The following is a 288,358-nucleotide window of genomic DNA, read 5'->3' as shown; positions in this document are numbered from 1 at the left end:
ACACCGCAAAGGTCACTAAGGTCCTCCCAAGGACATTCTCTAACCACACCCTTTCCAAAAGACATTACATGATGTGATACCAGCAAGCGAGCCTTCTCCGGAGTAGCCCCCACACTCTGGAATGCACTGCCTGAAAGGCTCCGCTTAACACAAGACTATCTCTACTTCAGGAAGCAGGTAAAAGCTTGGCTCTTCAACCAGGCCTTTAATGGAAGAAGTAACTAACTTGTTAGTTTCACTCACATACACAAGGAGTGACTCAGGATGCACATACTGCAGCAGGACATGTTTATCCACTCCTACCCTAGCTGCGATAATATTTAACCATCTCTCTGATCTCATGTGCAACTTTCTTTAAATCAGTCACCTTGGATGGGAGACTCTTTTAGATATTTAGGAGTCCAGATTCCAAAAGATCTTTCTAGTTTGTATGAAGTAAATGTTGTAAAGTTATTGACGGAAACTCCTACCCAATATCTCTAATGGGCAGGATAGCATTGTATAATATGATTATCATCCCTCGATGGTTATATGCCTTTCAGGTGAGCAAAAGCTAAATCGCTCAATACAACAATTCCTTTGGAGGGGGAAAAAACAAGGTTACCCTTAATTGTATTACAAATCCCGGTGGAGTATGGGGGCCTAGGTTTGATAAGCTTAAGGTATATTACCATTGCAGGAGGGATAAGGCACATAGCAGATTGTTACAGACTCACACAGTATTATACAGCAACTTCAATAGAACTGGCAATGACTGGAGAGACTCAGTTTAGTTGTATGATACACTTGGTGGGAAGTGACATGCCGGAAGTACTCTGTTCTACAGGTATCATACCCACAGCGCGAGCGGTTTGGCGATGGATATGCCGACTACACCACTTTAAACCCACAACTACACCATTTCTAGCAATATGTGGGAATCCTGCCTTCCCACCTTGAAACTTATATCCTAGATTTAAAGTGTGGAAGAGCAAAGGGATCATTTACCTGTATCATGTATTGACTGAGGAAGGGAAGATTAAGCCCTTCTCCAATTTACAGCAAGAATTTTTATTGCCAGACAGGGATATATTTCACTATTCCTCAGCGACCCTCCAGACCGGTCAAGACGCTTGGGTTATGCACGCCTACCAGCAGAGGGAGACTGAGAACACAAAAACTGAACCAAGTATAAGCCAGCAGCCAACCCCCAAGCAGCCAGTAAATCTCAGTCTCCAGCAGAGGGTAGAACGTGCAGCCTGAGCAGTCAGTCTGGTCTGGTAGGATTAGAGATTCTGATTTTTATACCCTGTACTTAGAATTTGTGCTTCGGGGAAGCGGGTCCGGTGGGGCTCCCTGTTCCCCTAGGGGTTTGCACCCGTGTCCGGGTTTTGCCCCTGCTGTACCTTGTGTAAAGGCAGCCTGGTGCCTCGGCTCCTGTGCTACAGGAACCTTGAGAGCCTTAGCCCTTGTCAGTATATAGCAACTGGGCTGTTTGCTGTGTGTGTGGGAAAAAAAAAAAAAAAAGAGAAAAAGGAAAGTAAGCAGCAGACAGTGCTGTCCTGCATCAGAACATTTTGTTGTTTCTCTTTTTGGGGGCTGGCAAGGGTTTTAGTGTGGTTTTGAGGAAGGGAGTAGAGCTGGGGCGATTTTGGCGGTTTGTGTGTGTACCGCTTTAAATTTAGCGATGTCGGCAGGAAAAGCGGCTCGTTGCCATTCCTGCGCGCGTCGGGGGATTGAAACGCAAGTTTTGCGGTGAGCCTAAGCACTCTCTCTCTTCTCCTCCGGTTTTGTCTGCTGAGGTTTCGGGCAGCAGTAAGGGCCTCCCGGGGTCTGATTCAGGTTCTGGTGCGGTGACGGCGGTCCCGATTTTGGCGGGAACCGCCGCCATCTTGGATTCGGCTCCGATGGCGATCCCGGCCCAGCAGGTGGTGGAGGGCCCGGGACAGAATGTTGGGTGCTCTCCAGGGCCTTCGGGGGCTATGGGTTTCCCACCGGAGTTTGTCTGGTCGATGTTTCAGGCCTGGCAGGCAGGTGCTTCTCGGCCGGAGGTACAGAAGGGGGCAGCTCCTTTGGGGGGCAAGCGCCCACGGCTAGACTATGTGGAGGACCCTGATTTTTGGTCTTTCCCTCCCTCGGAGGATGAGGGTAGTGGATTGGGTGATGAGTTCCCTTTAGACGTTGATCCTGAAGAGGAGGGGTTCTTCCCAGGGGAGGATTCCTCGGTGGTAAGGATTTTTCCTAGGGATGAGCTTCCGGAGCTCATTGATCAAGTGATGTCTACGCTTAGGTTTGAGGCTCCTGAGCCGGTTGTAGCGGAGGTTAAGCAGATAGACCCTTTGGTTAAGGGTATTCGTAAGGCTTCTCGTTCTTTCCCTATGAATCAGGATCTGAGGGATATGATCTTACAGGAGTGGTCCTCTCCAGATTCAGCCTGTCGGGTGGTTAAAGCAATGGCGAGGCTTTATCCTATTCCCCAAGAGGATAGGGATTCTTTTAAATCTCCTACAGTGGATGCGGTGGTGACGGCGGTCACCAAAGCTACTGCCATCCCGGTTGATGGGGGGACTGCTCTCAGAGACCCTCAGGATAGGAAGTTGGAGTCGTTTGTTCGGCGCAGTTTTGATCTCTCGGCCTTGTCTCTGCAAGCCGCTCTATGTGGAGGTCTAGTGGCTCGGGCGTGTTTCCGTTGGGCTGAAAAGCTTCTGGATGGTCCCGCGCTGGACAGGGCTGCCGTGGTGCAGGAGTTAGCCAAGTTGGAGATGGGATCTTCCTTTCTGGCAGATGCTAGTTATGATTTGTTGAGGGCTTCGGCGAAGAATATGGCTTTGGTGGTTGGAGCTCGTCGGGCCCTGTGGCTTCGTGGATGGACTGCGGATGCGGCTTCTAAATCCAAGTTGTGTTCGCTTCCCTTTAAAGGGTCCATGCTTTTTGGAGAAGAGTTGGATAAATTGGTGCGTGGTCTTGGGGAGGCTAAGATTCCGCGGTTGCCGGAATTGCGACCTAGAGGAGGGGGTCGCGGTATGTCAGGGCGTGCTCGTTTGAAGGATGCCCGGCGCTATAGGCCAGGTAGGTTTAGTGCGCCGTTTAGAGGCAGATATTTTCAGCGTACTCAGCCCTTTCGTGGGGGTCGTCGAGGAGGACGTGAGGTCTCGGGGGGAGCTCTGTCCTCCGGTCGTGCTTCGCAATGAAGGTTTGCGGGTCCAGCCTCTGGTGCGAGTAGGTGCTCGGTTGAGTCAGTTTTATCAGAGGTGGGCCCATATCACGACAGACCAGTGGGTCCTCGAAGTGGTGCGAGACGGGTACGCCTTGGAGTTCGAAGAGTTTCTGCCAGATTTCTTTGTGGCCTCCCCATGCCGCTCTCGGCTCAAGGCCAGGGCAATTCGGCAGACTCTCCAGCGGTTGATAGATTTAGGGGCTGTAGTTCCGGTGCCGGTTGCAGAGAGAGGGACCGGTTGTTATTCGATTTATTTTGTGGTTCCCAAAAAGGAGGATTCCTTCCGGCCTATTTTAGATCTAAAACGAGTCAACGGGGCGTTGAAGGTTCCCTCGTTTCGCATGGAAACGTTGCGGTCGGTCATAGTAGCGGTTCAGTCGGGAGAATTTCTCACTTCTCTGGATCTGACGGAAGCTTATCTGCATATTCCCATTCGGAAGGCGCATCACCGGTTTCTTCGCTTTGCGGTTCTAGGACATCACTTTCAGTTTTGTGCTCTGCCGTTCGGTCTGGCTACGGCGCCGCGTACTTTTTCCAAGGTTATGGTGGTAGTGGTGGCGGCTTTGAGGCAGCAAGGAGTATTGGTTCACCCATATCTCGACGATTGGCTGATTCGAGCCAAATCCTATCAGGAGAGTGTGGAAGCAACAGCGAAGGTAGTATCTGTTTTGGAGTCGCTCGGCTGGGTGGTGAACAGTGTCAAGAGTCATCTGGTTCCGTCCCAATCCCTAGAATATCTGGGGGTTCGTTTCGATACGGTGCGGGGCCTGGTGTTTCTGCCGCCCGTTCGGATTGCCAAGATTCAGGGGCTGATCCGTCAGTTTTCTGCCAAACGGTCTCCGTCAGCTCACGGGTATCTTCAGATTTTGGGGCTGATGGCGGCATCGATAGAGGTGGTGCCGTGGGCCAGAGCTCACATGAGGCAGTTGCAGTCAGCGCTGTTGGATCGTTGGTCGCCGCAGTCTCAGAGTTTGGAGGTCAGACTATTCTTGCCGGAAGCGGTGCGATTCAGTCTGCGGTGGTGGCTTCATACTCCGAATCTGGAGAGAGGGATGCCCTTGGATTCTCCGGATTGGATTGTGGTGACCACAGATGCCAGTCTGGCAGGCTGGGGAGCACATTGTCTGGGTCAGGTGGCACAGGGGCTCTGGTCACCGGACGAGGCCCTTTGGTCAATCAATCGGCTCGAGACTCGGGCGGTCCGGTTGGCGTTGCAGGCCCTGCAGCATCTTCTCGCCGGGAAGGCAGTTCGAGTTCTGTCCGACAACGCCACGGCGGTAGCTTACGTAAACCATCAGGGGGGCACAAAGAGTCGCGATGTAGCCGAGGAGACGGCAGAGTTGATGCAGTGGGCGGAGCTTCATCTGCAGAGTCTCTCCGCAGGTCATGTGGCCGGAGTGGACAATCTCCAGGCGGACTTTCTGAGCAGGCACACTCTGGATCCAGGAGAGTGGTCGCTGCATCGTCCGCTGTTTCATCGGCTGGTGCTGGAGTGGGGACTGCCGGTGGTAGATCTTATGGCAACAGCCAGCAATGCTCAAGTGCCCAGGTTCTTCAGTCGGAGGCGGGACCCTCGGTCCGAGGGGATCGATGCTCTGGTGCTTCCGTGGCCACTGCGTCAACTGTTGTACGTGTTCCCTCCTTGGCCTCTAGTGGGGCGCGTAGTTCAAAGAATAGAGCGATACGTCGGCACGGTGATACTCGTGGCTCCGTATTGGCCACGTCGTCCGTGGTTCGGCGATCTAGTGCGGTTGGCGATCAAGGGTCACCTGAGGTTGGACGGGTCGGTGGTGTTGTTGCAGGGCCCTATCGTAATGCCCGACCCGGTTCCATTCTCGCTTACGGCCTGGCTCTTGAAAGGGACAGGTTGAAGAAGAAAGGGTTTTCAGCTAGAGTAATTGAGACTATGTTGCAGTCTCATAAACAGTCCACGTCCTTTGCTTATGTGCGAGTGTGGCGGATTTTTGAGAACTGGTGTAGGGATCGTTCTTATTCGCCTTGGAACTCGTCTCTTCCGCAGGTGTTAGAGTTTTTGCAGGATGGGGTGGACAGAGGTCTAGCTCTTTCTTCTTTGAAGGTGCAGATTGCGGCCTTGGCTTGTTTCCGGGGTAGGATCCGGGGGGTTTCCTTGGCATCTGCTCCCGATGTGGTTCGGTTTTTGCGAGCGGTGAAGTTGATCCGTCCTCCTCTTCGTCCGGTAGTTCCGCCGTGGGATTTGAACTTGGTCTTGGAGGTTTTGGTGGGACCGCCCTTTGAGCCTTTGGTTACAAGTACTTGGAAGGATTTGACTTTGAAGACAGTGTTCTTGGTGGCTATTACGTCGGCTCGGCGAGTTTCGGAGTTGCAGGCTTTGTCTTGTCGGGCGCCCTTTCTGACCTTTTCTAAGGAGAAGGTGTCGTTGAGGCCGGTCCCATCTTTTTTGCCTAAGGTGGTCTCTTCCTTTCATGTGAATCAGGACATTTCTTTACCGGTTCTGGGAGATAGGCTCGGAGATTCTTCTCAGCGCCGTTTGGCTAAGCTGGATGTTCGTCGAGTTTTGCGGTCTTATTTAGTCAGGACGCGAGAGTTTCGGTCTTCGGATAGATGTTTGTGTTGTTTGGAGGACCTAAGAAGGGAGCTGCGGCTTCTAAGGTAACAATTTCCAGATGGTTGAAAGAAGCAGTTTCTTCTGCGTATTTGCTCAAGGGACGTAGAGTGCCAGAGTTACTAAAGGCACACTCGACCAGGGGAGTAGCTTCTTCCTGGGCAGAGAGTGGTTTAGTGCCGCCGCAGGATATTTGCAGGGCAGCGGTCTGGTCCTCACTGCATTCATTTGTGAAGCATTATAGAATTGATGTGCAGGCCAGGCAGGATGCCAGTTTTGGGGAGGCAGTGTTGACTTCTGGGGTGCAAGGTTCCCGCCCTTAGATGTTTACTGCTTTGGTACTGCCCAAGCGTCTTGACCGGTCTGGAGGGTCGCTGAGGAAGGTGAAATTAGATCTTACCTGCTAATTTTCTTTCCTCTAGACCCTCCAGACCGGTCAAGAACCCTCCCGCTGTGTATATTTCTGGTGCTTTGTCCTAGTGTGCTTGAGTGATGATTGATATGGACATTTCTATGTTGCTATTGCTGATAGGACTCTAAATTGGGAGCTTTGGATTTCTGAAGTTCCATTGTTTTCCTCTGGGTTTCAGAGAAGGACCGTAAAGCTGTGGCGTTCGGTTATTGGAAGCACGTTACCAAGAATTGTTTCTGAGTACAGGGTTCTTTGACCTTTCGGGGTTATAGTTTAGGTTTTTTCATTGGTTGCGTTTTGCTTTGTTAAGGATTTACTGGCTGCTTGGGGGTTGGCTGCTGGCTTATACTTGGTTCAGTTTTTGTGTTCTCAGTCTCCCTCTGCTGGTAGGCGTGCATAACCCAAGCGTCTTGACCGGTCTGGAGGGTCTAGAGGAAAGAAAATTAGCAGGTAAGATCTAATTTCACCTTATCAACTTCAACACTATGTTAATAGTTTAAATTGGGAAAACCTTGCGGAAGATGTTCAAGAAGAGATATCAGAGGCATTTTCACTTTCTGCACAGCAAAAACTACCACTATCCTTTTATCATAGACACATCAGAGAGGTAGTACCAGAACTGAACTTCAATGCAATTGCTCAGGCTTGGAATACAGAGTTGGGAGTGTCTTTGCCTGTAGAAGTGTACAAAGCACATATTTTATCGTTGCGACGGACTGTGTGGGCACAGTCGCATTGGAAATTACAATACAAGTTTGCTTTGCGATGGTATGTCCCACCCAGAAGAGCTTTTCATATGGGGATATCCCCAGATGGCACATGTCCTAAGTGCGGGGAGAAGGAGCCACGTTGGGACACATGTTTTGGGACTGTCCGAATATCATACACTTTTGGAGACAAATCCTACAACAGGTGGGAAGTTGGTAGAATACAAGTTGGCAATTAGATCTTAAACTATTATTTGGTCAGCCAAGTCTGGGATCGCCAACACCAAAGGGCTTACGGGACTTTGTAATCCGGGCCATTATCATGGCTAAAAAGGTCATCTTAATGCATTGGCTGTCCTCTGCAGGATCGGATATACAGCAGTGGTGTGCACAAATGATGTCATTATTGCGTCTGGAGAGAGTTGGAGTGGGGGATGTCTCGTCAGCACCAGGTATACAGTTCCAAGCAAGATGGGCTCCATGCTGGATGACCTTGACCCCTGCTGCAAGAGGCTGCTTATTGAACATCTGAACCTCTGTTGACTTAAAACTTTGTTCTTAAGGACTGAAGACATCTTGGTTTGATTAAGGGGGGGGGGGGGGTGGCGGAAGGGAGGGAATAGGGGAGGAGAGTAGACATTCAAAAGAATGGTGTGATGTAATGATATTTGGTTTGTTGATAGTTTAATAAATATGATTTGAACGATAAATCAATCACCTTACTTTCTAACTCTTCCTACTTTCTTACCTATTTATATGTTACTTCTTTGCTTTACCCTTCACTATCAATTATAATGCTCTATTATGTATTGTGTTGACTTTGTAAGTAGTACACCATGCCATACTGCGGCAGTGGCAGACGAATCACCCAAACAGGAGGCAAGGCAGAACAGACTGGACCACCAGAACTGGAACAGCCGGACTGAAGCTGCTGGACTGGAACAGAAGCAATAAGCAGTAAGCAGGAGAATAGTCCATGAGCCAAGCAGAGTCTTACTGGCAGGCAGCAAAGCACAAGGGAAACCAGGAACCAAACAGAGTCTATAGGCTGGCGGCAATCAGAAGTAAACCAGGAATCAAGCAGGGACTTGGGCAGGCAGCAAACAGGAGAATAAGCCAGGAATCAAGCAGGGTCTTGGACAGGCAGCAGACAGTAGAATAAACCAGGAGACAAGCAGGGTCAAAGACAGGCAGCAATCAGTAGAATAATCCAGGAAAACAAGCATTTTCAAGCTGACAAAGAAAGCTTTCAGGGCAGGAACCACAACAGACCAACAGGGACAGGAACACAACTCAAGACCTCTGTTGCCAAGGCAAAGTAGAAAGTTTCCAGGTGGTTAATAAAGGCAACATACAAGGGAGGCCACCAGGGAAGGGTGCTGCTTAGTTCCAAAAATCCCAAGAAAGTCTGGAAGGCTGGAAAATCCAGACCAGACTGGATCGGCATGACTTCTGGAACATGGGAAACAGCAAACAGACAGTCCATCGCAGCCACCAGGTCTAACCACCAGGTGGCGAGATGCATGAGAGCATGAAACATGGGCACAATCGTGACACATACTTTGTACTGTTTTTGAATATTTTTACTGCTGTAATTGCCTATTGCTCATGTTTGATCTATACTTACGTACACAGCCTTGAGTGAATTCCTTCAAAAAGGTGGTAAATAAACCCTAATAAATAAAATATTCTAAAATCTGCATAGGTGCAGCCTTCGTTCAAAATCTGTTTGGGGGAGCAGCTGCTCTTCTTGCATCCCCTCTAACTACACTTCTGATGGGGGGGAGGTGATGCAGAAAGCTATGCGCTCATTAATCGCTAAACGAAGCAGAAAGGGTTTCAATGTTGACGTTAACTTGTACAGTAGTCATCAATGCATAGCATGTTAAAAATGTGTAGTAAAGAGTCCATTTGTTAATCTGCAACAATGCAAAGAGGTTTTTAAGCTGTGCGCTGATGTCTACTGGGTGAGCACAATGCGAGAAATGTACCACCATGCCTGAGGCAGTATATGACTTAGCTGATGAGATTTTAATGCTCTTCAACATAAAAAAATATAAATCCCTGCTAGTCTATTGGCCCCCTCCCAATTCGACCTGATATTAAAAACATCCCTGATAGTCTATAGGCCCTTTACCTGACCTGAGACCCCTGCCCTCCCCAACATACAAACTAAATTTCCCTGGTAGTCTAGCAGCCCTCCGACATGGCTTCCTCCTCCGCCCTCCCCCTCCCCCCGCAGAATGCACCACATGAGGTAAGGTACTGCCATTTTATAAGATGGTGACACAGAGACAAGTGCAAGCAGGCATTGCTCCTGCCTCTTGGAGGTACACCGGGGGAGGGGGGGATGAGGGAATGGATGGGGGATACCATTAGTCTACCAGGGCATTTTTGTTTTTATGTCAGGGATGAAGTGGGGCAGGGTGGGGGCTGCTAGACTACTAGGGATTTTTCTGTTGTTGGAGGACATATTTCATTCATTCTGAGTAGTCCATTTCAAGTTTACACATGTCCAGAAGCAGCAGCATAAACACTGCCAAGCTCTGGGACATGAATACACATGTAGAAAAGATGCCTTGGAGGGGTTAGTGCACATATATATACTGCTTCCTTTCAGCACATTACATTTATCACTGAAAAACTTTACAGGGCAGCTGCAACCACAGGAACAGCACAGCAGCACACATGTAAAACTATGGGTGGGCAAAGGAGGCGAACCCTCTGAGGACCACTATGACAGTGGAAGCAACACTCCTTTTCCAGTTACAACACAGCTAACAAAGACAGTTGTTAAAGAGTGGAATCAAGAGCCATACAGGAGCACCACATTTCCCTTATTCACTGGCGTTGTAGTTAACAGCCTTTCCAAGGTTGGGCCACGCCTATTACAAGCATGATGTTCTCATTAAGATTTCTAGGGAATCCAGAAAGACATATACTAGGAAAGCGTGTGGTCATGAGCCTGGTGATTAATACCAACATGTTACAATAATTCAGCAGCAGTTGATATATGACTACTTTCACAAGCATCTTGTTATAGCATCAGCAGATATTCCATGATCCATTATCACAGAGTATTTCCACAAATCTCCAGCAGAGATCCCGTAGTCTGGTGTAACACGCACGACCTCCCCATCACCAAGAAACTGCTAGGTTTGGTGTCACAATTCCCCTTCCTACAGATCTTAGGGTCAGATGTGACGCACACACAAACATCTCTCTCCTCAGAAAGCCCAGAATCCAATGTCAAACCTAGCCACAGCACCTGCTCATTTGCAGATGAAGAAAACCAGCCTATCCAGGAACCGAAATATATGTACAATACAGCAATCAGCTTAAAAATGCAAAAATACAAATGGCAGCTTGTTTTTTTTTTTTTTTTGCCTTAAAATATTACCCTTTCTGTCTGTCTGTGAGACAATCACCATTACCACACTTCCAGGAAGAGGGATATTTTTGCAAAAACTGGAGATTATTGCCACATTTTTAACACAACAGTAATTTGTACGTTCACTGCATACTGCATAGCTGTTGTATATGCCAATTTTGTGCACTAAACCATTGGTGTACAGTTCTAGCCCATGGTTTTCTGCATCGTCCCCTGGGTAGCAATAAAAGACAGTGGGCTAGAATTTAGTAGGACCACTAGAGGTCACTACACTCCAATCTGGTAAAACCTTAGCGATCTCTATATTTGAATGCAAAAGTGCCATTTGACTGGGTCAATTCAAATTTCAAGCATGGATATGACTCTTTAAAACTTTTAAGTGGATTCAAATAATAGATAAAAACCCGGTCATGATTATCAAGATAAACAGTCAGATATCAAAGTCTATTAAATGGGAAAAAAGGGAACAGGCAGGGTTGCCTGGTCTTGCTCTCCTTCAACTGGTGCTATACACAATAAGGGAAACTATAGATATCTTGGGGAGGGTAGAATATAAAGTCAGCCATTTTGTTGATGATGTTTTACTAACACTGTTGAAGCTGAGGATCTCACTACCAAATCTTCTGAAAAAGATCAAGGAGTACAGTCAAGTTGCCGGTTTCAAAATGTAACACTGAGGCTTTCAAAATAAAAACTACCAAATTGGGAGCATTGGATGCCTTTATTTTTTTAACTGTATTTTTATATTTAAAAAATTCAACAAACAAATATAATATATACCAAGTGGTGGTATAAAATACAATGATAGATAAACTGAGTAGCAAGTGAGCAGATATTTTCTTTGTAGTTAGAAGAGAAAGATGACTCTTTACATTAATTCTGGAATCTTTATTCCTGTCTTCCCACTTTTTCACCTTTTCCTGCTTCTTGCCTTCTCTCTGGCTCCTGAGATACCAGCAAATAAATGTGTCCCATAATATATATTTTCTTTTCTATCAGCTTCATGGTGTAGGAATCAGGCCTCTGTGCCACTACTAATTTATGTATGATAAGCAGGAACTGGGGTGAGCAGCCACAGAAACTTGCTCCTCAAGACTTTTTAGAGAAGTTTCGTCATCGCACCTAGCAATCAGAGATACAGTGTTCCTCTAGGCCAGCTAGGCCTACCCTAAGGTGAAACAGCACAAGACAGAGAGATGCAGTCCAAGGGTGTTACCAGACCCCAGTTGCTGGTGGAGGTTTTCCTTTTTTTCTCAGAGGAAGGTGGAACCAGTCAGTTGAATCCCAGCTTTGTCCCCAGAGAAGCCCAGCTGTAGTGTGAGAGGTTAGTCTCCCCAGTGTATCCCGCATACACAGGCAGGAGACTGATGTTTTACTGTCTTGGGGAGGAAGGTGTTTCCAAAGGAGATTCTTGTGAGGTAGAGAGATTTTGGTTTCCCAGGTCCAGCAGCCCCTACCTCAGGTGCTGAGAAGATTTTGTGACTTTGGAGAACTGCTTTGTGAAAGTACATTGCAACAGTGCTTCTCAACCCTCTCCTAGAGGCTCACAAAACCAATAGGGTTTTCAGGATTACCACGATGAACATGCATGACATACATTGGAGACCCATGGCATGCATATCCAACTCATGCATATTTATTAATTGTGAAAACCAGACTGGCTAGGTGCACCTCCAGGAGAAGGTTGAGAAGCACTGTCTTACAAGGACCCTGAAGATGAGAAGAAAAAGAGGATTTTTAACGGAGCCCCACACTAGATGTAAAAAAGGACTTAAGGACTGAGATAAGGACTTTCAATTTGGTTTGACAAATCACTTGTCAGTTTTATTTCTTCTATTTATATATATTTTATCAGACCTGCCAAGTCTCCTGTGAGTCATCTCCCACATTCCCGCTCGTGAGGATCTCCTGCTGAACAGCCAGCCTCTCCTCCTTTGGCTGCAAGAGATGTGTTATAACTCTGCCCAACCATGCCCCTAGACCTGCTAGCAATGCCTCTGAGGTAGACCGGGAAGGGGGGTCAGACAGAGACAGGCAGATGGGCTGCGAGCGGAGAAGAGGGAGAGAGAGGAGTGAGGTGGTTTGGGGGCCTCATGGGCTACTAGACTGTGTGGGCCTGAGGCAAGAATTGGTGAGCCTATACCCACCCAGGCCCACCCATAGCTATGCTGCTGTTCTGCAGCATATTGTATTGCATCTTTGAATGACATGCCATCCTTCTCCACAAAGGACCCACAATGGCTTACAACATAGCAAAAATATCCAGGCATAGACTGTATGAAAGTACTGTCCTGGGGTATTTTTTTCTTACCAGCCCATCCTTTCACCTCACTGACACCATTGGCCAGAAGGATTCAGCAAATCTGTCTGCAGCAAAATAAAAAATACGTGTGGGGCCTACGATCCAAGGCCCTGTTGTGCTCCCACTTCCTAGTCGTCATTGTGATGTTCTATACTCTAGTTGTCTGCCTGCTAATCCCTGTGTATAGAGAGCCTATCAGGAAACTGAGCAGAACAACCTTATCTGGCATCTGCCCAAAACTGGTCCTACCACTAGGCAGAGTAGGCATTTGCCTAGAGTGGCAGAATTCCAAAGGCGGTGCTAGCACAGCAGTCAGTGGTACTAAAGAAGAGTCAGAGCAGCTGACACGAGGTCTTGAGCACAGTGCTGTCTTCCATAAAGTATGTGTCCTCGATCTCCCCATAGAGGGACCACAGACAGCAGGGGCTACACAAGTCTGTGTATGATTGCCAGAGGAAAGAGAAATTGGACATATGCTTCTTGCAAGACACTAGATTGTGCAGTCTGAAAGAAATATCAATTGCTAAGAGACAGCTTCTCAATGTGGTCTGTTGTACAGAACTTATACAGTAGGGTGGAGGTTCTGTTTACCTTTACAAGCCTGATTGTAGTGAAAGTATTGGACTGTGCACATGGAGGTGCCTCCTGCATGGAGGGGTGAGTTTGCGCTTGATAAATATCTACAGCCCCAAACCAACAAATCAAAGGAGAAAGGAAGGAATTGTGTTTGGAGGTGACTTCAGTTGTGTACATAGGGTCACATACTAAAGTCCTGGATATGATGAAACTAGCCTTATAGTAATTATCCCTTGAATATATGTGTGTGTGTGTGTGGGGGGGGGGGGGCATTTGTATCGTACGTGTGTGTTTGTACCTGCATTGCCTATGTGTGTTTGTATCTGTGTTACCTGTGTGTGACTGTATCTGTATTGTCTGAATTTCCGAACTTGAAGGGAGAAGAAAGCGGTTTCAGTTGAGCGGAACGGACCCAAACATTCCATTAGTTTGGAATAATGAAATGAAATTGTGATAATTTATCTAATCAAAAACGTCACTGTCAACAGCTTGCAATGCAAAGATGGACTTTAGAATTAAACTTCAGGGTACCACTGTCTGAGAATGGAGAAAAAGAAAACGAAGGATTAAAATTTCCCTACGAACAAACAAGTAATGGCAAAAGGGAACAGGGATTGCCATGCTTCTCCGTTACTAGCAGGCCATACTCAATGCGACCCATATCAATTGTATGGTTCAGTCACTTGATGTCATCATCCATAGCAACCATTAATAAAGCTATATGGTTCTATCACTAGGTTTAACAGTAGAATTTATAACAAAGATAAGTGGTAAAAACATACAGAGAATAGCTTATGGAATTCTTTTCAAACCCTCTGCATATGTATCTCTGTTGTCTCTCTGTGCATCTTTGACCTGGAGGAGAGATAAGAGGGGATGGTTTGAATGAAGCATCAAGGGTGTTGATATATCAAACTGCCAAGAGATTTAAAAGGATTAATTTTATAGTTTAACCACAGGGTGCCACTGTCCTACAGCAACAAGTATTAGTTGGCAGTATACTACATAGCAACTATTAAGAAAGATGTATGGTTCAGTCAGTGGGTTTCACTGTATGAATCACCCCTCCCCCCCCCCCCCCCCCCCCCCCCAGGTGTTTTGGGGAAATGAAGGATTGTTTCTGCTGAGGAAATAGAGGAGGCTGTTGCCAAATGCTGGAATAAACTGCCAGCACAGAAGGGCAGAAGACACAAGCTGTAATATGATGCATCACTGGATAACTAGGTAATTATTTTACCCACACTACAGGGGAACTGTAATGGATGGGACATGCAAATTGCTGTCATCTACTATTGGAAGAAGAATCACATAGCACTATTATTCACACCCATAAATACTGATGTCATTCAACGCTGAAAAGCTAAAATGTACAGTATGTATTGGAACATACATATAGTAATTAGGTGACAGGGATGTGTTCAAGGAGAAAGGTAAACTTTTCACCACAACTGGAAAGGCTAGGATGGCACCTGGCTTCAGAGTTACTTAAATCAGAGAAAAATAAAAACAAAATCTTGCATTATTACATTATTATCTCTGCCTGGCTTTTGTCCCTTTTGGCTGAGAGAATGGGGTTTCTTCTGGTTGCAGAAGCTAAATTGCATTCCATAGGTTTTGTGAGCTTCAATCTTAAAGATCTGAAAAGGTGACATAAAAAAGGTGTGGCAGTCTACAATGACCCTCCCAACCTATTCCCCAACAAACTACCCATCCCCCCAATCTCCGACATAAAATGTATCCCTAGTGTTTAGTGTGCCTCTGACCCTGACTTAAAAGAAAATTTCCCTGGTGTCTAGTGGCCTCCCCCCCTCCCCCATCCAGACTTACAAACACTTCTCTGGTGACTATTGGCACTCCCCATCCCACAACTCCTCCTTCATGCCACCCCAAACCGCTCTAGTGCATAACCCCCTTACTCCTACTCTATGCTGCCCCAAGCTCCTCTAACATATACCTTAAAATGGGTAGAAGCAATACCCACTGGCTCCTACCTCCAGTGCCACCATCTTGAAAAATGGTCGCACTTGACCTCTATCTCGCTCTCCCTTCACTTCTCCTTCTTCTGTTTCCCCTCTGACCTCTAGACTGTTGCATATCCGGTATCCGTCTGCCTTATGAGCTGTAACTTTTGTCATCAGAGGGGTGGGACCTCTGCCAGCACAGGAAGGTGCGTTGTCACAGTTCCCCTCTCATTTCCTCCAGTGGGGGGAGGAGAAGAAATTTCCACTAGCACAGGAAACTATGATGCTGTGAACCCTTCCTCATTTTTGCCTTTGAACATAGGCGCCCGGTATAAGAGGCTTGGAGAGGCTAAGCCTCCCCTGCTGTGCTCTGAGGGGTTTAAATTGCTGATTTACCTCCATCCTCACAGCAGGAGCTGCAGTGAAAGCCCTCTAGCCTTGTGTATCCAGTTGTAGAAATTGGTTTATGGTTTGTTTACCTTACTGCTGGGAGAGCGGGGCGGGGGGGGGGGGGGGGGGTTGGCTGGAGGTGTCCTAGGTTGCCAGGGAGATATTTAACGAGGATGATTTCCTGACCTGCACTGAGGACAGATAGCAGCAGAATCGGATACTGGGCCAGCATGATCAGAAAAAGTCACCAGACAACAAAGGTAGAAAAGATCATTTTATTTTCATTATAGTGTTTGGAATATGTCCACTTTGAGAATCAGGTGCTCAACATTAAAAGTTTATATTTATTTACTTATTTATGGCATTTTATCCCACAGTAAACATGAATTAGGGTGTTTTGTGGCTCTACATGAGAATTGTGATGATATGATCCCTTGTTTCATATTGTTGACGGTCTGCATTTTCCGTATGGGTGGTATATTGGTGTTTTAGGTTCTGCCCAGTATAATATTTATGGTACAGTAAGGTTCTGAGTGTGTTTTTGCACAAAGTTGTGCATAGTGTTTTGCAGTTGAGCGATTGTGCTTAGAATATGCTTTGAGCAACCACTTTAGACTTTGACATATGATACATATCTAATATCTAAATTTAATAAAAGGTATTAATTGTGACTTTTATTTTTTCTGTGTGTTATCAGACAATTATGAAGTTAAGCTCCACCCCTGGCCCTACCCCTAACCCCGCCCCCTTTAGCCTCCCCAAACAGTTGGGCCACCGACCGCCTATGCCTTTGAACTCTTCATTTAGACTGCCGCTGCAGGCTTTGGAAGTATCAATTTTGATTCATTTGGATTGTGACATCCAATAACTTTACCATACAGGAAAATTTGTTTTCTTTCTAACCCTTTGGAACATCACAAGACTCCTGAAGCAGGCGCATAGGCGCCGAAACACAGCTGCTGTGTCGAGTCACTCGATGCTCTTTAATAAAGACTTTGTACCGTCATACGTCTCCCTGGGTTATTGAAAAGGCCGGATCATCCTACTCCTTTTTTTTTTCTGCACTAAGAAGTATTCAGTCATAGGTCCTTTCTCACCTTCGCTGGTGAAAGGGTAGAATTGTGCCAGCTCTTAGTGGAGGAGTAGCCTAGTGGTTAGTGCAGTGGACTTTGATCCTGGGGAACTGAGTTCAATTCCCACTGCAGCTCCTTGAGACTCTGGGCAAGTCACTTAACCCTCCATTGCTCCTGGTACAAAATAAGTACCTGAATATATGTAAACTGCTTTGAATGTAGTTGCAAAAACCTCAGAAAGGTGGAATATCAAGTCCCATTTCCCTTTCCCTATTTGAGATTCTAAATGGAATGTTGAGATTCTGTTGCTACTATTGGAGATTCTACATGGAATGTTGCTTCTATTTGAGATTCTAGATGGAATGTTGCTATTCCACTAGCAACATTCCATGTAGAAGCCTGCCTTTGCGGATCAGCAACGTGGCCGCGCAGGCTTCTGTTTCTGTGAGTCCTACATGGAATGTTCCTAGTTATTAGTGCAGTGGACTTTGATCCTGGGGAACTGAGTTCAATTCCCACTGCAGCTCCTTGAGACCCTGGGCAAGTCACTTAACCCTCCATTGCCCCTGGTGCAAAATAAGTACCTGAATATATGTAAACCACTTTGAATGTATTTGCAAAAACCTCAGAAAGGCAGTATATCAAGTCCCATTTCCCTTTCCCTTAGTAAGAATTTGAGGCTGCTTCTCTCTATGCTGTTCAGGTGATGGGGACTGCACCCTGTTGCGTCTTGCAGTGTGGCTTCTTGTCTCCTCATTTTACATCTGTACAAAGAGCTTTTGTAAGGATCCTTTTAGGACCCTCACTAGCCCAGTATCGATCCTGCATTTAGGACCATAGCAAGTCAGAGGAGGTGTAAAACATCCTTCCTGGGATGGCTGCAATGGTGCTGCCTGCTCTTGTATAAGTCAGAGACCCCTAGACAGTGTGTGGTGGATTTGTTGAGAGAAGCGGTGTGTTTCAAGGCAGCATTTTTCAACTGGTGTGCCACAGCAGATCCAAAAGGGTGCCATGGGAGTTGAGGGTAAAAGGTTTCTTGTCTCTAGCGGTCGGCGGCAGCAAGCAGAGAGCAGTACTTTATACAGCCTATGTACTGTTCTAGGCAAGTACAGTATAACTTAAACATCCAGCATAAACCATCCCCAAGTAGAAGCTTTACCAGTAGACTCTCAATTCTTAAGCAAATCTTCTTTATTGTAGTACTCATAATAAACAAAGAAAATCCAATTTACAGTTCAGTTGGTTTAAAAGAGAATTGTTGCCCTCTGCACATAGAGTCTGTATCTAGCCACCCAGAGGCAAGGAGATAGCAGGAACTTCTGCCCAGCTGAGAGGAAAAGCTGAAACACTCACAGGAGAAGAAAGAGATAATAAATGGGGAAATTACTTGGAGAAATGGTGAAAAATCTTGATGGAATTACAGTAGATTAAGACGGGATCAGCCCCTAGAAGAGCTGCTGATCACAAAAGCATGCTAGCAAGACTAGGCTCTCTCACATAGCTCGCTGGGGCAGAGAGGGAGGGTTGGCCCTAGCTCAGAGCTAACAGTCAATAGGGACAGCTCACAAGAGTCAATCACAGGATAATGCAAACTATAGGAAAAGCAATCCTAATGCACAGTGTTATCTATTACACAGACAATGCAACTAAAATACAAATAATACTCATATTAAATATAATAATATACCTTGCCTCCATGAATACGGGGACAGATACTTCCTGCCTAGTATCTATAGATACCACTATTTAACTCCTCAAACTATAAACATTATAAGCATGCAAAAGTCCATTTATATCTTGATCTTAAAACTTGGCAACTTCTTGCTTGTCTCTAGTTCACTGTTGCTCTGGCAACTTCTCTCTTACAGTCTCGCAGGAGCTGAACCGAGAGACAGACAATACAAACAACACAAAAGAGAGAAAAGTCTTTGGAGTGGACTACGATCCACGGTGTCCTCATCTCTTTGTGGTGTGGATCACTGGCTCAGTGATGGCTCTGCTGAAGGAGTTCCTTGTCTTCCAGGGAAGTCTTGTGTTGAAGTTCCCGGGTGGTGCCAAGTTGTCATTGATGATCTGTAGTTCTGTATCTCTGATGGCACTTTGGTGGTCAATGTCTGATCTTTCATCAGCTAGTTGATGAGATGAGGGTGCAATTTTGGTGGCAAGAATAGTCATCTCTGGATGGATCTCTGGTCAGAGTCAGGATCTATAAGCTCAAAGGAGTTCTCAGACAGTGGAGATGTGTGGTCAAGTTTTAGAAGAAAGTCTGGTCCTGATAACCATGTGGTTTCCACTAGACGAGATGCTGGCACAGCTCTGGTGGCACAATCTGCTGGATTTTGTTCAGTTGACATGTAATGCCACTGTTCTGGTCATGTTGACTTTCATATATGCTGTACATAGAGTCTGTATTTAGCCACTCCACAGGCAAGGAGATGGCCAGAACCTCAGCTCAGCTGAGAGGAAAAGCTGTAACACTCAAGGAAAATAAGGGGGAGAACTCAGAGAAAATAAATGGAGAATGACTTGGGGAAACGGTGAAAGATCTTGATGGAATTACAGTAGATTAAGGAAGGATCAGTCCCTACAGCAGCTGCTGATCTCAAAAGCATGCTAGCAAGACTAGGCTCTCTTAAACAAACCACCAGGGCAGAGAGGGAGAGCTGACCCTAGCTCAGAGCTAACAGCCAATAGGGAAAGCTCATAAGGAGTCAATCACAGGATACTGCAAACTATAGGAAAAGCAGTTCTAATACACAGTGCTATCTATTACACAGACAATGCAATTAAATACAAATAATACTCATATTAAATATATATAATAATTCACCTTGCCTTCATGAATATGGGGGCAGAACAGCCAACCCTGGAGCCTTCTCTCTGATGCTTAGGCAGGAAGCATCAGAGAGAAGGCTCCAGGGTTGGCACAAGCAGGCTGTAAGAATTGCTGCTCACTGCCACCAACCACTAGAGACAAGAAACTTTTAAAAGGTCCCGGGGGGGGGGGGGGGGGGGGGGGGAGGGGGGTTAGAAAGATGCCTGGTCACCGGCTGGAGAGAGGACAGGAGGGAGAGATACTGGACTATTAGTGAGAGTGGGGGAGGGGGAGAGGAAGAGAAGGTAAATGCTGGACTAATTGTGAGGGTGGGGGGAATAAAGGTAAATGCTGGATTATTTGTGAGGGTGGGGCAAGGAGAAAAGCTAAATTCTGGACTATTTGTGTGGGTGGGAAGACGTGAAGGTAAATTCTGGACTATTTGTGGAGGAGGGGGGAGAATGTAAAATGCTGGACCATATGTGAGGGTACGTCTTATTTTAGCGCCGTGTAAGTGTGCGATGAGACGAAAAGGGTTGAAAATCTCTGGTTCAAGGCATAGACCTTGGACCTACTTGTTTGTGTCCAGTGTGAAGTGAATGCGTCAGACAGGCCTCTCTGAGTGGTATTTAATCAAGGAGTGGAGCAGCAGCTTGACTGAGGCCGAAGGGACAAGAAGAAAGAGCCGCACTCAGGAGCTAGGCAACTGGAAGAATTATTGTGTGCCAAATAATTCCAATTTGGAGAAATCTATATGGACCTAGATTACAGAAAGGAGAAACTGTATGATTCACAGTGGCGTTCCTAGCCTGCATGACACCCGGGGCGGATCGCCAATGCGCCCCCCCCCCCAGGTGCAGCGCGCCCCCCCCGCGAAATGACACCCCCCCAGGTGCTGGGGGGGGTGCCGCGGCGTGCGCCTGTCGGCTCCGAGTTCGCTAACTTCGCTCGTTCGCTGCAGCTCCCTCTGCCCCGGAACAGGAAGTAACCTGTTCCGGGGCAGAGGGAGCTGCAGCAAACGAGCGAAGTTAGCGAACTCGGAGCCAACAGGCACGCGCCACAGCACCCCCCAACGGCGTGCACCCGGGGCGGACCGCCCCCCCCTTGGTATGCCACTGATGATTCAAAAGATAATAGGTGTTCTCCAAGGACAGCAGGATGAACATTCTAGCTGATGATGGGTGACGTCATCCAACAGAATCCTGCAAAGCAAGCAGTCCCCAGCGTTCTTTCTAATATTTAGAATCTGGAAGTTCCTCGGTGCACATGCATGTGCTTTTCTGTTTGCTGCAATTGTATGGGAACAGCTCAGTTTTATTTAGTAACTGAAAGAACTAAGAATATAAGGGTAAGGGTTATGCATTTGACATACTGCGGCGGGACTGGTGGTTGGGAGGCGGGAAATACTGTTGGACAGACTTATACGGTCTGTGCCCTGAAAAAGACAGGTACAAATCAAGGTAAGGTATACACATATGAGTTTATCGTGGGCAGACTAGATGGACCGTGCAGGTCTTTTTCTGCCGTCATCTACTATGTTATATGTTACTATGTTATACTGCTTTTCTGTGGTACAACCAAAGCAGTTTACATATTTATACAGGTACATTTTGTGTCTCTAGTGGGCTCACAAGGAGGGTTAAGCAACTTGTCCAGGGTCACAAGGAACTGTAATAAGCATCAAACCCAGTTCCCCAGCTTCTTGGCCCATTAGGCTACTCCTCCTCCACTCCAATATTCATCCTGCTCTCCTTGGAGAACAGATGAGTAACTTCACTTTCTCTGAGGACAAGCAAAATGTAATATTCTCACTGATGGGAGTCGCTAGCTACCAAGCTGTTATAAATAAAAAGGCAAAGAAAGAACTGAGGCCTGCAACAGGAAAAGCCTTGAACAACAGAGTTCATTAACAAGTTGTTTTCTTTTTTTTTTTTTTTTTGAGAGCCTGGAGCAGAAATGAAATGGGCCTAGAGGGCCCTCCACTGCATGCAAATCTGTCTCATGAATATTTATTGCAGATATCCTGAAAACCTGACTGGCTGGAGTGCCTCCAGGACCAGATTTGGGAACCACTGGTATATGCACAAAACCACTCCGATGTAAAATTTAGTGACCTGTTTACTAAGCCGTGCTAAAGGCCCGTTGGTGTTTTTAGCGCACGAAGCATTAGTGTTGTGCTAACCATGTACATGCCCATAATATTCCTATGGACATCTACACGGTTAGTGTGCGCTAATTTTAGCATGCGCTAAAAAATGCTAATGCACCTTAGTAAACAGGGCCCTTGGTATCAGGCGGATTAGCTAGTAGGACCTGTAGCTCACTGACCCTGCAAGTTGAAGTGACTGCCACCAAAAATAAGACTTTCCAGGTCAGGTACTTCAGGTGACAGGTATTGAGTGACTCAAATGGAATATTCATCAACTGAATAAGGACAACGTTGAGATCCCATGACACTGTAGTGAGCTTAATGCAAGCCCTCATGAAGTGAACAATTAAAGGCTGGTTAGTACAGTGGGCTGAGTAGAGGAGTAGCCTAATGGTTCAAGTCCCAATGCAGCTCCTGTGATTCTGTTGCCCCAGGAAAACAAAACAAAGATTGAGAACCTACTAGGGACAGAGAAAGTACCTTTATGTAACAAAAATATAAACTGATATGGTTGTACCACAGAAAACCCCTTTTGTACAGTGACAATAAGCTCCAATTGCATTAAGGTGACCTCTTACAGAGTTGGTCTTGAGATTTGATTCAAATAAATGTAAAAGGAAAACAGATCAAGGGCCATGCTCTCACATAGTAAATGAAATGACGGCAGAAAAAGACCTGCATGGTCCATCTAGTCTGCCCAACAAGATAAACTCATATGTGCTACTTTTTGTGTATACCTTACCTTGATTTGTACCTGTCCTTTTCAGGGCACAGACCGTATAAGTCTGCCCAGCACTATCCTCGCCTCCCGCCACCGGCTCTGCCACCCAATCTCAGCTAAGCTCCTTAGGATCCATTCCTTCTGAACAGGATTCCTTTATGTTTATCCCACGCGTGTTTGAATTCTGTTACCGTTTTCATTTCCACCACCTCCCGCGGGGTTTTCATTTCCACCACCTCCTCACATCAGATGATAAACCTCTTCCTTTGAAACTGTATGACTGCCTAGTGGAATCCTTCACTGGAAGCAAGCAGGACCTGGGAGACGCCCTAAGGTAAGCTCAGGGAGTCCACTTCTAACCTCTCAACATCCAAGCCATGACAGCTAGGGGCTGAAGGTTGGGATGCAGAAGAGACCCCTCATTCTGGGTGATGAAGATCAGAAAGCACTTCAGTCTCCACAGATCTTCACAGGCTAGCTCCAGAAGTAATGGGAACAACATAAGAATAGCCATACTGGGTCAGACTAATGGTCCATCTAGCCCAGTAGCCTGTTTCCAACAGTGGTCAATCCAGGTCACAAGTACCTGGCAGAAACTCAAATAGTAGCAAGTTTCCATGCTACCAATCCCAGATACACTAATCACTGTTACCACATCCTCTAGCAACGAGCTCCAGAGCCTAACTATTTGTTGAGTGAAAAAATATGCCCTCCTATTTGTTTTAAAAGTATTTCCATGTAAGTTTATCGAGTGTCGCATGGTCTTTTTGAAAGACTAAAAAATCGATTCACTTCTACTCATTGTACACCATTCAGGATTTTGTAGACATCAATCATATCACCCCTCAGCCGTCTCTTTTCCAAGCTGAAGAGCCCTAACAAGATCTGCCTTGGCCAGTAAGGTGTGATGAGAATCATGATTCCCTGATTTTGCTCGAGTTTTAGGAGGGTTTTTGTTATGACCCCTGTTGGAGGATATGCATACAGAAGACCCTTGCTCTACTTGAAGAGAAAAGCATCCGATGCTAGTCTGCTGTGACATCCTAGTCTGAAGCAGAACTGAGGGACTTTGTTGTTGAGATGAGTGGCATAAAGGTTAATTAAGGAGGTGCCCCATTCTTGATCTTCTGGACAATACCCAAATTGAGAGACCATTTGTGAGGCTGCATGATCTGACTCAGCCTGTCTACCACACAATTGTCTTTTCTTGCCATGTAAATGGCTCTGAGCACCATTCCATTTGAAATGGCACATCCACATTCTGACTGCTTCCTGACACAGACCTGCACAGCATAGGAATAGTCAGAATTAGCTGCTGCAGCGCATCCTGCTGTGGGACCTACTGTCACTACCTTTGGGTTTCTGCACTGGGTGACAGCTGGTCCCGCCACCCCGGGACTCCCGTTGTTCACCCCTCCCCCCAACTCACACACTAGCATAGTGGACAACGGTCTTGGGTCTCCACCCACTCTAGCAATTATAGCAGGGCTGCCTCGGGACTTGGCCTTCCCCCTATGACACGTCCTGTCATCTCTGACGCATCTTAACTTCCTGCTTTTGTTAGAGCAGGATGCGACACAGGAAGAACGTCGAGTCCCCAAGGCAGACCTGCTATGATCGCTAGAGTGCAGACTGCAGCAAGTATCGATTTGATTTGGATTTTTTTTTGGACTGCTTCATTGAGGGAGGGGGAGGAGGGAAAGAGTAGTGTAGATCCCCTATGGGTGAGGTTTTTAAAAGAGGGTGGTACAATAATAAAATCATGGTGTAGGGTCCCACGGTAAACACTCACCACTTAGGAAAGGTACAAAGAAAGATGGGGAAATTCTGTATTTTGTATATTATACAGTGTGCAGTTCAAGATGTTAAGCGAATTCCCCTAGATGTTACAAAATTTTAATGATGAAAATATTGCACACTAACTTTTAAATTATAATAATTTATTGCACAAGATGTTTCTTTTTAACTTTTCAGAAAATTTTCCTCTGAAATTCTCAACACCACAAATCAGGTAAGTAGTACAAATAATTACTTTCTCTGTTACTCAGAATTTACTTTAACTATGAAATTTTAACAAGAAAATTGATTCTTAGTGTCAATTGCTTTCTTACAGATGTCCACTTCCTTCACTTTGCAATGTAACTGAATCTCAGCATAAACCTCCAGGTAAGTATTTACGTGTAAGTTTAAAGTCTCTAAAACGGTGTAGGTGGTGATTTTTGTACTTAGCTGCTTGAGTTGAACTTTCTTGAATGATGGTAACTTTGGTCTTTTGTGGTAGTTGGTGCACGTGTCGCTCCTGCGATGGTCCTCCTGCATTGCCCAACAGCCTCTATACCTGTACTCTGGTTAACCAAAAGAAATTGAAACCCTGTCTCCCTATCCTGTGGGAATTTTTATAGGGATTTTTGTTATCAAAACTGTGGCCAACCTATCTAGAGTAAATCAATAGATAATTAATGTTCCCTATTGCAGGACCTGCCTTATTACTTTTCCCTGCCTAATGAGGAACACTCTTCCATGTATGTTAATCACACCTTGTAACCAGTCACACATTTCATACCTCACTGCCCTCAAACACAGCAGTTCAGCTAAGGACAACAGTCCTGTTTCAATTTTTAATCAGCACCAATTCTCACTGCAGACCGGTGCAAGGTGATCACAACCCTGCTTCGTGGCAGGTCAGTGGGAACACACCAGATTTGCACACTCACCCTTCACCAACAGGCTTCTACACAATTTGTAGTCCCTCCAAACTCAGGCAGACCCCTCAGTACAACCACCCATTAACACATATGCATTGCACTCAAAGTGTCAGTCAAATGCACTGTGGCCACACCTCTGCTCTGAGACAGATCAGCGGAAACACAACAGTTTTCCTGCATACTCACTGTCACTAGCCACCTTCACTTGTTACCAGCCGGCTATTATACAGCTTATAGCCTATTTCAACTCAGGCAAGCCTTTCTGTAAAACCACTTAGCAAATTAACACATATGCACTCCCTCAGTGCCAGTCAGGTGTGCTGTGGTTATCAGCTTGTCTAATCACACAAATTTTTTATACATATACGGGCAGAGCATCTTTCATGCAGGTATATCTCCCTTGTAACTTCAGTCTCTCAGCTTTACTGAATTCCACTCTCTCTATACCACCAGGTGTTCTGATTCAGTCAAATTATACTCTATTGAGGTTTTCCTCCTCATCCACACTCAATTTTCCAAACACACAGACAGAGCACCTCTCATACCGGTCCTGTCTCTCCTGTGTCTTCAGTTCCTCTCACCTTGTATCAGACAACTCTTTATTTAAGCTCTCTCTCCTGTATAAATCAATTCTCACTCACACCCTGGCACAGCACCTTTCACACAGGTCTGTCCTTCCCTGTGTCTTCAGTTCCTCTGACCTGGTCACCAGCTCTGTCTCCCCCTAGCAACAGGACTGCAGCTAGGCCATCTGACCTAGCAGCACCAATCAGACGCTAGCTTGTGGCAGGTGAACCAAGTTTTACAGTTTGGAAACTTTTCCACAAACTCCATTTTGAAATCAAATTTTCCCATTAAAGTGTATGGAGAAAATGGATTTCCATACAAAAGACACGATAAATTACATTACACTTTAATAAGAATTATACCATCATCCAGGCCACATTTTCCTGAATCCAATCCATGTTTTACATTTTTTAAACCATAAACAGGCACCATTTCACATCATTTTCATGTAAAAACCCCACTAAAAGTTAATGGAATTTCCCAAAATTTTCCACATATGTGAGGCAACGTGTGTGCTCCCAGACACCATCGTCAGAATTTTAATAACCATTATGAGAGCAGCGCACAACGCTCCTCCAATTTTCTTCGGGCCAAAAATCAAAATCGAGGTCCAGGCTTCAGTTTGCAGCCTACCGGGAGCTCCAGCTTAATCGCACATGCGCGCGCGCACCGGAGGCAGCTGGCTCTCTCTTTCCCCTGCACTCCTCCAGCTCCGCAGTGGCGCGCCAGTCATGTTTTAGCAGGCTGCTGATTCCTCCGGTCCCTCTTCAGCCCCAGGACATGCTCCGGTCCCGAAACGGGACTCAAGAACGCCGGAGCAAGCCTGGGGAAGCCCGGAAATGCTGCCTTCCAATCCGGATGGGCCAAAAGTGGTCCAAAAAGCGTCAGACCTACAGGAGGGTCGAAGAAAAACCTCGGGGCACTTTAAAAAAAAAACAATACACCCCGCAGACCCCAGAGCACCGGTAAGCCCCTTAAAGGGGACACTAATCATTTTTATTACCCCATTTACAGTAGGACTAAGGCCAGGGACAGGGAGAGACTGGAACGGTGGTGGCAGGGGGGGGGGGGGTTGAAATAAAAATGGAATGGGACTAAGAGGGACAGCATGCACACCAGGTCTGAAATTGAAGACATGGAAGGGATTATCTACTGCCTGCAGGTTCTGACTGAACTGTACCTACACTATAACTGACTGACAACCGCATCGTGTAGGCTTTGAAATTCTATTGACTCATATTATGCAAAATTTAAATTTTAAGGATGCACACCAGGTCTGGAGTTGAAGACTTGGAAAGTATCATCTACCTCTACATCATGAACTGCAGGTGTTCCACAATGGCAAGAAAATACTCTGTCCCAGTACAAGCATATACATTTTATAGCCTTTCAATTAATCAGTTTACCAAATGGGTTGTATCATGTTAATAAATGTTTATCAGATAAGACTTTCTGAAGTGATCTAAACACTATCGGATACTTATAAACAACATTATGCTACAGTGTGAAAGTCATTATGTGGAGGGAAGTTTAGAGCAGGGGCTAAGAACCAGGGGTGCCTGGCTCAAACCCCATGGCAGTTTCTTGTGATCTTGGGCAAAGTATTTTACTGTTGAAAACACAAAACATTTTACACTAATATATCTTTTTATCTTGGACCCTTAACTGTTCCCTACTTCCCAAGTAGAACTCTGAGATCAATATTGCAGCATAGACTGGTCATTCCTCCTATTACTGGATTTCCATTCGAAGGGTGCATTATTTTGTCTGGCACCTGCTTTATAGAACCAGTTTCCTACAAATATTCGGGAAATAGAATCTTTGCCTACATTTTTTTTATAAAAGACTGAAAACAGGAGTCACGTGATGCAGTGACCGGTGCCGGTCGCATCATAGATCGCTGCGAGGGAACTCTCTCTCCCCATTGATTATATGTAGACAGCGGAGGCCAAATAACATCACAGCTCTGCCCCAGCAGGGCAAGAACCTATGGCCAAATGTTTAGCCAAATCGCCTCAGTCGATGGCAGCCAAACCGCCGTGAAGAGGACAAGACCGAGCAAAGCAGGGGGAGGACAAAATGGTGCCCTCCCCTCCGCCATCAACGGCCCAAGCAGAATTTATACCTGAACTCACCGCTGCTGTGGTCAAAGCACTGGAGCCAAGATTCGAACAGTTATCAGAACAAATAACAGGCATAGTGCAAAGCACCGCTGAACTGTTGCACAGAACCGGGGAGTTAGAATGTCGCGTCTCCGATGCGAAGGATCTCCTACAGACACAGAACGAACGTTTAGAGAGTTTGGAAGCACTAACATGTGCAGAACAAGAAAAGCTCGAAGACCTGGAAAACAGAGCAAGAAGGGAGAACCTTCGATTTGTGGGCTTTCCAGAGTCGCTGTCGGAAACAGCTTTGCCCGCCATGTTGGAGACATGGTTACTGGTGCTTACCCTACAGTGGAACACCAGGGTAAAATCCATCTGGACAGGGTACACCGAGTGGGCCCCCGCGCATCAACTCTGACAAGCCAAGAGTAATTATTGCGAAATTCCACAGATATGCACAGAAGGCGAGGGGAATTGAGAGAGGGCGAGGGGCTCCTTCAGGAAAGTTTGTATGGTTGGGAACTTAGCACTGTGAGTTTGGAACGCAAGCGTGAGAACATGATGGTTTTGTTAGCGATAGCAGGGGCTTGGTCAGACGAAGCTTGGCTGTCTGCTCTGATAGACTATGGAGATCCTCTGGGAGAGGGGCTGGACCCCCAGGGGATTCAACAAGACACAATGGGACTTGTTTCTTTTTGCCCCATGCTCCCTGAGGTGGATGACAAATAATATGGTGCAACTTATTATCTCATGGAACGTCTCAGGTATATCATCCTCAGTGAAGCGCTCAAAAATATTGGCCCAACTTAAACACTATAAGGCTGCAATAGCATGCCTTCAGGAAACTAAATTGTCCAACATAGAACACAAGGAGTTGCGCCAGCAATAGGTAGGTGAGTGCTATTATTCCTCAGCAGGCAATAGACATAGCGGGGTGGCAATTTTGATCAAAAAGGGCCTGCCTTGCCAATCATGTATGGTCTACAAAGATGGGGGGGGGGGGGGGGGAGGGTAGTTCTGATTCATATAACACTTCAGGGACAGAAGTGCTATTTGTGTTCTGTATATGGGCCAAATTTATACTCCCCCCAATTCTTCCAAACATTAATATCACTTGGCTTCCAATATGCAGATGCACCATGGGTGTGGACAGGAGACTTTAACCAAATTATGGATCCACAATTAGATCGTTCGGGAGGTCATCCTGGGGCTGGGGCTGGAGCAAGTAAGGACTTACCCCTTATGTGCAGCGCACTGAGCCTGATAGATGCATGGCGCCTTCTTAATCCAACAGCGCGAGACTATACACATCAATCTAAAGCACACCAGTCTTGGTCCCGCATCGATTACATTCTTTTGTCTCAAACTTGGTTTTTTAAAGTGCAACGGGCAGATATAGGTCCCATGAAAGTCTCAGATCATTCGCTAATCTGGCTAGACTTGACCTTTGTAATCCTGGGAGAACAGGGCTGCTCCTGGCGCTTTCCTGCTTACAAATACCATGACATCACTTTTTTAGGGTGTCTGAGAGAGCAATGGGACCTGTACATAGCAAACAATGCAGACTCCTGTGAATCACCAATTACACAAATTAAAACAGAAGCCTCAAAAGCAGTTCTGCTTGGTGGGATAATAGCTTACATATGCGCCCAGGCCAAGAGGTTGTCAGCGGGCATTTTGAGGTTAGAGCGGGAATATAAAAAGGCAAAGAAATCATTCATGTCCCACCCATCTCAAAGAAATCGTGACAACATGTCTGCAGCCCTAGCAGCACTAAACTCCCTAATCCATGAACAAACCAAAAGCAACTCGAGGTAAGACGCTTGCACTTCCATCGATTTGGGAACAAGACTAGGAAACTGCTGGCAAATATTGCTCACAAAAGCTCTGGGCACCAGTTGATTCCTGAGATAGTGGGCCCGGGAGGACTAAAGGTAAGCAACCCAGAGGGAATTACCCAAGCATTTTATGATTACTTTACCAAAATATTTTCTAAGGATAAAGCTGAGGAAGGGACCTCTGTTATTGATTACTTGGAGGACGCGGGCCTCCCTAAATTTTCCTCAGCCACTCAGGCCCAGCTATCCCAACCACTCAGAGCTCAAGAAATACAGAAAGTAATCAAATCATTTCCTTTAGGATCTGCCCCGGGTACAGACGGCTTCTTGAACGAATATTATAAAATGCTGCCAGCACAATTTTGTGGCCCTCTCATAGATTACTATGAGTCTGTGGTACAGCAATGTTCCTTCCCCCCACCCCCCCCCCCCCCCCATGTAAATGAAGCTTTAGTTACTTTGATACCTAAACCAGGCAAACCGCGAGACCAGTTAGAATCTTACAGACCAATCTCCCTATTAAATATAGACCTTAAGATTTTGGCGCGGGTCTTGGCAGACCGTCTAGCGTTGCATCTACCCACTTTGGTGGGTGACCACCAAGTGGGTTTTGTAAGGGGCAGGCACTCAACTTTAAATGTTCACAAGATCCTCTTATCCATTGCCTAATGCCTATCCTCCAAGACACCTTTGCTTTTGACCAGCCTAGACGCGGAAAAAGCGTTTGATAAGGTTAACTGGGACTACTTATTTCGAGTATTGTCCTACGTGGGGGTGGGGGGTTAGTGTCTCCAAGCAATTGAGACTCTATATAGGAGACCGACAGCAAGGCTACTGATTAACGCGTTGAAGTCGTCTCCTCTAGAGGTACAGGTGGGAAGGAGGCAGGGCTCTCCCCTCTCCCCACTGCTATTTTTGTTGTACTTAGAACCTCTTTTGCGCACTGTTCTGGCAGACCCTGAGATAGCTAGAGTTGCCCTTCCAACACAACCAGTAAAAATCCTGGCCTTTACAGATGATCTGTTTTTGACGCTCACATCCCTGCAGAGGTCTCTGTCTCGTCTGTTGTCAGCTATCGATGAATTTGGAATTTTTTCGGGCTTCTCGCTTAATTTCCAAAAGTCCATGGCTTTGCCTAACCAAGTTGAGATAAAAGAAAGCTGGGAGGGAGACTTTCCTCTGAAATGGGCTCAACAATCATTAACTTACTTGGGGGTGCGGATCCCAGTGGACCTAACACTCTTGTACACTGTAAACATGGACCCGCTGAAAGACAGGCCTGTGGAAATTTTGAAAGGCTGGCAGGCCCTTCCACTTTCTCTTTTTGGGCGAGTGGCTTTATACAACATGGTGCTTTTCCCTATTTCGATATATACCTACCAAATGTTACCTCTTTACCTGCAAAGCAGAGATGAGAGATGGCTAAACAAACAGCTAAACTTGTTTCTATGGCAAGGGAAAAAGGCCTGTATGAGCATCTCGAGAGTGCAACTTCCCCGTAAAAAGGGAGGACTAGGTTTACTAAACCTGCGTTTCTTTTCCATAGCAAGCTACATGAGACATATATCAGACTGGTTACAATCAATACTTTATTTTTCTTGCATCACTGTAGAAACCCGATTATTTGGTTCATTACACTTTGCTTATTGGCTCCAGGCGCCAAGGGGGCATGCTGGGCCACTGGGCCCAGCCTCTTTTATTTTTCGCCCATTGAGACAAAGTTGGTGATGGCTAGGTAGATTCTTCTCTTTATGAAAAAGAAGCTAGCAGTGGAGTGGCCTAGTGGTTAGGGTGGTGGACTTTGGTCCTGAAGAACTGAGTTCGATTCCCACTTCAGGCACAGGCAGCTCCTTGTGACTCTGGGCAAGTCACTTAATCCTCCATTGCCCCATGTAAGCCGCATTGAGCCTGCCATGAGTGAGGAAGTGTGGGGTGCAAATGTAACAAAAATAAATAAAATATAACATCAGAACAATTTTATTGAAGATACCGTATGTAAACAAATTGCCCGACACAGGCCGTGTTTCGCCCACCAAGGGCTGCGTCAGGGGCTACAATAAACAAACAGATTGAATTATAATAAATAATATAAAATATAAAAACAACATACTTAAAATATAAAAACAACATACCACTATAGTTTCTCATATATTCATGAACAAATAGATAAGGTATAAAATGATAATAAAATGTTATACATACATGTATGTAAAATCTAAACATGAATAAATAAGTATGTGGTGTACATAGAAAGGACCACTTAATACAAATAAATAAATAAATCATCCCATCACAAAAAACGCTTATATGTATTTAAAAAATGTATATATATAAACATGTATATAATTTCCAACATATATATAATAAATAATAAATATCTATATAAGAACATATATATAAAAACAGCAAAGCAAGGGCACTAATATACAGCATTAGACCTTGAATATATATAAATATGTAAAACTATTGTGTAACATATTAAATAATAAAAATGGAGTGGTGAACACATACCTAATTTGAAACCTTCTGAAAGGAGCAACTCTAAAAACGGAAAACCTAAAAATATGAATGTAATAATACACTAAATATATCAAACCAGCAATGATAAAAGATCATACTAATGAAAAATTAAAAATAAGAAGTAAAACCAAAAATGAATAGCAATATGAATAAGATTATGCAATAAAAGTTTACTCACTTGTGGTGTATAATAGATTGGAAAAAAAGAGCTTATTCAAGGTTTGTCAATTAAAATTCAATGCAAAGAAATGCAAAGTGATGCACTTAGGGAATAGAAATCCACGGGAGACGTATGTGTTAAGCGGTGAGAGTCTGATATGTATGGACGGGGAGAGGGATCTTGGGGTGATGGTATCTGAGGATCTGAAGGTGACAAAACAGTGTGACAAGGCGGTGGCCGTAGCTAGAAGGTTGCTGGGCTGTATAGAGAGAGGTGTGGCCAGCAGAAGAAAAGAGGTTTTAATGCCCCTGTATAAGTCGTTGGTGAGGCCCCACCTGGAGTATTGCTAAGGATGTAAAAAGAATTGAAGCGGTGCAAAGAAAAGCTACGGGAATGGTAAGGGATTTGTGTTACAAGACGTATGAGGAGAGACTTGCTGACCTGAACATGTATACCCTGGAGGAAAGGAGAAACAGGGGTGATATGATACAGACGTTCAAATATTTGAAAGGTATTAATCCGCAAACAAACCTTTTCCGGAGATAGGAAGGCAGTAGAACATGAAATGAGATTGAAGGGGGGCAGACTCAAGAAAAATGTTAGGAAGTATTTTTTCATGGAGAGAGTGGTGGATACTTGGAATGCCCTCCCGCAGGAGGTGGTGGAGATGAAAACGGTAATGGAATTCAAACGTGTGGGATAAACATAAAGGAATCCTGTTCAAAAGGAATGGATCCTCAGAAGCTTAGCCAAGATTGGGTGGCAGAGTCAGTGGTGGGAGGCAGGGCTAGTGCTGGGCAGACTTCTACGGTCTGTGCCCTGAAAATGGCGGATACAAATCAAGGTAAGGTATACACAAAAAGTAACACATATGAGTTTATCTTGTTGGGCAGACTGGATGGACTGTGCAGGTCTTTTTCTGCCATCATCTACTATGTTACTATGACTCAGCAATGAAGTGAGGAATTGGGAGTCCACCTTCTGCCACACTTCGGGATAACGACTCTTGTCCCAAGTGTGCGGCTGGCGGTGCTCACTTGGGGCATATGTTTTGGTCATGTCCAAGAGTGAATGGTTTTTGGAGAGACCTGTCTTTACATGTATCTGCCCTTTGCCGGCCACCATGGAACCCTCCTCCCAACCAGCTATTTCTTAGTTTCACCATCCAGGGACGTGCCCCACTGAGAATGAATGCCTTTCTGCAACGAACGATGCTTATGGGAAAAAAAAACAATTTTGCAATTGTGGCTAAACCCAGAGAGCCCGACGATCGTCGATGATACACATGTGCTCCCTGGAAAAACGGGGTGTTCCAGACTTGTCTTCTAATGAGGAGAGCTATTCTGTGCAACATGGGCCCCTTTCTGGGACTCGCTTACTCCTACTGCTCGCAGTAGACTTTTGAACTCCTGAAGGGGAAGGGGGGAGGGGATGGGGAGGGTGGGAAGGTTAAGAAATTTGGGAGGGGAAAAACTAAAAATATGTCTATTGCGACACAAACATTTTTCTGTAAGACTTGATCCTGTTTAGCAAAAATGGCTTTGTTAAGATTTGGCATCACTTAAGTTGTAATGTGCATTTAGTGTCAATAAACATGATTGAAAAAAAAAAAGACTGAAAACATAGGATCTTTATGGAGGGGCTGGCATCACCTACAAAGACTTTTTTCAATGCACTTTAAGTTGTCTAAGATACATATATATACATACATATATATATATTTTTTTTCACTGTTTATTGTTGTTGCCACTTTATTCTTTGACATATGATACATATCTAATATCTACATTTAATAAGAGGTATTACTTATGACTATTGTACTTTTACTTTTTTGTGTGTGTGTTGTCAGACAATTATGGATGCAAGCCCCACCCCTGGACCCACCCCCTTTAGCCTCTCCAAACAGTTGGCCACCGATCACCTATGGGGATCAGCCAGGTTGGTCATGCCCTTCGCATGTAGCTGGAGTGAATTGGTGACCTGGTCTCAGTTCAATGGAGGCTGTCTCAGCCCATTGGTTCCCAGGAGGGCAAACTACCCTCACATCAGGGGCTCTTCAAGGACATTGTGATCTCAATGCTACGATGCTCAGTAGTACCTTGCTTCGAGGGGGACTGATGGCAATGCTTCTTGGCCTTCCTCTGATGTGTCACATCTGAGTCTCTTGGCATTGATGAGGACAACGATGAATCCTTCCTCACCCTTGGAAGGAGATCAGAGGGTACCTGATCCCACTGGTAGCTATTGATGCTCAATGTCAAGAAAGGTGGAGGCCCCCTTGATGTTGATGTGTCCTCGGTGTTCGATGCAGCTCCTGAAACCATAGAGACCAATGCCTCCAATGCTAAAGTCGATGGGCCAGACTTCTCAGTGCCAAAATTTCATTCACGCTGACTCTCTCGACCCTTGATACCTCTTTTTGACATCTGTGAGCAGAATTTACAAGAAAAGGGATCATGATTAGGCCTCAGGCACCAATTGTGGGTGTCCATAAGGGATATGGTCCTGCCACAACGGGTACACTTCATGAAACCATGTCAGGAAAAATAGCCACAGTGAAATCAAATCAGCAGGATGGTGAAAAATCTACTCGGCCGGGTATCCAAGACCGAAGAGGACCTAGTGGTCCACAGAAAAGAAAGAAAATTTTAAAAGTGCCAAAAAAACTAAGTAGACTAAAAGGAAAAATGGCCCTGTGTGACAGCTTACATGCTAGAGATAGCATTGTTTTTGGAAAGGAAAGCAGGACAAAATCCCAAAGGAACCAGACATGAGTTGTGTGGGCCCAACAAGAACACACAACCTCAGTGCAATATGGGGAAAACAGGACCGAGCTGGTCCCAGAAGAAAGGCGCACTTATGAGTGACAAGCAACTTCCAAATGCTTCTAGAAAGAACACTGGGGAGCACATGCCATGCTGTGCTCCAGCAGATTATGTCACCCATCAACCAAAAAGAAGGCAAAAGTGCAAGAGGTCAAACATCTACATAACAGTACATAAAGGTCACCTCAATGCCACACCAAAGCTACCCCCAGCACCCCCAGACCACCCTTGGGAACTACAGGACTGGTGAATGCCAAATCAGCTACAAAGAAATCCTGTGATCTATGATGTCGTATGTGAACAGCATCTTGACATCCTAGAAATAAGTGAAACCTGGCTAGATGAAAATGGAGGTTTGCCACTGGCTGAACTATGATTTCAACATCCAACATCAACCAAGACCAGGAAGACGGGGTGGAGGGATAGCAGTCTTGATTCAGGATACAATCAAACTGTGTAGAATCTCCATCCCCTAGCTAAATGAATCAGACTCTCTTTTAATCCAGCTTGAAGAGGAGAAACCAGTCTAGCTGCTCATAGTATACCGAGCACCTCATAACAACACATTATCTGTGCAAGAACTCCTAGACCTGATTATTTAAGTGACCCTGAATTATCCTAGGCAGATGATCATGGGAGATTTAAATCTATACATCGAAACCCCAGATACCACTACAGCTGCCTTTCTGGACATTATGACAGCACTAGGATTCACACAGGTGATCAATTCTCCAACCCACAAAAAGGGTCACATACTAGACCTGGTATTCTACAAAGGGGTCAACATCCTAGAATTCTGGGATACCAGTATTGAAATAACACCCCTATCATGGTCAGACCATTTTCTAATTAAATTTTCCCGTAAGTGTCCACCTGAAACAAAGGCACCTCCCAGAGTTTGAAAGGAGATCAAAGACAAAAAAAAAAGCTGACCATTGAGAATTTTCTAGAGGCCTTGGACTATCCACATGTGGATGAAAAGACAACTACAGTGTCAGAACATGTTGACATTTGGAATACACACTTAGGCAAACCTTAGATAAAATGGCAGCACTAAAAAAGGTCTTATGCCCCACTAACAAATGCTCACCTTGGTTTTCTCCAGAACTTCGGATCCTTAAACATGAAGGACGGAAACTGGAAAGGAGATGGTGTAAATCTTGCCTGGATGAAGACAGGCTAAACTGTAGGAAACACACAACAATGTACTGCCAAGCCTTAACAGCAACCAAAAAACAATATTTCTCTCAACGCATTGCAGATGCTGCCAATTCAACCAAGCAGTTGTTCAGTATAGTAAACAGCCTATTGCAACCCACACAACAGAACCAGCCTGCCCAGTCTAAACTGAACTGCAATGATTTTGCTGCATACTTTGCCAACAAAATTAAAAGTCTCCGCCAGGATTTACAGGCAATCCCATCCAGTCTCCACTCAGTTAACCAGGAGTGCAGAAACTCATCCCCTCCTGACAGAGACAGGTGGGCCACTTTTAACCCAATGACAGAGGAGAGCTTTGACAAAATCCTAAGAGACTTTCGACCAACTACCTTCTCCCTCAACCCCTGCCCATGAAAGATAGTGCAGCAGGCAAGTATGGGCCTTATAGAAGGCACCACAAAAATTGTGAACTCCTCTCTTTCTAATGGGCAACTACCAACAGCATTAAAAAGGGCAGTGGTTCACCCTTTGCTAAAGAAAAACAACCTTGACCAGGATAAACTTGAAAGTTACTGGCCAGTATCCAACATCTCATTTCTAGGGAAATTTATAAAACAAACAGTCTGTGTTCAACTCAGTGACTGGCTAGAAGAGAGAAACTGGCTAGATCCATGTCAATCTGGATTCAGACCTGGTTGTGGAACAGAAACAGTCCTCATATCCCTACTAGATGAACTTCAGTGAAACTGAGACAGGGGATTTGCCTCAGTGTTAATACTGCTAGATTTCTCAGCAGCTTTTGACACTGTGGATCACGAACTTTCCTCTTGTAACCTAACCTAATTTGTCCCTTTACCCCAACTATGTATTTCTCCTATCCGGAACTGATAATCACCACTTACAGAATTATGTAAGCCACATTGAGCCTGCAAATAGGTGGGAAAATGTGGGATACAAATGTTATAAATAAATAAATATCATGTTAGCACAACTGACAGAATGTCACGATTGTGACTTTTTCTTGGTTTGTGCTCCTCTTGCCCTCTGGTGGCCAGAACCGGTGGCTGCCATAGACTTTCCAGACTCTCTTTTCAGTCCGGTCCAGATATTTTAGCCCTCTAGTCTTGCTTGGAAGTTTGGCAGCTAGCCTCACCCTTAGCTGCCTTGAGATTGCTGCAGCTGAGCTCAGCTGCTAATGGGCTTTTTAGCCACCTGGAAACTTTCTAGTTGGCCTTTACAAACACCAAAGGTCCAGGTTAGTGTTTGGTGCTGATAGGAGCACTTCTGTCTTGCTGTGCTGTTAGGAGCACTTCTGCTTGCTTGTTTAAGCTTCCCTGCTTTACCCTTCTGGTGCTGTAGGAGCACTTCTGCCTTGTCTTGTGTCTTACCTGTATGCCTTGTTCTTGTCTGGGTGCCTGTGGGCACTTCTGTCTTGCTGTGCTGTTAGGAGCACTTCTGCTTGCTTGTTTAAGCTTCCCTGCTTTACCCTTCTGGTGCTGTAGGAGCACTTCTGCCTTGTCTTGTGTCTTACCTGTATGCCTTGTTCTTGTCTGGGTGCCTGTGGGCACTCCTGTTTTGAACCCTAACCCTGTTCTGTCAAGCTTGTTCTGTATCCTATTCCCTGTCTGAGAATCCTGTATCCTCAGTAGTCCTGAACCCTGTGTTAGTCAAGCTTGTTTAATATCCTGTTGGTCTAGTCTGTCTACAAGCTAGGTCCATCAAGTTCTGCCGGCCGCCTGCACCTGGGGGCTCAACCCCTGGGGAATGGTGGTCAAGCGCAGGTGAAGACCGGTTGCTCTGTCCTGCTTCTTCCCTGCCTGCCTACTGCTGTAGTTCCAGTCCTGTGGTTCCAGTTCAGTTGTTCCAGCTTTGCCTGTCTACAGCTTCTCCTGCCTTGCTTGCTTACCCAGTCCTGGTTGAGGGTCTTGCCTACTGCTGCTGCTTGTAAGCAGTGGTCCAAGGGCTCACGTGGTGCCAGTGTCTGAGAGCCTGAGACCGTGACACAGAAACAGGTATCAGTGGAACAGTACTTGCTTGGTTCAGATTCCATCAGACAGGCAACAATCCATAATGTTTGGCAACAACTCATCACCACCATGGGCACTGACCTGTGGGGCACCACAAGGATCGATACTGTCACCTATTCTGTTCAATATCTACCTCAACCCACTAGCTGAGCTGATTCAGTCAATGGACACTCAGTTCTACATCTATGCGGATGATGTGCAGCTACTCATACCCATTGAACCTGACACCTACAGCCTTGAATAAACTGATTACCTGTCTAACATCAGTTCAAGAATGGGCTAAATACAACATGCCTGAATCCAAGTAAAACCAAGCTTCTCTGGGTCCCTAACACAAGTGGACACGTACTTGACATCAAAATCTCTTTTGGGAAGTATGAACTCCCACTCAAATCACAAGTCAGGAACCTTGGAATACAGTTAGATTCAACACTTACTGTGATTCTCCAAATCCAAGCAACCTTCAAGAGATGCTACTACTATTTGCAACAGCTACGCTGCCTCTCTCCTTACATCAAGAAGGTAAATCTTATCCCAGTTGTGCATGCCATGAATACAACTACTGGATTACTGTAATGCACTCTACAACAGTCTGATTACAGAGGGCCTGCACCAGCTCCAATTGATTCAGATAGCTGCAGCAAGACTAATAGAAGGTTGCAAGCAATATGACCACATCACACCATTTCGCTAGATCAGTACAATACAAGGCTAAATTTAAAACTCTGTCTGATTTTCAAGGCCCTGCTTCCAACAGTGGCCAGGCCAGGTCACAAGTACCTGGCAGAAATGCAATTAGTAGCATCATTCCATGCTAATAAACTGGGGGCAGGCAATGGCTTCCCCCATGTGCATCTCAATAACAGACTATGGACTTTTCCTCCAAGAACTTGTCCAAACCTTTTTTAAACCTAGATATCCTGACCACTGTTACCACATCCTCTGGCATTGTTATGACCCGGTAGTAGTGAGCCCCTGTGCCCCGACTGAGCACGGCTGAGATGGAGTGAAGCCGTACTCGATCAGGCAGCCAGACAACCCCTAGCTTCACCTGGGAAGCGACCACCGTTCACTGAGAGTTGAGCTCTCAGCTGCAGGTGGCCACCAGGACTTCTGGAACCGGCGGGGTTGCACAGCCGCTGACCAGGATGGCAGGAAACAGACACAGTCCAGCACCAGAACTCCGAAAAGGCAAGAATAGTCAAAAGTCAGTCCAGGGTCAAGGCAGGCAGCAAACAAGCGAAATCCAAGAAACTAGCCAAAGTCCAGTACACAGGAAATCAGGCACAGACGATAGCTGGCAAACAGCACTCCGACAGCAACTCCTCAGAACAACTGAGGCCGAAGCAAAGAAGGCCTGGAGGCAGTGCTTTAAATAGTGAAGCAATCAGAGCAAACCAAACTCAGGTGAATCCAACATGGCAGCCCCCATAGTAGATCCTCCCAAGACTAGGGTTACCATATGGCTCCAGAAAAAGGAGGACGGATTGAGCCAGCCGGGTTTTACTTCCATTGCTTTCAATGGAAAGCAATTGCGCCAGCCGGGTTTTACTTCCATTGCTTTCAATGGAAAGCAATGGAAGTAAAACCCGGCTGGCTCAATCCGTCCTCCTTTTTCTGGAGCCATATGGTAACCCTACCCAAGACCAGATATGGAGTTCCTTCCTGTTCTCGTTTAGACAAGATGGCTGCCCCCTCCTGAGCTAGCCAAGATGGCTGCTGCTCTTGCTCCAAGCCGGATGACGGCTGCCAGACTTAGGAAACTGAAACAGACCCTTAAGACTGAACCTTGTCCCTCTTGGATGGAGCTGCAGAATGACTTAGCCGGGAGGAGCGTCGAACAGGTGAGGGACGTAACAGGCATTGAGTTTCAGAGCTTAACTATTCTTTGAATGAAAAATATTTCCTCCTATTTGTTTTAAAGATATTTCCATGTAATTTTATTGAGTGTCCTATGGTCTTCGTACTTTTTAAAAGCACGAAAAATTGATTCACGTTTTTACCCGTTCTACTCCACTCAAGATTTTATAGATGTCAATCATATCCCCCCCCCCAGCCATCTCTTTTCCAGGCTGAAGAGCCCTAACCTCTTTAGCCTTTCCTCATATGGGAGGAGTTCCATCCCCTTTATCATTTTGGTCATTTTTCTTTGAACCTTTTCTAATTCCACTATATCTTTTTTGAGATACAGCGATCAGAATGGAACACAAAACTCAAGGTGAGGTCACACCATGGAGTGATACAGAGGCATTATAATATTCTTGGTCTTATTTTGCATCTCTTTCCTAATAATTCCTAGCATTCTGTTTGCTTTTTTGGCTGCTGCTGCACACTGGGTAGAAGATATCAGCATATTGTCTACAATGACACCTAGATCTTTTTCTTGAGTGCTGACTCCTAAGGTGGACCCTAGCATCAGGTAACTATGATTCAGATTATTCTTCCCAATGTGCATCACTTTGCATTTGTCCACATTAAATTTAATCTGCCAGATCACATGATGCCTAGAACAGGAGTGGAGGCTGCCTGCTTGGCTCTTCTGTCTTCTCACCGATAAAAGCCACAGTTTTGACCTATATCTTTGCCAGAAGTGACCTATATCTTTGCCAGAAGTGGGTGATTTCTGCATCCTGCTTTTGTTCTTCCTGTTGAATTGCCGGGAGGTGGATGAAAGCCTTAGTTGTTGGGAAGACTTTGAAGTTGCCTTGCAAGAACAAAGTCATGCAGAAAGGAGTATCATCTAAGATGGCGGTTATATCACCCCCACCAAGTCTGTCAGTAAGCACCATGTGGACATCAGAAATTGTATCGGAGGTACGAGCTGCGGTGGAGGTGGCGTTGTATGCCAAATTACAACAGCTTCACGATAGAACGGAGGCTGCACATGAGCGCTTGGTTAATCTTGATTTGGAATTCGATTCACAGCAGCATCAGGTTGGAGTATTGGACTCCCAGGCCCAAAGTTCTTCTCGGGAAGTGGAGCAATTTCGTTGTATGGTATCGTCAATGGAACATGATGATTTTGAAGGACGAGCAAGAAGCACGTCTCGTGGGCCTAGTTGAAACTCTGAGTGAAGTAGATCTTCTGCGTATATTAGAGAGCCGGATTCCACAATCTTTACACTTGGGCACCTTGGAGGTACCTGTTAAGATTGAGTGGGCTTGTCGTGTGGGTTCAAGGAATACTGCTACTACTCGTCTTCATGTTGTGGTTCTCCATGTTTGTCATTATGATCATAAGCATGCCATATTTCAGGCATTACGCCATGGGAATTGTCTGGAATATGATAATCATAAAGTTCTTTGTTTCCAAGACTATACTGCTAGAGTACATGCTCAGCGTAAAGCTTTTGATTCTCTTTGCACTCGATTGTATGAGCGGAAGATTTCCAGCACATTACTTTATCCTGCATGACTTTGGATTACTTATGGGGGTCAAACTCATCTTTTTTATTGGTGGAGGCAGCTCAATGTTTTTTCTACACTATCCCAGCCACTGTTGGCATTTAGTTAGCTGCTTCCCTTAATTTGGGGTATACTTAATTGTGTTGCTTGATTTGGGTTTGACCCTGGACCGTGTTTTATTATTTATTTATTTATTTATTTATTTATTTATTTAGTCTAGACTGAAGGATGGACTGATGGTTTTATTTTATTTTGTTTCTTCTCACTTTTGGCTTATTCCTGTATGCTGTTTATTGGACATATTGCTGCAATTCTGTGGCTTTTCTATTTCATTATACTTAGTAGTGTGGAGTTTCTGTGGGGGTGGTTTGGACAGGGGAAGTGCACGTGATAGTTCCCATGTAGTATGGGACGTTAGATAGGATTGGGGTTTGGTTGTTGAGGGGTGAGGGAGGGAGTGAGGAGGAGGGAGAGAATGTAAAACTTTCTGACGTTTTCTGGACTGATTTTTTGCTTTTGTACTTTTTGAGAACAATATTGACTTTTGTATTTTTGGGTTGATAACATCTTCAATAAACAGATTTAAACACACATAAATTTCATCTACAATTTGGAAGCCCAGCCTTCCAGTATTCCTGCAATTTTTCAAAATTCCCATGTGTTTTGACAACTTCAAATAGTTTTGTGTCATCTGCAAATGTAATCACCTCACTCATCGTTCCAATTTCCAGATCATTTATAAAGATGTTAAATAGCACCAGTCCCAGTATAGATCCCTGCGGCACTCCACTATTCACCCTCCTCTATTAAGAAAATTGGCCATTTAACCCTACCCTCTGCTCTCTATTTTCATCAGTCACAATATTTCATACTGCTTATCCTTGGAGAAAGAGAGTTGGAGCACCTCATATCTATCTTTGAGTTATTTTTTGGAGGGACTTTTATGCCAGGGGCCTATTCCCTCCCCTCCCCCCCCCCCCCCCCCCCCCCCCCCCCCCCCCCCGAGAAAACCAGCTTCCTTGGATAACAGTGTGCATTCTATGAGTTAAAAAATGGAGAAGACTGGAAAAAAAAAAGTGTTCTGTGGGGGCCCTGGGGTGTGAATCTGTCAGTGGACCAATTCACAAGCACTATACCCCCTTTACAATTTTTTTTCCATACATAAACAAAGCTATCCATATGGCTGGATAGACAGACAGACAGATGGTCTGACCCTCGTCTATAGTTGGTATCTCCTGAGGTGAAACCTCTAAAATGAGAGAGGGTACTTTTCACAAACTGGAGAACCATATCTTTATGGAACAGTGACTTTAAAGCATTAGCCAAAATTCTGTTGAACTGCTTATCCACTGTGGCTTCATTCCTTATTTCCCCTGAACAGGCCTGTTGCTGTGAAAAGCAGGCGATTTGCTAACAATCTGGCCTGTATGCAGGAATTATTGGCACAGGGAGAAAGAAGACATTTTCCTTTTTAATTGCCGAGTCTGGATCAGTAAAAGTCTTTGACTGAATTAATCATGGTTATAGTTTCAAACCTCTAAGACATGATTGTTTTTCTGGGACTTTTGTTAAATGGTCTCTACCACTCTGTGTATGGTGTTCCAGTTGTTAATGTGTGGTTGAAAGAGAGCTTTGGAATCTAGAGAAGAGTTAGGCAGGCTGTCCACATGTCTTTTACCAATAGTATAAATTCAGCTCAAGCAGCCTCTGCAGAGCAGGCAGGGTCAGCCCAACCATTAGGCAACACTAGCCAGTTGCCTAGGGTGGTAGCTTCTTCGGGGCAGCAAAGAGTAGCTGCAGTCAAAGCAAAACAGTAGGTCCTGAGATCCACACAAACTGAAAGATCCTTCAGCACATATTTTAACCTATATTTTTATGTTTGTGCAATTATCATGATTGTTGAGTTTAATTATCAAAATCTTGGGGGTGGCTGCAAACTGGAAGCCTGAAAGTTAATTGAGGGGGGTGTAAGGCTGTGAGATCAGGTAAGCCCATTGAAGGTACCAACTTGCAGATACTCCTGAATCTTCTAAGGTGGAGCCCCTCACTCTGAGGACCCTTTCAGAAACTACTGCTTGTGGGCCCTTAGTTTGATCTTATGTGGGCCCTTAGTTTGATCTTATGTTACCCCTTGTTTGTGGGCAGAGGGTGAGGGGAGACCGACAAGCCATTGGACGGAGGAAGAGAGAGACAGGTGCTGTGCTGGAGCAGCCAATTTCAGTTTCCATACAGGCCAATGATTTGCCTAGAGCTGGCCCTTGTTGAGGCCTGTGAGCTCCAAAGTGAGGAGCTTGTAGTCGGGCCCTAGGAGAGTCCTGCTGTGCCTGTGTCAGAAGAACAAGGCACCTGTGGTCAGTTTCTGCTGCTGTGGGAAAATAGAACTGGTGTTCGATTCAGAGTGGATCTAGAACTAGTCAAGCAAGATTTTGGAAGCAGTGAGGACTACTGCTGTATTCAGTGACTCAGAAAATCCTAATCCATCTTGTGGATGGAATTGACCCGGCTGTGGATCAGGTGCAAAACCGCATGTGGGCAAGTGTATTTGTTATAAACATTTGGTAATTTGGTGAAGGTAATGTCTGTTGGAATGTATTGTATTTTTACATGCATTGCCTGTCAGAAATTGTTTTTCTCTGTGATTACTCTGTGACCTCTGATGTGAATTACTTAGAGAGGTCACACCCATGCAACTTCCTGTGGGGGTCAGACACAGCACATGGAGCTCATGATCTCTCCTAAGCTGAGAGGATCTATGGTGGTGTGAGCATCCATTACCATCTAAGCACATGGAAAGAGCTGATAATCCAAATGTATAGTATTATGTATATATAAGCCTGTCTGATTATAATCTAACTACAAACTGTGAGTAAACAGATGTTTTGTTACTTCAACTTTAAAGTGACTCAGCAGTGAATTATTCTGGGGTGTATGAGAGAGATGAAGAAAAGAAATTAACATTTCTAAAGCTGAAGCTGTGTGTATAAAATCTGCTAATTATTTACTACAAATAATCCAACAAAAGGGTTATGGGCCCAGGAATTGAAAAAGAAGAGAAATATTACCAGGCAGTAAAAAAGCCACATTTTTCTCTTAAGTTTTAAAAGAAAGATTCAGTCTGTCTCTCTCTCCCCCCACACACCAAACAGAAGGCTAAGAAAATGGCTGAGGGAGGAAATTCACCATTTTTCTACTCTCTCAAGGTGCCTAAATTAACTGAATTTAATTATCAGCAGTGGGAACTAAGATTCATATGTCTCCTTCAAGCAAAGAAATTAAATATATGCTTAGACCAAAACAGAACAGCTGAAAATATGGCTGAATGGGACAATGCAAACTATTATGTGAAGTGCATGTTTTTGGAAGCTCTCTCAGAGAAACAAGCCATATTAGTGGAGGCAAAAGATACAGTGAAGGACATTTTACATAAACTGAGAACTATGTATGCAACTACATATGCAAAACAGCAACCAATTTGGTTAGCAGAGTTGAATGAAACCAAATTAAGGGATAAAAGTAAATGTAATGATCACATTATGCATCTTATGTCTTCATTTCAAAAGTTAGAACTTTCTGGAATTCCCATGTGTGATGCATTGAAAAGAGCATTTCTTTTTACCTCACTATCAAAGAAGTTTGATGTTTTTAGGTCTGTAAATGAAGCCATTGAAGGGCAATCTTTTGAACAGGCAGCATCAAAACTGAGGCAGGAATGCATAATTAATGATTCTGAGGAGAAGTGTTCTCAAAGTCAGTCAGAGAGAAATGAAACAAATTTCTTGGCAAAGAACAGAGGAAGGCGGAGCTATGGGAAAACTCCACCCAAGGGCAAGCTGATTTGCTACTCATGTGGAAAGGAGGGACATGTATCTAAATGGTGTAAGGAAACACAAAACACTCCCTCTAGCTCACCTAAGTCAATGGAACAAAAGAATTCTCCAACCAGGAAATGTATGAAGGACAATAATAAACATAAGAGCTTTCTAATGGCAGAAAAATCTTTGACTATGGTAAATAATAATTCAAATGAAAGTACTTGGATTTTGGATTCGGGGATCACATGCCATTTAACCAATTGTAAGGATTTCTTTCAGGAAATGAGTCCAGAAGAAGGTATTCTTAATACTGCAAACGCAGGGACTGCTAAGATCCAAGCAAAAGGCATTGGATTCTTAAAATGCAAAGTGTCTAATGAAGTTAAAGAAATTCCTGTAAGTGATGTCTTGTATATTCCCCAAGCAGTTTGCAATATGCTTAGTGTATCTACATTAGATAAGAAGGGATTTGTGATTCATTTTGAAAACAGTAAGTGCACAATCTCTAAAAATGATGAAGTGTATGCTGAAGCTTTTATGCATAATGATATTTATAAACTGAGCATTTCAGGTGAAGCCTCACATATGGCGCAAGTAAGGAAGAATGATGGTAAATGTAGTCTGGAAATCTGGCATCGCCGCCTGGGACATCGTGATTTTAAGGTGATCCAGGATCTTCACAGTGGGCAACTAGCCACTGGCATTCAGATAAGTGCAGATGCTGGTAAAATGGAGAAATGCATAGACTGTGTTACTCAAAAAGGTGTGAGACCCTCATTTCCTGCATACACAGGAAATAGGAGTAATAAAGTACTGGACTTAATACACAGTGACTTATGTGGACCGTTTAATATCCCATCATTGGGAAATAACAGATTTGTGCTAATATTCTTGGATGATTTCTCTAGATACTGTGTGGCCTATTTGCTGAAAGAAAAAAGTCAAGTCACAGACATGCTGAAGAAATACGTAGCCATGGTGAGCAATAAATTTGAAAGAAAACCAAAGGTTCTTCAGACCGACAATGGTGGTGAGTTCACTTCACAAAGCATGCGCACATTTCTAGAACAAGAAGGCATTCAGCATATCACAACAGCAGCTTATACACCAGAGCAAAATTCTGTTGCAGAGAGAAAATTTAGGTCACTTGTGGAAATGACCAGATGTATGCTGTCAGATAGCAATCTCCCTAAAAGACTATGGGGGGAAGCCATTCTCACAGCAGTGTACCTACAAAACAGAATGCCAACTAAAGGCGCTGAGCGCACACCACATGAGACATGGCATGGTAGGAAGCCAAACCTGACACACATAAGAACATTTGGAAGTACAGCATATGCTCATGTACCAAAGCAAAGAAGGCATAAGCTGGATTCCACAACAGAAAGGGGCATTTTAGTTGGCTATGCTCCAGGACACAAAGGATATAGAATTTTGAATCTGAAAACTGGCATTGTTGGCATAAGACATGTTACATATTTTGATGAAAACAAAAGGGTTGATAAAGGCTGGATTATCCCAGATGAGCCTTATCATCCAGAATATGAAACTAGAACCATAATAGACATGCCAGTGTATATAAATGCCATACCAAGGCAGATGTCTGAAAGCAACTCATCTGTATCTAACGAGGAACAGGCAGAGGAAGCAGACACAGAAAGGATCATCGCAGGAGACAGTACAGTTGGAGAAGGGGAATCAATTGGAGAAGGACTCTCAGATTTAGAGGATGCGGAAAGGTCAGACCAACCTGTTGTCAGACGCTCATCCAGGGAAAACAAAGGTGTTCCACCCCCAAGACTGTCTTACCTAACAAAGTCAGCAGAAGCTCAAGAGCCCTTAAAATGGGATGAGATTGAGAAAATGCCAGCAGAAGAAGCTGCTGAATGGCATAAAGCAGCACAAGAAGAAATTGATGCATTGCATAAAAATAATACTTGGATTCTTACAAAATTACCTCCTGGCAAGAAAGCTATAGGATGCAAATGGGTATTCAAGTTAAAAAGGAATGCACAAGGAAAAGTGGAAAGGTATAAAGCCAGATTAGTCGCAAAGGGATATCTTCAAAAATATGGAGAAGATTTTGATGAAGTGTTTGCACCTGTAGTGAAACACACGACAATTAGAACACTTCTGAGCATTGCAGTCTCAAAAGGCATGCAAGTCAACCACATTGATGTGAAAACAGCATTTCTTCATGGAGATATAACTGAAGACTTGTACATGGAACAGCCAACAGGTTTCATAAATACAAAACAAAGACAGCTAGTGTGTAAATTAAACAAAGGTCTTTATGGATTAAAGCAAAGTGCAAAATGTTGGAATGACAAATTGCATGAAATATTGACAAATTTAGGATTTAAGCAAGGTGAAGCAGATAAATGCTTGTACACTAGGTGCAGAAATGGACAATATGCATACATTTTAGCTTTTGTTGATGATCTGCTCATTGCAAGCGAAAGTGAGCAAGAGTACAAGGACATTGTAAAATATTTAAACCTGAATGTTGAGATAAAAGAACTTGGTAATGTGTCATACTATCTTGGTATAGAAATTGAGAAACAAAATGATGGTTCTTATCTTCTAAGCCAGAAGCAGAAAATAAATGAGCTTATTGAAAGTTTAGGTATGCAAGATGCCCAAGTTGTAAGCACTCCCATGATTACTGATTTTCTGAAGGATGAAACAGTAAGAGAACCTTTACCAGATAACATCCAATATAGATCAGCCATAGGTAAGCTTTTATATCTGACTACCACATACAGGGCTGATATAGCAAATGCAGTAGGAATTTTGAGCAGAAGGGTCAGCTCACCTACCAAATCAGATTGGACTGCAGTTAAAAGGATGGTAAGGTATTTAAAAGGTACCATTGATTGTAAATTAAAGATTTTAGCCAATAGTAATCCAAAACTAATATGTTACTGTGATTCAGATTGGGCAGGGGATCATTCTGATTATAAATCCACAAGTGGATATGTGTTTATGTATGGAAATGTACAAATTTCATGGGCCAGTCATAAACAAAGTATTGTGAGTCTGTCTTCTACAGAAGCTGAATATGTGGCTGTATCAGAAGCATGCAGAGAACTGATGTGGATTGAAAAACTTTTGCTGGATTTTGGAATAGCTGAAAAGAGACCAATCCAGATAATGGAAGATAATCAGAGCTGCATCCGACTGTCACAGAATGACAAGGTTCAGTCACGCACCAAGCACATCGCAACAAAATACCACAACGTGCGAGAGCTGGCGAAAGAAGGGGTCATCAGTCTACACTATTGTCACACCAGTGAGATGACAGCTGACATCATGACCAAACCGTTACCCAGAGAACATTTTGAGAATCTGCGTATAAAGCTTGGACTTTGTATGAATTAATAATTGCATGACAGTTATGCATGAGAAGGGGTTTGTTGGAATGTATTGTATTTTTACATGCATTGCCTGTCAGAAATTGTTTTTCTCTGTGATTACTCTGTGACCTCTGATGTGAATTACTTAGAGAGGTCACACCCATGCAACTTCCTGTGGGGGTCAGACACAGCACATGGAGCTCATGATCTCTCCTAAGCTGAGAGGATCTATGGTGGTGTGAGCATCCATTACCATCTAAGCACATGGAAAGAGCTGATAATCCAAATGTATAGTATTATGTATATATAAGCCTGTCTGATTATAATCTAACTACAAACTGTGAGTAAACAGATGTTTTGTTACTTCAACTTTAAAGTGACTCAGCAGTGAATTATTCTGGGGTGTATGAGAGAGATGAAGAAAAGAAATTAACATTTCTAAAGCTGAAGCTGTGTGTATAAAATCTGCTAATTATTTACTACAAATAATCCAACAATGTCTGTAATCCCAGAGTGTTTCAGTGGCAAAAAGGTAAGCGTCTCTTTAAGAGACTTTGTTTTTGTTTAATCATGCGGAGGAGCTAGATGGGCTGCCGAGTCTGTTTGAGGGGCAGGCGTGTGTGGAGCATGTCAGTGCCTTCTGAGGCGGCTAAGCGCTGCTCCCAGTGTTGGGGGCCGGAGAGCAGCGTCGGGGGAGTGTGAGTCATGCCACCGTCAGCCCACAGCGGGTGTTCAGCATGACGGGGGTTCCCTTCAGGCGTCCGGTGAGTCGGAAGTGCAGGGGATAGTTTTGGCGGTTTCCTCGTGGCAGTTAGTGCAGCGCGCGTCGGTGGGCGCCATTTTTTTCCTCAGGCACGACCAGCTTCGCACGTGGTAGTTGAGAGACAGGAGGCACAGCGCACTTCTGTGGCACAGGCTCTGATGGAGGAAAGCAATTTAGAGGGAGCAGGGGATTCCCTTTCAGTTCCTTTTTCCCTGGATTTTGTTTTATTAATGCACAATGCCTTTCTTCTAAAGTCAGAAGCTTCTCTTCAGGCAGCCCCGTCTCTTCCTCAGCAAACTTCGGTTGCTGCAGCCTCTCGGTCTTTCCTGCCAAAATGTCCCCGGGTGGAGATTTTGGATCCCAAGGAGCTATCTGGCACAGATGGCCCAGTTTTGTCTCCGGGCTCTCCCTCAGAATCATTGGATTTGGCAGATGAGGTCACCCTGCCTTCTGAGGAGGGGGATGACCCGACGGCTGCCCACCTTTTTCGCAGGAAAGAGCTTCCCTCCCTGATTATTAGGGCTTTTGAGGTTTTGGCCATTTCACCCCTGAATCGTCAGGGGGAACAGGTCCAGTGCCCTCTAGTATGTCTGGCACCAAATGCCCACCTCGTTCCTTTCATGTGCATGAGGCCATGAGAATCCTTATTTCGGTGCAGTGGGATATACCGGACAGTGGGTTTAAGGTTGCTAGAGCTATGTCGCATCTTTACACGCTGCCTGCTGCTGACTTAGACTTGCAGAAGGTTCCTACAGTGGATTAATTAATTACAGCGGTCACTAAGAAAACCACTCTCCCTGTGGAGGGTGGCACGGCGGTCAAGGACCCTCAGGATCGTAGGTTGGGGACTTGCTTGAAGCTGTCCTTTGAAGTAGCGGCCCTTTCCTTGCAAGCTTCAGTTTGTGGCTCCTATGCGGAGCGGGCATGCTTATTGTGGGTACAGAAAGCCTCCTCTCCAGAGGACCTCATGGCTGTTTTACCAGCCTTAGGGTCCAGTTTAGCCTTCCTTACGGATCTTCTTTATGATCTTTTGAGGGCTTCGGCGAAGGAGGTTTCCCTAGCGGTCACCACGCGTCGCTGGCTGTGGTTATGACATTGGGCTGCAGACCTGGCCTCTAAGTCACGGCTGGGAAGGCTTCCTTTTAGGGGAAAGCTTTTGTTTGGGACAGACCTAGAACAGATTGTGAAGGACCTCGGTGACTCTAAGGGCCAGCGCCTCCCGGAGGACAAGTCCAAATTTGTGCAACCGGCGGGACCTAGACCTAAGTTTAGGGATACATGTCATTATTGTCCAGGTTGCGGGGCCTCTTTTCAGAGAGGAAGGTCTTCTCAAAGACCTCAGCCCTTTCGAGGTGACAGGCAGGCCTTCCTGTCCAGTAACAGAAACTAGCCCGCAGCCAGGTCCGCCCAACGATGGGGCCCTGGTCCATCTCCAGCCAGTTATTGGGGGCAGGCTGTCCCTATACCTGGTGGAGTGGACCAGGGTAACATCTGACGGATGGGTCTTGGAGGTTATCAGAGACAGTTACAAGTTGGAATTGGCTCGTCCAATAGTAGACTCATTTCTGGAATCTCCTTGCAATTCTCCCGCCAAGGTACAGACAGTTCGTCACACCCTCCTCAACTTACAACGACTGGGAGCCGTCCAGCCTGTACCCCCAGCAGAAAGAGGGTGCGGTCGATACTCCATTTATTTTGTGGTGCCAAAAAAGGGCAGTTCTTGGCAACCCGTCCTAGATCTCAAGTGTGCCAACAAGTCCTTACGGTTCGGCTTTTCCGCATGGAAACCCCCCGCTTGGTGATCGCAGCAGTACAGCCAGGGGAGTTGTTGACGTCTCTCAATCTCAAAGAGGTCTATTTACACATTCCAATTTGGCCTCCCCACAGGCGTTTTCTTCGCTTTGCAGTGCTCGGTCGTCATTTTCACTTCAAAGCGATGCCCTTCGGCCTAGCCACAGCACCTCGGACTTTTTCCAAGGTCCTTGTCATAGTGGCGGCCTATCTCAGAAAGGAAGGGATTCAAGTCCATCCTTATCTAGACGACTGGCTTGTGCGGGCGTCTTCTTTCAAGGAGAGTTGACGGGCAGCCGACATAGAGGTCGGGTTACTTCAATCGCTTGGTTGGGTGATCAACTTCCCAAAGTGCAGCCTTACGCCATCCCAGACACTGGAATACTTGGGAGTGTGCTTCGATACCCGAACAGGGATAGTTTCTCTTCCTTCAGTTCGAGCACAGTGGTTGCAGGGTCAGTTGCGAGCTCTGTTCCAAACTCCAAACCCGCGGGCTTGGGACTATGTACAAGTTTTGGATTCCATGGCCTCCACCTTGAACGTCGTAAAATGGGCCAGAGCTCACATGCGCCCCCTGCAGTGGTACCTTCTGAGCCGCTGGTCTCCTTTCTCGGAGGATTACGAGGTTCGGGTGCCATGTTCGACCCGTCTGCACACAATCATGCACTGGTGGTTCATTCAAAAAAATCTGGTGTCAGGCATTCCTCTGCAAACCCCGGAATGGAAGATCGTGACCACAGATGCGTCGCTGTCTGGTTGGGGGGTCTCATTGCCTCTAACAGACGGCCCAGGGCATTTGGACCTCGACGGAGGGGTCTTGGTCCATCAACTGCTTGGAGTTGCAGGCGATTCATCTGGCCCTTCGGGAGTTTCTGTCTCTTCTCTGTGGTGGCCCAGTTCAAGTTCTCTCAGACAATATGACGGCAGTCGCCTATGTGAACCATCAGGGGGGCACCAGGAGTACACCACTAGTGCGCGAGGCGGCCTTGATCTGCCGTTGGGCAGAGACTCATCTCTCTCTCTTGACGGTGGCTCATATAGTGGGGTCACAGAATGTGCAAGTGGACTTTCTCAGTCGCCACCAGTTGGAGCCAGGGGAGTGGACACTCTCTCCTCTGGCCTTCAATCAGATAGCTGCCCGTTGGGGGATGCCGATGATGGACTTAATGGCCACTGCATTCAATGCGAAGGTTCTCCATTTCTTCAGCAGGGGAAGACAGCTGGGCTCGGAAGGCATCAATGCTCTTCTACAACCTTGGCCCAGGGGCCTGCTCTATGCCTTTCCCCCATGGCCTATGGTGGGCAGGTTACTGACTCGCATTGCCAGTCATTCCGGTCGAGTGATCCAGGTGGCCCCGGATTGGCCCAGACGTCCCTGGTACACAGATATGGTCAGGCTCCTGTTCGATCGTCCTCTCCGGCTCCAGGCGCAGGATGGTCTCTTGCTGCAGGGACCAATCATGATTGAGGATCCCCCACCTTTGGTCTTACGACCTGGCCCTTGAAAGGGCGAAGTTGGAAAGGGTATCTGGACGCAGTTATCGCTACAATGCTTCAGGCTCGGAAAAGATCCACCTCGATAGCTTATGCTAGGGTGTGGCATACCTTCGATTCGTGGTGTGTGAGTTCGGGATTGTCAGCGGCTTCGGCTTCGATATCGGTTATCCTCGCATTTCTTCAGGATGGTGTACAGAAATCACTCTCGTTGAGTTCTCTTAAGGTGCAGATGGCAGCTCTGGCATGCTTTAGAGAACGGCTTCAGGGGGCGTCGATCGCCTCCCACCCGGATGTGGTTCATTTGTTGAGGGGCGTAAATCGGTGCATCCTCCGCACGTGCCAGTTCTGCCATCCCGGAACTTTAATCTAGTTCTCAAAGCGCTTCAGCATCCTTACTTTTTCCCTTATTGGGGATTACGGTTAAGGATCTTACCTTGAAGGCAATTTTCCTAGTAGCCATTACTTCGACTCGGAGAATTTCAGAGTTGCAGAGACCCCTTCCTGCGTTTTACGGAGGCAAGGGTATCGATTAGGACAGTGCCTTTGTTTTTGCCCAAGGTGGTTTCTCGTTTCCATTTGGGGCAGTCTCTGCATTTGCCAACTTTTCTCTGGGAAGATTACCCCGAGCAATTCTGGGTTCTTCGCTGCCTCGACGTGAGACAGGCTCTTCTCAGGTATTTGGAGGTGACGAATGAATTTCGTTTTTCTGACCATCTCTTTGTCCTTTTTGGAGGCAGTAAGAAGGATCATATGGCTTCCAAGGCCACCATAGCCCGTTGGGTGCGGGAGGCCATCACTTCGGCCTACGTGGCATTGAGCAAGCAAGCCCCTTTGCAAATTCGTGCTCATTCAACGCGAGCTCAGGCTTCCTCCTATGCAGAGTCCCATTTGGTTTATCTGGAAGATATCTGCAGAGCCGCTACATGGGCTTCGGTCCATACGTTCACTCGTCATTATCGGGTGAATGTGGCAGCTTGGCGGGATGCGGTGTTTGGCTCGTCGGTGATTTCTGCCGAGTTGGGGGTGTCTCGCCCTACTTGAGGACTGCTTGGGTACATCCCACAAGTCTCTGGATTGATCTGTGGGACGCTATGGAAGGAAAAATTAATTCTTACCTGATAATTTTCTTTCCATTAGTCCCAACAGATCAATCCAGAGGCCCCCCCTGGATTTACTGTCTGCGGTTTTGTTTCGGTTGGTTAGTTTTTTTCAGGTTTCGTTGTTCTGAATGTTCCTTTGTTTGATTAAATAATAAAAACAAATAAATTTGGAAGTGGTGGAAGTATGTTGGGCATTTGGTCTGACAATGTCAGTAGAGTTTTCTATTGTTTTCATTCCACTGCTTTGGTATCGTTGATACTGAGGTTTACTTGGCTGCACAGGTCCACATATAGCAAACCTTGGAGGTTCTCTCTATCTCCACCTCCTGGTAGAGGGACACAACCCACAAGTCTCTGGATTGGTCTGTTGGGACTAAAGAAAAGAAAATTATCAGGTAAGAATTAATTTTTCCATATCAGTATGTCAGGTTTTGAGCCCAACCTTAGATAACATGGTTACACCTGCTTGATTAGAAATGATGTATGAGCTTTATGACTGATGCTGGAACTGAATGTGCTGTGTCTGGGCCTCACCATGTCCATTCATGCACAGGGAAGCAAGATAATCAGTCCTTCTGCCTCAGTTGGGGGATACTCACTGGATTCTGTTTGCTGACCAGATTCACCCTGGTTTTAAGACCAGGAGTCTATTTCCAGCTTTGTTGCATGGCAGAAGAAATGTTTTGAATCTTTGCATGCTAACTTTAATCTTTTGCTATCCTGCACCTTATGTCCTACCACTGGATAAGGCAGAATTTCAATCTGGCCTGGGGGCTAGGGAAAAGTCCCTGCAGGTCCCGGTCTCAGGGAAGAGGGAGCAAGGGAGAAAGTATCAATGAAATTAATATTGTGTTGAGCTTCCAACCTGTAGGACGCCTATGACAAAGCAGTGGGATAAGATGATAAGATTGCTGGGCCAGGAGAGAGGGATATGATTCATAGGAGGGGGGCTATATATTAAGATCTCTTGCAGAGAGCCCAGTGGGGTTTGGAAAGAAAAGTATCATGAAACTCCTTCCAGGGGCAGAGGTGACAAGATTCTCTGGAAAGGAATTGATGAAATCCTGTTGGGTTTTGGGGAGAGTGATTGTCTGTCTGGCATTCCTCTCTTGGGGGTTCATCAGGTAATGAGAGTGCTAGGGCAGAGGATGATATGGAGTGGGATTCAAGGGAGATGAAATGCTCAGAGAAGACTAGAGTGGTGTGTGAGAGAGATGTTCTGGTACTCCTTTCTTGGGGGGGGGGGTCATCAGATAATAAGAGTGCTAGGGCAAAGGATGATATGGAATGGGATTCAGGAGAGATGAGATGCTCAGAAGAGTGGCTGATCATGAGACTGTAAAGTGGTTTGGGGGGGTCATCCGTTAATGAGAGTGCTAGTGCAGAAGATGGTATTGAATGGGATTCAGGGGAGATTAAATGCTCAAGGGAATGGTTGATTATGAGAGAGGTATTTCAGTACTCCTGTCTGGGAGTATGTGACAGGATCCTCAAGGGATGGGCTGGAAATGAGATCCCTAAGGGGAAAAGTTGATGGTCAGATTCCAGTGGAGTTTAGGGATGGAGGTGTTCTGATGCTTCTCCTTAGGTCCAGGTGATGGAAGCCCTGGGCTTAGGAGTGGATGGGAAGGATGGGCTCCTGTCTTTAATTAGATTCCTTGGCACAGGCTGTGCTTCTGCTGGCGAGCCACGGAGCAGGTTGAAGCCAAGAGGAAGAGAACATTCTGTGCTTTTGGCTCTGCAGTGGCCGTACGCCTCAGATAAAGACACAGCTCAGTCTTCCTGCTCCTCACCCATTTCACCGCCCCCCCAGGTGCTGCCCAGGCATGTCAAAGCCTTTGTGGCAAGCCTGAATGGCACTAAGTGCCTGCAGGGAACAGCAGGATGGGAGAGGGAGTGAACGGGTGCAGGAAGAAGGGTGGCACTAAAAAGCAAGTGGGACACAGCCAGGGGTAAACTCCTATGCCGAAGGAGTGGATGCAAGTTTCTTTCCCTTTTCATTCTGCATGGAGGATCCTCTGTGCCAGGAGCAACCATGGGCCAAATATGTGAGAGAAAAGCTTCTGCTATCTAGAAGTAACAGCTGTTCTATGTTGATTTATAGCCCATAAAGCCTTTCCTTAGTGTGTAGCCACTGATGAGACGTGACAACAACAGAGGTTCTGTAACCTAAAATTTTCTTATTTGGCAATTATATATCCAGGAATAGGATCCCCAGATTAGGACACTCCCTGCCTGCTAACATCAGGATACTGATAAAATTCCTCCTCCTAAAGGCGTCCCAGATCAATGCCTTTCCCAGAAGCTGGTTCTCTTCAATATCTTTGTGAGTGATATTGTGAAAGGGTTAGGAGGAAACGTTTGCTTTTTGATCAGTGACACTACGATTTGCAACAGAGGTGGACAGCCCAGAGGGAGTAGATGGTAGGAAAAGTGATGCAAAAGAGATCATGGATTGGTTGACTGCTTGGCAATCAGGTTTCAATAACCCATATATGGTTAGTTTATAATACCTACACAGAGCAGGAAAAGGACTTTGGGGTGATTATACTGCATATAGTATGATGATTTGACAGTGATCAGAGGGCAAGGTGCAATGCCAAATGCAAAACTACCTCTAATTTAAGAAGCAGGTGCTATTATAGCCCGGCTCTTCTCTCAAGCCCTTGATTTATTTATTTATTTGTTGCATTTGTATCCCACATTTTCCCACCTATTTGCAGGCTCAATGTGGCTTACATTATGCCGTAGTGGCGATCGCCATTTCCGGGATGAGAAATACAAAGTGGTATTGCATTAAAGTTCATACATGATAGAGTAAATTAAGCAGTTAAGTATAGAGAGTTCGTTTCCAGCTTGAGAGATAGAGTGGTGGTGCGTTAGAGTTCATTAGTGACAGAGTGAATGAAGCAGTCAAGTGTAAAGAATTCGGTTTCTCTTTGATTTTGGTGGAGTTTCGTTGTCTAGTATTTAGGATGGATCATGGTGGTATGCCTTTTTGAACAGGTTGGGTTTTAGTGATTTTCGGAAGATTGTTAGGTTGTGCATTGTTTTTATGACGTTTGGCAGTGCATTCCATAGTTGTGTGCTTATGTAGAAGCTGGATGCATATGTTGATTTATATTTAAGTCCTTTGCAACTTGATGGCTGTGGCAGCCAACCAGTCAGTCACTCATACCACACCAGGACTAGCCTGCCTGCTACAAACCTCTGAGACCAGTTCCACATACCTTAACCAACTGTACAAACAATTTTACCTTCAGTCTACCTACCCACTTTTATTTATCCCAATATTTTTTTAATCCATCTGTCTGTCTGTATATCCCAACTGCTTGTGTCCCCTCTGCTGCCTATTAAAATAGCTCATTTGTATTGTGCTGTCATTGTATCACGTTTCTGTTATTTGAATGTTCTACTGTGCTGTCTTTATGTCTATATTACTGACACCGTATCATATTATTTCTATTACTATGATTTAATTTGCTTGTTTCCAAGTTTACCCCACTGTTCTAATTGTGTGGGGATGGAACTCCTCTGATTTTAGGAAAGGCGTAAGAGGATTGGATTCTCCAGCCTGGAAAAGAGATGGCTGAGGGAGGGATGACAGAGGTCTACAAAATACTGACTGGTGTAGGATGGGTAAACGTAAATCAATTTTTTATCCTTTCAAAAAGTACAAAGACTAAGGAACACTCAAGGAAGTTACATAGTACTACTTTTAAAACAAACGAAGAAATATGTTTTCACTCAACAAGTAGCTAAGCACTGGAACTCATTGCTAGAGGATGTTGATACTTGTGACCTGAATTGGCCACTGTTGGAAGCAGGATACTGGGATAGATGGACCGTTGGTCTGACTCAGTATGGCTATGTTCACCTTTGCAGGAAGGGTGTGCTGCTGTTCAGAAGGCCTGCGCTCAAAGTGGGTGGACCCTTGCCCACTTGGACCCACCCATGGCTACGCCACTGGACCATCCTTTATTAGGTATTTGCTGAGGGCCTATCTTTGTTCTGAGTGAGACTGTGGTGAGGGATTCCGCTAGCATGAGGATCTGTAGTAGTTTGGCTTGTTTTATTTCCAATCTACTACTACTATTTAACATTTCTAAAGCGCTACCAGGGTTACGCAGCGCTGTACAATCTAACAAAGAAGGCCAGTCCCTGCTCAAAGGAGCTTACAATCTGTTTTCCTGTTTCTGTTTTTTCCTTTAATTCTTATTTGTCCTCCTTCACACTCTCTCGCGTTCTCTAATTCTCTCTTTCCCACCTGGATCCTTAGACAGCCTTGGCATGGAGGTGGGACTGGAGGTGCTGTAAAGGGGAAAACATATTTCTACGTTTCTATCCTGAAATATTTTCATGTGCCATAGGCGCCAGCTCAATATTTCTCCCTGTAAGTCTGTAGATCTGGGGCAGCAAGCTCCACGCTGCCTGCAGACAGAGATACAACAGAACAGAACACACACAAAAAAGAAGTGCTTCTGTATCCTAGCTACTGCTCCCGCCTCCCCCTGTTGGCTGGTGTCTATCCAATAGAGTGCAGGGAGGAAAGAGTTGCTGTAGCCTAGCGGCTGCCAATGGGGAAAGCAAGTGCAGGAGACAGACCCTGACAAAAGGAACAGACAGATCTCATAGGAACAAAAGGAACTTTATTGGCATGACAATTTTACCTATGCTACCAAAGTAATACCTACAGCTGTTAAGTAAAAAAAAAATAAGAGGAGTACTGGGAGAGGAATAAAGGGGGCTAGGAAGGGGTGAAGGTAAAGAAGAGAAGTACTGGGAGAGAATAAAGGGGACAAGGGTGTGTGTGAAGGAAATGGAAAGCAGGGTCACTGGTTAGGAGAGACAGTACTGCTCTGAAATGCTGGAAGAGGCAGAAAGGAGTTGTAAAGGGAGGGGCTGGGTGATGGGGACAGTGGACTAATAGTGGAGCTGTGGGAGAGGAGTAAAACAGGTTGTGAGGGTAATGGCTGTTTGGGGGAAGGTTGCTAGCAGAAAAAGATGATCTGGGAGAGAGGAAGAACAGGCAGAGGAAACACAAGCTGCAGAAGAAAGAAGAGCTAGAAGAGATAGTGAGTAGGTGTAGGGGACTGGGAAAAGTGTGGCTGAGAGAAAGGGAAAGGGGAAATGGGACTTGATATACCGCCTTTCTGAGGTTTTTGCAACTACATTCAAAGCGGTTTACATATATTCAGGTACTTATTTTGTATCAGGGGCAATGGAGGGTTAAGTGACTTGCCCAGAGTCACAAGGAGCTGCTGCAGTGGGAATCGAACTCAGTTCCCCAGGATCAAAGTCCACTGCACTAACCACTAGGTGGTTAGAACAGACATCAAGGTAAGGAATGGAGGAGGCGGTAAGACCAGTGTTGCCAGGTGGAAAATTTTTTTCCCACCCAATCCAGCGTAAAAACAGCCCAAAACACGCCCAAACTCAAACCCCGCCCCTGACACCCCCACCCCCGCGTCATCAACCCCGCCGTCACCGGCCCCGCCTCCCCCGTCATCGGCCCCGCCTCTCACGTCATTGGCCCGCCTCCCCCGTCATCGGCCCCGCCCAAAACGTCACTAACCCCGCCCGAAACGTCACTAACCCCGCCCCCGCGGCCGAAAAAAACTGCCCGAAAAACCGCGGAAAAGAAAAAAAAGAAGCCCAAAAAACCGCGACCCGCCGCGGGCAAAAATTTCCTGCGGCGGGTCACGGAAAACCGCCCAATTGGGCGGTAAAACCGCCCACTTGGCAACACTGGGTAAGACTATAAGAAAGTAAGATGAGAGAACCTATAGAGAGAGAAACCCACAGAGAAATTATGACGACATGGGAGGAAAACTGGAAGAAAATCCTTAAAAGAAGGAATGTTAGGGCAGAGAGAAAACCAAGAACAGGTAGATACAGAGAACCACATTTAAATTACAGGCACGAAGGTTGGAAAATATTTATGTTTTTAGTAAAGATTTCAGTGCCAGATTTGCCCGACAGGATTGCTCCAGTCCTGGGTTTACCTGTTGCATGCACTCGTAGTTCTCATTTCTCCATTCCATTCTCTATGAAAGCAAGACTATAAGTCCCTGTATGCAATGGGGTAAACCCAGGACTGGATCAAACCTGTCAGGCAAATCTGGAGCAAGAGTAGGCACTATTTATTTGTTTATTTATTGGTGCTTAAATCCCACATAATCCAAATCTTAATTATTCAATTTTATGTTGCTTACAATAATTAAGACTAGAAATGCATACAATATATTTTTATAAGTATGACGAAAACACAAACCGTGAGATTGAAAAGCGCAAAGATATCATAACATTTGCTGTTTAGTTCATTGTCATTTGTTAAAAAGGAATGCCTTGAGAAATTTGTGAAATATTTTATAGTTGGTAATCCTTTTTATCAATAGCTATATTTTGCCCTTCTCCAGCCCTGTAGTTACCAGAATTAATATGTTATTTTACTGGAAGGACATGAGAGAGCAGGAGGGGATTGTATCTGATACCATAGTCTGAAAAATATCTTTAACATTGCTTCTCTTTGGTAGCTCTGAAATGCAGAGACCTAGGATTGAGTCTCAAATTGAAAGTGGAATAGAGAGTGACACCATCTCCCTTTTTTTTTTTTTTTTTTTTTACAAAAACAAAACAGTCATTACCTTATTACATCTTATGGGAGTCAGTGGTGTTGGACTAAATGGGCTTGTTATGCTGTATCATCCCAAACAAATAGCATGGCAGCAGCAGGAAGAGGTTACAGGAGAGATGGATAGAGATTGGAAGGGGGTAAGGGCAGTGCCGTAGCGAGGGTGCCTGACACCCGGGGCGGGTCGCCGCTGCGCACCCCCCCGGATGCAGCACGGGCACGGCGCACCCCCCCCTCCGGAGCGCACCCCCCCGAAATGCACCTTCCCCCCCCCCCCCCGAAACACACCCTTACCTTGCAGCGGGAGGGCCGATCCGCCCCCAGTGCACGTCACTGGGAGCTGCGTCGGCTCTGCTGCTTCCCTGCTTTCTCTGCCCCGGAACAGGAAGTAACCTGTTCCGGGGCAGAAAGAGCAGGGAACCAGCGAGCCGACACCCCCCCCCAGTGGCGTGCACCTGGGGCGGACCACCCCACTGCCCCCCCCTTCCTACGCCACTGGGTAAGGGGCTTTTGGTTTGGTTTTCCTCTTGACTCGGCTACTAAGCCCTGGCTTTCCATTCTCAACTCCCAGCACAGCTCTGCTGCCGGCTACCTCTTATTTCTAGAATAAGCAGTGTTGTTTTGGGATCTTGCCAGACACTTGTAACCTGGATTGGCCACTGTTGGAAAAGGAGAACATGTTTGGTAAAAAGAGAAAGAGGGATGTTTGTGCTGAAGTCACCATTAATAAAGGAGTGGGCATTGTGCCAAAGGGCTGTTACTACCAAATGAAGTGCCAATTTCCATTTTTGCATCCTACCCCAAAATAAAGGTCAAACTAGGCACTGAGATAAAGAAGTGAGGGAAAAACAGAATAAGAAGGTGAGTAGAGGAAGAAGATATTAAAGCAGGAAGAGACTGAGAAAGAAGTGGGGATGGTCTGATCAGTTGTGTCGCGAGGGCAGCTGACACCCGGGGTGGGTCGCCGCTGCGCACCCCCCCCCCCCCCCGGGTGCAGCGCGGTGCACCCTCCCCCCTCCGGAGCGCAACCCCCCCCCCCCGAGAACATACCTGGAAGGCGGTGAGGGGCGGGCGGGAGAGCCAATCCGCCGAGTGCACGCCGCTGGGGGGTGTCAGCGCCTCGCTGGTTCCCTGCTCTCTCTGCCCCGGGGCAGAGAGAGCAAGGAACCAGCGACGCGCCGACACCCCCCAGCGGCATGCACCCGGGGTGGACCGCCCCACCGCCCCCCCTTCCTATGCCACTGGGTCTGAGAGAAAAGAAAGTGTATGGTGTGCACAGGTTACGTAGGGAAGAGGGACTATTGAGGACTGGCTGGGAGGGGGAGAATATGGGTTGTGTGTATGGGCCAGGATGGACTGGATGGCATAACGTGAGTGTGGTGTAGATGGTCTGGGAGTAGGATGGTAACCTGTGGTGATGTGTTGGGGAGGAAGAGAGACTGGTGGAACTTGCAGTGCTAGCATTTCTTTTGCCTACAAATCCTCCCTGTATGTGCACAACCTGCTGTGCTCTTCATTTAAAGAGCCTGGCCAGTTGTGTTCACAACCCACCATGCTTTAATTTCCTTTATATGGGCTTGTGCTGAGTTGAGTACCAACCCCTCCCCCCCCCCCCCCCCCCACTCCGATCATTATGAAAAGTTGGCTTCTATATCATGTGCTTTGCTCTGACACCACCTCTGATCTGCAACTCATTTGGTTTCTCTCCCAACCTGAGCAGAGGAGGCTGTGAGGAAGGAGCTTGCCCTGTATCTGCCTCCCCCGCCCTCCAAACTCGAGTCATCTCAGGTCACTGGAGCCTGCAAGTGCGCAGAGGCTGACACACAGGGAGCCCAGTGCTGGCTGTCGCTGCAGCAGGAGCTGTGTACCCAGGCACAGGGTATCAGCTGATCTATAATGACAATGCAGAGACTCAGCCCATCCTGTCACAAGAGCAACAGGGACTTAGCTTCTTCTGTAATGACTGCCGTGGGACTCGGCTCCAGGTTTTGAGGTATTTTATTGACAGGGGTTATGAAAATCTAATTCCTGCATTGTCTGTCCTGCTTATTTTAACCTCTCTTTTCATCTCTTCACTCTCTTCCTGTTCTCCCTCTATCTCCTTCCTCTCTCTTCTCATTCTCCTTTCATTTCTTCACTTTCTCCTTGTCCTCCCACTGTCTTTTCTTTCCCTGTCTTCCTTCACTTTCTCCCCATTCTCCCTTCTCCTCGCTTTCTGAAGCCTCCCTTTATTTCCCTGGTTTTCTGCCTCTTTGAATGTCTTTCTGCCTCTGTTTCATGCACTAATGACTTCTACAACTGCATGCTTGTGTGGGGCACACACACTCGTTCTCCCACTCACACGCTCACATCCATGTTCTGTCGGTACAGCACAGAGCAGTATTTCCAGCCAGCTGCTGAAAAGGAGGCTTTCTTGTTGTTTAAATGCAGCCGCTAAGCTGAGAGTTGTTGGCCTTTAACTGCTTCTCAGTTACAGTTTCTGCCAAACTTACACACACAGACACTGGTGCACAATCTGTCAAACACTCACACTGGCATACACACCCACGCACATTTATAGATGCTGATGTACGCGTGCCAAACATGTCGGTGCACACATTGAAATACTGATACACATGCAGTGCCAAATACTCACCCTGGCATTCACACACACACACACTCCATCAAACACTTACAGATACTGATGTATACAATGAAACACTCACACACCACTGTGTACACTGCCAAACACTCACACTGGTATGCACATTTACAGACACACATGTGCCAAATACACTGGTGTGCACACTGAAATACTTACACAGCAATGCATGCAGTGCTAAACACAGACACACTGGCATGCGCATTCACATACATATGCCTGCAGACAGACAGAGGCACATAGATACTGATGTACATATATGAATCACACACTGACACACACCTGCAGACACTGATATGCAAGAAAGCACAAAGGCAGACGGTCTGCAAGCTCCAAGATGGAAAAAGTACAGAGCAGATCGTTAAGAACGTAATTTATTAAGACAACTAAAAATATAAAAAATAATATAAATACATATGAAAAGTAAGCCCGACACAGGCCGTGTTTCGCCCAGCAAGGGCTGCTTCAGGGGCTACACAAAAATCCTTTTAAGTTGGAAGAATAATGAACAATTTGCAAAAATGCAATATGCTAGCAATCTCAGTGTGAAAAAACAGCTCTTCGAGAGGGCCAAATCAACATAACATCCAGTCTATCTGGCGTCTCTTGTCTCTGAAGAAAGACTGGATGTTATGTTGATTTGGCCCTCTCGAAGAGCTGTTTTTTCACACTGAGATTGCTAGCATATTGCATTTTTGCAAATTGTTCATTATTCTTCCAACTTAAAAGGATTTTTGTGTAGCCCCTGAAGCAGCCCTTGCTGGGCGAAACACGGCCTGTGTCGGGCTTACTTTTCATATGTATTTATATTATTTTTTATATTTTTAGTTGTCTTAATAAATTACGTTCTTAACGATCGACACTGATATGCATACTGACACAAACACACACATTCATGCACTGCCAAACACTCAGACTGGCATACACATTCACACACACACACACACATGCATGTGCTGCCAAACACTCAGACTGGCATACACATACACACACACGCACACACACACACACATTCATGCACTGCCAAACACTCAGACTGGCATACACATTCACACACACACACACACACACACACACACACACACACACACATGCATTTGCTGCCAAACACTCAGACTGGCATACACATTCACACACACACACACATTGATGCATATGTGTCAAACTTACCACTGTGCACATTAAAACTCTCATCCCCCCCCAATGTATGCACTACCACTCACACTGGCATGCACATTCTCACACACACACACAGATGTACATGTGCTAAACTTACCAGTGTGCACATTGGAACACTCACCCCCCCCCAACACTCACACTGGCATGTAGATTGACATACACACAGATACAGATGCGCACATACAAAATACTAGCGTACACACTGTCACACATGCATGCGTGCACACACATACACACAGAGACAGGGATACACACACATAGGGACAAGGATGCACACTGACACAGACATACAGACACTGATGCATGTGTACTAAACATACTGGTGTGCACACTAAAATACTGGCACACATGATCGTCTGTGTTGTATGTGAGTGCATATGTATGTCACACACACACATACTGATGCTTGCCTGCCAAGCACACCAGCATAGGTATCATTGAGGAACATTAAACTGTTTTTCGCCTTGCAGTCCTGCTGCAGTGCATCCCAGATCTTGTCCTGCTGACACCATCTTTTATATCTTGGGCTTACTGAGGTGAAAGGCTTCTTTGTATCAGTGAGATGGGGGAACAGAGTACAGTCCATGAAGGAAGAGGGAGCTATGTATCCAGTACACATAAGTGTTTTCATACATTTGTATACTGGTCTTCTGGAGCTGGGACACTCACTGCAGCTTACTCAAGAGCTACTTCCCTGCTACTCTGGGATAGAATGAGTGTCTGCATGCACTTCTCTCACCTGTTTTGCAAAGGCAGCACAGCCAGCCCCAGTTCTTAGCGCTCACGAGTTCACTGGATGATCTTGGAAACAAAACTGTATTGATTTGAGGGATCTGAAAACTGCCACTAATTAGCAGCTATGAAATAGGCCATGGCCGGGGTGAGGGTGAGTGAGAGGACATTAAAACAGAGACCTCAAAAGTATGAATTGGACATAGGAAGCATTTTTCAATGGAAAGGGCGTTCTAGATATGACATGAGGGTAAAGTGAGGAGCTACATTAGGAGCTACTTCTTCATAGAAAGGGTGGCAAATACATAGGGCTTTTTTTGAGGGGGTACTGAGTACCAGCACCTTTTCCACTGTCTGCTCTTTCATTAAAATATGGACCCCAAAGAGCATACTCTGGACATGTATACTCTGGAGGAAAGGAGAAACAGGGGTGATATGATACAGACATTCAAATATTTGAAAGGTATTAATCCGCAAACGAACCTTTTCCAGAGATGCGAAGGCGGTAGAACGAGAAGACATGAAATGAGATTGAAGGGGGGCAGACTCAAGAAAAATGTCAGGAAGTATTTTTTCACAGAGAGAGTAGTGGATGCTTGGAATGCCCTCCCGCGGGAGGTGGTGGAAATGAAAACGGTAACGGATTTCAAACATGCGTGGGATAAACATAAAGGAATCCTGTTCAGAAGGAATGGATCCTAAGGAGTTTAGACAAGATTGGGTGGCAGAGCCAGTGGCGGGAGGCGGGGATGGTGCTGGGCAGACTTATACGGTCTATGCCAGAGCCGGTGGTGGGAGGCGGGACTGGTGGTTGGGAGGTGGGGATGGTGCTGGGCAGACTTATACGGTCTGTACCCTGAAAAGGACAGGTACAAATCAAGGTAAGGTATACACAAAAAGTAGCACATATGAGTTTATCTTGTTGGGCAGACTGGATGGACTGTGCAGGTCTTTTTCTGTCGTCATCTACTATGTTACTATGTTACTATGTAAGAGCTCAGGCTCTATATACCAATTCTGCCTTGTCATAGATTCTGTGACTGGTTGCAGGGGGCCTGGCTATTGTGGGGTGGGCCCCTCAGTGATCACCCCACCCCTGAAGGGTGGCCTGGCATTTGAGTACCGGCACCTTTTTCGCTAGAAAAAATGCACTGTGAAATAGCCTCCCAGACATGGTGGCAAACCTAGTAATGGAACTCAGAAAGGCCTGGGATAGGGAGAGGGGATCCTTAGCCACAGGCAGGGGCAGCAGAACACCTTTCTGGTTTGAGAGGGAGGACAAACAGACCAATCCCCCACTCCTGCCCTTCCAAGATTCCTCATTGCTGATACTACTAGTGAGCAGGTCAAAGGTTAGTTAGGCCATGGCCCATCCCATTCTGCTGCCTGTGGCCAGGAAGGCTGAGTAATAAAGCCTTGGATAAGCTTTGAGGATCCTTAGCGGTGCTGTGGGCTAAAGTCTGGTATAAACTTATAGGATCCTCTGCTATGGGGATTAAGCACAAGGGATCTTTTAGCCTGGAAGAAGTGAAAGAGAAAGCTGGAGATTAACTAGGAGTCTATGGCATTGTACCAATATATTAGCTGGGCAGAGTACATGAGCCTAGGGATCCTTATATTTCATCAGATTCTAGGTTTCATCGAGTGTATGGGGAGGATGGACCCTCTCTCTGCCACTACAGGTTTAATCCCAAGTCCCAGGATTCCCCCTTTTATCTTTAGAATGTGCCCTTCACCCCTCCGCTTCCTGCACCCATCTTGTCCCTTCACCCCAGAAATGGTGGATTTGCACTGGGCTCTGAACACTATACCTCAGCAGCTGTGTCCAGATTTGAGGGCGCCGCAGCAGCCAGAAGTGAGGCGAGGAGCTGCCAGAAGATTTGGGCTCTGGGCTGGATTCCCAGAAAACTGCTTGTGTGGGAGTGGATGTCCTCCGGTGCCCTCGGCTTGCTGCAGCCTCCACACTCGCAGGCTCTGACGTTTTAGGCACTGGCACAGATTAGAGAGCAGGGCTTCTCCTGAAACTCTGGGCTGAGCTGGAGCGCAAGAATGGGGACCTTCCGTGGCTACCTGTAGATCCCACACGCCTCACAGGTACACCGCTCCACCATGGACCGAGTTTTAGCTTGCTCTTTTATTTCTAATGTCTTTCTTTTTGGGCTGTTTGTTTGTTTCAATTAAATTGGCAATAAAAAAAACCGAGGGCAGGAAGAAACGGAGACACTAGGGGATAAGAAGAAAAGGGGGAACGAGTGAGAGGGAAGGGGGGGTGTGGAAAGGGGAAAAAGGGGAACGAGAGGGAGGGAGGGAGAGATCAAGGATAGAAAGAAAGGGGGGTTGAGGGAGGGAGTGCGCAGGGACAAAGACAAAAGGGGAGCGACAGGGAACGAGGGGGATAAGGAGAAAAGAGAGGGATGGAGGATGACGGGATGGGGAGAAGGGGATGGGATAAGGGGGTAGAGCATAGGGGAGTAAGAGAAAGGCAGAGTTAGGGAGATAGGGTGTGGGAGAAGAGTCTAGAGAAACAAAAGAGGGCGAGAGGGGATAGAAAGTTGTTTGAAAAGCATGGGAGAAATGGAGGTAGAGGGGTAGAGAGGGGCCGATAGAGGAAAAGATTTTAAGAAGAGGCTGAGACATTTAAAAAAGGAGAAAATAAAAGGTTTACTGTTGAAGAAATGTGACTGCGCTCATAAATCAAATGAATACTGGAATATTCTCACACGCTGTACTCTCAGCGCAGAGACAGAAAATGGTTGTGCTTTCAGATCTTGGTTTTACTCGGAGTTAAACTGGGTTCTGCTATGTGTGTGTGTAGTGAGATTTTTGGGAAGGTTGGGGTAAAGCTCTCAATCTTACTGGCTGTTGTGAATTTGTACATAATAAAAACATGCACTTGATTTTACCTTCCTGGTGTGAGATAGCATTTGCTCATTTGAGAGCAGTGGGGATCTGTCTTGCCCTAACTGCCTCTGCTTTCTCTGCTTGTCTCTCTCTCTCTACCTGTCTGCCTGCATCAGTGTCTGGCTGTACTTCTCTCTGTCTCTCTTGTGTCTCTTTATCTGTCTACCTGGCTGTACCTCTCTCTGTCTCACCTCTTATGTCTCTCTCTACCTTCTGTCTGGCCATACCTCTTTTTGTCTCTCTACTTGTTTGTCTTTCTGTGTCTCTGCCTATTAACCGGATTCACTTAGTCTTTCCTGCCAGAGAGACAAAATGTGAGGAAAACCTTGGTGAAATAGGCCCTGTCCCATCTGCCTGCCTGCTGGTCTCTTTTCAGAACCTGGAGTCTGTTGTTGGCAGTGTGGGGTTTTATTTAAGGTTGAGGGGGTGGTTGTATGTTCCACAGATCTATGGTTGACAGATGTGGGGCATTTTGTACTGGGTCAGGCATCTCCTGCAGTCCTGTAATTAAGCTTCTAACTGACTAACATTAGTCTGTGTGTTGAGCATGTCTGAAACGCCCTTTGGCAGCAACAAAGGGGAGGCGCCAGCTCTCAAACATATGACACTGTGCATTCGTCAGGCCCTGGGTTCTCAGTGGACCTCGGGGGAGGATTGTTACACACATTGTTCTCGTTGTGTTGCAGTTGGGGTTTGCAGACATCACAGGGAAGTTACTAGGCTATCTGGGTGTTCAGCATGAATGAGAGAAAGAGATTCATATACTTGCTGTCCATTTGTTGGCTATTGTTGCTCGCTTAGTCTTGAGAGATTAAAAAGATGGCACTCCTGAGATGAGAGGATGGTGCTACACATGGATTAAGAGTATAATAAGATATCAGAGGATATAAGAATGCCAAACTGGCATGGCAGCAGGTTTAAGGATACCACAATGGAGGGGAGTGGAGTCGGAGAGTATGTGAATGCTTTTATTTCATTTCTTATATACCGCCTACAAGCCCAAAAGCTATTGATGTGGTTTACATTCAGATACAGTAGTTTTGGGGGTTTTTTTTCTGTCCCTGGAGGGCTCACAATGTAACTTTGTACCTGAGGCAATGGAGGGTTAAGTGGATGCCAAATTGGATCAGAATGGATAATGACACCTCAGTGCCCTTGAGGCTTGGTAGCATATTACACTTTTTCTCATTTATGTGATTATTTCTAGTATTTGAGTGAGTCACACACATTTCTCACCGCCAAAGGGGAAACCAACACAGACTGGTGAGGGCAGGAATGTCCATCACCATGGTACAAGCCCGGGACTAGATTTTGACTGTTAAATGGAATCTGTGTTCTTTTAAGGGTACACAGTCGCTTGCTGAGTCACACACCTGGACAAAGACACTGACTGAGGCACATTGTGTCAGAGAGATGCTGACAGGTATGCTGACTGAGGCACAGACACTGACAGAAAGATGCTAACTGAGGCATGCACTGACCAACACTGACAGGGAGACACTGACCTAAGACCTACATGGACCTGAGACACAAACTAATAGACAGACAATTAATATGGCACAGATGTTGACAGACAGATTCTAAGGCATACACTGACCGAGGCATGCTGACTGAGGTGCAAACTAAGGCACACACACACAGACTGAAGCAAAGAGACTGACGGTGAGATACTGATTAAGGCCCACTTGAACTGAGATATGTAGAGTGACACAGATTAATAGGTAGACACTGACTAGGTCACAGACATCGACAGACATGCTATGTGAGCCACAAATGCTAACAGCAGACAAACATGAACTGAGGCATATGCTGACAGACAGTTATGACTGAGGTACACATGCTGAGAGACACTGACTGAGGCACACATGGATAGAAGATGCTGATGGACACTGACTGAGACATAGACGGACTGTGAGACACTAACAGTCAGACACTGACTGAGGTAAAGACGCCAACAGACACTGACTGAGACATAGACTGTGACAGACAGTTGCTGACTGAGGCACAGACGCTGACATACACCAAAATGAATGCCAGGGTTATGTCTATACAAAGAGGTGCCAGGATTTGCATGCAAGAATACCCACGTACAATACATGCACACACACACACACACAAGCAGTGACATGCAAGTACACTTCAACAGTCCCATTACTAAGGCTTAATTCTAGCAGACCAGAGACATCATGTTTCTAGTCTTCTTCCTTCGATAATAAGCCTGTAATTTCTTGAAATGAGCTCCGATTCAATGCCTACGGTACAAACTAATAATAAACCAGGTCTGGCAAGTTGTAAAATCAATGCGTCTGTGCAGCGTAAGTGTTCCCATGGACTTTAGTGTTAAAAAGGAGTAAACTCATGCGTTTGGGATACAAAAATCCATTAGCCACAAATAAGTTAGAAGGACAAAAGAGAAATCTAGGAGTAATCATCTCAGAAGGCCTCAATTTAGACTGCCAAAGTGGTAGAAGGAAGAATGTTGTCTGTTGAATCTGCAGAATTCCCATAGCAGGAAAAAGGCAGTGACTTTGCCCTTGTATCAAACGAAGAAGAAAAGCACCAAGGGCCGTCAAGTGTTGAACAATCAAAAGTCCTTTATTGGTAGACCCAACACGGGCTGTGTTTTGGCGTGGATACGCCTGCGTCAGGGGCCAAACGTATTGGACTCTTGAGAAATATTCCAAAAATAAGAGTGTACAACCACAAACCGACGTCTCTTCATTTGCGCCAAAGAAGCACAGCCCGTCTATTAATAAAGGACTTTTGATTGTCCCATACTTGGCGGCCCTCGGTTCTTCTTCACTCCTGTGTGTGTGTGCTTTGACCCGGTCTTCTGCCGCTTGATTGCCCTTGTATCAATCACTGGTGAGATTGTACCCTGAGTACTGTGTTCAGTTCCGGTAATTGTGCCTTTGTGAGGATATTGTAAGGATGGAAGTGGTTCAGAGAAGCACTATGAAAATTATACAGGGCCTGTAATACAAACCTTACACAGAATGTGTTTAAACAATCTGAGGTCATATTCAACTGATTTTATTTAAGCCGCTGGAGGCATTGTTACTGGATATTCAGTCCCAGGCCATGTCCGGGTACCGGCATCGAATATCCAGGTGTACGTGGCCGGCTATCTCTTATGCGGTTAAGTGCTACATTCAGCACTTAATGATAATGGTACATTGGTTTTCTATTCCTCTATTACCTCGCAGTTCTAAGCGGGTTACAACTTTTAAGAAACCAGTTTCATTTAACTGGGAAGGAGAGACATAATAATAAATTTAGTACTTAAAAAGAAAATTAACCGTATAAGCAACACCACATAAAGATAGGACTGACTTTTATGCGATCTGATTTAACTGCTAAAACCTTAGGCGGTTAAGTGCTGATTCCACCCCTGGACCACCTACAAAATAGCCAGCTTTGAGTTTAGTGGTCTGTGGTGATATTCAGCAGCACTAACTGAGTAAGTGCCGCTGAATGTCAGAGGAGAGCACCAAACAAGTGATTTAAGCAGCCAGGAGCTGGTTTTGGCTGGTTAAATCACTTTGAAAATCGACTCCTCTGAGGCCAGTATTCAAAGGGGTTTTAGGATCCTAACTTTGAGATTTAGGCTCCTCCGTTAGCCTCTTTTAAAAATGTACTAAGCCTGAGCGCCTAAATTTATGCTCCTAGTTTCACTAGGTTCCTAAATAGGGGGTCCTTTTGCCAAGTTGTGGTAAAAGGGTATTTTTGATGCAGGCTGAGTGAGGCCCCTTTGTACCGCAGCATGAGGTGGTGGAGGTGAAAACGGTAATGGAATTCAAGCATGCGTGGGATAAACTTAAAGGAATCCTGTTCAGAAGGAATGGATCCTCGGAAGCTTAGCCGAGATTGGGTGGCGGAACCGGTGGGGGAGGCAGGGCTGGTGGTTGGGAGGCGGGGCTAGTGCTGGGCAGACTTCTACGGTCTGTGCCCTCAAAATGACAGATACAAATCAAGGTAAGGGATACACAAAAAGTAGCACATATGAGTTTATCTTGTTGGGCAGACTGGATGGACCGTGCAGGTCTTTTTCTGCCGTCATCTACTATGTTACTATGTTATGTAGCATTAACTGCACTGCCCGATTACCTCCAGGTAAACACCAGTGCTACAAAAATAAAAATATTTTTGTAGCACCGGAAATGGCGCACACTGGGTGTGGGAACTACCACTGGGCTGCTGTGGTAGCCCGGTGGTAGTTCTGGATTAGTAAGCAGTGAGCTCATGTTGGGTTTACCGCAGCTTTGTGAAGACCCCCTAGGAGCCTAAAATGTGGGCTGGCAAAGGGGTGGGAAAAATATTAGGAGCTTAGCACTAATTTTCAGCGCTAGCCTCATAGATTAGTCTCCAAAATCTAGGCACATGAATGGCAGACCTACATTTATGAGTGTAATGTTTAGGCTTCTAAATCTAGGAGAATTTTCAGCTGAAACTTTAGACTCTTAAGTCAGGTGGAATATAGGGGACAAATTTAGGGACCTAGGTGTGTGGCAGTATGCCACCATATGTCACTCAAACTAATGAAAAATGAACTTATGTGGGGAAAACCCTTGCAGTAGGGGTGCCTGAGAATTTGGAGAGAAGCATAAAACTGGGTGTAGGGAGTTGCCCAGGGTGTTCCTTCCCACTGGGGTTGAGAACCTAGGGATCTGGGTTCGATTCCCACTGGCTCCTTGTGATCCTGAGCAGATCACTTAACTTTCCATTGCCCCAAGTACAAAAACTTAGATTGTGAATCCACTAGGGACAGATAAAGTACCTGCATATAATAAATATGACCACTTTGGCAGCATATCAGATCCATGACCCTTTATGTAATTATGCAGTGGGAAAAGGGGTGGGTGTCCTACCCAGGGTCCCACCAGGACCTTGATCCTTAGAGACTAGTGGGGAAGAGAGGAGGAGGAGAGGGAAAAGACCAGTAGTGAGACCTGTTCCCATAGGCAGAAGTATGGTGGAGAAAAGAGGTTAAGCCTGAGCTACAGCTAAATCATGGGCCAGAATGCATCTTAAATGAAGAGAAGCAAAGATTATTGGGGAGAAGAGAGAAGAGCGAAGCTGCTGCTAGTTCTACAATCCAGGTCAGGGCCAAGGACGGGAATTCGGGAATGTTGGAACTGCAAAAGTGAGAGACCTTAGTGACAGGAAGTAGGACATAAGCCCGGGGTGCATGCTGATTGCCTGGTTCAGTGGGGTCAGGCATTTGGTGAATAAGAGAAGACAGCACCTGAAACATGGAGAAGGGACTTGCAGTGTGCGAAGAGTCTGCACAGGAATAAGGGAGAAGGAACCAGAGCAGAGGTCAGGATGTATCTCATGTCCTGCACTGACTCAGAAGCACTTAGAGCAGGGGTTCTTAACCTCTTTTGGTTCCTGCACTGCACCCCTTTAACTGATCAATTAAAAACCCTCACACCCCTTTCTAAATCATGTATCCACTAGTGACTATTGACACTGTTTGCTGCTAACAGTGCTAACTGCTAACATGGCACTAAAGTTACACTAGTACAATAACTGCCCTAAGAACTGCCTTCACTCTGACTAGAAAGTTTCAGTAAATTGCCTCAGATTTCAAGACCCCTCTCCGCACCCCCTCTGACCTCTTCCCACACCCTTTGGAGGGTGCAGGCACCACTTGTTAAGAACCTCTGACTTAAGAGTATCTGACAAGGGGAAGGAGAGGGGCTGCCAGCCTCTCACTGCTGTTGAAGGGCACTTACAGAGGAGCAGAAAGGGCAGAACCCATCCAAAGGAGAAGAAAGGAGACTGAGAGATGCAGGAGAACAGAAGTGACAGCACACTACAAAGGAGACCAAGGACTGTATATATTGTGAGCAGAAATGGTCATTTTTGTTTTGTTACATTTGTACCCCGCGCTTTCCCACTCATGGCAGGCTCAATGCAGCTTACATGGGGCAATGGAGGGTTAAGTGACTTGCCCAGAGTCACAAGGAGCTGCCTGTGCCTGAAGTGGGAATCAAACTCAGTTCCTCAGGACCAAAGTCCACCACCCTAACCACTAGGCCACTCCTCCACTGTTGCTACTATTTGAGATTCTACATGGAATGCTATTCCACCAATGTGGCCGCGCAGGCTTCTGCTTCTGTGAGTCTGGCATCCTGCAGGACGTCAGACTCACAGAAACAGAAGCCTGCGCAGCCTTCTACACGGGCTTCTTTCCTCTTTCAAATAAAATAAAACCTGGCAGATTTAAAAAAGAAAATCATGAGAAATCCTCTCTTCTAATCCCTCAACGTGACCTCGGAGCTGGCGGTAGGTTTCCAGCGTTAGGGCACGGTTTTTTGAGCGCGGTTTCTCTGAGCATGTGGATAACACTCTTATCCTCCCTGTCTCATCAGCTTGTAACCTTGGGGTCATCTTTGACTCCTCCCTTTCCTTCTCTGCACATATTCAGCAGACTTCTAAAACCTGTCATTTCCTTCTCTATAATATCACCAAAATTCGCCCTTTCCTTTCCAAGCACACTACCAGAACCCTCATCCACGCTCTTATCACCTCTCGCTTAGACTATTGCAACTTGCTTCTCACAGGTCTCCCACTTAGCCATCTCTCTCCTCTTCAATCTGTTCAAAATTCTGCTGCACGACTAATATTCCACTAGTGTCGTTATGCTCATATTAGCCCTCTCCTCAAGTCACTTCACTGGCTTCCTTTCCGTTTCCGCATACAGTTCAAACTCCTCTTATTGACTTATAAGTGCATTCACTCTGCAGCTCCTCAGTACCTCTCCACTCTCATCTCTCCCTACATCTCTCCCTACATTCCTCCCCGGGAACTCTGTTCACTGAGTAAATCTCTCTTATCTGCACCCTTCTCCTCCAGACTCCATTCCTTTTATCTTGCTGCACCATATGCCTGGAATAGACTTCCTGAGCCGGTACATCAAGCTCCATCTCTGGCCGTCTTCAGATCTAAGTTAAAAGCCCATCTTTTTGATGCTGCTTTTAACTCCTAACCCTTATTCACTTGTTCAGAACCCTTATTTCCTCACTTTAATATTCCCTTATCTCTTGTTTGTCCTGTTTGTCTGTCCTAATTAGATTGTAAGCTCTGTCGAACAGGGACTGTCTCTTCATGTTCAAGTGTACAGCGCTGCATACGTCTAGTAGCGCTATAGAAATGATTAGTAGTAGTAGCATTGACAGGGAATAGCTAATGACCTCATTTACATTCGTTTGCCTACATTTAAAGGCAGTTTGTGCTGATCTTTAGTGCAAACATTGTTTACTGTGCTAGAGCCTTCTGAGCATTCTGCGCACATTAACACTGGCGCTAATCGCCTCTAGTGCCGGCGTTAGGTTTTCAGCATTGGCCCATCAGTTATTTTTCCAGTGTGATTCAGAGAATATACAGCCAACATACTGGGCTGTATCCTTGTTTTGTGTGCATGGGAAGAGACTGGTGGAGAAGATTTTAGCCATACACACCAATAATTTATTTACCACATTTATACCCCACATTTTCCCACATGTTTGCAGGCTCAATGTTGCTTACAATAGACGGAAAAGCCTAAACAACTCAATAATAAGATGCACACAGCATTCCAGCAGCGAAAGGGATGTTTTCTAGTCTTTTGCATTACATCACATGTATGATTATTTCCCAGTTGATAATAACATGTGCGCCTGCCCTAGAGATCACAGCACATCTGGGATCAGCTACAGATGCCTAAATAGAGGAACGTAGCTATTTTTGAATATCAGGCCCTTTACCCCAACATTTTATATAACGCGATTTAAGTTGCGTGCGCAAATCCAGTTGTATTCCGGATTTGCATGCAAAATTTAGGGACCCTTTTACTAAGCTGCGAAGGCGTCTACGCGTGCCCAACACATGCCAGAATGGAGTTACCGCGTGGCTCTTGCAGTAATTTCATTTTTGGCACGTGTCCAATGCGCACGTCTAAAAAATATTTCTTTTATTTTCGGGCACGCGTAATGGACGCACGCCATGTGGCATTTGGCACGCGTAGGTCATTACCGCCCAGTTGCCTCGTGAGTCTTTACCGCTAGGTCAATGGCTGGCAGTAAGGTCTCAGACCCAAAATGGACGCGTGGCAATTTTCATTTTGCTGCACGTCCATTATTGGCAAAAAATTTTTTTAAAGGGCCTTGTTTACAGGCACACTAAAAAATGGATCGGTGCGTGCCCCAAACCCACGCCTACACTACTGCAAGCCATTTTTCAATGCGCCTTTCTAAAAGGACTTCTTAATTAGTTAACATGCCAATCAGCACTGATAATTGCCTTTAACAAGCAATTATTGACACTGTCCTTAATTAGAATTTACGTGCACATCTGTCTAAGCATATTCTGCAACTTGATGTGCGTAAATTCTAAGCTGCATAGTTGAAAACGGGGTGTGGGCATAGGCGTGGAATTGATGGGTTGTGGGTGTTTCTCAAATCTATGCGCATTGTTTTAGAATACACCTGGTCCTCACCTAATTTTGGTTTCAGGATTTACACCATGTTTTACTTGGCGTAACTGCCTGTGACTAAATTTAGTCGTATGGATGGGCGCTCGGCCTGTTCTATTATCTTCGTGTAAATCTAGGCTTATTCTATAAATTATGGCTAAATTTAGGCTTATTTTATAAAATACTAGCCGTTGAGCCCGTAAAAACGGGCTGGTATAGAGGTTTTCCTCCCCCTGCGGTCACCAACGCTCCCCTCCCCCCCACGAAGTCGCCACCGCTCCCCCCCCCTCGAAGTCGTCGCCGCCGCCACTCCATCACCTGGTCCGGGCCCTCTCTTCACTTCTGAACTTACAGATCCATTCGCCGAACGCAGCAACGCACATCAGCTGAGCTGCCCCTTCCTTCTCTGCCTGTGTGTGTCCCGCCCTCGCTGACGTTACGTCACAGGAGGGCGGAGCCACAAGCAAAGAAGGAAGGGCTCACTGCAGCTCAGCTGATGTGCGTTGCTGCGTTCGGCGAATGGATCTGTAAGTTCAGAAGGGAAGAGAGGGCCCGGGCGGGTGGAGGGGTGGCGGCGGCGACTCCGAGTGGGGGGGGAGCGGTAGCAACCTCGGCGGCGCAGTTTCCCTCTCTGTCCCGCCCCCCCCCCCCGTCATCACGTATTGACGCGGGGGCGGGACAGAGAGGGAAGTCTCTACTGCGCATTTGCGAGTGAGTACGGTCACTCGCCGTTTATATGTTTGATGCCTAGGTGTATATTTTTTGGCAACGGTTTTTCTGGCGTCATATATAGAATCTAGTCAGTGTCTGTGGTACAAAACAAGTATTAAGAAGAACACTCAATAGTAGGTTTGAGAAATTGAGACCTTACTTTACTTATCCTGGCTTACAAAGGTTCATTCCTGTCATAGTATATACAGATCCATTTGGACACGCTAATCCCCATGAATCATGTAAGACATTCAAAATGTACTTATGGGGGGTGAGAAGAAGGAATTGGGGGAACATGATAGAAACAAATATCTAACAAGCTTCAGTAAAGTACAAAAAGATGACATTTTCTGTAGAAAAGGAAATCCAGTGATATGAGTTGCTATTCTGAGTCGGTCCATCTAGTCTAGTATCCTGTTTTCAAAAGTGGCCAGTTCAGGTCACAAGTACCTGACAGATTTCCAAAAAGTAGCAATATTCCATGCTACTTCACCTCAGGCATAAGCAGTGGTTTTCCCCACGTCACCTTAATAACATTTATGATTTATTTCTTCCAGGAATTTGTCCAAAGCTTGTTGAAACCCAGTTACATTAACTGCTTTTACCACTTGTTCCAGCAATGAGTTCTAGACTAGAGCTTAACTATTTGTTGAGTTAAAAAAAAAATGTTTTCTCCTGTTCATTTTAAATGTGCTACTATGTAACTTGAAGGAGTGTCCCTTAGTCTTTGTACATTTTGAAAGAGTAAACAAACGATTTACATTTACCTGTTCCATTCCATTCAAGATTGTATAGACCTCAATCATATCTCCCCCTCAGCCTTCTCTTCTCCAAGCTGAAGAGCCTTAACTCCAGTCTTTCCTCATGTGAAAGCTGTTCCATTCCCTTAATCATTTTGGTCGCCCTTCGTTGCACCTTGTCTAATTTCACTATGTTGTTTTTTTTTATGTGGCAACCAGAATTGCACACAATACTAGGGATTTTATTTTTAATTTCATGTCATTTCCCATCTTGTTTGGGGGAATTTCTATTTTGCTCAGGTTTGCCTCATAGGAGATGACACAAAGCCAAAATGTCCTCCCCATGATCCAAGCTCCCCTTTCACCCCATCCCCGCAGGACCCTCCCTCCTTCCCCCACTCCCTGCAGGCCTCCTGGGCCTACCTCAATCCCTAGTGGTCTAGCGGGGGAACATTGAGGCAAGAGTGATGCCCATTCACTTCTTTCCCTGGCTTCGGTCACATCCAATATGGCAACCTAGTCTCACGGTAGATAAGACTAGGGTGAAAGGATATGGATGCCATATTGGATGCAGCCATGGCCAGTAGTGAATGGACATTGCTTCTGCCTCAACAACCCCCCCACTGAACCACCAGGGATTGAGGTAAACCCTGGGGGGCCAGCAGAAAGTGTGTTGGGGTGTTAGAAGGGGCAGCAGCTGGAAGGGGGGCCAAAAGGGAGGGACTTGTATTGTGAGAGAGTAGATTGAAAGCACAGGGGAGCTGTTGTTGCCAAACCTATCTTTGGCAAACAAAATCGTGTCCGTTTTAATTTGCAATAACAGGAATCCTGTAATTAAACTTCTAATTGACTAACATTAGTCTGTGCATTGAGCATGACTGAGACACCCTTTGGCAGTGACATAGGGGAGGTGCCAGGTCTGAAACTTATGATACTGTGCATTTGCCAGACTCTGAGCTCTCAGTGGACCTTGGGGGAAGATTGTTGCTCACATTGTTCTCAATATGTGGTTATGGTTTGCAGACATTACAGGGGAATTCTTATACTGTATGGGCGCTCAACTTGAATGCGAGAAACAGATTCATATACTTATTGTCCAAACGTTGTCTACTGTTGCTTAGTCTTGAGAGATTAAAAAGATGGTACTGCTGGGATGGGAGGGTATGAGGATGGTGCTGCTCCTTAAAGCCCATCTATTTGCCCAGGATTTTTAGGTGACAGGTACTGACTGGCTTTCAGTTGTCTCTGTATTACCCAGCCCTTTCTTCATCTATTTCCTTCTCTTACTGCTCATCTTTCCTATTGAAATTGGCATTCCTTTCCCCAATTGTCTTATTTTATTATTGTACATCGCTTTGATTTGTTGTGAAAGGCGATATATCACGTTCCGAATAAACATAAACATAATATGGCATCAGAGGATATAAGAATGCCAAACAGCAGGTATAAGGACACCTCAATCAGGGAATGGGGAGTCAGAGGGTGTATGAATGCTTTTATTTAATTTCTTATATAACGCCCACAGGCCCAAAAGCTATCAAAGTGGTTTACAGTAGGCATTTTTTCTGTCCCTGAACAACTCACACTGTAAATTTGTACCTGAGGCAATGGAGGGTTAAGTGGATGCCACATTGAGTTAGAATGGATGGTGACACCTCAGTGTCCTCAGGGCTTGGTAGCACATTGCACTTTCTCTCATTCTATTTCTGTCATAAGGTGTTTTATTCTGGTGTTGGAGTGAGTCACACACGTTTCTCACTGCCAGAAGGGGAACCAGCACAGACTGGTAAGGGCAGGAACGTCCATCGTTGTGGTACAAGCCTGGGAGTAGAATCCATGTTCTTTAAGGACGCACAGTCACATTCTGAGTCACACACCTGGACAAAGACACTGACTGAGGCACAGACCCTGAGAGTTCAACACCAAGGCACATTGTGACAGAGAGATGGTAGCAGGTAGGCTGACTGAGGCACCAACACAGAGAAACGCAGACAGAAAGATGTTGACTGAAGCACGCACCGACCAACACTGACAGTGACTAAAGCCCACATTTCCCTTCCCTACACAGTACTCAAGGTGCAGTCTCACCATGGAACGATAGAGGCCTTATGATATTCTTTGTTTTATTCTCTTCCTTTTCGAACAGTTCCTAAAAATTCTATTTTCCTTTCCTAATAATTCCTAACATTCTGTTTGGTTTTTTTTGGCCACCACCACTTCTACACGCTGAGTAGAAGATTTCAAAATATTGATCGTGATGACACCTAAATCTTTTTCCTTATCTATAATTGAGGTTATTCTTCCCAATATGTATCACTTTTCCCTTGTCCACATTAAGTTTCATCTGCCATGTGGATGCACAGTCTTCATGTACCAAGGTCCTCCTGCAGTTTCTCACAGGTGACTTTATATCTGGTATACTATGGATACCACTCGTCCACAAGAAATTTAGACTTCAAGCTACAAACTTAACAAGACTGGCTTAGCTTGCATAAATTAAAATTAGACCCTAAAAAATCTCATGGCGTCCACTTCTCCTGGAGTAAAACCCCTGAATTGCATGCCCCTCTTTCAATAGTGGGTACTAAAATCACCTTTGACCCAACTATGAAAATCTTAGGGGTGATACTTGACCAAAAGCTAAATTTTCATACACACATTTCTAGCTTGATTCAAAGAAACTTTAATAAGCTAAGAATGATCTACTTGGTAAGGTATCTTTTGTCCAAGCCAGCCTCAGTCTTTTAGTACACTTCAGTCGGCTTGATTATTGCAATGCACTACAAACATTAGACAGCAAACGATTACAAATAATGCAATCCTGTGGAGGAGTGGCCTAGTGGTTAGGGTGGTGGATTCTAGTCCTGGGGAACTGAGGAACTGAGTTCGATTCCCCCTTCAGGCATAGGCAGCTCCTTGTGACTCTGGGCAAGTCACTTAACCCTCCATTGCCCCATGTAAGCCGCATTGAGCCTGCCATGAGTGGGAAAGCGCGGGGTACAAATGTAACAAAAAAAATAAAATAGATACTATTGGAGATTCTACATGGAATGTTGCTACTATTGGAGATTCTACATGGAATGTTGCTAGCAACATTCCATGTAGAAGGCTGCGCAGGCTTCTGTTTCTGTGAGTCTGACGTCCTGCACATACGTGCAGGACGTCAGACTCACAGAAGCAGAAGCCTGCGCGGCCACATTGGTGATCTGCAAGGGCCGACTTCTACATGGAATGTTGCTAGTGGAATAGCAACATTCCATGTAGAATCTCAAATAGTAGCACCAGTGGAGGGAGGAGTGGCCTAGTGGTTAGGGTGGTGGACTTTGGTCCTGGGGAACTGAGGAACTGAGTTTAACTCCCACTTCAGGCACAGGCAGCTCCTTGTGACTCAGGGCAAGTCACTTAACCCTCCATTGTCCCAGGTACAAATAAGAGTCCTGTATATGTAAGCCGCATTGAGCCTGCCATGAGTGGGGAAAGTGTGGGGTACAAATGTAACAAAAATAAAATAAGACTGTGAAATTGATAACAAAATCTAAGACGTATGATCACATGACCTCTTTATTGAAAGAGGCACTTATTAACCACAGAACCTTTAAGATCATATTTTTGGTTCATAAAGTACATCATACAGGTATACACCTTTATTTTTCATGACTGCTAATTCCTTATGTCCACCTAGGTCCTTAAGATCAGTAGAGCAGAACTGCTTAGTTGTTCCATCTTTTCATATTATTGACTTAGACACAGTTTGGTCCAGAATATTCAGCAACACTGGACTCTCCCTTTGAAATGCCATCCCACTATCCCTTCGTGAAGAACACTCAATGTAATTATTCAAGAAAAACTTAAAATCTTTTTTTATTTGAAGTTGTCTTTGGAACCTAATTATTCAGTTATAGAAGGATATGGTAATTCCTTTATGGTCCCGATTGTTTCCCGCTTTTGGGCAGGGGTTGGGATGCTCAACGGGGTCTTTATATTATTAAGTTTTTATCTCTGTTCTGTCCACATATGGAGTTCCTTTCAAATTCTTTTATAATCATACACCACCTAGAAAGTTCTCTGATTGGGCGGTATATCAAGTTTTAAATAGACCTGGAAACTTGGAAGCAGTTCACACATGATCTAACAACTTTGAATCGTTTTATGTCATCTGGATAGTTTTGTTTCATAAGCTGAAGGTGCAAAGAGGAACTATTTCAATCTGAATGTAACTTGCCTTAAATGATTACTGAAAATGCATGAACTAATTTGGTGGGGAGGAGGGGGGGGGGGGGGGGGGGTTGGTAACCAGTAAAAGAAATTAGGGAGATGGGGTATGAGTGTTTGCTCAGTTATGGAACTTCAGAAGATCAAAGATGGTAGAATATAGACCAAGGGGGAAAAGAGGTAGTACAGCTGCATCAGTCTTCCAAAACTGCTGGGGTGACCTCTACAGAACGGCTTTGGCTACAATCCAAAGAACACAGGGTGGCCAGAAATCTCAGATCACAACCTCTCCAGTTTTAGCTGTTGCTTGGTGGTAAGACATGGGAGAAGGACTGGGTGTTGGATTCATTATGGGACTTGAAAGAAACCAAAAGGAATATAAGAGATGGACCAGCCTAACAGCAGAGGAGGAGGAGGCCAGCCCTGGAAAAGAATCAAAACATTCCTGGGACAGATTTACCTTCTCATTCAATAAAAGAGCACCAAAACTGCGCATGTAGGACTCGATTCTATAAATAGTGCCCAAATTTGGGCATCGATTTAAAAATTAATGATAAGCACTATTCTGTAAACCAGCGCTCAGAATTGGGTGCCATTTATAGAATGTTTAGCGCTGGGATCTGCACCCAATTTTAGGCACAAAGATTTACACCAAGTAAAACCTGATATAAATTCTCATGCCGAAATTCCATGTAGATCGCCCTTATTCTATAAAGCTGTGCAGAAATTCCAGGAATACCCTGATCTGCTCCCTTTTCAGATCCATGTGTAAAATTTGCACACAAATTTTAATTAATGGCAGTTAGCACCGATAATTGATTGCACCCAATTATTGGCGCTGGCTCGTTAATTAAATTGCATGTGCAGTTTTGAGCACCATATATAGAATTAGGACGATAACACACAATTATGCACATAAGTGCAAGCTGTGCACTCAGTGGTATTCTAAAATGTGAGTGCACAGCTGCCGTAGGGGTCCTTTTACTAAACCGCGGTAAAAAGTGGCCTGCGGTAGTATAGGCGCGTGTATTGGGTGTGTGCTGGGCCAGTTTTTACCACATCTACAAAAAAAATGGCTTCTTTTTAATGGGATGGGGAAAGGGCCTGCGGCAAAAAATGAAACCAGCATGCACCCAAAACTGGCCTGAGCCCTTAACGCCACCCATTGATCTAGTGGTAAAGGCTCACGCTCTACATGCGTGGTAACCAGTTGGCACGTGCCAAGTTCTGATTACTGCCAGAACCAGCATGCGTAGGAGGAAATAAATCATCTACGTGTTATGAGTGTGCTCCAAATCTGAAATTACCACCAGGAGGGCGTGCTGGCCTGGTGGTAATCTCATTTGGGCATTCACTGCACATGTGTAGAGCCTACCGTGGCTTAGTAAAAGGACCCCTTAATGTAAAAAAGCTAGTGAACATACACATGGGCAGATCTCCCATGTACACACACAAGCTGTGCACATAAGTGCCTCATTGAGGCATGCCCATTTATGCCTGCTATTGATATGGCATAAGTGGGCATGCCCAAATGTATGAGTGCCAGGGCTGACTTCAGGGGCGTAGCCAGACAACAGATTTTGGGTGGGCCTGGGCAAGAAGTAGGTGTGCACCAAGTGTTCTCCCCCCCCCCCCCCCCCACCACCACCATGAAAAAAATATCTCAACTGGCGGGAAAACACTTCTTTCCATCTTGGCAGTCTGCAGCAGGCTTACGCTGAAAACTGAGCACGTGCAGGTGCCAGTATCATGGAGAGTAGCGTTTTCGTTACCATCAGGGAGAAGTCTTCAGCTTGTGGAGCTTGGGATCCCCACCAGCTACTGCTAAACATGTGCTACTGATGGGTGGGTCTGAGCCCTAAATGGGTGGGCCTACCTTTTACTAAGGTGCGCTGAAAAATGGCCTGCAGTAGTGTAGATGCGTGTTTTGGGCATGTGCAGAATTATTTTTTAGCACACCTACAAAAAATACTTTTTTTTTTCCGATAATAGATGTGAGGTAAAATGAAAATTGCCTCGCGTCCATTTTGGGTCTGAGACTATAACACAAGCCTTTGACCTAGCGGTAAGGTCTCACGCGGTAACTGGGTGGTAATGGTCTGCACACATCAAATTCCACTTGATGCACGTAGCTGCTGCATGTCAGAAAATAAAAAATCTTTTTCAGACGTGCGTAGCGGACACGTGCCAGAATTGAAATTACCGCAAGGGCCATGCGGTAACTCCAATTTGGCACGTATTGGGCACGCGTAGGCGCCTATGCAGCTTAGTAAAAGAGCCCCAAAATAAATAAAAGATAGAAACCAGAGGAAGGTTAAATGGTCAATTCTTTCAATGGAGGAAGGTGAGTAAGGGAGTACCATAAGGATCTGTACTGGGACTAGTGCTTTTTAACATATATATAAATTATCTGAAAACCAGAACAACAAGTGAAATGATCAGATTGGCAGATGATACAAAATTATTCAGAGCTGTTAACTCACATGTGGATTGTGAGAAATTGCAGATGGACCTTGGGAGACTGGAAGAATGGGCATCCAGATGGCAGGCTAAATTTAATGTGGACATGTATGACGTGATGCACAATAGGAAGAATAATCCAAATTGTAGATACATGATACTAGGTTCCACATTAGGAGTCACCATCTAGGAAAAGATTCTAGGTGTCATCATGGACACATTGACATCTTCTCAGAATGTGGCAGCGCCAAAAAAGCAAATAAAACGTTAGGTCATTAGAAATTATTAGGAAAGGAATAGAGAATAAATCAAAGACTATCATAATGCCTCAGTATTGCTCCATGGTGAGACTGTATCTTGAGTATTATGTGCTATTTTGGTTGCTGTATCACAAAAAAAGATATAGTAGAATTAAAAAAGGTACAGAGAAGGGTGGCCAAAATGATAAAGGGGATGGAAACTCCTCTCATATGAGAGAGGCTGAAGATGTTAGGGCTCTTCAGCTTGTAGAAAAGAAAGGAGAGGTATAACACAGGTTTACAAAATGAGTGGAGTGGAATGGGTAAACACAAACTGTTTACTCTCAAAAAGTACAAAAATTAGGGACGCACCATGAAGTAATTAAATAGTACATTTAAAACAAATAGGAGAAAATATTTTTTTTTCATTCAATGCATAGTTAAGCTGTAGAAATGTTTGTTGGAGGATGTGGCTGGATTTAAAAAAAAGGTTTGGACAAATTCCTGGAGGCAAAGTCCATAATAAACAGTTATTAAGGTACATCTGGTGAAAGTCACTGTTTATCCCTGGGGGTAGGTAACTTGGAATCTTGCTACTTCGGATTCTGCCAGCTGCCTCTGACTTGCATTTGGCCACTATTTTTGGTCTGACCCAGTAAGGCACTCAAACCCAGTATGTTTTTATAGGCAGTAATGTCTTCAAATTGATTTGTTTTTTTGCATAGCATGACAGGAATGAACCTCATTCATAAGCCAGAGTATGTTGAGTATGATCTCACTCTCAAGTTTACTGCCAGTGCTCTTTCTTAATATTTGCATTATGCCAAAAAGCACCTCTTACTGGGTTCCATGGTGTGTTTGGAAAAAAAAATGTTTTAAGTCTGATGCCATCCAATATAATTGAGACAATGACATTCTTATGTTTTTTTTTTTCTTTTAGTGTTATTTCTGGTTTTCTTGCATTGAGCATTTTATTGATGGGGATGGAAATGTCCCAGATGATCACTTCTTCATTCTCTATATTTCTGTCAGGGCCATAATCCCAGTGTTTTTACCGCTACACCCAAGTTATAGCATCATGTACACAGTTTCCAGTGGATGAGATGTGCAACCTTGTTGTGCCTTTCTGCATACAGGCCTTCTGACATCAGCATCTCACACCTAGCAAATCTGCATTTGTCTGTTTTACTGTTTTTTTTTTACATTTTTCCAACCCAACAGAGAGGCCCTTTTACTAAGCCACATAATATTAGGCATATTTTCAAAGCGCTTGGACTTACAAAGTTACATTGTAATCTATGGAACTTTGTAAGGCTAAGTGCTTTGAAACATAGTAACATAGTAAATGACGGCAGAAAAAGACCTGCACAGTCCATCCAGTCTGCCCAACAAGATATGCTCTTATGTGCTACTTTTTGTGTATACCCTACCTTGATTTGTATCTGTCCTCTTCAGGGCACAGACCGTAGAAGTCTGCCCAGCACTATCCCCGCCTCCCAACCACCAGTCCCGCCTCCCACCACCAGCTCTGGCACAGACTGTATAAGTCTGCCCAGCACTATCCCCGCCTCCCAACCACCAGCCCCTCCTTCCACCACCGGCTCTGCCACCCAAACTTGGCTAAGCTCCTGAGGATCCATTCCTTCTGAACAGGATTCCTTTATGATTGTGGACTATTCAATCCTCTACAGCCACCAAACAATCCTGCAAAGCAGTAAGGTCCAGGGCAGCAGGAAACAAGAATCTCAACAGCAAACTATCATCCATGTACACATACATATGAACTGCAAATTGCTAAATGACTTCTAACAAAAGTGCCAAACGTAAATTAAATAACACTGGGGACAATGCAGAACCCTGCAGCACCCCATACTGTAACTCATAATCAGCAGATCACCCCAGGCACAAACCATAAATGAGTGGCCCTTAAGGAAAGAAGAAAACCATTCAATTACCTACGCACCAATCCCTAAAGAGGTTAACCAACTCAACAAAAATTGATGATTAAGAACATCAAATGCAGCCATTAACTCTAACGATACAGCTAATGCTACCCTGCCCTTATCTAACTGCGCCCGACTATCATTCAAAATGAGCCCCAAAGTTCCTGGAGGCGTGTCGGAAGCATAGCGAAGGCGGGACTGCGGCGTGCTTAACACATGGGCGTCCTCGGCCGATAATGGAAAAAAGAAGGGCGTTCCTGACGAGCACTTGGCTGACTTTACTTGGTCCATTTTTTCTTGCGACCAAGCCTCAAAAAGGTGCCCGAACTGACCACCAGAGGGAATCGGGGATGACCTCCCCTTACTCCACCAGTGGTCACTAACCCCCTCCCACCCTTAAAAAAACCTTTAAAAATATTTTTTGACAGCCTCCATGCCAGCCTCAAATGTCATACCCAGCTCCCTGACAGCAGTATGCAGGTCCCTGGAGCAGTTTTAGTGGGTACTGCAGTGCACTTCAGGCAGGCGGACCCAGGCCCATCCCCCCCCCCCACCTGTTACACTTGTGGTGGTAAATGTGAGCCCTTCAAAACCCACCAGAAACCCACTATACCCACATGTAGGTGCTCCCCTTCACACCTTAGGGCTATGGTAGTGTTGTACAGTTGTGGGTAGTGGGTTTTGGGGGGCTCAGTACACAAGGTAAGGGAGCTATGCACCTGGGAGCAATTTCTGAAGTCCACTGCAGTGCCCCCTAGGGTTGGTGTCCTGGCATGTCAGGGGGACCAGTGCACTACGAATGCTGGCTCCTCCAATGACCAAAGGGCTTGTATTTGGTCATTTCTAAGATGGGCATCCTCGGTTTCCATTATTGCCGAAAACTGGGGATGACCATGTCTAAGGTCGACCTAAATGTGGAGATTTGGGCGTCCCCGACCGTATTATCGAAACAAAAGATGGATGCCCATCTTGTTTTGATAATACGGGTTTCCCCGCCCCTTCACCGGGATGTCCTGCAAGGACGTCCTCAGGAAAACTTGGGCGGGGCGTTCGATTATGTCCCTCCACGCGTAACTTTAGGCATAGCTTATAGAATTAGGCTAACCCCGTGGTTTTTTGGTGCAGATTGTTAAGGTGCCATTTATAAAATTTGAACCAAAACCTTTTGTAAATACCTCTAAGGTCATGTGAAAAACATGTAGTTTATAGCATATGCAGTGGTAACAAGACCATTTCATAAAACATAGCAACATAGTAAATGACGGCAGATGAAGACTTGTATGGTCCATTGAATCTGCACAAAGGTTTGGCTGCAGCACAGCTTACTTATACAATGTTAGAAGAAGTCAACATAGCAAACAATGTGCCATTTATATCCATCCCTATACTATGCCTAATTACAGGGTGAGCTAGCCACAGAGTCACACAGTTACAATACCTAAAAGCTGCTAGCATTCTGATTCTTTTCCAGAATTAAGTTATAAATGCATATGTAGAGACCATAGAAGTCTCTGTATGACCATAATTAAAATGGACTTAGGAAAATCCACTGGTTTTTATGTTCTAGGATAAGCAGAATAAAATCTGTTTTACTCTTTTGGTATATCGCCAGGTACTTGTGACCTGGATTGGCCACTGTTGGAAACAGGATGCTGGGCCTGATGGACTTTTTGTCTGTCCCAGATTGGCAATGCTTACGTTCTTAAGTTCTTATGATTTTTTCACATAACTGAAATTGCTGTTAAAGCACTAGGCCTACAAATGAGACACTTATCCAAGCCTTCAACTGTCTCTTGTTCCATAGTCAAAAATAGAATGGGGCTTTGAATTTGTAATCAGTGGTTTGGCAATCTATATGTGCAAGTGCACTGCTAACATGCATAATCATTGGATTTTACAAAAGTGGACATCCAAGGGGAACCAATTACAGCCAAAGATGTAAAATTCTACAATTTGTATTTTTTTAGGTGTTTTTTTAATGCCAGAAAGGTGAGCACCATTGTCCCCCTCACTCCTCCTGTGACAGATCTCATCTGTGAGGGGAATCCTGAAAAAGAGAGCAGGCTGAGGTCCATTAGATATAGCACCCCTGGGTCTGGGACAGTAGGCATGATCTTCTACCTATAGTAACTGCCGTCTGCCTTCCCTTTAGGTAGAGTCCTCCTATGCACAACTTCAAAGCTCAGGGTGAAGTACACCGACACTAAAAGGTTTTGGCACAGGATCAGGGTCAGCATGCAGCTGGGGAAGAAATTGTGGACTGAAGAGGCCTTTACAGTAGAGAGTGTACACATCCAGAAGAAAGAAAGGTCACAGCAAAGAATCAAAGGCCTCAGGCAAGGCTGGAACGGCAGTGATCATGTTCTGGAAAGGAGACCAAGCAAACACTGGGTTTATATACATGGACAAGATGGCCTCTGACTGGAAGTAGTAGTAGTAGTGAATAGCAGCAACCAGGGGACATAATAACACCCACAAGAGGTCAAAGGTTCACCCCAGCTACTGAGACACCTGCAGGCTATCAGCAAAATCTTTCACAATCACACCTCCAAACTCCAGGTCCAAATGAGTATTGAGCTTAGAATTGCACATACCTCAGAGCAGATAGAAATGCCAGCATCTAGATTTTATGAAGCAGACTAGTAAAAAAGGCCCGTTTCTTACAGAAATGAAACGGGCGCTAGCAAGGTTTTCCTCGGAGTGTGTATGTTTGAGAGAGTGTGTTTGACAGTGACTATGTGTGAGAGCGAGAGAGTGAATGTGTGAGTGTGACAGAGAGAGAGAGTGAGACTGTCTCCTCTGTCCCCTGCCCCCCCTCCAGCCACCCAGTGATTTTCCTCTCTTCCCTGCCCCCCCTCCCCAGCCACCCAGCGATTCTCCTCTCTTCCCTGCCCCCCTCTTCAGCCACCCAGCGATTCTCCTCTCTCCCCTGCCACCCCTCTCTAGCCACCCAGCGATTCTCCTCTGTCCCCTGCCCCCCTCCAGGCACCCACCGAGTCTCCGTCGCTCCTTTGAAAGCCCTGCCCGTCTGTAGCCTTCCCTTCAAGTTCATTCCCTCTGTCCCCTGGCCCCCCCTCCAGGCACCCACCGAGTCTCCGTTGCTCCTTTGAAAGCCCTGCCCGTCTGTAGCCTTCCCTTCAGGTTCATTCCCTCTGAGTCCCGCCTTCTGACGCCATTTCCTCTTTCCGCGAGAGCAGGACTCTGAGGGAACGAACTGGAAGAGAAGGCTACAGACGGGCAGGGCTTTCAAAGGAGCGACGGAGACTCGGTGGGTGCCTGGAGGGGGGGCAGGGGAGAGAGGAGAATCATTGGGTGGCAATGACGGACCGGGCAGGCAAGTTGGGCGTTTTTTTACAGACCATTGATTGGTTCCTCGTTCTTGTGACGTTGCGGGACAGTGAGAGCCAATGAAACGCTGAGTTATAGACTTACGAACCCTACACTGCCACAGTGCCACGGAGTCAGCTTCAGAACGTTGGAGGTGCTTTTTATTATATAGGATGTGTAATTCCTTGGCTAAATAGGAAATACAAATATACCTTTCAGGCCTACCCAAATCATGCACTCAAAAAACATAAGAGTTGCCATACTAAGTCAGACCAAAGGTCCATCTAGCCCATTTTCCTGTTTCCAACAGTGGTCAATCCAGGTCATAGGTACCTGGCAGGATCACAAAAAGTAGTAAGATTCCATATTACCTATCCCCAGGGATAAGCAATGGTTTTCCCCAGTTCTACCATAATAATGGTTTCTGAATATTTCTCCCAGGAATTTGTCCAAACCTTTTTTTTTTTTTTTAATTTGGCAATACAAACTACTTTTACCACATCCTCCAGCAACAAACTCCATATCCATAGCTTAACTATGTGTTTACATAGAAACAGAAAAATGAAGGCAGATAAAGACCATATGGCCTATCCAATCTGCCCATCCATACCATCTACTATCCCTTCCTGTCCCTTAGAGATCCCATGTACTTGTTCCAAACTTTCTTGAATTCAGACGTGGTCTTCATCTCCACCACCTCCACCGGAAGGCTGTTCCACAAATTCACCACCCTTTCCGTGAAAAAGTATTTAAGTATTTCCTTAGGTTACTCCTAAGTCTGTCACCTTTCATCTTCATCCTATGCCCTTTCATTCCAGAGCTTTCTTTCAATTGTATTATTATTTTTTTATTGGAATTTATTAACTGCCTTTATGAAAAGATTCACCCAAGGCAGTGTACAGCAGGTTCAGTTTAACACAAAACTTACAATTTTGTTAACAGCATAACAATAGTAAAAATGACCAAATATAAACATAAATGCAATAAATGAGGTTAACTTGAAAACAGCAAATTGAAACCTAATAATAGGGCTACCATGAAACAGTATAAAAATATACACATATAACAGCACTGAAATTCAAATAGCAGAGATATAATACGATTTCAGCATAATACTAATGAAACACCTAATAAGCAACACAAAATTCAAATAGCATAGATATGATGCTAATGCTTTTCTACAATACAGCTTAACATGTAGCTGATGGGATAAGTGCAGATATATAGATGGGGACAAGGTGCATGTTACAGAGTTCGTTGGAATAAATAGATGGTTGGCTAAACTCAAGGCAAGTTCTTTGTACATTGCATTAAGTGAAAAAAATATTTTTATTATTTGTTTTAAAAGTATTAGTATGTAAATTCATGGCATGTTTCATAGTCTTTATATGTTTTGAAAAAGTAAACAATTCAAGTTTATCCATTTGAGTCCACTCAGGATTTTATAGATCTCTATCGTATCTCCCCTCAGCCTTCTCTTCTCCAAGCTGAAGATCCCTAGCCACTTTATCCTTTCCTCATATGAGAATCAGTTCATCCCCTTTATTGTTTTGGTCCAGTGGCGTTCCTAGGGTGGCTGACACCCGGGGTGGATCGCCGATGCGCCCCCCCCCCCGGGTGCAGCACCCCCCACCCCCAGCGAAAGGACCCCCCCCCCCCGGGTGCAGCGTGACCCCCCCACCCCTGGTGAAAGGCCACCTCCCCCCCGGCGAAAGGACACCCCCTGGGTGCATTTTTACCTGCTGGGGGGGGGGGGGTGCCGCACACCTGTCTGCTTCGCTCGTTCCATGCTCCCTCTGCCCCGGAACAGGAAGTAACCTGTTCCGGGGCAGAGGGAGCACGGAACGAGCGGAGCAGACAGGCGTGCGGCACCCCCCCCCCAGCGGCATGCACCTGGGGCGGACTGCCCCCACCGCCCCCCCCCCCCCTTGGTACGCCACTGTTTTGGTCACCCTTCTTTGTACCTTTTCTAATTCCACTATATCTGTTTTTGAGATGTGCTGACCAGAATTGCACAGAAATTTCAAGGTGCAGTCACACCATGGAGCAATACAGAGATATGATATTTTTTTTATTTTATTCTTTATTCCATTCCTCATAATTCCTAACTTTCTCCTTTAAGAACTGCGTGGGCTGCAGATCTACACTTGGAAGCAGCAGCTTCTTTAAAATCGCTGCTGACGAGCAGGGACTGTCTCTTCATGTTCAAGTGTACAGCGCTGCGTACATCTAGTAGCACTATAGAAATGATAAAAAGTAGTAGTAGTAATTTACACTTATAAACCAGCTATTTACCTGTGCAAATGCCATGCAAGCTTTCTTAAACAATCATCATAATCTTTTTGAAAAAAACTCAATGCAACAGAGATGTTCTCAGAACATATGAGGTGCTATGCTGGGTCTGACCAGTGGTCCAGGGAATCCAGTATTCTGTCTCTGACACTGGCTAGTCCAGAGCACCTGAAAGTACCTGACGGATCTTAATATGAAAAGCCCATTCGATGTTGCTGGTTCACAGAAGTAAGATTTGGAGACAGCTAACTCCGGCTAATACTTAGTAAGGGGCCTGTCCTGTAGAAACTTGCTCAAACCTTTTAAAAACTCTGCTCACTAACAGTCTTCATCACATTTTCTGACAAATTCCACAACTAAAAATAAATATTTTCCTACATTTAGTCATTAGGATTTATTTACTGCCTTTTTAAAGAAATTCATCCAAGGTGCTGCCTGTTTTAAATCTGCTGGTTCACTTCTTGGAGCACCCCCTACTCCTTTAACTGCCCGAAAGGGTAATATTCCCTATAACAGGTGTGTAAGTTGTTCCACCCTACACATAATTATGCAAACTTCCACTTTATCTCCTCTCGGTTGTCTCTTCTTCAGGCTAAAGATTCATGTTTAACTTTTTCCTAAGGGAACTGCTGTATCCTCTTGTGATCTTTTTTTTTTTTTTTTGCCCTCTTCTGCCCCTTTTCTATCTCTGTGATATGTATTTTGAGATGGATTCATAAGAGCGGCAGCCAGTAATCAACAGTGTGGTCACACCATAGATCTAGAATGGAATGTTATGATATTCTCAGTTTTGTTCTCTGTTCTTTTTGTGACAGAAGGTTCTTTTTGATACAGAGAAAGCTTTCTAGTTCACAGTATTATTTACTCTACATGCTAATGGCAGCCCCTTAACCGTGGGGGAGGGGGGTGTCAAGCTGCATTCTAGAGGTTTTCAGGATACTAGGATTCGCTGGAATACGCCCCACCCTTTTTCACAGTTTTGTGCTTGTCCTCTGTTCATACTGTGAATGCTTTCAATCATGTTGTATTAATTAGCTGTTCTTCTTGTTATTTGTCTGGCTTGTTTGTGTACTGGAGGCTTTAAAGGTTGAAGTTGTTCTTTGAATGCCTCCTGCTAGTATATTCTTGAAGTCATAACCAAGTCATGGTCAGCTGCCATTTTGTGTTAACACTCAGCCTAAAAATATCCTCATTTTTCATGGAGCCTTTCAAAGAAAGGGTATTCAGACTTGCCCCAGGGAGCAACCAGGGTAGCTCCCACTTAGCAAACCTCTGATATAAGAAGCAGAAAGGGATGGGGTGAGAGGTGCATAAAGTGAATGGAGATTTTTTGTTTTGGCGGGGGGGGGGGGGGGGTGCTATTAGAGAAAAAAAAGAATGGATAAATATAGAGCCACTATGGCAGATGTTGGAGTAATTTTAGGCACTACTTATAAAATTGCTTTTTTATGGCTGGAATGCCCTCCCACGGGAGTTTGACGACAAAATTGGTGACGGAATTCAAAGAATGGGTGGGATAAACACAAAGGAATACTGTAAAGGAAAAGGATGGAATCAGAGGTGTAGCTAGGTGGCATGCCAGGGGAGTGACCGCTCCCCCAAACAGACTTCCGAGGGTGCCGGTGCCTATTTTTCAGGCAGTCCATTGCACATGCCTATGTAGTCCATTCTCCGCTTTGCCTGGTGTCACAACCTGGCTATGCTTCTGGATGGAATCCAATTAAAGCAAAACTTAAATGATCTCATAACTGGGGTGAGCTTTGACGGCAGCTTCACAGGTTCCGTAAATGACAAAAAAACAGATCAGGATTAAAGCTAGAATGTGCTTCGACAACAACTCCAGTAGTTAGGAAATAGGACCGGTGCCAGGCAGACTTCTACAGTCTGTACCCAAAAATTGGCAGGGAGAGACACCGATTAATGAAGAAGTGGAACCTCTGCAGAGTGCCAGATTCAACTCTGGCCACCTTGTTGGGTAGACTGGATGGACCGTGCAGGTCTTTATCTGCCAACATTTACAATGCTACGATGTTACTATAATTTGTAAAATATTTTACCCCGACACTCTTGCTAAGCACTTATCCTAAATTCTATATATGGCGCCTTAAGTTGTGCGCGCTAATTTGGCCACCTGGCCAAATTGCACACACAACTTGATTAACAAGCCAATCAGCGCTGATAATTGGTACTTAACCAATTAGTGGCACTAATTGGCTTTAATTAGAATGTATGCGCATTTTATAACGCGCTGCGAGTAAATTCTAATGTGTACAGTTGAAAAGGGGGCGTGGCCATGGGCATGGACTGAGTGGGTTTGGGGCATTTCAAAAAACTATGCGCACTATTATGGAATACACCTGATCTGCGCCAAACGTAGGTGCAAGTATTTAGGCCTGGTTTTAGGTGGCCTAAAGGGCTGTACCTAAAGTTTTAGTCGCAAGAACGGGCGAGTGAGCATATTCTATAAACTATGCGTAACTTTAGGCATAGCTTATAGAATTAGGCTAACTCCGTGGTTTTTTTGGTGCAGATTGTTAAGGTGCTATTTATAGAATCTGGCCCAAAGCCTTTTGTAAATACCTCTAAGGTCGTGTGAAAAACATGTAATTTACAGAACATGTGCAGTGGTAACAGACCATTTCATAAAACATAGCAACATAGTAAATGATGGCAGATGAAGACTTGTATGGTCCATCGAGTCTGCACAAAGGTTTGGCCACAGCACAGCTTACTCATACAATGTTAGAAGAAGTCAAGAAAACAATGTGGCATTTATATCCATCCCTATACTATGCCTAATTACAGGGTGGGCTAGCTTGGAGTCACACAGTTACAATACCCGAAAGCTGCTAACATTCAGATTCTTTTCAGAATTAAGTTATAAATGTATACAAACCGACCATAGAAGTCTCTACATGACACGATTCTTTCACTTAACTGCTATTAAAGCATTACTCCCACAAATAAGCCACTTATCCAAGCCTTCAATTTTCCACACCCTTTGTGCATAGTCAAAATACAGCGCGGGGGGGGGACTGACCATTCGGGCAACCAGACACTGCCCAAGGACCCAGAGGCTCTGTGTGGTTGCCCATCGCCACCACAGCACATAGTAGCCCTCCCCGGTCCTAGCTTGAAGGGCCCGGTGGTCTAGTGGTTTCTTTGGGAGCATAAAAGAATCCCACTCTTTTCTGCCCGCTGCCGCTACTCTGCATGGCGTCACTGGTACTGCCGTGTTTTAAAACTAGCTGCCGAGACTTGCAAGACTTCTGCGGTAAGTCTCTCAATCTCTGATGACTCCTTCTCTGTCTGCTTTGGTTTCCTCATAATAAACAGGTTACTGGACAAGACTATGGGTGGGTTCATAGGAGCCAACTTTTCAAAATTATTGGGGGTGCTAAGCCCAATGGAAATAACCCCTCCCTGGACACATACAAGGAATTTTCTCAATATTGGGGGTGCTCAAGCACCCACAGAGTCGGCTCCAATGGGTGGATTGTTATCCTCTGCTACTTAATGCGTTAGTGCTCACTGGCTCCACTGCTTCCAGCTTTCAGGTCCCTTCCCTGAAAGAGATTGTTGTTCTTTTACTTTCTTCCTGACAGAGGATCAGGACATAGTCTTATGATCGATGACCATATCTCTTCTCCTTAGGCACCCCGTCCCTCAAGGCAGCAATGAATCATGCTGGCAACCTAAGATCAGTTCAATATGTACAGGAACACTCTTCTTGCCTCCTCCATGCACCACAGAATAGATGTGGACCAAACAAGCAACCCCTGTACATGTCTCTGCTTCTCCCTTAGCATTAAACTCTGGAATTCGTTGCCGGAGAAAGTGGTGAAGGCGGTTAGCTTAGCAGAGTTTAAAAAGGGGTTGGACGGATTCCTAAAGGACAAGTCCATAAACCGCTACTAAACGGACTTGGAAAAATCCAAAATTCCAGGAATAACATGTATAGAATGTTTGTACGTTTGGGAAGCTTGCCAGGTGCCCTTGGCCTGGATTGGCCGCTGTCGTGGACAGGATGCTGGGCTCGATGGACCCTTGGTCTTTTCCCAGTATGGCATTACTTATGTACTTATGTACTTAAGTCAAGGCTTAGATGGGCCTCTGAATGGGGTACCCCATCTGTTGCTGTTCTAAATGCTCCTTACTGGACCACATTCTGGGAGGAAAGAACAAGCCTCCTCTCTTAACATAGGGGATCTTCAGTGGTAAGCCAAACGTGGGCTTACCGCACGCTAAAATGGAACTACTGCTGACCTAACACGGCCACCAGCAGTAGTTGTGGCTGGAACATGCACCATTTCCGGTGCTCCAGGAAATTCTTTTTCCCCTGGCGCAGCACTAACTCGGAGGTAACCGGGCATCGCCGCATGCTACCTGGTTACCTCCGGGTTACGTTGGGAGCCCTTACCACCACCTCAGTGGGTGGCGGTAAGTTCTCCCCGCCTGTCACATTCCCTACCTCACCTCAAGCGGTGTCCTCGGGGAACGTGGGAGGTCTGTGCTGCCTTAGCTGCTCAGCATGTGCTACCGGCACACTTGGGTAGTGCTGCCATGTGGTTTCTTCGCTTCGGCTCAGCCCCGATTGGACACAAGATCTGCCGGTCCATCTCCCTGTCCCCTCGGCCCCTCCCCCTTTCACTCTTTTGGTCAATCGGGTGCCTCCTTTCCGTTGTTTTTTCCCCTGCTCCTCTCCTATTGGCCCGCAGCTGTTTCCTTTTCCCTCTCTCTGCCCTATGGCAGCTCTCCCTCTCATGCTAGGCTCCTGTTGATGTCAGACGCCAGCACTTTATCAGCTGATCTTTCTTCTAGCAACCTGCTTCAGCTTCTACTCCAGTAGGTTTTGCTTACGCTGTTGTGTGTTCCTGTCTTTTACCCTCGTTTATGAACTCTGCCTGTACCTTGACTACTCTCTATGCCTGCTGCCTATTGACCCAGCATGTACCCTTACTACTCTCTGTGCCTGCTGCCTGCCTACCGATCCAGCATGCACCCTGACTACTCTCTGTGCCTGCTGCCTGCCAGTTGACCCAGCGGTACCTTAACTACTCTCTGTGCGTGCTGCCTGCCTTTTGACCCAATGTGTACCTTGGCTCTCTCTGTGACTACTGCTTGCCTATTGACCCAGCATGTACCTTGACTCCTTTCTGTGTCTGCTGCCTGCCTTGACCCAGCGTGTACCTTGACTCCTCTCTGTGCCTGCTGAGGGCCTCTGTCTGGCCCCAGACCAAAGTCCATCTCCTCCTTTCGGCTCCAGTTCCACTTGGCCCCTGTTCTCATAAGTCCTGGAGGCTCAACCTCTGGGGAACGGCGGTCATTGCAGGTAAAGCCTCAGGGTTACCCGACCGCCGAGTCAGGACCTGGGCCTTCCTCTTCCTCAGGACACTCAGATGTTCTACTCGGCACACCGCTGCATGGCCACGCAGTAAGAGTTATCTTACAACATGGACATTTTTTGGGAGGCATTTTACCAGCTGTGATAAAAAGGGCCCTGGTGCGTGGGAAAAACAGCCCCCACCACTACCGCAGGGCCATTTTTCCCACAGCTTAGTAAAAGGACCCCTCAGAGCTTTATACTTCCCTCCAAAAGCTTAAGCTTCAATTCTACTGGTCCACTTTCTCTGAATAGACCTCCCACAATTCAGATTTGATTAGCACCTTTTCTGGAGGAGGGACTCAGAATGTTCTTCTTGTAACTGCAAAGGAAAGAACATTTTGGCAGCCTGCTACAATCATGTAGAATTTTAGAGTCTTTGTATAAATTATACATCTGTGATGTTGCTCCCAGAATATCCCAAATGCCGTCTTCTTTCTGAACAAATCATTTTGGCCATAGACAGTACCTATTTCTATGTCAAAAAATGATCTATTCCATTGGCCTGAAATTAGGGACAAAAAAACACATTTATGTGGTCAGCATAAAACATTTGAAAATTGGGCTGTTATTTCAGGATCCTTCTTTAAGTTGATTACTGTTTTAGCCTCTACCATCCACTCCAAGAGAGCATTCCACACGTCCAGCACTTTTTCCATGAAAAAAATATTTCCTGATGTTGCATCTCAATCTACCTTCTCCTCAGAGCCACAAATAACCCAAAAATGTACAAATGGCGCTTAAAATTGAGTGCGCAAATTTGAGTGCACACCTCACAGTTTAATTGAATAATGAGCCAATTAGCATAGATGATCAATTGTCAGCACTAATTGGCATTAATTGACATTTTTGAATTTTTAGTGATGGAGATCTGCATGTAAATTTTATGTGTGGCTGCAAAAAGGAGGCATGACCATGGGAAGGTTATGGGCAGATCAGGAGCTTTCCTACAATTTATGCATTCTGCTATAGCTTATCGAATAAGGGGGATCCACACACCTAATTTAGACACGAGGATTTACTTGGTGTAAATCCTCACATCTAAAGTTAGGTGCCAACCCCGGTGCTAAGCATATTCTATAAACTGTGCCTAACTGTTAGCACTGCTTATAGAATAGCGCTTAGTGTACTATTTTGTGGCACTATTTATAGAATTTGGTCCATAGCGGGTAATTTTATAACAGGGCACCTGGTTTAAGAGGGCAAATAGGTGTCTACTTGGACACTATTTTATTAAAGGCACATAGGCAGCTATGTTGGAGGTGCAGATAATTACTCTCGAGCTGATGTAAATGTCCATGCTTAGATTAATCACATATGTGCATAAATTAGCATATGTTATAATCTATACAATTACTTGCAAACTACTGTCTCTACTCTTGTACCTGCCTACTAGCACATAATTTTACATCTTTCGATATTTTATAAGACCATTTACACATGTATGTGGCCATATAAAGGCAAAAATGAATATAAAATTGCAGCCACAAAGACCACCTGTTCTGTTATCAAAGATTTGCATTTTGTACAATCTCTCTATATAAAAGGCAACACCAACGTTCTATGAAGCCTCCAGCCGGAAGTGTGAAGGGGGTGAGATATCCGGTTTCCCTATGAGTGTCTGCCCCGCCCTCTCTGTAACACAGTCAGTGAAGGAAAACAGCAGAGCACGAAATCAAATCGCTGGCTCTGTAACAGTGAAGGACTCAGAGGGGGGAGGGGAGAGAGGCCAGAGGGCAGGGACACACACACTCCCACATGCACACAGAAGAAAACCTTGCTAGCCCCCGTTTCATTTGCATCAGAAACGGGGCTTTTTTACTAGTATAAACATAAAGTATTATAGGTATTTCATTGTCTCTGTTATATTTCTCTTATCTTTCCTCTGTTCTAAGAAATATACATATCAGTGGTATAGCCACAGGTAAGCCCAGGGGGCTTAGGCCCCCCCCCCCCACCCAGATTGTGGGACAGCCCGTTGCTATGGTAGGCGGGGATCCCCAAGCCCCACCAGCAGAAGAGGTTCTCCTCTGGCGACCAGAAACTCTCCAACACTGGCAGTCAGCGGTACTTTCCATGGGCTGCTGATGTGCTGGCCTCCTGCACATGCTCAGTTTTTATTCATAAACAAAAACTGAGCAAACGCGGTGGGGGGATGGGAGGAGGGATATCAGTGTGGCAACAGTATATGGAAAGTACTGCCACTGCCAGCATTGGAGAGTTTCTGGCCTCCAGAGGAGGACCTCTTTCACTGGTGGGGCTTGGGGATCCCTGCCAGCTCAGGTATTTGGAGGTCGTTGGTGGGGGAAATGGAGAGCAGGGTGGGGTAGAGAGTAGGGGGCAGGGCAAAATTTTGTGCCTCCTCCCCCCCAATTCAACATTTGGCTACACGACTGCTACATATGTAGATCCAACTGTCTTATTTGTAAGGCTTTTGTGCAGACTCTGCACCAGGGGCGTAGCCAGACCTCGCCGGGAGCGGGGGCCACAGCCCGAGGTGGGGGGGGCACTGTTTAGCCGCCCCCCCCAGCCACGATCCCCTTGAAACCCCCTTCCCGCCACCAACCCTCCCCCGCCATCGCCACCCGCCCCGCCGCTGCAGCCGAAACCTTGTTTGCTGGCCGGGCCAGCCGAAGAGAGTCTTTTCAGCGCCAGAGTAGTGCCTTCGTTCAAGGAACTTCCTGGTTATGATCAGCTGTTTCTGCACTATTTTGATAGCTCTCTTTTGGACTGCCTTTATTCTGTCTATATCTTCTTTTGGACTGCCTTTATTTTGTCTATCCTCTAGAACTTTGACACAGTACTTTAGCAACCTGTACAATGGTGTAATGATTTCCTTTTTCCTACTACTTAATGCCAGGGTTTAATTTGTAGACAAAACAGAAGTGGAAATGTAAAGTCGGGGGAGAGGGCAGTGGACCAGGAGCAGGAGAAACAGGTGAACAGGAGCTGGTGTATCAGACCTTAGTTGATGTCTCTACTAAATTCCCTTATTGTCTACTTGTGGGGGATTTCAATACCCAGGCGTTTTATTACTGACCTCGGACTCTCACACACTTCTACACAATCTTGGGACACTAATCTCTCCTCTTCTTTTATCTGTAATAACTTCCACTCAATCCCCTTTTCCTGGACTGATCATTACTTGATTCACTTTTCCTTACTCTTGAACCCTATTAATGACCATCCTCTAGGCTCTGGAAAATGGATCAGAAAATTTTGTTTGGTTGACCCTGCAAACCTACCTTCTTTTTCTGACCTATATACCCTGATGATATTTTTTTTATCCTATCCACTTGAGGAACAACTTAAGCTATTGAATTCTTTTTTAGCTAAGAAATGTAATCAGATCACTCCATTGTCAGTGTGTTCTTGTTACTTTTTTTTTTTTAGTCTTAGTATTTTTATTAATTTTGTTGCAAAGAATAATAACAAATAACAGCAATTGTAATACAATACAATGCAATGAAATGTAAAGTTTAGATTCAACATTGGGAGCTTAAAGAAGACAAAGAAGAGGGAGAAAGAAGGAGAAAAAAAAGCCTGAGGATTTAAGACAAAGTATGATTCATGCATATATCACAATTGATAGTCAATCAGCAATAGGATGAAAAAAAAAGGAACACTTCTCATTTTAGTTCTTTAAAGTAAGACAACAATGGAGACCATTTTTCCGTATATAAGATAAAACGGGGTGATTTTTTAGCAAAATATGTTTCATATTTATAAGTTTGAAACAATAAATTCCACCATTCTTGATAAGTGACTTGGTGCAGAGCTTTCCAATGTGAAAAAACTACCTTCAAGGCTAAAGTAAGCATGGTATTAACAAGCATACATTCATTAGACTTCAACATGTTTCTAAAACATTGATCCTTAAGTAACACATATTTATATAATATTGGACCAGAAGATGGAATACATCTATCAAAATAAGCCATATATCTTCCCAGAATTTTTGAATACATATACAATCAAATGTAAGATGTTTAATAGTGCTTTGTTGGGATTGGCAGGACCAACATAAATTGGAAATAAGAGGGTCAATTATGTGTGACCTGAGAGGTGTCCATAGGGATCTATGTGTAAAGAAATAAAGAGATTGTGTTATCGAAGAAGATATGGAACATTTAAATAGTGAACTCCACATCTGTTCCCAATTTTTTATCTGTAATAAATTGCTGAATATCCTCTTCCCAGCATCTATGCAAGCCCATACATTTAATAGGAGATTTACTTAAGATGAAAGTATAAATATGGGATGCAACATGTCTTGCATACTGAAGTCTCTTAGTTATATCAATGAGCTCAGGAGTATGATGCATCTTGTGAATTTGTAAGTTGCTTTTTTTTAACATTGAACTGAGCTGTAGCCATTGATAAAATTGAGTATCTAATAAAGAAAATTCAACTTTCATAGCTGAAAGTGGTTTCATAAGTACATAAGCATCGCCATGCTGGGACAGACCAAGGGTCCATCGAGCCCAGCACCCATAGGTGGTCGATGGCCCAACTGTTTGGGGAGGCTAAAGGGGGCGAGGTTAGGGGTGGGGCCAGGGGTGGAGCTTAAATCCATAATTGTCTGATAGCACGCAGAAAAAAAAAATACATAAAAATAAAAGTCACAATTAATACCTTTTATTAAATTTAGATATGTATCATATGTCAAAGAATAAAGTGGTTGCTCAAAGCATATTCTAACCACAATCGTTCAACTGCAAAACACTATGCACAACTTTGTGCAAAAACACACTCAGAACCTTACTGTACCATAAATATTACACTGGGCACAACCTAATACACCAATATACCACCCATACGGAAAATGCAGACCGTCAACAATATGAAACAAGGGATCATATCATCACAATTCTCATGTAGAGCCACCAAACACCCTAATTCATGTTTAATGTGGGATAAAATGCCATAAATAAGTAAACAAATAAATATAAACTTTTAATGTTGAGCACCTGATTCTCAAAGTGGACATATTCCAAACACTATAATGAAAATAAAATGATCTTTTCTACCTTTGTTGTCTGGTGACTTTTTCTGATCATGCTGGCCCGTATCCGATTCTGCTGCTATCTGTCCTCAGTGCAGGTCAGGAAGTCATCCTCGTTAAATATCTCCCTGGCAACCCAGGACACCTCCAGCCAACCCCCCCCCCTGCTTTCCCAGCAGTAAGGTAAACAAACCATAAACCAATTTCTACAAGGCTAGAGGGCTTTCACTGCAGCTCCTGCTGTGAAGATGGAGGTAAATCAACAATTTAAACCCCTCAGAGCAGCTGGACTCCACAGCTGATCCATCCTGCTGCAGCAGGGGGGGGAGGCTTAGCCTCTCCAAGCCTCTTATACCGGGCGCCTATGCCAGCACCCTGTCACTGACATCGGCCAAAAGAACAAGCAATTTGTCCCGTCCATCCTAGAAATACTGTATTATTTTCTCATCCATTCAGTAACATTCTATGGCTTTTTCCTCCAGGAAGCTGTCCAACCCTTTTTTGAAGTCCGCTAAGTTAACCACCTTAACCACTTTTTCTAGCAGTGAATTCCAGAGTTTAACTACTCATTGAGTGAAGAAAAATTTCCTCCGATTCGTTTTAAATTTACCACACTGCAGCTTCATCACATTTTTGGAAAGCGTAAACAGACGCTCCACATCAACCCATTCCATTCCACTCATTATCTTATAGACCTCTATCATAGCTCTCCTCAGCTGCCTTTTCTCCAAGCTGAAGAGCCCCAGCCTCTTCAGCCTATCTTGATAGGGAAGTCGTCCCATCCCCTGTATCATCTTTGTCGCCCTTCTCTGCACCTTTTCCAATTCCACTGTGTCTTTTTTGAGGTGCGGCGACCAGAATTGAACACAATACTCGAGGTGCGGTCGCACCATGGAGCGATACAAATGCAGAATAATATCCTTATTTTTGTTTTCAATCCCTTTCCTAATGATACCCAACATTCTATTGCTTTCCTAGCCACAACAGCACATTGAGCAGAAGTTTTCAATGTATCATCAACGTCGACACCTAGATCCCTTTCTTGGTCCGTGACTCCCAATACTGAACCTTTCATGACGTAGTTATAGTTTGGGCTCCTCTTTCCCACATGCATCACTTTGCACTTGTTCACATTAAACGTCATCTGCTATTTAGACGTCCAGTCTCATAAGGTCCTCCTGTAGTTTTTCACAATCTTCCCGCGATTTGACTACTTTGAATAAATTTGTGTCATCGGCAAATTTGATTACCTCACTAGTTACCCCCATCTCTAGGTCATTTATGAATATGTTAAAAAGCAGAGATCCCAGCACCGATCCTTGAGGGACCCCGCTAACTACCCTTCTCTATTGCAAATATTGACCTTTTAATCCTACTCTCTGTTTCTTATCTTTCAACCAGTTTTTAATCCACAGTAAGACACTACCTCCGATCCCATGTCCCTCTAATTTCCTCTGTAGTCTTTCATGAGGGACCTTATCAAACGCCTTCTGAAAATCTAGATACACAATATCAACTGGCTCACCTTTGTTGACATGTTTGTTTACCCCTTCAAAGAAATGCAGCAGATTGGTGAGGCAAGACTTCCCTTCACTAAATCCATGTTGACTTTGTCCCATTAGTCCATGCTTTTGAATGTGCTCTGTAATTTTGTTCTTGATTATAGTCTCTACCATTTTGCCCGGCACTGACATCAGACTCACTGGTCTATAATTTCCCGGGTCTCCTCTGGAACCTTTTTTAAATATCGGCGTTACATTGGCCACCCTCCAATCTTCCGGTACCACGCTCGATTTTAAGGATAAATTACAAATCAATAACAGTAGCTCTGCCAGCTCATTTTTTAGTTCTATCAGTACCCTAGGGTGAATACCATCCGGTCCAGGAGATTTGCTACACTTCAGTTTGCAGAACTGCTCTATTACGTCTTCCAGATTTACAGATATTTCAATAAGTTTTCCGACTCTTCAGCTTCGAATACCCTGTCCGGCACCGGTATTCCACCCAAATCTTCCTTGGTGAAGACCAAAGCAAAGAACTCATTAAGTTTTTCTGCTATTTCTTTGTCTTCCTTGATCGCTCCTTTTACACCCCGGTCATCCAGCGGGCCAACCGATTCTTTTGCTGGTTTCATTTGATTAGATAGATCCTCTAACTCCCGCTGCATGAGTTCAATTTTGTTCATCTTACGGTTTATTTCCTGGTGAAGTACGTCATTCACAGACATGCAGTCTTCAAGAAATTCAATTCTGGCATTGAGTTAGTTGAGTAGAAATTGAGATTAATTCTGACTTAATTTCAGAGGTGGTGTTGAGATTTTGTTGCATTAGGATATGTAACGCTTTAATGTCATCTGCAAGAAACTCTACCTTATCACGTGGTAATAGCGACTGCAGGGCCTTCTCGGGCGTGGAGAGATCAGTTTTGTTTCTTTTAGAGGCTGAATGTAGTGAAGAAGAGCCTTCATTCCTATTACATTTTGACGACATCCTGCTAGAATGGCTTTCCCAGTATCAAAAAGAGGTGCTAAGCTGTTGTATCGTAATATTAGAAAGGAAGCTGGCAGGAGAGAAAGCTCTACGTGTCCATACTGGATGAAGTCACGTGTTCTTGTTTCTAAATCCAAAGCCTCAAATAAACCTTGGTATCACCAAGGCCTCTCCCTCCTGAAATGCTAAGTCAGGTGCACAGAACATCTATGATGGAAGTTCCAGAGCCTTGATCATCATCAAATTTCCAGATTTCATCAAAGGTTCTAAACGGACCAATTAAAGAAGGCCAAGAAAGTCTATTACTCCAAACTGAGTAATATCTAGCTCAAGTAAAAAAAACATTTGTAATTTTTAATCATCTTACCCAATCCCAGCAAAATCTTGTATCCCCAAAGGTTCCCTCTGCTGATTCTCTAGCTCAATTCTTTAAGACAAATGTTGCCACTCTACAAACCTCCTTTGCCCCGAGACACAATCTTTTGAACCTGTTTCTGTTCCACCTTTCCCAGATCCTCCTGGTCCTCTTTCAATCTACAATCTCTCGAGACTAATTCCAAACTACTAGAGCTGCATTTTGATTAAAATTTTAATCACAATTAATCATGCAATTCAAGATATGTTATTTATTTATATCCCTCCATTGCAAAATTAAACAAATAACATACTTTTAATCCCACAATTAATCATGATTACAAATTTTAATCAAAATGCATCCCTAAATAAAGAATAAAAAGTAATGAAAAGATAAGAAACACAAAATGCAAATTGACAATTACAAATTAAAGAATCTAAAACAGCATGCAGAATAGCTATAAACAGCCTTACAGTTTTCACAGCCTTCTTCAGAAATGGAACTCTAGTTAATACCACTACTTGTACTTTGGACCTGATTCTATTATCCTGGCTGAAAATCTCTTCTCTTCAAGGAGTCTAATTAAAGGAGTGTTTCCTGATTAAACAGTGCTGAATATCAGGGGAACTGTTTTTTTCACAACTGCAGTCTCATGCTGAATCAGTCTTTGCCTTGCTCCCTTGGCAGTCGGGTTTCAGACTAGGGTTTAACACCGAGAGTGTATATTGACTGCCATTTTAAGCAACATTTACAGTAAACTTGATCAAGGGTTTATCGCACTAGAGTATCCCTAGATCTGTCAGCAGCTTTCTATGTTATTAACCACACAATTCTTCTACAATGATTGACTTCTATAGGCCGACTGGTATGATCCTAAAGTTGTTTACTTAATTTCTCCATAACCGTACCTTCTGGGTTGCATTATCAGATACACAGTTAAAGACATATCAAGTGGAGTCCTGCAAGAGTCTATACTTTCCCCTATCCTGTTCAAGTTATTCTTGAGCCCTTTTGCTACATTAATCCAATCTTCTGGCATAAATACCTATTTCTACGCAGATGATATTTTCTTAATCCATTATACTTCTATTAATAACCCTGATATTTAACCTCTTCAATCTTGCTTAGATAAAGTTGCGATCTGGCAGAGAGAACATTTGGTTCTCAATCCTCAAAAAACAACAGCTTGTTGGATAACTGGTCATCTTAGCACTCTTTCCATGACCCCAATTTTATTCAGCCTATCTGTGCAACCAGTTAAACAATTCAAGCATCTGGGTGTTATTTTGGATTTTATACTAAGTTTTTCAGCATAAATAACATCAGTTTTGAAATCCAGTTTTTATGCACTTCATAAGATCAGATCAATCTGCAGCTGTCTTGACTTTTCATCCTTGCACTACCTTTATCAAGCGTTTATTGGCACAATTGCTGCAACGCAGTGTATGCAGGTATCCCAAAATTTAAATGCAAAATACTCCAAACACTTCACCATACAGCTGCATGCATGACTTGTGGTGCGCAGCAAAGAAATCACATTTCTCCTCTATTTCGGAAATTATATTGGCTTCCTGTAGAACAAAGGATTCAGTATAAGATCCTCATCCTGACTCATAAAGCTCTTTACACTGGTCTTCCTGACTACCTTGCTAGAGAAACAATTCCTTACTCTCCAGCTCGACTCCTTCATTCAATAAATGATCACAGGCTTGTTCTTACCAAACCACAAAACCATCCTAGGCTTACCATGAGTCTTCAAGGACGAGCACTTTTTATTTTTTAGCCCCATTTCTATGGAATAATTTGCCTCTTTCTTATCCTTAGATCTGAGCTTCCTTTAATAATTTAAAAATAGGTCTGAAAACTCATGATTTCTCCACGACTTTAAATTAAATTGAAATAAATAAATACTCCATATTACACGACTCCCAATCAGGATTTCGATCGAACCACAGTACCGAAACAGTACTAGTTACTCTCACGACTAAATTTAAACAATTAATCGCAACTGGTTATAATATACTTCTACAATTCGATATGTCCAGCGCTTTCGATATGGTTGATCATGGAATTTTGCTACACATCCTTGAATACTTCGAAATTGGAGGCAACGTCCTCAATTGGTTCAAAGGCTTCCTAACCACGCGATCTTACCAAGTGATATCTAACTCGACCACCTCAGACACATGGACACCTAAATGTGGAGTTCCCCAAGGATCCCCCCTCTCGCCAACTCTCTTCAACCTAATGATGACACCCTTGGCCAAATTATTATCCAATCAAAACCTTAATCCATATATATACGCAGATGATGTAACGATTTACATCCTGTTTAAACATGATTTAATGGAAATTACCAAAGACATCAACCAAGGTTTCCACATCATGCATTCATGGGCAGATGCATTTCAGCTGAAACGTAACGCAGAAAAAACACAATGCCTTATACTCACCTCGCAACATAACACGAACAATTTCACCACCATAAACACACCAAAATTATCCCTCCCCATCTTGGACACCATGAAAATTCTTGGAGTTACCATTGATCGACATCTTACACTTGAAAGTCATGCGAAAAATACAACTAAGAAGATGTTTGACTCAATGTGGAAACTAAAAAGAATAAGACCTTTCTTACCAAGGACCATCTTTCGTAACCTGGTACAGTCAATAGTGCTCAGTCACCTAGACTACTGCAATGCACTCTACGCTGGCTGCAAAGAATAAATCATCAAGAAACTTCAAACTGCTCAGAACACCGCAGCCAGACTCATATTCGGAAAAACAAAATATGAAAGTGCTAAACTGCTAAGGGAAAGATTACACTGGCTTCCACTTAACGCATTGCGTTCAAAGTATGTTCTCTGGTTCATAAAATCATTCACGGAGATGCCCCGGCCTACATGTCAGATCTGGTGGACCTACCACCCAGGAACGCTAGCAGGTCATCCCACACTTTCCTTAATCTCCACTTCCCCAGTTGTAAAGGTCTAAAATACAAACTAATGCATGCATCAAACTTTTCTTACCTGAGTACACAATTATGGAACGCACTGCCGCACAACTTAAAAGCTACTTATGAACTAGCTAACTTTCACAAATCCCTGAAGACCCACCTCTTCAACAAGGCATACCAATAAGATCAGCAACTAGAAATGTAATATATCGCCAAATCACCTATTATCAGCACTGTCTTTGCTCACATCTGTTTGTTTACATTTCGACTACGCTATTCTTTATGGCATCCCCACCTTACCTACTATCAGCACTGTTTTCTACTTTTTATCTACTTGTTTAAATTTCGATCATGCTATTCTTTATGTTACACTAATGTCTATCTCCTAACCTATTATCTACTAATAACGATACATTGTAAGCCACATTGAGCCTGCAAAAGGTGGGAAAATATGGGATACAAATGCAATAAATAATAAATAAATTAAACTTAATATTTTGAATATTTCCTTCCACCTGCTCAGGGAGACTATCTATATAGTCAATGACATGATTCCTGTTTTTACGATTTTTGATGTTTTATTTCAACTGACCCCCCCCCCCCCCCCTCCTCATCCCACTTCTTTCCCTATCCTTGACAGCCTGTGCAGTATGCTTGTTTTTTATGATTGATTCTTTACTATATTTTTATGGAGTTTGTTTTTTACTTTAACTTTTGTTTGTACATCGCTTTGATGTACTTTTTTTTAAAAGGCGATTTAATCAAATTCAAATAAACATAAATATTAGAGAGCAGTGTGTTTCTTTTCTGCTCTGATCCAGGCTCACCCCCTTCTACTCCTGTTCTTTGCAGACTGCCAGGAAAGGAGAGACTAGAGCAGAACATCCCCACTGCTCTTGAGTCTGAAATGTAGTGGGCATGGATTAATGAGACAAAGCCAACACAGTTCAAGCTTCTCCTACTAACATACAAATGCACTCGATCCGCAGCCCCTCCTTACCTCTCTACCCTCATCTCCCCTTACGTTCCTACCCGTAACCTCCGCTCTCTAGACAAATCCCTCCTTTCAGTACCCTTCTCCACCACCGCCAACTCCAGGCTCCGCCCTTTCTGCCTCGCCTCACCTCAAGCGTGGAACAAACTCCCTGAGCACATACGCCAAGCCCCCTCCCTGCCCATCTTCAAATCACTGCTCAAAGCCCACCTCTTCAATGTCGCCTTTGGCACCTAACCACCACACCTATACTCAGAAATCTAGACTACACCAACTTGACATTTTGTCCTTTAGATTGTAAGCTCACCTGAGCAGGAACCGTCCTTCTTTGTTAAATTGTACAGCGCTGCGTAACCCTAGTAGCGCTCTAGAAATCTTAAGTAGTAGTAGTAGTAGATTTAGCCAAAGGAAATCTTGCCTGACCAGTCTGCTACATTTCTTTGAAGGGATGAATAAACTGGTTAAAAGGTAGAAAACAGAAAGTAGGGTTAATTGGTCAGTATTCTTAATGGAAAAAGGGGCGTAGCCAGACACCCAATTTTGGGTGGGCCTGGGCCCAAGATGGGTGGGCAGAAGAACCCCACCTCATCCCATAGGTGATTTGGTCTCTCCTCTCGCCTGCTTGCCATATGGTCTCTCAAATGTCCCTCCTCTCCTGCACACCTTTTAAATTTCAGATTTTCAGTGAGGAGCAACTAATACACACTACTCATATAGGCCCCACATCCTTCCCACTGATGCAGCTTCCTGTTTCCGCATAGGTGGGAATACGTCAGAGGGAAGGCTGTGGGGCTGGTATAAGCAGTATGTATCAGTCGCTGCTTCCTGCAGGCGAAGATCTGCTATTTATAAGGTATGCAGGAGGGACAGTTGTTGGGAGTTTTCAGCTTGGGAATCTCTGCCGGCCACATCATAGGTGTGCTGCTACTGGTGGGCCTGAGCTCAAAGTGGGTGGGCCTGGGCCCACCTAAGCCCACCCTTGGCTATGCCACTGCCCCAGGGGTCTGTGCTGGGACCATTGCTTTTTAATATATTGATAAATGATCTGGAAATGGGAGTAACTAGTGAGGTAATTAAATTTGCTGATGACACAAAGTTATTCAAAGTTGTTAAATTGCAAGGGGATTATGAAAAATTACAAGAGGACCTTATGAGACTGGGAGACTGGGCATCCAAATGGCAGATGATGTTTAATGTGAGCAAGTGCAAAGCTACATAATGCTAGGTTCCACGTTAGGAGTCATCAATCAGGAAAGGGATCTAGATGTCATCGTTGATGATACTTTGAAACCCTCTGCTCAGTGTGCAGAGGTGGCTAAGAAAGCAAATAGAATGTTAGGTATTATTAGGAAAGGAATGGAAAACAAAAATGAGGAAGTTATAATGCTGTTGTATTGCTCCGTGGTGCAACCGCACCTCGAATATTGTGTGCAATTCTGTTCACCGCATCTCAAAAAAGATATAGAGAAATTAGAAAAGGTACAGAGAAGGGCAACAAAAATGATAAAGGGGATGGGATGACTTCCCTATGAAAAAAGGCTAAAGCAGCTAGGGCTCTTCAGCTTGGAGAAGAGAAGGCTGAGGGGAAATATGATAGAAGTCTATAACATAATGAGTGGAATGGAACGGGTAGACGTGAATCGCTTGTTTCCTCTTTCCAAAAATACTAGGACTAGGGGCACGCAATGAAGCTACAAAGTAGTAAATTTAAAACAAATCGTAGAAAATATTTCTTCTCTCAAGGTGTAATTAAACTCTGGAATTCATTGCCAGAGAATGTAGTAAAAGCAGTTAGCTTAGTGAGGTTTAAAAGAGGTTTGGCTAGCTTCCTAAAAGAAAAGTCTATAAGCCATTACTAAAATGACTTGGGGAAAATCCACTGCTTGGATAAGCAGCATAAAATAAGCGCATTTGATATGGTCAACCATGACATTTTACCAGTGCATTTTTTCTAGCGAAAAAGGTGCCGGTACTCAAATTCCAGGCCACCCTTCAGGGGTGGGGTGACCACTGAGGGACCCACCCCACAATAGCCAGGCCCCCTGCAACCAGTCACAGAATCTATGACAAGGCAGTATTTGTGTGTAGAGCCTGAGCTCTTTCATTAAAACTTGGGGACCGTGGGTCAATTTTAGCAGACAATGGAAAAGGTGCCGGTACTCAGTACCCCCAAGTACCCCCTCAAAAAAAGCCTTGCATTTTACTAAATCTCCTTGATTACTTTGGGATTGGCGGAAATGTACTCAGATGGATTAAAGGTTTCTTAACCTCTAGATCATACCAAGTAAAATCGAATTCAAACATATCATCTTCATGGAAAGCAGTTTGCAGAGTCCCTCAGGGTTCACCACTATCACCAACACTTCAACATAATGATAGTTCCACTGGCCAAATCCTTATCCAACTTAGGCCTTAACCCGTTTATTTATGCTTATGATGTTACAATTTATATACCTTTCAGACACGATCTGACAGAAATCACCAATACAATCAAGATCGGTCTGAACACAATGGACGCATGGGCAAACTCATTCTAACTGAAACTAAATACTGAAAAGACTCATTGTCTTATCCTTTCATCTCAACACAATAAATATAGACCTACAACCTTAAACATCCCTAACTACGCCCTCCCTATCTCAGATAGCCTAAAACTACTTGGTGTCATAATTGACCGCAATCTGACACTTGAAAGCCAAGTAAATTCCACTACAAAGAAAATGTTCCACTCAATGTGGAAACCTAAACGTATAAAACATTTCTTCCCATGAGATGTATTTCGCAACTTAATACAATCAATGGTATTAAGCCATTTAGATTACTGCAACGGAATTTATGCAGGTTGTAAAGAACAATTAATTAAGAAACTTCAGACTGCACAGAATACAGCAGCCAGACTGATATTTGGAAAATCAAAATTTGAAAGTGCCAAACCCCTTTGTGAAAAATTGCATTGGCTTCCCACCAAGGAACGTATTGCCTTCAAAGTTTGCACTCTGGTCCACAAGATTATTTACGGCGAAGTTCCTGGAACATGTTGAATCTCATAAATCTACCGCCCAGAAATAGTACCAGCCTTTCCCGAACTTACTTAAATTTGCATTATCCAGACTGCAATGGACTTAGATACAACTCAACTTATGCATCCAGCTTTTCTTACGTAAGTACACAACTGTGGAACGCTCTGCCCAAAACCGTGAGATCTATCCATAACCATCTTAACTTCAGGAAATTACTGAAAACCAACTTGTTTAAGAAGGCCTACCCCCCCTGACCCAAAGTAACTTTCTACTTCCTGCGACACAGCAAAACTATGGACCGTATTGGACTTCTATCACCACCCCCTCTTTATTTCTTTGTTGCTTTATACTTATGTTTCTTATATGCTTACTACTATATTGTGTATTTGTATTTTACTGAACCGGAGCCTGGCTCTTCAGTATTGTGTAAGCCACATTGAGCCTGCAACTTAGTGGGAAAATGTGGGATATAAATGTGTTAAATAAATAAAATGTATTGTACTGTTTTGGGATCTTGCCAGGTCTTGTGACCTGGATTGGCCACTGTTGGAAACAGGATGCTGGGCTTGATGGACCTTCGGTCTGTCCCAGTATGGCAATACTTACAATACTTATGTACTTATGTAACATGTGGATCAAGGTGAGCTATTGATACTATGCATCTGGATTTTCCAAAAGCATTTGACAAAGTACCTCATGAGAGACTCATGAGGAAATTAAAGGTCATGAGATAGAAAGCAATGTCCTATTGGATTAAGAACTAGTTAAATGATAGAAAATGGAGAGTAGGGTTAAAGCTGCCTGAACCAGCTTCTCCCTGCTTGTTCCAGTACACCTGCTCCAGCCTGCCTGCTCCAGTACATCTGCTCCAGCGTGTTCCAATCCGCCTGAACCAGCTTCTCCCTGCTTGTTCCAGTCCATCTGCACCAGCTTGCTCCAGCCCACCTGCTAGCTTGTCAGCCATTGACTTACTTGCCTGCCTGCTAACTTGCTAACTTGTCAGCCATTGACGTACCTGCTCTCCAGTTTCTCCCTGCTCGTTCCTATCCATCTGCACCAGTATGCTCCAGCCTGCCTGCTAGCTTGTCAGTCATTGACTTACTTGCCTGCCTGCTAACTTGTCAGCCCTTGACTCGCCTGCTCTCCAGCTTCTCCCTGCTCATTCCTGTCTATCGGCACCAGCATGCCCCAACCCGCCTGCTAGCTTGTCACCCATTGATTTACTTGCCTACCTGCTAACTTGTCAGCCATTAACTTACCTGCCCCCCAGCCTCTCCCTGCTCGTTCCTGTCCATCTGCACCAGCTTGCTCCAGCCCGCCTGCAAGCTTGGCAGCCACTGCCTCACTTGCCTGCCTGCTAACTTGTCAGCCATTGACTTACCTGCTCTCCAGTCCATCAATCCCTCCAATTCCAAGCCTCCAATCCAGCTTTCCGCTCTATCAATCTGCTTCTCACCTCAGTCACTACACTTACACCTGTTACACCGCAATCACTACTTATGGCCCCTGTCCACATTCTCTTCCTTGCCCTGTCCCTTCCTAATCTTTTCCCCTCCCTGTACCGCTGTCTACCGCTGGAACTCATTGCCCACCCGTGTTCCCTCCCGTCCTGCTCGCTACGGCAATACCTTATTCACCCCCATCCCTCACCCCTCACCATCTCTCTTGTCCCCCTCCTCCTTCCTAGCTCTTAACCTTCAACACCTCCTTCCTGCCATTAACCCATCACCATTCCTCCTAAGTGCACCCCGTCTTCATCGCCCGACCTCCCCCACCCTCCTCCGCACTCTCTTGCTCCTCCTCCTGCTATCCGCGGGAGACATTAATCCTAATCCAGGCCCCCCTAACCTGTCCTCCTCCATGCAAACAATTCCGTGATGTCTTCAATCTCGTTTCTATTCCCCTCCTCCCCCCCTCTTCCCTCCCTTTCTCATGTGCCTTGTGGAATGCCCACTCGGTCTTCAACAAACTGCCCTTCACCCACGATCTCTTCATCTCTCGTTCCCTTCAACTGCTTGCCCTAACTGAAACCTGGCTCTCCCCTGACGACTCTGCCTCAGTCGCGGCCCTTTGTCATGGAGGTTATCTCTTCTCCCACACTCCCCGCCCAGCTGGCCACGGTGTAGGCGTCGGGCTACTACTCTCGCCTTCCTGTCGTTTCCAACCCCTCCTCCTACCGCAGTCTCACTGCTTCTCATCCTTTGAAGCTCACTCCATCCGGCTATTCTACCCATTACCACTCAGAGTGGCAGTCATTTACTGCCCCCCTAATAAATCCCTCTCTTCCTTCCTCACCGACTTCGATGCCTGGCTTTCCATCTTTCTTGAACCCTCATCTCCATCCCTCATTCTCAGAGACTTTAACATACACGTTGATGACCAGTACGACCCTCACGCTTCTCAGTTCCTCACTCTAACATCCTCCTTCAACCTCCAGCTTTGCTCCACCACCCCTACTCACCGAGACGGCCATTGTCTTGACCTCGTCCTCTCCTCTTCCGGCTCTCCCTCCAATTTCCACGTTTCAGCTCTTCCTCTCTCCGATCATCACCTAATCACCTTCACACTTCTTCACCCCCCCCTCAGCCCCGTCCAACTTTAACCACTACCTCCAGGAATCTCCAGGCTATTGACCCTCCCACCCTATCCTCCAATATTTCTAATCTCCTCCCCTCCATCATGTCCTCCGAGTCTGTCGACAAGGCTGTCTCCGCTTACAATGCTACTCTCTCCTCTGCTCTGGACACCCTCGCACCATCCACCTCCGGTCCCACAAAGCGTACTAATCCCCAGCCCTGGCTGACCCCTTGCATCCGTTACCTTCGCTCCTGCGCCCGATCTGCTGAACGCCTCTGGAGGAAATCTCGCACCCATTCAGACTTCCTTCACTACAAATTCATGCTATCCTCCTTCCACTCCTCCCTATTCCTTGCCAAACAGGACTATTACACCCAATTGACCAATTCTCTTAGCTCCAACCCCCGTCGTCTCTTCTCCACCCATAACTCCCTCCTCAAAGTGCCCTCCCTCCTCAAAGTTCCAGAGTTCCCACCCCCCCCTCGCTCTCTCCTCAATCACTGGCTGATTACTTCCGCGACAAGGTGCAAAAGATCAACCTTGAGTTCACTACCAAGCCATCTCTTCTTCACCCTTCAACCCTCTCCCTCAACCAACCAACCCAGGCCTTTTTCTCCTCCTTTCCTGTCATCACCGAGGAGGAAACCGCTCGCCTTCTTTCCTCCTTGAAATGCACCACCTGCTCTTCTGATCCCATCCCCACCAACTTACTTAACATCATCTCTCATACTGTCACCCCTCCATCTGTCATATCCTCAACCTCTCTCTCTCCACTGCAACTGTCCATGACACCTTCAAGCACGCCGTAGTCACACCTCTCCTCAAAAAACCATCACTTGACCCTACCTGTCTTTCCAACTACCGCTCCATCTCCCTCCTACCCTTCCTCTCCAAAATACTTGAGCGCGCCGTTCACAGCCGCTGCCTTGATTTTCTCTCCTCTCATGCCATCCTCGATCCACTTCAATCCGGCTTTCACCCTCTTCACTCGACAGAAACAGCACTCTCTAAAGTCCGTAATGACCTGCTCCTTGCCAAATCCAGAGGCCACTACTCCATCCTCATCCTCCTTGATCTATCCGCCGCTTTTGACACTGTCAATCATGACTTACTTCTTGCCACACTGTCCTCATTTGGGTTCCAGGGCTCTGTCCTCTCCTGGTTCTCCTCCTATCTCTCCCACCGCACCTTCAGAGTTCACTCTCATGGATCTTCCTCCACCCCTATCCCCCTATCTGTTGGTGTTCCCCAGGGATCTGTCCTTGGACCCCTTCTCTTCTCAATCTACACCTCTTCCCTGGGCTCCCTGATCTCATCTCATGGTTTCCAGTATCATCTATATGCTGATGACACCCAGCTATATCTCTCCACACCAGACATCACCGCAGAGACCCAGGCAAAGGTATCAGCCTGCTTATCCAACATTGCTGCCTGGATGTCCAACCGCCACCTGAAACTGAACATGTCCAAGACCGAGCTCATCGTCTTTCCACCAAAACCCATGTCTCCTCTTCCTCCACTTTCTATCTCAGTTGATAACACCCTCATCCTCCCCGTCTCATCTGCCCGCAACCTCTGAGTCATCTTTGACTCCTCCCTCTCCTTCTCTGCGCATATCCAGCAGATAGCCAAGACCTGCCGCTTCTTCCTCTTTAACATCAGCAAAATTCGCCCTTTCCTCTCTGAACACACCACCCAAACTCTCGTCCACGCTCTCATTACCTCTCGCCTTGACTACTGCAACTTACTCCTCACCGGCCTCCCACTTAGCCATCTATCCCACCTTCAATCTGTTCAGAACTCTGCTGCACGTCTCATATTCCGCCAGAACCGATATACTCATATCACCCCTCTCCTCAGGTCACTTCACTGGCTTCCAATCAGATACCGCATTCAATTCAAGCTTCTCCTTCTTACCTACAAATGCACTCAGTCTGCTGCCCCTCACTACCTTTCTACCCTCATCTCCCCTTACTTTCCCGCCCGTAACCTCCGTTCACAGGACAAATCCCTCCTCTCTGTACCCTTCTCCACCACCGCCAACTCCAGGCTCCGCTCATTCTGCCTCGCCTCACCCTATGCTTGGAACAACCTTCCTGAGCCCTTACGCCAAGCCCCCTCCCTGCCCATCTTCAAGTCTTTGCTTAAAACCCACCTCTTCAATGCTGCATTCGGCACCTAACTCTTACCGTTCAGTAAATCCAGACTGCCCCAATTTGACTGCCCCTATCGGACTGACCGTTCACTTCTCTCTTAGATTGTAAGTCTTTGAGCAGGGACCGTCCCTCTATGTTAAATTGTACAGCGCTGAGTAACCCTAGTAGCGCTTTAGAAATGTTAAGTAGTAGTAGTAGTAACGTTCAATATTCTCAATGGAGATGGGTAAATAGTGGGATTTCTAAGGGATCTGTGCTGGGATCACTGCTTTTTATTTATTTATAAGTAACAATTTACAGTTTACTTGTACAACAAAACAGGAAAAGATAGGACATACCTCATATACTATGAAACAAAGAAATAAACCTTTTTATCCCTCTACAAAATTATCTTCCCAATCCAGTTAAAGTCTACTATAATGAGGATCCAATAACATGTTACGGAGTCAAAGAAAAAAAAAAGATTAATTAATAATCCAAAAAGAAAAGGTAATAAGACAGAAGGCTGTGATTCCTAAAGAGTGTCTGTCTAAATATTACAGACCCTTATTTATTTTGTAATTGAGGGGGGGGGGGGGGGGTCAATGGCTCTTCTTGCAGCTAAAAAAAGCCGACAGGGGTGATGGATTCCAAAATAACATATTTAACAGATTGACATATTCTATTCTATCTAGCTCTTATATACCGCCGTAAGAATCACGGTGGTTTACAGAAAAGTAAACCTCGTCATACTGTATGAGGGAAGGGTTACAGTATGGTCTGAAGTATTACTAGCATGGGGTTATTTATAATATAGGTAGATCTTGAGTATCTTCCTAAAACTCTTGTATGTCAATTGTCTTTTCAGAGACATCCAATTGACATGGCCCTTGGAACGGGAATGATCTTTTGAGGATGGATTTTAATCTAATGTTGTTTTTTTTAAAGAAGAGTAACTCAGTGTTAGAGTCCAGAGGTAGCAGAGGTTATTTATGGAGTGAGGAAACTCCAGTAATACACTTACAGGGAAATTTCAGAACAAAATGCAGCTCCCAATTGAAGTATAGCAGGTCTTAGTAATAAAAATTGCCTATACCATTTCTGAGATTTCCTAGAGATATCAGTAAATAACACTACTTCTTAACATATTTATAAATGACTGGATATAGGAATTTTATTTATTTATTTATTTATTTATTTGTTGCATTTGTATCCTACATTTTCCCAGACATTTGCAGGCTCAATGTGGCTTACATAGTACCGTGATGGCGATTGCCAATTCCGGTATGAGAAATACAGTGTGGTATTGCGTTAGAGTTCATGAGTGACAGAGCTGATAGGTAATCAAGGAGGAAGAGTTAAGTTTTGTCCAGTTCTGGTATAAGTTTCGTTGTGTTGCAGTGTTCAGGTGTTTAAGTTGGATTGTTATGGTATGCCTTTTTGAACAAGTAGGTTTTTAATGATTTCCGGAAGTTTGTTAGGTCATGCATTGTTTTCATGACGTTTGGTAGTGCATTCCATAGTTGTGTGCTTATGTAGGAGAAGCTGGATGCATAGGTTGATTTATATTTTAGTCCTTTGCAGCTTGGGAAGTGGAGATTTATGTACGTGCGTGTTGACCTTTTTGTGTTTCTGGTTGGTAAGTCTGTGAGGCCTGCCATGTATACTGGGGCCTCACCGTGAATAATTTTATGAAGCAGGGTACAGATTTTGAACGCAATTCGTTCTTTGATTGGGAGCCAATGCAGTTTTTCTCGTAAGGGTTTGGCGCTTTTGAATTTCATTTTTCCAAATATGAGTCTTGCTGCGGTATTTTGGGCCGTTTGGAGATTCTTAATGATTTGTTCTTTGCATCCAGCATCATAGATTGCATTGCAGTAGTCTAGGTGACTTAGTACCATTGATTGTACCAAGAATAATGACTGAGGTGATCAAATTAGCTCATGACACAAAATTATTCAAATTTGTTAAATCGCAAGGAGAGTATGAGAAATTGCAAGAGGACCTTATGAGCCCGGGCAGCCAACTGGCAGATGAAATTTGATGCGAGCAAATGCAAAGTGATGTATAGGGAAGAGTAATCCAAACTATAGCTACGTGATGCAAGGATCCACATTAGGAATGACCACCCAGGAAAAGGATCTAGGTGACATCTTTGATGATGATACATTTAAATCGCCTAATCATTACTACTACTATTACTACTATTTAGCATTTCTATAGCGCTACAAGGCATACGCAGCGCTGTACAAACATAGAAGAAAGACAGTCCCTGCTCAAAGAGCTTACAATCTAATAGACAAAAAATAAATAAAGTAAGCAAATCAAATCAATTAATGTGAACGGGAAGGAAGAGAGGAGGGTAGGTGGAGGCGAGTGGTTACAAGTGGTTACGAGTCAAAAGCAATGTTAAAGAGGTGGGTTTTCAGTCTAGATTTAAAGGTGGCCAAGGATGGGGCAAGACGTAGGGGCTCAGGAAGTTTATTCCAGGCGTAGGGTGCAGCGAGATAGAAGGCGCGAAGTCTGGAGTTGGCAGTAGTGGAGAAGGGAACAGATAAGAAGGATTTATCCATGGAGCGGAGTGCACGGGAAGGGGTGTAGGGAAGGACGAGTGTGGAGAGATACTGGGGAGCAGCAGAGTGAATACATTTATAGGTTAGTAGAAGAAGTTTGAACAGGATGCGAAAACAGATAGGGAGCCAGTGAAGGGTCTTGAGGAGAGGGGTAGTATGAGTAAAGCGACCCTGGCGGAAGATGAGACGGGCAGCAGAGTTTTGAACCGACTGGAGAGGGGAGAGGTGACTAAGTGGGAGGCCAGCAAGAAGCAGATTGCAGTAGTCTAAACGAGAGGTGACAAGGGTGTGGATGAGGGTTTTGGTAGAGTGCTCGGAAAGAAAGGGGCGGATTTTACGGATGTTGTAAAGAAAGAAACGACAGGTCTTGGCGGTCTGCTGGATATGAGCAGAGAAGGAGAGAGAAGAGTCAAAGATGACCCCAAGGTTTCGAGCTGAGGAGACAGGGAGAATGAGAGAGCCATCAACAGAAATAGAAAACGGGGGGAGCGGGGAGGTGGGTTTGGGGGGGAAAATGAGAAGCTCGGTTTTGGTCATATTTAATTTCAGGTGGCGTTGAGACATCCAGGCAGCAATGTCAGACAAGCACGCTGAAACTTTGGTTTGGATGCAAGGTGAGATATCAGGGGTAGAAAGGTAGATTTGGGAGTCATCAGCATAGAGGTGGTAGGAAAAGCCATGGGATGAGATTAATGAACCAAGGGAAGAAGTGTAGATAGAAAAGAGGAGGGGACCAAGAACAGAACCCTGAGGTACACCGACAGGCAGAGGGATAGAAGTAGAAGAGGATCCACCAGAGTGAACACTAAAGGTGCGGAGGGAGAGGTAGGAAGAGAACCAGGAAAGGACAGAGCCCTGGAATCCAAGTGAGGACAGGATATCGAGAAGTATGCTGTGATCGACAGTGTCAAAAGCAGCGGAAAGATCAAGAAGAATGAGGATGGAATATTGACCTCTGGATTTAGCCAGTAATAGGTCATTGGAGACTTTAGTAAGCGCAGTTTCAGTTGAGTGGAGAGGGCGAAAACCAGATTGTAATGGGTCAAGAATAGCATGTGAGGAGAGAAAATCAAGGCAGCGGCGGTGAACAGCACGCTCAAGTAATTTGGAGAGAAAAGGAAGGAGGGAGATTGGTCGGTAATTAGAGGGACAAGTAGGGTCAAGTGAAGGCTTCTTAAGGAGAGGTGTGACCACAGCATGTTTAAAGGAAGCAGGGACAGTCGCAGTGGAAAGTGAGAGGTTGAGAATGTGACAGATAAAAGGAATAAGAGTAGGAGAGATGGCATTAAGAAGGTGGGTGGGAATGGGATCAGAGGAACAGGTGGTACATTTTGAGGAAGAAAGGAGAAGTGTAGTTTCCTCAATAGTAACTTCAGGAAAGGAGGAAAGGGAATGAGGGGAAGGAGAGAGAGGGGAACGGACTAGTGGAGGGAGAGCTGGTGAGGTAGAGAAAGCAAGGTTTATCTTTTGAACCTTGTTGTGAAAGAATTCAGCAAGGGTCTGAGGAGATAATGTGCAGTAGCGGCCAAGATAGCAAACAGATTGTTAGGAAAGGAATGGAGAATAAAACAGAGAATATTATAATACCTTTGTATCGCTCCATGATGCGACTGCATCTTTGATTTTGTGTGCAGTTCTGGCCACTTCCACTCAAAAAAGATATAGCTGAACAGTGGCATAGGAAGGGGGGGGGGCAGGAGGGGCGGTCCGCCCCAGGTGCACTCGCTCAGGGGGTGCCGGCCCCGCTGGCTCCCTGCTCCCTCGGAACAGGTTACTTCCTGTTCCGGGGCAGAGAGAGCAGGGAACCAGCGGGGCCGACGCAGCTCCGAGTGACGTGCACTCGGGGCGGATTGGCCCTCCTGCAGGTAAGAATGCGGTCTGTGGGGGGTGCGCCGCGGGGGGGGGGGGGGATCGAGCCATGCTGCACCCGGGGGGGGGGGGGGTGTGTGCAGCGGCGACCCGCCCCGGCTGCTATTAGCCCTCGCTATGGCACTGTAGCTGAATTAGACAAGGTACAAAGAAGGGAGACCAAAATGATAAAGGGGATGTAATGGTTCCTCTATGATAGAGGTGGGCAACCTGTGGGCCAAATGAAGCCTGTTATTGAATTCTATGTAGCCCAGAAAACTATAGGAAGTATACTCAGAAAACATCATTAACCAGAGTTTCGGTGATTTTAAATGCTGTATTTCACAAATATTTTCAGAATAGCCACTGTAGCAGTTTGGATCTTTTTTAAGCTAGATTTTTACTTATGTGTTTATCAAAGAATGTCTATGGAGCTCTGTATATTTCCAGTGCCGACGTTATATAATGTTGTTGGCCCGCTAGGGATAGTACTGACATGCATGCGGCCCTTGGCATTTAAAGGTTGCCCTCCCTTGAACTATGAGAAAAGGCTAAAGAGACTGGGGCTTTTTAGCTTGGAGAAGAGATGGCTGAGGGGAGGTATGATAGTTTATAAAATACTGAGTGGAGAGGAATAGGTAGATGTGAATTGCTTCATTACTTTTTCCAAAAGTACAAAGACTAGGGAATATGCAATGAAGTTACTAAGTAGTACATTTAGAACAAATTAAGGAAAATATTTCTTCACTCAACATATAATTAAGCTCTGGAATTCATTGCCAGATAATGTGGTAAAGTGGTTAGTGTAGCAGGGTTTAAAAAAAGGTTTGAACAGGTTCCTGGAAGAAAAGTCCATAAACCATTATTAACATGAACTTGGGAAAATCCACTGCTTATGCCTGTGATAAGCAGCATAAAATCTGTTTTATTATTTTAGAATCCTGCCAGGTAATTGTGACCTGGATTTGCCACTATTGGAAACAGGATGCTGGGCTTGATGGACCTTTGGTCTGTTCCGTTACAGCAATGTTTATATACTTATGGAATTGTGTTCCTGGCCATTCCCCCAGAAACTATGCCCTGGTTAATGCTCTTCCTATGCACCTCTTCAGCCCTAGCTACTGGCTTCTTGCACAGTTATGCTGCTATGAAACCATGAAATTTAATCATGTGGACACCAGTACATCTCTGTCATCATGTTTCCTCTCAGATTTCTGCACTTCATCTCTGCAATTTTTATAGTGTTGAAACTTAGCTGCCAAGCACTGAAATTTGAATGATAAAGAAATGTAACTATTCTTTAGCTGACTATATATATATATGTGTGTATATATATATATGTGTGTATATATATATATATATATATATATATATATATATATATATATATATATATATATATAAGTGAAATTCTGAGCAGGGTTAATTTCCTGTCACAGTGACTCCTGCCTCCTTCCCCATCCGCCTTGTTATTTTATGTTATATGGCTTTGCTTTCAGTCCCACAAAGTCCTGGCAAGCTGATGGGCACCCGGCCAGTCTCCTACAGCAGGCGAGGATTAAGGGACAGGGGAGCAGACATGAGAACTGAAGCCATTACCCACAAAATCTCTGTCGAAACACAGCACTGTTGCACAGAGGAGCTGTTTGTGACTGCTTCCAAGCTTATCACAATGGTTTTAATTAAATTTGGAAAAAAATAGCACAAGGCTAGTATTTTCCCCCACCTTCCTCATCATTCACATAGAAACGAGACAGATATACACTATTAAAAACAGTACAAAATGCATGCAGGACATTAGTTGAAGTACTGGCATTGTCCTTTCATTTAAGCCCTTTTTTAAATTAAAAGTATTGATCTTATTTTAAAGAAGAAAATAATCCGGATTGATGGCTAAGCCTCTCTGACTTTAGGCTCCTTTCTATAGGTGCAAGATGTTGCTGAGATTAATTCTGCACCAAGGTTTGGGTCATGAGGTATTTAGGTCAGAGTTTGTTTGAGACTTTCACTCTTGAACTAGTGGCACTGGCAGAAGCTCTAAAAATCAGGTCTGAGGTTGTTTGAGTCCCCGAGATGAGGTCAGAGAGCGTAAGAAACTCAGGTTAGTACAGGTTTCTGATATTCTGAGAAATAGGTCTGGGGTTGTTTAAGGTTCTGAGGACAGTCAGATGTCCCTTCAAGTTCTGAGATTTAACTATTGGGTTGTTTGAGACCTGAGATGAGTTCATTGGTTGGTTGAGATTTTCTAGTCAGGTCAAGGGCTGTTTAAGACTTGATAGGCTGACTAGGGTTTGGTTGCTCCTCAGAGGTCATATCAGGGCATGTTTGAGATTCTAGAGTTGATTAAGCTGCTGAGATAAAGACAAAGAGAGTTTGAGACTCTGGGGTTAAATGAGGTTGTTGGAAGCTCTGAGAGTCAGTTCAGGGAGTATGTGACAGTGGATGTTTGAGGTTCTGAGGTCATATCTGGGATTGTTTGAAGCTCTGAGTTTTGGCATTTGAGGACTGGAACATATTGTTCAAGAATTGGGACAAAGGGGATGTGGATTGTGCTTGTTTATGGAACGCTGTAATCTGAGGGTCAGGTGCTCAGTCAGTCCTGTTTAGGCGTGCACAAACAGTGGACATTGTGAACTCATTGTTAAGCTCTGAAAACTGGCACCGCCTCACTGATTCTGAGAGCAGAGTACAGGCAGCACCATGCAGGACTAGCGTCCACTTCCTCCAGATTCACACAGCACTGGGGCCACAGGAATTCAGGCTGCAAAGTCTCTGTGCCAATGGGAAGGACCTCTTCCAGCTTCCCACCTTTTTCTCTGCAGCCCCGGCCAATTGGCTCAGGAAATCTGTTCCCACCAGAACAGGTTCCAGGTGTGCCTCAGGAATATACTAAGACTGTGCCAGATGCTAGCAGGTCTTTGGCATGAGATCAGAAGTAATAAACAAAGCTGGAAACTTGCAGTAAAGAAATGGAATATCAAAGTGAAACACCTCAGTGCTTAGGCAGGATTTTGCCAAGTAGATTCATCCATCTGTTTATCTGCTTGTCTATTTACGTTGTTGGTCACTTTTATTTTATGTACATTTCTCTCTGCAGCTTCTGTGAAACCAGGGCCGGTCTTAGGCAGGGGCGACAGGGGAGGTCGCACAGGGCCTCGCGCTCCTAGGGGCCCTGCATCTCTGGCACGTCTGTCTTCCTGTCTCAGAACACCTCCCTGCTCCATACCTTAATGTGAATCCACATTTCAGTAGAGAGCATCAGGCAGCAGCAGCGAGTTTCATATCCTGTCAAATTCTGAGCCCAGAAGAACTTCCTTGCTGCTGCATCCTGCCCCCCCTTTGATGTCACTTCCTGCTTCCGCAAGGGCGGGATGCAGTAGCGAGGAGGCTCTGGGCTTGGCAGCTGATGGGATATGAAAATTTCTGCCTCTGTCTGCTGCTCTCTACAGAAACATGGTGGATGCTTATCAAGCTATAGGGTGAGGTGGGGTTCCGAGATCTCTAAACTTTTAAAAATGATAAATTATGGCTTATGGTGGCAGGTGCGGGTGGGCATGGGTGGGGGAAGCCGGGCACGGGTGGGCGGTTGGGAGGCCCACTGAACTGGTCTGCACAGGCCCTGCACTTGCTAAGACCAACCCTGTGTCAAATGGTGTGTATGTCACATATGCACTGCTTAGTCCAAAGAGTGTGGCTGAAAATTCTTACACAACATCGCAACACTAACCTGATAGTGCCAGGGCAGAGCACAGGTGTTTGGTGATATTCAGCCGTTATAATTATGTGGATAAACTTGGGACAGCAAAAAAGGCTGTCTTAAATCTGTCTATATAGCTATATATATTATTCATCACCACTGTTTCTATGGCTAGTGGCACTGAATGTAGGCAAAAAGTGGCAAGTCTTTAAATGGGTGCCTCCTTAGAAGTGCCCTGGTGCAGCACAATGGGCACCTTTTCTACAGTGGCATCTAGGGACCAAGCATAACCCGGTATTGGCACACTGCATAATTAGGTGAGTGCAGTTACCCCAGCCCAAGACTTGGCTTAACCGTGGGTATAAATGTGGCAAGGGTACATGCAACTTACAGCATTCTGGGGCCCTTGTACTAAAGGGTTGGCACGCGGCAACAGGCTTGCTGTGCTCCAATCTGAAACTACCACCGGGCTACTGCAGGAGCCCGGCGGTAGTTCCCACCTCCAGCGTGTGCCATTTCCAGTGCTACAAAAAATATTTTCTATTTTTGTAGCACCAGTGCTTACCCAGCGGTAATCGCTGCCTGGTTACTGGTGGGTTAGTGCGGGAGCCCTTACCACCACCTCAATGGGCTCCCCCCCCCCCCCCAAAATGGCCACCTGGCAAGTTGTTCACATACTGCACGGCCATTTCTTTTTGAGAAAAAAAGACAGCCTTTTACCTGCTGCGGTAAAAGGGGGCCCCAGTGCGTTTCAAAAACATGCGAAGACACTAGTGCAGGCTTAGTAAAAGGACCTCTCTATAAGACATGCATGTCAGTTGGAGCTCCGCCTCTCTCCTGCCCATGCTCTGCCCATATGTACTCCCCCTTGCAGTTGCATACTGTAGACTTATGCACACCCTTATAGAATAATGCATCAGGCACTTACACACTTAAGTGCTACTTTTCCCTGCACTTACTTACAGTACTATCACTTCCGCAAGTAAGTTTATACTTACATATTTAAGTACACACTAACCCTTTAATTCTGTAAAAGTCGCCAAAAATTGTGTGTGCAAATTTGGGTATGTGCTCAATTTGCATGAGCAATTTAATTAAGTAATAAGCAAATTAGCGCCATTATTGGGCTTTTTAACAAGCAAATATTGGCACTAATTAAATTTAATTGAACTTGTGTAAATTTAGGATCCACACCTAAAATTTACACTCAATTTGAAAAAGGGGGCACATAAATGGGCAGAACAGGGGCATTCCTAAAATTAATGTGCATTCATATGGAATAATAGGGATACGCGTTTAATGTAGGCATGTACATTTGCATCATGTTTCAGCTGGTGCACATGGCCGCACCTAAAGTTAGGCATGATTCCCGGGCATAAGCGCTGTTCTTTAAACTGCGCCTAACTTTAAATGCGTCTTATAGAATACAGCTTTTTTTGGCGCTATATATAAAATCTAGCCCTATGCCACGTATATGCACCTTTACAGAATAGCACTTAGGCAGCCTGCTAGCAAATGCAAGGGGGTGGCTAACTCCCGCAGTTGGCGCTGAGCCCAGATATTCAATGACGGGCAGTTTCCGGTAATCGGCATTTAATATCTGGTTTACTTTTAGCCAGGTTGAACTTGCCAAACCGATATTCAGTGCTGGCCGGTTAAGTTCAAACCGGCCAGAGATATACCAGCTCTTCTCTCGGCCATATTTGGCCGCATAACTGGCGCCGAATATTCCCGGCTATCTGGTTATGTCATGTGATATATCCAGCTAACCGCTATCCACTGACCAGGGAAATTCAGTGGGAAATAGCTGGCTATCTCCCACTGAATATTGGTGGATAGCCAGCTATGTGCCATTTAACCAGCTAGTTAAATGATTTTGAATATTGGGGGATATGGGCTTGCCAGGGTCTGACAAAGGCCAACTGTTTCACTGCTCTGCATCAGGGACCTTCAATTTTAATCCAAATTCTAGAAGCATCAAAAAGTGTACATCTGTAGCAATATAATACAGCTTAGTAAAAAACCTTCCGTCTTCCCGCCCTACTCACAGATTTACTGCTGCATACATCTTCTTCACCACCATTTCTGTCTTACATTCATGGTGCTGCTGTTGAAGACAGAAAAGAAGATTTTTGTTTTATTTTGTTAGCTGATGATTATAACGAGTTGAAGGCAGTTTTTGTTACAGTGCAATTCTTTGAGGCTTCCTAATTAATGGATATTATTGTTTTTTTCCTCATATGACTGTTACTGGTTAGATTGATAGTGAAGTAAATATCTATATGGTTTTGTGTTGACACTTCATTAGCTTCCTATATTGACAGTCCTCAAACCTGGCCCTAGTGGGAATGTTTTGTATTGCCTGCCCTATCATGTTATTGTAGAATCTACATGTTCAGAAGAAAAAATTGTTGCCTGAATGCTGTCATGGTTTATGTTCTGCTATTGAGTATGTTATGGTTCTCCTACAGATGATGCTCTGGTTGTATTTTAAAACAGGTTACAGTGCCTCAAGTTAGAAGATCTGTACCACATGAGAAGAAGAAAGAAATGGACACAGAAAGTGCGTTTACTCCACTGAAAGGGAATAAAGGACTTAGGGAAACCTCTTTGATATTGGCTGAAAGGATCCTAGGGGCTGATGATATTGGCATCTTGACTGATGACAGGCTGGGAAATCTTTCTGAGGCAGGCATAGCTGGAGAAAGGCTGACAAATACATTCATGTCGACATCTGAATCCACTCTGCCAGAGTTGCCCTACCCAGAGAAGTCTTCAACTTTGTGGGTGGAAGCTGATAGAACTAGGTCTCCCAATCCAAGACACCATCATGAAGGGCCACCAATAAATCTGGACCATTTGCATCCTCCAGTTATTGGCAGGATAATGGAAGACTGTAGCAAGCGATTGGAAACCAAAGTCAGAGACATTCCCTCACCACTTTCACAAAATAGAAGAAATAGTCTGAGTGAAACAAGACCTGACTCTCTGGAGCTCCAGTCTCACCTCAGAAGCAAGCATGGAGAAGCAAATAAGAAATGGGTACAGAGAAACAAAGAAGGACTTTCAGGCACGTGGGTTGAAGGCAGGCCTGCCCGGTATGGCCATGCTTTCCTTTCTCTTCTTCCCTTATCTGGCTTACAAGATCCGAATGCTACCAATGCCGGCCTGTCCCAGGGGGCATCAAAGCAAGAAGCATCTCCTGCCTCTCACTCAGTGCTGGACAATGTACAAGATCATTCTACTTTATACCCCTTGAACCCTTCCTGCCCTTTTCTGATAGAGTCCAAGCTGTTTGACAGGCAGGCAGTCTCTGTGCCCTCTATAAACCCAGCAAACAGTTTGGTTAAGTCAACATATCCTCCTACCTTAGCCCCTTTTATTCCCCCTCATGAGCAAAAGGCCCCTTCAGCTTTGGGGGAGGCCTCCTTCACCAAACCTAATTGGCACTTGCCAACATGGAGTCATCACAATTATCAAGGATCTTATCATGGAGGAAGGATTCCAGCAGTACATGAGAATTGCTTCAGCTCTAGAAAGAAGGTGAGAACTAGGTGCATGGACGTCTCCATCACTTCATTCTGAGAATCCTAACACCCACAATTTCCCCATCACATACAGTAGGTATCAGAGAGCATTGTTCAGTGTACTAGTTGAGAAACATAGTAAAATGTAAAACGGGGATCTTTAATTTAGAGATGCCAGGATTTCAGAATTAAAATTTAGACAAGATATTACAGCAGGAATGTTTATAGACAATATCCATGCCCTTTGTGTTCAGCCATCTGGAAACGGAGAGCTTAACTTAATATTTCCTTGTCTTAATTGCCTTTTAGTACATCTGATCCTAACACTAGTATTATGAAGGGACAACCAGGGTAATTCCATGGGCACCTAACACAATTAGGGAATCCTGAGTGAAACAGAATGATGTTACTGACACCGAGGCTCCAAGTGTCTGGAGTTGGCTGCACCTGGAAAGAGGTACAGCTGCTGTGGACAGCTAGTCTAGTCCAGAAAAAAATGTGGCTTATTGTGGGACATATGGGCTATTTCAGGTGCAGATAGAGATGCTGCAGCCTGAGTTTTTCCCTGGGTTGAACCATGGATTCAGACAGAGGCAAGAAGAGCAGCTAGATGGACGCAAGAAGTGAGTGGGGAGGGTAGAGGAGGAAAAGAATCTGGCAGGATAGGAAGGGGAGAACAGAGACAGTAAAAGCTTTAAAAATGTAGACCAAAAGGAAATGAAAAGGTAAAAACAAAAAAAGCTAAGGAAAACAAGCCCAGGCCTTAAACATTTTTACTAACATCCTATCTTGCTATTTTTTAATAACTGCAATTTCTTACTCCTAGTTTATCATCTATTTTTTAAATAATTATTTCATATTCCTAGTTTTCTTTTAACCAACTAATCCTATATAATAATTCTCACCTCCAGCGTTCTATGCTTGGGACCGTGGCTCCCTGGCTGCAAGTGGTCTGCGAGGCAGACATGCACGGACGTCACTGACGTCAACACAGCTGATTCCAAGGCAAGGGGAGGAGTAGGGAAACACGCGCAGCATGTTTCCCTACTCCTCCTACTGCCTCGGAATCAGCTGTCACCCCCCGCGCTATGGCCCCCTCGAAACCCACCCCCTCCCGTGAACCTGTCGATCCCCCCCCCCCGGAACGCCGAAAACTGCTGCCACCGCTGCCGCCGTTGTTGTGCTACCTTCCCTTCCCGTAGGTTCTTCAATCATCTTCTTAGAAAGTTTAACGCCGTGCGTCTGACGTCAGACGCACGCATAGGAACTTCCAGACAAGATGATTGAAGAACCTACGGGAAGGGAAGGTAGCACAACAACGGCGGCGGTGGCGGCAGTTTTCGGCGTTCCAGGGGGGGGATCGACAGGTTCGCGGGAGGGGGTGGGTTTCGAGGGGGCCATAGCGCGGGGGGGGGGGGGGGAATTGCCTGCCTAAGGCCCGTTTCCTTGCCTACAGAAAAGGCCTTTTTTACTAGTAGTCTATAATGTGTGTGTGTTTATATGTTAGGTGTTTATGATTTATGAACCCCTTTTTATTGTATGACCACCTAGATGTCTGTGGAATCAAAAGCGCTATATCAAATGCTTTAATTAAATAAATAAAGCTGTTTATTGTTAGTGATCCCTTATTGCACTAGAATAGCAATAATGCAGCAGGTTGATGGTGGGGGGGGGGGGGGGGATCTAGGAGAAAAGTAGAGAATGCAACACAAGCTACAATGCAGGGAAGGTCCCACAAAAGCTTTAATGCAGGAATCGTTCAGAAAAACACCTATATTTGCACCAAACAGAGACTCAACACGGGCCATGTTTCAAAAAAAATGTATGATAAACAAAATAAGAAATATCATAAAACGCAAATATTCAAATACAGTTAAAATAGTGACATGGTTAAAGAAATAAATAAATAAATAATAAAATCTGTCAGACTGCAAGTGAGAATATAAAAATAATAATGAGGCTAAAACAGGATGCAAATGAATAAAAATGGATAAAAATAACCTAATAATACATATATGAGGAGCAGCACAATATAAAAAAGACTCAATAGTCAAGCAAAATTGACGTAAGTGTTTCATCTGGTGGGATCTAGGAGGCCATATGTTTGGACAACTGGTATCACTGGCTACTTAGGGGCCCTTTTACTAAGCTGTGCTAGTAAATGGGCTTTAGTACATTCTAGGACTTCCCTGTGTGCTAAGCCCATTTCTAACATGGCCGTCAAAGGAGACTTTTCTTTTTCTATTTGTTGAATATGTGGCTGTGCACTAACTAATGTTAGCATTAGCACGTGACCAGTTAAAAAAATTAATGTGTGACTATTTACTGCCTGCCATTTAGGAAGTGCTAAGGGTTCTCACGTTATGGACGCATTATTCAGTTAGCACACACCCATTCTCCATCCCTGACTCCCCCCCCCCCCCTACAAAAATAAAAAAAAAACCAAAACACATGCAAATGGCAAAACTAATGCAGAATGCCTTAGGGCACTGTTCCTGCATCAAGTACACATTAGAGCTTATTGCAGCTTAGTAAAAAGGACCCCTTAGATTATTAGATGCTTTCTGGATAGATTTGCAAAGGGAGGAGGTGCTGGGTGTGAACAAGTGGAGGATCTTGTATGTATATTTGCCCAAGAAGATGGAATACAAACAGAAAAGACATTAAAAAGTGACTGGATAAGAGGTGATAAATTCTAAGCTGCCACAAACTATGGCTGGCAACTGGGATGCATCTTTAACAGCATGGAACCATAATAACTGGATAGACTGCATGGGCCATTGGTCTATTTCTGCCATCATCTACTTTTTTATTATTATTATGTTATTGCTGCATTATGGGGCTTGTGACCACCAGCAAAGACTTAAAAGGAGACACACTCTCTCTCTCCTGTCCTTTCTTTCCCTCTCCTTCAGCCTTGATCCCCACTAACTGCTCTTTCTTTTCCTTGATACTCGGTTGGAAGGTGGCAGTGGCATTCAGGGCAGTGCTACTGCTTCATCTGCCCCAAATCATTTACACTCCACCATCCGCTTGCAGTACAGAACTAGTTTTGTGGTATGAATGACACCAGCCACATGGTCTTGTAGGACCCAGGATCACTTAAGTGAACGGGGAGAGACTTGGAATGGTGGTGTGGTGATGGTGGTGGAAGAGAGGATGGAGGTAGGAGAGTAAGTGGAGACCCATCTTCTTTCCTGGACCCCAGTGTGCCTAATACCGGGTTTCTTTGTAGCAGTGTTATATTTTCAGATGCAGTCTTGTACTTCTTTCCTGCATTTACCACCGGATTTTATAAATGGTGACTAAAGTTGCGCATGCAAATCAGTGCGTGTAGCCGATTTGCCGCATAATTGCTTAACAAGCAATTATTGGCACTAATTAGAATTTACGTGCACAACTTTCTAAGCATATTCTGTAAAGTGGTTCATATAAATTCTGATGCGCAGATCACAAAGGGGGGCATGGCTATGGGAGATCATGGGCGAGTCATGGGCATTCCTAAAAATTACACACAGTGTTAGAGAATATGCCTGATATGTGCCTAAGTTGGGTGCAGGCATTTACACCAGGTTTGTTTTATACTTATTTGATTTTATAGCCCGTCCTATCACTATCAACTATGCCCAGAATGATTTACATGGATTACATCCATAAAAAGTACACAAACAAAAAAGCAACACTGGGTCATTTACTAATAAAACACTCTTGTTGTCTCAGTCTTGAAAGCCCAATGTTGCTTTTTTGTTTGTGTACTTTTTAAGTATGCTGGTTACCCTCTCTGTTTGACTTGTACTTACATGCATAAAAAACATAATCCATACAATTTATGATCAATTATACACAGTAAACACACACATAAAATCAATTAAGCCAGTCTATCAGCTGAACAATTAAACAGTCCATCAAAACTCATTAAAACAAGTGAGTTTTTACAGCCTTTCCGAACTTAAATGATCATTAATGGATCTCACTGCAGGAAACAGCTTATTCCATAACCAAACCAATGAATAAGGAAAAGCTCATGAAGGAGCACATTCCAGCTGGAAAAATCTTGCAGAAGGTAAAAGAAAACATCTCTCACACTGAGAGCGTAACAACTGGTTTGGTGTATATATTGGTAGCTTTTTAGACACATAAATTGGAACCATATGATGAAAAACCTTAAAAGCTAATATCAACATCTTAAAAATACACCGTTTACTGATAGGAAGCCAGTGTAACAATAGGGTGAAGCATGATCGAAATTTTTCAAAAGCCGACTTGCCAAATTCTGAACCCACTGAAGCCTCTTCACTCTCTTAAAATGCAACCCCACAAACAGTGTGTAAGAATAATTGATGCCTGAGATTACATATCAAACAACAATTGGGCAAAATCTGACTCAGGAGAAGTAACCTCGAATCTTACGCAATTAGTGCAGATAATAAAAAAAAAAAGAAGAGACCAATTGAGAAATATGGTTATCAAAAGTTAATCCCTGATCCAAAAGTACACCCAGACTACGAACCTGGTCCTTAGTTACTATAGTAGTCTTTTCCCACAATAAAGATGGATGGGAGAATTTACAGTTATTCCACTGAATCCAAAGAAATTTTGTTTTAGATGCATTCAATTGCAATTTATTCCTCAGTATCCAGCTTTTGATTTCACTGGTGTAAATGGTCATGCCTAAATTTTAGTCATGGGACAGGTACTATGTAAATTCTATAATCCGTGCCTAACTTTAGGTGAGGTTTATAGAATAGCGCTAAGTACAGTTTTTCTCAGTGCCAATTGTTTAGGTGTCATTTATAGAATTTGGTCCCATATGCAATGAGATGGAAGTTACCTTTGGGGAAGTTAGAGTTAGCGTGAGCCACCTGTGATTTCCCATTGCTCATAGTAGCCACTGCGTGCCTAATAATCAGTGCCATTTAACTGGCTAGGATCAGCTCCTGGCTGGTTAAATAACACTTAGTTGGCTAAGCATTAATATGCAGCTTGAGACAGCTGAATATTAGTGCTTAGCACATAGAGGCCAGCTTTCTATATTGTGCGATATAGCTGGCTAAATCCATGAATATTCAAGTTCTGGCCGGCTAAATTTAGTAGGCAAATTGGACCACATAAATAGCAGTTCTATCTTTGCCTGCTATTAACTTAACTGGCCAGCACTGAATTTTCACATAGCCATCCAAAAAAAGCCCCGGATATTCAATGCCGGTCACCGGAAACAGCTCAGCATTAAATATCCAGGGTCAGCACCAGTGGAAGCAGCTAACCGTGCTGCCTGCCGCTGGCTGAATATCGGGGGGGGGGGGGGGGGGGAGGGGGTCTCTTTTCTGGCCATGAGATGTGTTGCTGTAGGATTCCCTTCACCAGTCACTTAATTATCAATCTTTATATGAGGAGCACCCGTTGGACACACATGCCTTGTCAGTTGTAGTTGATTTTCTTGGTATTTAAGAGACCACATTTCAAAATTAAAATAATGAACCGTAGACCCTGGTACACACCAGCCTGGCTATTCTACAGGTTTGGTCCTTTATGCATCTGAGTTGGGAATCACTTGACCGGTAGTAATGTCATAAATCTCTCTAGGACTTACAGCAAATACATGGGACTCAACTAACTCACTTTCTTTCTTGGATTACTTTCTTTCCAGGCGGTTCTTCACCGAAAAGATGCTGGTTTTCATTTTCTGGTTAAAGACCCAACAGTTTTGTCCCCCAGACTCCAGCCCGTGCTCCTCAACAGGTGCCCATCCTCTGCAATGGGCAGTTTAAAGCTACTTCAGGATAACCAAATGGAGAGATTATTGTATCCAGAGCTGAAACGTGACCCCAGCTGGAAAACTGGGGGTCTGAACATAGATGTCAGGACATCAGTAGCTCATGGTAAAGACGTGTCTAATTGTATGCAAATTAATCGGCCACTGGTTTTAGTGAAGCAGAGCACAGAAAGGCCAGCAGGTTTCTGGCCAGCCAGCTCCCTTCCTGTGGATCCCTCAGTGGCCATTGGTGCAGATTCCAGAGAAGAGAGTCAAAATAGCAGTACGAGCCACCCAAGCATGGAACCAGGGTCCCAAGCAGCAGAACAGGATTCCTTCTCTCCTCAGCCTACTCAGAACCATAACCCCACCAACACCTCAGCAGGAGAACTCTGCCAGAACTCCATGAACAATGGATCTTCCTGGGAGTGTCAGAGACCCTACCGGAATCTGGTGTGTTCAAATAATTGTAGCAGTCATAGCCATTGTGCTAGCAGTTCTAGAATGGCCACTACGGAATCAGAATCTAAACTGGGACAAGACAACAAAGTAGGGACATTATCTGTGCTGATGTGCCCACCGTATAACCACACAAAGCTAAAGAACACCTGGCTAAGCAGGCACTACAATTACCATGCCAGCTGCAATGGGGACAGACAGGCTGGCAGCAGCGAGACAGCCAATGTGGCTCCAGAGCTCAAGACTCTGAAAAGAGACATGCTGGAAAGTGCAGAAAAGGCTGGAGGTTTCTCCCAGAAACAGGCCACTAAACGAACACATGGCAAAGAGCTGAGAGCTTCTCAGTCAGCAAAGAGGAGCTTCAGAATAACACACCATGGACAAAGTGATGATGCCCCATGCCAGAGAGCTGAGCCTAAAGACACTCATTTGTCTAGAATCAATCCAGACTCTGGGGACAGCCATGTACAGAGAGGCAAAATTAGACAAGAAGACACAGGTGGGTGCCGGTAAAGGCTGGAAACAGAAAACTAAAGGTGGTATAAGGCTGAAATATGATATAGAGCTATAGTATAGTAGAAGGCTGAGGGTGGCACAGGAGTGTGGTATGATATAGTGCTGTGGGTGGCCCAGGGCTGGGGTATGGTATGGTACAGTCTTGAGAGTAATCCAGGGTTGTGGTAAGTTATAAGGCTATCCTGTGGTACTGTGTAGGGCTGAGGGGGTCCAGGACTGTGGTATAGAGTTGAGAGTAGTCCAGGGTCACAGTATGGTATAGAGCTGTCTTGTGGTACTGTGTAGGGTTGAGGGTGGTCCAGGGCTGTGGTACTGTATAAGGGGTAAGGCTGGTCCCTGGTTGCATTATGGTATAAGGTTCAGGGTGGTCCCTAATTGTGGTATGGTATAGGGCTGTGGATGGTACCTGTCTGTGGATGATGCAGGGCTGCTTTTTAGTATAAGGCTGAGAGTAGTACATATCAGTAGAATGGCATTCTGTTCTTTTTTCACATTTATATGTCATCCAAAAAAGGACCCTGGGTGACTTACACTATAATAATAATAATAAAACAATTCAAAATAGCAACATTAGGGTGGCACATGGCTGATATATGGTATAAGGGTTGAGGGTTGTCCAGGGCTGCAGTACAATATAGACATGAACCCCCCCCCCCCCCCCCCCCCCCCCCCCCAATATTCAGCAGGTGGCAGTCAGCATTTTTTTAAATGCTGAGTGTCGCCAGATAAATTATCCCCTAATATTCAGTGCCGGACCATGTCCGGGCACTGGCACTGAATATTGGGGGATAATTTGGGGTGGACAGGCTGCCGGAAGTTATGCGGCCCCAGCTAAATATTGGGTCCAGGCCACATAACTTAAAAAAAAGCCCCTGAGCCCCATATCGCCCCCCCCCCCCACACCAATGTCTCCTCCTTCCCTCCCCAGCCCACATTAAGACCCCCCCACCTGTGACAGTAAGCCCCCAGGCTTATCTACATCCCTGGTGATCCAGTGGGGTCGTTGGGAGCAGAAGTGCAGCCCCCTCACTCCTGCCCCTTGAGGCGCCTCTGTAAAATACTTGCCATGAGGTCGCAGCAGCCATTTTACAGAGGTGCCGCAAAGGGTAGGAGCGAGGGGACTGTGCTCCTGCTCCCCCAACAACCCCGTTGGACCACTAGGAATGTAGGTAAGCCTGGGGGCTTACCTTCACAGTTGGAGGGAGGCAGGGATGGGGGATCTTGCGGTGGGGTCTTAATTCAGGCTGGGGAGGAAAGGAGGGAAAGAGGGGACATTGTCAGAGGGGGTGGGAGAGAGCTTGGGGGCTTTTTTTAATATATAAAACAAGTTATGCAGGTACTGGCCTGATATTCAGAGCCGGTACCCACATAGCTAAGCGGCCTTATTTAGGACAGCTTCTCCCCAGTGCCACCCTTGACCGGCCCACTTTTGGTTTGGGAGGTCTCAGGGGATTCTCAGTGGCCCTTTTCCGGTTAAGTGCTGCTGAATATCCCTGGTTAGGTGGTGGGAAGCTATTTAAGTGAACAGGAGAAACTCCTGCCTACTTAAATCACTTTGAATATCAGCCTGAAGGGCAACTGCCTTTTTGATTGTAGGGCCACGCCTATGGAACCCTTTGCCTGGAAATCTTTGTCTTTGTAAGGATTTAGGGCAGTCTGTCTGAGAAACTTTTAAAGTCCATTTGTTTTTGCTGGCACAACCTGGGGGTTGAAGCAGAGTATGGCCGGAGTATCACTAGATATGTTTAGCACACTTTTATTATTTTTTTGATGTGTTTTGTTTTTATGTTTGTTTTTGATTTGTGTATTTTTATTGTATTCCACTTAGGTTTTTTAGGCAGAATATAAATCAGATATATAAATAAGTACTCTATAGGGCCAAGGATATCACAGGGCTGTGGTACAGTACAGGTCTGAGGATGGTATAGAGCTGCAGTATAGTACAAAGTATGGTATTGAAGTATGGTACAGACCTGCAGCATAGTAAACATAGTAACATAGTAAATGACGGCAGAAAAAGACCTGCATGGCCCATCCAGTCTGCTCAACAAGATAAACTCATATGTGCTACTTTTTGTGTGTACCTTACCTTGATTTGTATCTGTCCTTTTCAGGGCACAGACCGTGTAAGTCTGCCCAGCACTATCCCCGCCTCCCAACCACCAGCCCCGCCTCCCACCACCGGCTCTGGCACAGACTGTATAAGTCTGCCCAGCACTATCCCCGCCTCCCGCCACCGGCTCTGCCACCCAATCTCGGCTAAGCTCCTTAGGATCCATTCCTTCTGAACAGGATTCCTTTATGTTTATCCCACGCGTGTTTGAATTCTGTTACCGTTTTCATATGGGCATTCCAAGCATCCACTACTCTCTCCATGAAAAAATACTTCCTGACATTTTTCTTGAGTCTGCCCCCCTTCAATCTCATTTCATGTCCTCTCGTTCTACCGCCTTCGCACCTCCGGAAAAGGTTCGTAGGGTGTAGGGCTGAGGATAGCACAGGGCTATGGTACAATATAAGCCTGAAAGTGGTATAGAGGTACAGTATGGCAAAAGATTGAGGATGGTATAGAGGTGCAGTATGGTAAAAGGCTGGGGATGATAAGTGCAGTATGGTGTAGGGCTGAGGATGGTATTAAAGCTGCAGTACAGTACAGAAGCATGGTGTAGGGCTGAGGCTAGCACAAGGCTGTGGTACAGTACAGGCATAAGGATGGTATAAAGTTACAGTATGGTGTAGGGTTTGCGGTGGTATAGGGATGCAGTATGGTATAGGGTTGAGTGGTATAAAGGTGCAGAGTGGTATAGGGTTGAGGGTGGTATAAAGGTGAAGTATGGTATAGGGTTGAGGGTGGTATAAAGGTACAGTATGGTATAGGGTTGAGAGTTGTATAGAGGTGCAGTATGGTATAGGGTTGAGGGTGATATAGGGGTGCAGTATAGTAAAGGGCTGAGGATGGTATTGAGGTGCAGGACAGTACATGCTGTAGAGCTGAGACTACCACAGGACTGTTGTACAGTATAGGCCTGCGGATGGTATAGAGGTGCAGTATGGTAAAGGGTTGAGGATGGTATAGAGGTACAGTACAGTAAAAGAGATGAGAGTGGTATAGAGCTGTAATATCATATAGGGCTGATGGTGGTATAGAGCTGCAATATAGTATAGGATTAAGGGTGCTATAGAGATACAGTATGGTATAGGGTTGAGGATGGTATAGAGGTGCAGTACGGTGGGAGAGGTTGGATTGGGGGCATATTTGAAGCTGAGACACTGAGTAGGAAGCAGACTGAGAGAGGAGGATTGGGAGGCAGACTGCAAGGCTGGGGATGTGTTGCAGAGTGGGATCAGTTCACTCCCGGGGCAGAGGGAGCAGGGAACCAGCGGAGCTGACAGGCGCGCGGCTGCTCTCTGCATCCCTCCAGCGGCGTGCACCCGAGGCGGACCGCCCCCAACGCCCCGCCCTTGGTACGCCGCTGGATCAATGTACTGATACTGAAGCTCTGATGAGTGAGAAATAGGGCTCAAAGAGTGTGAGAGTGAGAGAGCTTTCAAATGAGTGTGACATACTCCTAATGAGTGAGACTTGGCATCTGTGCATTCACTGTTGCTGTAACCCAGTTCAGATCTTGCTTCAGTTCAGGGAATTTCTGTCTGCCTGCCCCAGAAACATCTGGTACAGGTGAGTGTGTTGTCACTGAGGTAGTTTGACTATTAAATGAAGTGAGCTAAAACTAAATGTTTATTTTTTTCAGGTGTCCAAATGTGCAGAGAAACTTCCCAGGAGAAACAAGGTGCCACATCCCTTCAGAGTGTTCCCTGTTCAGCACTCCCTAGCAATATTGAGAGGTGTTGCAGGTGTGAGGCTGGGAGTCATGGGAGAGAAGAGACCCCTGCAGAGAATCTTTGCAGGTTTTTACATTTCCGCAGGTGTGTTCATTTGCCTTCTTAAATTCTCTCCAAATTTGTGCCAAGGTTATCTGTGTGCACTCAGAAACCCTCACACCCCAGAATGCTGTCAAGAGACTCCTGCATGTTGTAATCTCAGAGACACCCTCACATTCTGTAATCCCAGAATGCCCTTGGAGACACCATCACATGTCATGATCCAGAGCACTCTCTGAAACATCCTCACAAGTTATAATCCCAGAGACACCCTCACATTCTGTAACCCCAGAGCACTTTCAGAAACACCCTCACATTCTGTAATCCCAGCACAATCTTGGAGATACCATCACAGACCATGATTCCAAAGCACTCTGTGTTTGGAGTGGTATGTGAAATATGGAATTTGTGACTGCATTTGCACTGCTATTGTGAATTCTAGATCTCTCTCAGAGACACCCCCATATTCTGTAATCCCAGAGCACTTTCAGAAATACCCTCACATTCCATAATCCCAGAGTAGTCTTGACTCTAGAGCACTCTTAGAGACACTCTCACATTCTGTAATCCCAGAGCACTTTCAGAGACACCCTCACATTCTATAATCCCAGAGCAGTCTTGATTCTAGAGCACTCTCAGAGACACTCTCATATTCTGTAATCCCAGAGCACTTTCAGAGACACCCTCAAATTCTATAATTCCAGAGTAGTCTTGATTCTAGAGCACTCTGAGAGACACCCTCACATTCTGTAATCCCACAGCAGTCTTGGAGACACCATTGCATACTCTTATTCTAGAGCACTCTCTGTATGGAGTGGTATGTGAAATATGGAATTTGTGACTGCTTTTGCGCCACTATTGTGAATTCTTTGCCAAATGTGTGGTCTTATATTTTGACAAGCAGAAGAGCTATGAGACTGTACACAAGCACTGGCCTTCTCTCCCATTGGCTATAACAGCCTATAGAAAATCCAGTTTTTGCCTGGACCAAAAGTAGTGTGGATATTTATTTATGTATTTATTTATTTGTTTGTTTGTTTGTTTGTTTGTTTCATTTTATCCCACATTTTCCCACCTGTTTGCCGGCTCAATGTGGCTTACAATGCTCCATCATGGCATTTGCCATTCCAGAGTACAAGATACAATTGGTATTACATAAAGAACATTGATATTACATAAAGAACATGAATAGCATAATAGAATTAAGCAATTAAGAATGAAGCAATCAAGTATAGAGAGAAAACATTCAGAATATCAGATATGTGTATGTGTTTACATGCAACTGTGCAAGCACACATATGGACCTGTGCCAGTGCATGTATAAGTGTGCAGATACATGTATATGTGTGTGTGACTGCACACGTATGGCTGTGAAATGTGAATACAAGTACGGATACAGAGGTGACTAGTAAGTGGTGCACACTTTCCCCCTAATTCTATAAACTTGTGAACACAATTTAACACCCCTGATTCTATATATGACGTCCAAATTTGGGTGCACTGCTGAGATGTGTGTGCAAATGAATTGATTAACAAGCTCTTTACCATCAATAATTGGGTGCCAACAACCAATTATTGATGTTCATGGGCACTCATTAAAATTTGTGCACACATCTGGCTGCGCACTGTTGCAAAAGACAGTATCCCCAAAACAGGTGTGGCCAGGGGAATGTCAGGGGCGCTCTGAAATGTTCATAGTTATAGATACTTGGGAAGTTCACCTAACTTGGGAGCCAGCATTTATACCAGGTTTCAGCAGGCATAAGTCTGGTACTCAGAGTTAGGCGTGGAAATTGCCACTACGCACTGTTCTATGAAGTGTGTGTGTCCTTTATAGAATAGTGCTTAGCACCACATTTGTTTTGAGCGGTATTTATTGCCCTTAGTCAATACTGTACAAATTGTGCGCGCAAAGTCCATAGCGTACCACTGGGAGGGGCATGGGTGGGTTGGGGGCGTGTCAGGCAGTTACAGGCTGGTTCTAGAATACTAGCAGTTATGTGCATTTACACTACTCATTGAGCTAGAGTAAGTGCTCACGCCTATAGTTAGGCATGTAACTGCAGACTTATACTAGTATTTTATAACATCAATTACTCTCATAATTTCTGATGTAGAATTCGTACGTAGTGTGCACCATCCTGTAGAGAATTACCCCCTTTGTTTCATTGTCTTGCTCCTTGCATTCAGTTATAGTAACATGTAGGTGCTGGTTTTGCTCTGTGCCTGCAGATTGGTATTGGGCTGCACTGGAGAACTGAGGGTGGATGGTTTGCCCACCTTGAATGAAGCAGACAGTGATGGTCTCAAAGAGATGAAGCCCAGAGAGCTCTGCCGAAGTCCCAGCCCAGCCAGATACCTGCTCTCCACCCTGGGGGACATCTTTTGTGAGATGGTGCGCAGGGACCGGGAGGCATTGTTGGGGGCCACAAGCGGAGGTAAGAGTACTTATGTACTGGGGGAGCCAGGTGTGTACAGGGACACTACTGATTTTGCTACCTGGCAGAATGCAATGGGTCTGGCTAGGATTACCATATAGCTCCAGAAAAAGGAGGACAGATTGAGCCAGTCTGAGTTTTACTTCCATTGCTTTCAGTGGAAGCAATACCCGGACTGGATCAATGTGTCCTTTTTCTGGAGCCATATGGTAACCCTAGGTGAGGCTCAGTCCTGTTCAAGGTCAGAACTGGGACCCCCAAGCCTTCTAGAAGAAACTTTTACTATGAGGCGGATATATGGATACTTTACTTGGAAAAGTGAAAAGAAAATAATAAATGTTATATAGAAATTGTATGTGTGTGTGGGGGGGGGGGGGGGCAGGGAGAAAAGGCAAATTCAGACAAATGTAATACAGGTATGGTCTACCAGGTAACCCTGACAGTCCCTCCCTTTCCCAAGCTGGGTCAGCCAGGGCATGTTAAGCCTTTGTGGTCATAAGTACATAAGTATTGCCACACTGGGACAGACCAAAAGTCCATCAAGCCCAGCATCCTGTTTCCGTGGTCTGAAATGGAAGATGCTCTTAGCTTTACTATTTATTGTCTTGCAGTGATTCCATTTTATAGGTTCTAGATTTTGACAGCTGCTTCTGTAAGGAGAGCACAGTGTATGGATTTAGTTTTAGTTCATGCCTTTCTCAGTAGTTTGAGGCAAGTTACCTTCTGGTAACAAGGCATATTCCTCCTGTCTCTGGAGGGCTTACAGCAGGTTTGTCCAAGTTCAGTGCTCAAGGGCTGCAAACAGTCCAGGTTTTCAGGATATTCCTAATAAATATGCATGAGAGATTTACATGCCCACTAAACCCATTGTATGCAAATCTCTCTTATGCACATTAGGGAATCCTGAAAAGCTGGTCTACTTGAAACCCTTGAGGACTGAACATGGACAAGCCTAGTTTACAATCTAAGTTTGTGTCTGAGGCAGCCGAGGGTTAAGTGACTTGCCCAAGATTACAAGGAGCATCTTTGAAATATGAACTTGGCTTCATTGATGTGCAGCCCACTACTTGTACAGCGCTGCGTAACCCTAGTAGCACTCTAGAAATGTTAAGTAGTAGTAGTAGTAGTACTCTAGCCACTAGGTTACTCCTCCACTGCCTGGATTTTGCTGGCTTCTTACACTAATCCTGGTGAAGTGAGGACATAAGTCAATGCTTTAAAATGAGGGTTCTTGACCCAGTCTTCAGGACACACCCAGCCAGCCAGGTTTTCAGGGTATCCACAACAGTGTCGTAGCCAGGCCTGACATTTTGGGTGGGCCCAGAGCGAATATGGGTGGGCAATATGTATGAGTCCTGGGCACTATTAAAATTTATTGTTTGTGAATTTCTAGGTGGGGATGGGCTTTATTTATTTATTTATTGCATTTGTATCCCACATTTTCCCACCTCTTTGCAGGCTCAATGTGGCTTACAATACATCATGGATAGTGGAAATGAGAAGAGAATAGACATATGATGTTACATAAGGATTTTGGGTTACATGGTAATGGAATACAAGTTAGTAATATAATAGAAGGCATTGTTAACATTTCTGGATATATTTGAGAGTATCACATGTTTTGGTCTTTGTGGTATATCTTGTCGAAGAGATGGGTCTTTAGTAGTTTACGGAAGTTGGTCAGTTCATAGGTCACTTTTAGGTTACGTGGCAGTGCGTTCCAGAATTGCGTACTCATATAGGAAAAGGTTGATGCGTGCATTAGTTTATATTTTAGACCTTTACAGTTGGGGAAATGAAGATTAAGGAATGTGCGAGATGATTTTTTAGCATTCCTGGATGGTAGGTCTATCAGGTCAGACATGTAAGTTGGGGCATCGCCATGGATGATTTTATGTACTAGGCTACATATTTTGAACGTGATGCGTTCTTTGAGTGGGAGCCAGTGTAGCTTCTCTCGTAGGGGTTTTGCACTTTCGTATTTTGATTTTCCAAATATGAGTCTGGCTGCCGTGTTCTGGGCTGTTTGGAGTTTTTTGAGTATTTGCTCTTTGCAACCAGCGTAGAGTGAGTTGCAGTAATCTAGATGACTGAGTACTAATGATTGTACCAGATTACGGATAACAGATTTTCATTGCCTAGGGCAAAAGGGATATATTTAATGATTAAATATACTTTTGTTTTCCCCCTAGGCAGTAAAGAGTCTACCCCCCAACCAAAAGCCCACCACCAGAGCCATCATTTTGATTACAAGAGTAATCATAATGCTGGCTGGTGCCTGGTGGTGGGCTTCTGGGAGGGAGTGGGCTCTTCACTGCCTAGGGCAAAAAAAAAGGTATATGTAACCATTAAATATACCTTTTTTGCCCTGTAGGCAGTGAAGTGCTTACCCCACCCAGAAGCCCACCACCTCCAGCCAGAATTTTGAGTACAATTACATGACACGTTAAAAAAATTAAAAAATATATGTTACCTGCTGGGCAGCTGCTGCTTGCAGTTGCACATGGCTCCTGTACCTGTGTTGTGTGGGGCCACGGGGAGTGCTACTGCTACTGTTACTGTTGCTGTGATGATGATCGATTCGAGAACCGACACCCACACCAAGACTAAATCTAGAACTGGCTGGCAGGCAGGCAGGCACAGTATGGAGTGACTGTGGAAAGGCTGAGCCCGCGACACAGCCGAGCTGGCAGCAGCCTTTCCCATGCGGCACTACATGCGACCGTAGCGCCATCGTGCCTTGCACACTGTGGGGAGCAGGCAGTGCATCGTGGTGCGTGCTGTGCAGCTGTGCTTGCTTTTAACAAACCAGAGCGGCGCAGGTGCAGCGGCGAGACATTGGCGCAGGATGACAATTATGTAGCGCTTGTCAAGCGGACCAGAAGTCAGACTCAGAAGAGCTGCCAGTGCCGTCTGAGAGACTAAAAAGCAGGTGGAAGGTGGCTGAGCAGGCCGGCGCTGCTGCGAGACAGAAAGGCAGTGGCTGCTCAGCTGTGCACATTTCAGCGCTTAAACGTGGTGGGCCTGAGCCGAGATTGGGTGGGCCTGGGCCCACCCGTAGCTACGCCCCTGATCCACAAGGAATATGCATGAGATAATTTAGCATGCACTGCCTCCATTGTATGCAAACCTACCTCATGTACATTCATTGCAGATACCTTGAACATCAGACTGTCCAGGGCAAGGGTGTCAAACTACAGACCTGGAGGGCTGCAAACCAGTCAGTTTTTCAGGGTACCTCTAATAAATATGCATGATATAGATTTGTATGGCCTGTCGCCATTGAATGCAAATATATCTGAATACATATTCATTAGGGATATCCTGAAAAACCAGACTGGTGTGCAGTCTTCTGGGATTGCAGTTCGGTACTGTTAAGCTAGGGGTTACTCCAGAACTGGCTTGAGAAACACTGCTCCAAAACACAGATTCTCAGTCCAGCTTTTGGGACACACCCAGCCAGTCTTGTTTTCAACATATGCATGAGATAAATTGGCATGCACTCCCTCCATTGTATGCAAATATGTCTCATGCACAAGCAGCATCCTGAAAACCTGACTGTCTGGGTTGAGAACCCCTGCAACATTTTTGCAATACTTTTAGGTACTGCAGAGGTAATTTTCACGCAGTGGAGGAGTAGCCTAATGGTTGAAGTAGCAAACTGAAAACCAGGAAAGCCTGAGTTTAAGTCCTGCTGGTGTCCTCTTAATTTGGGGCTACTTATTTCACCCTTTTTCCTTTCAGGTACAAATTTAGGGACTCATTGATTAATCTGTGTTAATGTGATCTATGGATTTAGGGCAAAATTCTATAAATGGCGCCTTAAAAATTGGTGCTGAAAAACCATGCGCATAGCGTAATTCTATAAACTATGCCTACAGTTAAGTGTAGTATATAGAATATGCTCACACGCTATTTTTGCGACTAAAATTTAGACGCACCCATTTAGACCACCTAAAACCAGGCCTAAATACCTGTGCCTAACTTAGGCACAGATTGGGTGTATTACATACTTAATAAGCATAGGTATTTGAAATGCCCACAACCCACCCATTCCACACCCATTGCCACGCCCCTTTTCAGCTGCATGCATTAGAATTTACACACACCATGCTATAGAATATGCCTAGAAATTCTAATTAAAGCCATTTAGCGCTGCTAATTGGTTAAGTACCAATTATCAGTGCTGATTGGCTTGTTAATCAATTAAGTTGTGTGCATAATTTGACACAAGAGAGAAGCAAGTGGAAACACAGTTTCAAGAGATCAAGCCAGGATCAGGGGTGAGATGCTCCAAAAAACTTTATTGAGGACCCAACACGGTCCGTGTTTCGGTTTTTAAAAAAACCTTCATCAGGGGTCTCCCGGTGGAAGTGGTGGAGACGAAAACAATATCTGAATTGAAGAGAGCTTGGGACAAGTACACAGGATCTCTTTTGTTTTAGTAAGGGAGGGGGATGACGACGACACCATCCAACTAACGTTCCCTGCTCTTTTTAGTTCTAGCTCCAGTTCTCCTGTCGTTCAGTACAACAAATGGCGTATTTGTTGTACTGAACGACAGGAGAACTGGAGCTAGAACTAAAAAGAGCAGGGAACGTTAGTTGGATGGTGTCGTCGTCATCCCCCTCCCTTACTAAAACAAAAGAGATCCTGTGTACTTGTCCCAAGCTCTCTTCAATTCAGATATTGTTTTCGTCTCCACCACTTCCACCGGGAGACCCCTGATGAAGGTTTTTTTAAAAACCGAAACACGGACCGTGTTGGGTCCTCAATAAAGTTTTTTGGAGCATCTCACCCCTGATCCTGGCTTGATCTCTTGAAACTGTGTTTCCACTTGCTTCTCTCTTGTGTTGAACTTTTGTGGAAATTTTTGGACCTTTTATTTCTACGTGTGCATAATTTGGCCATGTGGCCAAACTAGCATGCACAACTTAAGGCACCCTTTATAGAATTTGGGGGTTAATAAATAGGCACCATTGAGAATAATGGGCTTGTGTTAAATAACAAATGTTAACACAGGTTAGTAAATTTAGCCCTTAGATTGTAAGTCCTCACAGTGCATGGAAATGCCTACTGTGCCTGATGTAATTTATCTTAACTTGCAAGCAAAAATGTGTGAACTAAACCTAAACAAAATCACTAATTTTCTATTATTTTATAATCTCTTTTACATTCCCAAAAATCTTCAGCCATTAGAATTCTGAATGGAGCCAGGTTCTTTGCATGTGTGAAGTGTGAAGGAAAATAAACACAGATTAGTTTTCCTCAGCTAAATTGATTTCACATTATCCAAGATAGACAAACACATTAATAAACTAAAACATAAACCCTGTGACATCACAAAACCCCATTTAAGTAAGGGAAGGGGTGGCTTCATTCATACAGGGACTTTGACAAATAACTTATTGTCTTTTATGAGCGTTTGCACCTGGGGGCGCTGAGCCTCTGTAAGTAGTTGCAGTGTTCTGGATGACTAATGAAAAGTGGTATCTTTGTATCAACAGGGGAAATTGCCTGGCGGAGGAACCGTCCCAACCTGCACATCTGTGACATCTGTAGAACCAGTTTCTTTAACACTCACTGGAGCTGCTCTAGGTGTGGTTCACAGCTCTGCTTCCAGTGTTATCAGCTTAAGAAAGAGAAATTAGACCAAGGTAACCCTAGCTAAAAGATGATCCTACCTGCTGCAGTGGTGGTTTTGGGAAGGCCCAAGATCATTCTGAGAAGGAACAGGGTGATGTGTGTGTAAGATGTGTGAGGAGTGACATACCTGTGTGTAACAGGATTCAGAGAAGTATGGGGCCGGATTCTGTATATAGTGCTGAAATGTAGGTGTGTCGGAACAATGCGCGTAACACTATTTTATAAACCACATCTTCAGTAAGATACGGTTTATAGAATAGTGCATAGGCTGGGGGAAACAGCCTATATATAGGTGTGACCATTTAAGCCATTGAAAACCTGGTGTAAATGTCCGCACCTAAATGTTTGCGCGCTCCCCCGAATTCTATAACACTGCACATAAATTTGATTGACGCCCCGACATGCCTACACTCCTCCCATGGCTGTGCCCCCTTTTCAGCTATGCATGCTAGAATTTACTTGCGCCTTTTTTTTAGAGTAAACCTAAAAAGAAGCGTGTGTAAATTCCAATTATTGCCAATTAGTGATAATTGGTTGTTATCAGCCAGTTATCACTAATTGACTCATTACTCAAGTGAGTAGTGTGTGTAAATTGGCCGTGTGCTACTTGCCACGCCCTTTATAGAATCCGGCCCATGGTGTGTACATGAAAGGACTGAGAAGGGGGGGATGTGTTTTATGTGGCTGAATCATCAGGCAAGACTAGGCAGTCACCTATGGCAGCTCCTTCTGGAGAGTGGCAGAGAAAGAGAGATCTATATATAGAAATAAAGTGTAATATTTAAAAGTATGATGTCCAATTATGAATTTTGGAAACACCAGAAGAGGAACAAAATGTTCTGCAGTACAGAAAGCAGTCCAGAAGAGCAGAACACACGTCTAATATGATAAAAAGGCTTTATTTGTGCCACTCTGTAAAATGTCCCGACCTGGCCATGTTTCTCCTCACTAGAGGCTGCATCAGGGGCTGCGTCCCAAAGGGCACATACATGCAATAGAGCTAAAATCCAATGAATGAGAGAGAGAGTTGCTGTGTTTCTATCAACCCTGCGAGCTGCAAGGCTGATTGTTGCTGCTTTAATTGGATTTTAGCTCTATGCGCCCTTTGGGACTGCAATAGCTGTTTTAGCCCCTGACGCAGCCTCTAGTGAGGCGAAACATGGCCAGGTCAGGACATTTTACAGAGTGGCACAAATAAAGACTTTTTTTTATCATATTAGACGTGTGTTCTGCTCTTCTTTGGACTTTCAGTTATGCATTTTTACAGTATTGTTCTAGGAGGGATATCAACATTGTTGAGTATTATTAGCAACATATGAGGTAGGGGAGAGTATAGGAGACTGAAAACTAAGTGGGGGGGGGGGGGGGGGGGGGGGAGGGCAGGAAGGCCAAGGCTGAGAGTTTGCCTAGGGTACATAATACTTTGCACTGGCCCTCTGAGCATGTGCAGGAGAAAGTTAAAGGTACAGATGAGAGTGAAGGAAGAGGCCGCAGGGGAAATAGAAGACAGGAAGTGACGACAGTAGAGGGAGAGTAGAAAAAGCAGAGGCTAAACAGGAGAACATAAGAAAAAGAGATCAAAGGCTGCAGATGAGAATAGAGGCAGGGGAGTGACTGGGGGTGGGCTAGAGGGGCAGCCACCCAAGGCACAAAGCACCTTGATGGTGGAATAATGGCTAAAATGTGGGCATGAACCAACAGCAGATCTAAAGTCAGGAAGAAAGGGTGTGGGAAGAAAGGAGTGAGGGAGAAAGAGGACTCAAGATCAAAGTGGAGGGGGAGAAAAGCAAGAGTTAGAGTAAGGATGGGGTGCAAATATGCTTGCCTGCTCCAGGTGTTAAAATACCTGGTTACAATTTTGAGAAGATGGGAGGAATTTGAAAGGTGATGGGGAGAGGGGTATTGGAAAAGAGAGAAGAGAGAGGAGGTACTGCAGAGGCTGCAGGGGGTCTATAGGTTGCATGGGAGAATAGAGAAGGAGGATGGTGAGTGCCTAAGTCTGAGAAACAACACTGAAGTTTTGGTCTGTTCTGTAGACCTGCAGGAGAATGAGGTGCCAGCACTGAGGTGTGGTCGTGGCCAGCAGCACAGCTCTTGTTCTTTTGTACCAACGCAGTTCATCTCCACTAATGGTAAGCAAGTTTCTGAGCCTGCAACGTCTGGACATGGCACTGGAGTTCTCCATTAATGGGTATAAATTACACGAAGATCTAATCTCTGTTACAAGGAGATCTGATTTTATGTTACTGGAAGTGATTGAAGGAGAGGTCCGATCTCCCAAAGAAAATGGAAAAAAAAATAGAGAGTACAAGACCCATCTAGACCAGTGGTTTTCAACCCAGTCCTCAGAGACCGCCTGGCCAGTCGGGTTTTCAAGATATCCACAATGAATATAGAAACATAGAAACATGACAGCAGATAAAGGCCATATGACCCATCCAGTCTACCCATCGTCTGTAACCCCTAATTCTTCCTGTTCCTAAGTGATCCCACATGCTTATCTCATGCCTTTTTAAATTCTGGAACAGTCCTCGACTCCACCACCTCCACCGGGAGGCCATTCCACGCCTCCACCACCCTTTCTGTGAAATAATACTTCCTTAGGTTACTTCTAAGCCTATTGTCTCTTAACTTTATCGTATGCCCCCTCATTCCAGAGCTCTTCTTCATTTGAAAAAGGCTCTCTTCCTGTACATAAATGCCCTTGAGATATTTAAACGTTTCTATCATGTCTCCTCGCTCCCTCCTCTCTTCCAGCGTATACATGTTGAGGTTCATAAGCCTGTCCCTATAATTTTTGCATTCAAGACCGCTTACTAATTTCGTAGCCGCCCTCTGGACAGACTCCATCCTGTTTATATTTTTCCGTAGGTGCGGTCTCCAGAACTGCACGCAGTACTCCAAATGCGGCCTCACCAGAGACTTATACAATGGCACTGTCACCTCCTGTTTCCTGCTGGTCATGCCTCTCTCTATGCACCCAAGCATCCTTCTGGCTTTGGCCGTCGCTTTTTCTACCTGTTTGAAAGCTTTAAGGTTGTCAGACACAATCACTCCCAAGTCCCGCTCTTCCTTCGCACACTGAAGCACTACACCCCTATACTGTACAGTTCCCTTGGATTTTTGCGACCCAAGTGCATGACCCTGTGTTTTTGGGGATTAAACATTAGTTGCCAAATTTCAGTCCATTCCTCTAGCTTCGCTAGGTCCTTCCTCATGTCATTCACACCCTCCAGGGTGTCCACGCTGTTGCAGAGTTTAGTATCATCCACAAAGAGACAAGCCTTACCAGACAGCCCTTCCACAATATCGCTCACAAAGACTTTAAAAAGAGCCGGCCCTAGGACTGATCCCTGCGGTACTCCACTGAGGACCTCCTTTTCTTCAGAGCAAGCTCCATTTACCAACACCCTCTGTCTCCTACCATTCAACCAATTTTTAACCCAATCAGTTACTCTAGGTCCCGCACCGAGGGCACTCAATTTATTTATCAGTCGCCTGTGTGGAACCGTGTCAAAGGCTTTGCTGAAATCCAAGTATACCACATCAAGCGCTCCTCCCACATCCAACTGGTCACCCAGTCGAAGAAGACAGTCAGATTCGTCTGACACGACCTGCCACTAGTGAAGCCATGCTGCCTCGGGTCTCACATTCTGTGCAGTTCAAGAAATGTCACAATCCTCCTTTTTAGAAGCGTTTCAATTAGCTTACTCACTACCGAAGTCAGACTGACAGGTCTGTATTCCCAACCTCTTCCTTACTTCCAGTCTTGTGCAAAGGAACCACATCCGCCCTTCTCCAGTCCACCGGGACCACTCCAGTTTCTAAGGAAGCATTGAAGAGGTCCGTCAGCGGAGCCGACAGAACTTCTCCGAGTTCCTTAAGCACCCTCGGGTGTATCCCATCAGGCCCCATCGCTGTATCTACTTTTAGTTTGGCAAGCTCCTCACGAACACAGTCCTCCGTAAACGGGTCTTGGTCTACCATACATCCATCCCCTTTAGCCTTTGTTTTCTGCAGCCCTACCCCCGGTCTTTCATTCATGAACACCAAGTTAAAATAATCTTTAAGCAGTTCAGCTTTTTCCTTATCGTCCACATATTTCTCTCCCTCAGCTTTGAGCCTCACAATGCTATTATGGCAGTTCCTCTTGTCACTTACATATCTGAAAAAGGTCTTGTCCCCCAATTTTACCGTATTAGCTATCTTTTCCTCCATTTGCCGCTTCGCTTTCCTGATAGCTTTTCCAGCTTCTCTTTGCTAATTTAGGTATTCTCTCCTGTCTTCATCTTTCTGAGTCGTCTTATAACGTGCAAAGGCTAGCCTCCTTTCCCTTATCTTTTCAGCTACTACATTCGAGTACCAGAGAGGCCTTCTTTTCCTCTTACTTTTATGTAATTTTCTAACATAAAGGTTAGTCGCCTTTAATATAGCTCCTTTCAGTCTTGTCCACTGCTGTTCTATATCCTTCAGCTGTTCCCATCCCGCTAACTGTTCCTTGAGAAATTCCCCCATCTCGGCAAAGTTAGTTCCTTTGAAATCCAGGACCTTCAATCTCTTCTGTTTTAATATTGAACCATACCATATGCATGAGATGTATTAGCATGCATTTCCTCCGTTACATGCAAATATTTCTCATGTATATTCATTGCAGTTATCCTGAAAACCCGACTGGCCAGGTGGACCCTAAGGACTGGGTTGAAAACCACTGATCTAGACTGCCCCTCCCAAAACAATATCACAAAGCCTACCAATCCCAGGTATCACCCATCAATCTCCCCCTCTACACACGTTTTCCCCTTCAAACTCTCATTGAAATGCTCTTATGTTTTATTTATTTTGAGTTACTGTTTATTTCCTATTGATTCTCCTTTTTCTTCTCATTGATGTGGATTTGACATGTTTACTCCTTTCTACATTGTTTTGTATATAAGATATATTGAGAAATAAATAAAAAGTAAATGTCAAGGGTAGGAAGTATGGGTGGTGTGACATCAAATCGCAGCTGCAGGAAGGAAGCAAATGGGGTACTGATGGGGATCCAGGCCCCAGTGGCTCCCGAAGCAAATGCAGCCTTGGCACTGAAAGACAGTGGAGTGATGGAGGACACCCAACCCTGCCTGCTGCAAACGAAAAGACAAGCCATGACAGTGAAAGGAGGAGAGTGCCAGAAGGACCCAACCCCCACCAGCAGAAAAGAAAATTTTAAAACAATCCAGGAGCCTAAGACCTTTGAAGTTAAGATGATGAAATATTTTTGACATCAGCAAAACACGTCTTAACAGAGAACTGGATTTCCTATCATATTATGAACTATGAAATTATACTGCTTTGTCACCTTCTGATTACTCATCCATCTGTCCCACGCTCCTACTGCTACCTTTTCCACTGAGACTATCTTTGGAATGCTTTTATGTTTCACTTTTATATTCTGATATTGTCCTCTCTCCTTCATTCCAGACCTGAGGAGGAGGAAGGTTCTGGCCTTTGATAGCTCGTCAAAAAATGTACTATGTTAGTCCAATAGAAAAAGGTTGTACTGTCGAATTTAACAATTCCTTACACTGCCACACGAACCCTTAGATCCCTAACAGATAACAGGTTAGTGATTCCTCCTCTCACTAGGGCCAGATGGGAATCTACGCGGAGATCGGCTTTTTTCTACTTGTCCCCTTCTCTTTGGAACGGCCTTCCAAAAGAGATCAGACTTGAGAAATCCTACTTTCATTTTCGGAAACTTTTGAAAACCTTTTACTTTATCAATTATGTAGAACAGAATTTAGAATAATGGAAGCGAGGTTATAAAAGGGTATCTTCAATGTATATTAAATCATAATTTGTACTGTTTATGCTTGTGTAGTTTATACTATGTACTCAATTCTGTATCTGCGGTGCTTTCCTCTATACTAAATCATGATTTATACTGTTTTTATCTTGTGTAGCTAATTTTTGGTTTTGCTGTGCTTTCCCGTAATGATTGGAGTTCCATTGTTTGTCCAAACTGTACATATAATGTTGTATTGTTCTTTTTCTATTTTACAAATTGTAAACCATTCTGTCTTGCAGTTGCAATAAGATACGGTTTATTTATTTATTTGTTACATTTGTATCCCACATTTTCCCACCTATTTGCAGGCTCAATGTGGCTTATAAATTGACGTAAATAATAAATAAATAAATTACTGTTCTAGGCAAAGTATAGATTAGCTTCAATAGCCAGCTTAAACCATCCCCAAGTAAAAGCTTTACCTGTAGACTCTCAAGTCTTAAGCAAATCTTCTTTATTGTAGTACTCAGAATAAATAAACAAAGAAAATCAAACTTACAGCTCAGTTGCTTAGACAAAATTGTTGCCTTCTGTATAGAGTCTGTATCTAGCCACCCCAGAAGCAAGGAAATGACCAGAACCTCAGCCCAGATGAGAGAAAAAGCTACTACACTCAAAGGAGAATAAAGGGGAGTAATTCTGGGGAAATAAAAGGGGCATGACCTAGGGAGATGGTGAAAAATCTTGATGGAATTATGGTAAATTAAGGAAGGATCAGCCCTAGAACAACTGCTGATCACAAAGCATGCTAGCAAGACTAGGTTCTCTCACACAGCCTCAGGGGCAGAGAGGGAAGGCTGGCCCTAGCTCATGGCTAACAGCCAATAGGGAAAGCTAACAAGAAATCAATTACAGGATACTGCAAGCTGTCATGGTTGATTAAGGACAAGTCTCTCCTACACCGGAAGCTAGAGATTCTGAAGAACAAAACCAGAACTAGGGTTCTGACTGTGGTCCCTAAGGAAGTATTTAAGAAATATGTTAATGAAATATACCAGAGGAAGCAGTACCTCCATTGAATAAGATTTAATTTGTGAGGGTAGGTGAAGATCTTCAATAGGCATTGAGTAAGATCAAGGCCAGATGTCCCTAGATAGCTTAGACATTACTGGACTTTTGGAGTCTCCAGGGACTGGGGATGTGCAAAGGACTATGTTATTGGCCAGATTATTTCTCAGCAAGATCCGAATATGGTTCTCATGCTTTATCTTTGAAATGCTAATCCTCTTTTTTTGGGTCAAAAATTGGATATTTACAGATCTTTCTAGGTCTACACAGGAAAGAAAGAAGTTGTTACATCCTGAAATTTTGTTTTTGGATGCCTCATATATGTCTCTTTTTCTTTGTAAACATATTAGAAAGATAAATAATGTGAAGTACTCGTATAGTTTGTGACCCACATTGGTTGAGAATCTTTCTTGATATTAGGTGGACTCAATAGGCAGGGCTGGTGTTAGACATGCTTGGGCCCTGGGCAGAAATATGGAAGAGAGCCCTAAAGCCAGATGGCAGCCTACACTTTCTTCATCTGTGTGCAGGTTTGGGACCTCTTATGGCATGGGAGCCCAGGGCAATTATACTGTTTGCACTTCCTTAACACCAGCCCTGCCAACAAGTGGTTTCAGTAGAAGGTACATCTGGTCATGTCAAGGCATCTGGTCATGTCAAGGCTATGGGGGAGGAGGGGGTGTGGTTAGCCATTTAAAAGGAATACGGAATTATCAGAGTTTAAAGACTGTTTAAATGTGCTTTGTAATTTGCTCCAAGATTTCTCATTCCTTTCTTCCTTTTTAAAGGCTAATGAACAATGATCTTTCTTTATAAAAATTGCCTATAGTCGTGTGTTACAATTAGGTGGAGGCAATGTTAGTTGAATGATCACTTTAATGTTTCTGTTATCAGGTGTTTCATTGATGAAATATGAAAAATTGGCTTTTTTTTAACTCTTACTGGGCAGGAAAAAGAGAGATCAGTGATGTTTGCCCACTATCTGAGAAGAGGCGGATAGCCAAACATTCTAGTATTTTATCAGTTTTATGATCGTTGTCTTTTTATGCACTTGAATTTAATGACTGTATTTATTATTGAATGATTATTGTGTTTGGCACTTTATTTCATGCTATCTTGACTTCCATCACGTTCTCTGACTTCAATATTTTTAAATTAGCATTCAGCATTGATATTGGCTGATAAAACACACACACAGAATCATCTTGCCTGTTTTTCATATGAATATAATCACATAGATTCTGGTAGCCCTCCAGCATCCAAACTGTACTTATGTAAGTCAAGTAATTTAGCTAGCAAGCAGTCTATTTGTAATTTATACTACGTTGGAATACCATCAGTTCCTGGCGGCTTCCCAAGAGACATGTCGCCGTCTGTCACTTCAGAGGGTCATTTACTAACAGCATATGTTACCACCATTAACATGTATTAATTGCCACAGTGACTATTCTATCCTTTTGTATTTGTGGCAATTTTCAAAGAGAGAAAGATGGAAAGTGAAAACTGTCTCTTAGTTATCTAACTTTTCTTACATTGATCTCTGAGCATTCCTTGGGTTAGCTATTGATCTCTTTGTATATTTGTAATTTTAAAGGTCCAACAAACACAGGAGCCTTTGGAATGTAAGTTCTCTGATTATAAAGTGCATTCTGTCTAGCTGACTACTGACCTCAGTTTTTCCTCCCTAGCCCTTACTGATCTTTGGAAGACATTGCATGATGTTCGAGCAAAATTTGCCATCCGGGCAAGATGCTCCTGTAACCAGAAAAATCTAGCAGACACACTGTTGATGGGCATTACTCTGACCAAGGTAATAGATTCAATCAGTGGCTTAGCCACAGGTGGGCCTGGGCCCACCCACTTAGGGCTCAGGCCCACCCAACAGTAGCACACGTTTAGCGGTAGCTGTTGGGGATCCCAAGCTCCGCCAGCTGAAGACTTCCCCCTGATGGTAACGAAAACGCTACTCTCCATGATACTGGCACCTGCGCATGCTCAGTTTTCAGCGCATGCCTGCTGCAGACTGCCAAGGTGGAAAGAAGCATTTTCCCGCCAGCTGAGATATTTTTTTAGGGGGGGGGGGGGGAGAGCACTTAGTGCTCACCCACTTCTTGCCTAGGCCCACCCAAAATCTGTTGTCTGGCTACGCCCCTGGATTCAATAGAATAATACATGCTGCCAGGACTGAAAGTCAGCCCAGTGCTCATAACTAAAGACAGACCTGTTCAGAAGAGCATACCCCACCGACCCAACATAAAAATACCTGATCACTTGCGACACAATGTAACCAAAGACCGCAACGGACATTACCTGACTCTTCTTCCCCCTTTCCCCCTCTAAGTTCCTCATTCTACCACAATATCACTTTGTATTCATTCATACCATGTATTTGTTCAGACCGGAATCGGCTAATGCCGTTAACGGTTATATGTAAGCAGTGCGTTGTTTCTAGCAAAAAAGGTGCCGGTACTCAAATGTTAGGCCACCCTTCAAGGGTGGGGTGATCACTGAGGGATGCACTTCACAATAACCAGGCCCTCTGCAACCAGTCACAGAATCTATGACAAGGCAGAATTGGTGTGTAAAGCCTGAGCTTTTTCCATTAAAACTTGGTGTTTATGGGTCAATTTTAGCAGACAATGAAAAAGGTGCCGGTACTCAGTACCCCCAAGTACCCCCTCAAAAAAAGCCCTGTATGTAAGCCACATTGAGCCTGCAAAAAGGTGGGAAAATGTGGGATACAAATGTAATAAATAAAATAAATAAACTGCCAAAGCTTAGCATTGCTCACAGAGAATCAATCCAGGGGACAGGACATTGTTTTTAGGGACACATGATGACCACTTTGTTCAACTGCATGGTGGGAAAATAAACTCTGTGATTTTTCCAGCAGGAAAAGGAAGTACAAGTGCACCAAAGTCCTGCCCCTCCAGCTGCAGAAACTGAGGAACCAGCTAAATGCTCAGCCAGCATGAAAGGTAGAGCATATGCAGTCCTGATGAGGGTAGCAGGGTGCATGGTGAAGAAGGTCATTGCAGGGAATTTGATATGGACAGCAGTAGGGAAATATGGGGGCTCAGAAGAGGACAGGAAACAGGGAGAAGAATGGTGGTGGAGAGGATAAGGAGGAGCAGATGGGAAGGAGGGGTGGGAGTGAAGAGAAGGAGGTGCAAATAGCAGGAAGGGGGGAGCAGCAGTGGCGTTCCTAGGGGGGCGGACACCCGGGGCGGCGCCCCGCCCCCCGGGTGCAGCGCCCCCCCCCCCCGGCGAAAGACCTCCCCCCCGGGTGCATGCCGCTGGGGGGGGGGGTGCCGCAGCGCGCGCCTGCTGCGAGTTTACTAACTTTGCTCGTTCGCTGCAGCTCCCTGTGCCCCGGAACAGGAAGTAACCTGTTCCGGGGCAGAGGGAGCTGCAGCGAACGAGAGAAGTTAGCGAACTCTCGCAGCAGGCGCGCGGCGTGCACCCGGGGCGGACCGCCCCCCCCTTGGCAAGCCACTGGGGAGCAGAGAGCAAGGAGAGGAAGAGTGGAAATGGAGAGGAGGAATAAATATCCGGGAGAGAGAGAGATTGTGGGAGTAGGGAAGGATCCAGATGGTAGAAATGTCTGTAAACCACGAGAAACAAGAAATTAGCAGGATTCTACTTTTTTATTTTTCTCCCCAGATAGTACAGAATCTAGCCAGCAATCTCCAAGTGCAGGGGGTGCACAGAGGTCAGTACAGGCCTCAACTCTTTGTGACCTCCTGACCTCCACGGCTGTGAAGCTGTGTCTGGGACAGAATGGAGTAAGGATGGCCTTTGCTCCAGTTTCACCTTCACTGCGCACCGTGAGTACAACTGTGAGACAACTCTGAGAGCACAGTATAGCCCTCCTGAGGCACTCAGGCTAGTGCAAGGATATTATGCATAGGGTTACCATATTTGCGGAGACAAAAAAAAGGACACAAAAAATAAAATGCTGCCCTGCCACAGCAGCCACACAGTCACCTTGATCCCCCAAGAAAGCCAGATTCTATAAGCAGTGAAAATACTGGTAAAAGAAATTAATTTTCTTCCATAGTCTAAATACAAAAGTAGAAAAGATGTGCATTTCCAAAAATGCATACATCCGTGAGCAGCATGTCCCCCTTTCCTTCCCCTCCCATCCATGAGCAGCATGTCCCCCTCTCCTCTCCATCCTCTTCTATCAATGTGCTGCATTTCTTTTTCCCTTCCTTTCCCTCCCCTCAATGTACAGCATGACTCCATCTCCTCTCCCTTACCTCCCATCCACAAGCAGCTGCCCCTCTCCTCCTGGGCCTACCTTGCAGACTTTCATGAAGTCTCGCGAGGCCTTCGCTTGAAGCCTTGGCAGCCATTTTCAAGAAGGGGGGGTAGTGGGGAAGTCTGATAGGGTTCCCATATGGCTCCAGAAAAAAGAGGACACATTGATCTAGTCTGGGTTTTGCTTCCACTGAAAGCAATGGAAGTAAAACCCAGAGTAGCTCAATCTGTCCTCCTTTTTCTGGAGCCATATGGTAACCCTAGGAGGTCAGCATCAGTGGGCAGGAAACAATGGAGTTCTTTTCTGCCCTGAAGAGGCCACTAGACCACCAGGGTGCGCTGTGGTAGGCTGGAGGGGGGGGGAGAAGGCAAGCCTATCAACAAAACATCTGGACCCCAGACAGTCCCCTGAAATTGAGGACATATCTGGGGAAATCCAGACGTATGGTAACCCTAATTATGCACCCTTGGTGAACTTTCAATCTTGCATCCCCTCCCCTCCAGTTATAGACCTATATACTGCCAACCTAGCCACCACAGCTGTAAGGAAAAAGTGCATTTAACAGCACCAAGATTCTAGGGGCGGTAGGTAGGTATTTTAAACTCCTTCCTCTGGAGGCTCTATTCTAGCACTTCACCTGCTGAATGGGTTCTTGTGGCTGGCAAGGGAGGGGTGCTTAACTGGTTCTGTGGAGCGTGTCAGTTTCCTTTGCCTTGCAGGGCTAGTTTTGTAGTCTGAGACACAAGATCATAGAATCTCACAGATCATACTGTGTGTTCAAGGCTTTCTTCTTTCCTGCCAGCCATGGGGCTAAGTCATTGGGGAAAGTGCTAGGGTAGGCCCTCTGAGGTTAAGGAGGGGACTAAAAATTCAAACCTGCTGCCTTTTGCTGCCCCCAGAATCTAGGTATTATAGGTGACTGCCTAGTTTGACTAATTGAAGCTCCATCCCGGATTATAAGTTAGGAGGGTTGCTAAGACACACACATTTAAATCCTAGCTCTGTCACCGACTCTTTCTGTGTGACCATGAGATTTGAGATGTCAGTTTATCACCTCTTTAAATTGGTTCTGTGGAGAATGGAGGAACATGTGCAGAGACTTATTTAGGGCCTCATTTGCATAAGTCAGTAGAGGCTGAAAAGAAGGGCCATATGAGAAAAATGCCTTGAGTTCTAATATGTGGTTGTTTCACCGATCTCTATGAGTGACCTTGGAGAAGTTAAATTATCTCCCTAGTCTCGCTGTACTTTGTAATAATGTTATAACATTATCCCCATAGTAATGGACACTATTTAACCTTCCTCTCCTCTATCCCCATTGTACCTAACCACATGTATCTATAATCGACTTTATCACCTTGTATTTGTTTCTCTACCGGACTAGGCGAATGCCTTTACGGTATTATGTAAACCACTTTGAGCCTGCAAATAGGTGGGAAAATGTGGGATACAAATGAGACAAATAAATAAACATTATGTATTCGTACTTTCTTCTTTTGGAAACTGTCTTCCTAATCAGGCATCAGAGACTGGAACTCTGACTTTTCATCCCAAAGCTGGCTGCATGCACATTTCAGACATTGAATTTGAAAATGTGTTGGAATACAGTTTGGATGAAATCAAATTGCTTTTATTCTCTTCTCAATATAATTCTTTCTTTAGGATGAGAGGATCAACAGCATTCTGGATAATATCATCACTCAGGTGGTAGAACGCAAAATCCAGGAGAAGAAATGGGAGGAAGAGGGAGTGAGGACCCCAAGACCCCCAGAGTCAGTAAGCTCCTACCCCTCTTCTCAGGGCGGAGTCTTATGGCTACATGATCCCTCCCTCAGAAGCAACTACAGACGTTTCCAGGAGCATTGGAGGCGATGCCAGGTACACTTCTCCTCCAGGTGAATGCCGGTTGCCGGGTCAAGCCCTTCCTTTGTGGCAATGCCAGATTCAACAGCCCCTCTCACCCTGGGGTGGAGGCACTACCCTTGCAGTCCCATATCTCCTAGGCTACCAAGCTTTCCTCATTGCAGTTCCCTCTCAGGATAAGGGGGAATAACTCCAACAGCCCTCTCTTTTTCAAGCCTGAAGGGTCCTCTTTCTCCCAGGCTTGAGGGCATTAACCCTACCATCTCATCTCTCCCAGCTGGATGGGGGGGCATTATACCCCTGCAGTCTCATCTCTGCCAGGTGGGAGGAATGCTAGTCCAGTGCCTCCTCTGATCTGGACGGAGGTAGAGAGTTGCTTACTCAGCCTAGAATGGTGCCAGCCTCAAGCTATGTATTAGGCTTATACATAGACCTATAGCGTTTTAGTGCTGGGCTTGAGGTCTAGCTTTGTATCATCCCCCAAAGTCAGTCGGACAGATACAGGACCTATAATAGAGTAACAAGTGAGTGTGGTTGTGTATGTTAGAGAGACAGGAAGATAAGTAGACAGAGTCTGACAGTCAGAGGCTGCAAGTGAGAGACAGCTGCTTATTCACCCTGAATGCTCTTCCTCCTCAGCCTGTCCTGGTCTCAGGTCTGGAGCGAATGATGAAGCGGAGCCTGTGGGGGCCAGAGTCATTAAGTCGAGAATTTGGAGAGCAGGAGGCGCTGACTCTTAGCAACTGCTGCACCCCAACCAAGATCAACAGCAAGGAGTTCTGGGACAGATTCACTGGCCGCTCAGGTGAGGTTTTCAGAATTCAGGATTTCAGTTGCAGCCAGGGGTGGAGGACAGAAGGGGCACCATTGTCACACAAATTCCAAGGACCCTGGGTGAGAGAGAGGAAGTGCAGGAATATCAGTCTGATTCTTGTCCCCTTTGTCCTTAGATGCTGTAGATGTGGAGAACTGCCGGAGGAGCCGTCTCACTTGGGAATACAACCTCGGGGAGCAGAAGTCCAGCTGGTGAGTATCTGGCTAGAGGAGGACAGACTAGCTTATGGGAGGGAGAAACCTGTCCTGCTTGGCTCAGGAGAATCCCAGGATTGCATGTTTCCAAGTTTATTAAAGATTTGCTATCCCGCCCATGAACCAAGTTATTTGAGCAGCTTACAGTCTAATTTAGAGGGGGAGGCAAAGGAGACTGGACAAGACATAAAAAGTAGGGTATATGTCAGTGCTTCAGCGGTTTTTATTACAAACAAGGTTAAGAACATACCAGTGGCGTACCAAGGTGGGGGCGGTCCGCTGGGGGGTGCTGCGGCGCACGCCTGTGGGCTCCGACTTCGCGAACGAGCGAAGTTCGCGAAGTTGGAGCCCACAGGTGCGCACCGCAGCACCCCCCCCCCAGCGGCGTGCACCTGGGGGGGGGTGTCATTTCGCCGTGGAGGGGGGAAGGTGTCATTTCGCAGGGGGGGGGCGCTGCACCCGGGGGGGGGACGCATCGGCGATCCGCCCCGGGTGCCATCCACGCTAGGAACGCCACTGGAACATACTAGAGCTGAGGGTGTGCACATTTCATTGTCAGTGTGTGATGCCATGAGAGCTGTGGAGGATTTTTCAAAGACACAGAATATTGGTATACCTAAGAGATGTAGGGTTGGGAGGTGATGGTTGGAGAGATGTGGGGTTACGAGATGATGATTGCCAAACTGTGGGGCTGGTGGATGATGGTTGCAGAGATGTGGGGGTTGGGAGGCGATGATTGCCAAATTGTGGGGTGAAGGGGTGTGATGGCTGCTGAGCTGTAGAGTTGGGTTGGCGATGGTTGGAGAGATATAGGGTTGAAAGGTGATAATTCCAGAGATATGGCATTGAGGTGATGATGATTGCAAAGCTTCAGGATCAGGAAGTGGAGGAGTGGCCTAGTGGTTAGGGTGGTGGACTTTGGTCCTGGGGAACTGAGGAACTGAGTTTGATTCCCACTTCAGGCACAGGCAGCTCCTTGTGACTCTGGGCAAGTCACTTAACCCTCCATTGCCCCATGTAAGCCGCATTGAGCCTACCATGAGTGGGAAAGCGCGGGGTACAAATGTAACAAAAATAAAATAGATACTATTGGAGATTCTACATGGAATGTTGCTACTATTGGAGATTCTACATGGAATGTTGCTATTCCACTAGCAACATTCCATGTAGAAGGCTGCGCAGGCTTCTGTTTCTGTGAGTCTGACGTCCTGCACGTATGTGCAGGACGTCAGACTCACAGAAGCAGAAGCCTGCGCAGCCACATTGGTGATCTGCAAGGGCCAACTTCTACATGGAATGTTGCTAGTGGAATAGCAACATTCCATGTAGAATCTCAAATAGTAGCAACAGTGGAGGAGTGGCCTATTGGTTAGGGTGGTGGACTTTGGTCCTGAGGAACTGAGTTTGATTCCCACTTCAGGCACAGGCAGCTCCTTGTGACTCTGGGCAAGTCACTTAACCCTCCATTGCCCCATGTAAGCCGCATTGAGCCTGCCATGAGTGGGGAGAGCGCGGGGTACAAATGTAACAAAAATAAAATAGATACTATTGGAGATTCTACATGGAATGTTGCTACTATTGGAGGTTCTGTTGCTACTATTGGAGATTCTATATGGAATGTTACTATTCCACTAGCAACATTCCATGTAGAAGGCTGCGCAGGCTTCTGTTTCTGTGAGTCTGACGTCCTGCACGTATGTGCAGGACGTCAGACTCACAGAAGCAGAAGCCTGCGCGGCCACATTGGTGATCTGCAAGGGCCAACTTCTACATGGAATGTTGGAATAGCAACATTCCATGTAGAATCTCAAATAGTAGCAACAGTGGAGGAGTGGCCTAGTGGTTAGGGTGGTGGACTTTGGTCCTGGGGAACTGGATTCAATTCCCACTTCAGGCACAGGCAGCTCCTTGTGACTCTGGGCAAGTCACTTAACCCTCCATTGCCCCATGTAAGCCACATTGAGCCTGCCATGAGTGGGAAAGTGCGGGGTACAAATGTAACAAAAAAAAAAAAAAAGTTGACATTTTCAGAGATGTGCTGTTGAGGTGGCGATGATTGCCAAGCTGCGGGGTCAGGATGGTGATGGTTTCAGTGAGTGCATTACATCTCAGATTTATAGACCGCCTTTTACAAAAATGATTCAAAGTGGTTTGCAGCATATCATAGAGTGAATAGCAACATGGGGTCATTTAATAAGTAAGTTCTATGTGTGTAGACAGATTTTTACACCCTTGAGGCAGGGGCGTATCTGCATGGGGCCACAGGGGCCTGGGCCCCCGCAGATTTCGCCCTGGACCCCCCTACTGCCGCCGTGGGTACCTTTGCTGGCGGGGGACCCCAACCCCCACCAGCCGAGGTCCGCTTCCTCCTGCCGCTGCGAGGTGTTTTAAGTTCATCGGGATTCGTCCTCCGTCACTCTGTGCTGCTGTTCAAAGAAGCTGCTAGCTGAATGCAGTTTTCGGACTGAGTCTGACGTCGCTGCTGCACGTTGTACATGAGTCTGACGTCCTGCACGTACAACGTGCAGCAGCGACGTCAGACTCAGTCCGAAACTGCATTCAGCTAGCAGCTTCTTTGAACAGCAGCACAGAGTGACGGAGGACGAATCCCGATGAAGAACTTAAAAAACCTCGCAGCGGCAGGAGGAAGCGGACCTCGGCTGGTGGGGGTTGGGGTCCCCCACCAGCAAAGGTATCCACGGCGGCAGGGGGGGGTCGGAAATGGCGGCCGGGGGGGGGGCTATAATGTGCCCCCTCACTCTGGCTTTGGCCCCCGCTACCGCCGACTTTCAGATACGCCCCTGCCTTGAGGTCTTATAAAACTGCCCAGGATATACACACATAAGTAGGTGCACAGAAAACACAGTGTGTACTTTTACATGATATATATATATATAGGTGGACAATGGGTGGAGTTGTCACAGGATCAGCATGTATGCACATATGCTAAAATTCTTGCCAGCACTTATGTGCATCCGCCACATCCCTTTATTGCTGATGTAATTTTATAAAGTCACATAAGCACATATGTTGCCTTTATAAAACAAGTCCAGCATATGTCCTATGGGCCTTCCCAGCCAGAGCTCCCCGTTACAAATTTACCCCCTCCTGACCAGCAAATAAACCCCTACCCCCACCCTCAATTCTCACTACCAGAGCAAAGCAATTACGTAGCATAATTTAAACAGAGAAATACAATAGTAATAGATTAATAACAGTACAAAATTAGAGCAACAAACTGAAAATCCATCCTTTCGATTAAAACCTCGAAAACTGAATGGCTAAAATCCAGAAGTACTTAGCCTTTCTCAGAAACTCCTGGTTGCTCCAGAGTGCCTTGGCCATGTATACTGCCAGCAAAGTGGGTTATTGAAAACCGCCCTCATGCATGGCAAGGGCCTTTTCTGCATACTAACCATAGCATGGTATGCAGTAAAGCTTTAATATGCCTGGTCCCATAATACATTAAAGTTAGCTGATACACAAGTAAATAAGGGAGTATCATATGGAAATAAGGCTTTCATATTTGCACATTAAACAGCTTGGTATAGAGATGGCGGAGTTGGGGTGGTGATGGTTGCAGAGATGTGGAGTTGGTAGCCTGGACATGTTTCTTTACCCATGGGGGAGGGTCTGTAATCATAAGTGTATGGGGGGGGCAAGAGGTGTATTTACCTGCCTCCCTGATTTTGTAGTCACTCACTGCTGCCTGCTACTGCTTCTATTCCCCTCCACTTTCTGGTGGGCAATGCAAAAAATTACTTTGCCCCCCCTTTGCAGAAATTCTTCCCTACACTACTAAATCCTATAGACTTTCTACTTTCTATCCTATTTGATGGTCCCAATGACCACTGACCAAAATGTGGAGATACAGTGCTTGAGGGAGAGGGTCACAGTGTGGAATTGTGGCAACATCAAGAACGAGGTGCCATACCTATTAGGTAAATGTGAATGTAGATGTCTTTATTGGCCCCTAGGTTTCAGGTCTGTACATGTCTCTATGCCAGCTGTTGTCACTTGACTCTTAAGACTTCTCCTTTGTCCCCAAAAAAGGTTCAGGTCTTCTTACTAAGGTGCAGCGGTTGATTTAACCCTCCAGCTGTTCCTCTGTATTATGACAGTCAGATGCCCCCTTCAAAGTCACAGGCAACTGAAGGAATCCCCCTCCAAAATCACACATTTCAGTGGGCCCAGGACAGGCTCCACCTTGATATTGCATCATCCAGTCATCATAAAATAACAGGCTTTCCACTTCTGAGAGGGCAGTAGGTTGCCTACTTTGTCTTTTGCTTAAAGTCTCTGTCCTCTTCTATGTCTTCCACCGATCCTCCACTATAATGGGAGAACTCTAGATAGAAACATAGAAAATGACAGCAGATAAAGGCCATATGGCCTATCCAGTCTGCCCATCCATATCATCCGCTATCTGCTCCTCAACCCTAAGAGATCCCACTTGCTTGTCCCATGCTTTCTTGAATTCAGATACAGTCCTTGTCTCCACTTCCTCCACCGGGAAGTCGTTCTACGCATCCATCACCCTTTCCATAAAGAATTTCCATAGATTACTTTTGAGTCAACCTCCCTTCAAATTCATCTTATGCTCTCTTGTTCCAGAGCTTCCTTTCAGTTGAAAGAGACCTGCCTCCTGTGCATTTATGCCATGGAGATATATAAATATATGTATCATATCTCCTCTCTCGTCTTTCTTCCAAGGTATACATATTGAGGTCTATGAGTCTGTCTCTGTATGCTTTATGATGAAGGCCACTGACCATTTTAGTAGCCACCTTCTGGAAAGACTCCATCCTGGTTATATTTTTTTGAAGCTGTGGTCTCCAGAACTGCACACACTACTCTAAATGGGGTCTCGACTTCATTGAGTGTCCCCTAGACTTTGTACTTGTTGAAAGAGTAAAAAGAAATCAATTCACAGTTACCCGTGCTACACCACTCAGGATTTTGTAGACCTCTATCCTAACCGCCCCCCCCCCCCCAGCCATATCTTCTTCAAACTGAAGAACTGTAACCTTTTTAAGACTTTCCTCATATGAAAGAGGTTCCATCCCCTTAATCATTTTGGTTGTCCTTCTTTGAACCTTTTCTAATTCTGCTGTATGTTTTTTTGAGATACGGCAACCAGAGACAGTACTGAGCAAAACCTTAGCTGGCCAAACCATTAGGCAAACTAGGCAGTTGCTTGAGGCAGCAGCTTCTGAGGGGGTGGAAAGCAGACACAACAAAACAATAAGTTCTGACAGCCACACAAACCCAAAGAAACATCAGCATGTACTTTTACTTGCAAGAAGAAAGGACAATTTTCAAATCATCCATCTTCCCTTGTCAATAGCTTTGGAAAATTGCCCTCATTATTGATATATTTACAAAACAAAGTTTAATATTTAAAAGTATAATGTTCAAATGTGCATTTTAATAGGACTGTTCCAGGTAGGATGATGTTTGGGATTATCATGATTACAAAGTTTAATTATCAAAATCTTAGAAGGGGATGCAAAGGGTCTAAAAGTTAATTAAGAGGGGGTGCAAGTCTGAAGATTCACCTAGAACAGGGGCTCTTAACCCAGTCCTTGGGACACATCAAGCGAGCCAGAGTTTCAGGATTTCTACAATGAATATACATGAGAGAGATCTGCATGCATTACCTCCACTGTATGCAAATCTATCTCATGCATATTCATTGTGGATATCCTGAAAACCTGACTGGCTAGGTGTGTCCTGAGGACCGGGTTGAGAACCCCTGACGTAGAATATCTTGCACCAGCTCTGGAACAACCAGAATCCAGAAACTATTTTTATTATTAATTCTTCCTTTTTACCACTTTGGGATAAATAATCAGAACGGAGCACAGAAGTGCCATCTTTCCAGATGTTTTGTACATGTGGGTTTGCACCATAATCAAAGCAAAGTATAGCAGTGATCTTACTCAGATTACTGCCCAACAAAAAATTGTACTCACAGCCATTTGTGATTGCTTCCTCTGAGGTAAATGTTCAGTACAAAACTGTGCATATAGTTTTGTATGTTCAAAACTAGTGCCTGTTTTGCAATTCCCTGCTCTTTTCCAGTCTGCAGGAGGGACTTCACTCTCTAGATTAAAATAATTGCCTTTGATGACACGTGCATTTTTATCCACAGAGAGCTTGGGAAATTTTTCAAGCCCTCAGAGATGCCATGTTACCCAGTTCCAGGCTGGAGATTTTGTGCTGGTCCTGGATTTTTGTCCACTCCATCCTGGTGTATTATGGAACTTGCAGCACTGATTTCCATGGGCAGGATTGGGAACTACAAATCCCACACTGCTTTGGGATATGTTTATTTTATTCATTTATTTAGATTTTGCTCACACCTTTTTCAGTAGTAGCTCAAGGTGGGTTACATTCAGGTACACTGGGTATTTCCCTGTCCCTGGAGGGCTCACAATCTAAGCTTGTACCTGAGGCAATGGAGGGTGTGACTTGCCCAAGATCACAAGGAACAGCAGTAAGATTTGAGCCGGCCACCTCTGGATGTCAAGACCTGTGCTCTAACCACTAGGCCATTCCTCCACCCCCAAAATCAGGGCTGGCCACAAAGTCTCCAGCCTGGAACTGGGTAGCTTGGCATCTCTGAGCCCTAGCTTCCATGGTAAAATCAGGGGTGTAGCCAGACCTCGATGGGAGGGGGGCCAGAGCCCAAGGTGGGGGGGGCATATTTTGGCCTGCCTCCCTACCGCCACCCTCCCACCACCACTCCCCTCCCCTCCCCCATGGCCACCTCCCTGCCACCGCTTCCACCCCCCCCCCCCCCCACGGCCACCACGAAGGTACCCTGGCTGGCAGGGTTCCCCAACCCCCACTAGCTAAAGCGTTTGTCTCGCGCTGGTCTCACATTGCTGCCGCCCTGTTCTGTTTTCAGTCACTTTGCACGCTCGTTTTAATGAAACTGAGCGACTGAAAACAGGACAGGGCGCCAGGCAATGTGAGACCAGCATGGGACAAACGCTTTAGTTGGTGGGGGTTGGGGACCCCCGCCTAGCTACGCCACTGGGTAAAATTGGGGTTTTATTTCCCAGATGTGTAGCTCAGGGCCACTGAGAGACTGGGCTGGGGCAAGGCTGCCCCTGAGGTCTCCGCTGCCGCTTCCCCCTCCACCCGCCCCCCTTTGTCCGCCACCGAGTCGGGCCCCCTGCATTGAAATCAAAGCGCCTCTCACCTCCGTCAGATCACCTCCCTTCGGGCCTCCTTCACTGCCTGTGTCCCGCCCTTGCAGAAGTTACGTCAGACGAGGGCGGGACACAGGAAGAAGGCCCGAAGGGAGGCGATCTGCTGCCTGCAGCGCTTTCACACGGAGGTGAGAGGCACTGTGATTTCAATGGAGGGGGCCCGGCCCGGTGGCAGATTGTCGATGACGGAGGGCGGGTGGGACTGCGGCGCCGGGTCCCCCTTGGAGGCCTGGGCCCGGGGAATTTTGTCCCCCCCTGCCTCCCCCTCTCGGTGGCTATGGTGTAGCTCAACAGTTAGTGCAGTGGCCTAGGAACCAGGTTCAGTTCCACTGCAGCTCCTTCTGACTGGGCAAATCACTTAACCCTCTGTTGCCCCAGGTACAAAATAAGTACCTGTATTTAATATGTAAACCACTTAGATTGTAACCACAAAAAAGTGATATATCAAATCCCATCCCGTTTCCTTCCAAACCCACAGAAAGGGCTTTTAATACTGCTATCACTAAGTATCACATTGGCAACATAGGAGAATGAGAGTAAATTTATATAGTGAGTCTCAACAAAAGAGTACCACAGATCCTAACAAGCAGAAAAGGCCTGCACAAATGTCAGATTGGGTTACTCCTCAAGCTCCAAACCATGGGCCACATCTTTACCTTATAGTCACTGATTAACTTCCTTGGGAGAGAATGTTTGCCTGCTTTATTGACTTTAAAGCATTTGACTCTACCTGGCATGCTGGACTCAGCCTCAAACTACTGCAAACAGGAATTGGGGGTAAGCTATGATTTAACTGACTGCTTGTATTCATGAATCAGCTGTAAGGTAAAGATAAACAGCCAGCAGGCAGGGAGGAATGAGAGGGTGATGCAACCCAAGATCCAGCTGCTTTCATACCAGCATCAGGGGGAGAAATCATCAGCCTCAGGGCTGAAATCACACAGCTCAGAGAACAAATGCCTGCTGTATGCAGACATTGTTCCCTTCCCTGGAAGATTTGCAAACATTCCTAAACCTGATAGAGACCCACTGCAAATTATAGTCCACAAAAAGCCACAACATCCACCACATAAATTCAACTGGTGTGTAAATAACAAAGATATACAGCACACCCTAGACCAGGGATCCTCAAATCCAGTCCTTGAGGTACACAACCCAGTCTGGTTTTCAGGATTTCCACAATGACTATTTGCGTTCACTGCTTCCATTGCATACAGATAGTTCTCATACATATTTATTGTGGAAATCCTGAAAACCAGGCTGAGTTGTAGACCTCGAGGACTGGATTTCAAGACCCCTGCCCTGGACTCTGCACACCCTGACCTGTCTCGGGGCAGGGCAGTTCTATAATTGGGCATGTGCAGTTACATGTGTCTTGTGCATGGAAATGGCGCCTTAATTGGCATATCTGTGTGCAAGTGTGCTATTCCACAAGGAGTGTGTTAGTGCTATAGCACATAACTGCAAGAGGGTATACACATGGGCCAGACATAAGTGTGTCTCCTACTTACCTGTGCACCTTATAGAAAAAGTGGCACAAAGCAGCTGATGGACATTTTTTTTTTTTTTACAAAACGTCCAAATCACTATTTTCAAAACCCATTTTTAAGATGTTTTTCTATGCAGTTCATCTGCAGTGCATCCATATCTCAAGGGGGCATGTTTGGGGTGGGATTTGGGCATTCCCAGAACTTGGATGTTTTTCTGCCATAATGGAACAAAGCAAAAATGTCCAGAACTAAAAGTTAGATATTTTGGTCTAGACCTGGTTCAATCATGACTAAGTCACAAAAAGTTGCCCTAAATGGCCAGATGTCCACTGGAGGGATTAAGGCATGACCTCCCCTTACTCCCCTAGTGGTCACTGACCCCCCACCCCCAAAGATGTGAATGAAACAGTACAAACCAGCCTCTATGACAGCTTCAGATGTTATTGCCAAGCCTATTAGACCAGCAAGGAAGTCCCTGGAGTAGCCTAGTGGTTAGTGCAGTGTACTGTAGAGAAGGGCCCACCTTCTCTGTTACACTTGTGGTGGAAAGTGTGAGCCCTCCAAAACCTACCGTATTCACATATAGGTGACACCTCCAGACATAAGGGCTATTGTAGTGGTGTACAGTTGGATACAGTAAGATTTTGTTGGGTTTTGGAGGGCTCCCCATCAAACATATAAACGGCAAGTGACCAACTCACCTGCAAATGCGCAGTAGAGACTTCCCTCTCTGTCCCACCCTCGCGTCAAGACGTGATGACGTCAGAGGGCGGAACAGAGAGGGAAACGGAGTCAGAGTCACTGTCGGATGCTGCCGCCTGGAAACGAACATTGCGCGCAACAACCTCCACCCTCCCTCCCCCATCCCCACCGCCGCTCCCGCCCTCCTCCGTATCGGGCCATGGTGAGATATGTACCAGGGACCTTTTATGTGAAGTCCACTGCAGTGCCCCCAAGGGTCCCCCATTGCTCTGTCGGTATGTCTGTGTGGCCAGACTGCAAAGAATGCTGACTACCTATACGTCCCAATGGCTTGTTTCTGTGCATTTATCCCATGGACTGTTTGTTTTAGAAAATGGTCACAAAAGAAATACGGTCTGTGCCCTGAAAAGGACACGTACAAATCAAGGTAGGGTATACACAAAAAGTAGCACATATGAGTTTATCTTGTTGGGCAGACTGGATGGACTGTGCAGGTCTTTTTCTGCCGTCATCTACTATGTTACTATGTAAAAGAAAAACGCACTGAGCACAAAATATCTACAAAACATCTAGGAAATGGCCATTTTCAAAACAAAAAGATAGACGTTTTTCTGGTTCGAAAATGGTCATGTTTGCCACTTGATGTTTGGACATTTTCAGCAAAATGTTCCAAATCGGATTTAGACATGATATCGAAAATGCCCCGCTATAGGTTGCGTGCACTGCATGCCATAGACCTGGTGTAATTGGGCACGCCTAACTGTAGGCATTTTGATGCTGATTTATGCTAGTGTTCTGTAACAAAATCCTGGTACCAAGATACTGTTATAGAATGAGCACTCAATATGCAAAATTCAGGTGCAAAGGTATAGAATTGCCCCCTAAGTGGATGTGGAAGTTTTAAGGGTCTGAGCCAGTAAGTGTTTCCCATAGACAGAGAATTGGAGAAACGCTTCAGAGCATCACTACAAGATGAAGCTCGACGGACCACCTGTACAGTGAGGAAACCTCCTGGTCGATATTCAAAATGATTTAACTGGCCAGAAACAGCCGCTGACCGGTTAAATCGCTTTATCTAAGTGGGGAGGTTATCAACGTGGGCTACCATTAAGATGAGTTACTTTACAATAACCATGTTGATAACTTTCCCCCTTAGGACCACATCAAGAACTTTGTATTCCAAGTGGTATCAAATTGCAATCAACTACTATTGGGCTCATTTTCTAAAGAGAAGAACGTCCATCTTTCGACATAAATCGGAAGATGGACGTCCTTCTCCCAGGGAACGTCCAAATCAGTATAATTGAAACCCGATTTTGGACATCTCCAACTGCAGTCCATCGCAAGGACGGCCAAAGTTCAAGGGGGCATGTCGGAAGCGTAGTGAAGGCGGGACTTGGGCGTGCCTAACACTTGGATGTCCTTGACCCATAATCGAAAAAAACAAGGACGTCCCTGACGAACACTTGGATGTTTTCACCCGGATGTGTTTTTCTTACAAATAAGGCAGAAAAAGGTGCCCGAAATGACCATATGACCACCGAAGAGAATCGGGGATGACCTCCCGTTACTTCCCCAGTGGTCACTAACCCTCTCCCACCCTCAAAAAACATCTTTAAAAATATGTCGTGCCAGCCTCAGATGCCATACTCAGGTCCATGATAGCGCATTCAGGTCCCAGGAGCAGTTGTAGTGGGTACTGCAGTGCACTTCAGACAGGCAGACCCAGGCCCATACCCCCCCTACCTGTTACATTTGTGGAGGAAATAGCGAGCTCCACCACAAACCCACTGTACCCACATCTAGGTGCCCCCCCTTCACCCGTAACGGCTATGGTAGTGGTTTTAGGGGGGTTTCAGGGGGCTCAGCACACAAGGTAAGGGAGCTGTGTTCCTGGGAGCAATTTATGAAGTCCACTGCAGTGCCCCCTAGGGTGCCCAGTTGGTGTCCTGGCATGTCAGGGGGACCAGTGCACTACAAATGCTGGCTCCTCCCATGTCCAAATGGCTTGCATTAGGATGTTTTTGACATGGACGTCTTTGGTTTCGAAAATCGCTGAAAGTCAGAAACGTCCATGTCTAGGACGTTTATCATAACGAAAGATGGACGTCCATCTTGTTTCGAAAATACAGGTTTCCCCGCCCCTGGATTTCGCCGTTTTGCAAGGACATCCAAATCGGAACTTGGACGTCCCTTTCCAAAATGCCCCTCTACGTGTACCTTTGGAGTGGTGGACTGAAATTGTAGAACTCTGTACCATCAACTCTTACGCCGATTTCAGTCTTATGCCACATTTAAAAAGAATTTGGATTTTAGGTAATGCATGGGGATTTTTGTATGTTTTAGTTTGTAGGAGTGGATATTACATTGTGTGTTTTGTATTTTACCTGCCTCGAGCTTATTTGGTGAGGCGAGTTATCAAGTTATGTAAAGTAAAGCCAACCTTACACAAATAATTTGTCCATGTAAGTTTAGAAATGTATATTCTGATGATCTGAACCGTGGGGAAAGCAGGAAAGACAGCAGCTGCGCAGCAAAACCTACTACCAGACCAAAAACGTAAAGCCCAACACCAGAACCAAGAATTTGCCTTATTACATCTCTGGTGTTTGTTTGAAAGATTATGATAAATCGAGCCCTTAATCTACTAATTTGGCAACACACAAGTACAAACTGTTTCTTTCAACATTCAAGAAACTTTCTTGACCTGATAGAAACTGAGGTGCAGAGAGCAAGATCTAGAAAGAGACAAACGAAAGAAAGGGAGAGAGACAAAGAGTGAGTGAGCAAGTGAGGGAACATTTTTCAGGGTTTGGCGCGGGTTTTTCATGTTCTGACTTGCACAATACATTAGCAACTGCCAGGTTTCTCTGGATTTGTTTACAGAAAAACATGCAGTTTCCTGTAAGTGCTCAGAATGCTTAATTAGAAAAACAGGGTATTTTGGTCACTGGAGGATTAACCCCTGTCCTTTCCATTGTGGGGTTTGAAGTACTAGAAACTGGGACAGTTGTTTAGGCCAAGGATTAGACTGAGCTGAGGTACCAAGGACACTAATGAAGGGTCATTCAAGGATCAAAGCTATCATCTCCATTCAAAGACCAACCACAATTCATCTTGGTGAGGAATCAGAGGCTAAATCAGCCTATGATCTACCTTCTGCAATGCAACTAGCTTGAAGGGTAAAGGGCGTTTGCCTGCCTGCTTACTTTGGAAGGCAAATGGATGGAAGTCATATTGGCAGTGGGGTGTGGGGATTAATTCAGCATAAACTGCCTTTACAATACTTGCTTGCCAAACTACTACCATGTTTTTTCATTACAATGTTACCCAAGATCCTTCTGATATTACTAAATGCATATTTTCTTATATATTTCTTATATATTTCTTATATATTTCTCACATTATTTGCTTGCTAAACTACTATCATGTTTTATCATTATCATATTACCCAAGATACTACTACTACTTAACATTTCTAGAGCGCTACTAGGGTTATGCAGCGCTGTACAGTTTAACAAAGAAGGACAGTCCCTGCTCAAAGGAGCTTACAATCTAAAGGACGAAATGTCAAGTTGGGGCAGTCGAGATTTCTTGAATAGAGGTATAGTGGTTAGGTGCCGAAGGCGACATTGAAGAGGTGGGCTTTGAGTAAGGATTTGAAGATGGGCAGGGAGGGAGCCTGGCGAATGGGCTCAGGGAGTTTATTCCAAGCATGGGGTGAGGCGAGGCAGAAAGGGCGGAGCCTGGAGTTGGCGGTGGTGGGGAAGGGTACTGAAAGGAGGAATTTGTCTTGAGAGCGGAGGTTACGGGTAGGAACGTAAGGGGAGATGAGGGTAGAGAGGTAAGGAAGGGCTGCAGATCGAGTAATTTGTAGGTTAGTAGGAGAAGCTTGAACTGTATGCGGTACTTGATCGGAAGCTAGTGAAGTGATTTGAGGAGAGGGGTGATATGATCCTTCTGCTATTACTAAATGTATATTTTCTCATATATTTCCACTATTCATGATGTATTGTAAGCCACATTGAGCCTGCAAAGAGGTGGGAAAATGTGGGATACAAATGCAACAAACAAATAAAAGGGGATGTCCCCCCCCCCAATACCCACTCCAAACTATGCCTACAGGACCCACCACTTTCAATCAGAGACCAGCCTGACCATGACTAGATTGAGGGGTGAGGGGCAGGAGCGATGCAGGAAAGGATTATCACCTTCATTCAGCGACCTAGCTGTGATCAGTTGAGGGGTGAGGGATTGGAGTGACGCAGGAAAGACCATTCACCTTCATAGATCAGCTTGAGGGGGTGACACAGTGGAGTGAGGCCGGAAGGGCTTGATATTTTATTACTGCCATCACGATGTTTGTTTCATTTAATTCAGACAAACATTTGGAAAGGTCTCAGCCCTGTCTGCCTCCTCTAGTTGTTTGCATGGATTTCCTTTTCGGCTCAGCCACGGGATGTGCTTTTGCTCCTCCTGCCTACTGTCAATGCCAGACCAATGCTCCGGTACGTCCCTCCCCATTAGAAGGCAGGAAGACACAGGCCTCCATTCTCTTCTCTTGTGTTTGGAAGAGAAACAGCAAACAGCTGCCAAGGGGAGTGCCTCACTCTTGACTGGCTGCAGATATATAGCTTTTAATTAATTTTCTATTTCTGGCTCAGGCCGGGAGGTCAGTCTCCTCTCTCTGCATGCAAACCTCAATAACAGAGCAGAAGAGGTTGCAAGTGAATTCCTGCCTACCTGTGGTAACGCTGTATCTTCCTGTCTCCCCAGGACTGAGAATCTGACCTCTAGTCTGCCGCTCCCAGAATACTGCAGGAATGACGGCATGCTGAATCTAGCCTCTTATCTCCCTGCTGAAGAGTCTAGGTCATGGCTGGGGCCCCGAATCAGTGCTGTCTATGGTGAGTCTAGTGTTGTTCCTGTTCAGGTAATGTCTCAGTCGCAAGAGACTGTCTCGGAGCCCCTAGGTCAGGGATCTGCAACATTTTAAAAAAGGAAAGCCATTTTATATGTTTGTCAAAAATGGTTTTGAGAGTCACAATCATGTCATCAATCAGCACACCCATGTAAATCTGTACTACCCCCAACTCTGTGCAGCCAACATGTTTCTCAGTCCCACCCTCAAGCAGTCTGTCTCATTCCCCCATGCCCATCAGGCAGTCAGGCTCTCTTTTCAGTGGCATACTCTCAGCAATATCTCTCTCTCTCTCTTCCCCTCGTCCCAAACTCATCACTCTGTCATCCCCAACAGTCTGTCTCTCCAGTGCCATTATCTCAGTTTCTCTCTCTCTCTCTTTTTCAGTCCCCCCCCCCCCCCCCCCGCCCCCCCCTGCTACCCGTCACAATCTCCCTTCATTCCCCACTTAAGGCCAAGGAGGTTTGACCTAGACTCACACCACAGCACAGTCACTGCTTCCTTTCCCTCCCCCTCTCTCTGTTGCGACCATTTCAGATTTCCTCCCACAGACACAACAGGGCAGCCAAAAATGCTTCTGGGGGAATTCTGAACAGAAGAATTCAAAATTCTCTGCACAATATTTAACATTCTGCAAAATTCTACACACTTTGTAAATGTTTTCTTGTACAGAATTACCACATCATAAGGCCTGACATCTCCCCCCACCCTCAACGTTTTCTCATGCACCAATTTCAGGCCCCTCCCCCCCATTCAGCAAGACCTTTGATCCTGTATCTCCCTATAGTTCCCTTTCAATACACATATCCCACTGTTTCTTTCCCCAGCACATACTGCCCCTCATTCACGTAGCTCTAGATTTCCTTCCTCCCCACCTCACTATATATCCACACCTTTTGTTCTTCCTCCCATTACATATCTACCATGCTTCAGAGATCCCCACCTCTATGCCCCCCTCCTCCGGCGAAGCTCATCACAGCATGCTCAAGTAACCCCCCCCCCCCCCCCCCCCCCGGCTTGCTCAAGTAACCCTACCCCTGGCACTCCCACCGTACTTTACTTAAGTAACCTGACCTCCTACCCCTTTGATACACATCCCCAGCTTGCTCCAGTGAATCCTATCCCCTTGGTATGTACACATACACATGGCTCAAGTAATCAACCTTCACCCTTGCTCCTTCCTCTAACAACTTCCACCCCTGTGGGATACCACATCCAGGTTTCTTCAGTGACCTTTATCCCCATCTTGCTCCAGTGACCCCTAATCCTGAGGCACACTTCCCCTCAGCTTGCTCCATACCTCAACCTGCTGGTCTTTCCTTCCTGCCTCGATCGCAGTAGCAAGAGACGAAGGTGAGCGGCTGCACTTTGGGCCGCATCCTCCTCTACCATCCTAGGCCCGATTGTTCATTTGAACTGTGAGGCAGCATGGAGGCCTGCATGGTTCAAATCAACCGTCAGGCCTACGACAGGAGTTGCACAGAATTCCCCCAGGAATAATATGCCGCCTCCTGACTTTTAGCCAGTACTAGCTGATGATTCTTCCTCCTTCGACTGAGATCTGTGGGACTGATGGCCACCCTCATTCCGTTGCAGTACATTCTCTTCCAGCTGGGGTTGTTTGGGCTGATGAGGATGCCCTTCCCTGCAGGTGACCCAAGTTACTGAGTTGAGCATGGTAGCAAAGCAGGAACCACCATGTGAGGTTTGGGAGTTGTGGGTTGCCAACTCCTCCCCTAGAACTTTCAAGAAAGCTTTCTGTCTGTGTGATGACTCCAGAAGCCTTACAGAAACAGATCACTTTTTTGAAGCAGCAGTTTCCGTCAGTCACAGCTGAGGACTTTTTTCTTTGATGCCCACCCCACACCCTCCCCAACAGACCCTAGTGTGGTCACCACAGTGACAGTCCTCAGCTGGGGAACAGGTACCAGATCTCCTTCTGGAACTCTATAATTCTGGGCCCTGAATCTGGCCATTTTATGTCACCCTTAAGCAATGATCTTCACCCCATTCTCCCCTCCTAACGTGGGGCTATAAGCAGTTCCAGTCCTATCTGATTCGGGAACAGAAGACATGAGGCGAGAACCAAATCAGGGGCCTTGCACCTGAGCCACTAAGCTTGCCTGAACCAGTCCACTTTTAATCCATTTGTTTCACTACCACTCCACTCCCACTCTTCTTACTATCAAACCTATTTTAGGTGAATATTTAAGAAAACTCTTCAGCAATCCAAACCTCCACATTTCCATTTCACACCCAGTAAATGGTACAGCCAAAAACAAAAATCCAGAATTGTGCAAAAAAGATTTTCCTTTGCACAAGACAAGTATCTTGCCACTGATTTATGAAAGTCCAGCCAGACCTAAACAATTGCAGGTGACATCAGGGGGCCCCAGCTATTTCCTGGCTTGGTTGCTCTATGCCACTGCGGTATACTGCCCTGCAGACCAGCTTTGTTTGATTTCTGAGCTCAGCCTCTGGTCCTCAGCTGATATTCAAAAGAGCACTTGTGCAGTCATCGGTTGTGCTGACTACACAAATGTTTCTTTAAAATGATGATGGATATATACATCATCATACAGCCAGTTATCCATCCAAAACTGGTTTGAGCTTTGGGACATTCCAGGGGCAGTGCCATCTAACCATATAGCTTATAGGTTTAAACGGCGTAATGGTGGGCACCTAAATTCGGCAGAGATGTGGATAAATTATAGGGAGCCCTGCCCATGATGCACCCTTGTGCATTTATGCACTGTATAGGTTATGCACAGCATTACAGAACTGCAGTTAGGCACCCTGCTGATATTTTTGTAATAAGTGTACATTATATTCTAGAAATGTACACATGCAAGGGGCTTGTAAATGTGGTCCTTTAGATCAGTGTTTCCCAAGTCCAGTCCCGGAGTACCCCTTGCCAGTCAGGTTTTCAGGATATCCACAATGAATATGCATGAACTTGGTTTGCATGCACTGCCTCCATTATAATGCAGGGTTTTAAGCAGGCTCTGTACCTGTCATTTCTGGATATTTTCTAGGTGAGAAAGCCGACGAAAGGAATATTGGGACAAAACCCCTCACAGCACAGGCTGCTGATTTCCTGAACATCTTGGTGTATGTCGAGGCAATTCCTCTTTGTGACCGGCACAGTATCCTGCAAGGTATCAGCCTTTTTTTCTCTGTAACTGGCAAGGTATCCAGCAAGGTATGAATCTTCTCTGGATAAGGTTACCAAATGGGTTAGTTTTGCACATACGATGACAGTAATGAACCTCACTTCCAAATTCACTGCTAACGCTTGCCGTGGTACTTGGATCATTGCCAGAGTTTCCTTGTGGAGTGTTTAGGATGTAATATACATAGGCAACTGATCCAGGTGTGCTGGGAAGCTGTACTTAATAGGGATGGGTAATCCACCTGGGTGGATGAACAGCAAAATCCCACGGAATGCACAAAACAGGAGAAAAAGTGGGAAATGGACCAATGACTCCAGAGACTGGGACAACTGAGTGGAACAGGAAAACTTTATTACGGACTCGACACAGATCTGTGTTTCGGCCACAGGCCTGCCTCAGGAGTCTTTGTAGCGTGGGTTCGGGTGTAGAGCCGCTTTGTCTAGGTGGTCTTGAAAAAGACCTTTGAATTCAAAAAAAGGAAGGAGCAGCGCATCAAGTGGCCAAAATGCACGGTATGTAAAACTGTGCATTTTGGCTGCTTGACGCGCTGCTCCTTCCTTCCTCCAGGCCCCCACCCTCAAAGCACAAAAACCCTGGTGGTCTAGTGGGACCACTCTCTATCTGCCCCCCCTCTACCCCCCGGCGGCCTACCTCTCTGTAGTGGTGGTAGTAGTTGGAGGAGGGAGGGACTACCATTCCCTCCTTCCTCTTCAGGGCCTTCCCAAAATGGCAGTGTCCTGCCCTGCCCAGTGCATCCTAGCCGATGCTCTTTGCCTTGGTGACAAAAACAAAGTTAAAGACACCGTATCTCAGATCAAGGACAATTGCTCCACAATTAGAAACTTTCCAACCAACTTCAGGAGCAAACTAGTCGATACAAAAAAATCCTTATCAACACTTTTTTCCATCAGTTCTCTCCAAAGAGATGCATTGCACCCTACAGTAGACCTCCTGCTCAGCATCAGAACTATCAACCGTATGCTCAGAAGCAGAGGACCAGGAAATGTAAGCAAAACCTCATCTCAAAACTCTCAAAAGTAACCCTACCTTTTGACACACTGCGAGGGAGGATAGGGGCGGGGAGGAGGCTGGAGGTTCATTCACTTTGTTCCTGCTGGTGAGAGATCACATCCAAGCAATGTGTTCCCAGTATCATCTCCATGGGTTACCATCTGAACTTCATGGACCAACCACTTCCACCACCCTCGAGGGCACCACACCAGTGTATTCCCTTCTGGCAACAGAACTCGATACTTTCCTCCTCATTAACACAGGACTGTATTTGGAGGACTCCCGTTCAGCTTAGAGGGAACAGTGCTCACTGCACCCACTTGTATCTTACTTCAAAAGGGACCTTAGGAACCTGCATCCTCCACTCCAGGAACCAGTGCTATCCTGGGATCTCAATATAGTTTTGCACAGTCTGTTGAAAGAGCTGTTTGAATCACTAGGCCTGTCCTCTCTGAAGCACCTCACCTGGAAGATGTTTTTTTCTCACAACCATTGCCTCAGCAAGAAGAGTCAGTGAATTGCAGGCCTTGGTCACTTACTCCCTATACACTCAGTTCTTCCACAACAGAATAATTATTCACACACACTCAAAATTTCTCCACAAAGTGGTGTCCAAGTTCTACATGAACTAGTCTATTGTCTTGCCTGCCTTCTTTCCATCACCTCAAGCATTGACAGCCAAGCAGGCCCTACACACACTAGACTGCAGGTGCACCCTTCTTTATTACCTGAGGCACACCAAAGCCTTGTGCAGATCCACTCAACTGTTTGTCACGTACAATCCCAACAACCTAGGTCTCCCAGCTTCTGAACGACCCCATCTCCAGCTGGGTTTCAAATTTCATTGACTTCTGCTACCAGAAAACTGGACTAGCCCCTCCAGGTCACAGAGATGCCCAGCAACTCCAGACCACTGCCTCCGCAGTAACCCATGACAGATCCACTCCTCTGTAGGACGTTTTCAAGGCTGCCATCTGGGCTTGCTCCTAACATTTGCTAAGCACTACTGTCTAGACACATCCAGTACCCAGGACGTGATGTTTGCCCAGTTTGTTCTCTGGAACCTCTTTGCCTACTGATATAGCTTCCAACCACTCATCAGCCACTGCAGCTTGGAACTCACCAGCAGGCATGCCTGCATCTCCCCTGCTTTCCTCTGGAGACATCAGAGTTGCTTACCTGTAATCTCTGTAGACAGCAGGGGAATAAAGCCATACTTACCTGCTCTCCACCCCACTCCCAATTAGAATTCACCACTCGACAGCTTGAAGACAAAACTGAGAAGAAAGGGGGAGCCTCAGCAAGTGCGGGAACTCTAGCATATGCTCAGTAAGCCAATAGGCTTACTTAGTTAGAGGAGAGCACCAGCAGACAGATCAGGCAGAGAGATTTCACCATCAACTGTGCCTACAGTCCCCTGCTGTCTACAGAGAACCTCTGTTACAGGTAAGCAACTCTGCTCTTTCTGTCAAATTTTCTTTGTTTATGACTGCATTTCTTGGTACTGGAAGATCTACTGCCTGGTAACTATCCAGGTATGAATCTGTTTTCTCTCTGTGACCAGCACAAGATCCACCCAAATGTGAATCTTACTTTATATGCTTTTTCTGGGAGTAGCAATAGACAAAACTGTGAGGACAGCTTTGACATTAAAGACTTCCTGATATCCTCCTTGAGCTGTCCTCACTTTTTTGTCCATTGCTTTTGTTGCATGTGAGGGTTTTCCTCCTTCTTTTTGTTTTCTGGGACTAGCACCATCTCCAGTAAAGTCCAAATCTTTGAATATTTGCTTGTGAGGATATAGACAGTTGGTCTTAGATATTTGGGGAAGCTAAAGTGAGGCAGGACAGATTTAAATCCTTGGGATTAGGATAAACCTGTGTCAGTGGGGGCACTTTTCGACACAGCAGTGTGTGTGTGTGTTTGTCTCCCTCTCTGCACAGCCATAAAGCATCTCATCTCTGTGTGTCTTCCTGTCCCCCAAGCCATGCAGTGTCGTCTCTTTCTCCTCCCAGCCATGCAGCATCTCCTCTGTATGTTTGTCTTCCTCTTCCCAGCAGTGCAGCATCTCCTCTATCTCCCTCCCTCAGCCTTGCAGTATCTCCTCTGTGTGTCTATGTCTCTCACCCCCAGCCATGCAGCATCAGCATCACCTCTGTATGTGTCTGTTTATCTACACCCCCAGGCATGTATAACCCAGGTTCGAAAAAAACCCAACCAGAGTCACAGGGAAAACCTAATTTATTTTCTCTCTCTCTCCGGTCACAGTGTCATAGGAGATCGTGCTCGCACCGCACTCAAGTCCCAAATTGCCTGTAGTTGAGCTGGGAAGTGGGTAAATGGTCCAGAATAATGATCTGAGGTATTGGGAATTGGGCAGGGATATTTCTTGGATACACTCTCCTTTCAGCCTAAGTCCAGGCGTTCATCTCTCGCACCAAAGACCACTCTGCACTCCTGGACTTTGTAGAACACAAATAACTTTACTGGAACTTCTGCAACTGGCAGTTAAACTCTTCTGAACTGTTTATATATATTATACATCCAAGACCATCCGTGATAATCTCGGTCACTTCCTTCACTCTTTGGTTAAGCCAATACTGTACATATTTACACAGACTCCTGTCATTCACCTATCCTGTTGTGTCAGGAATAAATCCATGGCTGTTTCTGTTACTCCTGATATCAATCCGGACTCTTTCAGGCACAGACCCTTTAGGCTGTCCTTCTAGCAGTGCATCTTGCAGGGCTACACTCCGGCCTTGGATTGGCTCCCCCTGTCTTTGTCCTGCTTCCATGCTGGATTTCATTTATCCACCTAGGTTATCAATAGAAATCAAACAAAATAAAACATGGAAAAGAAAATAAGATGATACCTTTTTTTATTGGACATAACTTAATACATTTCTTGATTAGCTTTCGAAGGTTGTTGCCCTTCTTCGTCAGATCGGAAATAAGCAAATGTGGTAGCAGATAGTATATATAAGAGAAACATCAAAGCATTACTTTGGCAGTCTGACAGAGTGGGAGGGTGGGGTTATGCATGGGGACATCCAAAGCATTTCATTGATATTCTAACAGGATGGGTGTGGGTAGGTGAGAGGAGGGTGATAAACAGAGAAATACAATTTTATGGTTTACAATGGGCTAGAAAATCCAGATCCTTGTTAAGTCCTGTTTGTTGGGTGTCAAAATATTCAATCATTCTTATTTCAAAGGTCTTACATTCCTGTATTGTTTTAAAATTACCTTTCAGTATTCTTACTGTGAAATCACTGATGCAGTGTTCTGGTCTTGTGAAGTGTTGGCCCACAGGGGTGGGGGCTTGACTGGCACCGGCTATTTTCATGTGATGTCTGTGCAGATTGAATCTTGTCTTAAGCATCTGGCCTGTTTCTCCAATATAGCATCCTTTGTTACATTTTTTATCCACCTGAAGCTCTGTCTCCTGTAAGCCTGTATTTATTTCTCTCACTTCAGAATCCTCTAATGCTCCGAAGGGTCCTGGCAGGGGTACAGGCAACCAAAGACCTTGTGTACCTCACTTCAGACTCTTTTATGACTTTCCAAACTCCATCCCTGCTGTCACTCTCTACAGGGATTTACTTTACTTCTGCAACTTCTCTGCCAACCCCTCCCCTGGGCAGGCCTCCAACTCTCTCTCTCCTCAACCAACTGGCAGGGAACTTTCTCCCCCCCCCCCCCCCACTCCCCAGGGCCTCTGGAAGAATCTAACACAACTTTTAGTAATACCCATATCATGGGGGTATTATACATGCATTTGCTCTGTATGTGCATGGCACCTTCTCCCCTAAGCCATGTAGTGTCTCCTCTCTTCCCCCCTCCCCAACCATGCAGCATCATCTCTGTGTATGTATGTCTCCCTCAGCTAGGAAGCGTATCCTCTGTGTGTGTGTCTTTCCCCACCTGCCATCCTTGATTTGTCTGTCTCTCCACCCCACCCCACCATCCAACATCACCTTTCTGTCTTTCTCTCCCCCTACCATGCAGCATCTCTGTCTTTCTCCCCAATCCCAACCATCCAGGATCTCTTCTCTGTCTCTGTCTCCCCCCTCTACTCAAAGTTGCCCCAATGCCTCTCTCACCCACCATCCAACATTGCCCATCTCTCTCTCTTTCCTTCCCCCACTATACAGCTTTGTCCCTCTTGTCTCGCCAATTGTTCTGTCTCTCTCCTTTTCCTCCCCACCTACTCACGAGCTCATAGACACCTCCATCTGGCCATAATAAGAAAAGCAAACTGAGAGCTTCCCCTCCCACCTGCATGATGCGCTGACTCCCAGATTCGGTGGCAGCAAATAAACAGAAACTGTATGGGGGGAGGGGCATAGAGCTCTAAGCGCTGCTGCTGGCTCTGCTGGGTCTCCCTGAACAGGAAGTTACATCATAAGAGACAGGACCGGCAGAGCTGGAAGTGGCGCGCAGAGCTCCATGACCCCGTGCACAGTTTCTGTTTATGTTCCGCCACTGAGTCGGGGAGGCAGCAGGTCGGGCAGATGGGGAGGGGAAGTTCTTAGTTTGTTTTTTGTTGATGCCATTGCAGATTTCAATACATTAACCCAGCAGATGCACAAGTGATCACAAGGAGAAAAGGAAGGTCATGCTTGGGTTGGAGAGGCTTAGCCTTCCCAAGCCTCTTATACGGGTCTAAGGAGATTTACATCCGTTGGCAAACTGGATGGACCGCTTGGCCTTTATTTGCCATCACGTTCTATGTTTCTGTGTTCCCGTGTGGGGAAGGAGAGAATGTTGGGTTCAATGTTCCTTCTAAATGTAAGCTATGTGGAAGTCCTCTGCCTGTGATCCATCTGCAGGATGTGCTGCAGTCCTCTTCCAGTTTAAATGCGTGGGCCATATGGATTCTGTAAAACTCCCATAGGATCTGCCTGCCTAGTGAGGTTTAAATTCTGGGAGGGCTGCAGCACACCCCACAGTCTGAACACAGACTCTGGCAAAGCTTAGAGGAGACATTGCTGATGGAGCGACTGTACCACACTTTAACACATACAGGTTGAGAGACAATGTCTAGGGGAGGTGGGTTGACTGAATCACAGTTTAACACTGTCCCCCTGGTTCTACAGATATTCTAGAAAGAGTGGAAGCTGACGGAATGGACAGTGTTCTAAAGGAGCGTCTCTGGGACGCAAAATGCAGACCAGGAGCATTGTGGCATATCTTTCAGGCAGAAGACTCTGAGTGCATCCAGTCATTCTTGCAAAAGGTGAGAAACTGTCTGGCTTTGTGTATTCAGCTTAGCATAGCCAAAAGGGAGCAGTTCTGGCAGGAAGGAGGGCTACAGCCCTGTTTGTGCAGATCCAGCACCACCTAAAGGGAATGGTACAGCCCTGATATGCTGACTCGGCGAAGTACAGCCCAATCGACCCTACAGCCTGGCTGAAATCGTGCTGGGCTCTGACACGTGCATTTTGGGGGTGAATGTCCTGGAAAGAGGATTAATCTGTGTCACTTCTTCTGTTTATACTAATTTGTCATCAATAAAAAGGTTGAACCTAATCAGTGCCCTCTTCTCCCAGCAGCTGAATGCAAACCAGAGCCAGCAAACTGGACCTCAGACTGATCCCTCTGGCCACACCTCGCACTACTTGGACTTATCCTTACGGAAACAGCTGCGTGAGGATTTGGGGGTGAAGTGCCGGGCTCTCCTTCAGTTTCAAGGAGATGCTGTTCTAATACCTGCTGGATGTCCATACCAGGTGCCAAACTAAGCATCAATCACATTGCTTGCATTAGATAATGCCAGTTGCATGAGAGCGGAGCCCATGTTATTGATACTTCTGTAAAGGGTTGAGAATTACTATCTGTGTTGACTACAATTATTCAACTGTGTTAGCATGTATGATTACTTATAAACAATTTTAAAGATAATTTAATTGTAGTATAAATTTATATTCTGCTTAACTAGTGTAGTAGCTCAAGGGCAGATAACAATCAAATCAATTCATCTTAAAAAGCTACCAAATGCAGAGGGATGCTGGCAAAGTACAAACTGAACAATATTCAATGCTCTTTAACCAGCCAGGAACGGCTCCTGGCTGGTTAAATAGCACTTAACTGGCTAAACGCTAAGATTCAGTGCGAGATAGAAAGTTAATCTCTGGGATCAATTTCAAGCCTTTCAAACACATCCAGTTCTGAATATTATATCAACCGTATAAGAGTACTATGAGATTTAATACAGGTGAAGAATTTTATAGGATTGGAGACAATGATGATCCTTCTGATACTCCACAAAATAAATGCCAGCTTTTCTTCTATGATACCCTCATTGACTATTTAAAACAACAACAACAAAAAAAGAAACCTTTCAAATCACTGCAGGATCTTACCATCTAGTCCCATAGCACTCAGTTCTTCCAGCAATATGACTTAGTTTGCCAAATCAAATGCTGCTGTCAAATTCAATTGCATTACAAAATTGTGTTTACATTGATCAAGTTGGATCATTAAGTTTCTCAAAAGAGCCTCATGTAAAATCTCTGTACTGTGCTGACTCCTGAAGCCAGACTGAGTTCCGTCCAGTAAATTGATTTTTTTCACTATGTTTCTCTAATATATCCATGATAATTGCTTCAGATAGTTTGACTATAAATGTAGTTGTATACAAAACGTATAACCAGCCAAAACACCATGGGTGAAGGTAGGGTACAAACATTTACAATAAACAAAAAACATAATAATGGACAAACTCAGAAGAAAAAGATGTAAAATAGCAAAAAAAAAAAAAAAAAAAACTTACAAAAATTAACACTTTTAAATAAAGAGGCCTTTAAAAACCTACTAAAATCACCATCATCTGCATTATATAATGTGATTGGTAGCATGTTCCACAGGGAAGGCATGTAACAAGAAAAGGCTTGTGCACTGGTTAGAATAAGCCTACCATCAACCAACGGAGCCAAAGTGTATGCAGAGTGGGAACAAGGGTGCAACGGCCGACTCATTATGTACGGCTGAAGAAGCGAATGTAAACAATCAAGATGGTGGGCCCTTTATTCAGAAAATGCTAAACACCTAAATGTGTGCCTTATTTTCAGCCAAACTGAGGAGCATAACTTGTCAGCTAAAAATTCATCTTAATTTAGGAGCTTAAAACTTATGCTCATAAATTTTGGCCTGCCATTAGATTTATGAGGCTAATTTGCAAGCCTAGGGCTGATAATCAGCGCTAAGCTTCTAACTTCTTTTTTCCACCCTAAATCCACCCCTGTTGTCGCCCACTTTTTATGCTTCTAAATTTAAGGGTTCAATGAAATTTTGAGTAAAACTTATACACTCAGCCCTAGTAAAGTTTCAAAGAGGCCAATTTATGAGCATAACTCTCAATGGGGTCCTTTTACTACAGTGTGCTAACGATTAGCGTGCGCTAAATGCCATACCCTTGTATTCCTATGGAAAATGCCATACCCTTGTATTCCTATGGGCTGTATGGCATTTATTTATTTAGATTTTGCTCACACCTTTTTCATTAGTAGCTCAAGGTGCATTACTTTCAGGTACACTGGATATTTCTCTGTCCCAGGAGGGTTCACAATCTAAGTTTCTACCTGAGGCAATGGAGGGCTAAGTGACTTGCCCAAGATCACAAGGAGCAGCAGTGGGGATTTGAACCAGCCACCTCTGAATTGCAAGACTGGTGCTCTAACCACTCCTCCACTCAGCAACATTCCATGTAGAATCACCAATAATAGCAACATTCCATGTAGAATCTCAAATAGTAGCAACAGAATCTCAAATAATTTATTTGGATTTTGCTCACACCTTTTTCAGTAGTAACTCAAGGTACACTGGACATTTCTCTGTCCCAGGAGGGCTCACAATCTAAGTTTGTACCTGAGGCATTTAGCATGCACTAATCATTAGTGTGCCTTAGTAAAAGGACCCCAAAGTTGTGGGCTAAATAATTTACTGTAAGTACTGTATTGTGCTATTTTGAAAACTTTCAATTAAAAAAAAAAAGGTCCCCAAAGTTAGGAACATAAAACCTTTGAATACTGAGCCCAGTATGTCTTTGTACAGGACACCTGGACCACAATCCAGATCATAATTGCCTTTAGCAAATATCCAGGTGCTTTCTGAAACTTCTTTTCTAGTGATTATATCAGCTGTTTCCCAGAGGCAATCAGCTATAGCACAATGTAATGAAATGTGATCTGGTTCCTTGTTGAAAGATGGTTTTTGCTCATGGAATCTGTTCACCCACTCTTTTTGGGAATTTGTTGCCACAATAATTTTTTTGGTAGCACAGATTCTGTCATTTGCATTTATACTGTGTTTTCTGTGAAGCACAAAGTGCCAAATGGCCATTTTTTCTGGGCAAGAATTGACTCCACTCTTTTCCTCCTGGCTCAGGGGTACAGGATTGAGAGACGGTTCTGATTTGTAGGTAGTATTGGAATTATTTATGTTTGCTGATCTTTAAGAACTGACAACTGAGACAACAGTAATTAGAGTAAAGTCCTGTCTGCCAATCTCTCACTTTGAATATAGGAGCGATAACTATCTAGTGCATTTTATAAGCACAAGCTAAAACCGGTTGCTTCTCTTGCCGCTGTTGTCTCTTTTCCTGGGGATCTCTGTAACCTGCTGCCTCTCCTTCTTCCCCCCTCCACAGGTGCAATGCTTCAGCAGTAACATCGGTGTCACCCAGGGCTTCCTTTCACCAGAAAATGCTGCCTACTCCGCTCACTTGTTGCGCACTGGAAGACATTCAACTAGTGCCCAGAGTCTTTATCCTCAGGTCAGTCACTCCTTGCCGCCCCACACACAGCTACCCTGCAGCATCGACTGCTATTCTAGTACAGAGATCCTTGCAGATAGCTCTACCATTATACACTTTCACCCTGCAGTACCCACTGCTGTCCCAGTATAGAGACCCTCACACATAGTTCTGCCTATGCACCTCACTCCTGCCCTGAACTACCTACTGGTATTCCAGTTCAGAGACCCTCACACATAGTTCTGCCTATGCAGCTCACTCCTGCCCTGAACTACCCACTGGTGTTCCAGTTCGGAGACCCTCACACATAGTTCTGCCTATGCACCTCACTCCTGCCCTGAACTACCCACTGGTATTCCAGTTCGGAGACCCTCACACATAGTTCTGCCTATGCACCTCACTCCTGCCCTGAACTACCCACTGGTGTTCCAGTTCAGAGACCCTCACACATAGTTCTGCCTATGCTCCTCACTCCTGCCCTGAACTACCTACTGGTATTCCAGTTCGGAGACCCTCACACATAGTTCTGCCTATGCACCTCACTCCTGCCCTGAACTACCCACTGGTATTCCAGTTCAGAGACCCTCACACATAGTTCTGCCAATGCACTTTACTCTTGCCTGCAGCATCCACTGCTATCCCAGTACTGAAACCCTCATACATACTGTCAGTGTTCCTCATTTCCACTGTGCAGCACTCCTGCTATTTTAGCACTGAAATCTCCACACAGCTCTGCCAGGGCAGCAGCTCATTGGTACACTCTAACGCCTATGATCTTGTCTCTTTCTCTTTGCAGATGGAAGGTGCTATATTTGGTGCTGTGAAGGATGCCATGGAAACACTGCAGAGATACATCTGAAAACAACAGCTCAGACAACACTGGGGAAGAGAGGGATGCATCTGTGCTTGGGCTCTTGAAAATGAAGCCAAGGGATACAGAAGCACACTGGAGAGCCTATGCATTATCCCTTCTTGTGATGGCACGACAAGCTGCTGCATTTCTCTGAAGAGAACAGCAGGAAAGAACCCCTGAAGTCCAGAAGAAAGACTCTTTAGTGTCCCTCCTAAATACCTACTACCCAGCATCATTGGGTAGACACATGCTGAAACAGTGTGTGTGAGCACAAATGCGTGCCCGAGATAAGCTCCGGGCACGCAAGTAGATTGCTTTGTAAAACAGTGAGGGGATATATACATGTCTCTGATTGATCCACCAACCACAGATATGGCAGTCTGCCATTTTCTAACAAATACTTAAGAAAATATGCCTCCACCCAATGCTGCAATGTATCACGATGAACACTAGAGGCCAGCTGTGCCTCGCTGCTAGCATCACTGTGGTTGGGTGCCGTTTACTGTGGCAACATCACACTGGGTGCAGATCACTGTGGTGACAACTCACCATGTGCTAATCACTGTGGTGACATCACACTGGTGCTGATTAATGTCGTGATGTCATGCTTTGAGGCAAATGGCTGTGGTGATATTACACTGGGTGCTGATTACTGTGGTGACATCATTTTGGAGGCCAGTCGCTGTGGTGACATCACACTAGATGTTGATTAGAGTAGTGACATCACACTCAGTGCTCCTCACTGTGATGCCCTCACGCTTGGTGCCAGTCACTACAGCGACAGCACACTGGTGCTCACACTAAGGAAATTTGTTAATTATAAACCATTCAGGGTGATGATTTCTGCCCAATGGTGCTTGAGGCAGCTGAGAAATTCAGTTTTGGAAACTCATAAAGACCTCTTTCTGTTTACATATGTTATAATACACATCCGTAGAATCAGAATCATATAGTTATCTCAGTTACCATTGCACTCTGTCTCTAGAGCCAAGGTCCTCAGATTGAAAAGCCCCCTCCCCCAACTGCGTGCATATGTGAGGGTGTTAGAAACAGGGGCCATGATGGAGCACAGATGTGGAAAAACCTCTGTGCAGGAGATCATCACATCATGAAAGACAAAAGAGTGTGGTAAAGAGGAAGCAGGAGAGGAGAAGGAAACAGAAAAAAATTGGGAGCGAGGATAGAGAGTCCTTTCTAACCTTGCTATATCACTAAAGTAAGCCTTCCCCCTGCTTGCCCCGGCATGAGCCTTCCCTCTGGTGCAACTTCCTGTTCATGGAAGACTCAAAGCTGGCACAGGCAAGGGGAATGAGTTGCTGCTCACTGCTGGTGAAGACCTAAAGGATTTAAAAGTACTGGGGTTTGGGGGAGTGGAGTTAAGTGACCCTCTCCAATCACCTGGGGGGAAGGAGAGATGCTGGGCAGGAGAGGGGGTGGTGGGGTTGTTGTGCTCTTCCACTTTGGGCTCAGGCCCACCCAAAATTGGGTATCTGGCTATGTCCCTTGCTTGGGACACACCCAGCTGGTCAGGTTTTTCAGGATGTCAATGAATATGCATGAGAGATTTGCATGCACTACCTCCATTATATGCAAATATCTCTCCTGCATATTCACTGTGACTGCATGACTGTCCTAAAAAGCTGACTAGTTGGGTGTGTCCCAAAGACTGGGTTGAGAATCCCTTCTGCAGACTCTTGAGAGATTATCTGCAGCTCCTTGATTTTCCTGGGTTTTCTCTTAGTACAGTGATTCTCAACCCAGTCCTTGGGACACACCTAGTCGGTCAGGTTTTCAGGATGTCCATAATGAATATGCATAAGAGATTTGTGTTTGCTGCCACCATTGTATGCAAATCTAGCTCATGCAGCATATTCATTGTGGATATCCTTAAAACCAGACCGAATGAGTATGTCCCGATGTCTGGGTTCAGAACCACTGTCTTAGTATTTTGTTCCCTTTTTTTTTTCTGTACTTGATTTTTAGACCTCGAGAAGTTAACTTTATCCTTGAAGAAAAATGTAATAATGAATTAGTCACATGTCATTTTTGGGGTGCTTAGAACCTGCAAAACCAATGCATAAATTGAACCTCATTCCTTGCCTTCCTGCTCCCTCCTCACCTCTTGCTGCTGAGGCCCAGCCCTCCTCTGAATATCTGAAATACATATTCTCCACATTACCAGCATCTGTATGTATTCTGCTGTTTTCTTGTGCATATTTAACACTTTGTCATGTAATGCATCTGTGTGTCCTTCAAAACCATCACACCTCCAGCAAAATTCCAGAAATATCTCTAGCACAACTCTAAACCCATGGAGGTTATGGGAGCCTATATTTAAAAACACAATAAAATGCTAAAGGAAGTTCCCTCTCTCTCTTTTTTTTTTTTGTTGTTGTTGTTGTTCCTGGTTCTCTAATATTCTTGCTTCAGCTCTGAAATGCCCAGAGTTAACTGTAATTTTTGAATGGATGTTAATGTTAAATTCCATAGCATCCCACAGATAATCCAGAAGCTTGTGGGTTACGTCCCTCTGCTAGCAGGTGGAGATAGAGAGAATACTGAGGTTAAGCTGGCTGCACATGGCTACGTATAGCCTGGACTGGTGTTGAGGTTCCCTATCTTGGGATATTTGGGTACATCTGGTGGTGCCAGGTCCTCCCCCACCCCCAACGACCCCTCCATTCTCTCTGGGCTCTGTGCCTCTACACAAAAAAACCCCCCAAAAAACCTCTATTCAGGTAAGTTTCAGCTTGGGAGTTAAAAACAAAAAGCAGATGGAGTAGCGCTGTGAGTTCTGTGTGGGGGGGGTGGGGGGTCGACCGTTTTCAGAGCTCAGCCCTCCTTATGTCAGCGCCGTCAGAAGTTGCTAAGTGCTTCTCCTGGTGTGGAAACTGGAGAACAGATGCGGGGGGGGGGGGGGGGGGGGGGGGGGAGGGGAGGTGAAGTTTCAGCACGTCAAAGCACCATGGACTTGTCACGGCTGACTGCAGTGGGTAGTCCGAGTTCGGGGGAAAGCTCAGAGGCGCCGGTTCCCAGTTTGGCAGGAACCTCGGGCCTGACTGTGGCGTGCACTCCTACAGGTGCTAGACCCCAGCTTGCGAGGGTACCCCACGGACAGTGCTGGGGGCGATAGTACACCATTCTCACTGGAGTTTGTGCTTTTACAGGCAGATTATCAAAATCAAATGCCGGTGCTAGAGGCTGCTAGCGCCATACTAGCACCTGCGTTTGCTACCGCCCCACGATCAGAGCTCGAGGGCTCTTTGCGCAAGTAGCATACTAATGCATGCTAAATAGGGCTTAGCGCATTCATCGCCAATGATCAGAGGTCAGCGCGCCAAAATTTGGGTCACTGGCCGCAGCAAACCCTACGCCAGCTCCGAGCTCCCCTACCTTTGTTGGAGGAGGGAGGTAGCCTGCCTCCCTCCTCTTCCTTGGGTTGACGCCACCGCAAAATGGCGGCGCCCGGCCCCGCCCAGTGCATCCTGGGAGGGGCTGGACGCCGCCATTTTGTGGCAGCATCAACCCAAGGAAGAGGAGGGAGGCAGGATACCTCCCTCCAACAACAAAGGTAGGGGGGCCGTGAGGGGGCTCTTTTTCACACTGGAGCACCAGGGATTTGACCGACAACGCTTAGGGACTCCAAGTCTGACACCAGCAGAGAGTAGAGGCACGCCACCTCCCATGCCACCTTTAGACCTGTGTCTGGCATATCCAGTTGCACCAAGATGAGGATTTTCATAGCATCATGAATGTGAAACAATTTTGTGGGGCTCTTGGTCCCAAACATGACAGAGGGGGTGGGCGGCAGCCCAGATGTGGAATCAGGCAAAGATATCTAAAATCTTGAGTGACCAAATTATAAGGGCGGGAAGTTCATCCTTCCAAAAAAGGAATGCTGCCATGGAGTCATCCCCCCTCTGGTGGCAATTCCCCCTCCTCCATAATGTCTACAGTCCCCAGAAAGGAGAACATTGTCCACACTCAAAGCAATGGAGCCGTCATCCAGATCCAAAGCCTCAACTCTGGGCAACTTAGGCAAAAGTGGCTGCTGGAAGGAAAGAGGTCCTGGGGGGAGGGGGAGGTGTCAGGCCACTAAGAGCCCCCTGCCTGATTTTAACAAGAAAGCTTTGTGCATTAAGAGGCAGATGATCAAAAGCCCCGCGCTGTTCCAAACAGCGCTCAAAAATAGCGCTGGAACAGCGCGGGGCGCTATCAGACCTATGAACAGAGATAATGCATTCAAATTTAAGCAGCGCAATTATCTCTGATCATGGGGTAGAAGTGCGGGCGAATTGTGCCTGAGCATGCGCTCAGCACAATCCTCCCACACTTGATTGACAGGTCTGGGCTGTCAAAAGCCCAAACCTGTCAAACACAGGGGCTGGAGGTCCATGGGACTACCCTTACCCCGAGTGTTTTGTTTGGCTTTCTATTTCTTCCACTGCTTTGGTATCGACCATACTGATGTTAAGCTGGTTGCACATGGCTACATCTAGCAAATCTCTATCTCCACTTGATGGCAAAGGGACATAACCCAGAAGTCTCTTGATTTATCTGTTGGGACTAATGGAAAGAAAATGATCTGGTAAGAACTAATTTTTCTGTTAATGTTACGTTCCCCGCAACACCTTGGTATAGGTTTGGAGTAGATTACAATTTAAAATGAAACCAGTCTACATGACCGGGAGCTCACAATATAATCAGTTAACATAAAATAAAGAGAATATCAATAACTAATTAGAAAGCACAAATTTTCTAAATAAATTTGTTTTTAAGAGCTTTCGAAAGGCTAAGTACTGCGATTGAGATTTCACCAAAGTTGGCAAGGAAGTCCAAATTTGAGAGGCCTGATAAGAGAATAAAGCTGAAAAATATGTCTTTGAGCATAAGCCCCTATAAGAGGGGACAGAGATTTAAATTATTTTGAGTATCATACTTAGAATTCAGTATGTTAATCATGGAATAATATAGCTAGGAGAAATTCCCCACAATATCTTATGGATAACACAGCTGAGCTTTAAAAAGACCCTAGTTTCCACGGGCAGCCAATGGAGTCTTTTAAAGCATAGGGAGATTCTATCAAATCTGCCTAAACCACAAATAAGGTGAATCGCAGTATTCTAGATGGTTTTAAATTTTCTCAAAAAATATTTTGGATAACCAAAATATATAATATTGCAGTAATCAATCTTTGTAAGAATCAAAGCTTGTACTAACGTGTAGAGCCTACCGCGGCTTAGTAAAAGGGACCCTTAGTGACTTGCTCAAGATCACAGGGAGCTGCAGTAGGATGTGCATCAGGCTTTGCTAGTTCTCAGTCTGTTGATCTAACCATTAGGATACTCCTCCACTCCTTAATCCTTCTGTATGATGTCTGCTGACTAAGGACAGATCTGATAAAATCCACATTTTGTCTGGGAAACAGTGTCCAACCTACAGCCTAATTGTTGGCAAATATATAACGCAGCAATAGAAGAATGAGGAGGCATTTTAGAAGAGTTGGGTAACATTTACATGGGTAAACAGCTAGTTTAGATGTGTAAATAGGCATACATGTGAAGAAGCATGTGGGAAAGAGGAACCCAAACTATAGCTAAGTGATGCAATGTTCCACGTTAGGAATCGTCCAGGAAAAAGATATAGGTATCCTCGTTAATGATGCATTGAAACCTTCTGCACAGTGTGTAGCAGTTGCTAAGAAAGCAAATAGAATGTTAGGTACTATTAGGAAAGGAATGGAAAGCAAAAATGAGAATTTTATAATGCTTCTGTATCGCTCCATGGTACAACTGAACCTCGAATACTGTGAACAATTCTGGTCACCGCATCTCAAAAAAAATATATACAGCGGAATCAGAAATGGTTCAGAGAAGGGCAATGAAAACGATAAAGGGGATGGACTAAAGGCTAAAGCAGCTAGGGCTCTTCAACTTCAAGAAGAGATGGCTGACGGGAAATATGATAAAGGTCTATAAAATACTGAGTAGAGTGGAATGGGTAGATCATGTGAATCACTTGTTTACTCTTTCCAAAAAATACCAGGGCTAGGACGCAATGAAGCTACTAAGTCGTAAATTTAAAATAAACCGGAGAAAGTATTTCTTCACTCAATGTGTAATCAAACTCTGAAATTTGTTACCAGAGAATGTGGTAAAAGCAGTTGACTTAACAGAGTTTAAAAAAAGGTTTGGATAATTTTCTAAAAGAAATGTTCATGAGCCATTTTTAATTATTATTATTATTAAAGTTTATAACAGCCACAGAATGCAACAACACTGTAAAAGGCAATATAACATATTGGTTTTAAATTTTCACCCCACCACTACCCCTTCCCTAATCAAAGAATACAAAATAATCAGATCAGACCTCACATGTTGATTCTTCATGGCGACCTGAACCCACAATTATAATTATCCCAAACTGTGTCCCCCCTTCCCCCCAAAAAGCAAGTACTTCAAGTTACAAGTTCAGCAAGTAGATACGAGCAAAAGATGGCAAAAAAACATCCAACACGGGACCAAATTTGTTGAAAGGTTTTCCAGGTCCTAGGAGACCTCTGTTCAAGCGCTCCATCTTCATAAGATGAAAAAGTTCAGCCAAGCAGTCACTGACGGGGTGGCAGCCTGTCTCCAGCACAAGAAGATACATTTTTGAGCCATAAAAAAGGTGTTATGTAAAAGAAGATTAGGACCAGATCTGAGGGTCAAAAAGACAAAGTTCGAGAGCAATTGAACGTCCGCATGGAGTGGCAGTCTTCTACCCAAAATCATGGAAAGATAAGTGAGTACTTGTGGCCAAAAAAGGTTTTTTTTTTATCAAAGGACATGTCCAAAACATATGCATCAGTATCGTCGGCTCAGCCCTGCATTGTGAGCACTCGGCTGTGCCTGTCAGACGAGCCAAATACACCCGATGAGGAAAAATATAAAGGCGAAGCAGAAATTTATACTGTTCTTGAAAGGATACAGAACGGGTAAGATGCGTCAAATGTTAAACGAGCAACCAAAGCACATCACCCATTACCCTCTCCTCAGAGTGCATATCTCGATTCCAAACTCCAGCCAGAGCATCATAATCCTAAGAAGGTGCCAGGCTATGCAGGCTAAACTGATCAAAGGACAAGCTTGCTTTGTTTGTAAAAGTCAAAAGCAAAGTCTCAGTGATTAAGTTCACAGCATCCTCGTTCAAGGTAGATATATCCAGTGAGTTCATGTAATGGTGAACTTGATGATAGGCTAACTAGTCCACAGGGCGCAAACTCCCCTCTTGTGACTGCGCAAAAGATTTCATAACCCCAGTGTCCAGCACAAGATCACGAACATAAAGCAATCCATATTGGGACCAGCACTTTAAGTACAGTTTGGTTACATCAGAGAGGAAGCAACTTAGTAGAGGTGAATGCAAGTTGCATCTGCTTGCAAAGCCACTTCCAACCCTGGCGCATAGTTTTTAAAATAGGATGTGCGCAACCGTCACCACCCTTGTGGGTTGCTTGGTATGAAGATAGTACATCAGATGAGTCGGTGCACTCAGTTGTTGTTCTAAAATGGTAGGTGTAAAGTAAACAGTCCCTTTAATCCAGTCCACTAAGTGTTGACAATACAGGCCACATTATAACGCCTGAAATCAGGTAAATTTACCACCATCTCCTATCAAAAGGCAGGGAAAGCTGATGTAAGGAAACTCGAGGCCTCTTATTATTCCACAAAAACTTTGTAAGACTTTTCTGAAAGAGAAGCAGATCACAATTGCTGAGGTACATCAGAAAAGTCTGTAAAACATAAAGCCACTTTGGAAATAAAATTATCTTATATAAAGCTATATGCCCAGTAATGGATAACGGTAGTGACGCCCACAAAGCAAATACATCCAAAGACTTTTTGAGCAATAAAATATAATTTTCCCGATAGGTATCTGCCACTTTACTGGTCAAATAAACCCCCAAATACTTCAATTTATGATGCACCTTCTCGAGTGGAAAGTCATATCTCCAATCTTCATACTGGTATCCTCCCAGGACCAAAGCCTTAAGGGACAAACCAGAAACTATGGGAGTGCACCAAGGGCCCCTGTTACAAAGGTGCGTAAGCATTTTTAGTGCACGTTAAAAATGTGCTATACGTTAGAGACGCCCATATATCCACATTGGTGTCTCTAGCATCATTAGCGTGCTAAAAACACTATTGCACCTTTGTAAAAGACCCCCCAAGTTCAAAAACTGATGCAAGGAACAGCATGGGTGAGTGATGACACATAATACATCATCAGCAAAAGCCATACATTTCACCACTTCATCCCCAATAGTGAGACCATTAACCAAAGGGTCTGCCCACAATACAATCAAGAAGGGCTCCAAAGCATGAACAAATAACAGCAGTGTCAAAGGGCACCTCTGACGAGTGCCCCACGCTAAAGAAAAGTAATCAGAGAGCCCCTCATTGATCAGCACTGCCGACATAGGGTAGTATATAAGATTTTTATCTTATCTAAAAAAGGACCCCTAAAACCGTATTTTTCCAATAAAAGAAACTAGTCCCAATGCACTCAATCAAATGCCTTTTGGGCATCCAGACTAACTGAGCAGGGACATTACCAGTAGCACAGTACCCCATAGCAACCATGACCTTACAAACATTCCAAACTGCCTGTCAGGACAGCACAAAGCCCACCTAATCCTGATGGATGAGATCTGGAAGAAGGCCCACCATGCGACTTGCAAGAATCTTAGCCATCAGTTTTACTTCAAAATTAAGTAAAGAGATGGGCCTGTTATGAGTCCAGTAAAGTAGGATCACAATCAGGCTTAGGTAAAACCACTATAATGGATCGATTTGCATGGGCTGGAAAAGCTGCGGCTTCACGGACCTGCCCAAAATACGCCTCCAGAGGAAGAGAAACATGGTCCTGCAAAAGGTTATAAAATTCTGCATTCAGACCGTCAAGGCCAGGGGTCTTAGCCAATGTGGCCTGCTTTATAGCGTTAAGGATTTCCCAAGCCAAAATTGGTTGAGGCAACAATTCATCATCTTGGGGGAGGACCTGAGGCAAAACCAACGAAGATACATAGGACTGAATGTCCCCAACAGACACTGAAGACTGCTAGTAAAATCTAGCAAAATATTGGGAAAACAAAGATGTCAATTGGTCAGTTTTAGAAACAAACTGACCCTGATGGCATATACCCCGACAAAACCTAGGGCCAAGGGATGGACTAAATGGGCTAGTCCATAAGCCATTATTAAGATGGGTGTGGGAAAATCCAGTGCTTATTTCTAGAATAAGCAGCATAAAACATGTTTTACTCTTTTGGGATCTTGCCAGGTACTTGTGACCTGGATTGCCACTGCTGGAAACAGGATACTGGGCTTGATGAACCTTTGGTCTGTCTCAATATAGCAATGCTTATTTTTTTACATTCTTAAGTGATTTTAGAAAGTCGTTTCCACGGGTATATCTGCAACATATACAGATGTGAAAGAAGTGTGGTGTGGGCAGACTTTTAAAATATACATATACTTATCATTTTATAAAAGGAAATACATGGGTAGTATTTATTATTATTATGTATTCTTGAAAAAAAAACATAACGCAGACAGATGCATATTTCACACTTGTTGGCCTTGTGTTTCATCGATTGCTTCAACCAATTGATATCCAGCTCAGTGAAGTCCTTTTCAACTCCTTCTGGCTTCCAGTTCATGGCTTGTCTTGGTATATTTATTTCTTTATTTATTAGGATTTATTTACCACCTTTTTCAAGGAATTCACTCAAGGTGGTGTACAATAAGAATAAATCAAATATGAGCAATAGACAATTACATCAGAAAAATATCCAAATAACAATACAAAGTATGGCATGGAGGGGCATAATTAAAAGGGACGCCCAGGTTTTGTTGAGGACGTCCTCGCAAAACGTCCCGATGGAGGGGCAGGGAAACCCGTATTTTCGAAAAAGATGGACGTCCATCTTTCATTTCAATAATATGGTCGGGGACGCCCAAATCGTGAAATGTTGGTCATCCTTAGAGATGGTCGTCCCTAGACTCGGTCATTTCTGATTTTCGGCGATAATGGAAACCAAGGACGGCCATCTCAGAAACGACCAAATGCAAGCCCTTTGGTTGTAGGAGGAGCCAGCATTTGTAGTGCACTGGTCCCCCTGACATGCCAGGACACCAACCGGGCACCCTAGGGGGCACTGCAGTGGACTTCAGAAATTGCTCCCAGGTACATAGCTCCCTTACCTTGTGTGCTGAGCCCCCAAAACCCACTCCCCACAACTGTACACCACTACTATAGCCCTTACGGGTGAAGGTGGGCACCTACATGTGGGTACAATGAGTTTGTGGTGGGTTTTGGAGGATTCACTGTTTCCTCCACAAACGTAACAGGTAGGGGGGTTGGGCCTGGGTCCGCCTGCCTGAAGTGCACTGCACCCACTAAAACTGCTCTAGGGACCTGCATACTGCTGTGATGGAGCTGAGTATGACATCTGAGGCTGGCAAAAATATTTTGAAAGATATTTTTTGAGGGTGGGAGGGGGTTAGTGACCACTGGGGGAGTAAGGGAGGTCATCCCCGATTCTCTCCGGTGGTCATCTGGTCATTTTGGGCACCTTTTTGTGCCTTAGTTGTAAGAAAAACACGACCAGGTAAAGTCGCCAAGTGCTCATCAGGGATGCCCTTTTTTTCCATTATGGGTCGAGGACGTCCATATGTTAGGCACGCCCAAGTCTCACCTTCGCTACGCCTCTATGCCCCTTTGAACTTTTCCTGTCCCTGCGACAGAAAGCAGTTGGGGACGTCCAAAATCGGCTTTCGATTATACCGATTTGGATGACCCTGGGAGGACGCCCATCTTCTGATTTGTGTCGAATTATTGGCGTCCTTCTCTTTCGAAAATGAGCCTGATAGTATACTACTTACAATGTCAACACAATATGTAATAGAACATTTTCATTGACAGTGTAGGCTATGAGCAAAGATGGAACATGTAGATAAGAGAGTAAGAAGAGTTAGAAAGTAATATAAATGTTGCGCATCCGTTCTTTATAGGTGTCCAAACCATCTAAGTCACTGTTGCTGGTAGCTGTTTACCTGTCTCTCTTATCACTTTGGTTTTAATCCTACCTTGCAACATGACATGTTTGATTCTTAGGCTTTATGAATAAGAACTATCTAATCTGTTCTGAAGAGTCTTCATTGCTGGCCATGTTTCTGCACCATGTAACAGAGGGGGTATCACAATACTATTATACACATTCATCTTTGTTCGAGTCATCGGCTTCTTATTGTCCTAGATCTTACCCAAATTGTTCATAATTGATGCCGCTTTACTAATTCTAATTTTCATTTCTTTTTCAGGGTTGTTCTTTTCTGTTACCAGGCTTCCTAAATAGGTGAATTCTGACATTTTTTCTAGTTCAGGTTTTTTTGAATTTGATTGACCTATTTATCCGCTATGTTTATAGTCGTAAAGTTTGTCTTTTTGTGCAATTATAGTTAGCCCAATCTGTTCACCAAAATACATTATTCTATCTGTCTTGGCCTGCTTTGTCTGAAGAGAACTGACCAACAAGGCCACATCATCTGCAAAATCCGAGTCCTCTTTTTGACTCCTATTGCATGTCACATTAACCAGTCCATGGCTAAGATGAATACCAATGGTGACAATACACAATCTTGCTTGACTCCAAACCAATTTTATATTCCATCTTCTACTCTGGCACATCGTTTACTCTTTTCATACAGGTTTTCGAGAACTCTGATGAACTTGACAGATATTCCATACGATTGTTTTTTATAATACTCCATAAGCTATCTCTGTCAATGCTGTTGAATGCCTTTTCACAATTCACAAATGTATTACCACTTGGATGTTATAGTCAAGAAACTTTCCAAACCTCTGCACAGATTTGATATATGTAGGATGTGTTGGGTCTAAACCCTACTTGTTCCTTTCATAATAAGTTCTCCACTGAGCCTTAAGCTGGCTAAGAATAATGTGACTGTAAACCTTTTTGTGTATCGATAACAGAACAATTCCTCTCCAATTATTGCAGTCCAATAAATCTCCTTTCTTTGGCAGCTTTCCAATTATACCTTTCTTCCAGTGATCTGCTGTTTTTTTTCCCTTTTCCATGTCACATTACACAATCATAGTAGCAATTTTGTCATTCAATTTGATCCTTTCTTGAAGAGTTCTACACAGATGTTACCTAAACTTGGTGATTTTCCATTCCTTAATCCTTCAACAGCTTTGATTATCTTACCGATTGGAAATAGCCTGGTGTCTTTCTGTAGCTCTGTTGATATTTCAGTATGGCTAGTCTAATACTGTTTCAGGTTTTGGGTGTTCTTCCCAACATTGGACTTTTGCTTTCTCAACTGTAATGACTGTGCTGCCTTAACAAGTAGTATTTTTTCCTTCTGTTCCTGTTAACTGATTGATTACACGATACATTGCTTTTAAGTTTCCTTTTTGTGCTGCTTCTGCTATTTCAGCAATTTTTTCAACCCATCTTATCTAATCTTGCAACTTTTTTTTACTTCACTTTGCTGACTATGCTATTGTATTATCATGTTTCTTTTTAGTAATTTCTTGCGATGCTATTGATTTTTTTTCACTTCCTTATACATTTCCAAGTTTCTTCACTTATCCACTTTCCTTTTTTTCTTTCTGGCCTGACCCGATGTATTCAGGCAGATGTCTTGAAGTTTTTCTCTGAAGAATTTCCACATATTTTCAACATCTGGCTCACTGTCTGAATATTTGTCTGCTAAAGCTTCAAGTCAATTTGACACGAGCATTCGGGACTCCACTGAATTCTACCAGTCCTTCAACTTACTAATGTTGTATTTGATAGCGTCCTTTGATTTCTGCACTCTTTTGAGCTTGATCTGGATTTTGCAAACACTAGACAGTAGTCGCTTTGTATATCAGCTTCTCTGAAGAATCTGATCCACCTTCATTCGATTGCTACATGATCCATCTGTTTTTTGTATTGTCCATCAGGCGAGCGCCATGTGACTTTATGAATGTCTTTATGTGGAAACTTTATGCCACTAATAAGCTATTCAGTTTACACAACTGAACAAATCATTCACCGTTATTATTTTACTTTCCAACGCCAGCATTTCCCATTGTCCTTTCCCAGCCACTGCTGCCTTTCCCAGATTTGGCATTTAGATCACCCATCAATATAAATATGTCATGTTTTGGGACTTGGTTGATGGTGCCTTGTAGCATGCAGTAGAAATTGTCCTCTTCCACACCACCCCATCTTTCCTTCCAGACTGTATTATCATTATTCTATCGATAAACCTCTTGGCTCCCATTACAGTTATTGCCTCTTCCAGACTGAATGCTTGGTCCAAGGAAAGATTCTGGTTTCATGTGATAAATGTAAGCACATTGAATCCCTCATGAAAGAAATACAAGAACTAAGAGAGGAGGTGGCAAAACTAAGAAGCATCTGTGACAACCAGAAATTCATCCCGGAGATGCATGTTGAAACATTGGGAATTTCCAGCAGAGAGAGAAGATCTCTCTCTTTGCTGGAAATCCCCAAGAGGACAACTGGAAAAAGGTCACTAGACCCTGCAAAATCAACTCCCCAACTCCATCTTCGGTTGGCTTGGAGAATCAGTTCACAGCCCTGGAGGCTGAAGAGCTCAAAGTAAACACCAAGTTATTATAAGAAACACAGGTGAAAAAGTACAGGAACCAGCTGGCATTCAGTCATATTCTGTGCTCTACAGGGCTACAGAATTGCCTGCTGATTCATCATGTACAACCCACCCAAGAGAAGCCTGAGATTGGATGTTAGCACTCAAGATCAATCCAGGACAAAGCTGAGGAAAACAGCTAAACAAAGCGGATTAGAATCTTGTCTTTTGAGGATTTTGTTAAACTGAACTCTGCAGGGGAGATGCTTAAGTAAGATTATAAGAGCTGGCCCACTACCAGTTCAGCACTGTCTCAGTGGAGCAGCTGCTGGTAGCATCAGTACAGGCTTTTTTTTTTTAATCTGACTAGGATCAATCATTGGAGTGTACACTGAAGGGGAAACCCATCTTCAGGGTCACAGAAGAGACTTTTAACTGGAGATTACTGCAGATATCTGAACCAAAGTACGCTGAGATCTGTTCCCAGGCTCATAACACAAATTTGAACTTCAGGGTGCAGAGATATATACAGAAACTGTCAACAGGGACCTGAACCAGCATACTACAGAGTGATTTTACAGCACAGACATGAACCAGGGTGCAGAAAATGAGCACCATCATGTCCAGTTATATGTTTTACAGAATTGTTCTTGGAACGGTGATGTTGGAATGATCACGATTGTTGATTTTAATTATTAAATTCTTGGGAAAGGGAGGGAATCTAGGAATCTGAAAGTTAATTAAAGAGGGGGTGCAAGGTTGAAGGTTCACCTAGAATAAATAATACCCTTGAATCATCCCTGCCATGCCTGGAGATAACAACAGTTAACTTAAATCATTTTGAATACCAACCTATTAAAGTCCAACTATGCACTTATACTGTATTGTTTTGGGGGTGTGCTTAATTATCAAAACCTTAGGAGTGAGACTAAAGAATGGAAAGCTGAGGGAAATGCACAGCTGAACATTCAACTAAGTTGTCTAATATCTTTGTAATGGCCTCGTAGAACAGTTGTAAAACCACATCTTCCAAAGCCTGCCATTTTTCTACTAACAAAGGGACTGAATAAACAAATTCCACTTTGAGATATATATATATTTTTGTTACATTTGTACCCTGCGCTTTCCCATTCATGGCAGGCTCAATGTGGCTTACATATACAGGTACTTATTTGTACCTGGGGCAATGGAGGGTTAAGTGACTTGCCCAGAGTCAAAAGGAGCTGCCTGTGCCTGAAGTGGGAATTGAACTCAGTTCCCCAGGACCAGAGTCCACCACCCTCACCACTAGGCCACTCATCCACTCTAATCAATATATTATTGATAGAATCTTCTTTTATTCCAGAATTTCCTTACCTTTGGAAACCCCATTCAAAAATTTCAGAGTTAACTGGTTAAATCGTTAAATGAAAATTTGGGGCTACCTGCAGCATAACGTTTAACTGGACATATTCAGCACTATCCATTTATGACTATATTAACTAGCTTGACTTAACCGACTAGTGTGGTTGATAGTATGCTTACAGACAACTTATCTGGGTATCTTTAAGTGGTAGGTGCCCTGCTGAATATCAACTTCTGTACTTTTAAATATACATACATAATAAGATCTCCAACTCCAAACTCAAAGAACAATTAGCATGGCTATGCACAGATGTGTCTTTGTAAAAGCGTGGCTGTCAAGCCTTATTTTGGTTTGACTGCAGCTGTTCTTTGCCACCACACTCAAAAGTCGGCCCAACTGTTCCAGCAAAGTAACATCACCATCAGTAAACTGTTATTTCTTCTTGTTTGTAATGTATCCAATGCATTGTTGAGATGCCAACAGGCTCAGTTTCGAAAGAGATGGACATCCAAAAAGTGACATAAATAGGCACTTGGACGTCCATCTCACAGAAATGTCCAAATCGGTATAATCGAAACCGCATTTTGGACATCTTTCTCAGAAGTCCGTCAGAAGGACGACCAAACCCCAAGGGGGCATATCGTAGGCGTGTTCAAGGCGGGACTTGGGCGTTCCTAAGACTTGGACATCGTTGAGCCATAATGGAACAAAGCAAAAACGCCCAGCACTAAAACTTGGACATTTTGAGCTGGACCTGTTTTTTTGTTACGAATAAGGAACAAAAAGGTGCCCCAAATTACCAGATGACCACTGAAGGGAATCAGGGATGACCTCCCCTTACTCCCCCAGTGGTCACTAACCCCAACCCCCCCCCCCCCCAAAAAAAAAAAGTGTGGTGAAGAACATTACTTGCCAGCCTCAGATGTCATATTCAGGTCCATGACAGTAGTACGCAGGTCCCTGGAGTAGTTTAGTGCACTTCAGACAGGTGGACCCAGGCCCATACCCCCACTACCTGTTACACTTGTGCAGGAAATTGTGAGCCCTCCAAAACCCACTGTACCCACATATAGGTGCCCCCTTCACCCGTAAGGGCTATGGTAGTGGTGTACAGTTGGGGGTAGTGGGGTTTGGGGGGGCTCAGCACACACGGTAAGGGAGTTGTGTACCTGGAAGCATTTTATGAAGTTCAATGCAGTGCCCCCTAGGGTGCCTGATTGCTGTCCTGGCATGTCAGGGGGACCAGTCTACTAAAAATACTGGCTCCTCCCACGTCCAAATGGCTTGAATTTGGACGTTTTACACTTGGACTTTTTTTTTTTTAATGGCCGAAAATCAAAGACGTCCAAATTGCAAAATGTCCAAATCCAAAGAATTCCATGCTATTTTCGAACACAAAAGACGGACATCCATCTTTTTCAAAAATAACCTTCTCTCCGCTTCGGAATTTGGACATCTTTGTAAAACATCCAAATTCTGACTTAGACGTTTCTTTCGAAAATGCCCCTCCAAGTCTCAAGCATTGTGTATGAGACACACACAGTTGGAGGGCATCTCATGCACACACGCAATCCCTCCTCTCAAGCAGGCGAGCTGTGAGGAAGGGGGGTATACCCAAGTCCCTTTAACCAAAGGGAGAAGGCACTGGGACTGGAATATTCAATGAGAAAAATGAAGTGTGTGGTGTGTATTGGGGGAGGCCAGAAACTGGGAACTTAATGAATGTATGGGTGGGGGAGGCGTTGGGCTAGGAAAAGGAAAGATAAGACAGATATCAATGGTCAGTCAATTGCTAGGGTCACCAAAGCCAAAGTGATGGGTGCTACTGATAGGGAAGGAGCAGAGTTGTAATTTATAACCTTCAAACTCACTCGTTGGGCCAGCAGCCATTGCTCAAGGAATTTTCCCTGGAAATAAAAAAAGCTGAAAATAGGAATTATTTTTTGGCAGAATATTATGAAGAGTTATCTAAATTTTAATTTTAAGAACATTGCAAAAAGCATGACAGTATTACTTCATTTCAAGATTGTAAGATAAGTAACATTAATTAGAAGTTGATCAACAATTATATTTATTCTGCATGTTTATGAGTTTAAGAAAAATAAGCTGTAAAACAAAACAAAAAAAAAAAACCAACACATAACCTAGAACAGTGTGATAAAATAGGAAGCACATTATTTTAAGAAAAAGTTAAACTCAAACTGAATCATAGTCTGCATGAGAGTGATTCAGTTTTTAGTAGGAGTAGGATATATGTGAGTTTAAGAGAAAATAAAGCTGTATTAAACCAGAACCTTAATTTACGATAATGACAAACTGGATCCGAATCTTCAAAGAGGAAGTTTCAAGTTGCTGCAGAGATAGATGCACCCTTCTCCTCCACTGCTAACTCCAGACTCCGTTCCTTTTATCTTGCTGCACCATATGCCTGGAATAGACTTCCTGAGCCGGTACATCAAGCTCCATTTCTGGCCGTCTTCAAATCTAAGCTAAAAGCCCACCTTTTTGATGCTGCTTTTAACTCCTAACCCTTATTCACTTTGTTCAGAACCCTTATTTTATCATCCTCACTTTAATATTCCCTTATCTCGTTTGTTCTGTCTGTCCTAATTAGATTGTAAGCTCTGTGGAGCAGGGACTGTCTCTTCATGTTCAAATGTACAACGCTGCGTACGTCTAGTAGCGCTTTAGAAATGATAAGTAGTAGTAGTAGTAGTAGATGTGTCCATATCATGGAATCCGAGCTGTTCCATATATTGCTGCAATGCCAGTGGATCTTCAAACGACTTTGTTGTATTACTAATGGTGGCCTTCATAGTAGCAAGAAAAAATAAACCATGTTTTGCGCCAGAGCGCTTTAACCAGGGTCTCATTGAAAGAAATTGTTTGCGGTACTGTAGTTTTTTTTTTTATGAAGATCAGTCGCAAAAAGGATTGTATGTCCCTCATATTTAATCGGGGCTTTGGATTTAGCCAATTGTAGGATTTGTAATGTATGCTGGTATCACAATGATTTTGCAATGATTGCACGTGGGTACTTAGAATTTTGAGGTATGTAGGACAGTGTGGTGTGCACGTTCTAATTCCAATGGAGGAGATTAATTAAAGTTTAGAACCTTAGGAACCTATTCAGTCAAAAAAGTCATTATGTCTGGTCCTTCTCTTTTTTTCAGATAGACCTAGTATTCTGAAATACTAGCATCTGGATAATGTAAACACTTTTTGGATAGACATTTGGTCCAAAATACAAGAAATTATATAGGGTTTACAGAACCTTTGACTTTTAAACACATTATCTGGAAATCGCTTGTAATGTCTTATTCTCTCTCAGATGAAGAAGCCTGTTTGATTTTCTTATCTCCTTAGTTCTAAAATTGGTTATTCAACATTGGAAAAATAACTCTAACTTGTCCATTTTTTAATGGTGGAATACTGTATTATGGTAAAATTATGTATAATCATACCTGATAATTTTCTTTCCATTAATCATAGCTGATCAATCCATAGACTGGTGGGTTGTGTCCATCTACCAGCAGGTGGAGATAGAGAGCAAACTTTTGCCTCCCTATATGTGGTCATGTGCTGCCGGAAACTCCTCAGTATGTCGATATCAAAGCTCCATCTGCAGGACTCAGCACTTAGAGAATTACACCCACAAAGGGACACTCTGCCCAGCTCACCACCGCCGAAACGGGGGAGGGGAATTAACCCAGCTCATCCCCACACAAGTGGGGGAGGGGAATTAACCCAGCTCATCCCCACACAAGTGGGGGAGGGGAATCCGTCCAGCTCATCCCCGTGGAGCGGGGGAGGGACACCACACCCGCCGATGCGGGGGGATCTGGCTTATCCTGCAACCGCAACCGCGGGAGGAGCTGACTGACCCTAGCACCGCCGAAGCGGGAGGGGTACAAAACTGCCCTACAACCGCACGAAGCGGGAGGGAGTGCCGGCAGAATTTATGTCTCAATCCAGCCCCGTAAAACGGAGGGGAGAGGAATGCAGCAGCTCACTGTAACACAAACTCGTCTCAACTCTTGAAGAATCCAAGTGAAAAAACTTGAACCCGAAGTCTTCCTGAAGCAACTGAAGACTAAACTTGAACCTGAAATGCAACCAGAATAGAAACCATACAAATATCTGGGCGGGGCTATGGATTGATCAGCTATGATTAATGGAAAGAAAATTATCAGGTATGATTATACATAATTTTACCTTCCATATCATCAAGCTGATCAATCCATAGACTGGTGGGATGTACCGAAGCAGTACTCACCCAGGGCGGGACATAGAAATCCCTGAACTCAACACTGAAGCTCCACACCGGGCCTCCGCCCGTGCCGCCACAGTCAAGCGGTAATGCTTGGAGAATGTATGGGCCGATGCCCAAGTTGCCGCCTTGCATATCTCTTCCAAGGAGACGGACCCGGCCTCTGCCATCGAGGCCGCCTGAGCTCTAGTGGAGTGAGCCTTCAGCTGGATAGGCGGCACCTTCCCCGCGGCCACATAAGCCGCGGCAATGACTTCCTTGACCCATCTTGCCACTGGAGGCTTAGCAGCCTGCAGACCCTTACGAGGACCTGCCAACAGGACAAACAGATGATCCGACTTCCGGAAATCATTGGTCACTTCCAAGTATCTGATGATGACTCGTCTCACATCCAGATATTTAAGAGCAGAGTACTCCTCTGGGTAGTCCTCCCTACGAAAGGAAGGGAGACTGAGCTGCTGATTCACATGGAAGCGAGAAACAATCTTGGGCAGGAAGGAAGGCACTGTGCGAATAGTCACTCCTGCCTCAGTGAACTGCAGAAAAGACTCTCGACATGAGAGTGCCTGGAGCTCGGAAACTCTTCTGGCTGAAGGATAGCCACCAAAAAGACTGCTTTCAACGTCAGGTCTTTCAGAGATGCCCTCAACAAGGGTTCAAAAGGCGGCTTCTGTAATGCTCTGAGCACCAGGTTAAAATTCCACGCAGGCACCATTGAGTGCAGAGGAGGGCGCAGGTGCTTAACTCCCTTGAGAAAACGCACCACATCTGGCTACGAAGCCAGGGAAGCACCCTTCAGGCGGTCCCTGAAGCAAGCCAGGGCCGCTACCTGGACTTAAAGGGAACTGAGCGACAGGCCTTTCTCCAGACCTTCTTGCAGGAATGCCAACACTGAAGAAATTGGAGCAGTGAATGAAGAAAATGAGCCTGCTTCGCCACGCTGCAAAGGTACGCCAAACCCTGGCGTAAGCAGTAAAAGTAGAGCGCTTCCTCGCTCTCAGCATAGTGGCGATGACCTTGTCTGAGAAGTCCTTCTTCCTCAGACGCTGCCGCTCAATAGCCAGGCCGTAAGCCCAAAGGGGGAGGGATCCTCCATCACCACGGGACCCTGATGTAACAGACCCTGCTCCACTGGCAGCCCCACCAGGATTATCCAGCCCGGATGCTTTGCCAATCGGTCTAGCACCCTGCCCAACATGGGCCAGGGCGGGAACACATAGAGAAGCTCTTGTGTTGGCCACTGTTAGAGGAGAGCATCGACTCCCAGAGATCGAGGGTCCCGTCCTCTGCTGAAAAAACGCGGCACTTGGCAACTGGCCGATGACGCCAATAGATCTAGGCTCGGCTGGCCCCAGCGCTTCGTGATATCCAAGAACGCCTGAGCCGATAACTGCCACTCTCCGGGATCCAAGGTATGGCGACTGAGAAAGTCCGCCTTGACATTCATGACTCCGGCAATGTGGGCTGCTGACAGCTGCTCCAGGCTCGCTACCGCCCACTGGCATAGATTCACGGCTGCCTTGGCTAGAGGGGCGCTCTTGGTACCTCCCTGGCGGTTGACATAGACCACAGCTGTGGCATTGTCCAACAGGACCCGTACTGGCTTCAACGCCAGTACCGGGATGAACTCCAAAAACGCCAACCGAATGGCTCTGAGTTCCAGGAGGTTGATAGACCACTTTGCCTCTGCAGGAGACCAGAGCCCCTGCGCTGTCCTTCCCAAGAAGAGGGCTCCCCAGCCCGACAAAGAGGCGTCCGTCGTGACGACAATCCACTCCGGGGTCACCAGAGGCATTCCTGCAGACAACTTGTCTGTCTGCGTCCACCAGCTCAGCGCCTTGCGCACTGCTGGGTCCAAGGGAAGGCGCACAGCATAATCCTCCGACATCGGAGTCCAGCGCAGCAGCAGAGATTGTCGAAGTGGTCTCATATGAGCCCTGGCCCAGGGCACTACATCCATCGTGGCCGACATAGAGCCCAACAGCTGCACATAGTCCCAAGTCCGAATAGGAGAGGCTACTAGGAACTAGTCCACCCGAGCCTGAAGCTTGACAATCCAATTGTCTGGCAGGAACACTCTGCCCACTTGGGTGTCGAATCGAACTCTCAGATGCTCCAGGGACTGAGTCGGGCGCAGCTGGCTTTTCTCCCAGTTGATGATCCACCTCAGGGAGCTCGAAAGAGCAACCACCCGGTTCACAGCTTTGCCGCACTCTGCATAAGAGGGGCTTGGATCAACCAGTCGTCCAGATAAAAATGGACTTGAACTCCTTCCTTCCACAGGAAGGCCGCGATGACCACCATTACTTTGGAGAAGGTCCGCGGAGCAGTAGCCAACCCGAACGGGAGGGCTCTGAACTGGAAGTGTCGACCAGTACTGCAAAACGCAAAAAGCGTTGATGAGGAGGCCAGATGGGAATATGCAAGTACGCGTCCTTGAAGTCCAAGGATGCCAGGAACTCTCCTGCCTTCACTGCCGCTATAACAGAGCGGAGGGTCTCCATGCGAAAGTGCCGAACTTTCAAGGCCCAATGGACCCCTTGAGGTCGAGGATAGGCCGTACAGAACCTCCTTTCTTTGGAATCACAAAGAAAAAGGAGTAACGTCCCTTGCCAGGCTGATTCTCTGGCACCGGAACGACCGCTCCCAGGCGGAACAGATTGTCCAAGGTCTGCTGCACTGCCACAGCTTGACCGGAGACTTGCAGGGAGAGAGTACAAACCCGTCTTTTAAGGGTCGGCAGAACTCTAGCTTGTAGCCGTCTCTGATGACTTCCAGCACTCAAGCGTCTGAAGTTATTGTGGTCCACTCGCCCATAAACGAGGACAGCCGTCCTCCAATCTGCACTGAGGCGTGGACCAAGGCCCCGTCATTGGGTACGAGACCCTGGGGGAGGACCGGAGGGAGCACCTCCGGGACGGCGGTCTCTGCGAAAGGAATGCTGCTTGGGGGAGAAGTTCCTCTTGAAGGAAGAGAGGGCAGAGGAGCCCGACCTGCCCGGGCGGTACCGACGGGCTTCCTGAGCCCGTCCTCTGGAGGTACCAGGGCGAGTACTAGCCCGAGCCCTGACCTCTGGTAACTTCTTGCCCTTAGACGTGCCGAGATCGGTCACGATTTTGTCCAGCTCGACCCCAAAGAGCAGCTTGCCTTTAAAAGGCAATCTAGCCAGGCGGGATTTAGAGGCATGGTCAGCAGACCAATGTTTCAGCCAAAGCCACCGCCGCGCAGAGATTGTCTGAGCCATGCCTTTAGCTGAGGCTCTCAAGACATCATACAGCAAGACTGCCAAATAGGCTAAGCCCGATTCCAGGGCCGGCCAAACAGCCCTCAAGGAATGATCCGAGGGGGAAGCCCGCTGCACCATAGTCAGGCACGCCCTGGCCACATAGGAGCCGCAAACTGAGGCCTGCAAACTTAAAGCAGCCGCCTCAAAGGACGACCTTAAGGCCGCCTCCAATCTTCTGTCTTGGGCGTCCTTTAGGGCCGTGCCACCTTCCACCGGCAACGCCGTTTTCTTAGTCACCGCAGTGATTAAAGAATCCACGGTAGGCCACAGATAGGCCTCACGTTCACTCACAGCCAAAGGATAGAGGCGGGACATAGCCCTAGCCACTTTAAGGCTCGCTTCCGGGACATCCCATTGAGCCGAAATTAAGGAGTGCATGGCATCATGCATCTGGAAGGTTCTAGGCGGGCGCTTCGTCCCCAGCATAATGGCAGAGCCAACAGGGGCTGAGGGAGAGACGTCCTCCGGAGAGGAAATCTTCAAAATGCCCATGGCCTGCACTAACAGGTTGGGCAAAACCTCTGAGCTAAAGAGCCGCTGCAGAGGGGTCATCCGCTCCATGCGAGCGGGGATCCGTCTCCTCCAAGGAATCCGCAAAGGACCGTTGGGAAACCTCAGACACGCTGCCCTCATCTACATCGGAGGAGACAAAGTCCTCCAAGGCCTGGGAATCAACCCGAGGGCGTTTACCTCTGGGAACCTCAACCTCTTTACCAGACGAGGGAGCAGGGGCAGCGTTTTGCATGAGGAAGCCTGATGCAGCAGCAAAACAAACACGGGGGAAAAACCCCCCAGACTGTGCACTTCCGCAGCCTGGGCAACAGCCCTAGACGCACCCTCAACCGGCGCTCGCAAGAGCGGGGGAGAGACATGCTGCGCATCCAAAATGGCGTCCGGCGCAACACTCCGCGAAGGAGCCGCGCGGGAAGAACGGCGCTTAACTTTAGCCGCTTTTGTGCCGTCGCCCAAATTAAGGGCGTTCATGGCATTAATGTCTCCAACCTCAAGGGCGGCCCACGAAGAAGCCGTCCGAGCCGCGTGGCCGGCCAAGATGGCGGAGGCGAGGAGCGGGGGATGGGCGTTTATGGCGGGAAAAACCGCCACGCCGGAGGAAGGACCGGGACATTCATCGGTCACGAAACTGTCACCCAACAAGGGCGAATCAGGCTGTAAGACCCCCGCATCCCCTCTAGAAGCGCTCAAGCGATCCGGGGAGCGACCCTTTGCGCCCTCGCCCTCCGACGCCATATGCCACGAGGAGAAGAATCGGGGAACCCCCTGCCCGCTATAAAAAGGTAAAAATTACCTGCTGTCCGCTCCGAGCTGTAACGAACTGGTGTCCCAGTGAGTAGCTGCAATGAACGTTTAAATAAACGTCGAAATAAACGCCTTTAAGGACGTTTAAAAATTCTTTTTTTTTTTTTTTTAAACGGAGCCAGCGGGAGGGGGGAGAAAAGGAGGGACCTGGCACCACCAGGTTTGCACTTGCTCAAAAGAGCCCTCAACCCCAGGCACTCAACAAAACCTAAAAATTAGGCTTGGAGGCCTAGCCAGAGCTGCTGCTGTGTGTGACCACCACCTGCTGAGATAGAGAACATACTGAGGAGTTTCCGGCAGCACATGACCACATATAGGGAGGCAAAAGTTTGCTCTCTATCTCCACCTGCTGGTAGATGGACACAACCCACCAGTCTATGGATTGATCAGCTTGATGATATGGAATTAGAAAATATGAAGGCATTTCACTAAAGTTCATTTCCCCAATTTGTAAACGTAAATGGCTTAAATTTGATCATTATTTATCTAAACGTGCAGCAATCTCCAGTGTACCTAAGATTGTTTCTTGATCTTGAAATTTTTTATTAATTTATAATGATACAGGGCTAAAAAAATGCAAAATACAAGGAATAATCAAATAGTCATATCAAAGACTATCAAGTAACAGAGGAGGGAAAGGTAGGGAGGTAAAAGAGGGGAGGTTAGGGGAAAGCAAGTTACAAATATATTCAAAACAGAACCTGCAATTTACACTCAAATTATCTTTCTTTAAATAAGAGTTCTCCTAAGATTGTTTCCTCTCATCTGCTCATTTGTCATCATCTTGTTTTATGCTTCCTGTTTGAAGCGTTTTGTTCCTCGTTGTAGACATACATATAACATGTTGATAACGAATACAATTCGGCTCTATATGATTTTGTACTACTGTATTGTTAAATAACTTCAATACAGATGATTTTTTTTTTTTTTTTAAGAATTATTTTTTGGCAGTCAATCAAACACTCTTCCAGCCAGGCCGTGACTCATGCAGCCATAATACGTCACCACCACTCCCTTAGCACGTGATTCGACTGGCCGTCTGTGCAATGCCTCATGCCTTCCTTTCCACGTGATCGCAGCCATTGTTCCATTCGTGCCGCGTCCCCTAGTATGTGACTTATTTGCGACGCTTTCTGAACGTGCTTTACGGCGGCAGCTGTAAAGCGAACGAAGGTAAATAAAAGCGGATGTAAAGTGGCGGCGCAGGTTGCCTGGTAAGCAATGGGCTCCGGTCCGCTGGAGGTGGCCCTGCAGGTGGTATTGGATGGACGGGGTCTGCCGGTACCTGATACCTATGATACGCCTTCGCAGTCTTTGCAGCCTGTGGTCCTGCGGGAGACCGTCTGCTACGTTGTGTCGGGTGTTCTGCTGAACGAGACGGTGAGGCTCGACGCAGTGGGCTCAGGGATGTCTGCCCAGCTTCTGGCGCACCATGTGGGCGCTGTCGGTGGTTTCCTGTGGATCGCAGCACTCATTTCTGTCTCGATTCTCGCTGTTTTGACAGGGAGAGGTGCTGATGATGCAGGAAGCCAAGCAAGACTGTTATGGGAAGTGGTACCTTCCTGCTGGCAGGATGGAGGCCAACGAGACCATCGTGGAAGCCTTGAAAAGGGAAGTGAAGGAGGAGACTGGACTCGAGTGTGAGCCTTGCACAGTGCTGGCTGTTGAGGAGCGTGGGCCCTGTTGGATCCGCTTCACCTTCTTAGCAGACCCCACAGGTGCCCTAGTGGACTTTGTATGTCTAAGGATGGGTGACATTTCTATACGTTGTACAGTGGCGAGAGAATTTAGTATGTTGCGATAAAACATGGGAAAATGTCTCCTTCCTTTGTGTTCTACAATGAGGAAAAAGTGGTTTGTTACCATATACTATAGCTAATCTTTATCTTTCTGTTCCCGGGGAATTCTGTACAATTTTTTTAAAATTCTGTGCATGTATTTAAAAACTGCATAATTTATTTGTATTTTTTTTCTCTTGTGCAGAATTCTCTCTATCATGAAACCTTACACTTTCCCCAGATGGGAAAAAATCCACCTCCCTCCACAATCCTGTTTCAATTCTTCTGTCTTCACATGCACCCCCATTCCTTTGTTTGCTTTTTTTTTTTTTTTAACGCCCAACAAGATCTGACCTCTTCATCATTCTTCCCTGTCACATTTGACCACCTTGCCTTATTTGTACCCCCACAAAATACCCCTATCTTTTTCTGTTCTCTTTTTTTCCCCAGGCACATACCTTACTTCTCTGTCTCTATTCTGATTGTGTACTCCCACTTCACCTTCTTTCTGCCACTTCCTCCCCTCTCCTTATAGCCCCATCTCAAATTCTCTCTCCTTCCTTCAGGCATATATGTCTAGCTTTCATTGTTTCTCCTCTCAACATTGCTTCCCCGCCCCCTCTCATGGCATGCCCTCAAGCTTGCGTTTCATTTCAAATCCTATAGGCTTGTTGTTCACCCCCCCCCCCCCCCCAGCCCGCTGATTCAGGAACTGATACTGTATCATGTCATTGTCTGTCTCCTTTACCTGATTGTATTTTGTGCTTACATCTGGTCATTTTACTATTCTTATATTATTAACACAATGTAAATTTTTTATATTAAATCGTAGTTATTGTACACCGTCTTTAAAGATGGTTAATAAATCCCAATTGATCAATCCAATCAATAAATACACGACCACCTCTATAGTGTGACCCCCTTCCCTAAGCTTGCTTCAGCAACCCCTGCAGCATGTAGCTGAGTTGTCTTCACTCCCTGCCCTGAGTGGCACAGCAAGAGGAAAAGGAGATGAATAGCTGCACATCAGGCATGTATCCTCTTCTGCCATCCTAGCTCCAAGTGTTCATTTGAACTGGGCAAACCTTGGTATAGCTGCATGGTTGAACACTTGGGCCTAGGATGGCAGAGGAGGAGGACGAGTCCCTATGTGCCGCTGATCACCATCACCTCTTGTGGTGCCATCTCTGGGAAGGAGAGGGATTGAGGAAAGCTACTGATGGTGTCTGTACAGAATTCCCTCTGGAGTATCTTTCTAAAATTCAAAACATGCCTCTGCTCTGTCAGTTCTAAAGCTGTAAGTCAGGGCTTGCTTTTAACCATTAAGCAGAGTAGGAGGTTGCCTAGAATGGCAGCTTCAGGGTGGGGCAAAAAGCAGAACAACATGTCCTGGTGTTACATTAATGTAAAGAGAACCATCAGCACATACTTGCACCTGCATGGAGCATGAGCATTTTTCAAATAGCTCATTTACCTAATACATGGCATTTAGAAATTGCCAGAAGAGTGAAAGGGTAGCCAATCCAAAACAAATTATGGAAATATAATCACAATTTAAAATGTTCAATACGTTCCAACTATTGGCAAACATACACCATAAAAAGAAATAGGCTTCTTAAAATGAAATTAAAACATAAGAATAGCCATACTGGGTCAGACCAGTGGTCCATCTATCCCAGTATCCAACTTCCAACAGTGGCCAATCCAGGTGACAAGTAATTGGCAAAAAACTAATTAGTAGCAACATTCAATGCTATTGATCTTGGGGCAAGCAGTGGCTTCTCCCATGTCCATCTCAATAACAGACTGTAGATTTTTCCTTCACAAACTTGCCCAAACCTTTTTTTAAACCCAGACACGCTAACTGCTGTTAGCACATCCTACTACTACTACTTATCATTTCTAAAGCGCTACTAGACATCCTCTGGCATCAGGGTACCTGATGTAGCCATGTTTTTGCACAGTGTGCCTGCATCAGGAATATAAAAATAAATCAACTCAAAATAAAATAAATGAGAGAAAATGATAGACTATGTAATTCTATTTATCAATGGCATTGAGATGGTTGCACGCTTGACGTGCAAGTATATCACATCAACAGTAACTAAACATATATTTCAAAATGCATGGTAAACAATATATAAAGAATGTATATTAAATCACAACATATTCTCTTGTTGGCCCAACAAACATGCTCAGTTAACAGCACAGCAGGAGAAATCCCTAGAAAGGAAAAAATTAAATAACATGAAGATATTGTTTATTTGAATTTAAGATATGTTGATTGGAATCAGAAATCATCCTGAAGACTATGGGGCCTTTTTACTAAAGTGTGCTGAAATCTAGGTTTAGCATGTTTTAAGTTTAATTTTCTTTATTGATTTTTATGCAAAAAAACATATTACATAATATTTTCATGAAAAAACTTTGTGGACTTTCCCATGCGCTAAGCCCAGATTTTTAACATAGGCACTTTTTTTTAGGGCATTTTCCATTTTTAGCTCATGTATTAATGTTCACATTAGTGTGCAGTACCTGTAAAAAGTTAACACAGGAGCACTCACCGCCTTCTGCATTAACTCTGTGTTAACAGGTACTAGTGAAAATGTTAACGCTTCCATGTCCATTCTCTGCCCCCTTCAAAAATATATTTAAAAAAAAAAAAAAAAACTAATGTGCCAGTTAGCATTTACAAGCAGACAAAAGCAGTGGATTGGCACAGGATGGGCAGGTCTTACTTTTGTAGCTTGCTTATGATCTGTGGAACCACTAACCAGATTTGTTTTCCTTTTAGGTGGAGTGCTGAAGGCTGTGCAGGATGGTGATGCTGAGTCTCTACAAGCTAAGTGGTGGGATCATGATTCCCCTCTCCCTCTGCGGAGCAAGGACATCCTTCCCCTAATCGATCTTGCTCTGCAATACAGGGCTAGTCCCCGACATCCTGTCACTTTGCCACAGGAAATGCCTTACACAGTGGTCAGCCAGCGAGTTGTGGCAACATTTGTCAACAGTAGCAAAGACTTGTGGGTTCTGCAAAGCACTGTGGGTAACCCACACTTGCCTGTTACAGCATGCAACACTACCCCCACTGAGCTGCGCAGTAGCATTAAGGTGGCCATATACAGATTGATCAAGCAGTGCATTCTGCTGCCACAGGTGCAGCTGAAGACATGTGGAATTCTGGGATTGCAGCACTTTGGGAAGGATACTGTGGTGAAGAGTGATGGTGTTTGCTTCAATGTGTTGGTGAGTGTGACTCATGCAAATCAGCACCTCTGTAACACCCCTCCAGAGCTCTGTGGAGAGCTGTTTGAGTGGTGGAGAATTGGAGAAGGGGCCCTTAAGAGCACACTTCTCCAGCGGCTCAGCACTTTAGCTGTTGTACCTATTTATAGCTAAACCCAGCATAGGTTTGCATTTAAATAATAGCCCGATAGGAAACACTAGCATGTGGGCTTGGCTTAAATGTGGTATGTAATGCCTTAAGCTGTTGCTGCTTGGAGTTACTGAGTAGGCACTGGCCTGGGAGCCTGTTCTGGCCACTCTCACTTCTGCCTATCGTGAGATAGGAAGAGCCCTGTTGCATTTCTTGCTGATATAAGGTTAAAGGGTGCTGCTAGATTTCAGCACAGAAAGAAACTTACATTTCATAAGTTTGAACACATGATAATATAAATAAACAACATCATGGTAACCCCTGAAGTGCCTTTATTTTAATTCTAAGGACTTTGTGAAAGGGTAGAAAGACTGTTCTGTCCCTAGGGTGGCCTGTAACAAGGAAAGGCTTTTATGCCTTGAGAAGTGAGACCCTGGGAGTTCATCAGCACTAACTACCCTTGTAAAACTATTCGCTCCACATCTGAAGCACTTACTGGTCAAAGAATGTCCAAATAATGCCACCAGCTGTTCAGGTAAGTGCCATTAGCTGAGGCTGTCTGGTGGTTTTCAGTGACAAGATTCAGCCAGTGCTGCTGAAAATCATTACTGCTTGTCCTGTTATTATCTGGATTGTGCTGGGGTGGTGTGTGGGTGGAGCCAACAGTTATCTGGTTAGTAATGATATTCAGACTGCTAACAGGCTAGCTGTCTAGTGATTTTTATGGGGGGATAGCTGTTCCCCCAGGTTCAGTCTGGTAGTGCCATTTGGTGTTCCACTCACCAGAGAGAACCACTAGAAGGCTTAACCCTGTCATCATCTGACTCGGGGGTTTGTGTAGAGGTGTAGAAGTGCTCCCTAATACCCATTCCAACCCAAGGAGATAGTTACACCTTTAGATGTTATATAAGAAAGGAAGGAGATAGGTTTCAAAGATATATAGTTTTATTTGCCAACTCACCAATATAATACAGGATAAGATGATACCCGAGGCGATCAAGGTGTGGAGGTCCGCAGGACAGCATGCCTTTTGGAGATCTCGAACAACATACATTTGCTGTCAGTCTTTTTATACTCTTTTGCTTGCATTCAAATCAATGGGCTCTCATACACTCCTGTGATAAACTTGTTTACACAAATGACCCCCTTTTCATGCCGAACCGCAAGATGCTCCTCAGGAAGATCTCCCTCCCTTTCGGACAGATGGTCCAACACTGTTCCCCTATCTTACCTTGGGACTTTCCTATTCTCCTGTTGCTACCTGATGATCTTGGGTACTTTCCAATTTGTTTTCTTGAGTTTAGGATATTTCACAATTTATCAACTGTCAACTATGAAAAGAAGCCTCTTCTAACTTTAATATAGAGATGAAGGAAGCCATTTCACAGATGAGCGATTCCATTTTGATTTCAGATTCCTAGACCATTCTTTTTCCAATTAGGCCTCAGTCTAGGCTCTAGGCCGGTCCTTGCTTTTCCAGCAGGCTTCCGGCTGTACAAGCCATCTGATTTTTAGCCTGGCCTAAGTTTCCAAAAGGCCTGGTCCTTTAAACTTGAGCTCCCACCATTCCAGTAGTGGCCCTTAGCTGCACCATATCTCTACACTAGATACAGTCATTTTTCAGCCCTACTTTATCCGGATATCATACTAGCACTGAATATCTGTATTTTTTTTTAAGTTTTTTGACTGTTGCAGTCAGTGTTTAAAAGAAATACACTGATGGCTGAATGTCAATCCATGTGTATAACTCCATCAGAAAATTAAAAGTTTTGGCACAGTTTTCAGGGGATTCCACTGTGTTCTCCCTAAGGCCTTCTTATCATTCCCTCAAGTTAATCTTTCTCTCAGCCCCCCCCCCCCCTCCCCCAGCAGTTACGGTCTGTTTTCCTTGTTCCTATCCTAAGCAGTCTCTCTATAAATGCACAGAAGGCAAGTCTTTCAGTTGAATGGAAGCTCAGGAATGAGGCAACATATGATGAAGATGAAAGGAGAGACTCGGGAGTAACCTGAGGAAATACTTCTTCAGAGAAAGGGTAGTGAATTTGTGGTCGAAACAAAGACTGAAACAAGTGCATAGGATTTCTAAGGGAGAGGAAGAGAGAGTAGGTGGCATGGATGGGCAACCTGGATAGCCGATGGTCTTTACCTCTGCCTTCGTGTTTCTGTGTTAAAAAAAAAAACGTTCACTCCTTCTCAGAGCTTTCTCCCAGAACAGTTTGCTCACGTCCTACCACTCTCACTTCTTTCCAAGCACCATCCCATCCCTCCTGCAGCTCCTGTACACATTCCTAGCTCACATCCCAGTGTTGTCTCATCTTCCACTATATGTCTGTCCCCCTTCATAATTGTGTACTTACTGTTTTCCTGCTGCCTCTGAGAGAAAAATGTGTAAGCTTCTCTCTCTTTGGACTCCCCCAGCCATTCTGGTTTCTGGACCCTTCCTTCCTGGGGCAACCAGTTCAACAATATGAAGACTGGGTCCTGCTGGCAGGAACTAAATGCTACAGCATCTGGTCCTCACCAATACCAGCCTCTCTCATTGCCTTCTCCCATGGCAACTGCCATAGTGCAACAGCTGAATCAGTGATCCCTCTTTCCCTCCCCTGAGGTCCAGTCAGCTGCCACAGTTCAAATAGCTAATCTGAGTACTGCAGGAGAGAGCTGCAAGCACACCTCAAATTCATCGCAGTAATGTGGGGCTGGATGTGCAAGAGCCAGCAACCTAATGACATCGTGCCACAAGGAAGGCAGTAGTGGGTGGGTGGGTTCAGTTAGAATTGAAAATCTGTTTCTCAGTGGGGTGGGGGTGGGGGGCAGTGTTTTTCTGGTTATAACTAAAATTCAGCTGCTACATAAAGTTTAGCGCTTTGGTTTCATATACGATTCCAGCCTTAATGGCTGCAGGATGCAAACTGAGGTAACCAGCTCCATACTTTTATTTTTTTTTCTCAGAATGAAAAAGTGTTTGCAATTTACACTCACATTTGTGGCACTTTGCTCAGCTGCAAGATCAAATGGCTGGGGCTGAGGCCGAGGCCAACTCAAGTTTGCATTCTGTGCACAAATCTAAAAGGGCAGTAGTGTAGTTGTGTAAAGGATGGCTATGCACCATGAACTGCTAGTGGTATTTCTTTTGACACAAACCTTAGCACCAGATGTCTTATGTAGTTACTGTTTAAAAAAAAAAAAAAAAGCATAATAAAAAAGAATCTACAACTGTCCACCCACAACACTGGTGCTTGAAGAGGGGAGGTGGTGTAATGCACCTTTCCGTGCCCAACATAAACATCGGCCTACTTCCAAACGCTTCACCGGTTAGGCCTTTCACATGACTATTGGACACAAAAGTACTGCAAATGAACCTGGCTGAATTTTTCAAGTACTAGCCAATGAAAGGATGGCTTTCATAATGCCTGGTGACATTATTAAGCAGCTGTACTACACACCCAGTACTTGCACAGCATTAAAAAAATAGTAATGTTTAGTCACCTTAACTAACATGACTGTGCATGCCTTTAAAAGAACTGAAATGGGTTGCAGTAAGTTGTTTTATATTAAACTAGTGGAACCGTGCCCGTTTCCTCAACAATGAAACGAGGCCTAGGAAGGCTATCATAAAAGCTTTTTTTTTCTCTCTCCCCTGCCCTTCATGTCCAGCGATTCTCCTCTTCCCTGCCCTCCCATCCGTGTCCCGTAATTCTCTACTGTCCTCCCATCCTGCCCATGTCCATCAATTCTCCTCTGCCCTGTCCTGCCCTCACCTTCCCTCCCATCCCTCGATTTGTACCTGAACATTCTCTGGCTGGCTGGCGCTGGCTTCCGTTCCATTCGTAACATCTGACGTCTTCCAGCCTCCAGCGTTCCATTCCCTTTCACTGTTCTGCCCTCTGATGTCATTATGTCTTGACGCAAGGGCGGGGCAGTGAGGGGGAATGGAACGCTGGAGGCTGGCTGACATCAGGAGATGTTACAAACCCAGGCAGCCAGATATGGAATGTTGGAGGTGCAAATTATTATATAGGATCATAATTATTGTACACCATTTAAGGTGCAATTGGAGAAAAAGCAGTCACAGCAGAAACTTGGTGCTGCTACACAGAAATTCCATTTGCACACATCAAGAAATTTAGAAAGTTAAAGTTTTATTTTTGCATGAATACTCTGGTACTGTATGCCATTGTGATGCTACAGCACTAGAATTACTGCATGTGCATGCTGCACCACCTGCTGGCACAGCTGTATCACTGCAAATACTTACAATTGTTAAATGTAAATGAGGCCCAGCTTGGTTCTGACTGCAGAGGAAGAAGCAGCTGTAAGAAGTGCTGTTTGCTGCCAAGAATAACAGAAAGGAGCTGGTGAGATTTCTGGTCTGATCCCCTCTTCCGGGGCAGAAATCTGCATTGGGAGCTATTAACACCTCTGAGAGAGCTCCTAAACATTTGGGACCCAGGCATTTGCCTAGTTTACCTGTACCTTGTATGGCAGTAGTTCTCAAATGTCCTGCGAGACCACTGAGTCAAGATTTCAAGAATATTCACAATGAGTACAGATGAGGTGCACACAATGGAGGCATTATCAGTGGATCTCCAGAAAGCCTAGTTGGTTGGGTATGTGCCAAGGATTGGGTTGAGGTTTCAGAAGAGAGGAGGTGTAAAGCAGAACAGGGAAGGCCTGGCATAAATGTCCTCTAAGCCAGCAGCAAGGGTATCCATAGGGCCAGATTTAGCTCTTGGGTGCAGTAACAGAAGCCCCCCTCCCCCCCTGTTTGAGAATCTGGGAACAGGAGTGAAGGTTCTATCCGAGGATGGAAGGGCAGCCACAAGGATTCCATTGCACAAGCAGAATGGTACTGTAGCAGCTGCTTAATTTCTTAATGGGAAATACTGAGATTCGGGCTCCAGCTTGGAGCTAAGGGCATGCTGGGGGTTATAGTGCCACTGCTTTCTGTGCAGCTTAGTCCCAAGGGAAATATAAGAACAAACACACTGGTGGCTGGGCAAAAAACAGGTTGGTTGAGGACAGGGAGTAGCCTCCAGGCTTTAGGAAAGCTCATTCTGTTTGTGTCCTGTGGGAATAATTAAAGAGAACACAGTATCCATGAAGACAGTGAGGCCAGCTGCTCTCCGTCTGCTACATGCATTGTGTTCTGCATTAAAAACTGAGGTCCCTGCTCCACTACATTTGTTTTTTTTTGGGTGAGATGTTGGTCTGCTTTCCAGTCCTTATTTTGCCTGCAGAATGCTTGGGCCATTGGACAGAACGGTGGACTTTCATTTACTGGCCCTTTAATGAAAAATGCCAGGATTGTTTCAACCTGTTGTACACTGCCTTGGCTGGTTGATAGATCGTAGTACAATTTGTAAGAAATGAAATGAAGAATAGAAGAGGCGCTAGAGAGCTTCTGGGTAAATGGAACTAGATTTGCTCTCAACAAGCCAAAAATTAGTAAAAATTGTGAATGTGAAATTGCTGTCTCTTCCAAATACTTAGCCCAAGAGAGCTGTTCTAAATTAGAAACGGCTTTCGTGGCATTGCACACTGTCACAGATCCAAGCAAGCCCTTCCATCATGTTAGAAAATGGCTGCTGCTGAAAAATTCAAATCTCCCTTACCATGATGATGAAGAAGCGGCAATGTTTACAGGTATTATGTCAGTTCTTCCCAAACTGTGAGTATTGACCTTAAATAGGGTTGCAACATCTCCATCAGTTTGATCTTTATGACATTATTTAATATTTCTTAAGCAGCTTAAAACTTTCTTTAAAAAAAAAAAATATGTGGGTTGGTTTTATTACAGTGGGTGTGGTGTTTTTATATTGCAATTCCCAGATGTAGTATTCTGGCTTTCTGTTGTAATCCACTTTGAACCGAGTAAGTTTTGCAGACTATAAATTCAGTGTGTAATATAATACATTTAGGACTGTGACCAAAGCTGGAGGAGGGGAAACATTATTGGCCCATGTCTCCCTACAAGCCTGTGCTATAACTAGGCCTACATGGGCTCTGGGGGAAGTAAGCAACTTCCTAGCCAATGATGTAAGATAACCAGGAGCAGCTACACTGGCTGCAGAGAAAAAAAAAACTGTGATTGCATGTTTATGAATGCTAAAATGGGGCAAGAACTGTACTAAGAACAGAAAACCAGTGCAAATTAAAATGAAGGTGGTCCTTGGGGGGGCTCTCCTTGCCTCGGGGGTGTAACACCTGGGTGGCTGGATCCCTCCCTCCTCCATTCCTATTCCCTTGCCCATGAGTCTAGGTGGGGCTGAGCGCTACCAGTCACCTCAGCTTCCCTTCCCTGTGTCAGAGGGGGACAGCTGGCAATAACAACAACAACAAAAGGAGTGATGTAGTGTTAAAGTATTTGGACTCTGTTGCCAGCAGTGAGAAAGGACTCCCTACAGCTGTGGTCTGGTGGTCTGTCTTCTCACTTCTTTGGGGAGTGAGCAGGCAGAGAGGGAGGATTTTCACATGTTGCGTATGAGTAGAGAATGGGTCAGTGCTGCTGTGCTTGTGGGTGCGGAGGTTTAGAGGGGTCAGGTGCAAATTTCCAGTTTTGCAGAGGTACAGGGTCTGCAGCAACCTAATCACCCATGTTGGAAGTGGGCAGGGGTTGGATATGGTAGTTCCAAGTTTGCCAGGAACCATCTTGTGCACCGGATCAGTCACTGCAGTTTGAAGCAGTGGAAATGCTCCTAGAGCAGCAGAAGGTAAAGGAGCGAAGGGTTCACCCTGGGGTGGGGGGCAGGTTGGCTTCCCTCTAGATTTCACCATGGCAATATATCAGGCCTTTTGCCTGACGAAGTCGGGGGTCTAGTTCAGGCACGGGCTGAACTAAAAGTCTCTCAGGGCTCTCTGTGTGCATTTGCCTCAGCCTGAATAAAGATTAGACCATCCCTGTCATTCTTCTTTCATTGTTCTTGCTGCTATTGTAAATAAATAACCAATCTATTTTTATAATATCCTTGGGTGTGGAGTTAGTTTTTCATTATGAATTTGGGTCTGTAGATAAAAGGCAGCACAATTGCTTTCCTGACACTACCTTGTCTAATGCATTGCTTTCCTGACACAACCTTGTCTAATGCCGAAACATGGCAGAGAGTCACATTCTTTTGTAATCTATACTGTGTCACGTTCCCAATAACACCACAAAAGAGTGTTATCTGTGTATGCCCCACACTACCAACCCCATACACAAGTAGTGGCTTTTCCCATATCTACCTCTATAGCAGTTTATGGACTTGTTCAGACTTTTTAAAATTTAGATATGCTAACTGCTTTTATCACATCCTCCAGCAATGAGTTCCAGAGCTTGGCTATTTGTTGAGTGAAAAAATATTGTCCCCTATTTGTTTTAAAAGTATTACCATGCAACTTTCATGGAGTGTGCCCTAGTCTTTCCACTTTTTGAAAGAGTAAAAAAAATCAATTCATGCTTACCTGTTCTATTCCTACATATACCTTTTTTTTCACTAGGCAGTGAAGAGCCTATCCCCACCCAGAAACCCACCAACAATAAATTTTTATAATGCTCAGGTTACAATCTAAAAAGGTTATATATTTTTCATGTTGATGCCTTGATGGGTTTTGGGGGGGTGTTCTCTGCAGTGCCCAGGTTAAAATTAAAAAAAAAAATGTTTTAAATGTAATATAGGGGGGAGGATCCAAGATGGCGGCAAAATAGGAAGGCTATGAGAACGCTTTTCCACTAAGAACAGAAATTACCTCTGAATTGTTACCTGTTTTCTGAATGAGCATGCCAAAGAGGAAAGGGATGCCTAATGGACCTCCTGGCCTGAGGCCAGAAGCCTTTTCACCTCGCCAAGCTTCTATCACAGCCTTTTTGGTATCAACCCCGATTTCGGGTGCTTCTGTTTCCGGGGCGAGGAAGAGCCCTGGATTAGAGAGAGATTTATCGCTCAGCCCGGCAGGACCAGCTAGTCCTCCACTACCACAACCAGATGAGGCAATTGTGCCGAGACTACCTGTAAGTGCAGCTTCGAAGGGGAGGCGTGCCTCGATCGGGGAAGTGGCTAATGAGAATATCTCTCAGGTTTTGCATCCTCAGTTACTAGTGGAAGACAACCAGCGGTCTTTGAATATGGTGACGGGTGAGGCAATGTTGGAAGTTGTTTCAGCTAATTATACCCGAGGAGATTTCATTGTGTGCCTTGGCAATTCAGCCATTGAAAAGACCACAAGAAATATCGCTGCCCTTGAAACCCTGCATAAGGTCTGTTCTTCTTTTGTATCAGTTTCCTTAAATAACTCTGTACAAGTAAGAGAAGTTAAGAGAAATATTGAAGTTTTTTCCGTTAGACAATCTAAACTGGAAACGGACATGGTTAAAATTCAAGAGACTCAAGCTCAGGTTGCAGGAGATAGACTACTTCTACACCGTAAAATTGAAAATTTAGAGAACATAACGAATTTAACTCTTCGAATGCTTAATTTTCCATACTCAAAATTTATAGTACCAAGAGAAATGTTTCATAAATTTCTAAAAGAAAACTAAGTATCCAGAACATTCTTTTCCACCTGTCCAGAAGTTATACTATTTGTCTACTATCTTCAATCTACAGGATAATCAGTTGAGACAGGAAGATCAAATGCAACATGAAACATCTGTGGATGAATTAGATATTTCTACTTTTCTGAAACAATCTAAAGAAGAAGTTAAAACTAGAGCTACACTTCTGGTCTCTTCTGTTTTTCTGCAGGACAAAGAAGCCTTATTGAGACTATATTTTCAAAAAACCCAACCTGAATTTTTAGGTGGGAAAGTGTTGATTTTTCCTGACATTTCTAAAGTGGACTCAACAAAGGAGAAAGAAATTCTTAGAAATGAGACAAGAGGTTATATCACTTAACGCTCGTTTTCGGTTGCGATTTCCCTGTAAATGTAATTTATTCTTTAAAGATAAGAAATATGTGTTCTATGAACCAATTCAATTGTGCAATTTTCTGAACTCTTAGGGTAGCAAGGGAGAAGAACCAAACGTTTAGCTGCTCTAAATAGTTAAAAGGGTAGACAACCTATAATTTCATGGTATTACTTCCTATATCTAACTTCCTTTGAACTAATTCGAGGATTCTTTAAATTGTGGCCTAATTAGCCAAGTAATCAAATGCTTATTGTTAATTTTATAATTTCTACTGTAACTTTTCTTTTTTGAAACTTGGTGTTTTCTTTCAAAGATTATGTATCTTTGTAGTATTTAAAATCATAATAAATAAAACTTAAATAAATTTAATATAGGCAGGTTTCTGGGTGAAGGTGGGTTCTGTAGTGCCCAGGACATTAAAAAAAAGTCTTAAATTTAATGCTGGTGTCCTTCATGGTGGGGAGAAGAGATGCCAGACCGTGGGAGGATGGGTAAGGGGTAGGACAAGGCTGATGCTAGGCTAAAGGGAGGGGTGGGGGGCTAGGGTATGGCTCATCTGTGGGATAAATGATTGGAAAGGGAAGGGCTGATACCATGCTACAGGGATAAATGGGGAAGAGGGTAAGATAGAGTTGCTATTATTGAGGTGCTACCAGAATTTGAATACATATTTCCTGTGAATTTATATTGCAAGATCCTGTCGGGTGTTGAGAGGTTTGCCACTGTAGTAGACTTATGTCTGGTCAATTTTAAGATATGAGAAAATGTAATGGTTTTTCTGTTATGTATGTGGTTTATGTTAATGCAGCAGTTATTTATTTATTTATCTGTTGCATTTGTAGCCCACATTTTCCCACCCATTTGCAGGTTCAATGTTAGGCAGACTACTCAGAAATCCATCATCAAGTGCATTCTAAGACCTTATTTTGTAGCATCCCAAGAAACACTACTCATACCTATATACATAGTGCCCACCCAAAATGTCGTCTGGCTATGCCACTGGAGCGCATACAATGAAGATAGATGGTTCTCAGTCTGTCCTGTTGACCACCAACCAGTTGGGCTTTCAGGCTATCCCTAATAAATATGCATGCGATTTGCATGCCTATCACTTCCATTATAAGCAAATCTCTTTCAAGCATATTCATTAGGGATAGCCTGAAAACCCAACTGACTGGTGGTCCCCCAAGAAAACTTTAACAACCACTGCTCTATATGTCATCAAATCAAATCCAGTTAATTATATCAGCTGGGTTCCTTACTACAGTGCCTCTAAACCCAATCCTTGGGGCATGCCCAGCCAGTCAGTTTTTTAGGATATCCACAATGAATATGCATAAAAATAAACCAAATTCTGAGTTCAAACTCATAAACCAGTCACTCGTCTAAATATACTATGTACTATACAGTGACCACCTTATTATTTGATATTTCAATATGCATTTATTTCTTGCATATTCAAATTTGAGAAGTGATAAAATGTATCTCATGTAGAATGCATGATCAATTCCTTCAGAGAGGTTACCCCAGAAATGTCATTCGTAAGGCCTATAAACGTGCACACACACAATGCCCAAAGGGAATGGTTATTAAAGACAGAGGAGGAGAGTTGTAAGAAAGATAATCGAATTAATGTGTGCTACCTAATGGACATGGCATCTTTAAAATCAGAGATATTATTAGCAGACATTGGCCTATGTTGGGACTTTTGGAGGGGTTTGAAGATAGACCCAGATATGCTTGTACAAGAGGGAGGAACTTAGGTGAGCTGTTAAGAAAGGGTAGAGGAGAGCAGAAAACAGATGGTGGTCACTCTAAATGTGATAGATGGTGTATATTGTCCCTATGCCATTCAAACTAACTGGATATAGATACCTAATCAGACACGTGCAAAACATTTTTTCTGTATGATAGAACTAATTGCAATTCTGACATGGTAGTTTATGCAGTAACTTGCCCTTGTGCATTATGGTGCATAGGGCAAACTGTCAAGAAGGTGAAATTGCGCATTGCACAACATTTAAGTAACCTTCGCTTAAGGAAATTGGATATGCCCTTAGTAGATCATTGGATCGAAAAGGGGCACTCTGTGGAAGATTTCAGATTTGTGGTGCTATCGCAATTTCATCCGACAGAAGGGGGCAATATTCTTCACAAGATGATGTGCAAAGAACAAAGGTTTATATACGGTACAACCCACTGGCCTGAACAAAGGGGTGGATTGGACAGGGCTGTGAGAGGGGAGGCGTTTCTACGTGTATATATATATATATATACACATCACGCATGCGCTGGCGTTCTATTAGCGGCAGTGCTATTTTTCAGTCTCCTAAGGAGGAAGCACAGTCCGTTCAATACAGCCGGCATGGTATCCAAGGTACTTAATAATGTGTGTAAGCTGAAAGTAATGTTTTGGAAATGATTTGTATTCCCATGGTATCATATCTAATTTCCTTTTAGTCAAACCCCTGAAGATGCCTTAGGGTGAAACGCAACGTTTGCGTAGGGTTGACTGTATAAGAAATTGGATATCAGACCTGTGTCAGCGGTCTTCTTCGAACGACAGCTAACTGAAAGTACATCAGGAACGTTTGGTTTAGCACGCAATTCTCAAGTTTCCTTTCTACAGAAAACAACACTAAGGTCGTATAAGGACGTTGCTTGTACTATCGGGACTATATATAACTGTAGCTGGTTTTGGCTTAAGAAGAAGCTCCAACTGCACCAACTGCATAAGAGTGATAACACGTTATAGACATTTGTGATCTAAGTGGGACTCTGAATTTTCTATAGTTAGCAGTCAGTGATATTATGTTAGTTATACAGGCTTGAAAACAAGGAAACTGTTAATACCTTGAAAATGTGTATTGGATATATTGTGGCAAGTTTTGCTGTGAGTAGAAGTAAGAATGTATGAATGAGAGAAGTGTTTGGTCAGGATAATTAGTATATGATATCTACATGAGATGCATATTAAAATTTGAGAAGTGATAAAATTTAAGAAATAAATGCATATTGAAATATCAAATAATAAGGTGGTCACTGTATGGTACAATGAATATGCATGAGATAAAACCTATCTCCATGGTATGCAAATTTAACTGGCTGGGTTGAACTGGGTTGAGAATGGCTGCCTCACTCATCAAGTGTGCAATTAGCTAATGTACTTCTCAACCCTGTCCTTGGGGCACATCCAGCCAGTAAGATATCTGCAATGCATACCACAGGAGGCAGTGCATGCAAATCTATCTCATGCATATTTATTGTGGATATCCCAAAACCCCAAGTGGCTGGAGGTGCCTCAGTGACTGGGTTGAGAACCACTATGCTAATGTGCTTAGTGATGGCAAAAGTACAATCATAAGTTTCCTCTTCATCATAAGATTAAAGATAAGCAAGATAACAGTTTTCTAATCATCTTGTCCAAAAACAGGAGTTCTCAACCAGGTCCTTGGGGCACACCTAGCCAGTCAGGTTTTAGAATACCCACAATGAATATGCATGACAGAGATTTGCATAGAATGGATATATGCATACAAATTTATCTCATGTGTATTCATTGTGGATTTCACAGACCAGAGACGCTCCGATTTTCTCTGCTCAACTTTGTTTCGAGTACGACTTAGCGCTATAGTATTCAAAAATAGGCACAAATATTGCTTCCACAATTGGATAGAATTATTAATCAGTGTATGGTGAGAAGACTCCTGATGCAGGCCTGTATGGCCGAAACACAGCTGTGTCGAGTTCCTTTCTCCCTGCTATCGTTTGGCTAATAAAGTTCACTTCTCAATTTTTGTAACCCAATTGTCGTCTTTTTTTGTGTGATTTTTAATTTAAAATTTTTTTTTTAAATTGGATGTTTTTTTTATATAATTTTATTTTTTTATTTTGCTTTTGTTAGTCATCTTCGCTGTTTTGTTTCTTGTTGATTTTCTTGCGAAGACTGGTTTCTTCTGTTTTTTGCACTATCCTGGAAATCTACCAGGTATGCCTCAAGGACTGAGTTGAGAACAATTTTGAAAAAACACTACAGCCAGAACATTATGGTCAAACAAAGCAAAATACTGGTTCTCAAAAATTAACTTACAGTTGTTACCTGAATGATAGAATCTCAATCAGCAAGTTCTAATCAACAAAATAACCTCCAACGGCGATAATTTGGATTAACAAATTGCAAAGACATAGAGCAGCCACTGCCATCTCAGTCACTGAAGCACAACTAGTACCATCAGATTTTCAGCATACTGAATATTCATGAGTTAGATTTGCATGCTTGAGGCACTGCATACAACTCGCTTTCATGCATATTCATTGTGGAGAGCCTGAAAACCTGATGGAACTAGGTGTGCCCCCAGGACTGGATTGGGAATGGCTGCCATAGAGCAGAGCTTCCAAGTTACCCATTCCAGGAGGGAGACTTTTGGGCCAGTCCTGGATGACTGCCAACCTCATCCTGGTGCATTATGGGACCTGCAGCACTGTTTTCAATGGAGACAATCATGGACTATAAATCCCAGATTGCTTTGGGATGTAAGTTTAAAACCAGGACTGGCCCTAAAGTCTCCCTCCTGGAATGGGTAACTTGGCAGCTCTGCATAGAGTATGTTACGTAGATCAATGGATGAAAACTTATTTTAATGCATTTTGAATTTTATTTTTTACAATGAAGTTTGTGGAAATGTACAACAGTGCTTTGCAAAGCACTGTAGTTGGGGTTAAAAGAGATTAGACAAGTCCAGCAGCTGTTATTAGTCAGATAGACTTATGACCTGGATTGGCCTCTGTCAGAGACAGGATGCTAAGCTTGATGGATCTTTGGTCTTACCCTGTATGACACATCTTATACTCTTTGTAAACATTTTTTCAATGGAAGTTCTCTAGCCCATGGGTCAATTTATTTGGATTGAGCTCACACTTTTTTTCAACGGTAGCTCAAGGTGTTACTTTCAATTACACAAGATATTCCAAGAGTGTAGAGCTTGGAGCAATATCAGGAAATATACAGAATATCTTTAGTTGCAAAAGGCAATGAGACAGCAGAACAACCACTTAGCTGCCCGTGCTAACGCGCTACACTTGAAATGATTCAATGGCAAGTGTGGAGATTGCCAGAATGAATAGCAAAAGTTGTTGATTTCAAATGAAATGAAGGCACTCACATTAGCTGCATCGATCTGGCAGGCTATGCAGGGCTTAAGAGGTGGATGTTTATTTATTTATTTGCATTTGTATCCCACATTTTCCCACCTATTTGCGGGTATCAGCCACACAAATATGCATAGTTTACTGCTATAAGTAAAAGCCCTTGCAGAAAGAGAGTCAGACCTGTCTGACAGACTCTGCAGTTGACCTAAGAGGAATATCAGGAATCAGCATCACCAGTAGTGGATTATTAGAAGGCTTTGTAGTTTGCCATGGAAAGGGAAGAGTGCTCAGTGTGAATCAGAGAGGGTATGTGTATGATTACTCAGGACAGTGAAATACAAATTTAAAACAGAGGACAAAATCTGTCACAGCATACCAGCAGTCATACTGTGTGGAAATAGCTTTATCGGTGTGGAGACATTTTTAAATCTGCTGGGAGACCGAAAGGTATTGTGTGGGAAATGCAGATTGTGGGAAGAACAGTATTAATAACAGAGTCCTTTCACAGACCATCCAAATGCCATTCATGCAATGTACCCTACAAGCACAGGCCCATTTCCTGTGGCAAGTTAAAAAATTCAGCAGCAATTGTGTGGCACATTAAAGAATGTAATTTTGTATTTGCATAAGATTTCCACCCTTGTTTTGTGTCTGAAAAGTTTATTTGTTCTTTTGGAAAATTTTAGCAGTGTTGAATTTCAGGCACTGATATAGGGCAGGATAGGAAATATAGGATAGAAGGGGTGAGGGAGGTTCTGGAGTTTGGAGGGAGGAAGTGGTTCTGTGATCCCTTCTTCCCTGATTCTAGACCCGCTCCACTTCAAATCCCTTCCCACTTTCATTTCTCTCCCAGGTGCCCATAGGCAAACACCACATATCCACTCTCTTTTTCAAACAAACAAACCCGGCCTCTCTATTTTACTAAGAACCCCAACTTCTCCAGCCTCTAATTTACACAGCCTTCTCCTAATCCCGTTCCTGGAACACTCTCCCACACTGCCTGGGTGACAGGAAGAAGAGAGCCACAGCAGCTCATCAGCCCACAGCCTCTGCTGCTCAGACCCCAACTGCTATTTTTACAGTACAGCTGTGGTGCAAGGCAGAGGTTGGGCCCCAATTGGCCAAGGAGGATAATGCATCTGGACATGCTGCTGCAGATCCCCTTCTCTCCCCATCAGTGCAGGGTGAGGGGGTGGAAACTGGCTCGGGAAGGACGTTACACTTACCATATGGAACAAACACAAACTCCACCATCTAATTTGACCCCCGATCTATAATGGCGCTTTCATGAGGACTAGCAAATTCCACAGGAGGATACTGCAGCCCTTCATGTGGCTGCAAGAGACCTGGGTGGCCACCAGCTGCACTCTAACCACAGGATCTGCTAAAGGCCTCAAACTAATTTGAATCTGTATGGCATGAAACCACCCACCTAGTGCACCTCAGCTTTTGAGAAGGCAGTGGACTCTCATGCAACTTAGAAGGAACATTGGTTGAACAGTTATTTTACAAAACAGATGCTATGGGGTCAATATTCAAAATGATTTAACTGACCAGAAATGGCTGCTGACTGGTTAAATTGCTTGTTCGGGGCTATCCACTAACTTTCAGCAGCACTTAACCAAGTTATTGCCGAAGAAAATTAGCACCTAAGTTAAAACTGGCTATTTGGGGGTCAGAGTCAGCACTTGGCTGGTAAATTGTCAATAGTCAGCATTTAGCCGGCCAGGGTAACTGCATAAAACACAATCCTATCTTTATACGGTAACCCATGGCCGCTTAAATACTGAATATCGACTGAGCCGGCTCTGCAAAGCCAGATATTCAATGCTGAAGCCCGAACATGGCCTGGCCTTGAATATTCGGGAATAATGCTGGTGGCAGACAGCAAAACGCTCACTGCTGCTCAATGGACATAGCAGCTTTTCTCCACCAAAGACAAAAATTGAGCTTCCTTTATTTTAAAGGCCAGCAAATAAGGTTTAAATTGCATAACTGTTGTCTCCTGGCACCTTTGGGGCTTGACAATCTTCACAGAGTGTTTCTTGGATGTTGCCATGGTCACAAAAGTGCAGACAGCAAGCTAGGCAATTCCTTGCTTTGGGAAGTGTGCACAGAAATAATCTCAGCCAGATCCTTAAGACATTGAGTGTCACATGCATGATTATCTCCCAGTTGGTGAGATGTCATATGTGTGTGCCCAATGCAAAGAGCTCCTAGCTCTCAGAGAACATTTCCGTTCTCTTGAGGCTAGAGTAGCAGACTTGGTGGAGCTGAGGGAGACAAAGAGGTACATAGAGGAGACCTACAGGGATGTTGTAGAGAAGTCCCACCTCCAGTCTGGTAGCCCCTGTGCTACCTTGGAGGAGGGAGGTCTCCTAGAAGGACAGCATCACCTTGGTGAAGTAGATAGTACTCCTGTAGCCAGGACCTGCCCACCAGGGGATGTACTATCCCCTCGCACCGAGGATATGTCTCCAAGTGCTGCCCAGGAGGGAAAGGTTAGGACAGCTGTTGTAGTTGGTGATTCGATCATTAGGCATATAGGTGGCTGGTGGACGTGAGGATCGCCTCGTGACTTGCCTGCCTGGTGCGAAGGTGGCGGACCTCACGCGTCACCTAGATAGGATTTTAACAGTGCTGGGGAGGAGCTGGCTGTCTTGGTACATGTGGGTACCAATGACATAGGAAAATGTGAGAGAGAGGTTCTGGAAGCCAAATTTAGTCTGTTAGGTAGAAAGCTCAAATCCAGATCCTCTAGGGTACCATTTTCTGAAATGATACCCGTTCCACGCGAAGGGCCCAAGAGACAGGCAGAGCTCCGGAGTCTCAATGCATAGATGAGACGATGGTGCAGGGAGGAGGGTTTTAGATTTGTTAGGAACTGGGCAACATTCTGGGGAAGGGGGAGCCTATTCCGAAAGGATGGGCTCCACCTTAACCAGGGTGGGACCAGGCTGCTGGCATCGGCATTTAAAAAGGAGATAGAGCAGCTTTTAAACTAGAAATGGGGGGGAAGGCAGACAGTCGTTCAAAAGCGCATGGTTCGGGATAAGGTATCTTTCAAAGATATCACCAAAACAGGGAAGATAGGGTATCCTGATAGGTTTCAAAAGAGACCGTAGTAGATCACGTGTCTGAAAAATCAGACAAAAGATTGCAAATTAATACTGTCAAGTACTGAGCATGATGTAAATAGGAACAACAAACATAGTTTCAAATGTCTATATGCGAATGCCAGGAGCCTAAGAAATAAGATGGGAGAGTTAGAATATATTGCACTAAATGAAAAATTAGATATAATAGGCATCTCTGAGACCTGGTGAAAGGAGAATAACCAGTGGGACACTGTCATACCGGGGTACAAATTATATCATAGTGATAGGGTGGATCGAATTGGTGGAGGGGTTGAATCAAATAGACTGAAAATTCTACAGGAAACAAAACACTTCTTGGAATCACTGTGGATTGAAATTCCATGTGTAAAGGGGAAAAGGATAGTGATAGGAGTGTACTACCGTCCGCCTGACCAGGATGAACAGACAGATGCAGAAATGTTAAAGGAAATTAGGGACGCAAACAAACTTGGCAACACAATAATAATGGGTGACTTCAATTACCCCAATATTGATTGGGTAAATGTAACATTGGGACACACCAGGGAGGTAAAATTCCTTGATGAAATCAAGGACAGCTTTATGGAGCAGCTGGTACAGGAGCCGACGAGAGAAGGAAAAATTCTAGACCTAGTCCTTAGTGGAGCACATGATCTGGTGCGGGAGGTAATGGTGCTGGGGCCGCTTGATAACAGTGATCATAATATGATCGGATTTGATATTAGCTTTGAAGTAAGTACAAATAGGAAATCAAATACTTTAAAAAAGGAGACTGATAAAATGAGAAGAACGGTGAAAAAAAAACCTTAAAGGAGCGGCTGCGAGGGTCAAAAATTTACATCAGGCGTGGATGCTTGTCAGGTGCCTTTGACCTGGATTGGCAGCTGTCAGGGACAGGATGCTGGGCTTGATGGACCTTTGGTCTTTTCCCAGTACGGCATTACTTATGTACTTATGCTGTTCAAAAACACCATCCTGGAAGCCCAGGCCAAATATATTCCGCGTATTAAAAAAGGAGGACGGAAGACCAAACGACAGCTGGCATGGTGAAAAAGTGAGGTGAAGGAAGCTATTAGAGCTAAAAGAAAATCCTTCAGAAAATGGAAGAAGGAACCAACTGAAAATAATAAGAAACAGCATAAGGAATGTCAAGTCAAATGCAAAGCGGTGATAAAGAAGGCTAAGAGGGACTTCAAAAAAAAGATTGCGTTGGAGGCAAAAACACATAGTAAAATTTTTTTTAGGTATATTAAAAGCAGGAAGCCGGCAAAAGAATTGGTTGGATCACTAGATGACTGAGGAGTAAAAGGGGTGATCAGGGAAGACAAAGCCATAGCGGAGAGATTAAATGAATTCTTTGCTTCGGTCTTCACCGAGGAAGATTTGGGTGGGATACCGGTGCCGTATATGGTATTCGAAGTTGACGAGTCGGAGAAACTTAATGAATTCTTTGTAAACCTGGAGGATGTAATGGGGCCGTTCTACAAACTGAAGAGTAGCAAATCTCCTGGACTGGATGGTATTCATCCCAGAGTACTAATAAAACTGAAAAATGAGCTTGCAGAGCTATTGTTAGAAATATGTAATTTATCCTTAAAATCGAGCGTGGTACCGGAAGATTGGAGGGTGGCCAATGTAACGCCGATTTTTAAAAAAGGTTCCAGAGGAGATCCGGGAAATTATAGACGGTGAGTCTGACATTGGTGCCGGGCAAAATGGTAGAGACTATTATTAAGAACAAAATTACAGAGCATATTCAAAAACATGGATTAATGAGACAAAGTCAACATGGATTTAGTGAAGGGAAATCGTGCCTCACCAATCTACTACATTTCTTTGAAGGAGTGAACAAACATGTGGAAAAAGGTGAGCCAGTTGATATTGTGTATCTGGATGTTCAGAAGGCGTTTGACAAAGTACCAAAGACTCCAGAGGAAATTGGAGAGTCATGGGATAGGAGGTAGTGTTCTATTGTGGATTAAAAACTGGTTAAAAGATAGAAAACAGAGAGTAGGGATAAATGGTCAGTATTCTCAATGGAGAAGGGTGTCGGACCGCTGCTTTTTAACATATTTTTAAATGACCTAGAGATGGGAGTAACTAGTGAGGTAATTAAATTTGCTGATGACACAAAGTTATTCAGTCGTTAAATCACAGGAGGATTGTGAAAAATTACAAGAGGACCTTACAAGACTGGGAGACTGGGTGTCTAAATGGCAGATGACGTTTAATGTGAGCAAGTGCAAAGTGATGCATGTGGGAAAGAGGAACCCGAATTATAGCTATGCCACGCAAGGTTCCATGTTAGGAGTCACAGACGAAGAAAGGGATCTAGTTGTCGTCATTGATGATACGTTGAAACCTTCTGCTCAGTGTGCTGCTGCGGCTAAGAAAGCAAATAGAATGTTAGGTATTATTAGGAAAGGAATGGAAAACAAAGATGAGGATGTTATAATGCCTTTGTCTCGCTCCATGGTGCAACCGCACCTCGAATATTGTGTTCAATTCTGGTCGCCGCATCTCAAAAAAGATATAGTGGAATTAGAAAAGGCACAGAGAAGGGTGACGAAAATGATAAAGGGGATGGGATGACTTTCCTATGAGGAAAGGCTAAAGCGGCTAGGGCTCTTCAGCTTGGAGAAAAGGCGGCTGAGGGGAGATATGATAGAGGTCTATAAAATAATGAGTGGAGTTGAACAGGTAGATGTGAAGCGTCTGCTTACGCTTTCCAAAAATACTAGGACTAGGGGGCATGCGATGAAGCTACAATGTAGTAAATTTAAAACGAATCAGAGAAAAGTTTTCTTCACTCAATGTGTAATTAAACTCTGGAATTCGTTGTCAGAGAATGTGGTAAAGGTGGTTAGCTTAGCTGAGTTTAAAAAAGGTTTGGACGGCTTCCTAAAGGAAAAGTCCTTAGACCTTTATTAAATGGACTTGGGGAAAATCCACTATTTCTGGGATAAGCAGTATAAAATGTTTTATACTTTTTTGGGATCTTGCCAGGTATTTGTGCCCTGGATTGGCCACTGTTGGAAACAGGATGCTGGGCTTGATGGACCTTTGGTTTTTCCCAGTATGCCAATACTTATGTACTTGTACTTCCTCTGTGTCTTAATACATGAACTTGGCTGCTTCTAGAAACTCCCTTTCTACTGGACTTTTATTTCTGATTCTTCTTTCACTGGAAGATTGCCGGTATGGAGGCCCTCCTCCACCACCACATATGCCACCAATAAGAAAGTCTATTATAATATGCATTGATCCCAATTGCTCTCAGTTTTCTCCTATCCTGTGCCAATGGGGAAAGTCAAGTCATGAATAGTCCATTCTTCACAGAGGAAATTTCTGTCAAGTTCAGTCACTGATTGAGTAGCACTATCACAATTCATAGAGGCCTCGTACAGCACAGGGCTGTGGCTCATTCTGTTGTTGAGCACTGCAGTACGACACTCTTCAAACCAAGCAGAGGGTTGCCACTTTTCAACCAGCATTAAGACAGAGGCAGCACTTCCCTCCACCTAACACACAAAAACAATATCCTATTCCTTCCAGAGCGGCAGTGCATAGGAGAGGACTACCCTCGCCTCCTCTTGGGACTGGCGGTCATCTTCAGGTCTCCTCTTTGTGACAGGTATCCAGCTGGAGGGCGGAGTTACCATCTTCTGGAGGGAATTTCACAAAAGCCACTGCAGCCAGTTCTTTGCAGAATTCTTCCAGTACCACCACCCCTTTCAAGAGAGTCAAATGGTCAATCCTGCAGCAAGAGATACATATTTGGATTTAGTCTCATGTCCCAAAAGGGGATGCAGTAGAGATTAGTAAGTAATAAGTACCGTACCCTCCTGGCTTGATGCATCATAGTCCCTATGCTTGTTATATAAAAGTGCTCGCTCTCTCTCATATACCGCCTGCAAGCCTGAAAACTACTGAAGTGATGTACATTCAAGTACAGTGAGGCCAACAGCTATTCTCTTGGCTGAGTAGACATACTTACAGCTCCTCAGAGGCCAGCCCCATTAACTGCTTTCTCACCAGGAGCAGCTTTACAGAGAAGTGAAAGACCCGCTGAATTCTCTGCATAAGGTCTCCAATGACCTAAAAGAGGAGACAAAGAAAGAAGAGAGTCTGATAGGAGCAGAAAGAAAAGGGAGGTCAAACATCAGGAGGAAGAAAGAGATGCGTGAAAGGGTGGAACCAAAACTGAAGAAGGGAACTATGAAGGGAAGTCAGAGTTACACAATTCCTGCACCAAGAGGTGAGAATGTTTCACTGAGATACTACTTACCCTGACAAGCACTGAGAAAAGAGACCTGCAGCCAGGGGCCAGGCTGATGTAGGGATCTAAGAGATACTCATGGCTGTGAGGGTGTGGGAACAGTGCCAGCCTGGAAAGGACACTTGTCAACTGCAAGTTCAGCTCATATGGCTGCAAAACCAATTTAAAAATGCACGAGTCAGTAGCTGATGAGAAGGAAACAACTGTTTGTTTGCATATTGCATTCCAAACATAAAAGAACATAAAAAAGTGATGATAATCTTTTCTAAAGTCTCTCAGAACCTTGCTTACATGAGCTCTGCAAAAGAACTTACCCTGGTATTCTGCTGTGTTGCCACGTAGTGACCAGGTGGGGCAGTGCTGCACCACATATAATGGCACCCTGTCCCTCTTAATACCAAGGTCTCTGCAAATTCACTAATTTGTTCCTTCCTAGAGCAGTTATCTTCACAAAGTCTTTGAGGGCCACCAACTGGTCTGGTTTTCAGGCTATTTCAAATGATTATCTATGAGTGAAATTTGCATAAAATGGAGGTAGCAGGTATACAAAACCCTTTCGTGTTATATTTATTAGAGATAGCCTGAAAATTTGACTAGTTGGTGGCCCTAGAGGACTGGGAGTGAAGACCAAGGTCGTTGAGGATTATTTAACTACATGGAGGTGAATATTTTTGAATAATAGTGGAAGACAGTGAAAGGGATTCTGACAGGCCACTGCCCTAATAAAGCACAAATGAAGAAGAAATATCTGAGCGGGGGTCAGTATTAATACCACAAGGCAGTGGTTCTCAACACAGATCTTGGTACACATCCAGCCAGTTAGGTTTTCAGGATATCCATAATGAATATGCATAAGAGAGAGATTTCTATACAATGGAGATACTGCATGCAACTTCCTCTCATGCATATTCATTACGGATATCCAGAAAACCTAACTGGCTTGGTGTGTTCCCCAGGACTGGGGTGAGAAACACCGTTAAGGTGTCATAATTTAAAAGGGAAAAAAAGAAAAGATGTCTTTGCATTCCTGTACCTGGTCAAGGATCCCCGACAACCTGTCAAAGAGAACTTTCAGGAAGTGGCCTTCATAAAATTTAGCTTCCATGTCACTCGCCTCCAGACGGCGTGGTGTCTGTGGCCAGTTCCAGGTGGAGACACTGGCACAGCATTCATGAAACTAGTGCACAGTAGTGAAAAGAAACCCAGATATCATTCACTGATAGCAGAAAGAGGCGGGACTTAAAACTCATGCCCTACCAGAATAAAGTACTTTTCAGCAGCTAATGGTATACAGAACAAATAAGGTGCATGCAAAGAGAAATCAATACGTCAGTGATAACACACTTTTTTTGAGGTGGAATGGGGCACTCAAAGATGAGGGGAGGGATACTGTAGCAGGTGGACAGGGTGTGCATGGGGCAAGCAAAAACCTGGAACAGAATGTGTATGTAGTGCAAAAAGGGAGAAACTTGCTTGGCATGGGGGATGGAGTTTTAACCGGAGAGCTGTATGGGGGAATAAAGCGGAGCATGGGATGGCATGAGTGTCTAAGTGTGTGCAGGGAGGAAGTGTGTATTGCGTGTGCATGTTCTAAGAAGATAGGGGGACAGCATGTATAAGGGGGAATGAAGAGGTAGGGCTAAGCAAATATGTTTTCACACATAGGGATTATGATAAAAACATGAAACGAAAGCAAGCAAGTTGCAAACTAGTCCTACCAGCCCCAGGGCATCATGGACATAGGTGTCATAGCCAGCATCCTCCATGCTCTGTGGTGTTTTAGCTTCATCCGGAACAAGACAGAGGAAGCTAATAGAAAGATGCAGTAACAGAGCATTATTGTTGCATAGGAGAGGAAACAATATACTAGAATTAACAGCCCAAAATAGCATCATTGAAAGGAATTTGGTTTTGCTCTTCAAATAGAGGACTGGTTGAGAAAGTGATGATTTGGGTAAGGCCTCAACACATAGAGGTGAATATGGAGCCTGTGGGATGGCCACAGGACAGCTGTATTCTAGTGCTATTCTCTGAGGCTTAAGTCAGTCCATGAAAATGTATTGGACTGGATGAATTTCATTCGCAGGACAAATTAAAAGACATTCAAGTTCCAATAATAAATGGAAAGTCGCTCACAATGCAGATAACAGGCCACCCTACTGGTACAGCGCTGTGTGTCAACTGCAGGCCTCAGTGTCACAAGCTGGTTCATCCTATGGACTCATGCCTTTTTAGAAGTAGCTCAAAGTGAATTACATTCAGGTACAGTCGGTATTTCCCTATACCCAGAGGACTTACAGTTTAAGTTTGTACCTGAGGCAATGGAGGGTTTAGTGACTTGCCCAAAATCACAAGGATCTGCAATGGGATTTGAATCCTCTATTCCTCCAAGACTGTCAAGTTCATGCTAATGCAACCCCCTCTGTTTGTTCTCCCAAAGCAGGAATGGGGGATCTGCACCTAGTAGTATCACCTGTTCCCAGGTTAATTCACACCCTAACAAACAGCTACAATTACCTGTTCACGATCTGATTCGTTTCTGCTTTCCTGTCTGATTTTATGGGTGCTAGTCTGGGACACTGTGGTACTTTACTGCAGGCCAGGAAATCGGTGTCATCTGTGAAGTACGGATCCTCTTCTAGTTCCCTGCAGGTACATCGAACGCAACGGCTGTGATTCTGAATCGCATCCATCACCAAAGAGCACAGTGAATGGAAGGGTGCACTAGCATGCAGCCTGTCTACCACAAATCATTCTGTGGGACAGAGCAATCCAATGTCACACATCCAATCAGAGGCGCAGCAGCAGTCAGTGAGCTATGCACCCTATTGAATCACTGGGCTCTACTCACTCAGTATCCTGATAGTGCTCCAAGTCAACTGTACTGGTCTCCTCTTGACTCACACTAGGGCGTGCAACGTAACCTCGACCCTCCAGGTTTCTCAGTACTAGGTTGTAAACAATGTGCTCATGAGGTTTGCGAAGCAGCTCCTCAAACAACCTGAGTGTGGCGATGCTGATCTACAGTCAGGGAAGACATGAAAAATAAAAGCCAGACACCGGACACAAACATACAATATGACGGTACAGAATCAAGCTCCTAAGTGTGAAACACATCCCAGAAATGGTGATAACTAGGGTCAGTGCTTTTTTTGTGCCGGTACGCAACGGTACGGCGTACCGGCATCTTTTTTTTTTGCTCCCCCCCCCCCCCCCGCCCCGTGACGGACGCAGTGCCAGCCCCCATTTCCGGCCGCTGCTGCTTCTCCTGTTGAGCAGCAGCGGCCGCTACACAAAGAAAAAGATTTTTTTAAAAACTTCAAACCTGGCTGAAACGCGGCACCCCGGCACTGTAAACAGCCATTAGGCATTGGCTGTTGCCCCACAGCCGCTCCTCCTCTTGCCTTACGTCACTGCGCTCCTCCGGGGTCTTCCTCCAGGGGCAGTGACGTAGAGGCAAGAGGCGGAGCGGCTGCGGGGCAACAGCCAATGCCTAATGGCTGTCCACAGTGCCGGGGTGCCGCGTTTCAGCCAGGTTTCAATTTTTATTTTAAATCTTCTTTTTCTTTGTGTAGCGGCCGCTGCTGCTTTGCTGCTCAACAGGAGAAGCAGCAGCGGCCGGAAATAGGGGCTGGTGCCGCGTGCATCGCGACTTCGCGACGTTCGCGGGAAACTTGGCAGGGAGAGGGAAACCAACAGAGGGAAGGATTGGGAGGGGGAGAGAGAGAAAGAGGGAAACCAACAGAGGGAAGGATTGGGAGGGGGAGAGAGAGAAAGAGGGAAACCAACAGAGGGAAGGATTGGGAGGGGGAGAGAGAGAAAGAGGGAAACCAACAGAGGGAAGGATTGGGAGGGGGAGACAGAGAAAGAGGGAAACCAACAGAGGGAAGGATTGGGGAGAGAGAGAAAGAGGGAAACAACAGAGGGAAGGATTGGGGAGAGAGAGAGAGGGAAAACAACAGAGGGAAGGATTGGGGAGAGAGAGAAAGAGGGAAACCAACAGAGGGAAGGATTGGGGAGAGAGAGAAAGAGGGAAACCAACAGTGGGAAGGATTGGGGAGAGAGAGAGAGGGAAAACAACAGGGGAAGGATTGGGGAGAGAGAGAAAGAGGGAAAACAACAGAGGGAAGGATTGGGGGAGAGAGAGGGGAAAACAGATGGAAGGATGGGGAGAGAGAGGGGAAAAACAGATGGAAGGATTGGGGAGAGAGAGAAAGAGGGAAACCAACAGACGGAAGGATTGGGGAGAGAGAGAGGGGAAAACAGATGGAAGGATGGGGAAAGAGAGAGGGAAAACAGATGGAAGGATGGGGAGAGAGAGGGGGAAAAACAGATGGAAGGATGGGGAGAGAGAGGGGGAAAAACAGATGGAAGGATGGGGAGAGAGAGGGAAAAAACAGATGGAAGGATGGGGGGAGAGAGAGGGAAAACGGAAGGATAGGGAGAGAAAGAGGGAAGACACTGGATGGAAGAATGCAGAAAGAAATAGGAGAGACACTGGAAGGATGGGGAGAGAAAGCAGAGCTGCTGGATGGAAAAGGGGAATAGAGAAAGACTGGAGAATAAGAGGAAGGGGCATGAGGAGAACAAGGGTGAGGAAAAGATGAAAAGCCACAGGTAGATGAAGGAAATTAAAGAATGGATAGTAAGAATGAATTAAATCTGGACAGAGAGAGAGCCTGAAAAATATTGAAGAAAGCAAAGAAAAAGGAGACAAAAATGACAAATGGCACAGAAGAATTAAGCGAAAACAAAGGAAAGGAGAATCACAGACTGGGACCAATATGGAAAGAAAAACAGTCACCAGACAACAAAGGTAGAAAAAAATCATTTTATTTTCATTTTAGTGTTTGTAATATGTCCAATTTGAGAATTTACATTGGCTGTCTTATTTTGCACTGGGTATACTGGAGCTGTAAGAGCTTACAGAGATTATTTATAATGAAAAAAAATCACGTTATTTTTTTCTCCTATAGTACTGTAATATTTTCAATGATGTCTGTTTATATGCGCCGTGGCTGGTATAGGGGGTGTGGTTAATGTGGGTGTGGCTATCATAGGGTTGGGGCCATATGTGGTGACCCGCCCATAATGAGTACCGGCACCTTTTTTTCTACAAAAAAAGCACTGACTAGGGTCATCACAGTTGCCATGGTAACCAGCAGTTGTGTAATATTTTTTGTACTTTCTGCACTTCCCTGTAACTGTCTGGCACTTCTATAGTTGTTGCTGAAAATATAATCATTCAAGAGACTGCAGGATTTCCCTCAATTATACTGTCAGTTACTGTATGATGTAGGGAAGGACAGCAAACCCCATGCCCTGGCACTAACATTGCATACTCCCGTCTGTCCCGTCCCCACAGAAATAACGACTCACCTCGTCTGACAGGTGGTTGCAGTGCTCTATCAGAAGATCGCGCAGCGGGTGACGGTGATGCAAGTCGGTGGCAGCTTCTGGCTGCCTCTCTGTGCCTAATATGAAGAACACTAGCTGCTCTAACAGAGCTGGGGCTGAGATCTGGCGCACCAGGGCAGACAGGATAGCAGTAGCATTCAGAATACCAAATTCAGACCTGCTCGACACCACAGAACAAGCCAAAAAAAAAATTTTTTTTTTGAGAAAATTCAGAGCCAGCTTGAGAACCAAGGGGCAACAGCTTGTGTTATTAGTCAGGCAGTTATCCCCTGAGTAATCAGTCTGTACATTTCTGCCCCACTCCTCGACTGCACTACCCTCTGATATTCCAGTATTTAGGCCCTCTGCCAGTGCTGCTCACCCCTGCCCTGCAGCACCCTCGCTATGTTAGTACAGAGGCCCCCCCACACACGGCTCCTTAATGTAACTCTTGCTATTTGTCTATAAATATTTTCTTTACTGAACAGATGGAGAAATTAGGACTTACCTACTAATTTTTTTCTTTTAGTCCCACCAGGCCAGTCCAAGACCTGTTATGTCTATCGACCAGAAGGTGATAGAAAATACAGAATGGTTTGCTCTGCTCTTATAGGGAGGGCACTGTGCAGTGGAATCCTTCAAGAGGGAAAAAGACTACAACACCTCTCTTTTTCCCCCTTCTTGAAAACAACCGAAACAATACCTGTCAAAACTAACTACCGGACGGAAACTGTAGAAAACCAATATGAATCTTCACAGCCAAGACTATTATAGAAAGAAGCTTAGGCTCTGCCAGAATAAAACAGAGCAGGTAGTTGGACTGGTAAATCCTAATTTCTACTTCCTTAGCACCCTCACCAGACCAGTCCAAGTTTTAATCTCATGACCTGGCTCTTGAAAAGTGGAGACTGAGGGGTAAAGGGTATTTTGATGAAGTGATAATACCCTGATGGAAGCTAAGAAGTGTTTCACTTCGTCAGCATACAGAAGAGCCTAGAGGTTGTTTTGACAACTGGGGTTCAGAAAGGCATGCACCTTTCATGCTATGGTGGCACATATTCTAATTTTCTTGCAAGATGGTCATAAAAAGGGCTTAGCTCTTGGTGCATTCAAGGTCCAGGTTGCTGCCCTGGCTTGCTTTAGGGAGGCACTTGCAAAATTCTTTCTTGGCTGCACATCCTGACATTCAGTTCTTGAAGGGAGTCAGCTGCCTTAGGCTTCCTCTTCAAGTGGTCTGCCCCGAATGGAATCTTAATCTTGTTCTCCAGTCTCTAATGTATCCCCTTTTTGAACCCCCCAAGAATGTGACTCTTAAAGATCTCACCTTGAAGATAGTGTTCTTGTTAGCCGTTGCTTTGTCCAGAAGAGTTTTGGAAATCCAGGCCCTATCTTGCAGGGATCCCTATCTCCAAGGGTAATGTCTCTAAATGGGTTATTTTTGTACATAAAAAAGAGAGACAAAAAATGTCACTGTGAACACTCAAAAAAAATTTTTTTTGCTCTAATAATCCAGATGCAAGAGCTGTATGTTGCCATAAATAATAATTATTCAAAAAACAAAGAGAACCTCAAAGCTCCCTGGAGTGGCTATCTAGCGCCCACTTTCAATCCTTAACAGAGTCCTTTACTATCATAGGTTCCAATAAGCACCGGGAAAAAAGAGCGCAAAAAACCACTCTCAACAAGGGAGAAAAACATCTGCTCCAAAAACCTGGTGTTGCATTTATGATATTTATAACAAAATGCTAGCATGCAGCTCCTTCAAACTGGAAAAAATAAAATCAGATCAAAAAATCAGTTGCAACAAAACTGGGTACAGAAAAAAAACCCAAAAACACATCTCACAAAATGATCCATCTTCCAAGACCTGCAAACACGCTGAAATCACTCCGAAAACTAGCGACTTCATCACATCAATTTTGTAGCAGAGATCTTCAAATCCCCAACAAGGGCCGCTTGTTTCGCCAACTGCTACATCAGGAGGAAGAACTTTATCAGTGGAGAACTGTTTCAAGATGGCGACGGAACTAAAAAAAAAAAAAAAAGACGGCACTGAGCAGATCCACTAATCAAATCAGACTCGGAATTTAAAAGGAAATGAACCCCAGTCAATAGAGGAGTCCCAGCAACAGCATATTGTCTTGACAGTACATACCATGACAGTAATGAATCTCACTCCTAAGCCTGGGAATGTGAAGCATGATCTCAGCCTCAAGCAGGGTTGTCTATTTGTACTGTGCTTTCTTTTCTCCCACGGGTGGCTTCTGCCTTTCATTTGAATCAGGAATTAATGCTCTCCTTTTGAAGACAGGATATTGGAAAGGAGTTTGGAACTTTGAGACTTCTGGATGTCCATAAAGTCCTGATGTGGTATTTGGAGATGACCAAAGAATTTTGTATGCTTGATAGTTTGTTTCTCCTTTTTGGAGGTTTGAAACAAGACAAGGCACCTTCCAAGGCTACGATCATTCATCGCTTCCTTTATCCAATCTCTTCAGCTTATCTTTTAGCTAGCAAGGTAGCTAAAAGTTCGTACTTCCCAAAAGAGATTTTGATGTCAGGTATGTATCCACTTGTGTTAGAGACCCAGAGAAGCTCGGGTTTACTTGGGTTCAGGCAAAGTTTGTTGTGTTTAACCCATTCCTGAACTGATGTTGACAGGTAATCAGTTTATTCAAACCTGTAGGTAAGTCAGGTTCAATGGGTATGAGTAGCTGCACATCATCTGCGTAGATATAGAACCGAGTGTCCATGGACCGAATCAGTTCAACTAGTGGCTTGAGGTAGATATTGAACAGAATAGGTGACAGTATCGATCCTTGTGGTACCCCACAGGTCAGTGCCCATGGTGGCGATGAGTTGCTGCCAAACATTCTGGATTGTTGCCTGTCTGATAGATAGGATCTGAACCAAGCACGTACTGTTCCATTGATACCTGTTTCTGTCAGTCGTGCTAGCATATCATGATCCACAGTGGCAAAAGCTGCTGAGAAATCTAGCAGTACTAACACTGAGGCGAATCTACTACTACTTGACATTTCTAAAGCGCTACTAGGGTTACGCAGCGCTGTACAATTTAACATAGAAGGACAGTCCCTGCTCAAAGGAGCTTACAATCCCCTGTCTTGATTTCTGTGAAGATCATTTAATAGGGATACAAGGACCGTTTCTGTTTCATAACCGGGTCTGAGTCCAGATTGACATGGATCTAGCCAGTTTCTCTCTTCTAGCCAATCACGGAGTTGAACAGACTGTTTGTTCTATAAATTTCCCTAGAAATGGGATGTTGGATACTGGCTGGTAACTTTCACATTTGTCCAGGTCAAGGTTGTTTTTCTCAAGCAAAAGGTGAGAGAGGTCACGTGATGCTGAACTAGAGAGTGGATGTGCTGAGCTGAGCTCCCAGCTCCCCTGATCGAGCATCTATCCCCCACGTTAGTTTGTTTTCTCGTTACCCAATCTGCAGTATTTGATTCCTGATACAGTCAGTGAGCAGTTTGAGACTTTTAGTGCACAACTCGGGCTGAAATGTCAACTAAACAGCCGAAGAAAGATGGCACTCGGGGCCGTGCAGGAGAAGTCAAAATGGCGGACGGAGATACCTCGTCCTCGCAATCAGTGGGCTCTGCGTTGGCCGCGGAAGTGTTTCACATGCTGGAGGCCTCAGTAGATCAAAAGTTGCAAAAGATAACTGATAAATTAGAAGGAATTGATGGTAAATTGGGAACAATTTGTTCAGATCTCTTAGCCTACCAACAACGCCTCTCTGATGCAGAAGATAAGGTCCAACAACAAATGACAAAACAGCAGGCTATGCAACAGAAAATAGATCACATTGATTTCACTATTTTGACATCTCGTATTCCCACACTGACTGTTAATGCAGACTATAGGGAGTGCCAGTATCGTATTTTGCACAGGGTATATTTAACTCGAGTTCAAATTTTTAAAATGGAAGGTGTGGAGACGCCCTTGTGTGCAAAGTGCCAACGAATGTCTAGCACTTATCTTCATTCCCTTTGGGATTGTCATTGGGTGCAGAGATTCTGGACCTCAATTTTACAATATTTGATGCTTCTTTTGGGTTCCAGAATTCCGCTTACCCCTTGCGGAGTTCTTTTGGATAAATACAAACTTTTGTATTGCAGACTGGTCCTGCTAGGCAGTTGATTCGCAAAGCCTGTATGGTTGGCAAGCGTATTATTTTGAGTCTTTGGGTTAGAGATTCTCCACCAGATTTCTGGCACTGGAGGAATAAATTTCATGGGCTTATGCTATTTGAGAGGAGGATAGAGTTCCTAAAAGTTTGGGGACCCTATATACAGTCTTTGCACCTAGGAAGAAGCCTAGTGGTGAACTCTTTGTAATATCTTCACCTTTATGTAGCCTATCCGCTCTAAACCTTTGCTCATGATTAGTTGTGTTTTGTTTTACCTACACACACACTTATATATTGTTTTTCTCATAGGGTGGGGGGTAGGGTAGGGGGGAGGGAGGGAGAATTTTTTGGGAGGATTGTTAAAACTGAATATCAGTATGTACCTACTTTCTAGGTTACAAGTCATTTTGTTGCTAAATACTCCCTAAGTGGATTTGAGTATGTCTTGGGTGCTTTTGGTTTATTGTTGAGGAGTGATAAATACCCGGTACTTGTGGGATATACTGCTGTTATATTCTTTGCCTTTGGATTAGACTGAGTGAGAGTTATTGAGGTTCTAATTAAGGGATGGACTTAACTTTGGTTAAGAGGGAGAGAATAATATTTAGATGGGACTATCAGTTTGCTAAGTAAGACTGAAGATTTTTGCTATGCTAGCAATGAAGTCTACGGATTGAATTAACCTGTCGGGGATTATAGTAGGTTATGAGGGAGGAGGGAGTAGGGAGTTAACGTTTAAAATCTTGATGACGAAATGTTAGTATGAATAGCTGTATGTATGATCAGACAGTGTAATCTGTAACATAAGTTATGCTCTTTTTCTTGTGTATTTGGGGTTTGTGTGTCATCTTTGGTCCTGGGGAACTGAGGAACTGAGTTCAATTCCCACTTCAGGCACAGGCAGCTCCTTGTGACTCTGGGCAAGTCACTTAACCCTCCATTGCCCCATGTAAGCCGCATTGAGCCTGCCATGAGTGGGAAAGCGCGGGGTACAAATGTAACAAAAATAAAAATCAATAAACAGTTTTAAACATTAAGCAAAAGGTGAACCACTGCTCTTTTTAATGCTGTTGGTAGTTGACCTTTAGAAACAGAGGAGTTCACAATTTTTGTGGCACCTTCTAGGAGGCCCATACTTGCCTGCTGCACTATCTTTGATGGGCAGGGGTCAAGGGAGCAGGTAGTTGGGCAAAGGTCTCTTAGGATTTTGTCAAGGCTCTCTTCTGTAAGGGGCTCTAAGAAAAGTGGGGAAAACTCAAGCTTTTAACCTTTCCTGGTCACCTCCAGTACCCATTGGCCAGATGTTATCCTGGTACATTCCTCCACAAAACCAGAACAGGCATCCCACCGCTACAATTGGTGAAGATCAGACCTGGATTCTATCAGAGAGGAGTGAGCAGCTGCCAATGGATCGATATCCAGAGATTCCTCATTTCCTGTCCCCTTGAAAGGAAGACTGCTTGGACTGAAATCAAGACCACTGGGACAAGTCAAAACATCCTGGTCTATAGTGTCTAAAGTTCCTAAAACGAGGTTGACTTGCAGATGACCAGGATGAAGATTTGGGCTTATCCTCTGGGGCTGAACCTCCGCTAAATCCTTAACTTTTCATGATCTTCTCTAAACAACAGTTTACCCTTGAAAAGAAGATTACTGAGCTGAAATTTAGAATGAGTCTGCAATCCCATTTCTGAGCCACAAGATGCACCTCCGACACAGCCAGGGCCATTTCCCTTGTCGAATACCTCACTATATTTTATTGGGCATAGCCAGATAGACTAGACCTGCTTCAAAATAAGCCAAGTGCCACGCTTCACTCAAAACCGACTATTGTTCAGCATTTGAAATCCTGTTGAGCCCAGCGAAGATAATCCCCACATACAGAGGCTTTAAATCTTAAGGCTACCATCAAGCTTAAAGGAGGCATCTATTCTACGATCCTGGAGATCCTTAAGAACAGATCCACCTTCTACCGGGATAGTGTTCTTCTTTGTGACCGCTATCACTAAGGAGTGTACCTTAGGTATTTGAGCTTCTCCTTTTCCTCCAGCAGCAAGGGATAAAGCTTGGATATAGCCCAAATGACACAGAGCCCTGTCTTCACGGGAATCCCACTCTGCCGTGAATAGCTCTTGGATTGCCTAGTGCATCAGAAAGACTGGAGGATTTCCTAGTGCTCAGGAGCACTGGCCAACTCCCAGGCAGAGGAAGATGAAATAACTAACATCTCCGGGGATTTAGAAATGAGGACATGGAGCTCCTCTTTGCATAAAAAGTCTCACCACTGTCTCATCTACTGGGATTCTTCCCTTCCTCCAAGTGGTTCTTGAAACCAGAATTCCTGCAAGCTACCTGCTCAGAGGGCACAACTAGTAGCAAAGACTCAGAACCTCAGTTATCCAACTGCTCAAAATGCAACCTCTTTGCAGACAGAAGGTCCTGAGACTCCTCAGAAATAGAAGGTAACTCATGAAAGCCCTGCTTAGCAAATAAGCTTGGTGCAATAAAAGAACAAAATCCAGAGAAAATGGCTGCGCCACACCACTAGGCTTTCTAGAGTCCAGACCTCTGCCTCCTGCATGCTTAACTCCAGGGTCAATGGAGCCAGAGTTGGAACATTTGCACAGGTAGGCGAAATCATTCCCCTCGTTTCAGAGAGAAACACACAGGCTGGCCCTGACAGTTCCACCTTCGTCCTGTTGGTTTGAGTCATGCCTCAAGCCCCTAAGCAGGATACCCCTCCTGGTTTACCCTGTACTCTGACAGTCCTCCAGAAAGCAAGTGACAGGAAAGAAAGAGAGCTGACCAAAGTGGTGCAACAAGAACAGCACCTGCAGCAGTGCCTGACTGCTTCCACCAGGGCCATTGAGCAAGCAATGCTGTAATTTAAAAACCGAACAACACCCCTAGACGGGAATAGCACCAGCAAGGTTCCAAGGGCACTCACCAGACACACAGTGCAAAATAATGAACCTCCCAATACTCGGCTTCCCTGGGGAGAGATAGCCTCAGCAGCTCTCTCTCAGCGATAAGGCTGAGCTTTTGTGTCAGATATCCTGCCTGCTCAGACCAAAACAGGTGTAGTTCCTTCTTGCAACTGGTCCTCTCCATTGATGCCAAGAAGGAATGGTGAACATGAAGGCAAAGGGGAAGGAGAGGAAGGAACCCAGATCTCCCTGGGTATTCCCAAAACAGGCAAGGGAAGCTCAGAAATACTGTTTCCACCTGCTCAACTGCATCCCAGCGAATTCACCAGAACAGAAGCAGCCTCAACAGATCAGGCCAGGAGCAGCACAGACATCCATCTTCCAATTGTTGGAGAGAAATACTGAGCTTGGGGTGGGGGGTTGCAGTGTCCTATAAGGGCAGAGTGCAGAATTGTGCAGGTCTTGGACTGGTCTGGTGTGAATACTAAGGAAAGTCAACTAAACATTGCTCCAGCACCGTAATGAAATCCAGAAGAGAAGTGCAGACTCATTTGATAAGATCACGATTAAAAGCCATATATGCAATGGACCTATTAAGAATCCTATGATACTTACATCTGCAACAGTTGTGCCAGCAGCACCCCATGAAAAAACTCATCAGCAATGGCCTTTGCTATCACCTTGGACACTACCTGAAGCAGAGAAGATTAAATGTGGTCAGAGACAGAGAGGGGAAAAGTAGATTCACTGAGGAACTATCAGTCATTTCCCTTGCATCATGACAGGCTTTTGTCACTAGAGCTTTTAATAGCTGCACTGTGCCAAAGAGCATACAGTAACAAGGTGGCGCCCAAAATAACTGGGATTATTTTCTGTATCTTTTTTTTCCCCAGGTTTAGCAGAGAAGTGCAAACTCAGTTCACTCAGATCCATGATGCTTAATTAACCTAACACACCAGAATTTTGGCCAAACCCCACCCATCCACTCACCTCTTTTCTACAGATCAATCAGCAGCCCAAAAATTTGTTTTCTGTATTTATCTTATTTTCCTGATCTCCAACTGCATTTATTTATATTTGATGATCTTCCGTCTCTCTATACACAGTACAGAATAGAATAGTCACTTGGCTCTTATATTTCTATGGCTCTCCAGTTGACTTTCTGTTCTATTGCAATGTTATTGGCATTGATATGATTATATATTGTATCCCAGTGAAGAGCTTATAGATTGCAGGTAGGCGAATTATTGAGGACATAGTTGGGTTTTGGTTTGGGAGGAGGAATTTTTTCCTGTTATTAAGTATTGTAGTGATAGTTCTGGCTGCCTGACCAATTGATTTTTTGCAGTTTTTCTGATCTGTGTGAAGAGATGTTACACATTCAAGCTAAAAGTTGGGCACTGCATTAGGACCAAGAATTTTCTAAAATTTCTAGCTCTTTTGTTGGTACTTCTATCTATGCCTTGCCCTTTCTCTATTATCCTGTACGCCAGGTAGCCATTCCGCTCCTCCATTGTGCTCCATACAATATTCATATATATTCCTCCAGAACTTTCTGTTTTGTTTGGTACTGTTTTGACTGCTCTTACACTTTTCATGCCCCAATCTGAGCGTCTGCTATGATCCTAATTTGTAGTCTTCCTCTTAGTGCAGCCTGTTTTGAGTCTCTCTTAATGTCACGGGTATTGGAACAGCAGAGGTATCTCTGTACATAGGGCTTTAACTTCCCCCATGACATGTTTCTAGGGAAGGAGATGTTCCATTCTGAGTTTGTGTCTTTGGTGGTACTATATTCTGAGTAATCATTTCAGCTGCACAGTACTGATTGTTATGTCTCTAGAATATATCTCCCCTTTACTTGTTACAGTCTCACTGATTTTAGTGCTGCATGTGTCAGACTCTAGTCAAGCATCCTACTCCACTTCCATGCAGTTAGTAGTTTCTTCCACCTCTTGATCTTATCGCTCCTGGTCTTGTCTTTTGTAGTCCCCCTAAGTTTGACCCTTACCAGTCACAAGTTTCTTAGTACTACTCGGGGTCCACCTGATCATGTTCAGTTCTCTTAGCTTTCATTACTGCTATAGGCCTCATGCAGTGGCTCCATGAACAGATTCACCATGACCCACACTACGACCAGCACCATCATTACCCTGAATGCTGAGGCTAAGTGTGGAGTCTAAAGAGAATCCACGTACGTGGAGAACTCAATAGATCCCACGAAACGTAAAATGTAAACAAAAAGGTGGGAATATGAGCCAGGCTATAACTGGACCTAAAACCAAGTTTAAAATAAATATTTATTAATTTCCAAGCAAAATGATAATAAAACAATTCCATATTGAAAACGACTCGACAACGTTTTTTTTAGCACTGTTTGTTTGTAGCGTGCAGCGATATACGGATTACTTGCCAAATGGTCTTTTTTGAATCCTTGTCTGTACACCTTTCATATGTGAGCTCACAATTCATCATCACGTGACTTGATGACCTTATTTTTACTACTGTCATCAGCCACAAGACTCCTGATGTAGGCCATCTGGCCGAAACACAACATTGTGTCGAGTCGTTTTCAATGTGGAATTATTTTATTATTATTTGCTTGGAAATTAATAAATATTTGTTTATTTTAAACTTGGTTTTAGGTCCAGTTATTGGATAGTCTGGCTCATATTCCCACCTTTTTGTTTACATTTTACGTTTCGTGGGATCTATTGAGTTCTCCACGTACGTGGATTCCCTTGAGGCTAAGTGTGGCACATTTTTAGAATGAGCTACATACAGCTAGAAGCAATTGCCTTGCCGAGATTTGGCCTAGATGTTCTATGAGGTCACCAAATGAAGGTTTCTAGCAAAACTTGGAGGGTAAATTTTATGCTATTCAATTATTCCTTGCCCTTCACACCTCCTCCCCAGTAATAATAGAAAGTCTATACACAATATTTATACAATATTCTCTTCAGATTTTTCCTTTCTACTGCTCTGAATACAAACCTAGGAAAATACATTCATAAGATATTGTGTGATGCACACTGTCATCCAGGGTGGAAGTCTTGCGTGCTGTTGTTGCTTCTGCATGCCTACTGCTTGTCTGAAATAGAGAGCAACTCAAGCAGAGGCAGCAGTCTAGGGTGTATATAGGCTCTCTGTATTGGAAGTATTCTCACCGTGTGCGCTTCTCTCACAAGTTCACCACAGTAATCCACCCAAAGGAGAAACTCTTCTAGTTCTGCCATGTTGCTGTTCACAGAGTCACTCGGAGACCTGTGTCATGAAGAGAAGACAGACCTAATTCAAACTAGATAGGCAGCAGTATATACACATGGTGAGATTCACTGCAGAAATTCTTACTCTTGTTCCTTCCCACTAACCCCATCAAATGGATCAGGGCCCATTCCTCTCTTCTAGGGAACAGTTAATGATAAAATAATGCTTTTCAATAAGTCCTTTCTTGTGCTTCAAGAGTTTAGGGTACACTACTCCACTAGCAGTGGCCAGCCTCACTGTTCCCGTAGTGAATGACAGTCACTGCACTGGCAGTTCGGCCCTATGCTTCTGTCCAGTCCAGTCCAGTCCAGTGCTCTGTTCTCTTTCCTACCTCCAGTTCACTGGCTGCAGCGTGCTGATCTCTGTAGGGGGCACGGAGGTAGGTATAGCTCTGTAAAGCTCACACAGACGATCAGTTAGTAAGGAGCTGAGCCCATTGCTTTCTATTAGGTGAGCAGATTCTGTGTCCTGAGCTACACTGACCAACAGCAGCAGATTCTCACGTGCTTTTAGCGCAATCCGGCTCTTCTGCAAGAGAATGAAAGAGAGAGAGAGGGGAGACCATGTGAGACAGTGCCCAAATTTGAACCCCACACTTCAAATGCACCTTGATCAATGCCTTACACTAGCAGAATCTCTTCATACTTTGCTCCCTCTCCCCTCATTTAAAATATGCCTCCACACGCCCAACCTTGAGGTTGGCTTTCTGCGTAACACTCCAATGTGTCATCACAAGTGTAACAAGGTCTTTTACCTAGCCAGCCTTAGCAGATGTTGTCTTGCCCCAAATATACTACAATTTCCTACTCCTGTGCCCAAGTACACTGATCTACTGGCGGTTAGCTTGGCAGAGTTTAAAAAGGGGTTAGACGGTTTCCTAAAGGACAAGTCCATAAACCACTACTAAATGGACTTAGGGAAAAATCCACAATTCCAGGAATAACATGTATAGAATGTTTGTACGTTTGGGAAGCTCGCCAGATGCCCTTGGCCTGGATTGGCCGCTGTCGTGGACAGGATGCTGGGCTCTATGGACCCTTGGTCTTTTCCCAGTGTGGCATTACTTATGTACTGGTGCCCATATTACACCTGCTATTTCTCTTCTAGGTTCCCATCTAAAATTCACGAGTCCTGCAGTGTACTTACAGTGGGACAGAACACAGTGTCATCTGCAGTAACGCTGGCTTATTCCTTCCACTAGATCAATGATTCTGGGACCACTATTATACAAGTATGTGGAAATACCCTAGAGAGAGAGTATGTCGTATCTGACACCACCACAAGCATTTGATGAACCAAGTGACAATGGAAGGGGCCCCAGAAACTTAGGAGTCCTTGGAGGAAGAAATTTGAAAGCCTATTGTTTCATGTATGCCATCAATTATGGCCCGCTGGTACTCCCCATTCAGCTAATGGCTTGTCCAGCCATACATAATTTCCCTAAATCTCATCTCTGGCAACTAAGAAATTGGACTTTCATGTGTTAACCCCAGATAACTTATAGCCATCACTTTTCCCATATCAAATTCTGCTAACAATCTAGAAAAACACAATAAGTTTTTTTTCTAGCAAGGCCTCTTGCTCCTAAGCTTACGCCGATTCTTGCTCATTATTCTCCTCCCCTCCGAGCATAGACCAGCTCCCAGGAGTTTTCTTGAATAGACACTGCTTACTGGCCTAGGTGACTTGTTCCGAATTACATTATTTTGGTTGGGGACCAAATGCTGTCTATGAGAGTCTTCAGAAGCCTGCTTCGTCCCTAAATGATTCCTGAAATATATAAGTACACTGATCCTGTAAATACATCACCCATTTCCTATAACAGCTTTGAATGAATTTCAACCCGATGCTTTTTTTTTGGGGGGGGGGGGGGGGCAGAATTTGCTGCTTTCTCTCTGCTCTCAGGGCAGCAGTCTAGGCAGTTCTAGTGGACTCTCCCTGGTGCAAGATCATTTCTTCTGAGATATGCATGCAGTACACTGCACCAGAAGCCACCACAGTAATATCCATCACCCCTCCCTCCCTGGCTCAGTCCTACCTCGAAGGATGGGGGATCTAAATCAGTATCTCTAGTGCTGTGCGGTCAATACATAATACTAAATGTCTACTTTAAGACATTTTCAAATCACACATATATTCAGTGATGCTGGCTGAATGCCTATGTGTAGTTCGACATGTCTAAATTATGATATCTCAAGTTATGCCTGATATTTGTGCAGGCCACCAAAGTGCATAATTTATACATTTAAATATTGGCACTTAATTACAGAGGTCATTTTAGAAAGGTTCTTCCACATGCATATATCAAAAAGGACTTTTCTAAGATTGTGCAGCTGAGCTTCAAAGCCAGCCCATCTTGTTCATTCTCTATTTGTTCTATTTTTACCCATGCCTCAATAAAGCCAATTGTACAGCTATGCTTCCCACATTGCTATTCAGTATGGCCCCATTTTAATACTTAAATATTCATGTGACCCCCAGATGGTGGAAGGAAACAAAATAGGAGACCTCCATTCAGAGGTGTAGCCAGACTTCAGCGGGAGGGGGGTCCAGAGCCCGAGGTGAGGGGGCACATTTTAGCCCCCCCCCCCCCCCCCCCGCCGACGACCCCCTCGACCCCCTCCCCCGCCACCGCCTACCTTTGCTGGCGGCGGACTCCAACCCCCGCCAGCCGAGGTCCTCTTCTTCTGGTGCAAGGTTTCGTTCTATTTCTGTGAGTCTGACGTCCAACGTCAGACTCAGAAACAGAGTGAAGCCTTTTGCCGGAAGAAGAGGACCTCAGCTGGCGGGGCTTGGGGTCCCCCGCCAGCAAAGGTAGCCGACAGGGATGGGGGAGGGTTGGCGGCAGGAGGGGGGTCGAGAGGGTCGTCGGCAGGGGGGTCCAGGGCCAAATCTATGGGGTCCCAGGCCCCCGTGGCCCCACGTAGCTACGCCACTGCCTCCACTCTCCCTTCCTTATCTGCTTCCTCCTCTTCCTCCATTTGTCGAAAGCATGACGGCACAAGCAGCAGCAGAGGTGGTAGCAATAGTAGCAGCAGGGCCCTGTATGCCAGCTTGTGCTCATAGAGCCCAGTACTCTGCGTGAGTTTCCAGTCTTCCTGGGAGGAGAGGCCAGGGCCTGTGAACATTCACAATGCTGACAAGGAGAAACAGCCTCATTTCCATTACTCACATCCACTGATGATGTGACGCCATTTGGAGTCCAAAATTGTGGATTGGGAGCCACAGTTTTACAATGTTCTCATACCACACATACCAGCTTATAAAATTTGTTGACGTACTATCTGCAGCTACCCCCTAAGCCAAGATCCTGCTACTCTCACTTCTGAGTAATGATCACAATACAAACAATGCAACGATCACTGCCTTCATTCCGGTAATGGAATTCAAACATGCGTGGGATAAACATAAAGGAATCCTGTGCAGAAGGAAGGGATCCTCAGGAGCTTAGCCTAGAATGGGTGCCAGAGCTGGTGGTGGGAGGCGGGACTAGTGCTGGGCAGACTTATACGGTCTGTGCCGGGGCTGGTGGTTGGGCGGCGGGGATAGTGCTGGGCAGACTTATACGGTCTGTGCCAGAGCCGGTGGTGGGAGGCAGGGATAGTGCTGGGCAGACTTATACAATCTGTGCCAGAGCTGGTGGTGGGAGGCGGGACTAGTGCTGGGCAGACTTATACGGTCTGTGCCGGGGCTGGTGGTTGGGCGGCGGGGATAGTGCTGGGCAGACTTATACGGTCTGTGCCAGAGCCGGTGGTGGGAGGCAGGGATAGTGCTGGGCAGATTTATACGGTCTGTGCCAGAGCTGGTGGTGGGAGGCGGGACTAGTGCTGGGCAGACTTATACGGTCTGTGCCAGAGCCAGTGGTGGGAGGCAGGGATAGTGCTGGGCAGACTTATAGGGTCTGTGCCAGAGCTGGTGGTTGGGAGGCGGGGTTGGTGGTTGGGAGGCGGGAATAGGGCTGGCCAGACTTATACGGTCTGTGCACTGAAGAAGACAGTACAAATAAAAAAGTAGCACATAAGAATTTATCTTCTTGGGCAGACTGGATGGACCGTGCAGGTCTTTTTCTGCTGTCATCTACTAAGTTACTATGTTCATACAGCTGGAGTTGTGTAAGGCTGCAGAACTGTACCTCACTGCAGCACAATCGCAGCAGAGAGCTGATCACATTGTTTTCTGGTTTTGCTGGTGAAGAACTAGACTCCCAGGAATGGTCCTTTTTTTGTGTTGTGTTGCTGGAGGCAGGGCCAGTCTGAGCATGGCTCTGCTTGGTGCTTCCGGATGGGGACTGTGTGCTGAGCGAGGGTTCCTCTAAACTGTTAGTTGTCTCCTCTTCGACACAAGCATCAGGACTGGAGTTCTTTGCTGCAGCTAAAAGATTCTTACCCTACAGCCAAAACAAAAATAAGACAGAAAGCAGAATTTAGTATGAGGTAGAGAGAGAAGACAGCCTGTGCATAACAGCAGCACAAAGACAAAAGGATATGATGCATCCTGGATGAGAGCCAAATGGTGCAAGGTAAGGAATGTCCATGCAGGAAAAAAAGCTTTTCAAATGCTGTTTATTCTTATTTTGAGGCTTCCTCCCTTTACAGCATAATTCTCCCAATACCTCCAGGATGTGATTGAGTAGTGAAGGGTCCTGCTTGATCTTCGTACAGACTGAAATCAGAAACTGCAACTCTTCCTTCTCTGTAGAAGAGGCAAGAGAATCTCCACCCAACCGAATGAGTTTCTGCATAGGAAAGGTCACAGCATGACTTGTAATATAAGCAAAAGGCAGCAGGACTGTGCAGCAAGAAGAAGGGACACTACAGGGGGAACCTTTCAAAATGCAGAGGTTCAATGGGGTTCCTATTCATGTACACTTTAGGAGTGACTGAGCAAATCTGTACTGGGCTCCTGTAGCCTAGGGGGAAAGCTAGCTCCTCCAGGTATATCTTGAATAGGGAGGATGCATGGCAAACTATAAAGCAATTCAATCCATTAAAAAATGCAGTGTTGTTTATTGTTACTAAATGATCGTCCCAACACACGGTCATGTGAGAAATATGTGCCTCAAGACAATAAACTCAGAGACTAAGAGCCAGATTTAGCCAAACTGGACAAAAAAAAAAACCCTGTAAAAAGCCTGCAAGTCCATTAACTTGCCTACTTTTCAAAGAGCACAGCGACTAAGTGGTATCAGAGCTCATGCTTAAGTTGGTTGGATGTAACGTATCAAAGCCAAAAAAGACTAATTTCATCAGGACCAATATGGATATACGGACACCAAAAATGTATTCCCTACAGTCTCCTTTGAGTTTCTAGTTCAATCAAACTGGCATCTATTGAGGCTACAACAACATAAACCTTCATTCACAGCTTTTCCATCCTCTTATCTAACCCAGGCATCATAACAGTTCTGGATAGGCATGCACTCCCCCCCCCCCCCCCCCCCCCCCCCCTAATCTGACCCCTAGCAATCACTGTTTTGCAATGACAGAGATTCTCATCCCATTTACTAGAAGCTGGAGCACTGTCTCATTAGCCCAAAGAACATAAGGTGGGCTCAAGAATAAAACCCAGATTTTCCAAAGGGAAACTCCCATCACTGCCACTGCGCTATTCGGCCAGTTCAGAGTGCTTCACATATTAATTTCTTGCAATATCAGTAAGAAAGAAAAAAAAATCAGCGGGAAAATTATTCAAAGTGAAAACTTCTGTGAAAAGCATTAAGAATTTTCCTCAAAGTGTTAAAAAAATGATCCCAAGAATCCCACCATGCTTCTTTACAGAAAGGTTTACTTGAATAATTTTTGGATGACATTTTTTTTTACTGCAGTAGATTGTAAAAATTTAAACCTTAGGTTCAAAAATGCTTTTATTTTAAAACCATGCATAAAACAGACTTGTGGATTTTTATATTTTGTTACCCAAACTTAAATCTGGTTCTAAATGTGTCTGAGTGGAAGCTGCCTTTACGGGGTAATTCTATAAAGGACAGTAGACATCTACTTTTCTTAACAAAATACTAGTGTAACTGGGTATAAACATGTATGTGCAATTAGGTTCAAGCACTTACGCCTAGCCGTAGAGCCAGTATAAGTGGTCACACATACAGTAAATACCAGAGGTACATGTGTAACATGGCATTCTGTTACCCAGATAAATGCGCGTCCCATCCATACTCTGTCTACGTGTACACCTACCTGTAAACTATGGACATATTTTATAGAATAACATTTAAGTGCATTTCTGGTATTTACTCATGCTTATGTCATTATTATAAATTTGTATGCACATAATTGGCGCATAAATGTTGGCACCTATTTTATAGCATTAATATCAAGATTTGATGTGTCTGAAGGAGAAATTAGGTGTTACCTGATAATTTTCTTTCCATTAGTGCTTCCTTCCCACTATTCCAGAACCTGTGGGATAGTTGTGTTCATCAACCAGCAGGTGGAGATAGAGAACTAAAAACTGAGCTCTTAGTATTCAATCCAGCTCCTCAGTAGTTATGTAGACAAGCAGTAAGGATAAATTCAGAATAAACACCTCAACCTTAAACAACTTGCTAACCTAACACTAACCAGATGAGCAAACATGTGTGGACCTCTATCATCTCTGGACAACTTGTAGAGAATAAGATATATATAGGAAGCACCATGTAAGGTGACAATCATTTTTTGACTCATTACTTTGCACCCACTAAACATCTCAGAAACTTCGGGCAGGCCTCTGGAATAGTGGGAAGGACTAATGAAAAGAAAATTAACAGGTAAGACCTAATTTCTCCTTCCATTACATAGCTTCCCATTATTCCAGAACCTGTGGAATGTTTAAAAGCAATCCCTAGAGTGGGTGGGATCCTGGCACCGCTGCCCTGAAGACCGAAGCCCCAGAACTGGCTTCCGAATGCGCCGCAATGTCCAGCCTGTAGGTATGCAGCGTCAACCACATTGCAGCCTTGCAAATATCTGCCAGAGACAGTAAGGTAGTCTCCCCCCCTGGATGTTGCTGTACGCCTTGTAGAATGAGCGCAAGGCCTGAGGAACCTGCTTCCCCATAAGCAAATAAGCCTGCGCAATAGTCTCCTTTAGCCATCTAGCAATTGTGGGCTTGGAAGCCATGAGGTCAAGCCTCTGTTTACCAAAAAGCACAAACAGTCTGCTCGATTTGCAAAACTCATCTGTAACTTCCAGATATCTAATGAGGACTAGGCACATCGAGAAGCTTCAAGGAAGAATACTGAGCCTTCTCATCCTCTCTGCGAAAGGACAGAAGTGCCACAGATTGGTTGAGATGAAATGCTGATACCACTTTCAGAACAAAGGAAGGAACCATGCACAAGGAGACCCCTGCCTCCAAAAAGTGGAGAAAAGGATCCTGACAAGAGAGAGCCTGAAGCTCTGAAACTCTATGTGCTGACACAACAGCCACCAAGAATACTGTCTTTAGTGTAAGATCTTTCAAAGAGGCCTTTTGGAGTGGCTCAAAAGGAGGCTTCTGAAGAGCCCACAGGACTAAGTTATGATTCCACTCTGGCCATGACATATGAAAGTGAGGCCACAAGCGGCCACTCCTCATAAGAACTGAACACTATCCAGGTAAGCTGCAAAAGAACTCTTCTGTAGTCGGCCCATGAAACAAGCCAAAGCCGCAACCTGAACTTTTAGAGAAACCAATGCCAATTTTTTCTCAGGACCTGCCTGTAGAAATGCTAGGATGTACGCAATCTGAGCAGAGAAGGGAGAAAATCCATGCTCAGAATACCAGCACTCGAACGTCCTCCACATTCTCACATACACCATGGATGTGGAACGTTTCCGAGCCTTAAGCAAGGTAGCAATGAACGAATCAGAATAACCTTTTCGTCTCAACCAAGCCCTTTCAATGGCCAAGCCATAAGACCAAAGAGGCATGGGTTCTCCATGAGCACTGGACCTTGATTCAATAGGCCATGTACCTGTGGAAGAATCCCCTTCCAACAGTTAAATCAAGTCCATGTACCACAGCTTCCATGGCCAATCCGGGGCTATGAGAATTATTTGACCCCCAGTACAATGCGAGTGGTGTAGAACGAGTAGAAGTAGTAGTAGTTTGCTCTTCTCGAAATTGATCATCCAACCCAATGACTGTAGAAGACGGAGAACTTTGTCTGTCACTACCAAGCTGTCCGAATAGTATGACATATGAATCAGCCAGTTGTCAATGTTGGATTATTTGTAGTAAATAATTAGCAGATTTTAGTACACACAGCTTCAGCTTTAGAAATGTTAATTTCTTTCTTCATCTCTCTCTCATACACCCCAGAATAATTCACTGCTGAGTCACTTTAAAGTTGAAGTAACAAAACATCTGTTTACTCACAGTTTGTAGTTAGAATATAATCAGACAGGCTTATATATACATATTACTATACATTTGTATTATCAGCTCCTTCCATGTGCTTAGATGGTAATGGATGCTCACACCACCATAGATCCTCTCAGGTTAGGAGAGATCATGAGCTCCATGTGCTCCATGTGCTGCATCTGCTATGTCTAACCCCCACAGGAAGTTGCATAGCTGTGTGACCTCTCTAAGTAATTCACATCAGAGGTCACAGAGTAATCACAGAGAAATAATAGGTGACAGGCAATGCATGTAAAATACAATTACATTCCAACAAACCCCTTCTCATGCATAACTGTCATGCAATTATTTATTCATACAAAGTCCAAGCTTTATACGCAGATTCACAAAATGTTCTCTGGGTAACGGTTTGGTCATGATGTCAGCTGTCATCTCACTGGTGTGACAATAGTGTAGACTGATGACCCCTTCTTTCACCAACTCTCGCACGTTGTGGTATTTCGTTGCGATGTGCTTGGTGCGTGACTGAACCTTGTCATTCTGTGACAGTCGGATGCAGCTCTGATTATCTTCCATTATCTGGATTGGTCTCTTTTCAGCTATTCCAAAATCCAGCAAAAGTTTTTCAATCCACATCAGTTCTCTGCACGCTTCCGATACGGCCACATATTCAGCTTCTGTAGAAGACAAACTCACAATACTTTGTTTATGACTGGCCCATGAAATTTGTACATTTCCATACATAAACACATATCCACTTGTGGATTTATAATCAGAATGATCCCCTGCCCAATCTGAATCACAGTAACATATTAGTTTTGGATTACTATTGGCTGAAATCTTTAATTTACAATCAATGGTACCCTTTAAATACCTTACCATCCTTTTAACTGCAGTCCAATCTGATTTGGTAGGTGAGCTGACCCTTCTGCTCAAAATTCCTACTGCATTTGCTATATCAGCCCTGTATGTGGTAGTTAGATATAAAAGCTTACCTACGGCTGATCTATATTGGATGTTATCTGGTAAAGGTTCTCTTACTGTTTCATCCTTCAGAAAATCAGTGATCATGGGAGTGCTTACAACTTGGGCATCTTGCATACCTAAACTTTCAATAAGCTCATTTATTTTCTGCTTCTGGCTTAGAAGATAAGAACCATCATTTTGTTTCTCAATTTCTATACCAAGATAGTATGACACATTACCAAGTTCTTTTATCTCAACATTGAGGTTTAAACACTTTACAATGTCCTTGTACTCTTGCTCACTTTTGCTTGCAATGAGCAGATCATCAACAAAAGCTAAAATGTATGCATATTGTCCATTTGTGCACCTAGTGTACAAGCATTTATCTGCTTCACCTTGCTTAAATCCTAAATTTGTCAATATTTCATGCAATTTTTCATTCCAACATTTTGCACTTTGCTTTAATCCATAAAGACCTTTGTTTAATTTACACACTAGCTGTCTTTGTTTTGTATTTATGAAACCTGTTGGTTGTTCCATGTACAAGTCTTCAGTTATTTCTCCATGAAGAAACGCTGTTTTCACATCAATGTGTTTGACTTGCATGCCTTTTGAGACTGCAATGCTCAGAAGTGTTCTTATTGTCGTGTGTTTCACTACAGGTGCAAACACTTCATCAAAATCTTCTCCATATTTTTGAAGATATCCCTTTGCCACTAATCTGGCTTTATACCTTTCCACTTTTCCTTGTGCATTCCTTTTTAACTTGAATACCCATTTGCATCCTATAGCTTTCTTGCCAGGAGGTAATTTTGTAAGAATCCAAGTATTATTTTTATCCAATGCATCAATTTCTTCTTGTGCAGCTTTATGCCATTCAGCAGCTTCTTCTGCTGGCATTTTCTCAATCTCATCCCATGTTAAGGGCTCTTGAGCTTCTGCTGACTTTGTTAGGTAAGACAGTCTTGGGGGTGGAACACCTTTGTTTTCCCTGGATGAGCGTCTGACAACAGGTTGGTCTGACCTTTCCGCATCCTCTAAATCTGAGAGTCCTTCTCCAATTGATTCCCCTTCTCCAACTGTACTGTCTTCTTCAATGATCCTTTCTGTGTCTGTTTCCTCTGCCTGTTCCTCGTTAGATACAGATGAGTTGCTTTCAGACATCTGCCTTGGTATGGCATTTATATACACTGGCATGTCTATTATGGTTCTAGTTTCATATTCTGGATGATAAGGCTCATCTGGGATAATCCAGCCTTTATCAACCCTTTTGTTTTCATCAAAATATGTAACATGTCTTATGCCAACAATGCCAGTTTTCAGATTCAAAATTCTATATCCTTTGTGTCCTGGAGCATAGCCAACTAAAATGCCCCTTTCTGTTGTGGAATCCAGCTTATGCCTTCTTTGCTTTGGTATATGAGCATATGCTGTACTTCCAAATGTTCTTATGTGTGACAGGTTTGGCTTCCTACCATGCCATGTCTCATGTGGTGTGCGCTCAGCGCCTTTAGTTGGCATTCTATTTTGTAGGTACACTGCTGTGAGAATGGCTTCCCCCCATAGTCTTTTAGGGAGATTGCTATCTGACAGCATACATCTGGTCATTTCCACAAGTGACCTAAATTTTCTCTCTGCAACAGAATTTTGCTCTGGTGTATAAGCTACTGTTGTGATATGTTGAATGCCTTCTTGTTCTAGAAATGTGCGCATGCTTTGTGAAATGAACTCACCACCATTGTCGGTCTGAAGAACCTTTGGTTTTCTTTCAAATTTATTGCTCACCATGGCTACGTATTTCTTCAGCATGTCTGTGACTTGACTTTTCTCTTTCAGCAAATAGGCCACACAATATCTAGAGAAATCATCCAAGAATATTAGCACAAATCTGTTATTTCCCAATGATGGGATATTAAACGGTCCACATAAGTCACTGTGTATTAAGTCCAGCACTTTATTACTCCTATTTCCTGTGTATGCAGGAAATGAGGGTCTTACACCTTTTTGAGTAACACAGTCTATGCATTTCTCCATTTTACCAGCATCTGCACTTATCTGAATGCCGGTGGCCAGTTGCTTACTGTAAAGATCCTGGATCACCTTAGAATCACGATGTCCCAGGCGGCGGTGCCAGATTTCTAGACTACATTTACCATCATTCTTCCTTACTTGCGCCATATGTGAGGCTTCACCTGAAATGTTCAGCTTATAAACATCATTATGCATAAAAGCTTCAGCATACACTTCATCATTTTTAGAGATTGTGCACTTACTGTTTTCAAAATGAATCGCAAATCCCTTCTTATCTAATGTAGATACACTAAGCATATTGCAAACTGCTTGGGGAATATACAAGACATCACTTACAGGAATTTCTTTAACTTCATTAGACACTTTGCATTTTAAGAATCCAATACCTTTTGCTTGGATCTTAGCAGTCCCTGCGTTTGCAGTTTGAAGAATTCCTTCTTCTGGACACATTTCCTGAAAGAAATCTTTACAATTGGTTAAATGGCATGTGCTCCCTGAATCCAAAATCCAAGTACTTTCATTTGAATTATTATTTACCATAGTCAAAGATTTTTCTGTCATTAGAAAGCCCTTGTGTTTATCTTTGTCCTTCATACATTTCCTGGTTTGAAAATTCTTTAGTTCCATTGGCTTAGGTGAGCTAGAGGGAGTGTTTTGTGTTTCCTTACACCATTTAGATACATGTCCCTCCTTTCCACATGAGTAGCAAATCAGCTTGCCCTTGGGTGGAGTTTTCCCATAGCTCCGCCTTCCTCTGTTCTTTGCCAAGAAATTTGTTTCATTTCTCTCTGACTTGCTTTGAGAACACATCTCCTCAGAATCATTTATTATGCATTCCTGCCTTAGTTTTGATGTTGCCTGTTCAAAAGATTGCCCTTCAATGGCCTCATTTACAGACCTAAAAACATCAAACTTCTTTGATAGTGAGGTAAAAAGAAATGCTCTTTTCAATGCATCACACATGGGAATTCCTGAAAGTTCTAACTTTTGAAATGAAGACATAAGATGCATAATGTGATCATTACATTTACTTTTATCCCTTAATTTGGTTTCATTCAACTCTGCCAACCAAATTGGTTGCTGCTTTGCATATGTAGTTGCATACATAGTTCTCAGTTTATATAAAATGTCCTTTGGTGTATCTTTTCCCTCCACTAATATGGCTTGTTTCTCTGAGAGAGCTTCCAAAAGCATGCACTTCACATAATAGTTTGCATTGTCCCATTCAGCCATATTTTCAGCTGTTCTGTCTTGGTCTAAGCATATATTTAATCCTTTTGCTCGAAGGAGACATATGAATCTTAGTTCCCACTTCTGATAATTAAACTCAGTTAATTTAGGCACCTTGAGAGAATAGAAAAATGGTGAATTTCCTCCCTCAGCCATTTTCTTAGCCTTCTGTCTGCTGTGTGGGGGGAGAGAGAGACAGACTGAATCTTTCCTTTAAAACTTAAGAGAAAAATGTGGCCTTTTTTTCTGCCTGGTAATATTTCTCTTCTTTTTCAATTCCTGAGCCCTGGGCCCATAACCCTTTTGTTGGATTATTTGTAGTAAATAATTAGCAGATTTTAGTACACACAGCTTCAGCTTTAGAAATGTTAATTTCTTTCTTCATCTCTCTCTCATACACCCCAGAATAATTCACTGCTGAGTCACTTTAAAGTTGAAGTAACAAAACATCTGTTTACTCACAGTTTGTAGTTAGATTATAATCAGACAGGCTTATATATACATATTACTATACATTTGTATTATCAGCTCCTTCCATGTGCTTAGATGGTAATGGATGCTCACACCACCATAGATCCTCTCAGGTTAGGAGAGATCATGAGCTCCATGTGCTCCATGTGCTGCATCTGCTGTGTCTAACCCCCACAGGAAGTTGCATAGCTGTGTGACCTCTCTAAGTAATTCACATCAGAGGTCACAGAGTAATCACAGAGAAATAATAGGTGACAGGCAATGCATGTAAAATACAATTACATTCCAACAGTCAAGATATGGGTGAACACCGATTCCCTAGCATTGAAGGAAGGCTGCCACCACCACCAAAACCTTGGTAAATATTCTTGGTGCTGTGACAAGTCCTGAACTGGAAGCAATGGCCCTGCACCGCAAAATGTAGAAACTTCCGATGCAGTAGTCATATGGGTATATGCAAGTAAGCCTCCTTGAGACAGAGGGTGGTGAGAAATTCTCCCACTTAAACTGCTCTTGCTGTTTCCATGTGAAAGTGGGACACTTGGAGGCAGCGGTTTAGACCTTTGAGATCTAAGACCAGACGAAAAGTGCCTTCCTTCTATGGGACAATGATGTAGATGGAGTATCTGCCTTATCCCAGTTTGGCCTGGGGAACTCGAACAATGGAAATTACAGAAAGATGTGCAGTCTCCACTAGAGTTCAAAATTGGTAAGCTAATACTTGCGAGACAAAACTCTAGCTAATAACTTTTAAAGCAGCTGTGATTCAAATAAAGTGATTGGAGAAAAGCCCTCAGAAACCAAGGCAAATGACCATTGGTTTTAAACGCTATTACAAGATTAGGTATGTGTAAAAAGCGCTTCGTTTCCATCATCGGGCTGCAAAAACTCCAAACCATTTTTTTAGAAAAGATTTTTTATGATGCTTAACAAATTTGAATCAAAAATAAAACAGTGCAATACATTTGTTGCCATAACTTTTCATCTCTATCTCTATCGCATAGCCTTTTCAAGAGGAAGCAATTTCAAGGACATTTTAAGTCCTGCTGATGTGTGTTTACCAAAGGGAAAGAAGGATAAACACATTACTGGTCATTAAAAATGTGGATCTTATCAAATTTGTAAAATTACCAAACAAATCAAAAGTTTCCACAATACAATCACCAACAAAGTGATAGAATTACGACATTTCACTAACTGTTTATCAGATCATGTTGTATACTCTATCAGTGATCCTTACCAAAAAACATATATTGGGATGACAACAAGACCACTAAAGGTCAGGATTCTTGAACATAGATCCAACATTAGAAGAATGGTCCTTAAAGAACCTTTAGTCGAGCACGGTATAGAACACAAGTATTCTTTTGAAGATCTTGAGTGCTTTGCCATAGACAAAGTGGAAGTTCTGAGAAGAGGAGGAAACCATAAATTGCTATTACAAAGGAAGGAAGCTAAATGGATCTTCGATTTAAAAACTATGGAACCGTGGGGTCTGAATAGTTCTGTCGATTGGCACATTTTTTATTAAGCTTTTTAAGCTGTTCTTTGATCATTTTATTTTTTTTTACTTTTAATTTTTTTACTTTTCATCAGGTTATTTACTTTTTATTAATCAGCTGTTTCAATCTTCACAGCTTATAGAGGGTGGCTCCTTTAAAGAATCCATAGGAGGAGCCTATTTATACCTCGATTTTTGGCGTGTGACGTTGCAGCGCCATTTTGATACACAGACAATATTGCTGAAAGCAAATGAACCAGCGGATTATTTTTGCTGTTGATTTTGATTGTTGTTTGAATGAGTAACAGATGCCTTCATTTCCACAGATCTTTGCTCTGCTGTTCAGCCTTTTGTTCCTGAAGAAGCCTAATGGGGTGAAACGGTGGCCCTGTTGAACGAAAGAGTTCTAGTGCTGGACGAGAAACACAAGCTAAGTGCTGTCTGAAATGCTTTAAAAAGCTAATGAGATAGAGATGAAATGTTATGGCAACAAATGTATTGCACTGTTTTATTTTTGATTGAAATTTGTTAAGCATCACAAAAAATCTTTTCTAAAAAAACGGTTTGGAGTTTTTGAAGCCCGATGATAGAAACGAAGCGCTTTTTACACATACCTAATCTTGTAATAGCGTTGATTTCTGAGGGCTTTTCTCCAAACACTTTATTTGAATCACAGCTGCTTTAAAAGTTATTAGCTAGAGTTTTGTCTCACAACTGAAATAATGGCCCGGAGCACCAGCAAGGAATCTACAGTGGCCTGAATCTTGACCATCTTTGTTCCTTTTTAGCAAGGAAGCTGCAAGAAAAGAGGAGCGACCGGCCGGGAGAGCTCCAACTTGTAACCTTCTGTAAAAGTATCCAAAACCCACTAGTCTGACGTGATTTTGGTCCACTCCTCCCGAAACTCCTAAAGATATCCTTCCACCGGAGGAAGAGAAGTGTGGGCCCGCCTCGCATCATTGCGAAGTTCGGGAGGCACTGGCTGCTCTACCTGACTGAGAGCATGAAAGAAGATTGGCGTGCCTCTACGCAGGACTTCTGACCATATTGCTGATGACCAGGCCAGTGCCATCTGCTGTCTCAAAATCAAGATCTCCCTGAAGACGGACAACCAGAGGCTTTAGGCTTATTTTCCAGCAACCGCTGTGGCTTAATTTCCCCTAGTTCTTTCACCAAGTTACTGAGGATCTTCTCCAAATCGCCACTTGCCCCAAAAGGGCAGTTTGGCCATGATTTTGATGCTGCATCTGCTGCCCAGTGTCATAATCAGAGTTGCTGACATGCTGTGACAGCTAAAGGCATACTCCTGGATGTCTGAACGAGATCTCTTAAGAGGCAAGAAACTGAAGCACCTTGCAGCAACTCTGACTGTCCTCGCTTCAGTAAATAGGCCTGGTGTAAGAGCAATATAAACTCTGGAGAAAGCAAAACTCCCGATGCAGCTGAAAGCTCTGTCGGGCCCTGGGGCTGTAAAATGGTGGCTGTGCTCTGCGCATGATCAGACAGAGGCTGTTTCTCACTGCCAGTTGGCCTCAATAAAATGGCACCCATTCCCTCACTCTCCTGCATCAAATTCTGCACCGGCCCTGCTGGAGAGCACAAAGTCCCTGGTATATTTGGATGCTGTGCCAAATCCAAAGACGTGCTGCTGCTGACCATTTCCTTCGCGTCCTGTGTTCCTTCGCAACGCCCTGATGCCAGCCGGCGGGTTCCACAGCGGGAACACCGTTTTAACTGCCTCCATGGGAGTCGCCATTCATCCCAACTGTCCCAAGCGTCATGGTCCCAAGCAGTGACTGAAGATCCTTCCTCTGCGCCAAACAGAACTTGCAGCCTCAAGCCACTTGCAAAGCTCAACTAGGAACCAGTTGACCAATTAGACCAGGAGCAAAATCACTCAGAATTAGAGGCTAAAAAGTGTGTCCATCCTCCTGCTAGAGATAGAAAATACTGAGGAGCTGGACTGGATGCCAAGAGAGAGATGTCTCAGCTCAGCTCAGTTTTCAGTACTCTGTTCTCTATCTCCACCTGCTGGTTTTTGAACACAACTATCCCACAGGTTCTAGAATAGTGGGAAGCTACGTAATGGAAGATCAGTTTTAGAATAGTGGGAAGCTATGTAATGGAAGATTAGTTTTAACAGTGATCACCTCTCCCTCACCTCCCAGTGAATTGTGATGTCTCACCTGCACTGGTCTGTGCACATTCAGGTAATGCAAAAGTGGATGCTGTACTTGTGCCAGAACTCTGCTAAAAAACAGAAGCACCTGCTGCCTCATTCCAGGTGGGTACTGCAAGCAAGAAAGGCACAGATACGTATTATGTCTTATTGTCATAATTAGATTTTGTAATACTAACATTCATAATTCACACTAGCACTGGAAGGACAGACAAACCATCAGCACATTTCTTCCCCTAATACTACCCTGCACTGTCAGAACAGCACCTCCCCTAGCTGTGCCCCTGAACTGGGAGCAATGCAATGCTTTCCCTAGTACTGCTCTGCAGTGTCAGCACTAGAGGAACAGTGCCGCCAACAATTCAGTACCTCCTCTAGCAGTGTCCTGAATTGGAAGGCTGATGCCTTTAGCCCTCCTCAAGTATTGCTCTGCAGTCAGCAATGAAACTAGGTGTCAGGATTTTCACTGCAGGGAAAACAGAAATCTGCCACTAAAGTAACTGAAAAATAAAGGGTTGAGTTTCTCCGCACAAGGCACAAATGCACTTCATTTTCTGGTGACATGTAGACTCCCAAGCTGCCAAATGTTTTAAGAGACCTGAAGGGTGAGGCAGTACCTCAGCTCTGCCCAGGGTACACAGAGTTTCCAGGATCTTATGTTGCAGCAGATACTCCAGACAAGGCCCAGTCTCCCCCTTCGGTTGATGCCGTTTCTCCTCATATACCAGAATATCCAGCATCTGCTTCAGGCGCCAGGGGATGTCTGTCTGTCGGGCTGTCATCTTTTCATCTGAAGTGGGCATGAACAGTGGATACAGCATGAATGGACTTATACTTTTATTCCTTCTTCTTTATGTATTGTGTTATTCGTACTCATGAACTATTATGAATGATCATTCACTAAAATGGTATAAGAAGTTTTATAACTAAATACAGTTGCAACAGACCATAAAGCCACATTTCCAGCAGCATGGGCGGCACAATGAGTGGCAGAGTTCTCCGAGGGGTGACAGTCATTATAGGGTATCAGGGCACTAAAACATAAGAGATTAGAGTGTTTCAGAGAATGAGACGGAAGGTGACAAGGTCAATGAACTCAAGGTGTTATTTTACCTAGGGCCATATTTACTAAGCCCCGCTAGCATTTTTAGCTAACCACGTAGATGCCCGTAATATTCCTATGGGCGTCTACACAGCACGCGCTAATTTTTAGCACACACTAAAAATGCTAGCACACCTTAGTAAACAGGGCACCTAGTTACAAACACTTAAATTTCAAACTAAATATTAGGTGGGTTCAATTCAGTGCCTACATGCTGCAGCTGACCTCCTCTGGGGTCAGTTATAACTAGTGTTGGTGCTGACCTCATTTCCAAAGTTCAGTTTTGACTGCGTGTCAGTGCTGACCACACCTGAGGCATAATTGCATAATCTGGGTCTAGTGACTCCAGATTATACCTGGTACAGGGTCTCTCACCTGTGGTTTCAATGTAGTAATTTGTAATCCCTTTCCAGTGTTCTATAAACGACTCCAGTAGGTCAATGGTGGGCTCGTGCTGCCATCAGAAAGAAACAGGGATCATACTTCTACAGGCAAGTCTTTCAATGTTATACATACAGGCCTTTCCCTACACACTGGAGGCCAAAGAAACCAGTGCAACAACTGTGCGTTGTCCTCAGAGTCACCCCTCCATCCTGATATACAGTGCTTATAGTGCTAAACAACACTTCAAACACTCTCCTACTTCACCATGCTAAACAGGGCCCAAAGCTCCCTTACTTTTCCCTGCTATACAAACACTAGAGATCCCCCACTTCACCTTGCTCTACAAGCCCCCGAGTTTCCCTACTTCATCCCAATATACAGCAGGGCCGCCAAGAGACACAGCCAGGCCTGGCCGCTCTCCCCCAACTGCCCCCCCCCTACTCGGGCCACCTCCCCATATTCGGCCTATCGCGCCCTTACCTTCCTGTGTCTGACTGCTCCTCCCTCGGTCTGTCGTCTCCTGCTCCTTTGTGCCGGGTCCCAGATGATTGCATTAACACGATAACTTGTGTCATGCAGGAGCAGGAAACAGACAGACCTGGGAGAAGGCAGGCAGGAAGAAGCCAGCACCGGACCCTGGGAATTTTGCCCCCTCTGCCCTCCCTCTCAGTGGCCCTGATATACAGCACCCACAGATTCATCCTTTCTTCAATCAGCGCTCCATGCTCCCCCTCCCTCCACTATATAGTGTCCAGAGCACAACAGCCCCCCCAACCAGATATACAGCACCCTGAGCTCCCCCATTTCATCCCAATATATTGCACCCAGAGAATCTGCCTTTCGCCTCTGCATACAGAGCTGAGCTCTATGCCCAACGATTCTTCAGTTCCTCCTGGTATACAGCACCCAGAGAGGCAAACTTTCACTGTAGTACACAATGCTCAAAGCTCCCCTGCTTCACCCAGATATTCCCCTTCACCCTGGCATACAGGACCCTGAGCTCCCTCACTTCATACCAACGTATTGCACCCAGACAATTCTGCTTTCACGGGACGGTGTAAAAGCCAGATCTGCGGGATCTCCGGGATCTTCCGGATCCAAGTACGACCTTAAGGCTGGAGCGCGTCTTTGTTTTGACAGCCGCTGCTGCTAACAGTATGCAGCAATCACCAGCCATAACCCAGCGCTGCGATTCTGTATGCCCCTCTTTCCGTGGCAAATCTTCAAGGAGGTGTAATAGACTGGAGTGGAAGTGAGCCTATCTAGTCCACTGTAAGTAAGGAAGGCATTTGATTAATCTCTGTTTCCACTCCCCGCGCAGCCGTCATTGCCGTTCACTCAAAACACAGCAAGGCAGCAAGCAAACCTGTGAGCTGCTGCATCCACGTTGCCGTTCTTTATTGTCGGTCCATCTGTAACAAGTACTGTCTAACACTGTTTTTGTTGGATAGGCAGTGCCTTACAAGGTGGAGGAGAAAAGATAAAATTGAATTATCACTAAAACAACTTCAAAAATTATTGTATCTAGTAGAAGCAGCAATTATAAATTCTATAGTTTGTGCTCATTTTTTTTCAGTGTGCTTCTATACAATTCAGATGGCCAGATTTCAGTGAGAATATTCTGTTTCCTGATGGGTTCATCTTAACTGGTTGTAATCTGCCTTGGGAAGCCTGGTGTTTATAAAGACGATGGAATATATTGAAATTAAATGGAAGTAGAATTAAACTCTCCTTTCATTGAGGCACATGAAATCACATTGTCATCTGTTTTGTAGAAGTTTGCCTTTTAGATACACAAATGGATTATTCTGTTTTGGAACATGTTTCAGGGGCAAGTGGTTTTATAGCGCCAAATAAAAATAAATATTTTGTTTCATGCAGATCCCTTTTGTTTAAACATAACTAAATGGACTATAAGCTCCAAATGCAGTCCAGTGGTTTTCTTATATTTTGTGATGTCTTATACTGTGCCAAAACTGAAAACTCTTATCTCCTTGAGGCCAAATGAGGGGACATGGGATGAGTTTATCTGGTCTACAGGAGACAGTATGACTATAAAGTTGAAGCTGGTCCCCCTACAGTAAGGGGATGGGGGGAAGATCTAAGAGGAGTTGTGGGGGCTTTGGCTGGTGGAATTTTCAAGGGTATCTGAAGGGGGAGGAGGGTTATTTTCAAAATATATTTGTCAGTACTGCAGAAGCTGCTTTGTTATTTCCAGTGCTGTATTGTGGTTTTCATTGGAGCGCTAGATGCCTGCTTTTTTCTTCATGATGACAATAAAGATAGTCCTCTATAAAAATACTTGCAAAAGTTTTAATGCCTATGTGTGTCATTTTTTTTAAATTTGACAAAAATGTCATTTATTTTAAAGCTTCCCCTATGAACATATAACATAAAATTTTAAATCAACAAAACAGCATTAAAATGATTGTACCTGCTAGACACAGCAGAAACTCTCTGCACATGTCCAAATCTTTCTGGAAGGGCTACTTACACCTAGATCCAGCTGTATTCATTGTCTGAGGGGCAGCAAACACCTAGATTCAGCTCTGTTTCTCATCAAAAAGGAAGGAATACACCAGGATCCTGGTGTATGTGGCCCTTCTGATCGAAAATACACCAGGACCCTGGTGTATTCATCCCTTCTTTTTTTTTTAAATTTTTTATTTATAGATTTTCTCATTACATTCATGCATATACATAAATTTGGAAAAATCAAGAAAAATATAAGTATTATAGGAGAAATGAAAAACCAATTATTAGACCACAATATTGCCCAAGATCAAAGTAATAATAAAAGAAAAAATGTAGAAATTAACTAAAGAAACAGAGGCAAAAGGCATCTTCCTTGAGCGCAGCCGATGCATAGCACTAATATTCACGGTTCAATTCTCTACTCCTTACTCACAATAAACTCTCTGAGTTTCTCAGGTTCAAAGAAAATATAATTTAAAGAATTAAGTCCTACCAGGCATCTTCAGGGATACCTGAGGAGAAAAGTCCCACCAAGAATAAGCAGTCTAGGTTTCAGCAATAAAAATTATTTTCTCCTCTTCTGGGTATCCCTGGAAAAATTTGAATTTTCGCGCCCAAGAACTCTTCATTTATGTGACGAAAATATAACTTGAAAACATTATAGCGGTCAAGTTCGAATGCAAATGTCACCAACATAGTAGTTCGTTCCGTAATCTGTTCTAAAGAGTCTTGAAGAAATTCAGTTAAATTTAGATCCCTTTGATGTTGCTGAGTAGGTCTTGTATTACGAATTCCAGCAATATATTGTATCTCAGTTATTGGGGGAACACTCTCCATGGAAATAAATAATATATCAGTCAAATATTTCTTAAACATCTCAATAGGAGAGATTAATGGAGACTTTGGGAAATTAAGTATTCTCAGGTTATTTCTTCTAAGTTGATTTTCCATATATTCCTAATCTGAACCACTTTTTCTTTGGAGACTATAGAGGAAAAGTTTTTTAAAGATTGTACCTCAGAGGCGGGCTTCTAAGTTTGTCGCCCAGTGTGATGGTTCCTGCCCAAGGTGTGGAACTGTTAATGCGAACTTGGGTCATATGTTCTGGTTCTGCACACGGGTTCAGCGATTTTGGGGAGGGATGTTGCGGATGGTGGATAGCCAATGGGGATGCACGCTGTTGAAGGATCCTATGATTCTTTTTCATAAATATAGCTATTCCTTGTCGCCTCCGGCAGGGTTTAAGGGGTATATGCAGTTGGCAGTTTACTTTGGGCTTGCCACCATCTTAAAATATTGGATCTCAGAACAGGGACCCTCTTTGGCCTATTGGAGATCACAGATGATCGCACAAATGAGATTGGACAGATGTCAGGTGAAAACTTGGGATAGTGCCCCCGGTGAACTATTTTGGAAACAATGGGAATCCTTGTGGCGGACTTTACCCTCTGGGGGGCGAAGCTTCATCTTGAACTTTTGAAAGGGTTTGGTACCGCACTGGGCGCGGGAGATTTTATGCCACCGGTGATTAGTGATTCAGTTTGGAGATTGTTTGCTCAATCACTTGCTCTGGAATTTGATTGACCACAATTGTTACGGGGGGAGGGTTAGGGTGGTAAGTGGAAGGGAGAGGGCTTAGTTAATGACCGTACTTGATATTGATAGAGGTTCTGTTTTAGATGTTTAATGAATCACTGTGGTTCTGATGTTGCAGGTCTGCCTGTAGAGTGTTTATATATTCCTCAATAACATAGAGTTAAGTAAAGTCACTAGGGGTGGGTTGGGGATGGGGTAGAGTTGGGGGGGGGGGGGGGGAAATTCCATGGAATCAGATCTTTATGCAAATGTGTTCTTTCTTTATTGACGAACTTGTTTTGATTTCCATGGTGTAATAAAGATGATTTAAACATAAAGATTGTACCTCGTTATCAAGTTCCTTCAATTTGGTGTCATGAACTTCGAATCTGGCCAAGAAATTTTCCTGATTCGATTTTATCTCCGTCAGTTCTTCACGTGTAGAATTATACATCTGTTTCAGGGTAGAGTTTAAACCCTGAATAACATCCCATAAATTTTCCAGGGTAACAACAGCAGGGTGTATTCATCCCTTCTGATTGAAAATAGACCAGGATCTTGGTGTATTCGGCCCTTCAGATTGAAAATACAGCAGGACCCTGGTGTATTCGGGACTTCTGATCGAGCATACACCAGGATCCTGGTGTATGTGGCCCTTCTGATGAGAAACAGAGCCGAATCTAGCTATATGCTGCCCCTTAGACAATGAATACAGCTAGATTTAGGTTATGAGCAGCCTTTCCAGAAAGTTTTGGACATAAGCAAAGAGAGTTTCTGTTGTGTCTAGCAGGTGCAATAATTTTTAATGCTGTTTTGCTGATTTAAAATTTTATGTTATATGTTTATAGGGGAAGCTTTAAAATAAATTACATTTTTGTGAAATTAAAAAAAAAATGACACACATAGGCACAAAATCTGCACTCTGGCTCATAAAATCATCCACGGAGAGACCCCGATTTATATGTCAGACATTATAGACCTACCAGCAAGAAATACAAAAAGTTCTTCACGCACTTTCTTAAACCTCCACTACCCTAAACGTAAGGGACTTAAATACAAGTCATTATATGCATCTAGCTTCTCTTACATCTGCGCGCAACGTTGGAATGCACTACCGAATCCCTTAAAAACAATGCATGATCTGACAGTCTTCCGGAGATCACTGAAAACAAAATTATTTAACGAGACTTACAACAAGAATCCTTCATAAAAGACTCACTATCACATCTGTATTAGAACTAATCAACATTGAACTCTTAATTTGGTTACTTTAATCACACTGTTATTATTTAATGCTATACTCTACCTTACATTTTGCATATCCGATATGTATTAATTATTTCCATTATTTCTAATTTTCTTGATATCTAAAATACCTTAATTATAACAATACTTTGTTCTTCTCATACCGTTTATGGCAATTGTCATTGCGGCATAATGTAAGCCACATTGAGCCTGCAAAGAGGTGGGAAAATGTGGGATACAAATGCAGCAAATAAATAAATTAATTAAAACTTTTGCAAGTATTTTTATAGAGGACTATCTTTATTATCATCATGAAGAAAAAAGTAGACATCTAGCGCTCCAATGAAAACCACAATACAGCACTATAAATAAAGCAGCTTCTGCAGTACTGACAAATATATTTTGAAAATAACCCTCCCCCCCCTTCACAGACCCTTGAAAATTCCACCAGCCCCCAACTCCTTTTAGATCTTCTCCCCCACCCCCCATCCCCTTACAAGAGAGAATGTAAATCTACTTTGCTATTGTTTAGGAGTTATAAAACCACATGCCCCTGAAACATGTTCCAAAACAGAATAATCCATTTGTATATCTAAAAGGCAAACTTCTACAAAACAGATGAAAATGTGATTCCATGTGCCTCAGTGAAAGGAGAGTTTAATTCTACTTTCATTTAATTTCAATATATTCCATCGTCTTTATAAACACCAGGCTTCCCAGGCAGATTACAACAGTTAAGATGAACCCATTAGGAAACAAGATATCCTCACTGAAATCTGGCCATCTATATTGTACAGAACAGTGAAGAAAAATGATTACAACTACCAATAAATTTTGAAGCTTTTTAAAAATGATATTCATAGTAACGTATAGTAAATGACGACAGATAAAGACCTGAACGGTCCATCCAGTCTGCCCAACAAGATAACTCATTTTACATGGTATGTAATATTTTATATGTATATCCAAGTTTGATTTGTCCCTGCCTTTCTCAGGGCACAGACCATAGAAGTCCGCTCTGTACCGGTTTTTATTCTCCAAATGCCGGTGTTGCCACCCATGTCCGCTAAGATTCCATAGATCCATTCCTTCTAAACAGGATTCCTTTGTGTTTATCCCACATGTTTGAATTCATTTACCGTTTTCATCTCCACCACCTCCCGTGGGAGGGCATTTCACGTGTCCACCACCCTCTCCGTGAAAAAATACTTCCTGACATTACTCCTTAGTCTGCCCCCCTTCAACCTCAATTCATGTCCTCTAGTTCTACCACTTTCCTGTCTCCGGAAAAGGTTCGAATGCGGATTAATACCTTTCAAATATTTGAACGTCTGTATCATGTCACCCCAATTATGTCGTTTATCTTCCACCTTGTAAGACCTGCCAATCCAACTGAAACAGCTTTAGGCTTGTTACAGATGGATCAACAATAAAGAACTACAACACAGATGCAGCAACTAATAGGTTTGCTTGCTTTGTTTTGAGTGAATGGCAATGACGGCTACATGGGGGAGTGGAAATAGAGATTAACCAAATTGGCTTCCTTGCTTACAGTGGACTAGATAGGCTCACTTCCACTGCAGTCTATTGCTTTGCACCTCTTTGTTTAACCTTCTAAAAGATTTGTGCAGCGCTGGGTTATGGCTGATGACCGCTGCATACTGTAAGCAGTAGCGGCCGTGAAAACAAAGAAGCGCTCCTGTCAGTGTCATTAAACCTTATTTTAAGCTTGAGAACGCCCGATCCGCTAAGTTACGCCCCCTGTGACATAATGTTACAGGCGAGGATCGCAAACTTTTAAGGACAACAAGATTGGTAAGGAAATAGGAGGATCCCAGGAGAATAATCCTCAGCGTTAACTACATCAGTTGTCTTCTTCTAAAAACATTTATTTTGGAGGATATATGTAAAATGTCCACATGCAAACGACTGGGCAAAGAAACAAAATGAGCTTTTAAAGGTTTTTAAATGGAATCCGGGAGGATCCCGCTGTATCCGTTTTGTACCTCCTTTCGCCCTGGTATACAACATTCAAAGCTCACAGATTCCTCCTTTCACCCTGGCATACAGGACCCCAGAGCTCCCTCACTTCATACCAACGTATTGTACCCAGACAGTTCGCCTTTCGCCCTGGTATATAACTCAGAGCCCCCCCCCCCCCCCCTTTCATCCCATAACGTTCACAGATTCCTCCTTTTCACCCTAGCATGCAGGACCCACTGCTCCCCCACTTTAGTATATACAACACACAGAGATTCCCCCTTTCACCCTCTGTACATAACTCGGAGCTCCTCCGATTCACCCTAGTATACCGCAGCACTCAGAGCCGCCCCTTCCCTCGGTTACTGCTCCTTTAGGCCGGCGGCCAGGCCGCTGAGCTCCCTGACCCGGTATCTGGCCCATGATGGCCTCCCTGTCCCGCCCGGGAAAACAACTGCGACGCCGCTCACCCCCTCCACGGCCTGTTGCAGGAAGGCTCCGATGCGGCTCAGCATGGCTCTACCAACCCCAGCACGATCTCTCCAGGTTCCCTTCCGTGATCCGGCTCGGCCTCCACCCCTGAACCCGCCCCGCCCCGCCCCAGTCCCAGGGAAGAAAGGTGCCGAGGCCCCACGAGAGCGCAGTGGAGAGACCTCAGGCGAGGCTTGGCTTGGCTTAGTGGGTCAGAAAGAAGGGGCCTATGTTATATAATATAGGAACGGTTCCAGATGCTCCTGGCCCAGGGAAATATGAAAAGGGGGGCCTCTGAATACGGGAGGGGGGTTCGACCTTGGAGTGAACTGTAGGACGTGGGGGGGGGGGGGTGGATCCTGGGAGGAGGGGTTGGAGGAGACCAAGCACATGGGATGAGTGATTAGGACATGGGGGGTGGGGGGAAGATGACTGACAACAACAGCCCCTGAAGATGGACGACTGAGGCTGCTTGGATTGAACTGCCCCAGACATGGGGTGACTTTTCCTGAGGAGGGGTCAGGGGACACCTAGCACATGATGGGATGAGTAATTTCAGGATGACAAGAGTCCACAGGTATGGGGAAAGAAGTCCTGGGAGATCCTTGGAGGGAGGTATGTTGAAGTGAACTGCTCCAGGACATGAAGTGAGAATTACCAAGAGATGGGTTTGAAGTATATACTTAGGGGAGGGATCATAGGGTACCAAAGATATGGGATGAGTGTTTCCTGGAGATCCTGAGGGGTGACAAGGGCCCCCTAGATATGAGGGAAAGGGGTCTATGGGCACCCACGGGGGAGGGAAGTACTGCTGCAAGACATGTGATGAGGGTTTCTGGGTCATCCTGGGAGGAGGGTCGAGAGGACTAAGACATATGGGATGAATGGTTCCACCAGATATGGGAGAAGGGGCCCCAAGAGATCCTTGGGGGGGAGGGGGCTACTGCTCCAGGACCTTGGGTGAAGGTTTCTGGGACATCCTGTGGAGGGAAGGGTCAATCAGTCCAAAACTCTGCTGTGCGACTCATTTTCTGCCAAAGTCGCTATGCTCACATTAACCCTCTCCTTAAGTCACTCCACTGGTTCCCTATCCGTTTCCGTATTCAATTCAAACTTCTCTTATTGACCTATGTGCATTCACTCTGCCGCTCCCCAGTACCTCTCCACTCTTGTCTCTCCTTACACCCCCCCTCGGGTACTCCATTCTGTAGATAAATCTCGCTTATCTGTCCCCTTCTCCTCTAGTGCTAATTCCAGACTCCATTCCTTTTATCTTGCTGCACCTCATGCCTGGAATAGACTTCCTGAGCCTGTATGTCTAGCCCCGTCTTTGGCCGTTTTCAAGTCCAAACTTAAAGCCCACCTCTTTACCACTGCCTTTGACTCCTAACCACTACTCACTTGCCCTGTCCTTTTATCCTCACCTCTTTATTCCCTTTCCCTTACCCTTAATTGTTCTGTCTACTTGTCTTATCTAGACTGTAAGCTCTTTGAGCAGGGACTGTCTTGTTTGTGTATGGTGTACAGCGCTGCAAATGCCTTGTAGCGCTATAGAAATGATAAGTAGTAGTAGGACAAGGGCCCCTGGAATGTGGGTAAGGGACCCAGGGGGATGCCTTGGAGGGGAAAGGGGACTACTCCTGGCCATGGTGCAAAGGTTCTTGGGATACCCTGGGGGTGAGAAAGATCCCAAGTCATGGAGGAGTCATCCTCAGAAAACTGGAGTAAAGGGCTTTTGTATGTAGAAAATTAAAATAAGATGAATGATCACCCCACTCCTAGAAGGAATGTGCAAAAAGCCAGTGGCTAGAAAACATGTTTTTATTTGGTACAGGAGCTGTTGTACAAACAGAATTAAATAGCTTGTTGAACAATAAATTGTACGTTAAGGTTTTTTAAAAAACCTTTACAATTTTTTCACACTATCAAAAATTGGTAAAACAAATTTCGAGCCTCATTTACTAAGGTGCATCAACATAAATCATGTGCTTACAGCCAGAGTTACTAAAGTGTATTATTAGTAACTTTGTCCCTTTGCGTATTGCAGTAAAATAGCGTGCCTTGACAAGGTTAGCATTAGGGATGGGCAGCCAGGAAATTTATTTATTTATTGCATTTGTATCCCACGTTTTCCCACCTCTTTGCAGGCTCAATGTGGCTTACAATATATCATGGATACTGGAAATGAGAAGAGGATGTACATTTGGTTTTGCAGAAGGATTTTGGGTTACATGGTCTTGAAATATAAGATAGTGGTATTGCAGAACACATTAACAAACATTAGGAATATAGATAATGGTATAGCAGAAGACATTAGACGCGTTAAGGAGTTTCTGGGTATGTTTAGAAATTTTTGCATGTTTTGATCTTGTGGTATATCTTTTCAAAGAGATGAGTCTTTAGTAATTTACGGAAGTTGGCCAGTTCGTTGGTCATTTTCAAATTGCGTGGTAACGCGTTCCAGAGTTGCGTGCTCAAATAAGAGAAGGTAGAGGTGTGCATTAGTTTGTATTTCAGACCTTTGCAGTTGGGAAAATGAAGATTAAGGAATGTTCGAGAAGATTTTTTTGCATTTCTGGGTGGCAGGTCTGTTAGGTCTGACATGTAGGCTGGGGCATCTCCATGGATAATTTTATGAACTAGGGTGCATACTTTGAACGTGATTCGTTCTTTGAGTGGGAGCCAGTGTAGTTTCTCTCGTAGGGGTGTCGCACTTTCATATTTTGGTTTTCATTTCAAAATGTTGGTGTCATTTTTTTCTATTATTTTTTTTCATTTGTGATCGAATGTTATGAAAAGTGCACACCTTGTGCAAAGAGGGTGCACTCTTAAGAGTACCTTAATGGTTAGTACATTGGGCTGAGAACCCACTGTGGCTCCTTATGACCCTGGGCAAATCACTTAACCCTCTACTACCCTATGGACAAAAGCGTAGGCATCCTTTTACTAAGGTGCGCTAACAGATTTAGCATAAACTAATGAATAGCGTGCACTAAATGATAAAATGCCCATGATATTCCTATCGGCATCTTATCATGTAGCGTGCGCTAAATCAGTTAGCACACTTTAGTAAAGGACCCCTTAGATTGTGAGCCCACTAAGGACAGAGAAAGTACCTGTAATGTAATATGTACCCAACTTTGTGGTTGTACCACAGAAAGGCAGAATGTAATAAACCTAAACATGTAAAAGAAAGTGCATTCTTTTTAAAGAGTGCACACCCTTCCTGATAGGGCACGGATGGGCAAACCATCTATCAGGAAAGAGTGCACACTATTATTGATGAACAACATTTAGTCGCAAATGACAGCCCATCCCTAGTTAGCACACAATAACGGAGTGCTGCATGTTACTAACTCTAGCTGCTAAACTTAATAGACAGTGATGTGGCTTGCATGAAATAGCGTCCTTAGTTTTGCAGGATTCAGAGAAAGTTCATTAAGTATAAATGTGCCATTTTCACCCTTCTCCTGACTTGTCTTGTATCTTCCACTCATTTTTTGTGCCTTTTTTGCGCTGATGACTTCTAAATGACACAAATGTACATATTTGATTCCACCAGAAAAGATACCAAGCAATAGTACCTGTGATATGAAATATGGATAGTTTGTACCCAGAAAGAACCCCTAATTAGCTAAAAAAAAATAACAGTTACATTTTCCTTAAAACTTAAAGTCTCGCCTCCCACTTAGTTTGGCTTATCTTGTTCCCATGATTTTCCAAGGACAAGCAGGCCATTAGTATTCACATCTAGGTGATGTCATCCATTGGAGCCCAGTGCAAATGCTGCCTATGGTATACAGCAACTAGAAAATTTTAACAGCATCCTTCTGCGTATGTGTGGATGCCTTCCCTCCTGACATACGAGCACAGGTGCCTCCATCTGTTTTTTTCCATGGAGCTGAGAGGTTGTGTCTTCATAGTCTCTCTTCAGGGCTTGTAAACAGAGACTTTTTCGGTACCTTCCTGTGCAGGTTTTTCCTTCATCTGTCTCATTTTCTTCATAGTTTTTTGCTTTCAGTACCTTCCCCTTTATTTTATTAGGTTTTTCAACGCTTCAACATTTCTTTATTTTTTGCACAGCTCTTTCGTCCCCTGAGGTCTGAACACCAACCTCGATTTGAGCATTGCCCCTTTTTGACGATAAAGATTGAGGTATTTAATTTAATTTAATTTAGATGTGATTCTTTTCTCGCTGTCTAAGAAGGCTTCAAAGGTATGCCCAATGCAGTCGGATGATTTCTGCAATGGACCCACACTCGATGCATCGACTGCCTTGGGCCTAACCATGAGCCTAACTCTTCTTCTCTCTGTTTAAAAATGCAGTTGAGGACACATAGGGCACAGCAGGTCCAGCAGGAGAAACTTTTTAGCTCCTTGAAGGCCGATCCATCAACATCAGCAGTGGAAGCATCGACCTCGATGGCTGCTCAGACTTCATCTAGCACTGGGAGTGCACTGGCATCATGGAAACCCCCACCTCCTTCAACATCAGTGCTGATAGTAGGCCCTGGGACTTGTCAGCATTGGACCGGACACTGAGGACGTGTATGGGTTTGACATCATCCTCATCAGCACTGAGGGAACGCGATGCTGAGCGTTGAGGGACGCCAAAGAAGCATAAGCATTGGTCCCCGTCAAAGCACGGTGCCAGGAGTACCGAGGCATCGGCACCAAGAGGATAGCTCTCCCTCTTTGGTGGAGGTGCCAGTGCGTCAGCCTCTGAGCAGCCAGGTTCCCGCTTCCAGCTTGACACTGGCTCTTTCTCAGCTCCCCAGCCTTTGCTGATGCCTGCCCGATGAGCGGTACTGGGCCATGCTCTTGGAGGAACTAGCGCAGATGTTTCAGCTGCAGATTGCTAAGGCATCGAGGGCGCTTTTGTCAGCTGCAGTTGAACATCAACTCCTTCCTAAGGCCCCTAGTCTGTCTGTGAAACAGTCTTAGATGCCAACAGCTCAATAAGCGTTGATGTCGACCCATGCAGTACCACTCTACATTGGGGGAGGAAACTTCCCTGCACTGTGAGAGTAGGGCTGTACATTGGCACACTCCAGGGTGTGGACATGGTTCCATTGAGCCGAGGCAGGCACAGACTCACTCTGCCCACCTGGACTATTGCATGGAGTTGGACTTGGACCACTCATGGGAGTCAGAAGAAGATCCACTTTACTTTTCAGAGGAGGAGTTATATGGAATCCCTTTTGACCCCTCCCCACCTCAAGAGAGACATAAAGGAGTAATGTCAGGAAATTCTTTTTCATGGAGAAGGTGGTCAAAGCCTGGAATGCCCTCCCGAGGGAGGTGGTAGAGACAAAATGGTGACAGAATTCAAAATGGCATTGGATGAGCATAGAGGATCTCTAATTAGAAAATGGGTGGTATAAAAAAACTTAAATGGCTATATGTATGTGGATGTGTTGAGTGATACTTGGATGGTGAATCTGGCTTTGATGAACTAGGGCTGGTGCCAGGCAGACTTGTACAGTCTGTGTCCCGTATATGGCAATCCAGTTTAGGATGGGCTAGATTGGCTTCAACAGAAACTTCAATGACTGGAACCTGAGGACAGTGCTGGGCAGACTTTTATGGTCTGTGTCCCGCCAATGACAAGGGTGATATGCTGGAGTGGGCTTCGACATCAAGTTAGATCATAAGGATAGGGCCGGGCAGACTTGTATGGTCTATGTACCAGAAACTCCAAAGAAAGACCATGCTCAAGATTTTACATCATATTCATTGTTGATTTAATCATGCATTGATAATGAGTGTGGCAGTTGGGCAGACTGGATGAACCATTCAGATTTTTCTCTGCCATCACTTACTATGTTACTATGTAAATCTCCACCTGAGAGTCTCATTCACTGGTTTTGTGAAGGAGATGGCTTTGGCCATCCCATTTAATTTGGAGATGGAGGAAGAGCCTAGGGCAGAGATGTTATCTTTCCTGGACTATGAATCTCCTCCTTAGAAAGGGGTCACAGTTCAATTACACCCTATCCTTAAAGATGTGCTGATGAAGATTGTAATATATAGGAGCCCTACTCAATACGGTGCAAGCTCAGGGTTTTTTTGTCCCTAGCAAGAGCAGATGCCTTGATAGCGCTCGCCTTGCAAGTGCAAAGCAGCAATCAGGTCACAGCTCAGCAGATGTTGAGATCGTTAGGCCATATGGCCTCCATGGTGCATGTCACCCTCATGGCCTGCCTCCATTTGAGAGCTGCCCAATGGACCCTGGCTTCCTAGTGGTCTCAGGCTGCTGGGAACCTAGCAGATGTCAACTGGGTTCCTCCAGAGCTCGTTCATTCCCTTCTCTAGTGGACAATTCAGATCAATTTGACTGTGGGATTTCCATTCCAAATTCCACCTCCCCAGAAGGTGTTGACAATGGATGCGTCCAACTTGGAATGTGAGCTCATGTAGATGCTCAGGAGGCATA

General features: G+C 44.6%; 3 protein-coding genes and 1 long non-coding RNA gene across 10 annotated transcripts; 2 read left to right on the top strand and 2 right to left on the bottom strand.

Annotated features, from left to right (window-relative positions):
* The first annotated feature begins 62,431 nt into the window (after nucleotides 1-62,431).
* Nucleotides 62,432-191,122, top strand: HR (HR lysine demethylase and nuclear receptor corepressor). 4 transcript variants are annotated; one of them, XM_030201995.1, is made up of 19 exons: nucleotides 62,432-62,536; nucleotides 127,913-128,956; nucleotides 134,588-135,650; nucleotides 139,420-139,594; nucleotides 141,782-141,987; nucleotides 147,495-147,644; nucleotides 149,670-149,765; nucleotides 156,157-156,278; nucleotides 157,359-157,446; nucleotides 158,132-158,295; nucleotides 160,395-160,610; nucleotides 161,235-161,400; nucleotides 161,546-161,621; nucleotides 175,813-175,943; nucleotides 178,993-179,115; nucleotides 185,244-185,383; nucleotides 185,697-185,876; nucleotides 188,795-188,920; nucleotides 189,696-191,122. In XM_030201995.1, the coding sequence occupies exons 2-19, from the start codon at nucleotides 127,964-127,966 to the stop codon at nucleotides 189,756-189,758; spliced, it is 4,278 nt and encodes a 1,425-aa protein (XP_030057855.1). In that variant the 5' UTR covers nucleotides 62,432-62,536; nucleotides 127,913-127,963; the 3' UTR covers nucleotides 189,759-191,122. The 4 variants fall into 4 exon arrangements, with proteins under 4 accessions (XP_030057855.1, XP_030057856.1, XP_030057857.1 ...); XM_030201996.1 differs by lacking the exon at nucleotides 62,432-62,536 and adding an exon at nucleotides 67,111-67,189 and having other exon boundaries at nucleotides 157,362-157,446; XM_030201997.1 differs by lacking the exon at nucleotides 62,432-62,536 and adding an exon at nucleotides 67,111-67,189 and having other exon boundaries at nucleotides 185,700-185,876.
* A 23,605-nt stretch (nucleotides 191,123-214,727) lies between these two features.
* On the top strand, nucleotides 214,728-231,135 carry NUDT18 (nudix hydrolase 18). Of its 3 annotated transcripts, XM_030201993.1 has the most exons (4): nucleotides 214,729-215,020; nucleotides 215,145-215,358; nucleotides 218,213-218,664; nucleotides 230,143-231,135. In XM_030201993.1, exons 1-4 carry the CDS (start codon nucleotides 214,862-214,864, stop codon nucleotides 230,152-230,154), a joined length of 837 nt encoding a protein of 278 aa, XP_030057853.1. In that variant the 5' UTR covers nucleotides 214,729-214,861; the 3' UTR covers nucleotides 230,155-231,135. The 3 variants fall into 3 exon arrangements, with proteins under 3 accessions (XP_030057852.1, XP_030057853.1, XP_030057850.1); XM_030201992.1 differs by lacking the exon at nucleotides 230,143-231,135 and having other exon boundaries at nucleotides 214,728-215,020; nucleotides 215,145-215,280; nucleotides 218,213-219,577; XM_030201990.1 differs by lacking the exon at nucleotides 230,143-231,135 and having other exon boundaries at nucleotides 214,731-215,020; nucleotides 218,213-219,569.
* On the bottom strand, nucleotides 224,565-226,074 carry LOC115469396. The gene is made up of 2 exons (XR_003942001.1): nucleotides 225,871-226,074; nucleotides 224,565-225,839 (listed from the first exon to the last, which is right to left on the bottom strand). It is a non-coding gene; the product is annotated as an uncharacterized LOC115469396 (long non-coding RNA).
* A 7,911-nt stretch (nucleotides 231,136-239,046) lies between the features above and the next one.
* On the bottom strand, nucleotides 239,047-282,110 carry FAM160B2 (family with sequence similarity 160 member B2). Of its 2 annotated transcripts, none has more exons than XM_030201988.1 (17): nucleotides 281,922-282,110; nucleotides 274,168-274,246; nucleotides 273,308-273,480; nucleotides 272,698-272,802; nucleotides 260,585-260,707; nucleotides 260,105-260,359; nucleotides 256,304-256,500; nucleotides 255,873-255,969; nucleotides 253,324-253,400; nucleotides 245,605-245,800; nucleotides 243,077-243,246; nucleotides 242,743-242,871; nucleotides 241,944-242,034; nucleotides 241,259-241,402; nucleotides 240,235-240,375; nucleotides 239,944-240,044; nucleotides 239,047-239,703 (listed from the first exon to the last, which is right to left on the bottom strand). In XM_030201988.1, exons 1-17 carry the CDS (start codon nucleotides 281,964-281,966, stop codon nucleotides 239,559-239,561), a joined length of 2,268 nt encoding a protein of 755 aa, XP_030057848.1. In that variant the 5' UTR covers nucleotides 281,967-282,110; the 3' UTR covers nucleotides 239,047-239,558. The 2 variants fall into 2 exon arrangements, with proteins under 2 accessions (XP_030057848.1, XP_030057849.1); XM_030201989.1 differs by lacking the exon at nucleotides 281,922-282,110 and adding an exon at nucleotides 273,638-273,724 and having other exon boundaries at nucleotides 274,168-274,247.
* Nucleotides 282,111-288,358: the final 6,248 nt, after the last annotated feature.

Source organism: Microcaecilia unicolor, chromosome 4 (assembly GCF_901765095.1).
Source record: "Microcaecilia unicolor chromosome 4, aMicUni1.1, whole genome shotgun sequence".
Taxonomy (NCBI): Eukaryota; Metazoa; Chordata; class Amphibia; order Gymnophiona; family Siphonopidae; genus Microcaecilia; species Microcaecilia unicolor.
The sequence above is the reverse complement of the archived record's forward strand: the minus strand, read 5'-3'. Positions and strand labels throughout refer to the sequence as shown.

Excerpts from the sequence above, each read along its gene's own strand:
- FAM160B2 (XM_030201988.1), bottom strand. The coding sequence starts at position 281,966 with ATGCTGAGCCGCATCGGAGCCTTCCTGCAACAGGCCGTGGAGGGG. Across the intron at positions 272,803-273,307 it reads GTACCCTGGGCAGAGCTGAG|TACCCACCTGGAATGAGGCA; the intron begins GTACTGCCTCAC and ends TCTTGCTTGCAG. Across the intron at positions 239,704-239,943 it reads GGGCTGGCCTCTGAGGAGCT|GATTGACCATTTGACTCTCT; the intron begins GTAAGTATGTCT and ends CTCTTGCTGCAG.
- NUDT18 (XM_030201990.1), top strand. The coding sequence starts at position 214,862 with ATGGGCTCCGGTCCGCTGGAGGTGGCCCTGCAGGTGGTATTGGATGGA. Across the intron at positions 215,021-215,144 it reads GTGTTCTGCTGAACGAGACG|GGAGAGGTGCTGATGATGCA; the intron begins GTGAGGCTCGAC and ends CTGTTTTGACAG. Across the intron at positions 215,359-218,212 it reads CTTCTTAGCAGACCCCACAG|GTGGAGTGCTGAAGGCTGTG; the intron begins GTGCCCTAGTGG and ends TTTTCCTTTTAG.
- HR (XM_030201995.1), top strand. The coding sequence starts at position 127,964 with ATGGACACAGAAAGTGCGTTTACTCCACTGAAAGGGAATAAAGGACTT. Across the intron at positions 147,645-149,669 it reads GAAAGAGAAATTAGACCAAG|ACCTGCAGGAGAATGAGGTG; the intron begins GTAACCCTAGCT and ends TCTGTTCTGTAG. Across the intron at positions 185,877-188,794 it reads CTGCTGGATGTCCATACCAG|GTGCAATGCTTCAGCAGTAA; the intron begins GTGCCAAACTAA and ends CCCCCTCCACAG.